The sequence below is a fragment of the Cupressus sempervirens genome, chromosome 5 (assembly GCF_028749045.1).
Source record: "Cupressus sempervirens isolate cs-2001-9-10 chromosome 5, ASM2874904v1, whole genome shotgun sequence".
In the NCBI taxonomy this organism is placed as follows: Eukaryota; Viridiplantae; Streptophyta; class Pinopsida; order Cupressales; family Cupressaceae; genus Cupressus; species Cupressus sempervirens.
Window position 1 is genome coordinate 38,436,124 of NC_143122.1, and position 288,358 is coordinate 38,724,481.

The following is a 288,358-nucleotide window of genomic DNA, read 5'->3' on the forward strand; positions in this document are numbered from 1 at the left end:
AATAAATGGCCCCTTCCAATGATGACTCAACCCTCAACTTAAGTAAAATTATAAAGTAAAATTATAATTTTATAATAAGCCATTTAATGATTTAATAATAATTTGGCCACTAAAAATATAATAACTCCCAAAATACTCATCATTTAAATATGCTGTCTGAAATAGGAGTCAATCCTATTATTTTTGCCATGTGACCAAATGCACTTTCCAAAAATAGAAAGGGTTACATCTCAAACAACACCCAACTTACCACATATAGTAAGTACCCAAATCTAAGCCCAAATGAAGTCCAATCTGAGCCAAATGAAAACGCCAATCGAAAACCAACGTATAGCTTACTGAATTGTGTAGAAGACAAGACCCTCCCAAGCCAAGCCGCTGCCTTAGAAGACCCTCTATCCACAATAATTAGCCTACGAGGATCACAATAATAGGCTAATCCTTGAAACTCCAATGCTGACAAAAATAGGGACATTACAGTTACCATGGATATTTCTATTTATATGGCTTCCACTGATTAAAGCAAAGTGCAATGGATTCACACAGCAGTAAGATTGAGTTAGCAAAGCGAGCAGGAATGAAGCATGAGATTGAAAAAGATCAATAACTCAGAAAGCTACTACAAGAGATTGAAGATATAATCATTTATGTTACTCAAAATCAAACACGATGCTTCTTTGTTTCTAGTTTGTCAAACTCTCACAGTAACAGCACATTTGTATAATGTCCCCCTCCCAGCGATGTTAACAGGGAAGAAATATCTAGCCCTTTCCATTCTCCAGTGCTAGAAAATCAATTAAATAATAAGGGAACAAGGGAATATTTAAATATTAGCCCAGAAAGCTAAAGTTAAGTGCCATGGTGGAGATTTAATTAATACAAAGTAAATATTAACTTATGCCTGGGCTAAATCTGACGGCCAGAAATAAGGCAGGGGTTCAGATGCTTTTTGTGGCTAAAGATTTATTTATAAAGTCATCAATGGAGAAGAAAAGGATTCATTCATTCATCTTATGGTTTTGCTTTCTCTGCTACCGAACTTCTGAGTTTTTTTCAGGATGTCGCCCCCTGGTAGCTTTATAACTTTGATGAAAACCCAAGTTTCTCTTAGACAAATAGCATTATTTTTTATCACATACACGTGATCTTCATTTTCAGTTGCCAAATTCATGAGGAAGAGGCAACTCCATTAGATTCCAAGGCAGCTAATTTTGATTTAACATGCAAAGGATTTGAAGCTAGGACTCCAGTTCATAAATGCAGTGTCCAAAAAGAATTCACAGCTCCTAAAGTTTGCATAGGAAATCACATGCATGGACAGCAACCAGTTAGCTTTTTGGTTGCAGCATCTTATATTGTGTATGATGATGTTCATTCAAAATTATAATATCCTGCAGTATGCTTGTAAGATCTCTTCAAAATCCAAGACACCAATAAAGGTCAGGATGCTCTCACAGTTCTTATTTAGATACAAATTTCTTGCATATACCAGTAGTATGTCTTTATTGTCTTTCTATTGTAAATATCTAGCTCTTATATTATATGCACTCACTGTTCATGATCAAAATCAAATAGTTGCAATCAGTTAAAACAAACACAAAATCAAATTACCATCAAACTCTGGCAAGGATTATTTCAATTTATATCATTTCTTAGTTTGAATGTATACTTGTGTAGCACATGTATAACATAAACTCTCATTACCATCAATGTGCACAAGTGAGTTATTTACAGGTTCGTAGAGGAGTCTTTTAGGGACAATCTCTTTTGATTTCCTTTAAATCAATTCTCATCTCTATTCATTGAAAAGAGGCAATAAACCTTCCAAGTACCCTAAAACTGACTTTCTTCAGCAATAAGTCTGCATTCTCCTTGATAGATGCTGATTAGAAGAAAGTTTTGTCATGATTTTTGCTTTTAATCCATGTCTTTTGTTTTGAGAAACTGAAGTTTCTGTTTTAAGTATGAAAGGGGTAGTGCGATGTACCAGTACTATTATATGGAACAAATGATGACATAACTGAAATATACCAGCACTACTATACAAAACAAATGATACTAATCATTACATTGTCACAAAAAAATGATTCGTCACTACATTCATCAGGAGTTATAACTGTAACAGCAACCCAAAAAGGTTTATAATCTTAGATTGCTCAATACGACTCGTAAGTAGAGATTAAAACAATTAAGTTAGACAACTTTGTGAGTTGCAGATTTAGGCAGGGTGTTTCTAGATAGCATGAATGTTTTTTCACAAGAGTAGTAAGGTACTAACCCCTGTTGCTGATAGTTTCCTTCCACCTTCAAATCACTGGTCTGTTATGCTACAATTCTGGTATGTCAATTCAATGGCAAGAAGGGAATTTTGATTGGCTTTAACCTGGGTGTTTCAACACTGACTTAGATTAAGACAAGCTCTCACTTGTGCACAGTTTTAGAGTGATTTGTTAGCTTCACGAAAGGTCGGAAAAATAGTTTTCTTCAGCTCATGAGAGGTCTATAATCTTAAATTGCTTAATACAACTCGTAAGTGGAGGTTATAACTATTAAATCAGGCACCTTGATGAGTTGCAGATTTAGGGAGGGTGGGTTTTCCCTGATTGCATGAATGTTCTTTCACAGGAGAAGTAAGGTAACACCCCCCGTTGCTAGTAGTTTCCTTTCACCTTTAAATTTTAGCTCTGTTATGCTACAATTCTGGCATGTCAATTCAATGGCGAGAAAGGCTACTTGATTGGGTTAAACCTTTGTTTCAACACTGACTTCTGGGATTAAGATTAGCTTTGACCTGCGCACATTTTTAGAGTAATTTGTTCAGCTCCAGCATGAAGTTGCAGTGAATTTTCCACAAATTACCAGCACGAAGGGTTTCATCCTCACCTTGTGTCATTGTTCGTTGAGGTTTTTATCTCAATCAGCTGTCTGCAATGTAAAAAATTGAAAAAAGCAAAAAATTTAATAACTATAATGATCTGCAATTGAATTTTGATCTCCTCGTCACTCAGTGCAAAAAATAAGCAAGTTGGCCCATATCTTTAGTTGGTATCAGAAGTTGTATGCATAGATTCTCACCCCCACCAGAAAAATAAAAGATAAAAAAGCTATATTTATTTTCAATTAATATCAAATTAAGCAATGTTTTTCTTTTGCTTGGCAATATATTTATATTTTATTAATGATAAAGAGATTTACATAATATTTAAGTATTGGAATTGGAGGATTATCCATCTATCCCATCCTATAGGCCACTTCATGAGCCTAAATACATATCAGCTACCCAGCCATTAACATCAATTAGATTTGCAATTACATTGCAATAGATGACTGCATCCAAAAAAACGAATTCATCAGTCATTTTCGAAACCTCCAGCAACCCACATCAAAACACCATGCGCCATATCCATATCAACAAAAAATAGGGCAACCATTCACAAATACCAAAGGAAACATAGACATATAATATGTTCTTGATCGGAAAACTGTAATGCCTAGATAACATAGCTGCATAATATCCAACCGTTGCATGTTGTTGTTCAAAAAGCCACCATTAGCCGGCTAATATTTTTTTAAGTCACTAAGACTACAACATACATAATTGTAATTTAGGTTTTTAATGTTTAGCCTAGAAATAAAGATAAACAGCAAGAAACAAGGAAGAATAAAAAATACGCAAAGACACAACAGATTATCCTAGGAAAGCTGTCCGACTTGAGGGAAAAACCCAACCACACCAGAAAAATATCTCTTTTATTAAAATAATAAATGTCCAAGTACAATGCTTTCAATTGAATTGAATTGAGAGACTTTTCATTTCATAACTGATGGTCTTTTCATTTAGCAAATGTGAGTCTCTTCATATTTCCAAATGCATGTCTCTTCGAGTGACACATGATTCTTTATATAATAAAATATCAGATATTTACATAGCACATGTTGGATGTCACATCTTGCTCACTTGACTATAAGAAGATGCACGACAAAAATATCATAAGTCTCTTCTCTAGTTGCTGATGCAATGCAGAGGCATTAGCTCAATTTCAACATATAGAAATATTAGAGGTGAAGATCTCTATTGCAGCTATAATCTTCAACACTCCCTCTTAGCAAGAGAGAGATCTTTAGTCCAGCAGGCACACATAGCTGCAACCAAAAATGTCGATAAAAAATTCTCATCATATATTATCTCAATAAAACATTGTTATCATAGCATAACATTATTCACCATAGATACTTCATAAAAGCATAAGATTAAGTCATGGAGACACAAACATGATTTTCACCATGTCTACTCGTAGAAGGTGGATCCACCATACCTACTCGTAGAGGGTAGAACAAGCGTTTTCGCCTCAGACTTCTCCTAGAGAAGAATGCATTTCCACCATGTCTACTCATAGAGGTTGGATTGAGGGTTTTGACCTCAGACTTCTCCCAGGGAAGAATGCATTTCCACCATTATGTCAAGTTTCTCCTTTGTAGGGAAGTACTCATTAACATGTATAAGAATGGCTAGGATTCTCTCTCAACAGAGACTCCCTCTCAGCAAAAGCATTCTCACAATAAGTGAGCTGATTCCAAGTTGATTAAATAGGGAGCTTTAGCAATCACATTGACACACAAGTTTGCAAAGAATTAGACATTCTTCCTCTATCACAAAAACTCCCTCTAAAGCTGAATAGTCTCCCTTTGATATCATTTCTTCCTCTTTAATGAAGGTATGTATCATCAATTCAGTCCCATGACTGCAAGCAACATCCCCATGTTCATGTCTACAGTTTGCATTACTTACATATAATCTCTCATCATCCCATTGCTTTCGGATCCATCTTGTAACCAAGAGAGATTAGTAATAACTCATAAAATCATCCTATCATAGAGATCAATGATAAACAATACACTTTTCCAATTATATAACAAAAAAGTCATTATCTATACTCAAAGGTATAATGATAGAATACTTATCTATTTGTAGTGAGATCTATAATAGTCAGTGATGGGCACGAAAGGAAACTGCTGCCTCATATTTGGAACACAGAAATTTCTCCCTTAGCTCAGGAGAATGCTTTGGTGTGCCCAGGCTATTGGCAAGCCGCTGAATGGTTGAAACCACATAATTGATGTAGAAAACTCCTGCCGCCATGGCCTGAGAGAAATCCCGCTTCCCATTAGCGGTCTCTTTACTAATGGGCAATAACTGTCCTGCTTCCAAATGCTAAAAGCATGTTTCCCACGATGCAATAATCCCTATACAACAACAATTTTTCCAAACCAGCCCAGAACTATTTTAACTTAAAAAGTATAAATTGTTCGATATCCTATTATCTCATTCCCCTTCTAGCAATTGCGTTGCCATATAATTTAGATGCAGAAGTCAATAAAAAAGGCTGAGTTGATATTAAAAAAAATATAAGACTTCACTGTACAATAGAATTCGGGAGATTGTAAATCCTATCACTGCTGCACTGACTATTTTTGATCAATAATGGGCTGAAGCCTAGATAAATTATTATTGTTAAAGTTAATTATTATTATAAGATAATCTTGAGTAGACTTGAACCCAAGACCTCTGTAATGTTCCCTTCATGTATGGCTGAAGGGGAGACTGTCTCAGGATGTCAAATGTTAAGATTGCTAGTGCTGCACAGTGGAAATGGCAGCTGTTACAGTGGAAATAGCAGCTGTGCAGGAAGACATGACTCTTATGGTGAGGTGAGAAGGTGGGTCGTACAGTTGCAGGTTGAGTCCGAACGGTGTGGATTAGCTGATGTAAGGTGGCAGGGGATGAGTAGTAGTACAGTAAGGACACCGTACTTGGGAGCTGGAGAATTTGTGTCTGTATGGGTGGATAGGATGGAGATAATAACGTACATAAATGGGCGTACAGATGGATGGAAGAAGTGGAAGGCGTACAGTATAGGTGAGTGGAGGGAGACCAACTAGATTGTAAGGTGACTGGTGGTGTATGTACAGTGGGGAAGGGAAGGGAAGTACAACGGATGGATTGGTGTCGTAGGGTATGCGGAGAGATGGGTAGGCATATGGTGGAGCAAGTGTGGTGTCTATATGGATGTTGTACAGTAGAATTAAATGAACAAGAACAATGCTTACCAAATCATAATGTATAATAATAATTCAATCTCATAAATATAATAATTCAATAGTTTTCACAATTCATGAGCCCCACATCCCTTATGAACGCATAAACAAATAATGACCTGGAATAATTCATAATATAAAATATACAAGGTGGTAGGCCCCTAATTCTAACTGATATTATCTTAAATTTTTAACTTTAACCTGCAAGATTTCTAATAGGAATCATTTATTTTCTCTTCTCAATTTTATAGTTTCTCAATTCATTTCACACTGAATATCATATGTATATGTGTGCATCCAAATTTGCATTTTTTTTTTGGTTGGTAAGAGGCCGAAGCCAAAATTAATTATTATGTGTTTTAATTAATTATTATTATTTAATTATTTAACTCAAGTAGATTCAAACCCAAAACCTCCTACATAAGAGGCACACAATTTACCGTTGTGTTGTAGGCTTTTGCCTCAAATTTGCATATGTTGATTTGCTTCACTGTTGGATGTTGTTTTATATGTCTAACTTTATTGTTTAAAATGAACATAGCAACAATTTTGGTGGTCTTTTCTTTGCAGGTACTTTTGCATCTGATTATGTGACATTGAAATCAATAGAGATTTTCAACTCCCATGAATTGACTAAGGAAAATCCAACTGTTTATTTTCGATGTCAAGGAGAAAATAAGATTTACTTACCAGATGTAAAACAAACAAATACTGTGTACACTTTCAAGGGACAAGAATCATGGCAGGTAGTAGTGGTTTGCTTTAAGAAATGCTTTTGTTTTCTTGTATATATGATATTCTATGCTTTTTATTTATTTGAAGACAGTATTTATGTGGTTTTAGTTAAATTAAACAAAAATGTTCAAGTATTATGCCCAAATTATTCTATAATTTAATTATTTTAATTAAAATACCAGAGACAATTTCTTTTCTGACCTTTTGCATTTCATATTATTAAATATAATGTTTGTAATGAGAAGGGAGCTTCAACAAAAGAGGCATACGTAAGGCCAAATTAGTGAAGTATGGCGAGCCTATTGGTCTACTCAAGCACGTTCAAGGTCAGATCTCTGGTTAGGCAGGGAGTTTACATAAGCATAAAAAATTGTCTATAGGTAATTGAATAATTACAACACATGCTTCAATGCTTAAATTTGGGAATACGATATTTATCACATCAGTTAGTGCTAAAAGTCTACTTTCTGCAGTAACGGAATAGGGCTTTGCAGTCAATACAAGTGGTTATCTTTGATTCACAACTGTTTAGTCTTTTACCAAGAGTTGCATGAGAGGGTTAGCTAAGTATGCAGCCATTTATCATATAGATAAACAGTGTTATGTCAATTTATGCTGGTAATAGTTTTGACAGTATAAATGGTTGTTCTGAATTTCCAATGGCTCCAACCACAAAGCTAATTGTCTAATGAACTCCTAATTTAATGTTTGCATTCATTATCCTGGAGCAAAGTAGATACTCCATGTAAAGATACCATCTAGGAGACTGATGCTTTATGTGGTTGTTGGTACTAACACGTACCTTTTCTCTATAAGAATTTATTTTATAGTTACTTAGATTAGGATGTTCTTTCTAATAGTTTTGTTATAGGTTAGATGTGTTAAATGATCCATTCACCATTCAGATCTGTATTAGCTTTTGTAGATGATTAAACCTGAAGCCGTTGATAAACATTGTTACCCAGGTATGTGTTGCTGGCCTAAGAAACCCTGTCCCCTTGCCAGGGACATTTCCATGCAAAGGGACGGCCAGAGGACATCCTCAGCTTATCCCCTTTTATCAAAATTCAGCTGGGGATGTCCCAAAAATTTGTTGGGGGCTGTTGTACATCTTGAGAATGGTCGGGGATGGCTTAGCCACCTCGAACGTCCCATGGATAGACATTCGTTCCCAATGGAATAGAGTGGTGTCAGTTAGAAATAAAGTTATAAACATAAAAAATCTTTAATATGCATTTTTTAATGATTTTTATGTGGGCCCCTCCACCCTAATTCACACTAAAAGGATAAAAAGCATTGCGTATTGTTTTGGGGCTCGTTATAAGTATTTCATTTGTCTGAGCTATCAACAGCAGCCAAGACTAAGAGGGTTTGTCATTGTAAAAAGCAGCAGCAAATGCCAAAGAGGGTTTGAAAAGAGAGTGCAAATGTGCAAGTGATAGAAGGAAGAGAGGTAAGTTACTTTATGATTCTTCCATTTATTTATTTTCGATTTTTTATCAAAATTTGAAGCTTTGTTAAATTTTTGCCTTGTTTCACTTTTATTGTTTATTGTTCAATTTCAAAGAAAATCAAAATGAGTAGTAGTGAGGATGAATTGTAAATAGGTAGTGAAAAATAGAGGTCAATCTCAAAGTGCTGAGACAAGTAGTGGGCAGCAACCCAACTTGTTAAGTGCCCTTAAAAATATGACTAAACATGCAAAGGGTTCTTTCAAAACCTCTTCTCCAATATGTTACCTAAAAAGGAAAAAATTCAGGCAGTGGGGTGGGAATAAAGTGTGGGAGAGTCATATTTGTTTGGATGACTTTAGGGGCAGTTATACAAGGGTGGAGTCTCATTTTTTGGGTATTGCATGCCATGGGGTTATAGCTTGTCCACATTTAACTAAGGAGGGAATAGAGTGTCATATCTTGCACATGGGGGCTGAAATGGGGAAAAAAAGGACACTGGCAACACCTTTTTCAAGTACTCAATCATCTAAGCCTATGTTATCTTGTTAATCGCTAGGGTCGTCGTTGCACCAAAATATTGCTGAACTATTAATGTGCTAGACTTACAAAAGACGTGGGAGACTGCTAAATCATGTTGTCAATCCATGCAAGAGATGTTGGCGCATTGCCAACAATATCCTTCCCAACATTACTCACTATGGCTCACGTGGATTCAAACCTTTGACCAAGCTATGATACCAGTTGTTAACTGCTAGGGTTGCTGTTGCACCAAAAGATCGACCTATTAATGCCCGATACAACCACTAGACTTATAGAAGATACAAGAGGCTACCAAACTATGTTGCAAGATATGTAGGTGCACCAATTGTTAATTGCTAGGGTTGCCATTGCACCAAAAGATCAACCTATTAATGCCCAATACAACCACTAGACTTATAGAATACACAAGAGGCTATCAAACCATGTCACGAACCCTCACAAGATATGCTTGCGCATTGCTGACACATCCACTATTTGTAGTAGTCCTATTGAGACAGGAGGAAAGAGGAAGGTGAAGAGTGGTGGTGAGAAGGGAGGTTATAGGAACAAGTGAGCACGAAAAGCTACAAATTCATCAATGCTAAAGTCTTTTTTACAGAATCATGTGGTGCATTCCTCTTATTTTAAACAAATGGTGAAAGATATAGCTGCTATAGGTCCCTCATTCATACCCCTTGGCGATCCTAAGCTTCAAACTAGCCTCTTAGACAAAGAGTACTGCAAGGTTGATGTGTTGCTGGAGGACATCAGACGGATTTGGGTGAGGACATGCTGCTCTATTGTGATGGATTGGTGGATTCATGTTACACATTGGCCAATCATCAATATCTTGTCACATCTTTTGTTGCTTCTTATTTTTTGAAAGCCCTGGATTGTTCAAGAAAGTGTAAGGATGCTGAGTTCTAGTTCATCATTTTGAGAGATGGCATAGTGGAGATTTGGCCTGCTAATGTTGTACAGGTGATCACAGATTCAACATGTGTGCAAATCAGCTTCGTTTGATAGTGGAGGGTGCTTATAGGCACATTTGTTTGGACGCTTTGTGTTCATTCATTGAACAATATGTAAAGACACAAGGAAGATAGGATGGGCGAAGCAAGTGGTGTCAGAATCAAATGTTTGTTTGCAACCACAACATGTCACTTGGTCTTTTTAGACTTTTCAAAGCAGTTTCTCAAACTAGTTGAGACAAGGTATGCCACTTACTTCATTTACTAAAATTTTAAATTATTTTAATTATTGTTACATGTGTTTACCAATTATATTGAGACATATATTATAGGTATGCCACTTACTAAATCTTGATAAAGAGGATGCTTGAGCTGCATGAGTCTCTACAATTGATTGTGGTAAATCTAGAGTGGACCCGACACTATACTTGTAGCTCTTCTAAAGGAAGGTTGGTCAAGCATAAAATCTTTGATGACAATTGGTGGACCAAAATAAGGTAAAGTGCTGATTTAAAAAAAAATTAAACATTAGTCTTAAGATAGCAAATTTTCACATTATATTTCTAATTATTAATTAATTCTTTCGAACTCTTTTTTTCATTTTGTAATTATCTCTAGTCTGCCTTGCCCATCGTAGATGTCATTAGATATGCTGATATAGATTCTCTTAGTCTTGGAGAGATATGAGACATTTGATAGTATGCTTGGGAAGATAAATAAAACAATTTCAGCTAGGGATGCTACTTTGGGGTTATATGAGCACCATATTAGGCCCATAGTGACATGGAAGTGGAACATAATGAATACCTGCTTCATATGACAACCTACACCCTAAATCTCAAATGGTATGCAAATATAGATGAAAGAAAAGCTGTCTCCATGTGATGATCTAGAGGCATTAGATGGGTTCATACAAGCTAGTGATAAGATGTTTCTAGAGGAGGAGGCTTGCATACTTTGCACCCAATTTCTCGACATTAAGTAAACCGCATGCAAGTTTGGATAGATACATATTGGCATTGAGAGATCCCATTGGATGGTAGACATGTTATGGGAGGGACACACCACAGTTGAAGGTACTTGCCTCTCACCTCCTTGCACAAGTCGCTAATCACTGTTGCAAGAGGAATTGGTGAACATATGCCTTTGTTCACTCCCTCAAGAAGAATAGAGTTACCTCTAAATGAGTGAAGAAGCTGGTGGTTGTGCATAGTATTCTTGGACTTTAGGATTGTCAAGCATAGACAAACTCTAACTTTCTGGTGGGGTGTTGATCTTGAAAATGTTCCCAGGTCAATGAGGCAGAGACACCACCAGGTTTGCTTGGGTTCCATTGGATGAGGATGCACTTACAGTGGAGTATGACAATGACAATGACTCAGATGACTTCAATTTTGACGCAATGTTGGCAGAAGCAGAATAAGAGCAGCAGTGTGGTTTGTTTCTGTGTAATTTGATTTTTATATTGAGCATGAAACTATATGGCAGCACTTTAGCCTTTGGGCATTTTGAATGTTATTTTTTTGTTATCACATGCATATTGACAAAGAATTCCGAATTATGATTGCATATAGAGTATTCATTGATTGACTATTTAGTATTTACTATTTAGCATCAAGACAATGAAATGTTGCATGTTAAGGTTCTATGATGTTTAACTTTAATTAACACACTTTATCCATATTTCATAGGAAGTAATTTATATCTACAAATTTCCCTATATATTTTAAATTTTCCCTAAATTTTATATAGTTATCCCCTTGCCCTCCCCAAACTTGGCAATTTTTTTTCCATCCCTCTGCTCCCTGCCATCTGTCCCAGAAATTTGGGGTAACACTGGTATATACAGAGAGCCAAATCATTTATACAATTGGCTTAAATATGTAAATAGGTATTTGTTGTATGTAACATACTTTTAATTGTGTATCCTTAACCAACCAATTGTTCTTTTTGCAAATCCTTTTAGAAGTATGCTCTTTCTAGGATATAATAGTGGCATTGTTTGCAACTTCAGGAGGAAGATACTTTTTAACTTTTGGGAAAAAAAAATCTTCCTAAAATTTTGCTCGTCTTAATAACACTTTCATAAGAACAGGTCCATGCTGACTTTATTGCTGTAATCTACTAATATTTAAGTTTGTCGGTACTGGATTTTCTGTAAATTTGCCACAAAAAATAAGAAGGGAATGAGGAGGAAGCAGGAGGGCCCCCGTCTTACACTCTTGTTCAACTCCTAATGAATATGAAAGATTCCTTTTGCAATCCCTTTTGCAATCTTCATTTTGTTTCTCCTTTTTAAATCTTATGCCAACATACCTATTCACAGAGCTTATACTTTTTGCTGGAAGGTCCCAATGGTTTTTACTGTTGCTAACTACATTCAACAGATGGTGAAAAAGTGTCTCCTAAAGCCCTAGTTGCATGTTGTCAATTTCAAGTATAATCACTTGTGGATCATTCACAATTTTCTAGAGAATTCCTCAAAATGTCATATCTCTTGATAAAGTTTTCAAAGTGCTCAGGAGTGAATCTATAACACAATCCAATCCTTTACCATACCAAACGGAATATGTAATTTGGTTCTAGCTTGGTTCAAGTCATTTCAACTGTGACTCGTTAGATTTTTTCTTAATCTTGATCTCCTATATGAGTTAAAAAAGAGTTTACTGGGCATTGTTGGCTGTATTTTGTGCCTTTATCAGTAAAAATATGATGATTGTGAGGAATGGGCACAAATGTGGACCTGTGGTATAATAGTTAATCTTTAAAGAAAATGGTCAAGACTTCCATTGTATATTACATACTGAATAAAGCTTTTGAGGCTAATAAGAGAAAAAATTCAGAAATTTTACTTCTATTTTGAGTTAAATGTTCAGCTTTTTATGCCCAGTTTTATTTTCAATTATATTGAAATCAATGGGTTGGAAAGGCATATGCTCAGTTTAGGCGATTTTCATAGTTTGTTGTCTTTTGTCAGCCTCTTACAGCACTTTCAGGAAGAAAGTGTAAGCGGTGCGGAATTTATGAAGAGGACTTAATGCTAGATGATATATTTGATGAGTGGGAGCTATGTCCAGAAGATTTTAGTCTAGCTCCTGAAGGGAAATATAAGCATTATAAAGAAAAAGAAGTCAATGCAACTTTTTCATGTCCACAATGCAATTCTGAATCAGGTTTGTCAACTCTGGATAAAACATTCAGTGGCTCATACAGTGGATGCATTTCATTTGATTTCAGTTTGAGTAACAAACAATTACATTTAAAGCTAAAAGCTAAGCTCAATTGTTGGCTTTATTAAATTTCTTCTGGTTGTTTTTAGTGTTTATTAAAATCTTAGGTTTGGCATACGTTCCATATGGATGCCAGCAAATCCTTGTTATTGAGAATTGCTTTCTGAATATAGACAGATCTGAGATATCTTTAATTTTGCAGGTACAGGCAAACCTGGAAAATCAGATTCCTCTATTACTAAAAGTAAGCTTTGGATAGTTCTTATATTAATATTAATAGCTACTGTCATCATTTCAGCAATAGCAGTATTTCTATACAAAGTCTGGCAAAGGAAAAAGAGGGGAGAAGAACAAGCACGATTTCTGAAGCTTTTTGAGGATGATGATGATGTTGAAATAGAAATGGGCCTAAGGGATGCAACATAGCTTTTATGTGTTCTGACTGTAATGTAATCTGAATACATTAAAAAGGCTGTGATGTTATATCACATGTATAAAATAGATTTTCCTTCTTTATGGATTGTACTACCGACCAGGGGATTCCAACTTCTACGTCCTGTGGGGGTTTAAGGGTTTGAGAAAATTCATTTAACGTTGCTTTATATTGGTTACTGGCGCAGGTTTCGATGGGTTCAGGGCCTGGGTTCTGTGATTTGCTGTTGTTTTAGCCTGGCTTCAGAACACCTGTACAGAAATCATATAAAATATAAAATTAAGCATAATTTAAACAACGTAAAAAATTGATGACAAAACACATTGAAAATTGATAATTTAATGATTTAAAGCCAAATGTTCAATGAAAAATTGTTTTTATACTTATTGTCAGTCGTCAAGCTATGTCAACATGGTGCAACTGCAGGGTCTTTCAGCAATATTTATAGTTATAGCCCAAAGCATTGAGTAGCAATAGATGTTTTATTGTGCATCTTGCGTGACTCTGTAGTTATGTATGGGTTTGGAACAAACTACTGCAACTTTTATGTTTTTTCAGTTTTTTTCATTTTGACAAATTTAATTTAAAAAAGGATGATGGGGCCTTTGGTGCAGTCAAAGGATAAGTGCCCTAACTGGTTTTGCACCGGGTAATGGATGGGTTCAAGTTTAGGTTCTGTGATTTGCTGGTTTTTTAATCTGGTTCAGTATATCTGAACATATAAAAGATAAAAATAACCATAATTCACACGGAAAGTTTTTGATTAAGGAAAACAGGTTTTGAAGGGTGCCTGAAATTCTGTACAAAGATAAAGATATTCAATAAGCACTATCTTAAAAGGAACAACGGACCTAGGCGAAACCGGTCACCAACCCAGAAGAGGGGCAACCTCGATGAGAGAAAAGACAATCACCAACCAATTTAAAAAACTAGCTAGGTCACCACGATCCCAACTACAGGATCAACCACTTAAAAAGGCCTATCACCACAAGGGAACATACGATTTACTCTTTGATTTAGAATCTCTATTGCAAGATCTGAGATACATATCTAGAGGAGAAAATAGAGGACTTAGATTTCTTTCTTTTTATAGCGGTCCATCCATCTTCCACCTTTGCTGCCTCTAATTCACACGGAAAGTTACAAAATGTAAAATTTAGAAAATCTTATAAACATGCCATGTCAACAATTTTCATAAAATGCAAGGTCAAAACAGAGATGAAGTTGATATCCAAACCATGACTAGTGAACTTGTATTTAATGATTCCATTAATTAGAAAATATTAATAATTATTTTGACCATAATGTCATAGCATAGCATATCCAATGATGATGTATTTATCGAGCATCCTCAAATACATGGTCATCATACATAAGATCAATACAAAGAATACATCATGATACATTAGTGCCCTTAGACAACTGTTCCTCTGTAAGCCCCTGTCCTATGAACTCTCCGACATCTGTCTATCTGCTATTTGAAATAGATGTGTGGGCAAGATGCATTTTTTTGGTCAACCACATAGTGGTTAGCTCCTTGGTGGCTCTTCCTATACAAAGAGCTCCTTGACCTTGTTCAAGAAGCCGAGTAACTCGAATTAGATGGATTTGGTGTAGTTGTGAGACTAACTACAATAGAAGATGAGGCAAATAATCGAATATATAAATATCAACATATGCAAAAATAGTTTTGGTTAAAGCATTTTGATCCAAATATAACTTGTAGATAGAAAGAAATTGAACATTCCTATTTGTACTCTTCCTTAGTAATTCACATTCAACACCCTTCCCATAACTTGCAAACATAAATTAGAAGTTTTTATTTTAGGTTGGTTGTGCCTAAGCAATCTAAGATTATATTTTTCAAGGGAGATAATTTTAAATGGCGGTGATTTGCCTTACTTTTGGTAGAGTTTGCTTCCAAGAATTATGGTTCTCTAAGGTTATAATTGTCACATGTTTAATTTTTTATTGTTTGCTTTTAACTGAATCCTTTTATTTGATTATTGATTATGTATGATGGTATAAGTTTTTATTTATCATTGAGTGTTGTTTACATATGTATGTATACATCGAAACAGACGCACACACACTCATGCGCACATGCGCGCACAGAGAGAGAGAGAGAGAGAGAGAGAGAGAGAGAGAGAGAGAGAGAGAGAGAGAGAGAACATGTGTAATGCAAATCAGGGTGGGTTCAAGCTAGGCTTTTAAAATCCATTTGTCAAAACAACATTGGAATACAGGTCTTCCACGAGACAATATGGTTCACCAACTTCTTTTGAACAAAGGGGATCAACTCATTTTATACATCCTCAAGGTCCTTACTCCTTTGTTGTTCAAGAATGAGAGATGTACATTAAACATAAGAAATGATCAAAGACAAAAAGTCACATATCTAAAATGTAGCATCGTAATAGAGAGAAAGTGGAATTTGTGCACTTGAACATGAGATTCCATAATTGTCTTGTTGATGTAGAGGCAACTAGACTAAGGAAATCAATGAGGTTCCGGTGTAACTTATTGTAAGAAATGATAATATTGAGCAAGGAACGAGAAACAATCCAAGTAAGTTAAGTGTGAAACAATGTTACCATAAGATAAGCAAAATCCAAGAGCATACACCAAGATGGTTCAACAATGGAGACAAGGATTTATTTATACACGAAAAATAAATGAGATATGAGTTTTCCAAGAACGATAATTAGAATAATTAAGTTTTATTTCTGGAATTAAGGTTGACATGATTACAAAATAAATTCTTTTTTTTTTTTAAAATAAAAAAAATTCCTAGAATTGAAAATCAAATTAATTAAAAAAATGATGTGTGTTATATATAAAATTAATAATATATATATATATAAATTAGAGTAAAAAAAATTATAAAATGAAAAAGTTTGTTTTGTTTTGGTTTTTAAAAAAAATGAATGAACAATTCTTTTTTTGTAAATAAACTTTTTTTAAAAATAAATCTTTTTGTTAAAGGTTCCTTGTAAAAAAATGAAACAAGATTGTAAAATTTTTTTTTTAAAAAGAGTAAGAGCGGAGAGTTTTTTTTTTTTAAAAAAAGGTGGTTCAAATGAAGATAAGGATAAGGGGGGAGCGGAGCGGATGGCGTGGCTGCGCAAGCGGTGGTTGACGCGTGGCCTGAACGCAGGCCGCGCTGAAGGGTTTAGGTCGGGTCGTGCAGACTGCTAACGGCATGTGGTCGGAAGTGACGGGTGGAAGGTGGCGGCGGGAGCGGTGGGTCTGTCTTTCCCGTGCGCGGTGGAAATGTCGAAATCAGTTGCAAAAAAAAACGACTGAGTTTCCCGTGCGCGGCAGTGGGCGCAGGGGCTGGGCGCAGGTGGCGCGCGACAGTGCTGATCTTATGGTTAAATCAATTTAATGATGGTTTAGCACCTATTTGATGTGGGATCATCATTTATTTGTGTTTCTCCCCATTTGTTCTTCTCATTCCTCCTAAGCAGAGTTAGGGTAAGACCTAATAGATCCTCAAAACTCCTATTTCATGGCATAAAGCTTAAGGTAGGATCTAACCACTTAGGTCCTCCATTGCTTTTCATCGAATCACTCATAATCTATTTTTTGCACTATAACAAACTTTTCTTGAAATCAACACTTGATTTTTTAGGATTTGGGACCCGTTTCAATCCCTTCAGGGAATCTTGAGGGTGTCCCTAGGTATAGTCAGCCCGTGGGAGAAAGTTATTTCAGAGCCCTTTATAAACTTATCCATTTGCCTCATTTTGCATCCATAATCCATCAAGTATTCATATCACACACACACAAGATCATATCGCACTCAAACACTCAAGTTTCAAGCAATCAAGTTTTCAAACAATTCCTTCATTGAAGATCAAGGATTCAAGGCGAGTATCTAGCATTTAAGATCTCCATCAATGCAATCAAGATCCTTTATTATGTCTCCTAAATTTCTCTTGATCTAATTCAATTGATAAAGTGTATTCATTGCATTCAATTTGAGAGATCCTACCATTCTAAGGTGAATTCGTACATTTGCATTATAGTTTAGAATTTTGATTATTTCAATTTCAAGGTTGATTCACAAACTGGGATATGACAAAGACATACCCCCATCAACAAAGAAAAACCCCCTTTATTTTGTAGGTTGTAGATCTCAGAAGAAAGAATGTGTTGCAGATTCAGATACCCTTTTCATCAATCTTCGGAGATCCAAAAATTATTTCACATTCAAAGATCACTAATCAGGGATGGACTACATCCCTATTTCCTAAAGTTGACATTGTTGAGAAAAGTTGACTCTGTCAAACAATCAAACAATTTTTAGGTTTTAGAGATCTCACAATTTCAGTTTTTGGGCTCAGATTATTCATTGATTGTAGTTGCACATACATCAAAAAATAAGATTGGAGGTTCTTCATCCTCAAGGTGAGTACTCTAATCACCTTCTTTGTTTCAACACATCTACTTTATAAATCTAATGTTCTAATTTTTTCTCATAGCTCTTGTTACATTAATGGATTTAAAGACCTTGGATTCTTTCTCTAATTCTATAACCATTAGATCTTTTCTTGCATTAGTGCTCCTTTATCACTTGGTTAGCATTAATTAATCTTCTTAGATCTAGTTACTTTAGAATTAGGATTGAAAGGATCGACTTCTTTGACTCCCCTTTGAGGTGTTAGGGTTATGTGATGAACTTAGGTTTACCTTCTTTGATTCACATTTTCTCCTACATATTATTGGTGAACCCAACTAGCTGACATTTCCACTTTTGCTTTGGTGTTAGATTCCCCTTTGCATTCTATTCTTTGCATTTTGGAGTTATATTGTTGCATGCAATTGTATATCTTGTTAAACATCTCTATTGTGTTTATATTGTATGTTTTATAATTTAGTTAATATCTCAAGGATAGATTTTTATTTGTGTGATCTTTCTCTTGACTTGTTTAATGTATGAGCTTGATTACCTTAAGCCCTACTTATAGTGTTCTCATTAGGAGAAGTTGTAGGCTCATTGCTCCCTTTGATCTAGTATTCTCTTCTTCTCTCTTTATAAACCTCAAAGATGTAATGGTTTGTCATGATCCTAATCCTTCCACGGAGAATGAATCTTGTCATCCATCTCATGTTGAAGATGAGGCTAAGGGTTCCTTCTGAACAAGTTCATAAACTTTCTTCAAGATAATCATAATACCAATTCTATTTATGCTTTTGATTCTCTTAAGAAAGTGATTCGTAATGAACATGGTGTTAATTTTTTGCGTGGTCTTATTAAGCTTATCCATCCTCATGTTAAGCCTTTATCTCAAGGCACATTTAAAGTAGGAATGGGTCCAATAGTCACTAGTGTTGAACACTACTTTCCTATTGCCACACCTATCTCTAGTGTTCCTATATATATTTTTCCTATCATGAAAAACTTACAAAGACTAAGGATTATATGCATGTTCCTCATTCTTCTTTCCCTTCCTTAGATCAATCCATGTCTACTGAGGAAGTTAATCATACGAATGAGATACATAAATGTGATATTTTGGATACTATAATTATTAATATTGATAACATTAAATTATCCAGTGTTCGACTTTATAGTGGCCTTTCCAGCTTTCGTTCCAGCTTCAGCTTCTGTTACTTTTCAAGCTAGGGCTTCTGCTCTGTCTTCTGTTGCTTTTTGGGCCAGGGCTTCTCCTGCTCCTAGTGGGGATATTTGTTCCCTAGGAGTTGTGGGTGGTTCAACCATTTCCTATGCTAATGTGGCTGCTTATGAGGCTAGGTTGTGCGTCTAGGACTTTGTGATGCTGTGCCTGTTGCAGTTAGTAACCCAATAATGATTGATTTAGAGCTCGATATTGCTAATGAGGTCTTTGTTTATGTGGATGATCTCTCCTCCAATGTTGCTATCTTTCATTTTAAGAGTTTCTATCCCTCTTTGCTGGAGCTGCATGCCTGGATCACCCGTGTTTGGAAGCCCTTAATTTCAGGTACAACTCAAATATACCTTGTGACGAGGGGTTTTTTCATTGTGAAATTTGAAACTTCAAAAGATAGAAATGCAATTCTATGCCGTGGTTTCCCATGGGGGGAGAAGTTTCCTTTGATGGCTAAACCATGGTATAAGAAGTTTGACCTAGTGACAAAATGTTTTAATAAGATTCCTCTGTGGGTTAGGTTGCCAAATCTCCCCCTTCACCTTTGGGTGGATTTTGTCTTGGAGGTAGTGGGGGAAGCCCTTAGGTACTTCTTGATGGTAGATACTACATCTTCCAATGTGTTTAGGATGACGTATACTCACATCTTGGTTGAAATCGCTGTCTCCAAGGGACTCCCTGAAATGATTGTGTTGAAATCTTTGCATGGCCCTTGGATTCAACCTCTTGATTATGAGAGCATCCCATTCCGATGCAGGTTATGCCACAAGACCAGCCATCTTGTTGTCCGTTGCTTTGAAAAATTCAGACCGAAAAATTCTCCTTCTTGGTGGAAGGGGGTCTTGGATGATCACTACATAGTTTAGAAAGATTCCTCTGGGGAATGGTGACTCTTCTTAGGACAATGTGGTGGTAGACTCAACTATTGGTTCTAATGGCATGACTGTCCCTAAAGTGGTGACCTCTTTTGATCACCTTCTTCCAAATTCTGTCTCTAGCATTTTACTGTTGCCCCACCTATGGCTTCGTCTCTGAATTTTGTAGCCCCATCTCTTGTTGATTCTTCTATTGCAGTCTGTTCCCTGGCTGCGGGGGTTTTAGGGGATGGTTGTGGTGTTGCTGACATTGCAGGGTAGAGGGTAGTTGGTTTGGTGGAGGAGGGATGGACCACAGTAAAAGGTAAAAAGTTTAGGCCCTCCACTCCTTTTGATATGGCATTATGTTCTCAAAAGTTGGGAACGAAAGGGAAAGCTTGATTGTGGTTGCCCCTTTCTTTGGTTTTCCTAGCTCTTTTGGCTTGTTGTTCTTTGTTGTCTGACATGGTAAGGGACCTATTGTCTATTCTTCTTTTTCACCATGGGGTTTCAGGTGCCTGTTCAAAACCTGTTTGTATAGTTGATGAGTATTGTGTTATTTGCAATGCTACCCTGGTCACTGTGTCTTTTTGGGTGACTTGTTTCACCTTTGGAATGTAGTTTTGTTTGGTTTGGGCTTCTTTGAAAATTTTATGATTTGTAAAGGGTTTTAGGCTCCCTTCAAAAACCTGTTTTACTTATCAAAAACTATTAATATTGATAAAGAAGATTGTTACATCCCAAAATTTTGACTTAATTAGAATGAGTTATAGTAGTTGAGATGATTAGTTAAAAATGTAACTTTCTTGATCATGTGAAAATGGAAGTTATAATTAACTGTTTATTTCATGTGGAAGTGGTTGTTATACTGGAATTGGTTATTAGTTATCATGTTTACTTGTTTATGGAATATGGTAGTTAACCATTGCTACATTTATTTTGTGAAATGTTCTAATATTGATTTAAATGGGAGAACTTGTTATTATTGTGGAAATGTTTCACTGGTGGTTGTAGGAGTAGACGAAGGGGAGAAAGCATTGCTAAACAAGATTTAAGGAATTTGGGGCACCATCCTAGTTTATTTGTTTGATCGCCATGTATGACCTTTAACTACCTTGGTAAGGATCTAACGACTTCACAATAGGGCACACACATTGGACACACATGAGCTACTTGAACAAACATATAAAATTCATAATCAAAATTCATGTTCAAAGCCATTACCTTTGTTGTTTTGTGATGTCACCTCCATTTTTCTTTTATCATCATCTATATATATAAATATATGATACTACCAAGATATTAAAGTAATATCTATAGTTTGTACTTACACACACACACACACACACACACACACACACACACACACGTTCATACATCAAGAGAATATGATGTTATAATAAACCATGTTCTCTTAACTACACATGTATGTAGTTATATCTATTTGAATGAGTGCGACTTTAGATACAATAATAGTATGATGAAATCATTATATATATATATATATAATGGAGTTCTTTATTAAATCAACTTATAGCTCTCCATGAGAGACGAGCATGTGCACTTGGTTCCACCTTTTCTTTTAAATCAGTGAACCCTTTTTCTACAATCTAAAAAGGGCAGGCGCCTAAAATTTTATGGGTATGGTTTTATGGTATGGGCCGAAACCAATGGTCTTGATTGAAACTGCCACCTTGAGTTGCAATTCACTTGAGCCTAAATAATATTTAAAAAAATTCACATTTGTTTGAGAGGACACTCTTCTCCTTATCTCCACTCTTATTGTTCTATCTATGCACCAAGCATAATACCTCTGATTCAACACGGGTTTCTCCAAACAATAATCGCATTTCATTCACAGTCAAGTCAACTTGAGCCGCTCGGTAGAGGTGCCTTTAATCCCACAAAACATTTGTTCAGGTTATGTTTGTGTTTATACATTCTTTTCTTCATACCTCTTAGTCGATGCAAATATTTCTCGATGGATAAATCATGCATCAAACTCTTATTTATTATGCATCAACTATACATTCATTATTTATACACTCAGCTTATGTTTTGTCAACCCTTTTATTTTCATTCAAGATCAATACAAACTGTCAATATCATATTGGGGCCGATATACTATGTGAGGTATTTTCTTAAAGAATAAGTCTTTGTCTTATTGTGATACATTCATGATTTTGTCTTTTGTTTGAACAAGTATGGTTTTCAATCATAAGAATGACATGATGCCTAATTTGAAGTACATCTTTACATCAATTATTACCAATAGTGTGCCCACTAATGGATAGAATTCCATGATTAACAAAGTTGAACAACACCAAGGACTCACCTTGACTAGAAAGGCCAATGAAAGGGGGTGAAGAGGTAAAGAAATCCTTGCAAGGGAAGAACAAAAATCAGAACTACCAGAGATGATAAATTGATAAATTTTATAATAAACTTCTACAGATTTCCCAACTAAGCTAATGTTTTTCCAATTTATATACCCTGTTGTCAAGTCAAGAAGTGGTGATTGGGTATTATAAACCCATCTAAATCCTTGGCCAAGGTTGTTTAGAGGCATGATTGCTTTCCATTTGATCACATGATGTCGGTGGTGCCAGTTAATTAGGCATGCTCTCCTATTACTGAGCGGACATTCTAAACACTGGTATGCTTAGATGAATGGATTGATAGTGCCCCAAGCCTAACCCTGGGGTAGGGAGGGCCCTTCTTGTCAAAAAATTGTGTGGGGATTAAGAAAGTCCATGGTTGGGAGGTTAAGCCACTGTCAATGCTTCTCCTCTTAATAGAAAGTCAAGGCTTGCTCAATGTCTTCGGATACCTCAGCTCTAGAATCTGGGTGGTTCTTTTTGGATTCTATCTTGCAAGTTCATTTCTTGTAATTATTATATAATTCATGGAATATATGAAAATAACTTAGTTTCTCTTGAATTTTTATAGAAATTAGTTAATTAGTTGTTTTAGTTTGAAAGATTAATTCAGTAATTTTCACATAAAATGGATTGTAAGATGTAAAAGATGTTTACTTCTGTAATATGGTTATGTGTTTTTCTTTTCCTAATTGTTTTACATTATTTTGGTTATTTAGTTCTAGCTACAAATTTTAGAATTAAGCATCCATCTTTTAATAAATAAATTTGATATGTTACATATGGTATCAGTTTGACACTGAAGCTTGGGTGCATCACTTAGAAATATTAGTAAATCTGAGATTTTCTTAGATTTAAATGTAATAAGATCTATACAAAAAAGACTCCCCACAAGAAGGCGTGTCGTCCAATCTTTTCATTATTGATTGAGAACATTCCAAACTATGATTATTCTTATTGTTCCATGCCTCAGGACAACAAAACCTTAAAACAAGCTCTGCAATGAATGAGAAAGGAAAGGGTCAGATTGACTCTCGCCAATAAGGCAACTTATAGAAACAAACTCATTCAAGTTTGGAACGCTTGCCAGGGAACCCTTTTATGCACTCCCAATATAATTTTGTAAATAAAGGCTGCTATAAAAGTAGTTGAAAAGTTTACTATTGAATATATAAAGCAGTCAAAATTCTATCTATTCTTGCACTATTCCTCCTTCTCTTCTCAATTGTTTTAGTTTTTTTATAAATGTGTATAAACCAAAAAATTTGACATAAAAAAATGCAATCACTTAAGGACAAAATAAATAAGAAACATGAACAACAACGAGAATGTCCTAGACCACAAAATGGTCCATGAGAACAATCCACTCCCTCCCACTAATCTACTACTTCAGGTTTTGCAAGACACACAAATGAAGTTAGAAAATATGGAGAAGAGGATGAACAAATTGGTAGCCTAGATTGGAAAAATTCAAGAGGAAATGCAATCTTTTCCCCCTCCCAAAATAGAACCTCAAATCTCAGAGCACAATGAGAGAAACGATTGAGCCTCACTTACCCAAATTGAGAAACATAAGAAACTTAAAATAGTTAGCCACTTATCCACAAACATTAAATAGATCAAACCACCCAGTTTCTTTGGTTCTAAATTTGAAGAGGATGTAGAGGCCTGGTTAACGAAAATGAAACAATATTTTGAGATTAGGAATTTCTTAGAAACCTCAAAGACAATTTGGGGAATATACCATTTTTCAAGAGAAGTTGCTACTTGGTTTGAAAACACCAAGGTTGAACTGAATATTAAAAAAATTGAAATTACCTAGGAGAAGTTCGTGACCATCTTTAAAAATGGTTGGTTACCCCAAAATTTCTACGACCAAAAGCTATTAGACTTCTAAAAACTTAGGCAAGGGGATATATCTATACACAAATATTGGGAGAAATTCACTTGTCTGAGACTAAAGTATGTACCTTTGTATTAGCAAGATAGAAATATGAAAGTGAGAAAATTTATCATGGAATTAAATGATATGATCGGTGGGGTAGTTGATGTTCTCACTCCTCCAACCATGGAAGAAGCCATAGAAAATATTGTTCAACAAGAACATAAAACCAAAAGAGATGATTTTATTTGAGATAACAAAAGGAAAACAAGTTGGAATTCAAAATGGGAAGATACTAGATCCCACAAGAAACAATTTAAGGACTACAAACCCAAAAAATTAGAACCAAGAGGAAATGGTAACAAGGATTTCAAAAGTAACCCCAATATAAATAATAATGGCAAAGGAAATGAAAGGAAGGGGCCACCAATATGATGCTACAGTCGTGGAGGGGATCACTATTCTAACAAATGTCCTGGTAAGACAAACACCAACCAAACACCTCCACCACCACTACCACCAAAACAACATTTCTACCGACAAGGGATTCAGACAACACTAGACAATTGACAGGCATAGCAACAACTAAACTTCAGGTAAGATCTATAGAACCTCTATTTCTATATTAATTGATATCAGAGCCTCATAATGTTTTATATCTCCAAAAATATTAAGTAGATTTTCGAAGAGGTTTAGTTACATGAAAAAACCATGGATGATCAAGTATGTGAACCAGTCAAGGGCAGTGTTTGTTTGAGGCATGGGTTGACTTTTCAAAATTCTCTACAGAGCTAAACCTATATGTAGCACCTCTTGGGTCCTATGACATCATCATAGACATTCATCAGCTTAATGAGCACAAAGCCAAGGTTGGTTGTCTTGCCAAAACTATAGAATGTCTGGATGACCAAGAAAACACTGTAAGTATCAAGGGAGTTTTGCATGAAATCAAACCATGCCAAATATCTGTCATGCAACTCAAGAAATGTGGAAAAAAAGGCTAGGATATTTTTGTAATTAAGATTGAGGACTTGAGAGAACCTATAGATACCACTTATGGTGATGACCACATCTTTGACGATGGAGAAATTAGAGAAAAATCAAGGGAATCATTTGAGGAGAAGAATCCATACCTTAAGAAGTTTCAGGATGTGTTTCTAGAAGAACTTCTAAGACTAACTCCATCTAAAGATTTTGATTTTGCAATAGACTTAGTAGCTGGGGAAGAACCTATATCATGAGCTCCTTATCAGATGATTGCCACTAAATTGATGGAACTACAATTGTAGTTGTAGGATATGTTAGATAAAAAACTTATTCAACCCAATGTTTCACCTTGGGGAGCCCCGATATTGTTTGTCAGGAACAAAAAAACTATGAGACTGTGTATAGACTATAGGATACTCAATAAGGTCACCATCAAGAACTGATTCCCACTTCCTAGAATTGATGATTTGTTTGATCAAATGAAAGGTGCTATAGCGTTCTCAAAATTTGACTTAAGGCTAGGATATCATCAACTCTACATGAAGGATGAAGATATCCCAAAGACACCATTTAGGACTAGATATAGGCATTATGAGTTTCTAGTATTACCCTTTGGGTTAACTAACACCATGAAAACCTTCATGAAACTAATGAATAATATTTTTCAAATCTATTTGGATAAGTTTGTATTGGTCTTTATGGATGATATTCTGATCTATTCAAGAAACAAAAAGGACATCAAGAACATCTAGAAAAAATTCTACAGAGGTTGAGAGAACATAAGTTGTATAGGAAGTTGTCTAAGTGTGCCTTTTATCAAAAGGAGATCCAACATCTAGGACATATTATATCAGCTAAAGCGATAGCTGTAGATCCTTTAGAAATCAAAGCAATCAAGGAATGACCCATACTTAAGAATCTGACAAAAGTTAGAAGCTTCATGGGGTTAGCAAGATTCTATAGGAATTTTGTTAGATATTTTTTCAAGATAGCTTACTTGATCACTTCACTATAGAAGAAGGGGAAAATGTTTATTTGGACTGAGAAACGTTAAACAACCTTTGAGTGCTTGAAGGAGAAGTTAACTACTACACCTATATTAAGAGTACCAGACCCCCAAAATGAGTTTGTGGTTATAACTGATGCATCTAGGGATGGATTAGGATGTTTAATAATGAAAGAAAAGAAAGTTGTTGCATGAGTCAAGGAAGTTAAAGAACTAAGAAAAAAAACTATGCTCCTCATGATCTGGAACTAGCCACCATTGTGCATGCCCTCCAAATGTGGAGGCACTACTTGATAGGGAAGCCTTTTAAACTTTGATCAGATCACCATGGTGTAAAGTACGTCTTGACTCAACCCAACCTTAGTGCCAAGTAGAGGAGATGGTTAGAATTTCTAGGGGATTAGAACTTTGACATTAGTTACATTAAAGGTAAAGAGAATAAGGTAGCAGATGCCTTGAGCTGACGAAGGCATATTTTCGCTATGACTGTCATAAATATTGGATTAAGGGATCAAGTACTACATCATTTAAAGTAGGATGAAATATATGTAGAGATCAACACACACTTCTCAAGGATCCCCAAGACCCTAGATATAAGGAATTCAAAATGGAAGACGATGGATTATTGAGGTATAGTGGTAGGATGTACATTCCCAAAGCAACAAAATTCTAAGAATGATTTTAGAAGAATTCAACTCAGCTCCCTATTCAAGACATCCATGAGTGACTAAAATGATGGCATATATAAAACCAGTATATTTTTGGAAAGGGATGAAAAGAGAAATAATAGATTATGTGGTAGAATATCTAGAATGTCAGAGAGTCAAGGCAAACCATCACTATCCAACTAGCCTCCTAAACCCAAACAAAACACTAGAATGGAAGTGGCAGATAACTACCATGGATTCATACAAGGATTATCCATGAATTGAAGTAAACATAACACCATTCTATTAGTGGTAGACAGACTAACCAAGGTGGCTCACTGCATACCTAATAACCTAACCAATGGAGCACTAGAAATTTCTCACAAATTCTTGAGAGAGATTTTTAGACTTCATGGAGTCCCAAAGAAGATTATCTCGAATAGGGATGACAACATAACCTCTAGATTTTGGAAAACACTATTCTCAGCTTTCAGAACTAAAATAAATATTGGTTTGGCTTATCATCTTGAGATTGATGGTCAGATAGAGAGGGTAAACCAGGTTTTGGAAGATCTTCTATGAGTTTATTGTATGTATCAGCAATACTAGTGGAAAATATATCTACCCTTGGTGGAATTTTCTTATAATAATTCCTATCAATCCACCATTAAGATGACACCCTTTGAGGCCCTATATGGTTGCGAATGCAAAGCCCCTATAAGTTGGAACCATGTCAAAGACAAATTTTTCATTGGACCAAAAATGATGAAAGGAATGGAAGAACAAGTAATTCAAATCCATCAAAGATTGGAAGAGGCAAATAATAGACAAAAAATTTATGTAGACGCAAAAAGGATACCTAGGGAATTCTCAGTAGGAGAAAAGGTGCTATTAAAAGTAAAACCTCAAAAAAGTACCATCAAGTTTGGTAAGAATGTGAAGTTGGCCCCAAGATATGTGGGGCCCTTTGAGGTGTTGAAAGTTGTGAACCTGATAGCCTACATAATCGCACTACCTCTAGCCCTTTCCAGGATGCATGACATCTTTCACGTGTCATATATTAAGAAATGCATCACTCATCATAAGCATATAATTGATTGGAACCTATTGTAGGTATGAGACCCAAGAGTGGTGGAAATAGAACCACTCAGAATACTTGAGGTGCATAAGCTTCGCTTACGAAATCAAGACATAACTCAATGAAAGGTCTAGTGAGACTAGTATGTAGATAATAATGCTACCTAAGAGGACTATGATGAAATATTTTGGAAATACCCTCATCTTTTCTCCAAGACTGAAGCCTGATCCTTTTCCTTTCTTTTTCTCCTTTTTTATGATGATGAAAACACTATGTATTTTCATAAATACTGCTTCAAATTTTTAATTGTCAAATTCATTGGGGACAATGAAAACATAAGGGGGAGGGTATGTTAGATACCAAAATTTTGACTTAAGAATAAGTTATACTCATTGAGATGATTAGTTAAAACTGTCACTTTCTTGATCATGTGAAAAAGGGAAGTTATAATTAACCATTTATTTCATGCGGAATTGGTTGTTATAATGGAATTTGTTATCAATTATTATTTTTACTTGTTTATGGAAAATGGTAGTCAACTGTTGCTATAGTTATTTTGTGAAATGTTGTAGTATTGATTTAAATGGGATAACTTGTTATTATTGTGGAAATGTTGCATTGGTGGTTGCAGGAGCAAATAGGGGAGAAAACATTGCTAAATGAGATTTAAGGAATTTGGCACTATTCTAGTCTATTTGTTCAATCACCAGTTATGACCTCTAGCTACCTTGGTAAGGATCTAGTGACTTCACAATAGGGTATACACATTGGACACACATGAGCTACTTGGACAAACATATAAAATAGATATCTAATCATCATCAAAATTCATTTTCAAAACCATTACCTTTGTTTTTTTGTGATGTCACCTCCATTCTTCTTTTATGATCACCTATATATATATATATATATATATATATATATATATATCTGTGTTTGTGTGTGTGTGTGTGTGTGTGTGTGTGTGTGTGTGTGTATGTATATATATAGTTTTTACTTATTAATATATGTATATATATACACATGCATACATCAAGAGGATATGATGTTATAATTAACCATATTCTCCAAACTACGCATGTATTTAGTTATATGTATTTTAATGAGTGCGACGTTAGATACAATAATAGCAGGATGGAATCATTATATATATATATTGCCACCTTTAGCTGTGGCTCGCTTGAGCCTAAAGAATATTTAAAACATTTCACATCTAGTGGAGATGGCACTCTTCTCCTTATCTCCGCTCTTACTATTCTATCTATGCACCAAGCATAATACCTCTGATTCAACACAGGCTTCTCCAAACACTAATCACATTTCATTCACAGTCAAGTTAGCTTGAGCTGCTGGACAGAGGCTCCTTTAATTCCACAGAGTATTTGTTCAGGTTATGTTGGTGTTTATACATTCTTTTCTTCATACATCTTAATCAATCCAAATATTTCTTGATTGATAAATCATGCATCCAACTCTTATTAATTATGCATTAGTTGTACATTCATTATCTAGACACTCAACTTATGTTCTGTCAACCCTTTTTATTTTCATTCAAGATCAATGCAAACTGTCAATATCATATTGGGGCCGATATACTGTATGAACAATTTTCTTAAAGAACAAGTCTTTTCCTTTTTGTGATACATTCACAATTTTGTCTTTTGTTTGGACAAGTATGGTTCTAAATCATAAGAATGGCATGATGCCTGATTTGAAGTACATCTTTACATCAATTGTTACCAGCGGTGTGCCCCACAATGGATAGAATTCCATGATTAACAAAGTTGAACAACACCAAGGATTCAACCTAGTTGGAAAGGCCAATGAAAGGGTATGAAGAGGTAAATAAATCCCTGCAAGGGAAGAACAAAAATCAAAACTACCATAGATGTTAACATGATAAATTTAATAATAAAATTCTACTAATTTTTCAAGTAAGCTCATGTTTGTCCAATTTATATACCTTGTTGTCAAGTCGAGTGGTGGTGATCGAGTATTATAACCCCATCTAAATCCTTGGCCAAGGTCATTTAGAGGCATGCTTTCCTTCCATTTGATCATATGATGTCGGTGATGCAAATTAATCAGGTATGTCTGCCTATTACTGAGCGAACATTCTAAACACCGGTATGCTCAAATAGAAAGAATGATAGTGCCCCAAGCCTAACCTCCAGGTAGGGATGGCCTTTCTTGTCAAAAGATTGTGTGGGGATTAATAAGTTCCATGGTTGAGAGGTTAAGCCTATGTCAATGCTTCTCCTCTTACTAAAAAGCTGAGGCTTGCATAATGTCTTCAGATACCTTATCTCTAGATTCTGTATGTTTCTTTCTGGATTCTATCTTACAAGTTCATTTCTTGTAATTATTATATAATTCATGGCATATATGGAAATGATTTAGTTTCTCTTGAATTGTTATAGAAATCAGTTAATTAGTTGTTTCAGTTTGAAAGATTTGTTCAATTATTTTAAGATGAAATGGATTGTAAGGTGTAAAAGATGTTTATTTTGGTAACATGGTTATGTGATTTTCTTTTCCTAACTATTTTGGTTCTAGTTATGAATTTCAGAATTAAGTATCCATCTTTAAGTCTATAAATTTGATATGTTACAAAGATACATTAGATGATGACGAGAATGAGATTGTTGATCTTGATGTGGATTTTCCTAACATGCTTTCTACACAACTTTTACTTTCATCTAGTGTTGAGCATAGAGACTCTCAAGGGGGTCCCTATTTAGACTTAGCTATTGTTCCTACTATGTTGGACATGGATCAACTTCCAAGTTGCCCACCTTCTCTACACTCTAAAGACTGAGATTGGGGAGGAGGGAAATACACGTAAGTGAGTGTTGTAGCATAGTATCCTTTTGTGTGTATGCCTATTGCGATGTGGTTCCCCTGAATTGTGCATACTATATGTTTGTTTAGATTTATTTAGATGATCCTTGTTGCTCTATTGGTGCAAGATGATAAGGGAATCAAAATGTTGTATCATTCTTCTAATTGTATCCCACTTCTTCTATATGTTTTTATATGTTATGTTGTATACATGTTAGTGTTCATAATTGTATTCTTGTATTTTTCATCTTGGATTTACAATATGGTAGCACCATTTCTTTTTGGCCTCGATAATGGTAGTCTAAAAAGACTCTTCTTCATAACTCTTATGTGTCTTTCTTCCATTTTTTTGTAGTTATACTTCCTTTGGGGAATCATGATATTTTATACATGAAATAATAGTTGTATATTATCATACGATCATATTAACCTCAAACTTAGTAGACTCCTTTGTGCTCTTTATATGTAATGTGCTTATTTCTCTTGATTTTTCTTCTCTTGGGGGTATTTCATAGTGGAAACATTTCTTAGTGGATGTATGTATACTCCATTAAATCCATTGCTCATGTTAAAGTGTTAGCAATAATTTAACATGGAGGCATATATTCTACTTAATTTTTTCTTACAATTATGGAGTAGAAAATACATATTCTGAGTATGACTTAGAGTACTTTAGCCTTGGATGATTGGTATGCTTTTTGGGTTATCCTCAAATCTATACATTGTTTATTTGTCACGTCCTTTTTGCACACATCTTGTGAATCCCTTTATGGATTATGTACAATTCTAAAGAATGGATTCTCCATGTACACCTTTAATTTGGGAAGTGAGAATCCTTGAGATTAGGTTTCTCTCTTCTTAGTACACACATATGATTAATATCACACATGGGTAACACATATAGAAACATACACGTTGAATCTTATAAATAGGCAGTGCATAAGAATTTGCTAAATATCTTAAATAGGCAACACATTCAAGCACAACATGATAAATCCCATATATGTGTAACCCAATTTTTATTTTTATTTTTTCTATGTTTCACAACAAGATGTACATTTCTCATTGAAAAATTAATCACAACCCTCCCCCCTCTGCTTCATCCAGTCAGTGATTTCTCTCTTATTATGAATCTTGGAGTTATCAAAAAATTAATCCCTTGGGGGCTTGATGGGTTATTTGTCTCCTTGATGGTGTTGAGATAATCTTATGTCTTGTGCTCTACTTTATCTAGAGTTGCGACTAAGTCTACACTCTTGCTAAAGTGAGGGCTATATGTAGTGTCCTAAATTGGAAGCACTTTGATTTGATGATGGTTTAACACTTATTTAATGTGGGATCATAATTTATTTTCACCTCTCCCCCTTTCTTCTCCTTTCTTCCCATTGCTTCTAAGCAAAATTATGCTAGGACCTAATAGATCTTCTTTAATGCTCCTATTTCATGGTGTAAAGCTTGAGGTAGGATCTAACCACTTAGATCATCTCTTTCCTTACATCCAATTAGTCAAAATCTATTTTTCATTGTAACAAAATTTTCTTGAAATGTACACCCGATTTTTAGGATTCAGGACCTTGAGGGAATCTTGAGGGTTCTAGTTCTTGGTTATTAGAGATGTAGTGCATCCATGTTCAATTAGGGAATGAAATGCATCCTTGCTGAGCCAATCAAGTATTTAGTGTGTCCTTTCTTAGGCCTTATTTTGGGTGCATATCCAAGGTGTTAATGTGAGATATAGTTAGCCTATAGGAGAAAGTTAATTTCAATCTCTTTATAAACTCATCCATTTTTCTCATTTTGCATCAAAAATCCATCAAGTATTTATACCATACACACAAGATCATATTGCACTTAAGCACTGAAGTTCTCAAGCATTCAATTTTTCAATCATTTAGCAATTCCTCCATTAAAGATTAAGGATTCAAGCAGTCAAACAATTGAAGGAGTTTATGTAGCATTCAAGGTATCCATCAATACATGCAAGATCCTTTGTTGTGTCTTCTGCATTCCTCTTGATCCAATTCAATTGGTAAAGTGAACTCATTCCATTCGACCTGAGAGATCCTACTATTGTAAGGTGATTTTGTAAATTTACTTTACATTTTAGTATTTCAATTATTTCAATTTTAATGGTCAATTTCTAAACTAGGATTTGACCAAGATAGACCCCCTCATCAACAAAATAAAAAATCCTTTATTTTGTAGGCTTTAGATCTTGAAAGGAAGAACATGTTGCAGACTTAGATACCTTTTTCATCGATCTTCCGATATTTAGAAACTTTTTTGCATTTGGAGATAACTAATCATGGACAAATTGCATCCTTTCTACCTAAAGTCATCCCTACTAAGAAAAGTTGACTTTGCTAAATAGCCAAATTATTTTTGAGTTTTAGAGATCTTGTAGTTTCAAGTTAGTGTCTCAGATTATTCATCAATTAGAGTTGTATAGACATCAACAAATTAGATCCAAGGTTCTTCATCCTCAAGGTGATTTCTCTAATTACCTTCTTTGTTACAACACATATACTTTCTAAATGTCATGTTTTAATTTCATTTCTTAGCTTTTTGCATCAAGGTATATAAGGATCTTGTATTCTTTTTCTAATGCTATAACCATTAGATATTTTCTTGTATTGTTTCTCCTTAATCACTTGGTTAACACTAGTATTCTTGGATCCCATTACCATATAATTGGGATTCAAAGGATCAACTTCCTTTACTCCCCTTTGAGGTGTTAAGGTTACGTGATGAACTTAGGTTTACCTTCCTTGATTCACATTTTCCCCTAAAAACTAATGCTTCATGTTAGATCTTGTAAGATTATTAGTTTGTTGTAAGTGATAAACACTCTCATTGAGATGGAAAGTCGAGTTTTGAATTTGAGAAGCTTTAATATTTGATTTAATAGTGTATTACAAAGTACTCTAATATTACTCAAAGATATTGTATACTTTATTAGTATTTGAAATGGATATCTTCTCATCATCAATGATATTATTTAATGAATGATAATATGCATTTCTTACATCAATAAGATGATTAAGTTCAAATGTAGAAGATGTAGTTTGAGTTTAGTAAATAAGAGTTTTCAATGTAAATAGTTAATCATGTCTTTTTGGTAACATGAACATAACAAGTGACATGATATTTATGATTACAATAAACATCATGTTGTTAAGGGATACCAAGTTCAATTGTTAAATTGATCTTTAAAGTAATATCAAATATTGATATTCAATCTTTATAAGGTACAAGAGACAAAATATACGATGTACATTTTAATCTTCCAAATGCTCAATGGGTGAATATGTTGGTAGAAAGTTAGTTGTCTTTTCAGTATAACAATTGTAAACTTCCCTTAATAGCAATTTTTTATTTGTGAAGATGGTACCCATGAGGAAAGTTTTTTGGTACAAAGTGTATTGATATAGATGTATTAAATTGATAAAAAAATGAAAAAAAGGGATTAGAGTTCAATGATATGGTTAAATGCAGATTTAATTTGCAATGAATGCTTAATATTGATAAAAATAGAAGTTTCATGTATTGTTTATCATTGTAGGTGTGATAAAGTGATTTATGGGGAGTATTGAAAACATAGTTGACCTCTAGATTGAGTTGATTCCTTTTCAAAGTAAAGTAAATGTTTTATTGTTTGTCACCCCTTACATGCCAACTTTGGTCCAAATTTTATATGGAGGTCAATATTTAGATTTTGAGCATTATTTTAATCCTTTGTTAACCTTTCAAGTTTTGCACCCCAAAAATCTTGAAAGACTTATAAATGTAAAACCATCTTACTAAATTTGCAACTGCATGACTAGAAAATAGGAAACTAGGGGAAAATGAATGAACGCAATTATATAGTCTTGGCTTATAAATTCAAAGATATTATATGAAGATATCATTATTAAGGTTTTAGGTCCAATTTCTCATTTACATCAAACATTCAACTACATCCTTAATATGAACCTTTCAAGGGATCATGAAGGTGCATAGGAGATTTTCAAGTTATGATGAGCTTGTACTCATCCTTTTGGGTTGGACATGATTTCTTGTTATCCATAGATTTGTAAGAATTTTTCTAAGAAAAAGTATAAAAATGTCAAAACATAGAAGCTTATTAGATAGCAAAAATGAGAGACAAAATGATATGATTCAATATAAATCAAATGATAATGGATGCCTAACCAATAATTAGATGCAAATATTTTAGATGTGCCCATACATATAGGCAGTGCATGATAGCTATGACTGATGCACGAGACCATCTTTCATTATACATCAAAGTATTTGAAGCATGTGCAAAAATGTGAGGATGGTAATGTGAAGGACCACTACAGGTTGTTCTCACACATAAATAGGTGTGAGAAAATAACTAACTTCACCTCAAGTTGATCTCTCCAATACCATGTGTAAAAATGAGATGTGAAGTTCTATGTGTCCACATGATAACTAATATGTAAATACATTGTCCTAAGTAAAATTATGTGAAATTAGAAATATATAATTACTCTAAAATCCCCATTGAGTACAACATAGGGGAATGCACTAAAGCTCACAAGGCTATATGACAATATCCGACAAGTCCTGGCTACTAGGCCATTTTAGGTACCCATTGACAATATGGAAAAGAAAAGAAATCTCTCATAAAGAAGGGAAAGGGGGAAATCCTCATGGAACCCCACCCCCTCCCCCACAACAAAAGAGAAATAAAAAACAAACAAGGTGGATACTTGAATATTAGAGTAATCAAGACCCCCTACCCCCCATTATGATATACATCATGTAATTACAATGAAGAATCCCCATATAGGAGAGAAGACATGGAAGAGAGACCAAGTAGCCCCCGACTCAATGCAGAATATAAACCAGTGATAGATGCTCCAGGGTTGATGTGGAAACTACTCCATGAGTGTAGAACAACAATCCTCCCCTTATTAAGAAACAAAACCAAAGGTGCATCAATGAAGTATTCCCAATATGTAGGAACCACAAAATGCATGAAATTTCTAAAATTTCCTCAAGTATCCCTATGCCAATACTGAAAGGTACCTCCTCTAAATCATGTTTACTAGACCATTATGCTAGAAATGAAAAAGATCAATTGAAGATGAATGTGTAGCACTTGTCAAAGGCTCATGCTTCTCGTCTGAAGATAAAGTGACCTCTAATTGTTGTATCAAATTATCCACCATCATGTCAACCTCAAAGGAACGACCAAGTACAAAATGAAGACAAGGGTAAATATGGTCCCTCACAAAGAAAATATAAATTTCATCAATAGTGTCTCCCAAAAATGAAATGTAGGACTCCTTATATAATCCTATAATACTTGTAATGTCTAGTGGCAGTTGTATAATAGGAGGTGGGATTATTTATATTTGAGATGATGGATAATTTGATGTTATTGTGGGTACCTAGAAGGAGCACACTATGTACTTTGATCCATATGGTGGATGTGCTAGAAGGGATTGTTCCCTTGTTTATTTATGTGGCTACAAATTGACCCTATGCAACATATACAACAAATGTGAGATTGTTAGATTATGTATGTTGCACATATTGCATAATATTGCTTATATTGTACTAATTTATCTTATTAAATAGTGTTGTACCTAGGAGCACCTAGTTGAATGTGCAACATGTAGAGATTCCCATGGAATATCTTTGATGAGTTGTATTGACACATTGTAATAATATTTGATGTAAGTATTTAATATTAAGAAGAAATAAATTAAATGCCAAGTATTAAATGTGGGTTAGTGGGGGTTTTGTAGCACATGGTTTATGTAATACCACTTGGTAATTTGGTGGGAGTTTGCTTTTATAAAAGAAACCACAAGGGTAAATATTGTGTGATCAAGACAAAAAGAGACAACTTAGCCAAGGGGAACATTTGTGAAGGTTGCAAACATGACATGGGATGTGTGGGTTTATGCTTGTTCACATGGGTTTTTTGGTTGTAGCTACAACTCTAAAGGATTCCATGGTTGTATTGAGATGGTATTTTTTGCTGAATAGTGCATAGTGATGGATTCTTTTTTCCTTCAATGAGGGTTTCCTAGGGTATATTTTGTGTCCCATTTTTGTGGTATGTTGTCTATCCTCTTGCACATGGAATTTAAGAGCTTATTTAATTTAGGTCTATTATGGTTTATGTGGAAATAGTAATATTTTTGCTTGCAAGTTTCCTTACAACTTATCTATCCAATGGAAACACATTTTTTACTTACTTTTACATGCCACTCCCTAAGGAGTATCTGTGATACTTCTCCATCTCAGGGGAACACATTCGCACAAAAATTTTCTCTATGAGGAATGAACCCTTGTCCATCCAGACAAAAAAAAACATAATTACACTCTGTAGTGATACAAAGAAATTGATCCATGGGTGGACAGACATACATATATATGTAAAAGCCACTGACATGCACAAAAGAATGACTACCAGGCACACAAACCTTCTAGACCATTTCATTTTTTTTTTGTGATTCACAGTAAGGAGCAAAATCCTTACTAGAAAATATACTCTCTCTCTTTCATGTTAGAAGGATAGAATCACTAGGGATGTAGTCGTTTGTGGCACTTTTACCTTTCCTATTTGATCTCTTATGCTTTGTAATATCTTTCAAAATGTGAAACTAGTGGGTGAGACATTTCCTTAGCTAAGGTCTCTCTCACAAGTTGATTTGGGTTGTAGTACTAACCCCTTTTCATGCTTTTTGATATGGTTCTTCTTTCTTTTTCCTTTCTTTTACTTTGTTTTCTGCTCTTATGTATGAGAATGGAGTTAAGATCCTAAGTTTGGGGGCTTGTATCCTTAAACTTGGTGACATTCAATCTCATTGTGACATTTTCTTTCTTTTGCCTTTTCTTTTATTGAGAGCATCAATTGCTTCATACTCCTAGTAAAGTTAGGGCTAAATGTACCATCTTAAAATGGAAGCACCTAATTTAGAGACCTTTTAGCCCTCCTTAGTATGATTTTGGTCTCACTCTCCCTCTTCTTACCAATATTTCTTGCATTTTGATTCATCTATCATCTTCTAGAATGGTCCCTTATGATCTATTTTATCACCTTTTTGGCTATATCTTTTAGCTTCTTTATTATCTCCCAATTCTTTCTGCACCTTCTCAAAGACCTTAGGAGCCTATATTTTTGGGCTTCCTTGGGAATAGGTCAACCTATTCCATAAGAAGTCAACCTCTTTTTTTACCTTTTTCCTAAGGATATTTAATTGGGTAACCCAAAGTGTCTTGAGTTTTTAAATTGGTTACTCTTGCTCTCCAATCATCCTACTTTGTTTTCGATGCTGAAAAAATAGTATATAAGTAGGCTTGACCATTTCATTTTTATCCATAATCGTCATTCTACAAGAAGTCAAGAGAAAGAATACACACACTCATGAGACTTCAAGCAAGCATCTTTAACCATTTCCTTCTTGCATCAAGCTTCTTTCTTCAAGGTGGAAGTGGAGTTTGGCTTCTAAGGAGGAGAACCATTATTCCAATTCAATCATGTTCTTTCATCCTTCCTCATAGCATGTCACATACATTACTATTCATGAGGTTTTGACTCCTATAGGTTCTTTTTGGTTTCTCTGAGTCAAGGTTATTGCATTTGTAGCGTTGATCACATATAAAACTCAGTTGCATCTACAAACATAATTTTATATTTCACTTGATATATTCAATCCAACTACATGTTAGCATTTCTTTTATCACCACATTTACATCTCAATTTCAAGGTTGATTCCTCAATCTAGGGCTTGACCAGACAAGCCCATATCAAACCAAATTTCTTTTTATATTGTTTGCAAGAATGTGATAGCCAAATTACAACTACAAATATGGAAAATATTTGTTGAATTATTCTAAAGAAATTGGGTAGAATTTTCTATTTTGTCTCAAAAGCACAGTGACTTCTATTGGAAGCACGAATGCTGATGATATTCCTATGGGGGAGTATTGTAGAAACATGATTAGATCATTATCATGATGATATGTTACATTGATAATGGTGTTTGTCATTGATGTCAACATAGCAATTTTATGTGGTATCTGATAGAAGAACAACAAAAAGATCAAGTTGGTATGACTAGACTGTTGAGTACTTTCATTGAGAGAGATACTAATAAGTGTCTAGTATATGCAACTAACCTTGAAAGAACAAGATATTATGTTTGGAAGAAGTTATGCAAGTTTCAGTGAAGACTGTTCTGAGATAGAGTTTATAGAGGCATGCTTTGGTAAACTTGTTATATCTCTTAGCAGATTTGTTGTTCTATGAAGCCAAAGTTAAATATGTTAAGACAACATTCTAGAGATGATGTAGCTAAGCTCACTCATCATAATATTGCATGTATAAAAAGTTATTCAAATGACAAGGCAAAATATTAATGTTATTGCTAAGTGTAACGTGTTCTTAATGTGGTCCTATAATAATTAATTGAGAGGGTGTAATACATGACTCAAATAATTGTTTTATGAATTTGATGCAAAGGAAGGACATTTTACTTTATCATGATGATATATGAATGATATGCAAATGAGATGTATGAATGATTGCAAAGAGCAGAATGCAAAGATAAGAAAAGTGGAGCGAATGTGAAGGAAACTTTGTTGCCAAGGTTTTATTGTGTGATCAAAATTTTGATAATTGGATCCAAGGTTCGTGACCCAGTCTACAAGGTTAGACAATGATTGGTCCAATTTATAGGAAGACGAAAGAAGTTAATGTACATTACATACACTTATTCTGCAAGGAATACATGAGAGATTAGTTCAACAATGAGTTTAGTGATATTGCCCCTGAAGCTATTTGGATAGTGGGTTCTTCTGTCTTCTACAACTCCCAACAGGGTTGGAATCTCCTAACAAGGATTCAAAGTCTCCTAAGAGGGATAAATATGTACTAAATGTTGTAATAGACTCCTAACAGGGTCCATCCTCTAACAAGGAATATTTATATTAGTACATCATCTTGTGGGCATATTCCCAGTGGGGTTTTCTCTTTGATCAAGGGTTTCCCTAGCTAACATATTTGGTGTAATTGTGTATGTGCATCTTATTATGGTTGTTTTTTACTTTGGTTGAATGGTTAAGTTTATTTAAGGTGGATAAATGTTTTAATTATTGGATAGCTGATTCACCACCCCCTCACCCCCTCCTCCACACACCACCCCCCCCACCCCCCACCCCCCCCCAACCCAACCCCTCTCAGTTATCTTGGTGGACTATGGTTTCTAATAATTGGTATCAAAGCATTAGGTCCTTGAAGAATAAGCTTAACAACTTTGGGAGATTAGTGGTGAATTACTTCAATAAAGATAGTCTTGAATCTAATGGAGGAAATTTTGACACCTAGAAGATAGATGTTCTTCGTGAGAGATCATAATTGCATATAGAATTGAGCATTGAGTTTTTGGATAGAGGCACAAGTAAAGACAGATCCACATCTAAAGAAGACATGAAGATCAAGGAAGGTATTGATCTGCTTATGAAAAGAGAACAAGAAGATATGGAAGTTTTCGCTTGTTGGACATGTAATGCGTTTGGTCATTTTTCATCTACATGCCCTAAGAGAGTAAGAAAAATTAGAAAGAGTTCACTATCTGATGAAGAATTTAAAGCAAGTGTGGAAAGATTCTTGAATGATTATGATGATAAGGATAATGAGCTTAAATTAGCTAAGAAAGAGGAAGTATTAGAAGAGATAGCCTTGGTAACTATTATTGATGATTGTGAAGAAGATGATAATTCTGGAATTGTTACAAGGAATGATGAAGTATTCTTTAAGACTAACAATGATTTGCAGAATGAAGGAGAGCTAAGGCAGGAACAAAGCTTGAAACCTTCAACAAAGCTAAGAGTTGAGATAACAACTCCTACTTTTGGTAAGAATATGACAAATAATCATCCACCCAAACCTATCATCAGAAGGAAAGATAAAGGTGTGATGACAAGAAGTAGAATCAATGAAGAAATATGCTTGATATCTCAAGTTGAACCAAAGAATGCAGATGAAGCATGTAAATATGACTATTGGAAGCAAGCTATAAAAGAAGAATTGGATCAGATGGTGAAGAATGAGACATGGGAATTGGTCCCCAGACCAACAGAAAAGAATGTAATAGGAACAAAATGGGTATTTAGGAAAATGATGAATGAACAAGGCGAAGTTGTAAGGAACAAAGAAAGATTGGTATGTAAAGGTTGCTCATAGCAAGAAGGAATAAACTATAATGAAACTTATGCTCTCGTGGCAAGAATAGAAGTAGTAAGGTTATTCTTAGCATATGAAGCATATATGAAATTCTAAGTATATCAGATGGATGTCAAGTCAACATTTTTGAATGGAGAACTTGAAGAAGAGGTATACATAGAACAACTTGAAGGTTGTCCTTTAACAAATGACAAAGACATAGTATGCAAATTAAAGAAAACATTGTATGGCTTGAAGCAAGCACCTAGAACTTGGTATGCAAGGTTGGACAAGCATTTGAAAAAGCTTGGATATAACAAAGGTATGGTAGAATTGGAAATAAATTGGTGATGGATTGATGATTTTGATAATATTTGTTGATAATAACATATTTGGAGGAAATGATGATGAAAGTGACAAGTTTGTAGAAGAAATGAAGAAGGAATTTGAAATGAGCATGCTAAGAGAAATAAATTATTTTCTAGGATTACAGATTATGTAGGACAAAGAAGGAATCTTTATTTCTCAGACTAAGTATTTCAAAGATTTACTAAAAAGGTTTAGTTTGGAAACATGTAAACCCGTTGGAACACCTATGGTAATTGGGCACAAGTTATTCACAAAGGATGAGACACCTACTGTTGAGCAGAACGAGTACAGATCTATGATCCAAGGATTACAATTTCTAACTCACACAAGGTTGAATATAGAAAATGCAGTTGGAATTATTGCAAGATTTTAAGCTGACCCTAGAGAAGCACATTATGTAGCAGTCAAAAGGATATTTAGATAGCTGAAAGGAACACTAGAGTTCAAATTTTGGTATGAAAGATCTAATGATTTCACTTTATATGCTTATACTGATATTGATTGGACAAGTAGTATGGATGGCAGAAAGAGCACCAATGGTGGAGCCTTCTTTCTTGGAGGAAGATTAGTTTCTTGGCTAAGCAAGAAGCGGGAGTGTACCTCACAAAGCACAACATAAGTAAAATTTGATGCAACAGAAAATAATTGTAATCAAGTTGTTTGGATGAAGTAGATGCTAAAGGATATAAGGATAGAATTCAATGAACCTATTATCATACATTGTGACAACACAAACACAATGAATATGTCTAAGAATCTAGTGTTACATTCTAAGACTAAGCACATTTCTATCAAGCTCACATGTTGAGAGAGAATTCCCATACTCACTAACTTTTCATGTTCTAAGACAAACATTCTTGAAAATGACTTGAATGAAGGCTTAGTGAAGGCATTATCCATTGTTAATTTGTAAGTATTTTAACTAGAAACAAAAGCTGCATATTCAGGACGAAGATGAGTCATCACATGTTTGATCAACTTTGCATCATTGATGGGTTCACCACAATCCTTAAGTTGTGCCCTATACATGTCTACTTGGGTAAGATAATCTTTGATGGTGTTGAAATTCCTAGGATCAAATTTGAGAAGATTGTCCTCAATGGTGTAGGCCATGTCTTCATCTACTACCCCATACAATGCTTCAAGTTTATCCCATACTTGTATTGGATTGTTAAGGTTCCTGATGTGATATTTGACAGGATCTGAGATATTCTTTAACAAGGTTCCTAGGGCCATTTCTTGTTTTGATACCCAGTGTTCTTTACAAGACTCATCAACATCATCATTAGGTTTTTTTGCTACACCAGTTACATAACGCAGTAAACCTTTTTCAACTAATGGTTCCTTTATCTTTTCTTTCCAAGTAGCATAATTATGTGGAGTTAACTTTGAAAAAGAACCCATAATGCAAAAGAAAGAGAAAAATATCAAGGAGATAGAAGAACACAAGACACCCCCACCCCAAATGAATGCTTTAGGCACTTTATATGTAGTATGTTTACAATAGGCCACTTGTCAAAATAGACAAAAGTGAACTTTTGATTTTTCTTTTTACAACCTCCTCTTGGAGTTCAAATCTGGTACTTAGCAATGGAGCTCAGATATGCAACAAATTTGAAGTTTAATCAAAGTAATGCAATGCAAAAATGTCCTATTTCTAAAGGTGGTATTTCTGTCCACACAAGCCTATAATCTGATTGTAGATCTGGAAAGTAGACAAAAAATGCACTTTCAAAAAAAAAAACCCTAAAAATGTGTTCAGATGAGCTTGTACAGAGCATTTGAAGTTGCAAAATGCAGGATTGGATAGGTACAATTGCCAAAAACTAAACTTTCTGACAAATTCGTGAACCAAAACTAGAAAATAATAGCACCACTAAAAAAATTCAAGAAATTCTAGCTCAAATAAAAAAAAATTGCACCTAATTTGGAGTCCGGATGATTGAGATATGACCTCCTGAAGTTGGACTATCAAATCAAAATTGCATATGGTAAGGGATCTACTCAACAAAACACTGTGTTAAAATTGATGTCCAAATGGCTGTTGCAGTAGTGCAATATGTCTTGCTTGTAATGGTTAGACAACCATCAAATTTAGGCTCATGAAATGTTGACGTTAGCGAAAAAGGGCAATCCAGATGACGTGGCAGTCCATACGAATGATGTGGTTGATGACATGTTAGATCTATACTGTACAGATACTGATGTGCATGGTGACTAGGATCATTGACTAGGTGTCTATGTGGCGTGTGACTAAGCGCCATGTGGGAAGTTGATGTTGTCTTAGCTAGTGCCGAAAAGTTTGCTGAGCTAGCGCCGATTGTGCCTACTATTGTGGTGGGGTGCAACATCCTTACCTCTACAGACATGGTAGGAGGAAGTTCGATAGTCATCAAAAAGTTTGCCAGTGGGAGGGAAGTCTACGGCCGGTAGGGGTGAAAATACTAGTGGGTGGTGTGGGATTAATCCCACATGCACCCCAAATTTGATTGCTAGGGTGTATAAAACAAAAAGCCTACGAATGTTAAAGCGGCTTAAGGAGCTGTTGGTTCTTTGATTTGCTATGAGTTTGGTTGTGCTATTGGTTGTTGGATATTACTGGTTTATATGGAATATTCTTTCGTGAAGCCCTATCTCGTTGGTTGTAAGGAATATGCCGTGGAATATTTCACTGGTGCTACGAATTTGACCACCTAGTAAGCTTGCAAAAAAAAAGCTTCTCTATAGGCCTAATAGGCCAAAAATTTTCTGAAAAAATATAATAGATAAAAAATGTAGATATGAAAATTAAATTCATAGATCTAAAGGATCATACTAGTTTCGCATATCGGGCCTTCAGGTTCCAGTTTGCAAAATTTTTTTGCCTTAAATTTGACTATGCCCTAGGCTAGGCAAATTTATAATCAAATTTCACCGAACTGACACTCCGAACGCAATGATGAGGTCTACTTTGGCTCTAGACACTCTCAATAGCTGAATATACTCCGGATCTGAATCGGGGTCCTCTAAGAGGTGAAACAAAAATTGTCTCCAATGGCTATGTGAAGAGAAGCTCCCTCAGATACCATGTAAGAATTTTTCTTAGAACAAAATAACACCAAGATCAAGAGGCTCAAACACTAGCATAATATGGACCGATAATGGATGAGCTGAATAACAATAATGAGAATATCATGTATCAATACACACTAGAAGAGCCTGTATATAAAGGCCTCTAGACTGACTAGGAGTTAGCAAAGTGATAAGCCTCAAAACTAAGCACATGTCCACCAAGAGTGGATTATCCTCCATTGAGCACAAAAGTTAGTGCGATAATGAGAGGATAAGAATACCAAAGTGTATCTCATAAAGACATGTTGTAGACACCATGTGCTTAATTAGAGTGCGAACAACTATGTTGTCTACATGACAACTCAAATGATTATGCAAACTCTTGTGTTGTCAACAAGACAACTCACCTAACTATGCATACTTCTAGGTGTCTATATGATAAATAATAAAATAATGCATTTAACCTAAGTAAACTTAAGTAAAGTGTAATAATAATTAATTATTTACACTAACACTTCCAATATTATTCAACCGCATGCTTGTAAGCCAATGATACATAAATAGACATTCCCAAGAATACTTCCACCAATCCATGAAATTTTTCATGAATAAAGAAATACAACTTTCTTATCCTTTGCATATTTTAATTGTTTAAAAGGAAATCACTATAAATTTTAAATTATCTGGTAAGAAATTTAATTCAAAAACTGATTCAAATGAAAGGTAACATAATAAACTAAAATAAAAAATGATTTCCACATCAAGTTGGATCTATATAAATTCATAAATTCTGATTGATATAGTTGTATAGATAAGGAATATGCAAGGAGTAGCTAATTAATTTAATAAACTTTTGATCAAATCTGCCAACAATCTTCCACCACCACAATTCGTTTGACCTTTCTCACTCACAAACATACTAACTACACCAAAAACCACCCCCTTACAATAGCCATAAACACTTTTTCAACTTATTTGATTGTTCTAGGACAATATGAGAACATTTCCTGCATTGTGATTAATGATATCACCTTTGACAATATTTTGCTTTATGACTCTGAACTTTGTAAAACTATCCTAAATGACTTGTAATGACCTACATATGCCTATCCAAGGACAAATAAGCCTTAATACATCAAAGAATGCCATGAAAGGCACATTTTACAACTTTTTCCATCCTTTGATAACATTGCAACTTTTATGACAAGTTTTAAATTTTTTTAATGAAACTTTACAATGTAGATTCCAAATGACTCCCAAATGTATTTAATGAATACAAACCTATCCAAAATGGTCTTTAAGACCACATTGCCTGTCAAAAACTATATTTACTCAAATAAATGATTTTTTCTCTCACAAATTTGAATGACCCAATGATCAAGTATAGATGTTATAAGTACTCATCACCAAGATCAAAGTAAGTATTATCAAGTATGAAATGCCTTGTACTTTATATGCCCTTATACTAACACTCATTTCATTTCACATGTATTATTTTTACTTTATGGGTAGATTAATCCATGCCATTTGTTTCATATTATTCATTTTCCCACATAGTTCACAAAGGTTCTATTTCTCTTTATCAAACAAACACTGTGGAGTGAGAACATATCAAAAGATATTCTTACAATAGAAACCTTATACTCTTTATTGTTTTATATGGGCCCCTTACCATCTTTTAATGTCAAAATATTAAATTCACATGCATATAAACACCATAACTTTAGATGCAAAACCATTTGAAGACTCACCTCCACCTCAAATTACTAGTAAACTATTCTTTACCATATCATATTTAATTTTAAGAAAATGTATCTATACATGTACATATCGACAAATGATGCAATCTTGTGTAAAGTTGAGCTCATTCTCTAGATCAAAGCTTGTACACATGTTTCTATACCTCTACCCTTAGCCAACCCTATCCTTGCATGCACACACCTTAATGACTATTGTAACACAATAGCACATTTACTCATCTGTAGGTAAACATCTTGATTACAAATTTATCCCTTTTCAAAATAAAAGAATTCAATTCAAGCAACCTCCTCTATTTTTTGATCTATAGCTCAATAAACACTATTGGTGCTAACTAATGTTATTTACCAATATTTAAATTCATTGCATTCAATAATAAGAAAGGATCAATGTAGAATACACATCCTTTCTTAAGTATTTGTGATGTAATTAATAGTTTGATTTCTATAAAGTAACCAATACAAAATCTAGGACCATTTGCTATTATCTTTAGTCTTGGATCTCTTTCCAAGGGCCAATCTAAGATAACTCATTTCACCATGATTGAATGCTAGTCATTTAAAACATTTAAATTATTTTTGAAAGAGTTGATTATAACATTCATGATTATCCACAAAGAACAATTAAAGTACAAAATACAAGTCATCTTATTTTGCAGAGAGACTAATTTAAGTATATACAAATCAACTTCAGACTTTCATTTAACAATCAAAAGTAACATCACATCCTGTTTACTATATATTTTTTCGATTGAAAAGTTCACTAATGTAAATTTTTGTACTTAATTACATTCAATTAATCACTCCTATTTTGAATAGCCTAAATTAATTGTAGATTTTTTTATAAACTAAATTTGGTCATCATAATTTCAATAATATAATTATTATTTTTACTATAGATAATCATTATTGAAAATTTCTTTTATCTAAAAATAATATTTAAAATTTCTGACTGAACAAATTTGTATCTTCAAAAACCAATAAATAAAAGAATAATTGAAAATTTGAAAATTGTTACTTTGCTCATTTCTTAAAAAACACTTAAAAATAGAATGTTTAAATTAAAATTCTAAAAATAAATTTTGTTAGAAAAAATAAGACAATAAAAATAGGAAAAAATCTTATACAGCCATGTATCCTTTTTCTCAATAATTAACTTGTTTTATTTCAAAACATACTTTAAAGTTTTAAGCAGTGGCAATAATTGCACGTGAGCAGCAGTATTGACAACGGACAAAGAATACGAGACAAAATCTATGGACAATGGGTATTTATAGTCTAATGACTAATAAAAAGGTGTCATTCTCAGTAGAAAGGTACACTTTTAAGGTTAAATGTGAACAGGATTAAGCAGCTGAGGCAATTGCACAGACAAAATGGTATCTTCACTTAATAAACAGATTGCCATTGCGACCACAGTGCCAAAACTCGATTTAGATCCCAGAAAATATGGGTATATGTAAGATAAAATAGTTGTGAATCAGTCTTGATTACAGTTACCATTCTTTGTTGTTGACACTAATCTAGTATCTAGGCTTCTAAGATCTGAATTTTTACTTGAAAAATTCATCAGAGAAAGTAATTCATATGTTTGTTAGAAAACCGCTATGAACATTACATAATACATAAATATATATACTATTACCAAATTGTCAGCTTTCATGGTTGTAGGTTAGGACATGATAAAATGGCAGGACACTGCACACAATTTTGGTATCTTATCCAAAACAAAGACGGACTTAAACGGAAGATTATGCTTGAAATTACCATCTTCCTTACATGTGCGTATATATATTAATATATATAAAAATAAGTTTACGCAGCTATGGTGATATCTATAGTTCTGCTTTCCCATGGAACCATCTATAGCATATTCCAGCCCTGCATGTAATTCTGCTGTGTTTGCTCATGCCGGGCAATACTTGCTACAGGTGGGACATACTGGTACCTGCTTCATATACACGTATACAAAGGAAAGAATTAGAGAGTTTCTGAAATGAAAAACCAAGGTAATGCTGATAAAATATACCATTCAAGGTATAACAACATTATTATACCTGTATAATGCAAAACGATGTTATTAGCAGAAACTATTCTTGGGAAGTAATGTACGAAAAAGAAAAAAGAAAAAATAAGTGTAGTTACTTAAGAAATATTATAGGCTGAATCGTAAAATAGGTTATACACAACATTAAAAGAGGAGGAAATAGAGATAAACTACTCTTCCGAAATGAAAGGTGTCGCGTTTATAATGTAAAATAGGTGTTAGAGATGATATCCATTCAAATGTAAATTGACAATTTCCTCTCTTAAAAAAACAAGTTAGAGTTATACAATAAGCGTATGCTTAAGTGCTAAGGAAGTGCTGATGCATTGTATAATACCCGATCTGCAGTGTAGGCTCACACTCCTCAGAGTTTGATCTATTTAGCTGAACAATGTATGCATTGTTTTCCACTGCATTTGTGTCCCATGACTGGGGACCAATTGGCAGGGAGTTGAAATGTTGCCTTTGACATTCATCAACCTGTAATTGCAGTCTTAGACAATAGGGTCCATTGTAGACTGTTTTCATCAAAAAAAAAAGCTCTGTATATTATTCTGAAAATCTAAGTGTAAGTTGCATTTCACGTACCTGCTTTTGTAAATGCCTGTTTTGTTCTTGTAATTGGCGTTCCTGTAATGCACAATAAGGATACTAAACAGATGGGAATAGCAGAATTGCCGAGAGGACAAATGAAATACGTGTTAGAACTATATAAAGAATCGATGCATGACAAATCTGAGATTGTTTTTAAATTTGATGCATGACAAACTTTGTATAAGAGTTCTTCAAATAGGACAGATCAATGTTAAACTTACAGTAACAATCGTCTGTTTTTAAATACGAGCAGTTTGTGTTTGTTTATAGTGATTTTAATTTTTTTTTAACATAAATGCAATATATTTCTGTCTATATTCAACTTGGGTGCAAATGGTGAGGATTTGGCAAACTACCAGCACTGAAGTAGACAAACAATCAGCACCCTCTAATTTTTATTTTATTTTATTTACTTTGTTTCGATTTCTTCGATTTGTTCTATGTTCAATCGACTGCGATAAAAAAATTAAAATACTGCCCCTTCTCTCTAGCAGTCGGTTTGTGAAACGGGAACTTTGAATTCAAAATATAAGAAATTAGAAACTTCGCAATAAATACAATTGCCAGGTGTTGCATTTGCTGGGAAACCATTCAGCTCTAATGAAAGGCATCGAGGTAAAACAAAACGTCAAGAGAAAAACAAAACCCCCATCATTCGGCTACATTGCCATTGACTTCCGAAAGGAGAAGATTGCATGTTGCAGCCGCGCGCAGTCTCTAAAAGAGAAGACAGCATGGAAGGTAACACTTTGAAGGAAGAAAATAGAAATCTAAAGTCAGTGATTGTTGAGAAAATATATGTTTCAATTTTGCAATATTTTCTAAATGGTTTTATAAATGTAGTTAGCAGTTATTTACATTTATGGAAAAGACAAAATTAGTTGTCAAAAGATACCCTCATTATAATATAATAAAAGAGGGCCATTTCTAAAGTTATGACTCATTTCATGTCAACTGGTAAGGGTAAAAAATAAGGGCTAAGACTTTGGCTATGAGAGACTATTTTTAACCTGGTTCATGTCTTTCTTGGACAACATAGGTCAAGGAGGTTTTGCACATCACATTGTAAAACTATTAAGTAGTTTTCAGATTGTGAGAAGCCTATAAAAGGAGAGCTTGGAAAGGATTTTGAATATTGAGATTTGTTGCAAGATCGGGTGATACTCTTGTAATAACTTGCGTTGGCACCTTTTGATTACACATATGTCAACAACACAGGAGTTAGTGCACAAATTAAGCACATGGTGTCTACAATCTTATGACTCATCTAGAAGGTTGGAAAAAGCTCGTACTTAGTTGTCAACACTTTCTGGTTGTTTCTAGAGACATTCTAGGTGCTTCCTGAGAGTTTTTTATATTCAGGCACTCCTAGAAGCTTCGAGAGTGCGTTTGGAGGATCGGGAACATTGGAGAAGAAAGAAGCTTGCTCTGCGGATTCTGAAGAGAAGTGATTTAGCATCAATGTCCAGGTAGACACTTGTGATTTTTGCATATGTCATTTTCACTTCTTGCACTTCTTGTCTTCTTCGTGTCTTCTGAATGCTTTCTGAAAATTTTTATATCTTGGTTGCATGAAACTTTCATATGCATAGATCCGATGAAATTATGGAGCTAGGGTTAAAATTTATAGTCAAACTTATTAGAAGAATTATGGGTAAATTTAGAGAACAAATAATTTATAAGAAAATTCTTAAAATTGGAAGCCCTTTTAAAAAAAATTTGTGTATATGTTCTTTAGAAATATACATGCTTATATATTTTTCCAAATCTGCATACATACATACATACATACATACATACATATATATATATGCTGTAGTATAAAACTCTGTGTATATATATATATATTTATTGAAAGATCGAATGTTAAGTCGCAGTGAGAAACTTTATATAAAAAATCCGAATCGCACATTTGATAAACGTTTAATAAAAACGTTTTAGAGAAAAAAATAAATTTAATAAGGTTGGGAGGGGGGTATTATCCCACCCCGATCCCTTTATAAAAGTGCCAGCAGCCGAGCCTGCTGTCGTAGGTACTGCGACTGCCGTCGCAGGCCCTGCGATAGAGGTCGGACTGCACGACTCTATCGCTTGACAGCGACGTCATTACTGCGGGCTGCGTTATGTAATATGTACACTTTTTTTTAATAACGTTGGTAAAAGTTATAATGCGATTTGTGATTAGTTTAAAAATATTAAGGGATGGTTATATATATATATAGTTTTAAATTAATCAATTTGCTTAGTTAGAATTCAATTTAATTAGGGTTATTAAGAATATTTTAAATAAAATATTTAATTTAATTTTTTTTTTTGGGAATTATCAAGAGAAGAATTGGTTATTTAAAAAAAAAATGATAACTCATTACCAAAATAACGTATAACGTTTATTCCTAGAACATTTAGAAAATTGAATTCTAAGAGTTAGAGGGAAAAACTTTTATTCTTCAAAACAACACATGGTTAGGTAAAAACGTTCAAATTTCTCCACTTGATATCTAAATTTGAAAACAAAAACTGAGACCTCCACATTTTATTCAACTATGGAATTTTAGCAAACCAAAACATGTGCTTGCATTGTGTTTTCTCTATGCTTCTTGTTTTGGGTTTTGGGTTGACTAGTTGTTGACCAATTATAGGATGTCTACCAAAGGCTCGGGGGTTATGATTGTGATGTCATGATGATGTCTTTTCACTTGATCTTTATAAACCCAACTATGGTTATGTGATAGTATGCTCTATGAGATGTTTGTATTTATTAATTGTTATTACTTTCCAATCTTTTTGTGTGAAGTTGAGATTCATGTGTACGAGACACTTGACTTAACCATTTTGAGTCATCGATCAATTATACTTAGGTTACTTTTAGTCATTTGATGGAATTGAAATTGTTTATCTGATCTTGATGATGTCATGTGGTGACGTGTTTTGACTCAACCATTTTGGAGTCTTTGATCAGTATTATTTTGAAATGCTTTTTGGTTGCTTATTAAGAACCAATGATTATTGTGATTATCAGGGGTACCTTCAGAATCCAATAGAGAACTGTTGTGGTCATGATTATCTATGGATGCTTTTCAGTTGACTCATGGAGATTTGATGTTTATATTGAGGATTATCTTTTGAGATTTTGAAATTTACGATTCCATGAGCTTAGGCTAGGTTATCTACTTGTAGTGTCGGGAAGTGGCTTGCAATGGGGGTCGGGGCCCTAAGAGGCTGCCAGGGTAACTCATTGTAAGTTGTCTTAATAAGTGAAAACATTCACACCTAATTTTTAAAACATTTTTTCTCAAATGGATATCGCGATTCGGACTTTTCAATATATATATATATATTCTTTTCACCGCGGTTTTAACAAACATATATATACATGTGCGTGCGTGCGTGCGTGTATATATATGTTTGCAAAGTTTTTTTTTTAGACAAATACTACAGCATCAAATACACACACACACACACACACACACACACACACACACACACACATATATAAGTGTGCATATGTATGCAAATCTGAAAAATATATAAACATGTATATTTTTACAGAAAACATATACACAATTTTTAAAAAAGGCTTCCAATTTAAGAATTTTCCTATAAAATATTTGTTCTCTAAATTTACCCATTAATGCTTCTAATAGGTTTGACTATAAATTTTAACCCTAGCTCCATAATTTCATCGGATCTACGCATATGAACGTTTCTTATATGAAATTTAAATACCCATGACAAAATGCATACAACCAAAGTATGGAAATCCTCAAAAAGCATTTAGAAGACACGAAGAAGACAGGAAGTGCGAGAAGTGAAAATGACATATACAAAAATCACGAGTGTCTACCTGGACACTGATGCTAAATCGCTTCTCCTCAGAATTTGCAGAGTAAGCTCCTTCCTTCTCCAACGTTCCTCAGTCTTCCAACCATGCTCTCCCTAAGCTTCTAGGAGTGCCTGAATATAAAGAACTCTCAGGAAGCACCTAGAATGTCTGTAGAAACAACTAGAAGGTGTTGACAACTAAGCATCAGTCTTTTCCAATTTTCTAGATGAGTCATAAGGTTGTAGACACCATGTGCTTAATTTGTGCGCTATCTCCTATGTTGTTGACATATGTGCAATCAAAAGGTGTGTTTACTCTTAGGCAAACTTATAACTTTTATTTTAATTCTTTTATTACTTTTATTATTATTATTTATTTATCATTTTATTATTATTTTTCTTTATTATTATTATTATTATTATTAATTTTAATTTCTTTTCTCAATTAATTCCCCATTTAATTAATTATAATCAAAATATCCAAAGATCATGATATTATATTAACTTTTCCCAAATAATTAAATTATTAATTAAATCTATTTATTAAGACTTAATTAATAGAAAATTCACCATAGACCTCCAAGATAAAATATGAAAACCCATCATAGAACAATCCATACAAAATCAGTCTAAAGGGTTAAAAATCACGAATTATGTCATCTGACACATTCAGAAGGTAGAATCTCTCGGATACTTGTCCTACCTCTCTAAGACAAAAAGGTTTAAGGGTTTAGGATTTGGACTTAAAAATTTATCTCCCCTCTCTTACCATTGAGACAGTGCGATAGGGTACACTCATCCTGGCAATTCAGGGAAGTCGATACCCGATACTTGCAACCTGCATAAAAAACCATGCATGTACATACAATATATATAATGCTAAGCTAAACAGGTAATGACAGGAAGTGGTGCATCGTGTAGATCCCAACTAGCATATATGAGATGTAGAGTCTAAGTAATCTCATCATTCATCCATTGAATCCATAGCACAATATCTGATAGTCTCAAAACAATGCTACTAACTATCAACATAAAACTAGTTTAACATAGTTTGACAATAATAGCAACAATGTGTCTAGAAAGATGTGAACGAGGGCAGGCACTACATCCACCCCCCTTTGGATTAGGCTTACTCTTGGAAGCCTACAAACAAGTAGGGATATAACTCTCGTAATCTAGCTGCATCCTCCCATGTAGCTGAAGAATCATCAGTAGGGTCCCATTGGACCTTCACTTGCTTGATGGTTCGACCCCTGAGGGTCAACTCCCGCTGCTCCTGAATACGAATCGACTCCAAAGCCAGCTGCCCATCCTCTACCTGAAACGCATTCCAATCAAGAACATGTACAACATTAGGAATATATTGCCTAAGCACTAAAACATGAAAAACATCATAAATGCGAGCTAGGCTGGGCGGTAGAGCAAGGTGATAAGCAACTGGGCCAATCCTCAAGAATATCGAATGGTCCCACAAAGCGAGGTGCTAGCTTTGAACCCTTTCTGTAACAAATTGGACTCTTCTGCGGATGCACTCTCAAGAAAATCTTGTCTCCCATAGCAAACTGCTTATCTGTCCTATTTGCATCAACATACTTTTTCTGTCTATCTTGTGTCGTAGTCAAGTGCTCACGAATACACACTACCTGTTGCTCCATATCACGAAGCATCTCAGGACCCAACAAGATGCGATCCTCCAGACTATCTCAACTCAAGGGTGTACGACAAGGACGTCCATATAAAGCCTAAAATGATGCCATGCCAATATAACTGTGATACCCGTTGTTCTAAGCAAACTCCACTAGGTAGAGATAATCCTCCCAATGTGTTTGCCTATCCATCCCATACATCCTTAACATATCTTCTAAAACTTGATTCACCCTCTTTGTCTAACCATCTGTCTCCGGGTGATATGCCGAACTAAAATTTAATTGTGCTCCAAGCTCATGCTGCAGCCATGTCCAGAATGCAGATGTGAAAACAGGATCCCTATCAGAAATGATCTTCTTGGGAATACCATGTAGTCTCACAATGTCATGCATGAAGACATTCGCTACATAAGCTGCCGTGTAGGAAGACCTAATTGGTAAAAAATGTGCCACCTTAGACAACCGATCAACGGTGACCATGATAGCATCATGACGATGAATAGTCATAGGTAATCCTACTATGAAGTCCATAGAGATGATGTCCCACTTCCATGAAGGAATGAAATTTGGTTGCAAAAGTCCAGCTGAGTGCTAGTGTTTTGCCTTGACTCTCTGACACTCAAGACACCTAGCCACATAATCAGCAATGTCTCGCTTCATCCCGGACCAATAGAATGAACGCCGCAAATTAGCATGCATCTTCTTGACACCTGGATGTGCCGAGTAAGGTGTACGATGGACCTCTACTAGAATCAAGGTGTGAAGCTCATCCAGTAACGGCACATAAATCCTCCCTGAATGTCTCAAAAGACCATCTGAATCTCGGATGTAGCCTGCAAACTTACCCTCCGAAAGTCTTCCTGAATCTATTTCTCTGCACACTTCCTGGTACCAAAAATCTGTAGAAAGTGCCTGAAGAATTTGACTCCTCAAATCAACACTAAGAGTCCTAGATGATATCACATGTCTCCTGCGACTCAAAGCATTTGCCACCACATTCTCCTTTCCCTGTATGTACTTTACCTCAAAATCATACTCGCATAGGAATTCCATCCAACGCCTCTGGCAAGCATTCAAATTAGGCTGAGTGAAAATATACTGAAGATTGCGATGATCACTCTGTAGCTCAAATCTGTGCCCCAACAAGAAATGTCTCCACCTTGTCAAAGCATGAACTACTGCTGCTAACTCAAGATCATGCGTAGGATAATTTAGCTCGTGATCCTTGAGCTTGCGTGATTCATACGAAATCACCCGTCCATTTTGCATCAAAACCGCTCCAATCCCTTCCAGGAAAGCATCTGTACACACCATGAAATCTCCTTCTGGATCAGGTACTACTAAGATCGGTGCATTGGTCAAAAGTCCCTTGAGCTTTTGAAATGCTTCTTCGCATTTCTCTATCCATATAAACTTCTTTCCTTTCCTCTGAAGGGAAGTGATAGGATGCGCTATTCTGGAGAAGTTTTGGACAAATCTGTGATACTAACCCACTAGGCCCATGAAATTACGAATCTTTGACACATTAGTTGATGTAGGCCAATCTACTATTGCTTGAATCTTTGTAAGGTCCACTGAAATACCATCACCTGAAATGACATGCCCTAAATACTAAATCTCTTTCTTGAAGAATTCACAGTTAGCTGCATTGGCATAAAGCTAATTGTCTCTTAAACACTGTAAAACCAATTGCAGGTGTTCCTCATGTTCATTCTGAGACTTAGAATATATCAATATATCATCAAGAAACACAAGCACAAACCTATCAAGATAAGATCGAAACACCCCATTCATCAAACTAATGAAAACTGATGAAGCATTAGTCAACCCAAAAGGTACCACTGTGAACTCATAATGCCCATAGCGAGTTCGAAAGGCGATCTTGTGAATGTCAGCTTCCTTAATGCGAAGTTGGTGGTATCCTAACTTCAGGTCGATCTTGGAGAATACTGTAGCTCCCTTGATCTGATCAAATAAGTCATCGATCCTAAGTAAAGGATACCTATTCTTTATTGTCACCTTATTCAACTGTCTGTAATGAATACAAAGGCACAAAGAATCGTCTTTTCTTTTTCACGAAGAGCACTAGAGCTCCCCATGGTGATACACTAGGTCGAATGCTCCCTTTGGCCAAGAGTTCCTCTAGCTGAAGCTGTAACTCACTCAATTCCTATGTAGTTAGACGATAAGGAGCTTTAGAGATAGGCTGCACTCCCAGAATCAGATCAATGCTGAAATTGATGTCCCTCTTCGGAGGCATGCTTGGAATCTCACTTGGAAAGACATCTGTGTACTCCTGTAAAATTGGGTGATCTAAAGTCTTCCTCACAGGATCTTCCTCATCAAGATCATTTACCATAATAGCAAATATCTGACATCCCTTACGGAAACTCCGCTTCAGTTGCATGACAGAAATCATCCATAGAGATATAGGCCTTGGTATCCCAACTATCTTCACATCATTCCCTTGGTCATCTTGACACAATAGAATCTTCTTCCTACAATCTATACTGGCCCTATGAGATCCAAGCCAATCCATACCCAAAACCACATCGTAGGAACCAAGGGGTATAACCCGAAGGTCAATTGCAATCTCAAATCCTCCTAGACTAAGCCCACACTTATGAACTACAGAATCTGTGGAGATCTTAATGCCCGAGGCTAGTTCCACTTGCCAACCATGATCTTGCTTCATCGCATCCAGCTTACACTTAGCAACTATAGATGGAGAAATAAATGAATCTGTAGCACTTGAATCAAATAACACTGAAAGAGATGTAACTCGAATAGCTCCTGTGGTTTCAACCACTGTTCCCTGATGATCAGCCTGACGGTGATCTACTGCTGCAAACACTCTATGAGCTCTTCCTACATCTCCTACTGTAGGCTCTGATGCTGTTGGCCTAGGGCTTGAATACTGAGGTGCTCGCTGTGGACAGGGAGCTGCAAAATGTCCAACTTGCCCACATGTAAAACATCCTGTATTTCTGCCAGAACCTCTACCCATAGGTGGTGCATTTGATTGTTGACGGCTGTTCTTGCTAACAAAAGACTGACTGCTCTGAGCTAGCTGATTTCGTTTATTGCGCTGAGCATTGCGGTTGTTCTTGGAGTTAGAACCTCCGCCACCACCTTGAGCCTAAGAATTTGGTCCCTTCTGCTGCTGCGTCTGTTGAGACTACTGCTGATACTATTTTCCCTTAGAAAAAGGAGGCTTCCTATTACCACTTGAGTTGTAGTTGCCTTTAGCTCCTGATGCTGCGGGTGCTCCCACAAAACCTCCTTGACCAGGTTGACACTTTCTTCTACAAGGATGGCTCGTTGTACTGCATCCTTGAGGGTTTTCGGCTCAAATACCTTGGCACCCCCAATTATACAATTGTTCAAACCTCTAATAAAGTGTTGTGTCAACTGAGCTGTCACTGAATCCTGAAAAGGACATGAGCTCGTAAAATTTGCGCTCATACTCTGTCACAGTCATAGAATACTGCCTGAGATTATGGAACTCATCTGCCCTTTGTTGCTTCCATTCCTCTGGTAGGAATCGTTCACGGAAACTCTCTAAGAATAGCTCCCAAGTGACACTGTTCATATCTATGCCCAACTTCTTTTCTTTTCTTCATCTGAGTAGATACAATAGATCTTTGTCAATCCTTCTAAGGGCTCCTAGACTTGGGTCTATGCTCTTGTTCTGTCTGATATGCTCTATGTTGTTCATGAGCAGGAGGTAGGCGATCAAGAATGGTTTGCATCATTTGTCTCAAGTTAACCTCCTCAGACTCAGCTTGGTCCTCTCTACGGCTCTCTTCCTGCTACTTACTAGCGTGCTCTCCTCCGCTCTCTTCATGAGCAGATCTTCCATGGATAGACTCATGGACACTGATAGCTTTGCCACGACCACGGCCTCTACCACGGCCTCTAGCAGAAGACTTGGTCCCAGATACCATTATAAAACAATACCCAAGGTACAGAATACTATTACTACTGAATAACATAAAAGGCACATGTTCTACAAAAGACTCAGTTCAATTTTCAGTTTTGCCTATGTTTAGGTTTAAGTATAATTTTCAATTTTGAGAACTAAGTGTTGCATATGCAAGCAACAGTTTTAGGTTCTATTTTAGTTCACCTAGTTTTCAAGTTTGAAAGAGATACACATAATAGTTCAAAGTCCTAGTTTGTTCCAAAATACCCAGAGCTCCCAATGTAGAAACTCGGGCTCTGATACCAAGTGTAACGCCCCGCCAAGGGATCCAAAGAATTAACCTAAAGTTTCACTAAGTTTGGTAGCATTTTTTTTAAAAAATAACCAATTCTTCTCTTGATAATTTTCAAAAAAAAAATAATTTTAAATATTTTATTTAAAATATTCTTAATAACCCCAATTAAACTGAATTCTAATTAAGCAAATTGATTAATTTAAAATTAGATAGATATATATATATATATAGTGAAAAAGTTAACTATTGCAATCACTGATTATTAATCTCCTATCATAAACGATTATTAAACTGCTGAAAATAAATTCTCAGCTAATATCAAAAAATAACACAACTGCAACTTCACTTATAAAATACAAAAAGAAATGCGCAACACAATGAACACAATATTTTCGGACAAATTGTCCCTGGAAAAACCCCTAAGGGAAAACCAGTTCTACAGATGAGAAATTATATTAAATTTCAGCAAATCAAGAGACAAAATTCCTTGCCTCTTACTGGTAGAATTCCGACAACCTCCTAATTTATCCCACTGCTATTCCCATGCTAACACTGCAAACTTACAAACTCATTTGCTAGCACTGCAAATGTTTCTCCAAATGCCCCCCTGACCTCCTTTTATACTACTCCTGTTGGTAAACCAACAACTATTGGTAAACCAACACCCGAGATTGATTTACAATCGACGGTTGAGATTAAAATAACTTAACCCTAACCAAGTCAATTTCTAGTTGTTTCCAAAAGTGGTCAATTAATTAACAAATATTTGTTTCTAATCTAACCAATTAGTTAGCAAAATAATTAGTTGCTAAATAATAGCAAAAGGACGAACAACTGTCCAAAGCTAACAAAACTAACACTCCCTCTTAGCGAGGAAGCTGTTCTGCAGGACACCTAACTTATCTCTGAAGAAGATAAATTTTGCCTTCTCCAATGCCTTAGTCAAAATGTCTACTACCTGCTCCTCTGTAAGTATGTACTGTAGTTGAACAACTCCCCTTTGTACACAATCTTTGATGAAGTGATATCTGATATCTATATTTTTAGACCTATCATGAAACACTGGATTCTCAAACAACTTGATGCAACTCTGATTATCACAATGTATCACAGTAGTCTCAACCTTTTGACCAAACAAAGCTACTAACAACTTCCGAAGCCATATAGCTTTACATGTCGCCATGCTAGCTGCTATGTATTTTGCTTCTGTTGAACTCAGAGCCACAAGCTTTTGCTTTTTGCTGAACCAAGAAACAACTCCTGATCCCAAGCTGAAACAACACCCTGAAGTGCTCCTTTTTTCTGTTGTACTTCTTGCCAAATCTGCGTCAGTATAGCCTATCAACTTGATACCTTCACCTCGAACATATCTGATCCCATACTTGACTGTACCACGCAAGTAACGTAGCACATGCTTAGCCGCTATCCAATGCATTCTCTTTGGTTCAACCATGAACTAACTAAGAGAGTTAACTACAAATGCTATATCTAGCCTAGTGTTGACTAAATACATAAGCGAACCAATCAACTGTCTATATAAAGTGGGATCTACATCCTTCTCCTTAGATGTATCTACCTTTCTCCAATTCGTAATCATGGGTGTAAACATGGCTTTGCAATCCTCCATCCCGAATTTCTTCAAGATTTCAATACAATATTTCCCTTGACCAAGGAAAATCTCCCCATCTGTCTGCCACACTTCCATGCCTAGAAAGTAGTGCATAAGTCCTAAATCCTTCATCTCAAACTCTTCTGCAAGGTTCCTCTTGCAATCCACTATGAGCCCTAGTGAACCTGTAAGAAATAGGTCATCTACATAAAGAACAAGAATGAGAATCTCACCCCCAACCACCAAGTAGTAGAAGTTAGCATCTGCTTCACTCTTCACAAAGCCCATTTTCTGCATGTATGTATCAATGCCCTCATACCACGCTTTAGGAGCTTGCTTGAGTCCGTACAATTCGTTCTTCAATTTGCACACGTGGGTCTCTTTGCTGTGTGCTACAAAGCCTTCTGGTTGTTCTATGTATACCTCCTCCTTCAACTCACCATTAAAGAATGCTGTCTTAACATCCATTTGATGGATTTGCCATCCCATTTGTGCTACAAGTGGGATTACAGCTCGTATAGAAGTATACCTGGCAACTAGAGAAAATGTCTCCTCATAGTCTATTCCCTCCTTCTGAGAGAACCCCTTTTCCACGAACCTCACCTTGTATTTCTTGATGCTACCATCTGCACCGTGCTTTATCGTATAGATCCAACGTGATCCAACTACAACCCTATCTGTTGGTCTAGGTCGTACCTCCCACACATCATTCTGCATTATTGAAGAATATTTCTCAACCATAGCATCTCGCCATACCTGATGTTCTGCAACTTCTTGATAGCTAGAAGGCTCACTATCTACCAACTGACTAACTAATTCCACATAGTCATTGAACTTAGCTGGTTGTCTTCATTGTCTAGTACTCTTCCTAGGAGCTCCCAGAAACTCCTGAGTATCCCTTTGTGTATCTGGAACCTCATGGTTCCTGCTGCCAACTGTAGAGGATGAAATGTCAACCTCTAAGTCTTCTAGATGCATTTCTTGTTGTAGCTGTTGCTCCATACTTTGTGAATTTTCACTGAGTGAGTCTACACTTGTACTGGTAATTGTACTTGAGCTTTGTTGCCCTTGACTTGGTCTTGGAGCTTCTGTTGGCTGCTCACTTTGATCATCTACTGGCAAATCTCTCGATCTCCTAAATGCCTTGTCCTCCATGAACTTGACATCACGTCTGACAATTATTCTTTTAGTCCCTGGAATGAAAATCCTATATGCCTTTGAGGTTTCATTGTACCCAACAAAGTACCACCTCTCTGCAGTCTGATCTAACTTTTTACGTCTATCTCCAGGAATATGACAATATGCCAAACTCCCGAATATCCTAAAGTGACTAACATTTGGCTTCTTCCCTGTGAAAGCCTCCTTTGGTGTCATCTTCCCTAGCACCTTGTGTGGAACTCTATTCTAGATATAGACTGTTGTATTACATGCCTCTGCCCATAAGTAACAGGGCATGTCTTAATCATGTAGCATAGCCCTTGCTGCCTCCAATATAGAACGGTTCTTCCTCTCAGCAACTCCATTCTGCTGTGGATTGCAAGGAACAATCCATTCTCTCTTGATTCCTTCTCTGGTACAAAACTCCTGGAAGACATTTCCTGTGTACTTGCCTCCATTGTCTGACCGAAGAACCTTTATCTTCTTTAATGTCGAATTCTCCACAAGAGCCTTGAACTCTTGGAATCGACTAAAAACCTCATCCTTAGTCTTCAAGAAGTATATCCAGGTCTTTCTAAAGAAATCATCAATAAAAGTAACATAGTACTCATATCCTCTGAGAAATTTCGTCGACATCGGTCCACAAACCTCTGAATGTACTAGATCAAGAACACCCTTAGATCTGGTGTCACTCCTTGGAAAAGATGCTTTCGCAAACTTCCCCAACACGCATCCCTTACATACATCGTCATGCTCTGTGCTCACCTCTGGAACACCTGTCACCGTCTCACGAAGCAATCTAAGTGCTTCATGATGAATATGGCCCATCCTCCTATGCCATAGCTCTCCAAGATCTCTAGGATTACTGTTGCTCATGAGTGCCTTAGGAGTATCAAACTGCAATCTATAAAGGCGACCACTTCTAACTCCAATAGTTATGGGTGATTTCCAATCCTTTTGCTTAATCAACACATTTGTCCCTCTAAAGAGTTTGTCCCTCTAAAGAGTACATTATACCCCTATCCTGAAGAACATATACATAAATCAAATTCATACCTAAGCCTGGCACATATAACACATCATGAAGTGGAATTATCTTTCCATTCTCCCTCTGAAACTGAACAGTCCCTTTCCCAACAGGGTTGAGTTTGGACAAGTTTCCCATAGAAATCTGGATGTTGGTGTCCTCCTCCTTGTAACTGGAGAAGAACTCTCTAACTCCTATCATATGAATGACACCCCACTATCTATATACCAAACACACTGTGAGGTTGAGCTAACCATACAAGCTATGAGTGCAAACTCATCTTCCATTCTACTGGATTGTTCTTCCGCACTTGCTGAAGCTGCCACCTGCTTCTTACCCTTCTTCCTCTCTGGGCAATCATTGACATAGCGACCAAACTCGTGACATCCAAAGCACTTGACCTTAGAACGGTCCTTCTTCTTTTCATTTTGTGAATTCGATCCTTTGCTAGATCCCTTCTTTGCTTTCCCTTTACCTGCTAGGGCAACGTTCTCTTGTTCCACCTCATTTTTCTGACTCTTGTTGGCCCCATTGACAAGACTTAGTCTAAACTACTCTTGAGTGAAATTAGTCCATAGTCGATCCCAACTCGATAAAGTATCTCATCCACTGACAACTTGAATAAAGACACTCCATTGTTTAGTAAACCCATTTAGGGCTATTCTCACTAGCTCATCATCATTAGGGCTATCTCCAACAGCTGCTAGCTCGTCCTTGACAAGTTTGAGCCTGGTGAGGTAACTTGTTACGTCTGCTCCCTGATTCATTCGGGTATTCTTTAGCTTCTCTCTGAGAATCAACTTCTTGTTGGTGGTAGCATTCTGGTATAGATTCAGAATGGCGTCCCACATCTTCTTCGCCGTATCTAGCTCTGCGATATGTGAAACAATATGATCCTTGACACCATCAAGGATAATCCTCCTCGCTTTGGCATTGTCCTTCCTATATGCTGCAAGCTGTGTTGCATCCGTTGGTACAGGTACAACACTGGTAGCATAATCCTTGATACCATTCTCTTCCAACAATAAAGAAATTTTGGCCTTCCAAACACCAAAATTTGAGGCACCATCCAATCTTTCCTGAAAGAGTCTCCTCACGATAATCATTTTGTTATGTGTTCATTGTTGTTTAATTTTTGCTCTTATTTGTCTCTAGAAATCTTTGTAATAGTTAAGTTGAAATTGCATAGTTGTCCTATCAAGATTAGCATAAGAAGCAATTCCACATACTTTTGCTTCCTTACAAGTGGTATCAGAGACTAACTAGGTTTGGTTCTATATGTTGTGTAGAGTATTTCATTTTCTATACTGTGGGATAATAAAGATGACAAAAATGTCAGGGAGGATTGATGTGAAGAATTTTTGTCGCATGAACTTATTTGAAATGTGGAAGTTGAAGATGGAAGATTTGTTGATTGATCGAGATCTATGTGAAGTAGCAGATGAAAATGTTCAGAGGCATCCGGATCCAACTTTAGTATGATGTAAGTCTAAGTTATTGGTTCAAATTCTAGTAGGCATGCAAGTTCAAGATTCAAGTTTGAAATTTGCTCAAATTTTTTTGGTCTGGGTTCAAATTCATTTTGGGTTTGTTCATACAAGATTTTCTTTAATTTTTTTATAACTATGTAAAAATATATTGCAACAAAAAAACTCATACACCACTATGCTAACATTAAAACAACTTAGCAAAATACACCACCATATCAATGTTTTAGTTCAAAACCAATAATGTCAACATTACTAATCAAGCATCTATGATCAAATATCATAAAAAAATTCATCATTATGTTGTTGCAAATTAGAAACACAAATAGTGCAAACAACATTAGTACTAGCCACCTCACGCTCAACAATCAGCTTCAACATCACTAAACATCTTACAATCACTATCATCAATTACATGTGCATCAAAGTGGGCTTCCAAACTTGCAGACTTTGGTTCAAGATGTCATCCCTCCCCTTTGTAAATATTTTCTTTGTGTTGAGTATCAAATTTGAATATAGAAAGACCAAGTTATCTTCCCTCTTGGAGTTTAGTCAGGTTCTTTCTATTGAGTAGATGAAGGAGTGCACTCTAGTTCCTCTGAAATGACGATGAACAAACAACCTATCAAGATTTACAATTTTGAATAATGCATTTTAAAATATAAATTCATTATTTATCAACAAGAATTTAGAAATTAGAATCTTAAGATCAAAGAACAAGATGGTGATAAAATTTTGATGGCAATGTCTTATAGTTGTTGGTACATTTGTCCATAGAAGTATCATCATTTATGAGCATCAGCATTGTATCTAGCTTTAAGACCACAATCATCATTCATGAAACTCATAAATCCAAACCTCATTGTAGGTCGTAGGTGCTTGAGAAAGAGTCCTCAAAGGGCTCTTTTGTACCTTTGAACAACTTTAAGATCAATGTTCGGGGAAAATCGAGGTACTTGCCTTTAAGATCAATTGGGTATATAATCTGGCGCTCAATGCAAAGAGGAAGTCATTTTGCTCCATCTCTCTACCATGATTACCTTTAGCTCCTCGAAGAATTTTTCATCAAGCTATTCTTCTCTCTTATTATATAATATTTCTAATATCCTCAATCATGGAGTTAATGCCATCATATACCTCACCCTAGCAAGGCCTATACATGTCAGTGTATCAAATCATGTTCAATATAGGCTTGATGATTTTAGAAGGTACTCAACATGATCCTACCAAGAGTCATCTAGTATCAACACCTTAATGGCAGCTTCCTTAGCACTATTAGATTGCCTCCATATGCTCCAATTAACACTAATTACCATTCTAGACAATGTCTCTTTATCCTTGACAATGCACCTAAAAATAAGAGTGTTGGGGGCAAAATGAGTCTCGACAATCTATTTTAAGATTAAAACAATAATAAAATAAGATTAAGATTAAAAGTTAAATTAAAAAACACAGAAAGTTTACTAAATTGAAGTGATTAGATTTCTAAAACATGTTTGAAATTCTAAAAAATATGGCTTGCATCATATGATAGTTTGTGACGAACATTTGAATCTCTTGTGCCTCTTCATACATTTTTTTAATCCACACAATTTTAGTGCCAATTTTCTACAGCATTAGGCTGAGTGAGTGCACAAGACAAGGTGTCCTAAAATGTGTTCAAATTGCTCCTCAACCAATAAGCCAACAACCCTACAACTCTTGGCATTGTCGATTACCACCTGAACAACATTTTGAGGGCAATGGCCTGGATGAGAATGTTTGCAATAAAAGGATTGTCCTTCACCTCTCCTTCATAATCCACATCATTTAGAAATATTGCACCTCTTGTGGACACTGCAATAACAACCATCAAAGGATGATTTCTTGTATTTTTCCATCCATCAAATACTATTGTCACACCTATTTTGATCCATGAATCCTTGATGTGTCACATGGAAACCTCTACATTAGTCACCTCTCTATTCAAATGAGTGGTTCGTACCTTCTAATAACTAGGGTCCTTAAACCCCTTTCAATAATTCTCTCACCATTGTTTCCAAATACAATGAGGGAACAACATTAAATGACAATCTAGATTTGCATAGATGCATCTTGCTATGGATTTCTCAATAATGTCTCTAGCTTCATTTTGCAATGATGTTTCCAAGTGCCCCACTTTTCTCTTACTTGTAACCAATTTTTGAGGAAAATTGATGCAGAGACCTATTGATCTTACAAAAACTTGATAAAATAGACTCAACAATACACCAATATAACCAACAATTCTTGCCCATTAAGGACTCACTTTGACAAATGCTTACCTAGAATCCGAGACCACAACTAGGCCTTCCTAGGGTCTTAACTTTGTTTCAACTTGATTTACTAGATTCCACACACCCAAGACATCCTTTATGATGCAAACCATCTTAAAAATCCAACCAATTAATAGCATATATTATGATCCCTTCAACATTCATTAACTAGAGGCATCTCATGAGGCAAAACAAAACATGTTTCAACAATACTTTACAATTTAAATAGTTTGATTTCTATTCCCGAGTATATCATTCATAACTATTGTTCCTAACAGTTTCTTTCCAAACCCTTTGGAGGAAGTGTTTACTGTTAGTCCCTCTAAAACATATCCAAATATGAACCCAATCCAATAAATCAATTACAAGTTATGATCTCTGAACCGAGACCCATGTTTTCTGTCACAAACCAGAACTAAAATTTGTAACCTTGCCTCGGGCATCCAATATCTTTCTCAAGACTAATCCAATTGTCACCAAACCAATTTTAAATGAACCATTTGTGAGTCTAGTTTTATTATCTATAAGCTGTAAATTCTTTGAATGCATAAATCATTATACAAGCATAAATCTATGCCTACAACTCCATTGAATGTATTCAAAAACCAATTTTCACTAAACTGTTTATAACTTTAACAAATCTCCATACAAACGATTCAAAACCAAAAAGGAAAGAAAAGTTGATTCACCTAATATTCCAGTGAATATAATTATAGGTCCTTATTCTTCAAAAAGTGTCTGTACCAAATCCCGCAATATGACTGTTGTCAAGAATTTTCAAATCTACAAACAACCACTTTTACCAAAATGCTCATAACTTCTTCAAAATTTAATGAAATTGATCAAAATTGCAAAGATAAGGAATATTATTCATCCTACCATCCAAATATATAGATTATGCATATTTCCCAAACCGTACATGGTCGTACAAGGCCTGGAAACAACACAAAAACTGAAAAACCAATCAAAACAACAGTATAAAAATCTCCAAAATAGATCCAAAATGATTCCTTCTACTTGATTGATTTGTAACAACCAATACAATGATTTTATAGTGGTTGTGGTGGTTTATAACTTACCAACCACCTTTTAAACCAACTCCTTACATTCTTTTAACCCTTTACAAAATTATGCATTTGTTTTGACATCATTTAAAGCATTTTATGCTCTTTTGCATTACAACTTACGTATAAAACCAACCTAGACCAAACCTATGACTCAAATGACTTTATATGGATATAAATAGGTCCATTCACACATAAAATAATAATTTTGACATTATTGACCACATTAAGACCTCCTTGCACAATTTTAACAACTTGTTACAAATGGCTTCTCTAGCCTTTACATCTTGATCTTATGAACTCAAATACATCATAAATGACTTAAATGAATTTCAATCTCATATAATGAATCTTAACTCCTTTTTCTTTTGGTACTTTAGGTGCTTTTGCACCATACATGCAACGTTGAAAAGTTTCCAAGTCTCTTGGAAACATGGAACCAATAACCTGCAAGAAAACAATTGGATAAAAAATGTTCATCTTTACCATTATTTGCCTTTGCCTCTTCATGCCTTAATCATCATCATCATTTCCTTGAAGGACACAAAACCATCCTTAAAATTATCTTCTAAAATATTCCCATCAGTGGAGCATTTCAATGGTTGCAAACCCAAGCGCTTTATCAGTTAGAAATCCACCTCTCCACATAGCTTCACCACATCAACAAACCGTCTATCTCACCCAAAAGAAGATCTTGGAAGATGCCTCTCTCTTTTCACATTGCACCTTCTACCCAGCTTCATCTCCATTGGAGAATGGTCATGATAGACCCCTTCTTGTCTGCCCACAAATACAACCACACAACTTTATCTTGCAGCTAGATGGATAAGCACCTGCAGCTAAATATTCATCAACAAATCAAAACCAAATCTTCAAAGTACTGGTGTGGATTGCCTCCTTCTATGCTCTACCCACACACTCAAGATCTTCAAGCTTTGATACCACTTTACTTCAACTTCTACAAACTGCCCTATTTTAGCCTATTAGCCCCAATTAGGCCTCCAGGGCCTGCTTATTGCCCTTTTCTCAAACAATTTCCAAATACTTGATAATGTAATGGGGGATTTAGACATGCATTTGGCTTCTCTACAACATATCTCAAAATCATATATATATATATGTTGGAGAAATTGGTTCAAACTTGGTTGTGTCGCTATTTTTAGGCCGAAATTAGCTCAAATTTACAAAGCATCTACCCTCAAATCTTCACCAAACTTCTCCGAACCCTGGACAATTTCTCCAATGGTTGCAAAACTTAATATATTGTGGCTCATTTGGTTAGCCATCCTCAACAAGACCCCAAATGATCAAACCCTCACTAATTGCCCTCTATAACTAGGGCTTCCTACTTTCCCAATCAAAACTTACTCCCAAGACATGCAATTTGTCATTCCACCTTGTACTCAACATATAGGAATATAATCAATCATAAAATCAATGCCTCATTAAGGTCAAATTCCCACAGATAGCCATGACACATATTTCTTTACGGTTTCAACATCAACTTCACGGCGTATACGGTTAATCTCTCTTGTTGCTGCAAGATTTTGGTAGTATATCATAATACAATGTGATTAAGGGTCCATTCTATGAGAAACAAAGTATACATCCATAGAATCACCCTTCAATTCGTAGAGAACCCCAAACTATTATAAGGAATGAAGTTTACCATGGGCTCATGAGAAAGAAACAAAGGAATTGAGTAATTTGGAACTCCTAATTCATGCACCAATGAATAAATAAGATAGAAACTTTCTCGTAAATCATCAAAGGTGTGATGTCTTCAATAACAATGATCAATCATTCTTAAACTTGTAATCAAAATCTGAACTTTTATTGTTTTTCTTGTCACACTCTGTACATTCAATGCTAATTCTTGGCATACCACTAGTCCCTTCATGCATTGACTAGGCTATATAAGGTTGTATTACAACTGTTTCAACCGATCCCAATTGATTCCCATTGATGACAAATGCATTTAACTCCTTAAACCAATCTTCCCTCCTAATAGGCACTAGTTCTTAGGATTTAAAACTCTGAATTTTGAACTCTTTATTCCCTAACTCCTATGAACTTCTAGACTCCAAACTTAATTATTTTGATTCCATAAGGACCAAATTACATTGTTATGGACTCAAATGCGCATATCCAACCTATTGGGCACTTATTGGACATTTTTACATCTTTTAGGTCCTAAGGTAGGATCAGGAACTTTTGGACTTTTGATCATTACATTTGATTCAACATTACTAAAGGACGTTATTGGCTTCAAGATACTCCAATTGACTTCCTTTGATGCATTATCATCTTCAAAGGTGCCTGGTGTTCTAATGTGTCCATATGTTTGTCTAGGTTCCCTTGCACCAAGAGCGCAAGAATGGATGACCATCTATAGGTGGTTCATTGGAAGAGGTAGTTGAAGCCATAAGTGATTTTTTGCTATTTTCATAACATTTTGCAATGGATGAGAGTTTTCTCTTAGTAGTTTCATCTGCTTGGTTTTGTTCTTGAATATATTTGTTTACAATGTGGCTTGGAAAGAAGGTTTTATGTAGCACTATGTCAACTCTTGGGTTCCCTGTATAGAATTTAATGCCTTTTTGAGGAATAAAGCACAAATTTTCTATCACTCTACTTAAAAGCTACCAAATTCCTCTTTACAATTGCTGCAAATACACACATAACCTCCTCCACCGAGCATTGGTCGAACCATTTCCACATATTTCCATATTAGGGAGCATTTTTCTATTTTGAAGCGAGGGTTTCCAGTACTAGAAGCACTTGCAACCATTCTTTGAATCTACAAACAACAAAGCAACATAACGAAAATGAAAAAAATTTAAAAAAACCAAAGAAATCATTTCATTTTGTAAAAAATGCAAAAAACTTCCCCATTCATAGACAATGGATGAATACATATCTTCATCATTTCATTTCCTGTAAAAACTTTAACAAACAAACAAAATATTAAATAAACAAGTTAGAAAACCTATCAGTATATACCCGCACATTGTACAAAGTACCAAAAGACCTCACATTTGTGCTAGAAGAACACGTAGTCTCTGCTAGACCTATCACTGCAAGAAGACCTATGTCATGTGAGGAGACTTGTGTTGTATGAGGAGAGAACCCTAAGCCATGTGGGGAGGGTAAATTATAGCATTTATTTGTCCATGTATTTGGAATGAGAATTCCTGTGTATTTGGCATTTATTTGGAATGAGAAACTACAACAAATTCTGCAAAATTCATTGAAATTCACCTCAATTCATTTCCAACTCTCATGGGCATTTACAAAGTCAATCAAATTTGACATAAATTCTACTGGGGTCTCAATATGCAAATATTTAGTGAATAACTCATAGAAAAGTCAACTTTGCAATGAATTTGAACCGCTTACAAATGTAGAGCATACCAATTTGGACTTCTAGCATAGACAAGCAAATATGATAACTTAGATGTAATGGATAGAAAATGTAAAGGTCTCATAAGATTGTGTCTTGCAGACTCAATTTTGATAAATGTCTTAGACAAAGAATCTACTTTGAAGAACCTAAGTGAGATATATCAAAGAAAATTACTTGTGAATAGGATTTTCTTGAGGAAGAAGTTGTATTTATTGAGAATGGAAGGTGGGCAAATATCTACAAATATAGAAAGTTTTAATATGTTGGTCACTCAGTTGACCTCAATAGGGGTGATAATGGATGAAGAAGAAAGACATCAAATCTTGCTATGTTCATTACTAGAGTCCTGGGAAAGCCTTGTTGTATAGGGAGCATAGTAGTTGTTTGGAAGATGATGTCATTGATTTTCTACTTTCTCATGAGATGAGAAGGAAGGTCTCTTTGAATGCCAAAGAGGCTTAGTATTCGAGGAAGATCAAGAGAAAAAGGTAAGAATGAAAAACATCATGGCTATCATAAGTCCAAGAATAAGGGGAGATTGAAATCCCTTAGTAAGTCCAGGCAATGTGTTGGAACTGTGACAAACCCAATCACTTCCAAAAGGATGCAATGAAGAGAAAAAATGAAGAATCAAGATTGTGCTGATTCTGAGTGCAAGAAGGAAGATGACGATGTCATTATCGCAGCCTTGGCTGTTCACGTAGGTGAAAATGCATGGTTGATAGATTTAGGTGCATCTTTCGGCATGACGTCTAATAGAAAATGACAAATTTGATGGCAATAAGGTGTATTTGGGTGATAGCTCATTTCTTGAAATTGTTGGTTGTGCAAGTGTTAATGTGAAAGTTTCTTATGGTAGAATTAGAATATTAGATGGTGTCTTGCATATCATGAGACTAGAAATTTTTTTATTATCTGTTAGTAAGCTAATAGATGAGGGTGTACTTGTACAATTTTTTGAAGCTAGTGTAAAAATGGCAAGAGGAAGCTGAGTGCGTGCATTGTACTAGCTTGATGCATGCATAGTTGAGTGCAATAGTACTTCTGATAAGCTTGTAACAAAAGCTACTCCTTTGGAAAAGGAGAGGTTTTCCTTTTCAACAAATGGTCATGGATTTTGAGTACCCAAGGGTGCCTTGTCTATTGAATCAAAGTTGTTTGCAAAGAAGATAATGTTATGGTACCAAAAACTCAACCATATAGGTTAGAAAGGGTCTATGAACTTTGAAAAGTAAGAATCTAGTTGGTGGATTAAATGATTGCAATCTTGAGTTTGATTTTTGTGAGCATTGTACCTATAGTAAACAAAAGTGCATTCAGGTTTATTTGAGCTCTATTGGTAGCTAACTATATTATGTTTCTTTTATTGATGGTTTCAATAGAAGAACATAGATTTATTTTCTCAAAAGTAAAGCTAAAGTTTCTCATTGTTTTAAATAGCTTGAAGAAATGGTTAAGTTGTAGTATGGAAAAAAGATAAAATCTTTAAGCACAAATAATGGCATCAACTATTGCTCCAAAGATTTGATACATTTGGTAAAGATTGTAGCATTAAGAGACAAAAGACAACTCCATATTCTCACAACAAAATGGATTTGTAGAAAGAAAGAACAAGATGTTGATGGAGGAGGCTAGGAGTATGTTAAGTGGTGTTAGAGTTGCATTAAAGTTTTGGGCTTAAGCTCTTATTGATAAGATGCCAATAAAATCATGATTGAGCCACATGCCTTCATTTAGACATCTGAGAGTTTTTGGTTGAGGCATATGCTCATGTGCCAAGGAAGAAGCGAACATAATTGGATGACAAAGCTATAAGATATATTTTCATTGGATATAGTTATGGTGTGAAAGGATACCAACTTTGCTATCGTGTTCCACAAAATGTATTTAATTCAATAAGTGTTATTTTTAGACAAACTAAGCCTTCTTTTGGTTTTGTGCAACTAGAACAAATGGAAGAAATGAAAGATATGATTCAATTGCCTTTTGAGGAGAGCTCTACGAGTTTAGAATCATTTGAGGAAGAAGAGGACCCTAAACTTGAACCCGAGCTTGAGCTGGTTTGAAAGTCTACTAGACAAAGAAGGTATGGTTATTCTCTTGATGATTGGAGATGCATATTTGCTTTGAATACTAATATTTATGAACTAAGATGTGTATAAGAGGCTATTGGAATGAACGATTTAGAGACTTGGAAAATAACCATGGATGAGAAGATGACTGTTGAGATAATGGGTGTTGCACACATTGCATAATATTGTTATATTGTATTATTTTATTTTATTATGTAATGTTGTACCTAGATGGACGTGCAACATGTAAAGATTTTCATGAAATATACTTAATGAATTGTATTGTAACATTGTGATAATATTTCATGTAATTATTTAATATTGGAGAAAAAAATTAAAATTCCAATATTAAATGTGGAGTCAAAGGGTGAGGTAGCACATGGTTTTAGCACATGGTTTATGTAATACCACTTGGTGGTTTTGTGGGACTTGCTACTATATAAGTAGCCACAAGGGTAGTTGTTGATGTGAGAAAAATAAGGAAAAAAGGGGAATGAGTTGAGCAGGACAAGGCTTAACAGGTTAGCCAAGGGAGCATTTGTGAAAGTTGGAGGCATGGTATGAGATGTGTGGATTTATGCTTGTTCACATAGATTGTTTGGTAGTGGCTATGGCTTTGAAAGCTCCTATGGTTGAATTGCAATGGTATTTTTTGCTGAATAATACATGGTGATGGATGCTTTTGGAGGTTGAGTTTTATCCATCAATGAGAGTTTTCCGGGGTATATCTTGTGTCACAATTTTGTAGGCATTTTGTCTATTCTCTTGCTTGTGGATTTCAATTACATAATTATTTAAAACCTATTATGGGTTATGTGGAAACAATTATATTTTTTCTTGTTAATTTTCTTATAAGTGGTATCAAAGCTATGATTTTTATTGTTATAACCCTAGATTGAATCCATGAGAATGCATGAGAGGATAAAAGAATGGGCAAGATATATGAGTTGTTTATTGCAAATTTGAGAGTTTTGGATTGCTGTTATGATGGGATATTGGTAGATTTTGAGAATATGAATTTGTTGGACAAAAGTTTTTTGTTAAATGTTTCATTTAAATGAGGGTTTTAGGGGTAGCTTGCACAAATGACCCCCTAGGTAAAAACAAACCTCACTATTGGATCTGAGTCGATGTTTCTATAAATTTTGATACATAATATACCCTAATTTGGCCATGTTCAAAAGAAATGAAAGAGGTTTTTTGTTTCAGCCTCTGATGGCTATCAAATTTAATTCCATCGAAATTTTTGTTATGAAAAAATAAAAATCGAAGTGAAAATGGTAAAAAGACTGTCTTACTAGAATGGCTATAATTTTCTCTTAAGATATTAGATTTCAAACTTCTTATAGACATTGGAAAGCTAATTTAGAGCACCACAGCTCGGTATAAGTTTGGTTATGTGATTTTGACAAATTTTAAGAGCCCAAAAGTTAGATGTTTATTTTGAGAATAAATTGGGGCATAACTTGGGTATACTAACTCGGATTTTGGATTTCAAGTAGTCAACAAAAAACTCTTGATGAGCTCTACATATTGGTTCAGATTTGGTGCAGGTTTGACATGATTTAGTTGGTGATATATTGATCTAAACAGTTTATGGTATATATTGACTATGGTAGCATTGTGAGTTTATGACATTGTATGTTTAGAGATTTAAGATTTGATGTCATTGTATACTCGATTCATATTTCAAAATGGTCTCATAATGATGCGATTATCAGTGTTTGATTTGGATATATATGATGACTTGTTGAGTCTACAAGTTGTGTAGTGTTGTAAGTGGTCTATACTTACATGTTGCATTTATAGCTTGGTTATGGATTGTCTTTGCCAATTGATATTTCATTATTGATGCATATTCAGATTGGTGGCTTAGAATTGAGTTGTATATGCCCTAAGTCACAAGATTCGTTGATTTTTTTTTCATGTAGAAGAGCTGAGATGTTGTTACCAGGCATAGTCATGGTGGAGAATTGTGGTTGACTATTTTATGCTGACAGGCTGAACACATTGAGTGTTAGATGCTCAGTTCATGGATGTGATCATGGTGCCATAAATTTTGGCATGACATTATTGAATATACAGGTACATCCTTGATGTTCATTGGTTTGAATTCCTAATTTGGTTATGGTGGTATATCTTCTTGGTTGAAGATCATGGTTATTTGGTTTCTTTTGAAGAGTTCATGATGTGCACTTTGAGTTCTTTGATGGTTTGATGCCTTGGTTGATTCTCATGGTTAGAAGATCATTTTTCATCATGTCATCGATAGCTTGGATGTACGATTTATTAAGAGCTTGTGACAATGATGGGGTGATAGTGCAGGATTAGTTCTTGGTTTGGAGATCTTAGTTTCACTTGGTACTAACACTTTGGTTGTGTGAGTGTAGACCTCGAGGATCTTCATGTAGGAGATGAATTTTATGATGCCATGGGTGACTTGGTACCACAGTTGAGTGGGAGTTTTTGGCATTGATATATTTATTGAGTGTTTTTAGATGTTGGAGGTTTGTCTTAGATCATGTTGCTGCAGAAGCATCTTTGACATTTGCATGGTGGGGTTCTTGGTTTTCTTCCATGGTGTGTGAAGATGGTTACATCTTGAGGATTTATAGTGTTCTTGGTAAAGGTGTGGTTTATGCTTTCATTTGACATGTTATCCTTAGTGTGAGGATGGTTTTATTATTATGTCATGGTATACTCTTGATACATGTTTAGAATTGTGACATATTATAGTATATTCATATGGAACATGTTATCTCTTTAGCTGAGATGGTTAGATAATGTTGTCATGTTTATGTTCCTAAGGCCATGGTTGGAACTTTGACATTGATCTTGGTTTAGTTTCTTGGTATTGAGTACATTGATCATAAGTTAGATACTTCATGATATATTTCTATGTTGTATTTAGAGTTGGCATGGATTGATTGATTATAGGTGCTCATGGATAGTTAGAGACAGTGGTGATGCTGATTTCTCTTGGATTAGAGAAGTATTTGTTGAGACAGTTGATGGTTTCAGGAAGAAGTTTGATGGGCATTCACCAGATATGAACTTTAGAGGAGATCGTTCTTAGATGAGTCTTGGTTGGAGACTTGGATATCTTGATGAGCATTCTCATTCCCCACTCTTAGTCTACTTTGCAATTTTCTACTTGAGAGGTATAACCCATTGCTTTTCTCAAATGCATTATGTTTATGTTTGTCTTTCATGGATATGGATCTTGAGCTATGGTACACGAATTAGTTCAGGAGGGTTCATTTGAGAGATGGTTTATTATTGATTATCTCCATGTGCATATGTTGTTATGTTGATTGAGTTTGGGAGATGGTTTAACATTGGTTATCTCTATGTGCATATGTTGTTATGTTGGTTGAGTTTGGGAGATGGTTTTATATTGGGCATATTCCTTGGATTAGGAATGGTTATTCTTTAGTTTATGAATGATTTATGAGATTGATGTTCTTGTGAGAGGCTTACATCCATGATTAGTTATATGGTATAGTTTGGGTGTTGTTGTGGCTTCTTGTTGGGATTTTATGGAGGAGATCATACTTGCACAGTTTACATCTAGAGATGTGTGTAAAAGGATATGATACAGGCTATGATTTGCATCATTTCTCTTTGGTCTTGATTATCTTCTTGGATGTTCGATTTTGCTTACATTAGATTTGAGATTAGTTAGAGATTGTGATCACTGGTTGTGATCATGTATGTCTTGTGAGAGATGACATGGTTATTCCTTTATCTCTATTCTCTGTTGGTTGTGGAGATCTTGGGAGATTGTTGGAGATTAGTTATGAGAATTGTTCTTGCAAGTTATTCGTTTATGTGTTGTGGATGTGCTTGATACTACATGGATTCACTTCTTTGAGATGTTGTGAGTGGATTGGTTATAGATTTGAAATTATCTTTTGTAGTGGGAGCTTTTTGATATATATATGTGCAAGTATTGCTCTTGAGGCTTGCGATTGCAGGTTACAGATTGAATATGTTGATGATGTGAGATTCACTTGATATACCTTTGGAGGTATGAATAGTTGGATGGATGTGGCACTTGCTGTGGTTGTTATTTCAACTATGAATATTTTGACAACTACGAATACATGTGAGTACCTTTGGATCATGTTTTTGTGCTTGGCATTTCAGTTGGTACAAGATTTTATGATCTTCTAATGCAATAGGTTGGGTGGCTTTCTCTTTGGATGGCTTCTATGTATGTTTAGTGACGGTGACATAATAGGAGGTGACATCATTCATGTTTGAGATGTTGAATACTTTGATTTTGTTGCGGATATCAGGATGGAGCACTTCGTGTACTTTGATCTATGATGGTGGATGTGCTGGGAGGGATTGTTCCCTTGTTCATTTATGTGGCTACAGATTGATCCTATGCAATGTTTACAACAAGTAGGAGATTGTTGAGATAATGAGTGTTGCACACATTGCATAATATTGTTATATTGTATTATTTTATTTTATTATGTAATGTTGCACCTAGATGGATGTGCAACATGTAAAGATTCTCATGAGATATACTTGTTGAGTCGTATTGTAACATTGTGATAATAATTCATATAATTATTTAATATTGGAGAAATAATTAAAATTTCAATATTAAATGTGGAATCAAGGGGTTAAGTAGCACATGGTTTATGTAATACCACTTGGTGGTTTTGTGGGACTTGCTACTATATAAGCAACCACAAGGGTAGTTGTTGATGTGAGAAGAAGGCAAAAAAGGGAAAGAGTCGAGTAGGAAAATGCTTGACAGGTTAGCCAAAGGAGCATTTGTGAAGGTTGGAAGCATGGCATGGGATGTTTGGATTCATGTTTGTTCACATAGATTTCTTGGTAGTGGCTATGGCTATTGCAATGGAACTTTTTGCTGAATAATACATGATGATAAATGCTTTTGGACGCTGAGTTTTTTCCCTCGATGAGGGTTTCCCAAGGTATATCTTGTGTCACAATTTTTGTGAGTATGTTCTCTATTTTCTTGTATGTGAATTTCAATTGCATATTTATTTCATATCTATTATGAGTTATGTGGAAATGATTATATTCTTTCTTGCTAGTTTCCTTACAAGGACATCTCTTAAGAGGAATGAGTATTGCATATTTGGAGAAAGAAATTTGTAAAAACAACTAGAACACTATGTGGTGAAAGTTAAAAAAACTATTTGGTTTGTAAGTTGAAGAAATCTTTTTATGGTTTAAAACACAATCCTAGAATGTGGCACCAAAAGTTTGATACACATGTGTTGAGTTTAGGATTTGTGCATGTTGACTTTGTGGTTAGCACCTCCTTTGAGTTCGCGACATGGCTTAACCACCTCTCATGGATTTGGGTAAGTCTGGTGTTTGTGACGTTCATTGATAGCTTGAGCTTTTGGCACAATGACAAACATACCAATAATTGGTATTAGAGCCTTGGGTCACGGGTTAAAATCTCGAGGGGCCTCCTTCATTTCGTCGATGCAGAACCCTCGATGTTGAGGGGGAGATTGTTGACTTGGTGGTTAGCACCTCCTTCGGGGTTTGCGACATGGCTTAATCGCCTCTCATGGATCTGAGTAAGTTTGGTGTTTGTGACATTCATTGATAGCTCGAGCTTTTGGCACAATAATAAACATACCAAGAGTGCAATCCAAATCTAATAAGTGTATATATTTTAAATTTGATGTGGATAATTTATTGGTTATTGCCTTATATGTTGAATTAAAATAAAAGGTTTGGTTGTAGAATTAAAATCTTTTCTCTCAGCAAAGTTTGAAATGAAAGATCTTTGTGCAATGATACATCTTCTGGGGATGAAGATTCTAAGGTATAGACAAAACAAAAAGCTTTAGCTAGGCTAAAATAAGTATGTTGGCATTAAACTAAAAAGATTCAATATGTAGATTCTAAAATTGTGTGTTTTTGTCACAACAAGAATGAAGCTTACTAGTTCATAATGTTCTACATCATCATCATAGTGTATTGTATTAGAGTGTTGTTGGAAGTTTAATGTATGGTATAGTCTGTACAAGACTAGAGATTTCCCAAATAGTAGAAGTTAGCTCTCATTACATGTCTAATCTAGGAAGAGCGCATTGTGATGCATTAAAACGAGCATTCAAGGCTATGTGGATCCGTAATTGGCTAGAAATCTTGATAAAAGAAGATCCACTAATGCGATGTGTTTACATTATTTGGTGGTGCAATCAATTGAATGAGTAAGCAATAGGTTGTGGTCGCATTGTTCACTACAAAGACTGAGTATATGATAGCTACTCATGCCTGCAAAGAAGCTGGATTTAATTCAAAAAGTTGTGTTCAAATATAGAGTTAAAATAAGATGTTGTGACAATTTATAGTGATAATTAGAGTGCAATCTGCCTAGCAAAAAAGCTAACATTTCATGTCAAGACCAAACACATTGATGTGCAATATCATTTTGTGAGAGATACGGTTGAAGATGGGAAGATGAAGCTAGAGAAGGTAGAAAATTTGATGAATGTTGTTGATTCTTTAACTAAGACGGTGAGAACAGATAAGTTCAAATGGTTTTCAGAGATTAAAAACCTTTCAACCCCTAACAGTCAATTCCATGATAGTATGGATCCCTTAACTCTTGCCAGGCATTTGACAAGTGAGAAAATGTTGAGAAAACATGTCTTAGCCTTGCAATATTTTATAGAGGGTTCCAAATATATAGCTGGCAGCTATCTACATGTTGGTGCCTCCAAAAAGGTAAAAATTAATTGTCAGAAGACGCCTTGTCCATAGTATAATATAGAAGAGTCATTTGTAGAGGTTATATGACACATTTCATGACAACTATAAGGGTTAAAAAAAAGGTAGAAGACTTTGGACCTGAGAGACTATTTTGCACTTGATTCATGCCTCTCCTGGACAACACAAGTCAAGGATGTGTAACAAATGTCAAGGAAGTTTTGCACATGGTATTGTGGAACCACAAGTTGTTTCCAAGTTGTGAGAGACCTATAAAAGGAGGGCTTCGGGAGGAGTTTCAATATTATTTTTCTTTGGAAGATCAAGTGTTAGAAGGATATTTGTGAAGTTGTTCAATGCCTAAGGTGATACTCCTGTAAGAACTTGCATTGCAAGTGAAGTGTAATCTCCTATTAATTTGATAACACATTATGCAAGTCTTACAGTGTGGGGTTTTGCTCTTGTTAGGGTTCCACCACGATAATCATTGTGTTATGAATTCATTGTTGTTTCATTTATGCTCTATTAGCATAGGAAGTCATCCTACAAAGTTTTGCTTCCTTACAATGATACACAAAACAAAAAAATTGTTTACATTTGGTTGATGGATGCGTAGATAATATAAACATTTATAACGCAAAAAGTGTTACAAAATAATAAATATGACAAACATGACATGATAGAAGGAATAGAAAGGGAAGAACAATTTTGTTTTAATACTGACACTGGGGAAACATACTTGAAATTGTTTATAATGTAAAGTACTTAGTTCATTTGTTGTATTGTTGTATTAGGGTTGGGTTAAAATTGGTTCTTGGTTTTGGTTAGATATATTTGTGGGTTCATCTAGGGTTTGCTAGGATGGATGGTTCATCAAGTTTGAACTAGGGTAGACCCAAAAAGACCAAGTGTGAACCAGGTATATTTCAACTGAGAAACATTCTATAATCTAGTATGCAAAACAATTGTTACAGAATTTGAATAAGGGTGAACCCACAATAATGGGTTCCACTTTAGTGGGACGAACAAAAATGAAAAAAATTTCAAAATGAGAAATGATTTGCATGTTCGCGCGAACATAGGTTCACGCGAACATAGGTTCATGCGAACATGGTAAACGTGTTCGCTCGAACGCCATGTTCGCACGAACATGCAAAATCACAAAAAATTTAACCTTTTTTTCTTTTTTTCTTTTTTTTGCTCTTTTGATTGCTATAATTGTAGGAGAATGATCTCCTACTGTAAAATAAAAAATTTCAAAACGTGCTCCTCGGAGCAAGCTTTCCAACGACTATAATTTTATTACATAATTTAATCATTAAGACTTTCAAATATGAGTTTAACTCATTATAGGTTCATTACCGATTGAACATCAACCGACTTTGACACCTTGGGAAAATTAGTAAATTAGGTCAAATTTTTTTTGAAAAATATGGAGGCACTGGCTTATTGAGATACCTTTCTATTCAAAAAAAAAAAAAATGGTTTATGATAAATTGACTTCAAATTATCTGTGTCAAACGGAACGTATGTCTAAATTACGGTTCATGTCACTTCAAAACTTCATAAACTATACAATATTCAACAAAAATAAATCAAACCAAATGCAGACACTCGATATTGATGCTACAAATCCAACGCAGAAAGAATTACTTCATTATCATTTCTAGAAAAAAAGTTGTGTGTCAAACGAACTGTCACTTTTTAAAATATTGAATTTTATTATGTACCACTTTTTGGAGGAGATAAAAAAAATTGACATAAATAAATTTTTTTTTTAGATTAAAAAATATGGTTACAAAGTAGGAACAAAGTACTCAAAATCACTAGTTTATGTCATCTTGAAATTATTTATAGTTTTGGAGATATAGTCACTTGAACGTGATGTTTGTTGCAAAAATATTGATTTCAGAGTCAAAATTGGTCAAAAAGTGGAACCCATTATTGTGGGATCACCCATAAGAACTTTAACATTACAAATTAATTTTTCTTAAGTTTAATATTTTACATCAAATTAAACTATCCCTCAAGATTTTTTCTAGTGAAGTTTTCATAACCAATTGCTGATAATGAAGAAGATCAAGAAGAAGAAGAAGGTTTAGATAATCCATGAGATGATTGAAGCTTAGTATAATGTTCCAATTGTTGAAAGTCAAAACAATGATAGTTGAACTCAATATTATCATTTTAATATTTTGATGTTGATATAATGCTACGATGACAATTTTGTGGTGTTTTTGCTATTTTTATTCATCTTTTACACATTTTTGTACTAACAAACCTAACCACATTTCATAATATGGTTGTAATTATTCGAACCCAATCTTCAACTAGGACTAAAATGACAACTTAGCCTAAAACTTTTCACATGATCTTATGATTAATCATTTATCAAATGTAAAATTTGAGGCTAAGTCTTGTGTTAAAGGCCCCTATGCTTGAGTATCCCTTTGAAGGCTGACTTTTGGGTGGACCTAGGGACTTAGCATACAAGTGCCAACAAGGGCTAAAAATTGGGGTTTTGTGAGTGTTGGCCTTTATCTTAGATGATTTGATCTCAATCTTTGCATTTGATGGTTCCTTGTTGGCACACACCTAAGATTACCTTTGTGATTCATATATAAAGAACATGCATTTGTTGAAAACAATTGATTAATTGTGTATTGTCTTTATTGTCATACAAAATGTCATATCTTTGCCAATTAGTGTATGTCGAGCTCACTTGGGTGATGAAGACAATTTCTTGTGTTTGCCAAGCATTCTAGTGTTTGCCAAGTTCAGAAGATAGTGTCTACCAAGTTCACTTGGGTGTCAAAGAGAAATTCACAGAAGTTGAATGTTAACCAAGCTCACTTGGTTAATAAGGAAAGTTGGATGGAACCAATGTTAATCGAGTTCACCTAGTTAATGTAGGAAAATCATTGCTAAATTAGTATCTACCGAGCAGGATTGACTAACGAAGGATTTTCTTGTTTTAGCATATTGAGCTTAATGAATTTGTTTGGTTGTTCTAGCTGTCAGAGTAGATGAATATTAATTATTCTAAGTTGTATTCAAGCCAACTTGACAATGCATAAGGTATATGTATAAGGTCAAGTTGAGGGTTGAATGTGTGCAAGTGTATGGAAGAATAGAAGATACTTAGAGGAAGCAAATTAGAAGGATCAATAGAATATCCTTGTGGAGCTGCAAAGATACATTCAATCAGGAAGGATTAAGTATTCAAGCCAAAATTGAGATCTGTAACCCACAATCCAATTGCATTAAAAATTAGGTCATCTCATTGTTACTCTCTAACCATTGCAGCAATGATCTAAATCTCTTAACAAAGTTGACTTAATAACTATATGTAAATCCTCTAACAAGGTGGCATTTCTATTGAAGTGTCTAAAGACCTCTAACAAGGCCATTTCTAATAGGGTGATTAAATCCTCTAACAGGGTCACACTTAACAGTGTATTTTGTAACCTTTAATAGGGTTGACTCCTAACAGAGATCACTTCAGAAGAGTGAAAATCAATAACTAGTTGCAATTGGTAGTTTTTCCCAAATTGGGTTTCCACGTTAAATATTGGTGTCACTTGTGTTCATGTTATTTCTTTCATGTGTATGCAACTAAGTTAATTAAGGTTAATCACATAGAATATTTTAAGATTTGCATGTTAAGCATTTGCCGAGTTACAGTTGTTATTGCAGTAGTTACCGAGTTACATGATGCAGGAGCATCTTACATGAGAAAATTATTGAAAAAAAAAAATTGGAACAAAAAAAAAAAATTGTGGAGAGAGAAAGTGACGAAAATTAGAGGAGAAATAAATTTTAAAAATAATAAAAAAAAGGAGAAAAAGGAAAAAAGAAAGGAAAAGGAGAAATTTCTATTTTCGAGGTGCATAGGTGGCATAATAGAAAAAAAAATAAAAATAAATGGTTGTCATTCCATTTATCGAGGTGTGTGGGTAGAATTCTATAAAGTTATGAATATTGTAGAAGGTTATGGAAGTTGTAGAAGGTTGTGGAGGAATTTTAGAAGGTTGTGGATAAGTCATGTATTGGGTGGTAAGTGCCTATTTAAGCAAGGCATATGAGCATTTCTAAAGCAAGCTTGGAGAAGCTTGAGAAAGTAAAAGCTCAAGGAGAAGCTCGAGGAGTGGAAGCTATGGAAGGTGAAGCTTGAGAAGTGAAAGCTTTGGAAGGAAAAGCTTCAACATGTGAAGTTGGAAAGTGTGAAAGAGAAGAAGGAAGTGAAGAGTGATTTTTCCTGAGTCTGTGGACAGAGCGCCAAATGTGAGGCAGTTTACGCTTGGATCTTGGATAAGGTTGGAGAAGAGCTAGTGACTGTGGTTTAGAAACAAGGAGGTTGCTTGGTGGCTTGCGAGCACAAGTCGAGATCTTGGAGGTCTCTACCAGAGTGTGGATTTGGGCTAGCTTGGGTTTGGATTGGATCTTGAGAGATCTTGTTGCATTCTTTGTCATGAGTTGGTAAGGGTGGTGTGGCCCTTTGTCAGTGGTATCAGAGCATACCTTCATGAGTGGTATCAGAGCATATCTTCGTCAGTGGTATCAGAGCAGTATCGTCATCAATGGAATCAGAGCATACCTACATCATTACAACATATTATCAATATTAACTGAGTGCTTGCGTGTTTTTCGAGCAACAATATTTTAGTGAAGTTTATATTCTGGGTTGACATCTAAGGGATCTGGAATTTATTTTAGTGGTAACCGATTCACCACTCCCCTCTCAGTTACCCGTCTTATATTTCCAACAATTGGCATCAGAGCTTCTTGGTGCTTGTAGAGGAGTTTTCAAGGACCTAAGCTAAAGATCAAGATGTCTTATAAAAGAGAGATAACTTTGAAGCATGACAAGAACTTATGAAGTTGCACTTGGCAACCATCATTGATTCAGGTTTGAAATATCTGGACAAAGCTCCTTCTAGAATATTGACTGTGGATAGATTGTTGAAAAGAAAAATCATAATATTATGATGATCAACATAGCATCAACTCTTTACTATGTTGAATTTGATGAGGTTAAAGGATGTGCTACTATTCATGACATGTGGACCAAACTGAAGGATATCTATGGAGGTGATGATAATGTGAAAAATGTCAAGGCAGAAAGCTTGAGAGGTCATTTTGATAGATGAAGATGAGAGAGGATGAAAACATTGCAAAATATGTTGAGAGAATCAAAGCTAGTGTCAGTGCTATCAAAGCCTCTAGAGGAACAATTGAAGATGCGATAGTGGTAAGCAAGGTACGTAGAACTCTTCTTCCTATCTATGTAATCAGAGTGTCTTCTATTCAAAAGATGAGATGTGGTCCAAATCACAACATAACTTTGGATGCTCTAGTTGAAAGATTGACTGCATTTGAGCTAGATAACTATGCTAATTATACTCCTAACTTTAGCAATCTTGAGTCTGCATTTGAAGCCAAGTTATCACTCAAAAAGAATGCTAAAATGTCCAAAAGAAAACAATCTAAAAGTGGAGGAAGATAGTTTTGACAGTGATCTTGAAGCCATTGAAGCATATTACTTGCAAGAAAGTATCCCAAAGGCAAAAGAAAGTACAAAGATAAAATTCCTTTGATATGTTTCTCTTGTGAATAAGTTAGACACATTGTTGCAAGATGTCTTAATAGAGAACACAAAGATGAAAAGAAGCACAACAAATACAAAGGCAAGAAGAATTTCAAGAACTTCAAGGACTACAAGGACAAAGGTAAGAAATCTTGTTTTATGGGTAAGGATTAGATAGTAGTGAAGATTATGAAATGATCTATATTCCTGCAAAAGATGAATCTAATGATGGAGATAAAATGACACTTATCTCTTATGTTAGCAAAAATGATACATGGATTATTGATAGTGGTTGCTCACATCATATGATTGGTGACAAAACAAAAGTTTGAACATATGGAACGTTATGATGGTGGAAGTGTGAGATTTGGAAACAATGAGTCGTGTTGCATAAAGGGAAAAGGTTGTATCTCACTAACTAGTGAACTTAGATGTGATAATGCTTATTGGGTTGAAGGACTAAAGCATAATCTACTGAGTGTGGCATAGTTCAATAATATTGGATTCAAGGTGGAATTCATGAATGGGAAGGTCAAGCTGCTGTATGGAAAAGGAAATCTAGTTGGGTCTGATAAACAAACCAAAGGTAATCTATTCTACCTAAATCTCAGTGAAAGTTCATGTTTCATTGCTCAAGTAGAAGAAAGTTGGCTATGATATAAAAAGTTATGTCATGTGAACTTTGATAATCTGATTAAGATAAGCAAAAATGAAAGAGTGAGAGGTATTTTGGGTCTGATAAACAAACCAAAGGAAATCTATTCTACCCAGATCTCAGTGAAAGTTCATGTTTCATTGCTCAAGTAGAAGATGGCATAAAAGGTTATGTCATGTGAACTTTGATAATTTGATCAAGATAAGCAAAAACAAAAGAGTGAGAGGTATTCCTAGTTCGAGGAAACCTGATATGGGCATATGCAAAAATTGTCAAATAGGTAAAATGGGCAAGACAAGTTTCAAAAGCAAAAACTATCATTTTGAAGAAGTCTTGGAACTGGTTCATATTGACTTATGTGGACCTATTGGAATTGAAAGCTATAGTGGAGATAAGTACTTTTTTTTTTTTGTTGATGCTAACTCTAGAATGATGACGAGAGCTTCTTGTTATGAAGCATTAGATCACGAGGTCTAGTTTCCCAAAGATGTGTTGCACTAACATTACCAATCATATTAAAAAGTTTGCCTGACACACTCTGCATTTTACAGAATATTCTAATTAAACAAAAAAATTCAGGAGATAGGGATGAAATTCCCTAGTCCACAATTTTGATTATAACTTATAATTATAATTTATTTGGAATATTTTTATAATAAAGGGTTATATAACTATTTTCTAAGGTATATTGGCGGTGTCTATATATTCAATTAACATATGCTTGTATTATAAACAATCTTCCGGCAATTTCTTCGATGGCTTGCCTTGCCTAAATCCCAGCGATGTCACCGAACATTTCTTCAAATCTGTTCTGAACACATTGACGAAAGTGACAAGACAGGAAAACACAACAGACGCCGCAAAAAAACTATATTTAATCTTGCGACCGTAAAGCCGATTGCTCACCTAATTCTCTACTAAATAATTTGAATCATATCTACTCCACAACAATCATGTCACTGTGATGTCAATCCATAATAAAAGATATGGACTCTTAAAATTGTCCACTTTGTAAGTTCTTATACAGGACACAGAGAAAATAAGAATGCAGTCAATATCCAATAATGCAGGTAACTGTTTGGTTGCAACAAGGCTGGTAACAGAAAATTTAGGTCAGTTAAAACCGTTTTCCAGCATTCATACTAAGATGTGCTCACATATGTCAGTCTGGATGTTGGCCAAGTTGTTAGTGGTTAATACAAACTAAAAGTTCTCGTCTGCTTCTTTCATGCAAGATCTTGTTTACTGCCCAATTTGGGATGACCGCTTGCAGACATCCTTTTCTTCTGCCCAGATTGGAGTGACTAATGCAAAGTAAGCACAGATTGAGTCATCGTCCTAACTTAAGTTCACTGTAACAGATGGAATTATTGATTGAAGCTGTGAACAGATGATTTCTCTCTTCTGCTCTGTTTTAATTCATTAGCTGCTCTATTTTTAATTCTGCATACAATACAGAGATATGTTTTTTTCCTTTATTTCTGCTGATCTGTACAGTTAAGGCTGCAATTTCACATAAGTCATATCACAACCGGGATCCTATAAAGTGGTGTATACCAACAAGAAGCACGACCCTACATACTGAAAATTAAAAAGATGAATATCAGAATGAATCCAGAAAGAATACAATGTCTGAGCAAGCGAGGCATAGCACAAGGTCTGATCGCATGAACAGACTGAAAGATTGAATAAAGCAGAGTGGCCAGAGCATATTGCGAATAAAAAAGAGTGCACTTTGCTGATTAACATGTGGCAAAATGACGAGCATGAGTTAAAAAAAACTTGCACAAGATGAACACTGTGTTGGAATTCCTGATCACTATAAATTTATTTTAAACACATCGATAGTATAATACAAAAACTACATCAAATATTTATTAAATCTATAATTTTAATAAGTATATAAACATAAAAATAAAATTAATTTATACAATAACTGATATAACATTCCAGAACATATATTCTTTATTATTCTGTCAACATTTTTATTCATAAATATATATTATTAAAAATAAATATATTGTACACAAAATATTATTAAATAAGATTGTGATATCATACCCTCATTTTTTGTTCCGCGAGTCTTCTTCCAAAATGGAGGTCCTGCAGGATACAGAGATACTCTCACATCAAACTCTATTTAATTTATTAAAAAATCAAATTAAAAAAATCTCTATGAATTATTTCTATAAAATATTATTGTTTATAATAAGAATTAAAATTACATGCAATCTATATAAAAATAATTAATATGAAATGTCTATGAAGATTAACGTAGGAATTAATACATTTTAATGATTAATATGTTTGGACTAGATCTAAACTAATCATTATGTTTTCAAATATTGGTAATTTCTTAATATTAATTTTATAAAATTTTGAATTCATTCTGAATGTTTTTTTGAAATATATGAATATTATCTTCGAAGACTAGAATTAACTAAATATCTAGTCTTGCTCCTTTGCCTTTTTCAATCTCATTTGCATATAGACTAGAATTAACTAGATATCTCATTTGGATATAGACTAGAATTAACTATATGGAAAAACTTATTTAAATTTAGAGTAAACATGTTTGATCTTTCATTAATTCTATGTTGAAGTTTCACTTAGATGTAATGAATTTGTATATAATTAAAAAATTTATTAAATAAAAGAATTTTAAAATTATATGACACAAATTAGAATATAGTATTAATAATAGTAAAAGGTTGAAAAATAATGAATCTAAAGAAACAAAGGTTATTTGGTCAATTAGTTGTTGAGGACTCGAAAATGACAAAATATGTATGAAATAAATTATAAAATTTAAAAGAATAAAATCATTGGTTGGCTTGTAATGTTTCATTTGGAACAGAAGACTTGATAATTTGAAAGAATATCTCATCTTATATGGCGCATAGAAGAAACAAATATGTTTGCATTTGATTGGGTGGGAAGAAGGTAGGAAACACCCAAATGATGGTTGCAAATCAGGAATGAAGTGTTACAGGATTAAGAATTAGAGCATCAAAGAAGAGCGGACGGGAAATAAAATGTAGGGAAAAGGCAGTGATGTGCAAGAGGCACAAAAGTGAAAGGAGGAACATAGCATGACTAGAATGAATACAAAGAAAAGAATAATTATGCCATAATAGCGATAGTGGGAGCAGCTAAGAAGAGAATAAACTGGGTTTGATTTGCAAAGATGCGATGTGAAAATTGGTTTTTATTTTATGCATAGCAGATTTTTCATTATAAGAGTTCTTGAATTACAATAGACCGATGCCAACTTCCAAGTATCTTGTGATAATGGCTCATTGTGAAATATGGGCGTAGTACATAATTTGTATGTTTGATTTTTATTTTTTAAATATTTTAATCGTTTTTGTTTGTATGTTGTGATATTTAGTATCTATTAAAAAAAAAATTTCTCTTCAATGTTTATATATTTATTTTAATATATTTTTGTATAAATCTGATGAAATTTTAATTTTTTTATAATATTTATATTTTTAATTTAATATATTTTGGTATGAATCTGAATTTAAAATATTTAAATTCTACATTAATTATATATTTCAAATAACTCTTTTCAAATTAGTCATTATGTATTTTTTAAGATATATCAACTTTTAGATAACAGTTATTGTTTTAGTTAAGTATAAAATTAATAAATGATTATATTTTAGTAAAATAAAATAATAATTTATAAAATGTCTATACAAAATATAAAATGTTAAGATGTAATGTCATGAGTTTAGTTGTTCTAAAAATATCTTAGCTTTATTATTGTTTGACAAGTTGGAATATCATTTTGTGGTGTCTTTATGATTGATTGTAAAATTATTCTTGTTAGAATATGTGACTAGGGGAACAAGGCTAGGACTTGGGAAGTAGAGGATAATTTCCTCCCTTATGCTGCCTCACCAAGTATGAACTGCCCCATTTCATATATCTTGCATCTATTCTTGAATATCAGGATTGACTTGTTCATTTTAAGCTTAATACTAAAATTTAAATATGATTTTCTAGTTAAAAGATTAACAATAAATTTTTCTATACTTAACTAAAATTTAAATTAAAATAATATATATTTTAGTCACTTTTCCTTTTGTAAGAAGAAACAATTTATAATGTAGAGATCAACAAAATCTTAGAATGCCATAATCTACAATATGTTAATAATAATAATAAACATTAGATTACAAACAACAATATAAATAAATAATTAAACAATTTTAAATAATACTTTAAAAACTTACCCTTTGTTTCCGTACTTCATCTAGTGCTTTATCTAGTCTATTTTCAAGCTCTTGCAAATTCTGAATACTTAGGTCGTGTAGGTCTTCTCCTAATAAATGTCTGCAATCAAAAGAGTTAAAATGTTTATTACATATAAAAGATGTATAATGTTATTTATAAAATAGATTATTATATTTGAAAAATAATAAAAAGGAAATATATAAAATATAATTAAAAACATACTTTTTGTCCTTTTCTAATTGTGCTTTCTCTCGCTTCAAATTATTTACCATGAAGTGCCAATTCTGTATAAAACATTGTATGTAAGTAAAATTAGTACTTACAACAAAAGGTAATGCAATAAGTATGCTTATATGTAATATATGCTGAACAAGAGCTCTGTGGAAGCTAGAGTCCCTGCCTATGGGAAAAGTGGAAGATAGATTTATTCTATGATTAAAACATAGTGATTTAAAGGAAAGAGAAGTCAGGGTAGTAACACAATTGACATCCTATATTTGATTTGTTGCTGATGTTATCAAACCTTTATAAGAAGCTTGGTTAGATAATTCAAGTGTAATTGTAAAGTTATATATTTTAGATTTTGAAGATACTATTAAGTGCATGCATTTCCTCTTTGATAATAGTGAAATAAATTTTGCATGCATTAAAACTCCAATTAATTTTAGGTTAGAATGACAAATTTCAAATCAAAATAATGCATAATATTAGCCATAAAAAAGTAGTATATGCTTTAGAAAATAATTTTGTATTTGATCAATATATATTTAATCAAGTTGATATGAATCCATCCTTGATTTCAAAACACTTACGTAACTATTTAAATTTCAATCTTAACTTCTTAAAACAATGTAAACAAACATATAATAACTCCATTACATTAATTGTAATATAGAAAATAAAACAAAGAATGCATATTTCAAATTCAATAAATTTAAAATATTATTACGAACTTTTTAAGCTTATTAGTTTTCTCTTCCACTACATCATAATAATTCATTTAAACAAAGTACCATAAATAATAGTAAATTTTCTATTGATCTTTATATTATATTCCTAATACAAAATAAAATATATATTTTTTAAAAATAAACTTTATTTTATATTCAGTCAAAAAAATGTAAAGACATTAATCTCGTAACCACCACTATAAGAAACTAATTAATATACTTTTTATTTATTATTTTATTTAACTTCTATAATATTTAATTAAACATATTAGTGTAAAACTAGATCCCCAATGCTCTTTCTCTAACCCTATCCGATGTATTTGGTTAAATTATAAAAAAGTTGGAAGAATTGATGGAAGAAGCAGTTCCTAATCACATCTACCCCCAAAACAAACTTCCTATGCAAGGTAAAAATAAATCACTGTTTCTCCCGAACATTGTACTCCCTCGCTTTAAATCCGCTCAATGTGTTCATTGATAATTGAAGCCGCGCAGATGGTGAGAATAACCAAGATGTTGACGATAGACAGAATACTCTTCGATTCTCATTTCCGAAGTTATTTTCTCTTTCTCCTATCATCTGTCTTCAAAATTTGCCTCATTATTCCCTAATTTTTCTGTTAAAAGACAAAAATTTCGCTGCAAATGGTGGATGAAAGTCATTTGCAGGTGAAGATGAGGGGATATAAGTTCATTGCAGACGAGTGAGGCAAGAAAATTTGGGAGGCAAACAACATCACATAATCTGCCTCAGGCTTTTCTTTAATCTGGTGCTTGTTAGATTGAATAACCGGTTCCAAATTCCAATTTGTATCATGGCAATTTTTTAAAGAAATAATTAATTAAAAATTCAGGTATTAGAATCCAGAAGGGAGAAACTCTATTTTCCAGATTTCCCCCATGAAATGTTTTTGTTCTTGTTCCCACCACATCATGGGTTCGTGTTCTTCTCCCTTCGCGATTGAAAAATGTAAAGGATAACTTGCTTTGGCAGGGGCAGCTGTGTGCCATCACACCAAACATTAAGCACCCCAATAAATATCCCTCCCCTGCCTCTGTCAATGAACCTCAATAAATATAGCTTATCAATTTGCTCAACCCTTCAGACAGAAACAGAAGAGCATTTTTTTAGTCAACTGGTGTGTGAATACACGTTGGAGAAGCAAGGCATGTGCGAAGCTACGCTTTTGTATTTTTCAACTCGCAGCAATTCATGAAAGGTGTGTATACCGATGTGTGAGCATATTCTGAAACTCTACTCCCAGATTTCACCCATGCCATGTATGATCTTTTGATGTCTGCAAGACTGCAACCCTTCAAGACGAAAATAATCTGTCTAGGAGCTTCAAATCTGCTCTTTTTCGATGGAGCTTCTATGGTTCAACTTGAGGGCACAATGAGATCCTCTGTGCCCTATCTGGTGAGCATCAACATAAACACCAGGGCCGTAAGACTCATGATTGTGAAGTTCCCTGAGATTAAATTTAGAGGGCTTCAAATGAATACAAAAGGATCCATGGAATCAACCCGCCAAAGAAGTTGCTGGAAAGATCATGAACACCTCCAGGCTCCTACTATCATTTCAGACAAATAGCATTTCTCTCATGTTTATCCTTTCACCCTTTGTAGTACTAAATGCATTTAATGTGTCTATATTTACAGCTATCCTTCGTTTAACTTTTTTCTTTTTTAATTTTATTTATAAAGACGCTTAACCCTAGGAAAATTGCCAACGTCCAATCATAAAATTTGAAAGTTTGGCAATAAATTAATTTTAAAATAAATGGAATTCAAACATTAGAGTTTTAGATTTTTTAGATTCCCAAAATTAATGTACTTGGGAAACCGGGAACATTAGTTCCGTGCGTTATATAAGGCAGGGACAAATTATATAACGGAGGGATAATAATATATTATATGACATACAACATAATTGTAGATAGATCCAAAATAATTTAAGATACATTTAGCTTCATACTATCTTAAATCTAAATTATATCTAAGGGTAGTCTTATGATGGACCTCATGTTAAGAATTCAACAAACTTTTTAGATTTATTTTTAAAGTGGGAGGTTTCATGAATTTTGAATTGAAGTGGGGTATACTTTTAAAAGTTCAACCTCCACAAGCAATGGAAGCAGCCTTGGAAACTTAATATTATATTTTAGTAATATATACAAAACTCTCAAATAAAAGAAAAAGTTTCTAAGTTCATGTTACTTTAAGAGATTTTTAAATTAGTAAAATTATGTAATAAATAATATAAAAATACATAAAAATTACTTTTTAAAATTTATTATATTCTTATTTCAAGAATAAAGATAAATATACAATCATTAAAATAGAAACATATCTAAATAGAAACAAATAAAAAATAGAAACATATATAAAATAAAATAATACATATTTATCATGCATATATATGATACATATTAAAAAATTATAATTTAGTATATTATTAAATACAATACTAAGATTTTCTAATAAATTTATGTCATATTGACGATTCTCTAAAATTTTATGTTCTTACAATTTTTTAGCCTTTCATATACGGTTAAAAATTGCAAAAATGGCCAATACAACCATCAAATTCCAAGCCTGAACAGAAGTAGATTGTTTTATTTAGCATTGCCAATTTACATGACTAAATAATTAAAAATTAATATTGATAAAAATAAAAAAAAATTATATGATTGACAAGTGAAGACAAAAAAAAAACCATTTTGTCAATTATGAACAATCTTAAGCCCCAAACATTATCTTATAATAGTAATTCTATTTTAGAATAATTTTTGATGAATTATTTTTTAATTATAATTATGATATTTTTAAACTTTAAAATTTCCTAAATCAAATGGTAAATGTAACATGCATAATATATTAGTTAAATTTAAATTAAATACTAGATTTGTTCAATTTTATAAATAGTAACATTTGAAAATATAAAAATTCAATTTAAAAATATTAATATAAAATTATATAAAATAAAATAAAGAATAGAAAATATTAAAATTAATAGCAATTTAGTTTAACTAAAATAATATTTGATATATCATATTTGCAATGTTGTAAATATGTATAATTTATAATTTATAATACATCATTAAAGTTTATAAATAAATAAAAATGGTAACAAAATAAAATAATAGATCATGTATGTTAACAGTCCAATGTTAATGTTCTTAAAAAAAAAAAAAAATCACCATAATAACATAATTTAAGGCAGGTTGGAGCTACAAGACTGAGACTTGCAACAAAAATATCAATAATCTATTCATTTTCATCAAGACTGACATTGACAATAGATGAGAAGATGGAGCCTAAAGACTAACTAGAGTTTTGGTTTTGCAACTTGTTGGTAAACAGATTTGTCACTTGGAAAATGCATGATTTAGCCCAATGGAGTGTGTGGCAAATCTATTTCTCCAATAGTTGGATAGGCCCTTGATATCTAGCCTTCCTCTGCGTTTAGAGGTGTAGCTCCCTCGTAAGATAAAATTTTTGATTTTTCAATAAAGATGATTAGAATTTAGAATATAAAAAGGAAACCATTGATAGAGAATGCACCATACGACTTCAATGTTTCCATAAATTCAATGTAAATTGTTAATGAAAACAATCAAGAACTACGCTTGAGAGTTATCATTGACACAATGCTGATTCGATAATTCATGAACATTTGCACAATATCGTGAAAACACCCATCACAAAGAAAGAGTCAACATTTCAACTTTCAAATATGTAGAAAGAGAACTCAAAATATGTTTCCTTTTATTTCCTTGCACCAAGAACATAAAAGAAATTTCTGATCACAAGAACAAGATCTATACACACTTTCCAAAAATTGTCTTGCTACCAAAACTTCAACGTAGTTTCCCCTTATTTCCAAATCCAAAAAGTCCTCTACAAAGCCAAAAATGACTCCTTGTATAGACATAGAGGTTAAGAACTACTTCTTCGTGGTTAATAACTACCTCCAAAATACATAATTTTTGAGAGGTTAATTAAACTCACTAAAATTAACCTATGCAAGAAAAACTCCAGAAACATAACTTGAGCTAGAATTGCTAAGAATGCAAACATATCCAATCACTGATCTTCTAGCTATGAACTCTATCTATCTAGACATGATCAACTTATCCTAGAAATTCCAATGAGCATTGAGGATGGTCACCATTGAATCATAATTGGGAATGAACATGTTCTCCATCTTGAGTTTGGCAGTAAAGTATTTATCTTGGATCTCTTCTCACTCTTGTTGATAGGCTGATATGTTGCAATCTTCTAGAGTGACTGCAACTAGACTGAGCTTCATCATAGTTTCGACAGCAGACACTCAATTCTCCACTTCTAAATGAATTCGGATACTGAAGGAATCAAGAAGAAATTGACAATCAATATGTTGAAGATCATTTATCGCCGCCCCACCTGTGATAGTAGAGACTAGTTCATCCACCACTTTCGTTTTCAACTGTTCCCATGAAGCTATTAGTTTTTCAAACCCAGTGATCCCCTTGCTGATATTTATCATCTTCCAATTAATACTTTTACTCCAGATACATGTTTGGTTCTCACTTGGATCAGCAATAATTTTCTTGAGAACTGGGGTGTTTGTATCTAACTTGGCCATTTCTTGTAGTTCATCAACTACCTTTTGCCAGGTGACTTTTTGCTCCTTGCTGCTTTCTAACTCTTTAGGTATCTCTTGTATCTGTTCGATGGCTTTTCCATATATTTCCTTCACTCCAATTATGAGTTTTGAAGAATCTTCCATCATTCTATTTATCCAAGCTTCGATCATCATACTATGTGACTTGTGTTTGTTTACTCTTTCAACAATAGCATGATCAAGAATACCATCAGGGCTCGCTAATGCTGGTGAGGTAACTATTGCCTTCGCATTAGAGGAATTGCTAATCATATTGATGTAAGACACCAGCATCTGAACTTGCTCTTTGAGTTGCTCCTTGGATCTTTTCTCTTTCTTTGCTCTTTGTAAGATTTGGGCAGCAATCACTTCAAAATTCTAAAACTCACATTCTGCAGTAGATGGACCAAGATCAACCTTATCTAGAATGAAATCTGACTTGAATGCTTCATCAACATTCTTCTCAATTATGGGCTTTGCTATTTCTACGCATGGATTTCCTAATGTTTTATCAATTGCCAACCTGGACATCACTTTAGTCTTTTTCACTTTAGGAGGCTTTAGGAGAAAGTTAGAGATTACATCAAATGGAGGCGAGATCATTTGAACAACTTTCTGCTTCTTTTGAAGACTGGTCTAGAGCCATGAATGTGTAGTAGCTGGAAGTGAAACTTGCATGTCGCCTGTTGTATTTTCAGCAATCATCATTAAATATTCTGAATTAGATAATTGATTATCTAATTGTGTGATGTCTATTGATGATATCTTAGGAGGAGAGAGGCTCGAAGGAGGAATTACTACATCATGAGAGGATGTAACTAGGATGTGTTGTTCAAGAGTTTGAGGAGTTCTTTGATCCTTCTCATTAGGTTCATTTCCTTCCTGATTCACTTTAGTAGATTTACCTTTCATTTTTGTCCTCCTTTTTATTGTAAACTTAGTTGACTGATTTAGATCTTCATCTTGATCTAGAGCACTCGTATCCAATTGCTGCATTTTCTTACTAGAAATTGCCTCCTATGCCATTCAAGATGATTCTCCTTGATTACCTCTCCTCTCTTTACTTTGAAATTCACTAGTCACTTTTTCTGCTTTGATTTTACTGACCCAATCCCTTGTTCTTTTAAGGACATAGGCAGTTCTTTCCTTCAGGCTTTTCAACTCTTGACCTAACCAATCAATAGGAGGAAGATCTAGCAATTCAATTTTATCATAGTAGAAGGGGTCGACCAAGGAAACTTCATCATCATTTACACCTGTCACATAGATATTCACCTTGAAGTCTATCACCTACCTTACAGTAAGCCGCATCCAACTCTCTTCTTGACTCCAAAATCATTTTCACAATCTTCCCAAAAGTCCTCTAGAGTCAAAAAGTGACCAAGACTGGGGGTTAGCTTTAACTCATTAATTGTGTAGCCTTTACTATCATAGGAGAAATGCATGGTAAAAGGATGCAAATTAATTGTGGTGATGGATCTCTCTATGTCCCTCGCATCTGATGCAATATTGCAACTATAATGTCCAATGTCGATAAGGAAAGGTATTTCATCTATCCTCCTATTCTTGCAAAGCTTATTAATTTGACTAATTTGTCTGCACATTTCTATCAAGACCAATTTATCATCGACAAATCTAGGTAGGATAAGGGGATACCCATCATAAGTAGCTAACCTGATATAAGTGAACTTCAGGAACTATATGAAAACACTTCCATACTTTTGTACTTTCATCGTTGCTTTTGGTAAAATTTTGAGTCTCATGTTTCCTTGAATTTCTCTTACAGTCAACATTCACTCTTCTAAAATGGTGCAGGCTATTGTCATACTGTATCTGAGGAAGATGATTGTAAATAATTGTCGTATCATCATATATACCTTTCCGGTTAAGCCCTGGCCAACTTTTAATGCTTGCAATAGCGTAGAAAAGATAAGAAGTCATGTAGAAACAATCATTTACCTGAAGTTCTATGAGTTGCCTATGCGGTGAGTCACTGATAATTTAAGCCCAATCAATGTGTTGCTTCCCTTTGCAGACCATGTTAATAAATAGGAACATCCAACCTTCGAACTCATGCGAATCCCAAAGTCCTATTATTCTGCTTAATAAAGTTACCATATTTGCTATATCTTCTTTCAATGATGATCTATTGATGGACTTGGCTAGTTGAGATTTCCCTTTCCTTGGTTGCGAGAGCCATGATTTGGCAACAGTGTTTAAACACTAAGTTTGATTTGCCATATAGTACTCCTCGATGGTTCTTAAATTGATGTTGGCATATCGCACTCTGGTAGGTAATCAGAAAGCAATAGCAGTAGAAATAAGATCCAGACGAACAATCATTTTATTATTTGATGAAATGACTTCCCTATTATTTGGATGATAGGTTTTCATGCACTCCAACGCTAGATTAGGGTATTGTGCTGAGATGGGGTGCCCTCCTACTCGAGTTAGGCCGCTTTCCAATACCTTTCCGGCTAAAGGTGTCGTGTCCTCGCTCTCAAGAGATGACCGAAAATCTTGAAGGCAAACACTTCCCAAATGGTGTCAGCAATGTTGGGAAGTGTACTTTCTAAAATAGGAGCATAATCCAGCCTTTAGTATTTGTATTTTATAGTTCAACTAATGATCCTTTCTATTGATTACTTTAAATGCTTTCAATTTCCTCAATGTGCTTCGCAAATTAGTGACTTCAAATTCTCATATTTTAACTGTGCGAAATGCCCGAGCTAGCTTTAATATTCAGTTTTAGGATCATTGCTCTGCCAGCCACATAAGTGTATCATATAGAGCTACATATATATGGAACTCAGTTTGGTCCCGCCATAGCTATAGAGTTTTGAGGGGAGGGACATGTTGGGGAGCTTCTTTTGATTGACTTCGATATTCCAGTCATGGTGCTACACCCGGTACTAAAGCTATGCTTGACTCATACTTCTACAATTTCCCTAACCTCAGAGAGAGAGAGAGCAAGGGAATGGTGTTCAGCATTTGCTCCATATACTCGGCCATTTCTCATCCATCTGTATGTGCTCGAGCTTTCTTCATGTTTTGACGCTATTGAAAAGCATGGTGTGTTTCCAAAGAAGTTGCATTCATAGAGGAATTATGTCAAATAATTCACGTGCCTATCTGGAGACCTTTCTAATTGCCAAGTTAATGCCTAAAGCCGCGAGTTGAGAGTAGTGATCTTCCTCCAAATTGTTCAGGTGCTTTGTCATGGCCCGATGAGGGATGAAAAAGTTGGCACACGGCTCTCGTGCCTTACCACTTACGCACTCGAAGGCTGGGGAACTCTGTCAAACAGTTGGCATGCTTTGTCTATGGTCACCATCAATGTAAATACGTTGGTAATCATGAAATGTTTGTCTGGAATTCGATGCAGAGTTATCACGGGCTGAGAATAGAAGTATTCCGCAATACAATCTCCATGTCAGCGGCTCCTTTCATGTAAAACGAATCACACACCTCGCTTTGAGATAATCGTTATCACAGCATAATAACTCCCTCCATTTGCTGCGCAGGCAGAAATGAAATCACGGGTGGATATATATTCGCATGTGGTATTTCACAAGATTGTTATTGCATAAAGAGATCAATCTGTCTTTGGGTGACATTAAATCTCCTCCTTGTGAGGTTCGCTACAGACCACGCATGGATTATAGATTTGAAAACTGCAATACAATATTCATTAACTTACTCCTCTTTGCACGCGGGCTCAAAGCTGAGGGAAGTCGGTCAAACATTGTGTGTGCACCTTATAATCATATCTCCATTGATATCTGCAAATAACCAACCTTCTGAAGTCACCTAATGCTGCGACTTGGGGGTGCGGATAAACCAGCAAAACAAATCACGTGTTTGCCATAGAGTTTCCTCATTTCCCATACATGTGTACTGGGCAGTTGTAATTAAAACATCAGACAAATATCTCTATCCTTTATGCTTTGACAGATGTCCATACCCTATTCTATAGCTCCAGTTTGGCGCAGACAGCAAGGATATCAATGTAAATTGTCAAACTGTTCATGGACATCGTCTTAGTTCCCATATGTGCATGGATGAATATCTACACCTTATCCCTGTAGAACGTTTTCCATCAAAAATCTGACTCGCATATAGGCACTTTGAGAAGAGTGCAAGGTAGAGTATAAAACTTATTTGCAAATGTTCTGTCACAACTTTATTCTCTTAAATGCACTTGCAGTGAACATATAGTTGGGTTTGTAGTTCTATAATTTTGCATTCCTTCAAGCTTTATTTCTCAAGACTTTTCAATAGATGTCACCATAATTTTGCCATGTTTTCACACGGATACGATTCATCTTTCAATCTCCAACCTTTATCAACTTGATTAGAGAGGTTAATAACTGAACACAAAATACGTGTTTTGAATCTCTAACCTTAACCTTTTTGGATGAGAGGTTAATGGTTCGGAATGCATGTTTTGAAAATTTATCTTAACCTCTTTTTGATGGAGGTTAAGATTTTGAAGTGAAACACTTGCTTCGACCCCGAACCTTAACCTTTTTAAAGGTTAACAAGTTAAGGTTAATGATTCACATTACGTGTTTTGGAATTTTATCTTAACCTCTTTAAAGGTTAATGGTTAAGATTTCGATTGAAAATACTATTTTGGTTCCTTCCATTAACTTGTGACAACTTTTGACTCGGAAGCTGGATTTTGAAAATTTGAAGTGCTGGACAGAGTTGGGAACGAGCCGAAGATATTTGAAGGGCAAAATTTCTCAAAAACTCTGAGAGTAAGTGACCATTTTAATGTTTAAAATGAGGCATATTTAGAGAATGACCATAGCTCAAAAAGGTAGGAATTGAGGCAATTTTGACATCTAGGCAACACAACTCAAGAAGAATATCGATGGACAGGCAAAAACAAAACTAATGACTTTTTCATTTTTTTTTGTTGTACATTTATATTGATTTTTTAAAAAAATACTTAAAAATTCTTTCCAAAAAGCCTATGAATTTTACAGCAGCACATCGGCTTGTGCATTTGCTTTTGCACACATCAGCTTCGGCATCCTAGGGCTAGGTGGGTGCATAGATAATCAAAGTTTTCAAGAGTACATGAAAGTTGGAAAAAAATAGTATTTGGTTAAAGTATTGGGGTTAAAGGTAGAGAAATTCACTAAGCATATTCCTTCATTTTCTTTTTTTGTTTGTTATTCTTTTTCCCTTAGTATTTCTCCATGTACTCTTTATTATATTCTCCTTCTTTTGATGGATATTCTTTTCCTCCTCTTTTTTTCTTATAATTCTTTTTCTTCTTCCTCTTTTGTATTTCTCCTCCACCTCTTTTGTTTTCCCCTTCTTTTTCTCAATTTTATTCAATGTAGTGGGGAGTTTAAAGGAACGAAAACCAAATGTATTATCCTCCTTGATGTTCTTATGTGACTCTTCCTTCTCTTTCCTTCAATTGCTTCTCTTTCTAGTATTTTCATTCTTCTCGTTCATCTTCATCTTGTCTCTTTTTTTTTTTTTTTTTCCTGGTGTACTTATCCTTTATAAATTATTAATATAAAAAATAGATGCAAGGCTAATGTAATTTTAAAATTATTAATATAAAAATAAATATGATTATTTTAAAAAGGTCAAGTGATGATTACAAGTCTCTTATTAAAAATTCTTTTACATATATATTTTTTAGATAATTTAATATAAGAATTTAATTTTAAAATTATCTATTTATTAGTATCATTATTAAATTATTGTTGATAAAAATGAATGGAATTATTTGAAATTTAACTTTCTTCCTCAGCAATAATGTTTATTTTATTAACAAAGTAAAGAGTAATAACAAAAAAAAGTTTCATGTTTCTGGCACCCATGAGACCCCTTCCCTCCCATGTCTTTGACACCAAGAAGAACGATACTTGAAATGTTGGGGGGTGAGATGGGTGAAACTCTCATCTTCCCCCTGTGGCTCACTGAAAAAGGTGAACATGCTCTTAACAAGGATCCATTGCACCCCCTTCCTATTGAGAATCCTGAACGGTTGGGGATCATTAACAAGAACCTTAAAAGCTAGAAGAGAGAGAAGAGATCCTGGAGTGGAGGTTTGATAAGGTTACCAGGTTTGAGGTTAGAGTGATGCATATGGCTACATCTACCTTCCACCTTCTGCATGCAGAGAAAGAGGGTCTTACCTTGGCAACGAGAGTGGACACCACAGGCTCACTCTATAGGCTCTTAGTTGATGACTGACTTCAACTATTGCCGGATAAATTATAGGGAAAGGAGAGGAACAAGGAGAATTAGTTTTTCTTTTGTTTTCTATTTTAGTTTTTGTTATGTTAACTGTTTTAGCACTTAGCCCTTGTGGGCGTTGTTCATGGTGTTGTTATGGACTCTCGAATATTATGGTTTTTGCATATCTTATGTTACATATTGTCTGTAGTTTGCTTACTAGATCTTGGGATACTTTAATGCAAGAGTTTTTGGAATTAGAAAAGGGGGTAGGGTAATGTTGGTCTCTTCTGACTTGTATCTGTTCTGCAACATTTTGTTCTTCCGGGTCAGCCCCTATTTTCTAGCTGCTTTTAATTTCAAAAACAAAAAAAGTTTCATAACTGCTTATAGTACCAAGAACCACCCCAAAATTTATCAGCATTTCCTAACCCAGACCCAGAAAAACAAAACTAGTTGCAATGCAAAATGTTCTTCACAACATGAATGCAAGCAATAACAAAACCCACTAAATCGATACCTCAGCATTTCATTAGAGACAAAAGTGCATCAGAAATCCTAAAATCTTCTTTGTAGCCTCTCATGCAACCATTCCTCTAAGATTTTACTCCTTTTTCCAACTTTCTAGATGAAGTCAAAACATCAATTTGCATAGCCAACAAGAAATGGTACCTGACTTGCTTCCAATTATTCCTCTGTTAGACACCACAGTTCTTTTTTCGTTCAAACAAAATAAGCATTAGGGCATGTTGCCATGTAAATTATTCTCCAAGAGCAAAACGACCATTCTTGCTAATCCAATGTAGCCCAAACTACCCTAAAAACCACTAACATCCATGCCAACACCCCAGAATTCAACCATTAATTGCTAAAAAGAAAAAACATAAAGTAGTCGATTAACTTCAACCTTTCATATTTGGGTCCCTTCCCTAATGCTAGTTTCCAACTTAACAATTCGAAATTTTGCCCTTAAAATGGCAACCTCCCAATAATCCTAAAAAAGAAGAAGATCACACAACCACTATTGCATCAAAGACCAAAGATCATTTTGTACAAGAAACTAAAATACAGAGATATCAAGACCTAACACACAACCCGTTCAACAGACATCCCAGGATAAAGTAAGGAGAGGAAGCAACATAACTTTATGTCATCATAGGCCCTTGGAATGAAGCCCTTACTCCTTTCTTGGAACATTGAGTTAACTCTGGCTTCTAGCTAATCATTGTCGCCTTTATTAGTTGCCTCTCGCACTCTTTGCCTCTCCTCAAGATAGGCTTCATTTGCCTCTGACTAACTAACCCTAGCTTTCATTTGGGCAATGTTCTAATCAATGATGTGTTGCATATCCGATAGCTTTAGGCTATACAAAGCCTTCTTAGCTTCTTTGAAATATTTATGCCTTTAACTCTTCACAAACCGCCACACAAAGAGGGAGTATTTTGTGCCAAGAATTTTATCAATGCTAGTGGCCCTTGCCCCAAGTTAATCCCACAACCAAGAACCAAAGTTGCTAAAATTTCCTCCAGACTAATCAAGCCCTATACTAGAATCAATTGGTGCATCATGAACATGATTATCCTTTTCTCCAAGTTGCAGTACCCTTGCTAGGATCATTGAGTATATGTCTATATTTCTATAATAGCGATTTCCCATTTGATAAAAACATTTCCCCTAGGTGATCAACCACATCTGTAAGTCTAGGATGAATGAACTTGAACATTTTATTCACTCTAATGCTTCTACTATGCCCATATAAAGGATTTTGCTTCTTGCAGTAATGTAGAATGAATGAGCTCCCCATTACTTGTCATCCAACAATCACTTTATATAAATGATATGCAACTTACAAGCATTTGAACATAAAAAGAAAAGCTCAAAAGACTAGATCAAGGGTGCTGAATGATATCTTTTAATAAATATTTGTCACATTGAAACTAATGTTGTTTAGACTGTGCAGGTGTCATAATGTGGTGGAAATAATAAATGTACAATAAGTTCTAATCATTCCATCAAACATTAGTGAAATCTTCCATAACTATTTCAAACATGTTGAGAGTCAAAGCCCAATTTGACATTTTGCCTGCTTCCAAGTTACCTATCCTTTTGATGTGTGTGATACTAAACTCCTCATGGGTGGCTAATTCAAATTTTATGTTGTGGATGTAGTTTTGTAAGTGACATGCATCCATGTCCCCCTTAATAATGACACATAATAATGAAAGAGTCCCCTTCCACATGCAATTTTGTAAACCCCATTTTTTCATTGTTTTGATAGCCAAAATAGTTGCTTCAAGTTTTGCCACATTGTTAGTGCCATCTATAATAAGTCTTTTTCCACCGAGTTGTAGTCGATTACAACTAACATATCTGATTATGAAATATGCCTCCGCATTGTTAGTGCCATCTTGTTGGCCCAGACTGAGAAACAAGATAAAAATATGTAGAAAGTGGAAACCATTTATTATTTGATGTTCTACCCAATCAAAACAATACAACAAATTTATAAAAGAGACGGCAATAACAGTTACAAACTGTTATACAAAACTGCCAGAACTAAAAACAAACAAAAGAAAACCTAATCTAATATTTAGAGTTAAGAAACCTGAAGATTAATATTGACATCCCCCCCTTAATCTGAAGGGATTAAACCAATCATTCCTCTAAACTTTTCAAACTTTTCTCTGCCCAATGCCTTAGCAAAAATATCTGCTGGCTAATCTGCAGTGGGACAATATTTCAGCTGTATACTGCCATCATTTACATGATGCCGAATCAAATGATACTTCGTGTTGATATGCTTGGTGCGATCATGAAAGATTGCATTTTTAGCCATTTTGATAGCAGATTGATTGTCAATGAGGAGTGGTGTTGAGGAAATCTGTGGTGTTTGCAAGTCTTCAAGAATCCTTCTAAGCCATAAAATTTCCCAAGTTGCTTCAGATGCTGCAATATATTCAGCTTTAGAAGAAGAGACAGCTGGGACTAATTGTTTTTTAGATTTCCAGGAAATTGCAGCAGACCCAAGGTGCATTAAAAAACCAGTAGTAGATTTACCATCTATTGAGTCACCTGCATAATCTGAATCTAAATATCCAATCAAAGAAAACTCTTTTGTTCTAGAGTATTTCAGCCCATAATGTTGTGTGCCTTTCAAATACCGAAGAATTCTTTTAGCAGCTAACCAATGAGCTTGGTGAGGTTGTTGCATAAAGCTTGAAAGAACTCCAACAGCAAAAGCAATATCTGGACGAGTGGTTGTGGCATAGATCAAACTACCAACAAGTTTCCTATACAAAGTTGCATCAACCAATGTTGAGGAGTCATCTAATGTGAGTTTGATATTTTGCTCCATGGGAGACTAAGTGGTTTGCAATCAGCCATGCCAAACTTTTGCAAAAGATCACCAATGTATTTTTGCTGGGTAATAAAAATAGAATAAGGTTTTTGAATCATCTCAATACCTAAATAGTAATGAAGATGACCTAAATCACTCATATCAAAACCCTGCTTCAATTGTTGTTTCACATCTTGAATAGTATTTTCATCACTACCGGTGATAAATAAGCCATCCACATAAACAACAAGATAGATAACAATGTTATCAGCGTTTTTAACAAAAAGTGTTGCATCATCAAACTCAAAATGCTGGAAATCCAACTTCAACAGATGCTCAGTAAGTTTTTCATACCAAGCCCGAGGAGCTTGTTTCAAACCATATAAATATTTGTTGAGCTTGCATACCTGATGTTCTTTACCATTGCTGACATACCCTTCAGGTTGAGTCATATAGACGGTTTCTTTGAGATCACCATTTAAGAATGCAGTTTTGACGTCCCTTTGGTGAATTTTCCACCCATTTTGAGCTGCAAGACTTAACAAAGCATGAATGGTGGTCCATTTTGCTGTAGGTGCAAATGTTTCAACAAAATCTATTCCCTCTTTTTGAGAATATCCTTTCGCAACAAGTCGAGCTTTATGTTTTTCAAGGGTGCCATCTGCTTTATATTTATTTCTAAAAATCCACTCGCAACCAATAGGTTTACAACCAAGTGGTGGATCAATCAACTCCCATGTACCTTTCTTTATTAAGGCATCATATTCATCCTACATAGCTTGCCTCCAAACTTCACTGTCTTTAGCTTCAATATAGGAAGTTGGTTCAAAGTCACTTGCAAGATTGAGTTCATCAATAGACTCTATATTATCTACAACATTGGATTGAGCTGCTAGCCTCGCTTTGTAAGAACTTCTTGTACCTATTTTTCCTATTTCATCAGGTCTTAAGTCTTTTAGAGTTTGTTGGAGTTGTTTTTCCCACTTATGAGAAGATTTTGGTTGCACAAAAGAATCTGTAGTAGTTTCCAAAGGTTCAGAGATTTCAGGCTCATTGGTTGATGGAGTTTCTTCTTGTTCATTCATAGATGGATCAGCTTGATTTTGAGGTACAAATGCAACATGTGAATCCATTAAAGGTGAGGCTAAATAAGTTGGGTCGCCCCCAGAATGTATAATCTCACAGAAAGTTTCTTTGCAAGGAGAAGATTTTGATAGTTCTTCTAGATGTTCACATTCAATATCTTCAACATTTTTAGAAGTTTCACAAAATGCTACATCACATGTAATGATGAGTTTTTTATTAGCTTCATCATACAACCTATAGGCTTTAGAGGATTCAAAATATCCAAGAAAGATGCATTTAAAACTATGATGTTGCAACTTATTTCTTTTGTCTTTAGGAATTAAAGCATAGCAAGTGGACCCAAAAATTCTAAGATGTTGAATAGAAGGAGGATATCCAAACCAAAACTCATATTGAAATGCTTGGTGAAGTGCTGATGATGGAGACCTATTACGAAGATAAATTGCAGTTCTTGCTGCTTTAGCCCAAAAATACAACTTGATTCCTTTAAAGTATAACATTGCTCTGACCATATTCATGATGGTTCTATTCATTTGTTCAACAACTCCATTTTGTTGAGGAGTACCTCGTACAGTGAGATGATGTTGAATCCCATGTTGACATAGATAATCTTTGAAAATGAGAGAAGTAAATTCTCCACCATTGTCTGTTCGAAGTGTACCAATTTTACATTGAGCCTGATTTTCAATCATAACATGAAATAATTTAAAAGTTTCAAAAGCTTCTGATTTTTGCTGCAAGAAATAAATCCAAGTCATACGACTATAATCATCAATGAATAACATAAAATACTTAGATCCTCCCACAGAAGTTATTGGTAAAGGCCCACATAAATCTGAATGGATAAGCTGTAATTTTCTCTGTGCCCTCCAATTGGATCGAGGGAAAGAATTTCTATGTTGCTTGGCAAGAATGCATGCTTCACACTTTTCAACACATTTAGGCAAAATAGGTAAGCCATCAACACCATTCTTTTTCATGATATGAATTTTATCATAACATATATGACCTAATCTTGTATGCCACAACATAGTAGCAGATAGATTACCTTCCTCTGTAAGAGAAGCAAAATTTTTAGAAAGAGCAGGAGTGCCATTTAATTTTAATAATCTTCGATCCTTACTTCTAGTCAACACAATTTGATTATTATATTTCTTTCTTACAACAACCTGAGCATCTTTTAATAGAATAGAGTAACCTTGTTGGTGAATCAATACAAGAGATAGTAAATTGCGTTGTAACTGAGGAACATATAAAACATCATGAAGCACAAAATCTGGAAGATTAGGCAACTTAAATCGAATAGTTCCTTTTCCAACAGGTTTGAGACTTGATTTATAAGGTAAGTAAATTGGACCACAATCATTTTTATTAAATTCCTCAAAGTAATCATGTCTAAATGTCATGTGTTGTGTGGCTCCAATATCATACCATGAGGAAGTAGATGCACATTCTGAAACAGTAAGGACATATTGATCACCATCACTATCACAAGCAAATTGAGCTGTACCTAAAATTTTATCATCTGAAGATTTATCATTATTATAAACTTTGGTTTTATCTTTTTGCTTAAAAGAGTTTACTTTAAAACTTTCTATCTTTTGCCAAGAGTTTGCATTCATGTGCTTCATGACTACCTTTTTTACCACATCTTTTACAATATAAAAATTGTCTATCATTCTGATTATCAATTTTCTTCCATTGACTTCTACCTTTTCCTCTATCATTATGATCACCTCTTGAAGCTATTTTGTTTATAGGATTTTCTTGATAAGCAAGACAAACATTTTCATTTGGATTATCTATTTTCCTTCCAAATGCTTTCTCACGCTCTGCTAACTTTTCAACCAATAGATCAAAAGTAATGGTTTTTAATTGATTGCTTGCCTGAAGAGACTCTAGATATGTGGAATGTGTTGGAAGAAGTGCTTTGATAAAAGCTGTGAGATAAATATCAACTTTCCCACCTGCAGCATCAACATCTTGTTTTATAACTCTAATTTCTGAAGCTAGACTCATAACATCACCATTTTTCAATTCAAGATTGAATAGTTTTAACTGCAATTGAATAAACTCTAACTCTGAATGAGAATCAAATAAATTTTTCAATTTATCAAGGGCATACTAGGCAAGTGTGCATCCTTGTATATGTCGATACACTTCTTCATTAACAGAAGCCCTTATCAAAGCTAAAGCTTTTGAATTTTTATATATCCATATTTCTTTTTCTTTAGCATCAGTTGGCTCTACAGGTTGAGTATTTCCATCACATATTTTGAACCATAAATCATTAAATATGAGTGTATTTTTCACCTTTCTATACCATTCCATCCAGTTATCTTTTCCAGATAATGTTTCCCCAATTAATGAAACAATAGATTGCATTGTGAATACAGAAAGAAACACAATTTGCACAAATTGTAAATGATTGTTGAAATTTTCTTGCCAAAATTTAGCAACGTAATCAAGTTGTAAAAACTTTATCAAAATTAAATCAATTGCACTTGAATCCGCTTTCTTTTATTTTGCTTCTTCAAAAACACTCCAGTCTTCAGAAGCTTTGTGCATAGATTAATTCCAATGCTCTGATACCATTATTGGCCCAGACTGAGAAACAAGATGAAAATATGTAGAAAGTGGAAACCATTTATTATTTGATGTTCTACCCAATCAAAACAATACAACAAATTTATAAAAGAGACAGCAATAACAGTTACAAACTGTTATACAAAACTGCCGGAACTAAAAACAAACAAATGAAAACCTAATCTAATATTTAGAGTTAAGAAACCTGAAGATTAATATTAACACATCTATAATAAGTCTTTTGCCACCAAATTCTAGTTGATTACAACTAACATATCTGATTATGAAATATGCCCCCGATGCTCCCAATTTCCCTTTTGAGCGCCCACTGAAATGCCATTTCCACCATCCTTCTTGTGTTTTCTCCCAGTTTATTATATCTGAGGGAGAAGAGGGGAGGTGCTTAGCCATACAAAACCCATTCACTAGTCTGAACTTGATGCCAGACCAAGCCCGATGAATGACATTATCACCGAGTGAAAGGTGTGGGAGATTGTTAGAATCTCAAAGTTGCAGCACTAGTAGTTTCTTTAATAGTATTGTTTATTTTGAGTTTTATTCCATCCAAAGATTTTCCCTTTCCTGAAAGATCATTTTGTCGCACTCCTTCTGAAATCTCCAAAATGGGAAAATTAGATTTCACATGACGATTTGGCCATTCTAGTAATATATTTTTGAGTTTGTTATGCCAGGGAGCATTCCAATTTATTATTCTTTGTAACATTTACCAACATTTTCCCCTAAATTTGCAGGAGACTGATAAAACATGTATTATTTCCTCATCATTTCACATAACACACATTTAGAGGGGCCTTGAAAACCTAATTTCCTCCTTTTATTTGCAGTCAAGATTTGACCTCTCTTAGCGAGCCATGCAAAAGTTCCCATTTTAGGGAGACATTCTTTGCCCTAGAAGAGATCAACTAGCCAATGATCCTCAATCAAAGCTTTGTCTAGAAGGGCATAGCCTATCTTTATTGAGTAGGATCCATTTTTGGATGTACACCAGATAATCTTTATCTTCATTATTACTCCAAGAGATAGGCCTCCAATTGAACAATCATTTTAGTTGATTTTTGTAAATGTCTGGAATTTTAGAGTTTTCAACATCTTTCTAACCTTTTATAAATCCTAGAGGATCATCCCTTATATATGTGTAATCTTGTAGCTTGTCACCCCAATTCACTTTGCACCAATGTTTCACAGGATCCCAATCAATAATGTTAAGTATCCATAACTACTGCATGAATTATCCCAGAATAAAGTATGCATCAACCACTTGCCAAGTTAAGTGGTCTATAATTACTTGACAACATAAAACTACAAAAATTCTAGACTATTGAGTCTCTTGTTTTTATTTTTTTAAAAGGGGGGTGGAGGGCGGGGGGGTTGTTTGATGGTCAGAGTTCAACCATTACAATGAGAATCTAAATACTTCGATTTTAGAATCCCCACCCATAACTAAGAAGGTTGAGCACACATATTCCAAACCAATTTAACTCCTAGAGCTTCATTTAAAGTGTGCCAACTCTTGAGCACTAAATCTCCAGCCTCCTTATTAGAGCATACTTTATCTCATGCTAGATGCGGGTGTTTATCTTTGTACAATGCACCATTTCAAACGAATCTTCTCATCTTTTGTTTAATTCTTAATGACCTCAACATAAGGATTTTACCTACAAAAGACAACCACCTACTCTTCCAACTTTCCATTCAATCAAAATAATCATTTACAATTTTTCCCATAGAGAAGATTTACGTGCCCCCCAAAAAAGAAAAGAGCCACACCAACGTATATCCAAAACTTATATCCACAATTTTGCAAATCTCTCATTGCTTAGTTGTGGAGGTGTGAAAAAATAAAATGTTAGATTTATGCTAGTTTATTTTTTTTCCTAAGGTCATGTTATATGCATCTCTAAGGTTTTGAGTGTAATACATGCTTCTTTGAGGGATGAAACTCCAAAGAGTAGTATTTTATTAGAAAATTGCAAGTATTTGATTCGTTCTATGTTTTACAACCATCTTTACCCCTTTCTAACTTCCAGTCGATCATTTTCTTGAGATCAATCTACCTAGAGCTTCTGCTATAGTAATGAATAGAAACAGAGAAAGAGGGCCACCCTGTCTAATGCCTTTTGTACCTCCAAACAAACCTTGTGGACTACCATTGATCATAATAGAGAATCTCGTAGTGTTTATGGATGACTCTATCCGAGCAATCAATTTGTTATCAAAATCCATTATGTATTCAACTTGCAGAAGGAAGGAATGGTTGACTTCATCATACTCCTGCTTAATGTCTTACTTGACCAGCATTATGTCTCTCTAACCATGTTGTATAGAATGAATTGCTTCACGTGCTACAATAACACCTTAAAAAACTAATCTGTTTGAGGTAAATCCACTTTGTTTCATAGAGATAACAAAGTGTAGCACATATTTGAGCTTTTTTGCAATGACTTTAGACATGATATTATAAATTGTGTTGTACAAACCAATCGGTCTTAAATCATCAAAGGTTTTAGTCTCCTTTTTATTTGGAATTAAAGTAATGATGGTGTTGTTGATATCTTTGAGAAGAAAATCACCTTCCCTAGATTCCTGAACTACCTCGCAGATGTTTTGAATAAACAATTCCCACAAATTTTGGAAGAAAACTGCAAGGATAGAATCTTGTCTTGAAGCTTTGTCCCCTCCCATCTCCAAATTTTTTATTTTGATTTAAAAGAAAGACACTTTTTCTAGCAACATTGTATTTTGAGCCTCATTAATACAACGTGGAATCAAATTTAGTATTTCATCAGGATCCTAGTGGTTGACAACCTCTACTCCTCTACTTTGAAGACACCAAGAAAAAATCTTATTCCTTCTCTATTTAAATATCTTTCTCAAGTAGTAAGTTGCTTGTAGAGTCCTTGATGGAATACTTGTTATTGATCGAACACCTAGCTTTCATTGATAGAACTTCCATGCATTCTTCCTTTCTCAGTATCAAAATCTACACTAGACATGCCCTCCTTGATAATCTTTTTATTTAGCTCTTTTAGTTCACCTTCAATCCTCAATTTTCTTGTGAAGATTTTTTTAAAAACTACTCTATTCCTTTTTTTCAACTGTTCCTCTAGAAGATGAAGTTTTTTAAAAAAGCTAAAAGCCTTATTAGCTTCACATTGTGGGGATGCCCAAACCAATCTTGGATCAGCTCCTCAAAGCCCTCTCAACATAGCCACATCTTTTCAAATTTGAAAGGGCAATGATTTGGAATTGTACCCTCCATTATGCATAACTGATAGGAAAGAGATCCGAACCTGTGATTGGAAGAACGTACACCGAGAGATCCCATGGTTCGAATGCTCATTTGCATGTTGTGAAGAATCTATCGAACGTTTCAGCGATGTTTGCAAAGCCACCTCTTTTGTTGGTCCAAGTGAAATCTCTAGATTGAAAAGGAAGTTCAACCAAATTGTTATTAGTAACAAAATCATTGAAGATCCTTTGTTTTGTAATTTCTCAACCTAAATGAAAATCATTAAGAAATGCAAAATCATTTAAAAGTAAATGCAACTAAATGAACACAAAGGAAACAAAGACATATGGCTTTATCTCATGGAAACCCTTTTGTGTAAAAACCACGACATCACTAATCATTGCAAATGTGGGCTCCAACCCAGTACATCCAAGGCTCCAACCTCTAAAGGCCACAACCTCCAACTAATTGATGAAGCAATTGTATTACAACTAGTTCAAATCTTGTTTTATCATAAAGTGATAAAACATTGTAGACAAGGATACTAACGCAACAACACAACTGTTCTTACATATATGAGCTCACTAGTGCAGCAGATGAACTTCATGTATCATACCTCACCACATAAATGATGTGTTCTTCACACCCTTGTAATAGACTTCCTTCCACATTGAAAATATGCCTATCCCACTAGGTGTATAATCTCTTGTTTACACCCTATATTCCACTCACCCAAGCAATTGACATCACTTTAGAATGAACCGCCAAAAATATCTAGTCTTCGATCCACAAAAACTTGTACTCATCCTACACCGAGTTGTCTACGTTCTCTTGTCACTTTAAAAAAAAGATGATCTGCACTTCAAAAATTCCCCAAGACTCCTCTTAGAGGTGCCTTCATCCCATTTTATCTTCAAATAGTTACATTTTTGAGTCATTATTATCATTGATTATTAGTAATGACTTTAGGACAAAGAACTCATGATGTGATCAATGTCAAATCGCCAACATTCATTTTCCAAAAATAGTTGAGTCTTCTCCGAAAAACTTTATGTAATGTGTAGAGATTTTATCTAGTCTCTAGGCAACTGAGAATGTAATCCTATGTATCTAGATTATCATCACTTTCAGTGTGTAGGATGTAAAGGCCTAAGCACAAAAGATAAAAACACCTGGCAAACACGCAAATTTGAAGAATCAAATTGCCAAGGAACCCAAGCATCTGTGAAACCAATTCTTGCAGACTAAGCTTTCTCTTGAGGATGAAACATGTCCCCGTAGACAACCTCATACTCCCCCGGACTAAACACTTCCTCGTGGTCAACCATTCTTCTACGAACAACATTCTATCGTAGAGATACAGGCGGACTACTATTTCCCTGTGGACTACCTTTCTCCCCTGGAGACACAAGTAGATGACCATTTTCCCATGGACTAACATTCTCTCATTGGAGACACAAGCGGATGACCATTTTCCCATGAAGACATAGGCGGACAACCATTTTTCCATGGACTACCACTCTCCCGTGGAGACACAAGCTAACAACCAATTTTTTGTGTACTAATATTCTCCCATGGAGACACAAGTGGACAACTATTTTCCCATGGAGACACAGGCGGATGACCATTTTCCCATGGAGACGAGTTACTCGTCCAAGAAGAAAATGAAAAATACTAACACTAAACCCTCCTTTTTATTTGTTGGACACATGTAATAGAATTAAAGTAACCCCTAGTTGTTATAGAACATTAGATATCTATACCCACAAATCAAGTAAACCACACATGTCAGTAGGACCATAAAGATTTAAGAGATCAAATCCCCCATTTAATTATTTTGAAACAACGGGCCAACCAATTGTGATAAACCTCCAGAAGTCATTACTTTAATGTCTAAAACTTTAGGGTTCCAAAGCAAACACAGGAATGTTGGTTTAGCAAAAACCCTTGTTTTGAGGGAAAAACAACAGTGGGGATGATACCTACAACTCATCACTGTAGTGGATAAGTCAACCATGTTAGGATTCAAACAAGATAGAATTGACCCGTATTTGTCTACTTCAAAAGCTTATCATATCCCTTATACTTTGTCAGTGTCCTTTCAATCCTTTTGTAGCCTTTATGTGATCTACTTTGTGATCACTCCTCGATTTTGCATTCAATTCTCATATCAACATAAACTCATCCAACAATTTTTTATTGCCCTTAACTCCTTTTATTCTTTTCTTGTCTTTGATCTGATAACCTAATTAGGGTTTTTGAAACTTCCTTAGCTTCTTCTTGAATTCTCCCTATTCCCGAACTTTCCTAAATCTATGACTACATTGGCTACATCTGATCCATTTTGCCATCCCGAGGTAGTAACTTTATTTTCATTCACTAAAGCTTCCTTGAATTCATCACTTAGATTTGTTCACAAATAACTATGAATCGTATCAATAGATTCCTTGATCTGTGTAATATGTTTCACTAGTTGACCAGATGCCATGAATCTTATTCCATCATGATCACATACATCTAATTTATCAAAACTATTCTAATTGGAGCTAACTTCCTTCTAATCTTATTCCATCATGATCACATACATCCAATTGACTTAAAAGATTTCTCATATAGCTATAGGGAAGGTGCTCTATAATCGAAGCATAATCTTACATGAGCAGAAATCTTCTACAATTGTTTTGCAACCAAAGAAGGAAGAGAAATATAAAAAGGAAGTTGTTAATATTTGTTCTACCCCTAAGGAAGAAGAAACACGAGCTCTTGACGAATATTCTTTCATGGTGATTCGGAGGACAAAATTTGTATGTCATAGCCAAAGCATTTCATTTAGGAAGGAAGAAGAACTATGAGCTCCTAATGAATATTCTTTGTTGGATTGCAATTGCATAATTACTTTGATTGCTAACACTAATGAGCCTAGGACTATTAGAGAGGCTATGGATATGAATGATGCAGATTTATGGATGGAGGTCATGAATGAAGAGATGACAAAATTGAAGAAGAATGCTACATTGGATCTGATGCCTTTTCATGAAGGATGAAAGCCTTTTGGAAGTAAATCAATGTTCAAAAAGAAATTGGGACCAGATGACAATTTTGAGAAATATAAGGCATGATTTGAAGTCTTAGTTAGCACCACAATTTTTAATGAAAGATCAAGGTACAACTAGATATATTCTTATGATTGAGATCATTCGAGATAAAGCTAGAAGAAAACATTGGATGTTCTAGAGGAAGTATGTTAATTCCATGTTGGAAAAATTCAACATGAACTCGCACATAGTCAATTGTTCCAATGTTACAAGGGACAAAGCTTTATAAGGTGAATTGTCCAAAATCTTGTATTGAGATGGATGACATGTCTAGAGTACCTTATGCGAGTTTTATAGGTATCTTGATGTATGATCTAGTCTATACGAGGCTAGCCCTTTCCCAGGCAATAGGAGTCCTTCGTCGGTATATGGATAATCCTAGAAGAGTGCATTGGATGTAGTTAAGCGAGAGTTCAAGTATTTGAGGGGAACACCTAAGTATTCCTTATGCTTCCATGGTATCTAATTGGATCTTAACATTCAATTTACATTTGTCGACATGTGGATTCAAATTGGGCATGTTACACTGGAAAGCACATATGCACCATTGGATATGTTTTCATGATGTTTGGTGGTGCTATTAGTTGATGAGTAAGCGACAAGTTGTACTTGCTTTGTCCACTATAGAAGCATAGCATATGGCAGCTACTCATGCTTCTAAAGAGGCCATTTAGCTTAAGAGATTGTGTCTTCATATCGGTTTTGATAGGGGACAAATTATTGTCTATTGTGACAACTAGAGTTCCATTTCTTTGGCAAAGAATACTACTTTCCATGCTGAAACAAAGCATATTGATGTACAAAATCATTTTGTTTGTGATGTAGTAGATGATAAATAGGTGAAATTAGAGAAAATTGATACTTCAAAAATGTTGCAGATGCATTGACAAACCCAGTCAGTATTGGAAAGTTCATATGGTGTATTGATTCTATGGTGGGCCTTAGGACCTTGAGAAAATGATAGAGTTTTGACTCTTGATAAGTCTTTGACAAGTGGGAGAATATTAGGATAAGCGTCTCAACCTTTGAGTTCAAACATGTTATTTTATTTTTTTATTTTTTGAACCCACTTGAGAAGTCCTAATGTTAAGGAGTTAGTTTCATAAGTTGTTATCTTGAATCTATGCAGTGATTATAACAGTTACTAGTTCCATAGAAGATTTAATGTTTGACAATTTATATTTATGGTAGAGTTTTCTTTTCACAAGTTGAGTGAGGTATGTGTTGCATATGGAATGGTGACCATTGTAGTTGAGTTATGCTTTGGTTCATTGAAAGTTTCTATGTGCAATGAGTCATTGGTTTCACATGTTGCAACCATATACCTGTTTGGTATTAGAGATGGTATTGGAAACAATAGGCTCTTTCCATTGTGTTCAACTTTAAAAAAATGCAGTTGCTTAGTGCATTTTAGGTGGTTAGGTTGAATGTCTTCTAAGGAGCGTTTATGTGCCGAATATTATTCAAAAGTCTCTATTTTTGTTTCGATTCTTGATGAGCATTGACTCAAGGATTGTATTGTAATGATTTTTCATGCTAGTAATATAATTGGATCTAGCTTTTGAGGGTGGGTTTTTTCCCCTGAAAGAGTGTTTTCACCAATATTTGGTGTTGTTAATTAATCTATTTTAAAATCCATTTAATGTGCTCATCTAATTTGTGATACTCTGGGATTTGTTAGAAATTTCTGCACTATCTTTTGAAGCATTATTCCAAACTTGGCTTCCTTTCAATTATGAAATGCTATCACAAAAGGTGTATATTGCTTGGACGGATATTTGGGTCTGGTTCGCAACCTGCCATGGCAAAACAAATTGTATATGCCATTACGAACTATATAGAGGAAGCTGCTAATATCTGGTGCTAGGATGTTGCATGGTGGTAAATTATATTAAAGAAAACGAGACTATAAAAATAAATCTGAAACCTCTTTCCAAACCAAAAAAAACCATTCAAATCTCCTTAGATAGTTAAAAATTATTTTATTACAAATAATGAAACAGACAATTATTTGAATGTATTATTCTCAACTCTAGACCTACGTGGTGATTATAAAATGCCCTTTCAAAGCTTCATATTAATCCGAGAAATCAGACTATCCTCTAGAAAATTAAACATTTTTTTGGATATATTATTACAGCGAAATAAATCATTCATTCATAATAATTTGATTAGACGAAAAATGTTTTAAAAAGATCAACCTAAATAATTCTTCCTCCAAAAATACCTATTCAAGCTACAAATCTTTTAGCCATACATACCTGTGACTCTCGATCTATGGCAGTGGAGTCCTGCAATGAGTAAGAACACTTTTGATATCTTTCGAGCGTCTTTTGGGTTCTGTTCAATCAGAAAAGGTCTAAATTCTTAGACTTCGAAATATATACTGTAGCATAAAGATTAGATGAACGACAAGATAAAAACAAGTTAAATTTGAAGACTATTTTCATTTAAGGTATTGAAATATAAATCCATTTCCTACACATATAAGGTATTGATTGTTATAATATTTTTAGAGCAAATTTAGTTTTCTTATGATATCATAGTTAATAATCTTTTGTTGATACTTATTTTTGATGAATAGTCCCTTTTCTATTAGTTAAAGCATGATGCTAGGGATGATGCTACACTAATCTTGCCAGCAAGAATTATATCAACCATTTAAAAAATGAGTAAGCTTGTTAAAAGAAAGCCAATGTATTGTCTTCATAAAATAGAGAGGAATTATCTTAGTAGATAAATCATAGGATCATTTGTTCATCAAATCTGATATTTTTAACATTTATATCATAAGACAACTCATAAAGGTTTTCTTGAGTGATTGATAAACAAATTAATTCTAATAGATACAGACCCTCTAAGTAACATGCCTTAATTGTCAATTAAGACCGAAAGGAATACTAAGGGTCTAGAAAACATGACAATAAAAAAAATTACTAATAAAAGACAAAAAAATTTGCTACTCTAAAAACAGATAATCAGACCTCTGCATCAAAAAGGAAACAACCTAAAAAGAAGGTCAGATGTTCTTATTGTACGAGGCATGGCCATAATGAACATGGGTAAAGAAACAAATAGCGTAATATAACATCTTTTGACATTTTAGAAAAGAAAAATATCAAGGAGCATGTTTCAATCAAATAGAGTTCATTAGAAGTGTCTTCATAGGGCACAAACAAAACTAAGGGGAAAGGAAACAATAAAGCCCTTGTTGTTGCTGTGTCACAACCAAATGTTTGGGTAATTGACTTGAGTTCTTCGCACCACATGACTTTTTCTAAAAAATGATTTCACCCATTTAGATCCATTTTTAATGCCTACCATTCTATTGGATGATGAATCCTATTAGAATGCAAGGGAGAGGGGTGGTTGATGTGGGTGAAGGAACAATCTAAGATGTCCTTTGTGTTCCGTCATTATTAACTAATTTCCTATCAGTTTATTTGATCACTGACAATAATTTAGAAAGCAAGTTTGATTCATACCAGATATAGTGGAGATCAATGAAATGCATAGAGTCTTGGTCATCTTTGTGGGAAAAGATGATCATAAGTTGAGATTGTATCAATTTTCTTACTTTGTTCCTGACCTCCTTTAACAATGCTACTTGTTCATGTAAATGAGGTGAGGTTTTTATGACATCGAAGATTTGGCCACTTAAACTACTGCTACTTGCAACAACTCACTCAACAGAACATAGTTTTAGAGTTTCTTGAGCTATTCGATTTTCTAATGAAGCTTGCTAGTAATACATTCTTTTGTGCCCAATTTAGGCTACACTTTTGTAACAACTTTAGTGTCCATTCCCTTATTATTATTTTTAAACGTATATTTCACCACTGCATTGTCCTTTTCCCTCTCATGATGCTCAGAGTCCTTTTTGGCAACTATATTCCAATATTTCTTTTGCATTACTTGTGTGTTTCCTTCTTGACTTGTCATTTTTTAGCGTTATTCATTGGGATACTAGCAGACTGCATGGACATCCATCCACCTCGTGTTTATACACTTATCGCTCAGACCTCTTTCTCCCTCCCATTCTCTCTAAGTTCATCTCTTTGGTTCATTTAATTTCTTTGAAAGTTCTATCTAGTACCTCCCTTAGAAAACCTCTCTTGCATTGTCTTAGCTTTCATAACTCTCTTGATGATATGTGGTGACTAATCATGAAAGTACTTTTTGAGTTGATACGTAAATCATTTTCTAAGGTTGACTCATCAAGTGCTTTTTTAGGGTTAATTTGTTGAGGCAAAATCTAGTCCTAATTTTGTAAGCAGCAAAAATCTTGTATAAAATGGTTTAAGATTAGGGATATTATGATGTATTATGATCTAGCAGCTTCTTGCTACAGAATTGAGTTGCAAGAGATTTCAGATTAAATAGGTTGTAATCACTCTCTATTTGGTGGACAAAGCCTAGGGATTGAGTTAAGCATGTTAAATTTATGTCTTGTGTTCTCTTTTGCATGCTTTATTCTTTTTTGACATTGTTGTGTTCTAGTCTGTGTGCATTATTCTTTTTTGATATTGGTTTTATTTGCATGTAATTGCTCTCTCTCTCTCTCTCTCTCTCTCTCTCTCACACACACACACACACACACACACACACATTATCTTGCCTCTCACAACTCTACACTAATCTCAGTAGCAATCTTGGCTTTCTCAAGCACATTTGGTAATATCCTTCTACCTCTCTTGTATCCTTGAGACACCTAAGTGTTTGCATCTTGTTATCCTATAAGATAATATTATCGTATCTTATCTCAAAAATACATTATCCTAAGTTTTCATATTAGTTGGCATTGAGACACCTAGGACTTTGCATTTTGTTTTAGCACATAGTGTAGGAGAAATCCACTTGCACATAGTTGTTGTCTTACACCTCGATGTTTGTTAGCTCCACCATTGCGTTCTTGTCACATTAACATTATCTCATTGTTGGATGCATACTTTATTGCACAATAGAGGATGATCCATCTTTGGTGGAGTATGTGGTTAGACCTTGTCTAGTTGATAGCTTATCACTAGTATCAATCCTAGTTATCATGCAGTGCATACATATTGAGGCACATCTATGATGTATTCATCCATTATCATTTGATTATAATTGTCACTCTTATTTATGCTATCTCTTGAAAGGGGTAATTCATTTCCATGCTTGGAAGGGTCAGAAACCCATTGTTAAGAACTTCAAAGTATTTGGTTCTCTTGCATGGCCTTAATTCTAATTGAGAAACACAAGGTTGTGGGTCTACCAAGCAAATATTGCATATTTAGTAGAAATATCCTTTCACGTTCTAAAAGGCTATAGACTTCTACATTCCACTACCTATGAGTTGGTTCATTTTGAGAAGTGTTTGCTTTAGCAAGTGTTTTCTATAGACTTCTACATCCCACTACAATGAAGATATAGCATCAAATTATGACAGTTCTTCAAAGAATGTTTACCCTCCTAATTTTAATGAGTTTCTTCCTCAACTTCAAATGGTGATTGTGATTATGAGGGTTCAAGATCTTCATTCAAAGATTGATGATTCTCTTTTACACTCTCCAACCACCACACCTCTTTATGGCTTGATAGACATTGGAATAAAATGGGGAATTATGGGTTGGTTATCCATTAGATACTAGAAGAACAAGGTCACAATTTCTGCAAGCTCAACATTTCTAAATTCTTTAGCTTATAATCCATGATATTTTAGAGAAGCTTGAAGTGTTCCTCAGTAAGATGTTGTAACACACGAAGAGTTCGATTCCTTGGAAAGGAATCATGCATGAGATTTAGGCATTCTTTCAAAGGAAAGGAAACTTGTCCAATGTGAGTGGCTCTATTGACATTTACAACAAATGGATGTGATTAGAGCCTTTCTTCACAGTGACCTTCAAGAGGAAATCTACATGGAGCAGCCATAGGGGTTTGTTCAAAATCCCTCACCTATGTATTCACTTCAAAAGTCCCTCTATGGTCTCAAATAGGATCCTTGAGCTTGGCATATCATGTATGGGATCATTCATTCTAATAGTTGATTTCACTCCATGTCATTTCCATGAATGTATATATTTTACAATAAGATGCCACCCTCATATTGAACTAGTTGCCTATTTATTACATTTTCAGCATGAAGAGTCACTCATCCACCATCAAGAGAATGAAAACTAATCCACATGATTAATTTTAATGATGGGCCTATTGCTGTTTAAGAATATGTCAATAGAAAAATAAATTTAATATGCATACACATTCCCACAATAAACACATGATATACTTTCTACAAACATGATACCATTATATTATTTGAAAACAATCAAACAAAATAATAAAAATATTGTACAAAAAAATCTCTAACAAACTATGAACAAAACTTATGCCAATATATAGAATTAAGATGCGTTGAGGATTGAGTCTGAGATGGGCATTCAAATCCATGTGGCATGAATTGAATTGCAATTTTTTTTATTTGACATGCATGTTATCAACATGCATGCAACCTCCTCTCATGTATAACAAGTGCATATGCATCTAAAATGATGTGTCAATTCTTGCACACTCCTTTGCATGTAAAAATACTCCCAAACTTGCAAGCCCCCTTGTGCATGCAAGGGTTTGGACCTCTAAGAATACCCACTATTCATAAAGTCTGTTGTAGATGTCATCAATTTCATCATACACCGTCATATACAAGTGTGTCGTAATTTCAGCAACAAATCATGTCATAAATATGTAATAAACCAACACTTCACACCTATATAATCATTTTGTGATCCTCAAAGCAGGACACCTATCCCCCCTATTGTACATGTGTCATAATCGCCTAAGTAAGATTCCACCAATATAAATGGGTCCCACTAGTTGACTTGGCATTCATAGGCAAATAAGTATATTAAACAATAAATAAATATCTAAAAAAACAATGTACTAGCCCATGTTAGGATTTTCAAAGGATATGACTGAAAGGAAGTCTAAGTGCGGAAATGCTTCCAAATGCTAAATCTAACTAGAGAAATGATGCTGAAATTTATCTCACAAAACCTTAAACTATTGCAAGCTAAATAAATACATAAGAAAGATTCAACTCATAAACACAAAACATAAGATATACATGGGAAACCCTTCTGGGGAAAAAAACCACCACTCCAAAGCCAAACTCAACAGTATTATCAGCAACAACAATTACAATACAATCTACAGAGCCACAACTCTTCAAGAGTATTCAGTTGTGATATCAAATCTAGAATAATTTCGGCAACATAACAACACTCTTCAAACACTGCTCTCCCTCTTATGGTTCTCCACAACAATGCCTTGTACTTATAGAGTTTTTATACAAGAGGAAATAATTTCTAAATCGTCTACATTCAATGCATTTACAAATTATTTTAGAAACTTCCTTATACACAACCCTTGCATAAAAACAAAGCATAATATAATAAATCACCAAAAAACATAATTTTTTGTGTGTAATATTTGATTCTTGAAACGCTATGAAAAGTGGTTACCTCTCTATCACAACATAAGGATCATGTAAGGATAGAAGTATATTGCTTCTCAAGATTGATTATTTTGGTCACAAAGGATTATTTTCTTAACAACTTGTTGCTTCCTCTTCTTTCTCTTACAAAAATATTTCAAGCAAACATATTAATTTAATAGTCATTGCAAATCTAGAAATAATACACAACGTAGAACCAACTATATCATATTGATATACTTCCAAAGAGAAGATTTTGGATTTGTTTTGAACTAATGATTCATTAAGCCGATTTGTTTCATTTAATACTTAATTAAGGGTAAGTGCACCAAGTTGTGGTGCCAAAAGGGGGGTATAAGTGGACACATTTTTCCTGAAATCACCAATTTCTGGACTTCAACAAGAATTTGAAGATAGTTACACTCAAAATTTTAAGATATGACAAAAACAAAAGTCATAGTCTTCTGAATCTAGTTTCTAAACTACTAATTTTTTTTCAAAATGGGTTAGTTTTAGGTCCTCAAAAAAAGGGGGCCACAAAAAGTGGTACTGTTTATTCCAGAAAAACATAACATAGTACAAAGTGTGGCCCCCTTAAAATTTTAACTTTTCTTTTGAAAATCTTTAATCGCTTTGGTCAAAAGTTACCTAACACTATGTAGTTTATCCCAGATTTTTTGGGTAATTTTTTAATGTGTATTTTTTTTTAATGAATCTTTTAATCAGACACATCCCAAAAACGTGAAATATCTGTGTGCTCCCCCTAGAAATGATTGAAAACTAATCTAAAATCAAAACTTCTTTTTTTCAAAGTGTGTAGAATGGAGTCTAGTTTCTAAAAAACTAAGTTTTTGCAAAATTCGATGAATGAGCTAAAATCTACAGCCCAATAATGTTGGTTTTTGACAAAAAATGGACATACATTCAAAATAAATTATAGACGAAAGGCTTGAAATAGTTTAAATAAAAAACAAATTATATGGCTGTGTAGCTAACACAAAGACCTACAATGTCATGTAACCTGATTTTATCGATGCTCAACCATGAGGAAACTAGAAGGAGAGCACACAAGAAAAATCAATCATTTTTTGTATGTTTGCAACAAAACACGTCTCAGACCAGTTTACAGACTCCAAAGCTTTGGGTTGGATCCCCAAGGCAAAGCCAAACATTAGGCTTGGTAGAATGTAAAGCTTTAAATAGCACGTGCGCCCTATAGTGCGTGCGCGCTATTTAAACCCTTTTAAATTTACTTTTAAATAGCGCGTACGCGCTTTGTAAATTTTTTTTTTGATAAGTGTGCACGCGCTTTAATGCATATGCACTATAGCGCGTACGCGCTACGGCTTGGGACACCCAAGCCATAGTGCGTGCGCACTATAACTCGTACGCGCTTTGCAAAACTAGAATGAGAAAAAAAGGTGTCATCTTTTTGGCACCACAACTTGGTGCACTTACCCTTAAATATTCATAGAAGAATGAAAATAAAACTTAAATTATAAAACATAAAATTATTTGAAGAACAAAAATATTTTTTAAAATCCTAACTCCTTTACCAAAATCTTTTATTTTTTGTTATCAATAAATGGACTTTTGTACACCCATAGTAAGAACATTGAGAGTTTTTGGATTCAATTGTGTCATTGTTTTTGCATCAATGTTTAAGATCACACTCTGTGATCCATCATCAAAATGAAACGAATGATATCATAGAGTGTGATCCGAAACGTTCATACAAAAACAATGACACAATTGAATCCAGAAACTCTCAATGATATCTATAGATTGTGGAAATCTTCTCTCATATAAGAACATCGATATTGATTTGGAACCTTCATTCTTAATCTTCAATTCTAATAGAATAAATAAATTATGTGTGTATTTCACATTTAAAATATGATAAAAACTTATTTTTGACCTTTAAAATATTATACAAAATTTTCAAAATTAGAAATAAATTTTCTCCATTCCAAAAAAAATTAAAGAATTAATATTAAATTATTTAATGATAAGACTTGATCTCCTAATTAATTAAAAATTTACTTGATTAGTCCAAAACAAACGCTTAATCCCAACATAGTTCAAATACATATCCCTCCAAAATCACACCCAATAGAGTAATATTTTGTACAGTGATACTAACATCCCTCCAGAATCACACCAACGATGCATATGGTAATATTTTGCACAATGATACTAATATTAAAGCAACATATTAAGTAAATACACTACCACATATATTGAAGAAATTTAGCAACGAAAAAAGAAAAGGTTTTCTTCTTATTCACAAATACAAAATGATATATAAAACAATCTTTTTAAATTTTTTAATTTGTAGGGTTAGAAGGTTAAATAGACTTAAGTTAGATAATTTTGAACAAATTTGAACAGAACCAAACTTGGCGAACAACAGAACCTCAAAATTCAACACAAAGCAATTGTGGTAACTTAGATTAAATACTGGACAACATCTAATGAAAAGTATTAGGTTCAACTACTAGTTAATTCAAGAATATCAGATCAGTAACAGCTCAGCATATAAATGGATCCGAGCTAAACTAGGAGCCACAGGTATTCAAGAACATTGTTCAACAAATATGATTCAAATTACATAATGTTTACATCATGTATTTAAGAGAAATTTAGACGGTTTATAATTACGGAACCTATAACCAATACAACGAATGGTTTGCTACGTTAGAATATGATATAGTTGTAGGTTACAGAAGTGATGAAATATATAGCTAAAGTGCGTGACTTCTGTTTCTACTTTCTACTGCAGAAACTGATTACTCCAAGAACTTATTACACGCCCGTGAGACGTGATATTTTGCAGGATTCTGATTAATTATAAACTTCAATGGAACTTATCATGTTCTGGGCACTCCAGTGGGACAAGAACGCTGAGCGTGTTCACATAATTTCAATGGGGACGTTTTCTTCCCGGTGTACAGCCCTGTGTTGATAGAGAAGCGAAAAAATGATGTAAATCTCCACTTACACCATAGTTTAGGAGTAGTTGTGCATTTACAGTAGATAGTACATATATTGAGACAGTATTACTTGATTGCGAGACAGCCCCTCTATTTTCACCATGATGTTGGGGCATCTATGGCTGCGTAAGCTGCTCTTCTGATTTGAGCCCCACACTCGCTAAATGACTAAATGAGCAAGAATGACGTACATCAGGTTAACTGTCAATTATTGAGAGACACTTGACTGCGACACACAGCTGAAGAGTCGAAATTAGGACTTCAAGCCGCTTCTTGTTTCGACTTGTAAGAAATTATCAATTTATCCTTTTCTTATCCCCACTTCTCATGACATTTTAGCGCCATGGTGTGGGGACATCTATATGACTGCATAAACTGCTCTTCTGATTTAAGTCGCAGTCACTAAACAGTATATTCAATTTTTCTGTCAATAAAGACGTACAACAGGTTAACAACCACTTAAAAAAATTGAACACATTGGTCGGGATATTTATGTTTCTGTCAACAAATAAATGGACAACTTATCGCCCTTAAAAGTTGACCAGAACGATCCTCCAAGCGGAAAAAGACTAATGCACTTTTTCGTTGCTTCAATCCGTAATTATTATTGAATGTTGTATATTATTTCGCTTTGTTCAATGTCTTGCCAAAGTTACAAACCAAGCCCTTCCAAGAATGTACAGGTGAATCTGTTTGATGAGTTTATTCTTTTAATTAGGTAAACCATATTTTAATAGAAACGAATATCTTGACGTTTCAAGACATCCAGATGCTACAGTTATAAAAAGTCAGCTGTTTACTTGATGTGTAGGTACCAATTTATCATTTATAAGATTAACATTATACAGGGGCGACAATTTAGTAATTATCGAGGTTAATTTCAGCTATCTGGAATTTTTAATCTGTATATCCAAATTTGCCGATTTTTTCTTTGAATCTTCTTAGATAAGTAAAGAACTTAAAGGTAAGCTTTCGCTTTTTCATATTTCTATAAAACGCATAGAATACAAGCTCGTCTAAAAGTGCATAACGCTTGAGTACAACCTTGTCTAAAAATGCAATTTTGAATCGATCGCCCGGATCCTGTGGAGTGGTGACTATTAGAACGTCTCCCCTATGTTAAAAGGACAGATAAAACAATATTTTTTTAGTCCATTTAAAATTAATATCCCCTATGTTAAATAAAGTACAGATGAAAATTAATATCTGAAAAATGTATTAGACAACAGCAGCAATTGTAAAGTGCACGGAGGAGGGCCCTGGTAACTAGGTTTACCCCATACATTAATTTACCCCAAGGAGAAGGGGGATGCCTGCACGTCTCTCGATCATCCCTAATCTATGATTGTGATTTCCTTTTAGAATGAAGTGTTAGCCTCTTTTTAGGCAAGATTTTAGATAAAACAAAGATCATTTTTATATAACCTAGTTTGTATCACTTGCAAGAACAATTTCTTTACGATCTTTTAAACATAATTTCTGTGATTGAAATGAGAACTCTCTATATGAGGTTATAATGTTACCAATGACACATCCAATCTGCTCAGAACTGTATAACAATGCTTTGAACGCGAAAATACTACTGAAATATTAGGACTAGAACACACTAATTATACATAGATGTCACATCATTAGGTCTAAAACACAGTCAGAACTATCTGAACAATACCTATCTCTGTTTTAGACTCCATAAAGTGGTATTTGTGTCCAAAGTGCTACCGTATAGCTTTGAGCAGATAGGAAACTTTATTCACCTATTTAGTAGTGTCTATGATGTTATCGCAGCCTCCTAAAGGTCTGATTTCGATCCCAAAAAGTATGTTGAAAGTGTTGATATGACTATTGTAATGATCCTTTCTATTTGAGGCCTGGTTAGTTCACATGTATACTTTTTATATAAGAATTCTGTTGAATAGAGTGGCATCCGTGCGAGTATGCTACGTTGCCAATTTGATTCTATTTTTGGTTCAAGTATGGGTTAAAAAAAAAAAAAACCTTAATTCAAATTTAAATTCTTCTGCAAATGTATACCTATAGTGGCATATTATATTTATTCTATTTAATTTTCATAAAATAATGAGCTTTGCAGACAGCAATATCAACTTTGCTGAAAGTAACTGTTGAATGCAAACAGGGCAGCAGCCGGATAAAAGAGGAAAGAATACAAGAAAAAAAACTTCACAGAGGACACTGTTTTTAAAAGCAGAAAAACTTTATTATTTTTTATTGCAGAATATATCAAATCACAATCGTTACATTGTTTTTTAAAGTATAATTACTCTCTAATTTTAGAATGAAAAAGACTTCTAAGACTTGGAATCTACGGTAGGGAAAGTTAGAGTAAACTGCCTGTAACAACAGTTAAGAATTGAGTCTAAATTATTATGCAAATTGACAAATAGAAACAAACCGATGCTAAATTACTACTGTTTCCATGTAGTGCTTAATTAGGGAGAGCTATGTATAATTATCTCAAATTTAAACCGCTGCAAAAGATCTAGACATTGAAATCCATGTAAACTCTCGTATGGATAACATCAATCTTCATACTCTACGGAGATGACTCACAATCTGATATCTGAGTACCAATAACTGATTTTTTGCACTGTCTTAATGATGATATCCAGTTTTTTTTTCTTTGTATTAATATACTTCAATTCAATTCCTTTCTTCTACACAAAACTTCTGATAAAATGTTGTTTCAAATCAAAATGATTGGTCCACTTGTGATGAACTGGATTCTTAGCTAATTTAATGGTACTAATGCAGTCACAAAAAATCACTATAGGCTGAATCTGTATCTCTTCAATTTCCCAAGAAAATTTCTGAGTTATAAAGTTTGTTTACCTGTTGAAGTGACTGCAACATACTCTACTTCTATAGAAGAGAGGGCAACAATAATTTGCTTCTTTGAACTCCATGTGACTAAACCAGAACCCAAATAAAAACAATTATCAGATGTAGAATTTTGATCATCTAAACTACCACCCCAATATGAATCACTAAAACCAATGCGATTGAATTCATTAGTAGTAATAAATACCAAAATTTATGGTTCCTTTTACATACCTCAATATTCTCTTGGCTGCCTTCATGTGTATCTCTAATGGATTTGTCATATACCTTGAAACCAATGAAATTGAATATGCAATATCAAGCCTTATGTGGGTTAGATACATCAAATTCCCAATAATACTTCTATATGATGACTTACCAACATTTTCAACACCATCATCTCTAGACACAATACAACTCAATGAGTTATTCGAGTGGAAAGAGGTTTGCAATTGACAATATCAAATTGCTTCAACATATCTGTGGAATACATTGCTTGACAAATGAAGATTCCATTCTCACTTTGATAAACCTCCATTCCCAAAAACTATTTCATGAGAGCTAAATCTTTCATCTCAAATTCATTCTTCATAACAACTCTGAATTCCTCCACCATAGAACAATTACCCATATATAATAAATCATCAACATACAAACTTACAATAAGAATATCATTACCTTCTAGTTTATAGTACAAAGGGCCAGTTCACTCTTACTTTTTTGCTGAAAATATCCATCAATCCTAGCATACCATGCTCGTGCTGCTTGTTTAAGACCATACAAAGCTTTTTTCAACTTGTACAGATAATTTTCATTCCCTTGAACTTTAAAATCTTGTGGTTGTCCTACATAAACTTCCTCTTCTAAGTACCCATTCATGAACAAAGTTTTCAAATCCATACGATAAATATTCTATTTCTTTTGAGTTGCAAGTGAAATCAGCATTCTAATAATCTCTTGTATTTCTCCTGATGCAAAAGTTTTTTCATAATCAATTTCATACCTTTGAGTGTTTTTTTTAGAAACCAATCTTGTCTCGTGTCTTTCAACACTCCCATCACTACATTATACATGATCTTGTAGAACCATTTGGTGTAAATCTTTTTCTTACCATCTGGAAGCTTTGTAAGCAGTATCATTTTTGTGTATTGAATCCATCACTTCTTTCATTGCTTGCACCCAAACCTACTTAGCACAAACATGTATAAAACTTGATGGTTCAAAGTCAGCTTTGCCAAGTAATGCAAAATTTATTGTCTTGCCTATTGGATTTGCTCATCTACTTGATTTTGACACCTTTGATAAATATTACCTAATCTTCTTATATTTATTATACTTCTTGGACTTGAGGATGGACTTGCACTTGAAATTGGTGAGGGGCTTCTTAGTGGACTTGAAGATCTTGAAATAGAACCATTAGTTGGTTGCTCATGATCATTAATATCGAAGTTACCAATGTTGGTTCTGATGTTGATGCATGTGCAGGGTTTTGATGCTAAAATGCATGAAATTTTTTTGGGGATTTTGGATGCATTTAGGTGTCTCCACATATATGTATGTATGCAAAGAAATGCAAGAAATGTACAAAAATAAACAATTCCATAGGATGAAAGTTCAAATTGAAATAAGAAAAGAGCCCAACTACAAACAAAATGAGAAAAATAAGCAATGAATGACCTCTTTTAGGGTCGTTTTAGGGTTTAGGAGCAAAAATAGAGTAAAAAAAATCAGCTAACACATTCTTTTTAAAGTCACTTAAGTAATTGGGTGTTGAAAAACTCACAAGTGCTCTCTAGATGCACTTGAATGTTGTCTAGATATTCTATGGGTGCTCTTAGAAGCATCCCAAGCACATCTATAGACATTGAGCATGTTTGCTGAGAGCATCGGTGCAACATCCAAAAGCACAGTAGAGAATTAGTATCTTAGATTAATATCAATAATATCATCATTCAAAACAGATTTTGACTTTCCAACACAACCTTTCAGATTACCATAAACTCCTCCATAAAAAATCACATCTCTTGAGACAATAATATTATTCATAATAGGATTATACAACATGTAAGCTTTTCTCTTCTCTATAACCCACACAAAATGCATGCTTTTTGCATCTAACTTTTGTCTACTTGATCAGGTACACGAATATAAGCCAAACAACCAAAAACTTTAGAGTGATTTACATTAGGCCTTTTCTCATACTATGTTTCATACAGAGTCATCTTATCTAGGGCACTTGTAGGACCCCTACTAAGAATATAGAGCACTATAGCAACTGGATATGCCCCATAAGAATTCTTAAAACCTTGATTTGTGACATGCCCATTGCCATTTCTACCGCAATACAATTATTCCTTTCATCCACTCCATTCTATTGAGGTGTGTATGCAGTTGTGAGTTGTCTTTTTATCCTATACATCTCATAAAAATTCTAAAAATCCATTGAACAATACTCTTCTCCATGACGTGTTCTCAATATTTGATTATGTTCCCTTTTTCATTTTTTACACGAGCTTAAAACCTCTTGAAACTATTACGGGCTACATCCACTGTCTTCAAAAAATACACCCAACACGTTCGCGAGTAATCATCAATAAAAGTGATAAAATATGATGACTTGCCACAACTTTGTGTTTGCATAGGACCAAATATATTTGAATGGATAAGATGAAGTGGGTGATGAGCCCTCCATTCAGTACCTTTTGGAAATGATTCCCTTGCATGTTTCCCTTTTGCACATCTTTCACAAATCTTTTTATTTCGTTCAAACTTAGGCAACCTAACAACCAAAGCATTTGATATAAGAAGCTTATAAATATTAAATTTTGTACCTGTACCGAATACAAAACAGGGATGCGGGTACCCTTTTTGGCCATCCCCCTTTTTGTTAATTGCATGCGATATTTGGATATATCATTATATCATATTCTCATTTTGATTTTATAGTTTTCAATTTCCATGTATTCTATGGTGAACGGTTTATCAATGTTATGATATGCACATTTGAATTATATCACTAAAGTCTAATACTCCATATATAAAAATTAAAAAAATTCCCTATATTTTGTAGCCGTCCCCTAAGGTCGCATCCCCAAAATTTTGGCTTCTACCGATACCTGTACCTGTACCAAAAACACGTTCCCGTCCCATAAAACGTCCCCATCCCAGAAATCCCATGGAGCATAGATTAAATTCAAATGGCCATACCTAAGATGCCACAACCAACTTTTATCCTTGTAAGCCATATTGACAAGCCAAATTTTTATCTTCACCAAACATCAAAGGAAATGTTGTCTCCATTTCATATTCTAAGATACCACTCTATAATTCGTTCAACATAGCTGTCCAGCACTTACTAAATTATGCTTTAACTTAGGAGTATAATAAATATCTTTAACACTTTCCATATCTTCCTTTATCTGGACATCCATGGCTGCTTTAGTTGCAACCTCCATTGTATTGTTATTACCAAGTCTAATATTGAATTGAAAACTATCATCAAGTTTTGAAAATGTCTCATTGTTACCAAACATTTGATTAGACCGCTCTAAATCCAAATACCAATCATCATTTACATTATTTTCAGGTTTGCGAAAACACAAAAATAAATTAAATGAAGATGAATCTTCATTTTGTTGAGCATAAATGGTATGATTAATATGACCTAATTTCAGTCTATAGTCTTTCTTAAAATGTCCATACCTATTGCAATGATAGTAGTGAATATCATATCTACCTTCGCCTCTTCCTTCTTGACAACCTCTTCTTCCTTTGGTTTGCCTTGATTAATTTTGATTTTGACCCTTTCCTCAGCCTTTATTGTTGTTATTTTTGCTGCTAACACAATCATTCTTTGAAATTTGTAATTGGGAAGCAAAAGTCTTCGCATTAATGTCTATAGAGGTATATGCCAATCTATCCTCATGTGAGATGAGAGGTCCAATCAGCTGATCATACTCCAAGTTGGACAAATATTTGCTCTCTTCCATAATGATTGCTACATTGTTCCATCTTGGGGTTAAAGATCTCTACAACTTTTGTATCACATGTTCTTAGCTAACATCTTCACCTAAAGCGATCATTTACTTAACGACATACTTGACTCTCACACAAAAATCTCCCACATTCTTAGTTTCTCTCATTATCAAATTTTCATATTCCCTTTTTAATGTCTATAGCTTGACAACCTTAATTTGATCATTACAATGGTAAGTATCTTTTAGAGTCTTCTAAGCCTCCTTCATTGGTTGTTCATCAACAATTTTAGGAAACAAGCTCTTATCAAGAGCCATCCAAATGTGAAATAGAATCATTGTATTGTTCTTTTCAGCTTCCTTCTTAGTTCTCCTTTCATTAGCTTGAAGATCATCTCAATTCTTGGGCTCCTCAAACCTTGATTCAATGATGTCCCAATAATCTTTACCTATCAAACAGCTCTTCATCTTGATCGAGAAATATTAATAATCAACCCCATTGAGTTCTGGAATTGGCAAAGCATTGGCCATGATGAAACATTGACACTTTGGAAGCTATGATATCAAATCTTGAATGAAAACTTGAGCACTAGCAGCATAAAACAATAAAGAATACAGGAAAAAAAAGCTTCACAACACTTTGTATAGAGGACACTCTTTGTTTTAGAGCAGAAAACTTTTTTTTTTTAGTGTAGCATATATCAAAGACACAATAAAAAAAATAGAATAACTCCCTAGGATGAAAAATACTTCAAGACTTTGAATCTACTGGGGGGAAATATATAGAGTAAACTGCTTATAACAAAATTTAAGAATGAAGTCTAAGTTATTATGCAAATTGAGGAATACGACAAACAACTACAAAACTACTAAGAGCTACTATTATTCATGTATTGATTAATTAGGAAGAACTATGCATAATCATCTCAAATTTAAACTACTGCAAACCGGAGGATGAGTGGTGGATCTAGTTGTTACAATCATCAATACCATTGCCAATGACATCAATGAACACAATTTGATCTAGCTGTTGCAATCATCAAGATGGTGTTGCTTAGTACTCTCTTCTTAACGGAGGTTTTCTCTATACACATATGTTGTTTCTTTGTTGTTGGCAAAGAAAATGACGATAATTTAAAGGTAGCTTAAGGACTAGAGTAACTCTAAAATTAATAGAGAAATTGGGAATACAAATTATTCACAAATAGAGACACAAAATTCAACATGGTTCACCAATTTGGCTACATCTACCAGGTCGAGCATGTCTTTTAATCAATCATCGCAAGTTAAATGCATACAAGGCTTTGACCTTATATTTTTATATAATAGCCTTCAACAAAGGACAAAGAGGCAAAGATGAGACTATGAAGTGAACAGTCAGGGATGTAGAATGAATGGTTGGACATCACACCCAACAATCTCTCACTTAAAGTTCAACTCATCTTGCAACCTCACATCCAGACAACCTCCCACTTAAACTCTATTTTCCTTTACCAAATCATTGGCAATAAATTGTCAATAGGCAATCACGATAGCTAGAATACCAACCACAACTAGTAGTTAATCACATCCAACTAACCATATAATATCAGTAGATTTATAAACATATTTCCAACTCATACAACAACTCACCATGTAACAAATATAGCATCGTCCAAAAAATAACACTAAAAACCATTGATGTGCTAAAATTAGAAGACCATTATAGAGAAATCCAAATTGTATGAGCAATGTCAATGAATTTTTTATTCAATCTACCAATCAACATATAAAAGGTGTGGCAATAACTTGAAATGATCTACAAACTGCAAGCAACTTGTAGTACAATCTAACATCAAATCTTCAAAACTTATAGAAGTAATAACTATAGAAACCACAACTCATCCATCTACCATCACACTAAGTGCCCAACTGTTGGTGGTGGGTCAATGTCCCTCGTGGGGTTAGTGAAATGGCTTCTATAAGTCTAGTGGTTGTTTAGGCATCCACAAGTCGATCTTTTAGCGCAACGACTATCATGACCATTCCAACAAGTGGTATTAGAGCTTTGTCATAAATGCAAATTAACAAAGTCACAACAAGTGACACTCGAATGAGAATTGTGGGTAGTGGGCCACGTCCCTCATGGGTTTCGTGACATAATTTAACCACATTTTGTGTCTTTTATAAGTCTAGTGGTTGTATCAGGAATCAACAGGTTGATCTTTTGGTGCAATAACCCTGACCATTCTAACACCAATTGTGTCAAGTATGATCTTCCTTACCTCCCAATATGACAGCATTTACAACACTCAAACGCCATGGAAGAAAGCCCCTTTAAACAAGAAGATCAAACTCCAAACATTCCAATACTAGGAACCATCTCCTAAACTCAAATGTACAAAGAAATAAATCTACGAAGTAGACCAAGAGTGGGGAGTAAGAGTGCTCCTCCAAAATACAAGAAGTCATGATTACTCTTCTCCAAGAACAATTTCCTCTAGATCCATAATGAACTTGATACCACACACAAGTGTAGGCTCCTTAGACGTATGCTAAAACCTCCAAACATAAACTATCTCAACAAAATTTAACATGGTTCACCAATTTGGCTACATCCACCAAGTAGAGCATGTTGTTCAATCATTGCAAGTTATATACGTAGGGCTTTGCCCTTATATTTATACAATAGTGTTCAATAGAAGACAAAGAGGTAAAGATGAGAAAATGAAATGAAATCGGGGATCAACTCATTGGTTCGCCTTTTTATTGGTGATCTCTCATGCCCGGGGTACCAAGCAGTTGCTTGTGTCCCCTCCTTCTAAGTACATCCAATCCGTGAGGCCCCGCAAGAGTTACACACAGTAGCAAGCTACCACTCCCAGTAGTTCTCGAAGACAAACATAGGACCTCCTCTACTTCTGTGTCCTATCCTTCAGTCCTCAGCTTCACTATGGTAGTTGACAACTAGTGTTTTGTTGGGTGTTACTCTTGTCTCTTGATGTACTTTTCTCTTTGCTCTTGTTTTTGCTTTTTTCGGAACACTATTTGGTGCTCCTACTATTGGCTGGATGGTTTTGTTGTATCTAAGGAATCCCTTAGACCTTTATGGTCTCTTGTTGGACACTAATAAAATTATCTTGTCTTAGTTGAACCAAGAGATTTGTAACCTCACCTTAGTTGAACCAAAAGATTTGTAACCTCACCCAAGCCTCTTAATTTTAAAGAGCAAATGTATGACTAATCTACCAATGTACTCAATGCTAAGAGCAGGAACCTTACAAACTATCAAAACTCCCATTGAAAGTTTGCACCACCTAGGAACACAACTTGTATCATGCTAATGTGTACTCTAATCTAGAATCACGAAGCAACCATAGCACAATAAAAAACATTTTCATTCTTTGCTATATTTTCTGGGCAAACTCTGTTGGAATTTTTTGCATCAACGTTTTGGATCACACTCTGTAATCCATCATTAGGATGAGAGAGCCATAGGAAATATGGTAAGATTGCAGATCTAGTGTGGATAAAAGGAGGAAGGATAGGGGGGTGGCTGGACAACAATCGAGAAGAGTTTGAGGTACAACAATAAGGTAAATATGGGGAAGGAGAACAAGTAGAGGGAATATATATATATATATATATATATATATATATAGATATATATATATATATATATATATATATATAAAGATTTGATAAATCTAAATATGAGAAAACAAAAGCAAGCAATAAGAACAAACTTACTAATAAATACAATGTGAATAGTATATGTATGTATATATATAAATATATGTGTGTGTGTGTATACATAAATATATATGTGTGTGTGCATATATCTATACATATATGTGCATAAGTATATATATATATATATATATATATATATATACACACATATATGTGTGTGTGTGTTTGTGTATATATATAGAGAGAGGGGTACAAACACACATAAGGACTTTTATTTTTATTTTTTATTTTTTTACACTTATATTTACTTTAATGGATACCCCTCTTTATACATATATACATATGTACATATATGTATATATACATACATATATACATATAATTATGTATAGATATATGCACACATATATTTACGTACATACATAGGTGTATATATATACACATTTACACACACACACACACACACATATATATATATACTATTCATATTGTATTTATTACTAAGTTTGTTCTTATTGCTTGCTTCCGTTTTCTCATATTTAGATTTATTAAATTTTAACATACATATTTTTCCCTCAACTTGTTCTCCTTCCCCATATTTACCTTATTGTTGTACCTCAAACTCTTCTCGATTGTTTCCTTCCTCCTTTTATCCACACTAGGTCTGCAATCTTACCATATTTTTCTTGTAGCTCTCTCATCCTAATGATGGATCACAAAGCGTGATCCAAAACATTGATGCAAAAAATTCTAACACAATCTGCCCAAAAAATACAAAAAAGTTCTAATGGATTGTGGAAAACTACTATCTACAAACATTTTCATTTCACATGAAGGTAAAATTTTGATGACAAAAATTGATGTTGCAATTGCTCTAAAAATGAGCTAAATCAAACATCACCATTACAAATATTGTTGCTAGTAAAACTGTGACAAGAAAAACAACATAGGCCTGCCAAAAACCCACCTCTTTGTTCGTGAAAATCATTCAGAAAAAACACAGAACAGTCTTCATAGAGTGCACTACCAAAAATACACTTTTCCTCTGCAATTATGGCTACCTCAACCATCTCCATAACTGAACCAATTTTCTCCCTCCGAGCTTTACTTTCTTTGCTACCTCAATTGATTTAACTTCTTTCTTTATATCAAAACCAAAATCATTAGCTTTTCTCCTGCTCCAACAACCACATGGGTTCTAGTGTGATTTCTTGGTCTTCCAAGAAGCAACCCATAGTTGCCTAATCTACAGCTAAGGCTAAGTATATTGCAACAAATGTAGCAGCATGTCAAGCAGTTTGGTTGAGAAGGATGTTACCTGATTTGAAGGAAGAACAAGTGGAAGCAACCACCATATTTTGTGATAATGTCTTCCATTGCTTTAACAAAAAATCTAGTGTTTTATGGTGGAAGTAAACATATAGATATCAGATACCATTTCATTCGTGAACAAGTTGAGAATGGTGAAATTCATATGGAGTTTTGTAGGTCCGAGTAACTGTTGGCAGACATCTTCACCAAGTCTTTAAGCATTGGAAGTTTTCAGCGATTAAGAAATGATTTAGGCATTGTTGTTTTGGATCATGCATTATCTAGTTTTTGTTTGTTTTTAACGGCTCAGACAAACGGGGAATCAAACATTATCTAGTTTTTGTTTGTTTTTAATGGCTCAAACAAAGGGGGAGTGTTGGAATTTAGAATCTGATCCGTCTTATTTTTTCTTGAGTAGCTTATTAACTATTTAGGAGGTTCCAGTAGCTTGAGCAGCTGAAGCATGTTAGCAGGTCAAACTTTGATGAGGGCAGAATCCAAGACCAAAATGAACACAACAAGAAAAGGGGAATATTTTTATTAGAAGTGATAGGCTATTACATTCAGTACAATGAAATATACTCAAAGACGAGCCCTATGGGCTTACAATGTGGTTTGATTCTGGAGAAAAAATCCTCCTCACAGTAACCTCTCCCAACTCCATCAAAAACTACCTTTACAATGTCATAAATGTCCTTAAGTAACCCTCAATTAGGTTTAGGGTTAGGAATACATTTTAGAATATGCCATTTGGCATCCATTTCCAAAACAAAAGGTTCTAGAAAATATGTCAAAAGTTGGTGTAAAATTAGAGGAATCCACAAATGGTAGTCCAACTTTCAGAATGCATAACTTTCGATCCAAGACTCTAATTGATGAAACATTTACATTTCTAGAAAGCTCTCCAAGCGCTCTATAGCCCAATGGACAGCTTCGCTCATCCCCCATTTTTTGGGCCCATACGAGGCTGTTTAATGCCTCAAATCTGACTTTGAATTGCTCTTAGGGGGTCTCTAGGCAACTTAAAACTGCCATAACTTTCAAACTGTAAAGCCTTTTGACCTAATTCTTTTTCTGGAGTGCTTTAAATTACATTTATAATCATCCCTCCAACTTACACCCTCTGACTCATCATAATTATGGCTCAACTACAAAATAACCTATTTTTGCATTGGCACGTATCCCAAGGTGCTCAAAAACTCTAACCCAAAAACCCAATAGTGGAACTATGAGAGTTGGAATCTTTATTTAACCCAAATGGGTATCTAGAAATGAAAACACATTAAACAAAAACTAACATTAAGCATGTTTTTAGGTGATACAGGATTGCCCTTACACCACTTGATGCTCCCATATCAGACACCCAAGGTAGATTGAAAAGTGACCCTATCACTTTATAGCTAATAGAGGAAAACCCAAATCGTCAACCTCTATTGCGGATATCCAAGTAGAATCTTCTACTAGTCGTCCTTTCCACTTCACCAGTTATTCTTCATATTGCTTGTTTCTAGTACTCCACCCCACATGACAATCCAGAATTTCTTCAATCTCTTCCTTCACAGAAGTAAGAATTGGACATGGCTCCAGCATCAACTCCTTATCTGCACCATCATCATTATATTCTGTTAAGTTTGCAATATTGAAAATAGGAGAAATGTGAATCCCATCTGGCAACTCCACCTCATATGCATTCCCTGAATCATGTTTCTTCAAAATTTTGCAAGGGCCAAATTTCTTCATCGTCAGCTTGTTGCAAGTACCCACTGGAAATTGTTCCTTCTTCAAATATACCATAACTTGATCTCCAACTTGGAATTGCTTATATCTCCTCTTTTGATCTGCCCTAGCCTTCTATTGTAGGTTCATCTTGGTACTATGTGCTCGTACCTACTCATATAGGTTCTGGACATGTTCAACAAAGTCTTCCACCTCAGCACTTGTCCTCTCCCCTTGCTCCATCTTCCTTAGCTATAGTGCAATCCTTGGACTACTCCCATACACAATTTGGAATTGTGACCTACCAATACTCCTATTCACAAAATTATCCTAAGCAAATTCTGCTTGTGGTAGAATCAAATCCCATCCCTTGGGCTTATCTCCTACTAAACACCTAAACAAATTGCCCAGACTCCTATTTACTACTTTTGTTTTTACATTAGTTTGCGGATGGTGTGCAAAACTGAACTTCAATTCTGTCTTCAACTTCTTCCACAAAGTCCTCCAGAAATACCCCACAAATTTAATATCTCTGTAAAAAACAATACTTTTTGGGAGACTATGTACCCTCACCACATCTCTGAAAAACAAATCTGCACTATGCACTGCATCATGAGTCTTTTAACATGGAATGAAATGTGCCATCTTGGAGAACCTATCAACCACCACAAATACTAAGTCATTTACCCTTTGTGTCCTTGGCAATCCAAGAACAAAATCCATAGTTATGTCGTCTCAAGGCTTCGATGGAACAAGCAATGGCTGATAGAGTCTAGTATTGTGACTAAATCCTTTGGTTGTTTGACATACTTGATAACTCTGTACAAACTTCTTCACATCTTGTGAAAATTGAGGCCAAAAATAATGTTCTCTAATAATGGCAATGGTCTTATCTCGACCAAAGTGTCCTGTCATCCCTCCAGTGTGCTTCTCCTTGATCAAGTTTTCCCTCATGGAACTCTTTGGGATGTACAATTAACTAGCCTTGAACAACATACCATCCTAAATCAAGTAATCTAACCACCTGGTCCTGTCTAGAGTAACAGGTTTTGTACAAGTCTTCCATGCCTCTGCAAAGTCAGGATTCTCAAGGTACAAATTCTTGAGTTCATCAAACCCAACCACTTCAACCTGCATTACTACCAGTAACAATGGTGTCCTACTTAATGTATTTGCAACCCTATTAGACCTTCCACTTCTATGTTTCAATACAAATGTATAGCTTTGCATGAAATCTATACATTTCAAATGTCTCTGATTCAATTTACCTTGGCTACTTAGGTATTGCAATGCCTAGTGATCAGTATACAAGACAAATTCCTTTGGCAGCAAATAATGCCTCCATTTCTTTAAGGTCTAAACTATTGTATAGAACTCTTGATCGTATAAACAAAATTCTTCTTCTTTGCATCATTCAATTTTTTACTAAAATAGGCAATAGTCTTACCTTCTTGGCTCAACACAGCTCAAATAGCATTGCCACTAGCATTGCAATCCACTTGGAACACTTTGTTGAAAGCAGGAAGTGCCAACACAGGTTGCTCTATCATCTTCTTCTTTAGCAATTCAAAACTCCTTGTAGCTCCTGTAGTCCACTTGAACTCTTTTCTATCCCCCCTCATTATTTTAGTTAGGGGTGCACATATACTACTAAAATTCCTAATTAACTTCTTGTAAAAACTAGCCAGACCATGGAATGACCTCACCTCAGTGGCAGACCTTGGAGTAGGCCATTCCAAGATGACCTTCACCTTCTCTGGGTTCATTTTGAGACCCTCAGCCGATACAACAAACCCCAAATAGACTAACTCCCTTTTGACAACACTACACTTCTTCAACTTAATCAACAATTTCTCTTCCCTCAACCTTTCAAGGTCATTATGAATGTGCAATAAATGTTCATCCAAATACTTACTGAAAATCAAAATATCATCAAGATAGACAATAACAAATTTTTCCCAAAAGTTTCTTTAGTACCTCATTCATAAGCTGCATGAAAGTGGTTGCTACATTGGTCAATCCAAACGGCATGACTAACCACTCATATAGACCCTCCTTGGTCTTGAATGCAGTCTTCCACTCATCTCCCTCTCATATCCGTATCTAGTGATACCATTCTTGAGATCTATCTTTGTGAAGTACTGAGCTCCACTCAAACAATCCATAAGATGATCCAATCTTGGCAAAGGAAATTGATATTTAATGGTTATTCTATTTATAGCCTGAGAGTTTGTACATATTCTCCACTCTCCATCCTTCTTTGGTACCAGCACTGCAGGTACTGCACATGGACTCAAGCTCTCTCGAATCAAACCTTTCCTCAACAGCTCCTAAACTTGTCTATTTAGCTCCTTAGTCTCATTAGGAGTCATCCTATGAGCAGCCTTGTTAAGCAAACTAGCTCTAGGGACTAAATCTATTTGATGACAGATTTGCCTTATTAGCGGCAACCGTTCTGGAACATTATCAAAGATGATATCTCCATACTCACTTAATAGACCTGAAACTTCAAGTGGAATTTCACTACTACCTTCCTTATCTTTTCTAGGATTTAAGCATAACACATGTTGATGTTTCATGCCATCCAAAAATTTTCTTCCATCAACAAGACATACCCTAGCACTACTACATGCCTTTTCACCCTCCTTTATCAAGGGCTTCAATTTGTGGCAATCTCCATCCTTTGTTAGAGAGTATGTATTTGCATGACCATCATGTATAGCATGCCTATCAAACTGCCATGAACTTCTCAACAATAAATGGTAGACATTCGTTGGAATGTTGTTACAAAGAGCCTTGTCATAGTAACTCCCAATCTTGAACTTTACTAAACGTTGCTCGCTAACCAGGACCTTATGATCATCCTACACCCAAGCAATCCAATAGGGTTGGGGGTGTTTCTCCCTCTTGACCTTTAGCTTTGAGACCATCTCCTCTGACACCAAGTTGTCAATGCTTCCACCATCAACAATCACATCACAACATTTATCCTCGCACTTGCACCTGGTACAAAACAAACTCCTCCTTTGTCGAGGTTTAGAGGTTCATTAACTAGAACCTCTCCTCTTTCTGTATCCTATGAATGCAATGACTGTGCATCATCATCCACATGAGCAACCCTTGCTTGACCGTTAGCTCTCCTATCTATTCTTGGCATTGAGGGGATTCAAAGGCATGATGACCTTCTTCATTGCAATGAAAATAGGTACCACAGAAGCCTCCTCTTCCTGAATCTTGTCCATGTTCTCTACCTCTTCCTCTCTGATCTCCAAAGTTTTGATCATGAGAGTAATTGAAACCTTCGTTCCACTAGTTTCAGCTGGCACCCACATCTTCATTTTTCTTCTGGTTCTCATTTTGGCCTTCAAATGACCTGCCATCGCCCCTTCCTCCTTGACTACACCCTCTTTGCCTTCCATCAAAATTTTTGTTTAACTTCTCCTCAATTCGCAAGGCAAACTGGTATGCCTCTTCAATGCTAGTCATTCTAACCAGACTTAACTCCTCCTAAATGCTAGCTCTTAACCCTCTAAGGTAATGGGCCACCTTCTCCTTGTTTGCTTCCGCATGCCCCGCCCTAATAAGGACTCGATAAAATTCCTCTGTGTATTCCTGGATAGATTTTCCTACTTGCTTTAACCCTTGCATCTTCTTGAACAAATCAAGCTCGTAATCAATAGGAATGAACTACTTCTTTAGTTTGTCTACCTTGCAATCCCATCTTGTGATTTTCTCCTTTCCTCTTCTATTTCTTTCCAACTAAATCTCTTGCCACCAGATTTTGGCATGGCCTTTCACTTTGGCCTTCGCAAATTTAACCCTATCAAGGTCCCCAATATCCTCATACTCAAAATATTTCTCTAGCTCATTGATCCAGTCAATCAACCCATCTGGGTTTAGATTTTCCGAAAACATGCCGACATCAATTTTAGGTCTTTTTCCAAACTTGGCAATGACCCTAAAAAGCTTCTCCTCCGCTTGGTTTAGAACTTCTCTGTATCCTTCCCCTTTCTACCCAATATTTCCTTCTTCATTTTCTTCCTCACTTTCGTCGCTTATGGCAACATTCATCCCTCTATAGATCTCCTCTTGCAATGCCTGGACTTGTCTCTGGAGGGCTCTAACCTCAAGAGTAACAACTCTAGCCCTTCCACTATGCTCCCTTCGTGGACGCATCTTCTTGTATCAAAACCCACAACCACACAGTCCTGGTGCAAACTGCCTCACAATTGGCGCTCTGTCTACACACTCAAGGAAACCTGCTTTGATACCACTTGATGGAAGCACAATCCATGACCAAAATAAACACAATAGGAAAAGGGGAATATTATTATCAGAAGTGATAGGCTATTACATTCAGTACAATGAAATAGACTCAAAGTTGTGCCCTATGGGCTTATAATATGGTTTGATTTTGGAAAAAAAATCCTCCTCATAGTACCCTCTCCCAACTCCACAAGAAACTACCTTTACAATGCCAAAAATGTCCTTGAGTAACCCGCAATTAGGTTTAGGATTAGGAATACATTTTAGAATATGCCATTCGACATCCATCGCCAAAATAGAAGGTTCTAGAAAACACGTCAGGAGTCTGTGTAAATTAGAAGAATCCATAAATGTTAGTCCAACTTCTAGGAGGCATAACTTTTGATCCGGGACTCTGATTGATGAACTATTTACATTTTCTGAAAGCTCTTTAACGCTCTATAGCCCTATGGACTAGCTTCGCTTTGCCCCCATTTTTTGGGCCCATACAAGGCTATTTAGTGTCTCAAATCTGACTTTGAAGTGCTCTTAGGGGGTCTCCAAGCAACTTAAAACTGCCATAACTTTCAAACTGTAAAGCCTTTTGACCTGATTCTTTTTTTGGTGTGATTTAAATTACATTTATAATCATCCCTCCAACTTATACCCTTTAACTCATCATAATTATGGCTCAATTACAAAATAACCTATTTTTTGCATTAGCACGTATCCCAAGGTACACAAAAACTCTAACATAGAAAACCAATAGTGGAACTATAAGAGTTGGAATCTTTATTTGACCCAAATGGGTATCCAGAAATGAAAACACATTAAACATAAACTAACGATAAGCATATTTTTGGGTGATATAGGATTGCCCTTACACCACTGGATGCTCCTACATTAAACTTTAATGTTGTTCAGAAATCTCACTTTGTGCCCCCCTCAGTAACTTAGCGGCAAGGACACCAATTACTTAGCAATTAAGTTTCCTGATTTATAAAAGGAAGAGAACTTTTTTAGTTTGGAATGATGTGTATGAGCAATCGGCAAGAACTCATCACAGGTCATTTGACAGAGGATAAACATCAATTGTATTTGTAGCAACAAATAGTGTTATCCTATACTTTGTTTCAGCACAAAGGTTTAGCTTTAAGTTTGTGATTGTAAATGCTCTGTAGAGTAGTGGTTGCTCCAGGCATACAAACTTTTCATTGCAGCCCCATAGTGTTGCATATGTTTGTTTTTTTTGTAAACAACAGTAGAGTATTAGTTGTAGATGTTTACTAGAGTTATTTTACTTTAGTTTCAATTATTGAAATACAAAGCGATATAACCTATTGCACTTCTAGCACTTCCATTGTCTCCATTCTTATTTGGTTTATTCCACTGCGTGGTTGGAAATAGAGCAGCCATCTCTGTGTTCGACTGCTCTGCCCAGTTTGTGTGAAAATATATTTTTTGTTTTCCTTCTAAAATTTGAACAACAATTATGTTGATGGAGGAGTCAAAATCTGTCCATCTTCTCTCAAACCATCGTAGGTGCGAGAAATGAGCGACCAAGTTCAAAATAACATGTCTCCTCCAAAATATCCAATTTGGCATTTTGATCTATATCCTGGTTTTTAACATTTGAAACAATTTTCTTAGTAGAATTCAATACAGTACCTGCATGCATGGTATTTTCCACACCAATAGAGGAAAGGACCATGTCATTCTGCCCTTCTTTTTAATAGATTTCCTCATTCTTGAAATAAAAGTAGTTCATTTCCTTCATTGAGACCTTTAATGGGCATATGCATATTATTCCTATTATTTTGATTAGTTGTATCTTATTATTCCCAAAATAATGGGCAAAAATATCCATCCTAGAAACTCATGTAAAACTTATCAAATAAGGTTTGTGTTGATTTGTTGGTAATGTTTCCACCAAGTTTAAGAGACTAGTGCTTGAGGGAGTCTAAATGAGGCAAACTATTTTCATTATTTTTTAAAAGACAAATAATAGTACTTTTAATGCTAAAACATTCCTTTGTAGTCTCTAAACAACATTTCCTTCTCAATTTTAACATGGTGCTAGTGCTTTGTGATAAGTAGGAAATTCTAACTCACGGATTTTTTGGGACCAAATCTCAAGAAGTTTTTTCATTACAATAGTGAAAAAAAATTATTGAACAAAATATTAAGCTAGAAGTATAATAAGTTCTCAACAACTTATTCAATTCTTATTATGCGCTAAAACAACTTCTCTCAAATTGTCAAGGCAACAAACCCCTATACAAAAAAGTTATCCATTACTTTTTTGTATTGAACTCATACTTTAAAAAAAAAAATAGAAAACATGTATATTTAAATATAATTAATAAGAATAAAAAACAAAATAATATATACTAATATTATCACATTTTCTAGAAATATCTTTTGATATTATCATATTTTTATATGATATTCTACTTTTTATGTTTGGAAAAGTCATGAAAAATATTAAAAAGGGAAATTTATCTTTATGAAAATATTAAGAGAATTCAAACCCAAGACTTCCCACAGGAAAGACTCACAAGTTACCATTGTGTTGTAAGCTCTTACCTATAATAAAAATAAATATTATACTACTTTTAGTATATATTTTAATTATTCTAGACTAAAATTGTATTTCTATATTAAAATCTATCTTTTTAAAACATATGAGATATACTTTATGCATATTGCTTACTTTATGTTATATTATATGATATTTAAAAATATTTAAATTGAGCTCATGTTTAAATTTAAATTTTAAAATTCAGTCTTCCTTATTGTATAGGAGATTCTAAAACATATTTTAGCCTTATTTTTCATATAGAAATTTAACCAATTTTAAATAACTGATATAATTTTTTTTTCCAAAAATTTGAAAAATGTTGAACTTTTGAACTCAAAACCTCCCAGATTGGAGATTAAAAATGTGAAGGAAGAAGAAGTAAACCATCGGTGGAACCGTAGAAGAGATTCAGCCCTTTCTTCTTTATGACTTTTCATAGCTAACTTCGGACATTGCAAAAACAATCAGGCTGAGAAGTTTACAGCGTTTTTCCTTGACAAAGATCGTTTTAAAAAAAATCATTACGCTTTTCTCCATCCGCTTTGTCAAATTGTTTTTGGTGGATAGCTCTGTCCTCACCCATAGAAGTGGGAAAAAGCAAACGGATGTTACGTGTTAATGCGACTTTTCAGAAAAAGCTTCAGCGTTGCAAATGGATAAGAGGTAGCTTATATGCACCGGTTTTAAGTGTTAAATAGTCTAAAGAATTTATAATTTCAGTGATAATAGAATGGGTGCATATAAGTTGCACCGTACCCATGCTAGACATGCTAGTTTAGGCTTTATTGTTACTCATATCTTCCGTAACCATTAACCTCGTAAAGGCAACAAAGCAAAGGAATCGCGAGGGTTGGTGGCTTAAAAAAGACAAGGTTATGGTTTACAGCTTTTCTATCCACAATTTCAGATTGGCTGAGGACTCCAACTGTACTCGATAAGGCTCTATCAAGAATTTTTTGTAGAAGAAACTATGCTACAAGAAATATAAAACAGTAGACCATAAATTAGAAAAAAACCTTGACCACTAGAAATAAATAACACCAAATCATATCAATTCTTCTATAAATATAAATATATATGATTTTTATTTAAGGCATTCCTTCCTTCATTCTTATTCTGAGACATTTCAAGGATGGGGAACCGATTGAGTACGTCTCCTAAGCGGAATGCTAGCGATTTTTAGAGGAAGTGTCTTACCCAGATTTTTTAAATTTTGGGTAAAAAGAAAGACTCCAAAGCTCTTAAAAAAAATGTTCTTTAATTTCTCATTGTGGGCCCAACATCTCGGAATAGTGGATAAGAATTTCAGAAATTTCTGACACATTTAACGACATATAACTCAGTTCTTATTACAAAATGTCAGAAAAACGCCAGCATGGGTGCTGGAAGGGATCTGGACAACGAAGACGACTCGATCTCACACACTCAGAGACTTGGTAATGCATACGATAGCAATTATAGGTTTGCAACACTGGAATTATTCTGATATAAGGTAGTCATGGCTGAATCGCTGCCAAAGCACTAAGAAATTGCAGTTTGATAATAAACTTCACAAACACTTTAAGGTTGGTGATGGAGTGGATGGATTGGATCTACAATGATAATTAAATACAAAATACACACTATAGACACTTATAGAAATTATAGAATCATTTCATTCCCTAATCAATGATTATAAAAAAAATATTACATCTTGCCTCTCTTTTATAGAGGTCTTTAATTGTTTCCAGAAACATTATGACAAATAGAATTTTCTAAAACTATCTAAACATAAATAATTTCTAGAACTTTATAAACCTAAATATTAATTTAACCTATCCCTATTCGGTAATCAGTTAGAGTTTCTAGATTCTTCTATTGTGCTTTATACATTTCATTTGAGGGGAAATTACACATTCCAATACTCCCCCCTAATTTTAACCTCAAATTATGTTGCATACAAATTCCAATGTGCCATGATGATTATTTGCCTATTTCTCATGTCCACATCCAAGCCTGTAGTCTTTGAAACCTTTTGCCTCTTTAATGCTTTTCTCTAATCTGTTTCTCAATGCTGTTGCATTCCTTCTTGCACTTGAACATTTGTACCTGAATAAACCTCTGATCATTCCTACAATTTTCTACCAATTTGATCCATAGCTCTATCCACAATCCATTTTGATGCAACCTACCATGGGATTTAAATCCCAACATCTATCCTTTGTATGCTCTTTCTTATTGCAATGTGAACATTGCACAATCTTTATGCTTTCAATTGATTTTCTTAACCTTTATTCATCTTTCCACTGCCGGCATCATATCCAAGACTTTCATATTTTAGCTTGATTGTAGTCTCAATCAAATTCCTTAATCCCTATTCATCCTTTCCTAAACCTTTACTTTTAAAACCCATTGTTTCCATAATCTTCAAACCAATACTATTATTATAATAACAAACGAAATCTGCAAACTTCTTGTCATTTTTGTTCCTACACTTTTCATCACAAACACTTTCAGCTTTAGCAAAATCACATTTCTCAATTGCATAATTAGTCAAATCATTTGTGTCACAAGATACATCACATACAAATGGTTTCATTTGTGTCACAAGATACATTATTTCTCTTGTTTCAGAGTAGACAATTCTTTCTTTAACATACTATTTTCCTCTTCCAATTTCTTCAAATTTTCTTCTAAAACTTTGTTCTTTTTCTCAATATCATTAAACAACTTTAACTTTTCTTCTAATTCTTTATTTTGCTCTCTATGTGTGCATGTTTTATTCACCTGCCAATTATGTACTTCCACAAATTTTAACCTATTTTCCAGCTCTTCAATTTTCTCTATGTAGACACTAATTTCATTTAACTATTTAAAATTTTCTTCTCCCATTTCATTTTTTACTTTTGCCAATTCCTTTTGCAAAATATCTTTTTCACACAATAATCTTGCATTTTCTTTCTTCACCATCACTAATTCTTCTTCTAACTTATTTGTCTTCTCTTTCTGAACTCTACCAATTTTTTCAACACACTTTACTCTTTCTTTAAAAAAAATTATAAATGCCTTTTCAGTTCCAAAATTAAATCTTCAAACAACTTGAAACAAACCCTTTAGATAGCTAGACTCCTCACAATATTCTTCTACTGTTATAATTTCTCAAATGTCATTAAATAATTATAAGAATTCACACCATTCCTTTGGTTCTCAATAATTTGCTTTCTTGCCGACTTGCCCTTTTCCTTTTTCTCATAGCTGTTCAACACTTCCTATGTGGTTTTCTTCAAAACAATTGTCTTTTCTATAACGCAAATCAATCCTCTACAATTTAGCAACACCAAAACATCACTTCCTATTTAATCATCAATTTTGTCCTTCTGACTCTGATACCAAACTGATGGAGTGGATGGATTGGATCCACAATGATAATTAAACACAAAATACACATTATAGGCACTTATAGAAATTATAGAATCATTTCATTGCCTGATCGATGATTAAAAAAAAAAACATTACATTGTGCCTCTCTTTTATAGAGATCTTTGATTGTTTCCAAAACCATCTAAATTAGCCGACTTAATATGAATAGACTTTTATAGAACTATCTAAACATAAATAATTTCTAGAACTTTACAAACCTAAATATTAATTTGACCTATCCTTATTAGTTGGAGTTTCTAGATTCCTCTAGTATGCTTTTTACATTTCATTTGAGGGGAAATTACACATTCCAACACTTGGTAGTGTGCTCAAAATATTGGAGTTAATATTGTAATAGAAGTTATAAATGGTTGTTGTATATGTGGCAAATCTTATTTGAGTTGCTCTCAACATAAGTTTAGATAAGTTTACTTCATTGTGAGTCAAAGTTTTAGTTTCAATCAATAACTAGTTATCAATGTGTTTGAGTTAGGCATCCATAAGTTCAACTTGGCTAAGTTTATGTGCATGTTGTTAATCATTAAGTAGTTTGTTGTCACTCTAATTAGTAGCCATTTAGGAATGTTGGTGGGTCAAGCTATTGTGTAAAATAGCATTTATTAGTCAATAAAATTAAATTGGAAGTTCGTCTTTCTCTATTTTAAATTTGTTGTTCTATTTTTCTAATATGATATTAGAGCCATAGAGCCATCTTCTTGTAAAATTGTGTGTTAGAGAAAAAGTTATCAAGAAGATGAGGCCTAGAGAAGAATCACCAAATCTTGATGGTCATTGAAGATTAAGGTCTTGTGATATTTTGAAAAATTTATTTTATTTTGAAGAAGCCGATACTTTGAAAAATAGGAAAGGATGTAGTAGAGGCTAAATATATGCTCAATAGGTGCCTATGGGATCAAAGAAACTATATCTCATTAGGGTTATGAGGCACACGTGTGGATTGGTGTCCAATAGTTCACGAAGAACTAAAAATCTAGAAGTTTGGCATCATACCTTAATGTGGGTTATGAGACATTTCATGTGGAAATAGTGTCGAATGGTGTTTCGAAACTAGATGATAGTTACATGACTATACTAGCAGCTGAGAGAAACTTGAGGAAGTCTTACTGGTGTATGAACTATTTTCAAAGTATAATTTCTACATAATATTTTCTTTAGTTGTCACATTAAGTGGGGTGTTGGAGTTAATGTTCTAATAGGAATAAATAAACGATAGTTGCACATGTTGCAAACCTTGTTTGAGTTGCTGGCAACATAAGTTGAGTTCAGGTGTGAGTCATAGAGTTTTAGTTTCAATTAATAACTATTTGTAGATGTGTTTGAGTTAGGTGTGTGTAAGTTCCATTTCGCTGACAAGTTTTTGTGTGTTGTGTCAATGATGAAGTAGTTTGTTGTCAATCTAATTAGCAACCATTTAGGAATGTTGGTGGGTTAAGCTATTGTCTAAAATTACAAAGTGGTTGTCAATTTGTTACATCGGACTTTTCACGGATATGAAGGCTAAACATATCTAAAGTACATTTTAAATGGCTCTAGAACATAAGCTTTTATGCATTGTTTGTGGTAATCAAGTTTACAAAATCTAATAGGACATAAAGAAGTGGTTGTAGGTTTTGCACACTATTAAAGTATCCTTCTAGCAGGATACAAAATAAACTACTTTCAAACAGGTGCTAAAATGATGAAAGTCAAGTCAGAAAACTATTATGCAGAGTTCAAATTTATTCAAATAAAACAACTACAAAAATGTATTAAACAACTTTCAAAAATGTGATATTGTTATTCTGATATTTCACTTCTGTAAGCATATTTAGATCTAAAGAGTGTTAAGCGTTCTATTATTTTCTGAGATAGATTTGTGTGAATCACTACTCATGAAACATAATCAATAAATTTGACTAAAAAACTGCACAATTAAATTCTGATAACAGTATCAAAATTTGACTTACTGTAAACAATATCCCCTACTTATCAACTGTCTAAACATTACCCAACAGTAAGATATGCCATCAGCAACATCAAACAACATCAGAAGGACCAAGAAATGCAGAGAATCATATCTCAGGTCTGCAAGAGATACCGACTTATTAAGCTGCTGGAAACCGCACACACGTCTTCAAACTCTCATCCTTGGTTAGGATATGAATATCAATATACAAACTTATTAAGCTGCTGGAAACCACCCATACTTCTTCAAACTCGCATGCTTGCTTAGGTTATGAATATCAATGGGAATGGTCAGTGTAACTGTAGACTAATCAATACCATCAATGTTGGAGTCAACCACTCCATCAATTGCACAGAAGTATTATATCATAAACTTCTATTTTATATATACATATGTGTATATACATATATATATATATACTCTTACTGTAACATCCCTGTCAATGTAGTTTAAATATCAATTTAATAAATTGAAACACTAAATCTTGTGGCATTCAAACCATATGTACCGGATAAAATTTGATCATAGAGCTGTATCTAAATACATATAACTACACCCAGATACAATAATCCAGAATTCATGGCATATTTAAAAGCACCTTATCAATGTCCAATATTTAAAATTGAATCTCTCAGTAGGGTAAGAAAAGCACATGGCAAAATGTCGTACAATTTTTATAAATTAACATTATTATATAGAATGAATTCATTTCTGGAACTCCTGCAAGATCGCGCAAATTGTCATATACATTCTACTTAAATATTTTTTAAATTATCACTAAGAAAGCACGAAGAAGGATCTTGTATCTCCTGCAAGATCAACCATTGTTGTTCAAGCCAATCGTGGATGCAGAATACCCAGTAGATGTCCAATGAGGCATAGCAATTCCTATCCGTCTCCATCTTACAAGAGATACTGACTTCACCATTACTTGTACAAATTAAAGAGCCACCGCCACCACAATGCCTCTCTGATCGCTCCGTACAATATCAAACACTCTTTGTGCCAACAATAAATGTATAATGGTATCTGGCGCCAGCTAAGAGGGATCCACTGGACTAGTCTTAATAAATGTATAGTAATATCTGTCACCAACTCTAACAAATTGAGATGCCCGATATAATATTTCTTAATTCTTGGTCGATTGATAAAACTGTGTAACAATATCTTTGACTAACTGTTGTCGTTATTCAGATTTAAATCTCTTTATTTTCTTCACTTTTGAGACCTTTCCAGAAAAGATTTATGTAAAAATGAGCTTATTAGGCTTTCACTTCTGTATCTATATTTGAAAAGTAACCTTGCTTACCTATTCATTCTATGAATATATTATGAAGTTAAAAGAATTTTAATTTGTTAATAAAAATTTAAATCAAATGGTTCACTACGAAAAATTAAACAGAAATAAGTCCTACTAACTGTAGATATCAAATTCTAATAGCGTGTCCCAATGTGCTGTGTAGTTTAAAATTATTTTCCTTAAACCTAATAAAACAAACTACACGTCACAGAGCATGAAAAAAAAAACTAAATCTAGTCCAGCCACGAGATTTTCATAATTTTTAATTAAAAGTTAAAACGAATCAGATTGTTTTCAGCTTATTTAATATCTAATTATCTCAAACATTTTCACTGAAAATATCACAGAACTAAATCTGAAAGATTCTCAAATAGAATTGATCAACTTAATGAAATCTGTCTTTTCTCATGGAATGGTTTAATAAGGTGGGTTCGGTTGGTGAGAAAACTGCACTCAGAAACAGTCCATTAAAATTGCAATCAAGTCACACATAGTTAGGTATGTCTTTAATCAATCTTCAATACATTTTTTAAGGTTCAAAGTGTAAAGAATTAAGAGTTGCATCTACAGGTCAGAGGCATTATTATCTTATTCCAAACATGTACTGCACTAAATAATTATTCAACATAGAAAAATCTTCTCCAGGCCTACCCCTTCCAGAACAACAAAGAACTTAGAAACAATTCTGCCAGAAATTTATTAAAAAAACAAATTTGTTCTCCCAAAACAATAACAGAACCTTCTAAGACAGCCATAAACAATTTTTGTATATCTCAAGCAATTCCAGAGGCGAAAATTTCATACCCGGGTCTGCCAAACTCGAAAACTTTGCCTACGTTGGAAATGATGATCAGTGCGACCTCAGCATCACAGAGAACGGAGAGCTCGTAAGCTTTTTTCAGCAACCCACCTTTCCTCTTGGAAAAAGTCACCTGCCGATTAACCCTATTCTCGATCCGCTTCATTTCCACCTTCCCCCGCCCCATTTTAATCCTTTGAGCAAATTTCAACCCCCAAAAACTTTTATCGTCCTTGTCAAACAGTAAAACTCGTTATAAAAATAGCGCAGCAAATTACGTCTCCATCTTCCACACATCCCCAGTAACGCCTTATTTTCCCTCGCAAATAGAACACTCAGATAGACTTTTTCAAACCAGAAGACAGTAGCAGGAAAAGGCCGTTCCTCTCACATTTCTATGGAGGAACAACAAAATTCTGCAGCTTATTGTTTTTTTTACGACTTTTGCACTCTCCTCCGAATTGTTCTTATTCTCGATTGTCGCACTTTCGCTCCAATCAGATTTTAGCTTTTTTTTAGGTTGTACTATTTACAACTCATAGTTGTATTATAAAAAGACGCGTGTCGTTTGAATAGTTTGGCGTGCATTATTATTATACTGCGACATATCGTTTCGACAGTCTGACAGTGGCACTACGTTACCGTCAGTTGACGTGAATCAATCTGCGCTTGCGTGCTTTCACATTCGCTGCTGTACGAGTGAATGAAAGGAAACTCACGTGAAAGAACATATCCTGGCTCGTCGGTCGTAAAGACCACCCGGCAGGTTTAAAAATATTCTGCACTGAAGTATAATCTTGGGCCTGGCCTTTTAAAAAAGAATCAATGTGTGTCACTGTGGTTTATTTTCCGCTGATTTATTAGTCCGAACTCAAGATTTTTTTCATAAGAAATTGTTTTTTCTTTTGGAATTGATTATATAATGTTACTGTTTTATTTTTTATTTTATTTTTATGTTATTGCTTGTAAGAATCTTTGACTAAAATTTCTTATCTAAGAATATTTTTATCTTTAGCTAGCATTAAAAAAAACTTATTTCTGAGTGGCTTATTTTGGATTAATTTATTTTTAAATTTGAAAATTTTGTACTATTCTAACTGAACACATTTTTAAAAAAAAACTGTGACTAGATTTCTACCTTGCAGTATTTATTCTTTGATCTAACATGTTATTTTTTTAATAAAAGTATAGATATATCTATTCCTTACTCAAAAATATAAAATACATAAGTCAGCCCAATTCATGAATCTAACCCCCATATCTCCTTTACATGCATTGATTTTGATATACTTCTAATGCATGAAGATTAGTAGCCAAAATTGAGGTCGAATAAAATGCACATAGAGTACAGTTACAATACATGCAATTCACATATATCTGTCATGTTATTAAAGACTTCATGTTAGCTATTGATTTTTACGCACTTTTTTTATTGATGTTTAAATTAAAACAAAATATAATTGCTATTTTATATTTTTAATATTTTTGGTTTGTATTAAAATATATTTTATGTAAAGACAAACCTTTTACTAACATTTTTAGTAATAATCAATTGACTTCGTGAAAAAAACTTATGATTAGACACGTAATTTGAAACCATCTATACCCGAACACTTAATATTGAAATTCAAGTTTTAACTCAACCATACTCTTCTCACTTGGTTGAAATGTGCCAACTAGATTTGTGAAATTTGATTGATTTTCAAATGCTTATAAACCATATGGTCATCTAGCACAAGCATTCAACATACATTTTTACCATAGTCAAATAATTTGATATCATATTATCCACCTTCGTCAACATCTAGGGGCATACAATCATCTAACACAAGTATTCAAGAGAGATTCATTACCACAGTCCAACTATATCCTAATATACTACTCACTTGCATCAACATCTAGGGGGTCACTTATTTCATGTACAACTATTATAGAAGGACATTTATGTCATGTACAAGCTCCTCAATGTATAGGCCAACATTAAGGCAAAGACAAATGAAAATAGTTCTGACAACTTGAACGTGTGTGTGTGTGTGTGTGTGAGAGAGAGAGAGAGAGAGTGCTCATTACACAATCCTCAACTAAGCTCAATAATCCTAATAGAAGGGTTGAATACTCGGTGATTAAATAAAAAGTTGATAACTTTCACTATAGATGCAAAAATTATCGAACTAGAAATCAACACAATAACAAGTTGATAGTTTTCACTATAAATACAAAAATGAGGAACTTGTAGCTATAATTTGGACCAGGAAAGGTCTTATATAAGTGAAAAGAACCCTATATTGGGGGTGTCTTGGTCATCAAAAGTATCTTTTTTTTTTATCATAAGGATCTATAGATCTATATCTTTGCAAGTCAGTAAAAAGTGTCAAGGACAGTCTAGTCCAAAGGTTTTAACCTACTCAAATTCTAAAATATTTGTCAATATATGTGTTCCACCTCTATAACCTTATTAAATGATATATTCGAACCCCACCACACAAAATCAGAGAGACATATTATGATATATAAGGACTTGCTTAAGTCTTACCATGTGCTGGTGTTTGTACCTCCACTATAGCAACAATTAATGAAAATTTTCTTGTCCGTAGAATCAACAAAGCCTAAGAGCTTAATGGAAATGCAAGAAATGATAAATTATATTACATTTGATATAAAATCCTTTCCTTCAAGTTTTTTTAGAAAAGATTAATGTCACTTGGATTATGTTAATGCATGCCTTCACCATATAGTGACACATAAACCATGATTAGAGTTGCTAAGATTTAGAGCAACACATAAACCATGATCATGATTGACAAGACTTAAATGCTTGAATCCTTTACATAAAACTTATGCCTAATCGCTTTAAAGATGACTGAGTCAATTCACATAGGTAGAGTTTTTATGAGACAAGGAGTTGTATTTGTATACTTGTTGGAACTTACACTTTTCAAATTTAACTTTTGATTTGACTATTATGATTTCAAAGTTGGGACCAACCTACCTAATAAGGGCCCACCCTAATCTATGAGGACATAGGACTTTTATGCTCTAGTCTAAATAGATTAGGTTGAGACAAAGAATTTTAAGTAGGCAATCCAACAAAACTTCAATAATAGTTCCAAAAAAAGCCATAAATAGACATGTATAAAGAATCTCATGCGCAACCACCAAAGTGAGCACAAAGCAAGTGTAAAATTATAAAGATACACAATTTACTATGCTACAATAGCTTAATTACATTAATTTTTTTGAAAATTAAAATTGTTAATTTTAATCAATTTTGATGCATTTAATTTGATTGTATTGCTAGTCAAATGTTATTTTATTCAGGGTAAATTTGTATGAGAAATTCTTTTGGCCACATATGGGAAGAGATGCAAGTAAATTTGTTACTACATGCAAAGTGTGCCAAATTTCCAGAGGACAACAAAATACATGCCTCTATATGCATTTACCTGTACCAACCAAACCCTAGATTAACATTTCTATGGACTTTCTTTTGGGGTTGCCACAAACTCATTGAGGATTTGATTCAATTTTTGTTGTAGTTGATCATATTTCTAAAATGGCCCACTTCATATCTTGTAAAAAGACCAATGATGCAAATCAAGTGGCATATTTATTACTCAAAGAAGAAGTGTGGTTGCATGGTATTCCAGAAAAGTAACCAGTTATAGGGACACAAAATTCTTAAGCCACTTTTGGAGAACCTCATGGAAGAAGTTGGATAGTAGATTGCAATATAGTTCACCTTACTATCCCCAAATTGATCATCAAACAAAAGTCACAATAGGAGCTTGGTCAATATATTGAGGTGCTTGATTGGTGAGAACCCAAAATAATGAGATTTGGTTTTATATGATAAGCTAAATTTGCCTATAATTCAAGCATAAACATGTCCATAGGAAAGTCTTGTTTTCAAGTGGTGTATGGATCCAATCCTACAAGAATTGTGGTATTAATGGACTTGCCTACAAATCCACATATCAATCAAGATGCTAAAATTTTGTAAAAAATATTTATGAAAGATAAATCAATAGGTTAGGTAAAAGTTGCAAACCATGAATGAAATTAATAAAAAATTGTACACGTGCATAGAAGAGAAAAAAATATTCCAAGAAGGGGACATGGTCATGCCCCATTTGTGTAAGGAGAGGTATCCTCAAGGCTTGTATAACAAGCTAAACCCCAAGAAACTTGGTCCATATAGGACTACCCCTACAAAAACAATTAACAAAAAATGAACTTAATATCTCATCATCTCAAGCATCCTCATGGATGCGTGACTCTTCAAATTCCTTGAGTGTCAAGAACATTCAAACAACTGTCGATTAAGACCTCCAAGATTTTCTCTAATGTATACACTTGACTAAAGAGAATAACTACTTTAAAATTGAATTTTGAGGATGAAGAGGTAATCAATACTTGCTAAACAAAGTTTACAAAGACTATCCAAAATTATAGAACTAAGACATACTTTTAGTGAGATCAATAGCTCAAAGCTTAATATGATTTTGTATCAAAGAGGTATTGGTTATTTTAGATTTTTTTAAAAGAAAGATATCTATTATTTTATTAGTATCTTCACTCTCTCCAAGGTAATAAGTCATTGAAAACTCTTATTTACCAACCTCACATCTCTATTTTGAGCTTAAGATTGTGAAACATAAAATATTGCAAAGGCAAGATCATAATGAGAAAATACTTCCAAATGCAACACCTTAATTCTATGTAGTAATATAAAGAATTCTAGTCAATTAGTCTTAAATTATAAATTTGGCTAGTATGTGCCTTGTGAATGTACTTATTGTTAGGATTAGTTAGACAAAAAATAATAGTTACATGCAAATATAACCAATATCACAAAAGAATAAAGTACGCATAAATAAACATAAGACACAAATATTTAACTTAGTTCACTTGATCCTTGAGATATGTCCTCTAGACAAAAAGTTCAATATGACTATCTAGTATCTCCAACCTATTGCAATCTCCAATCTCCCTTACAACTCAATATCACTGCAAGAAGCTAGATATTTTCATTTTAGAAAACTATAACCCTACTTAAGTTAATATTACATGACTTATGTTGTCTTTACAAGCTAATCCTAAACACACTAGATAAGTCAACCTTGGGAAATGGTTGATGAGTCAACTAAAAAATGATCAAGACAAGTTAACCAAGAAAAAAATTGATTTAATGTCTTGAACCCAGATTATGAAAGTGTACATTAGTTGCTTGATCATTCGCCACAAATCAACACTTGCTAGTCAATTAGTCTTAAAATTATAAATTTGGTCAATAAGTGTTATCTGAATCTACTTAGTTGTTCCACTTCTTGGTTTGGTGTAACTATATAGTTTAAATATGAGATCTACCACTTTCCTTTTTTCTATTAAACTAAAGCTTACAATTTTTTTAAAAGGAACTCAATCCTATGGATATCCTTGTGGTATTCACAACTTTGAAGAGGAAGAATTATGATTGACTACAAACTTGACTCAAGATCTACATTATTGGTGGTTGGAGTATAGAGGAATAGTATTTTGCTACATATTTGGAAAAGTAGATGTTTAGTTATTTTTTCTAATCCCATATTGCATTGAATAGTTGAAATGCCATAATTTAACTCCAAAATTATCCTACAATTTGTTTCTATTTATTTTTAGCTTAAGGCAGATGTTACAACAAGAGTTTTGAAGAAATAAAGTACTCACTTCTACTTGTTTCAACATCCTTCTCTGTTATATTGGATGTAGAGCCGTTTGACTTTTTGGAAACCTCTAGATTCTTTACTAACTAGGGTCGTTCTCTCCTTATCTATTTATTATTATAACTATTGGAATTAAGGAGCACCAAGAGGGAGGTGAATCAATGTTATGCAGTTTTTAACCTTACTAATATGATTCTTCAACCATATAACGCATAGAATGAAAGTAAATTACCAAATCATAAAGAAAACATCTACAATGCCATAACACCAAGATTTTTATCATAGACATCTAGTCAAGGGAAAAACAATGGTGCAGATGGAACAAACAAATGAAAATACTTTGCAAGTGTATTATACCTTGTTAAAGGTTTGCACAATGGAATGCACATGCGTTCAATATCACTCCTTTAATACAAATAAGCTAATTGCCTATATGACAAAAAGCAATATCATTGAGAAACTTGAATTGATACACAACACTACAAATGCCAAGTTATAATTCCAAGTAGGTATAAAAAGTTGATACCATACACTTCATGCTTTATTTCTACTTTACTCACATCATTATTTATCCATACTATTTGTACATCATACCACATCTAAAATGATCAAATATATTGAACTTATACATCCACTACATAAGATTTAATCATGTACAAGTCAGCTCTAAGAAGACTTTGTACAAAAGGATGAAACATATTCTTGTTAGAATATTTAGAATAATTGAGGGGGGAGAGGGGATGAATCAATTGTCCGCAGGTCTAGATGTAGCAATTTATCTTTTAATATCTTCAAACAACTTAAACAAACTCTTTAAACTACTCATTTTGTATGGCATATCATCACCATCTTAACATTCTTCAACTATCTATTTTGTATATGTGTCGACTAACGATAATATAAACAACTATAAAAATAACATGCATGACATAACATTCACACAAGTAAATGACACCAGTATCTAATGTGTAAACCCAATTTGGGGAAAACCACAAGTTACATGCTATTAAATCTTCACTCTTCTAAAGTGAGCTCGGTTAAGAGCCAACCTTGCTAAAGGTTATAAAACCCACTATTAAAAATAACCCTCTTAAAGGATTTTAATCATTTTATGAGGAGTGGCCTAGTTAGAGGACTTTGGATCATTGCATTATAATGTCATATTGACTAAAGGATTTACAAAACGATTGTTAGGTCAACCTTGATTAAAGGATTATGACTACCACAATTGTTAGAATGTAACAATAGGTTTGATCTATAAACTACAACTCACTTTGCAAATTTAGATCTCCATTCAACTCATGTTGGTTTTTTGACTGACCTCCATTGAGTTCTTCATCTCTGATTTTCTTTGCAACCCTTCAACCAACCACACTTCACCAATCTTCTCACTTCTTTCTTTCTAATTTTGTTCTTCATAGGCTCTTCACAAAAATCACGAATCAACAATGAACCAACCTTAGAAAGCATCTCTTATGCCTCCTTAAATAGGTCATTTTAATCTTTCACCACTTAAACATCATTGTAGATCTTAGGGTTAGGTTAGATTCATTGAATCTATCCATCATTTTGTTCTCTCTCTTCTTTCTTGATACTTCTAGAAACTTCTTATTAAATCCTTTCCTTTGATCACATAAAACAATACCTTTTTCATTAAATATGCCAACTCATCAATCCTTATCATCCACACGCTTTGACCATCTCAAAAATTAAACTATGTTGGTAGGTCAAAACTCGATTCTTTTACAAACTATTATTTTATTGACAATTGATTATCAATGTGTTCTTCTACTTGGTCATCACTGGATTAATCGGTCATAATTATACTTTCTAACTCTCTACTTTCACTGCCTCGCTTGGTCATAACTAACACTAAACTAATACTATTTGCTTGACTCTCTCTTAAGTTCCTTAATTATCTACTTCATTGGTCTCAACCACATTTTACTAGGCTTAGCTTCTGTTTAACTCAACACTTCCATACTTCATACATTGATTAAACAATACATTATCTTGTCAAAGGCTAAGTAATCAAGTGCCCATTGTAATTCCGTCATACTTACTCCTCATCACTCCTCAACTTCAATAGTTCACTAGTTCATTTAGTTATCTCTCTTTTCAAATCCTCTTCATCAATCAATTGATATGGTACTTAACATTGTTAGTGAATGTCTCTCTAGTAAGTTTTGACATCAATAACAACATAATAATTGTTCCAATTGTAATTTCCAATAATCTACCTCTTTGATATTAATGGCAACACCTCTAGTTACCATGAAAATGCAAAAGACATCACTTGATGTATTAGTAACAACACCCTCTATGATTTTATTAATATCCTTAGTTTCATTCTGATTCTCATCTCTATAGTTTCATTTTGATTCTCATCCTACACTCACTTATATTTCTCCCTCTATGATACCGATTAAATACTCTTCAAAATTAACACCAACTATTTTGGCAACACCTCTAGCTATATTCATCTTCAGCTTCATATGTCTCCCTCTTTGGATCTCAACACATACTCTCCCTCATGACATGAATCGTAACTTTGTAGATCTTCTCTCTCTTTCATCATTCATATATCATGAACATATATCTTGATTGGTAACTGTAATACCTCTCCCTCTTTGACAACAATGCCAAAGACATCATCTCCTCATATATACAACACCCTCATGTCGCTATTTGGTTGATATTTCACAATCTTTAGGCAATTCCTACAGTGTGACTTCTTGCATCAATGTGTAAGATATTCTTAGATATATTTATAGGAGTTGTATTATCGCAATATACTACAACAAGTTTAGTGATCTCTTCCTTCATACCTTTCAACAATTGTTGGATCCACACAATGTTTGAACAATTAATCATTGTAGAAATATTCAGCCTCTATTGTAGATTGACAAACGTAATTTTGTTTCTTATTTTTCCATGAAATCAGTCTCATGCCTAGAAGGAAACCCGCACTATCATCAATGTTGCCAACCCAATCAACATATGTGTAAACCTTCAGTTTAAACTTATCGATGTACCATAATCCATAGTCTTTTGTTCCTTTTAGATATCTCAAGATTCTTTTCACAACCATCATATTATTTTCTCTAGGATTAGTAGAAAATCTAGTTGCAATACCAACAACTAATGCAATGCCAGGTCTACTATGTATAATATATTACAATTTACCAATCATTAACCTATAAAATGTTTGTTTGACCTTAGTAGAATCATCATTCTTTGAAAGGTTATGTCTAGTCATCATAAGTATTCCAACCGGTCTTGAATCTTCTATTCCGAAGGTCTTCAATAGCTCCTTGACATACTTTGATTGTGTAATGTAAATACCTTTGTTCATCTGATAAACTTGCAAACCAAAAAAAACTTGACCTCTCCAAATATTGACATCTCAAATTCCCTCTTCATCTCATTAGCAAATGACTTGCACGATAGATCTTGTCATCCAAATATGATATCATCAACAAAAATTTTAGGTAGGAATATCTTACTTTCAGATTCACTTTTCAAGTACATATTGCTATTTATTAGTTTTTGCAAAACCAATTTTTACAAAATACGTGTGTAACCATTCATACCATGCTCTAGGAGCTTGCTTCAAGCCATATAAAGCTTTATATAACTTACATACCATATTTCTCTCAACTAGGATCAACAAATCCTCCAGGTTGTTCAATATAGACTTCTTCCTCCAAGATTCCATTCAAGAATGCAGATTTGACATCCATTTGGTATACTTTGAATCCTTTGTAAATAACATATGCAAGCAAAGTTCTCACTCCTTCCACCACAAAAGTCTCTCAATAATCTACTCCTTCTTGTGCATTTCCCTTACAAACTAGTCTTGGTTTGTTCCTTGTTGCTTCACTTTTTTCCATTAAGCTTGCTTCTAAAAACCCACTTAGTTCCAATCATATTCTTATCTTTTGGCCTTGGTATCAATGTATGTGTCTTATTCTTCTCTATTTGATCAATTTCCTCATTCATTACCTTGATCTAGTCTTCATTCTCCAAAGCATCTTTAACTGATTTAGGTTTCACGTCTCATGACTAATATGTATCATCCTTCATTCTTCTTCTTGTCATGACTCCTAAATCTTTATCACTAATGATTTGGTCTAGTGTATGATTCCTTCTTACATATTTTGCTAAGATAGGTTCAAGTCTTCTTTCTTGTTTTTGTGGCTCACTTAGTTCAACTTGTTCATCTTCTTCACATATCTCTAACTGCAACTTGACATTATCTTTCTGGTGTTTGACTTCCTCATTCTGATGTTCAACTTCTTCTATCTATGAATCGTCTCCTACAACCTAGTTATCAACAACACTTTTATGTTGGACCTTAACAGTGTTTGGTTGCTGATGTTTGAGAGCCTCTTTTTCTTATATAGGTATGGTACTAGGTTGACCTTCATAGATGTAGACAAAATTTCTATAATATTAAGGTTCCTTCTTGCATTCCTCTGCATTCTTCTCTATAAATTCATCAACTCTAACATTTGTACTTTCCACAATTTTGTTAGTGTTAGATTTCAAATACTTGTATACCTTGCTTTTAGTGGAGTATCATAGGAAAATATCTTCATCACTCTTTGCATCAAGTTGTTGTTTTCTTGCATCTTTAATCATGTAACGCTTACTTCCAAAAATTGTGAAATAATTCACATTAGGTGCATAGCCATACCAAAGTTGAAAATGTGTTTTGTTTGTACCTTTCTTCACTTGAACTCGGTTCAAAGTATAAACAATAGTACTTACAACTTCTCTCCAGTACTTTTGTGAAACATTATTCTCCATCGTCAGTGTCCTTGCAGAGTCTATGATTGATCTATTCCTTCTTTCAACTATCCCATTTTGTGGTGGAGTCCTAGGTGCACTCATTTGTCTCTTGATTCCTTTGTCATTGCAGAATATGTTGAACTCATTTGATTTGAATTCACCTCCTTTGTGTGATCTCAAACGTTTTAAACTCTTTCTTGTTTCCTTCTCAACTTTGGCCAAATACCACTTAAATATTTGAAATTTATCAATCTTTTTCATTTAGAAACATTACAATCATCATTCTAGAGAAGTCATCAACAACTAAAATAAAGTATTTGTCACCATAATAGATTTGGACTCCAATATGATCACATAAGTCAGTATGAACTAAATCCAAAATATCATTAGAAAAATAGGTCTTACTCTTGAAACTAGTCTTTGTCATTTTATCCATTTGACATTGTTTGCACATCACTTTATCAGGTTTTCTTAATCTTGGTAACCCTCTAACTCTTTTCATCTTACTATTGCTTACCAAATTATCAAAGTTCAAATGACATAGCCCCTTATGTCATAACCAAACATCTTCAAATTGTGCAAATAGACAAGTATCTTTAGATCGGTCTAGATAGAACAACTTACCTCTTGTTTTGTCTCCAGTTCCAATTAGTTCACCACTAACATCAAAGATTTTTGCCTTCTTATTTTGGAATTCAACTCAGTAGCCTGAATTGTTCAACTGTACCACACTCCACAAGTTACATTAAAATTTAGTTTAATTGATCCACTATCTTTCACATAACATGATGCATCATTGACAAACTTAACACTACTTCCATTATAATGTTCTAGCTTTTCAAACTTACTTGCATCACTAGTCATATGATGTGAGAAAACCACTATTAATTATTAATCTATCATTTTTACTCACATGTCAGTTAAATCAATGTGTGACCTTTACAATCTATTACATAAATCATTAAAAGGATCAAATAGTTGTGATAAATCTAATAATTTATTTTCCTTTTCCTTTTCCTGAATCTATGGATCTCAATATCCTCAATACATTTTGGAAATGATAAACATGCCTTATAATCATCACCTCCTTCAAATGAAGCATCTTGAATGCTCTTGATACTACTTGCAACTAGCATTCTATCATTTATAATTAAATACTCTTTGACCAATTAAAATCTATAGTCATCAATTCATCTTTTAAATTCTATCATGGAAGACTTCTCCAATGGTTTTAATTAAGTAAAAACAGGTTTTGAAAGGACTCAAAACCTTGTACAAAAGGACATGAAAGACATAATAATGAAAGATCTTAATAAAACTATGGAACACCATGCAAAAAACTAGAGGGACACACCAAAGTTCCCAACAAGAGGGTTAAAACCAGCCCAAAAAAAAACCAAACACCATCAAGATTTACATTTTGATCCAGTCTTTTGAGAACATAAAGAAATATCAAACAAAGGTTTGGAGGATTTGACCTTTTTTTTCCTTTAACTGACATCCATCCATCCTCCACCTTTTCAGCAGCCAACTGCCAATCCAATGACAAACTTGAAGATTTATCCATAAGGGGGGAAAGGGATAGCACCACTACTAACCCACAAAACCCTCATAGCAAAAATATGGGCATCGATACACACATGATCAGGAGATAAGACAACTGAATCAACACCAACAACAATGTTCTAGATAGAGTCAGCAACATAAGAAGGGACAACATCAACATTCTTAATAAAAGTTTCCTTAGAGACAACATCTGTATCATCAATGACAACAATAAAATCATTTGCTAAAGAAAGATAATTCTAAGAAGAGTTATCCACCCCATCCACATCCTTGGAAACTTTCTGAACTGTATAGTGATAGTCTAAAATCCCCAACCACAAAGAAGGTGATTTCTTTGATATAACCTTATTAGACGAGAACCTCATAGCAAGATGGTTAGTCTTATGACATTTCCTGCACTTGAAGGGAATACCCTCATAATCAAGAATCTAGGTCCAAGAACCATTTGGAGAAGCCAAAGTAATCTATTCAGGGAGACCCTTGGAAAAATCAATCTCCACAAGAATGCAAGCATACATCATCTTATACACATTAGTAGGTTCTGAATCAACCAACTGGAAATCCCCAATGGCCTCCCCCACAACCTCCAAGATTGAATCCAACCAAAAGTGAAGGGGAAGATTCAACAATCTTACCCATAAAGGTATCTTATTAAAGGATTCAATATTCGGATAAAAGCCCTTATACCAAGGTTTGGCCATCAAGGGGAACCTCTCCTCCCAAGAGAAACGATGACACAAAATGGATTTCCTATCTGCAACACTTGCAAATTTCACAATAAAAAAACCCCTTCCCATAGGGTAAATTGAAACTAAATCTGATAAAATTAGTTCCCAATGTTTGAAAATTCAAGCATGTAAGTCTGAAAGAGAGGCCAAAAACCCCTAAAACAAAAAATAGCAGTAGTAGAAGAGTAATCCTCCATATATTTGGAAATCTCATCAAACATTTTTGAATCTAGATTAATCACAATGGGGCTACTTACAGAGATAGACACAATTGGACGGAGTCCCCCTCTCACAACAAGACCACCAAGCCCTACCTCAAATGCAACCAAATCCACATAAGATATTGCAAATCACCTCGCAGTGACCTGAGACCCAAAGGGTCGTCTGAGACGTCCTAGTGAACCCACTAGGAGAAGCAACAGAGAGCCTCTCACTAGTTGTAGTAGGAGGATAAAGAGCATCGGCGGGAGGAGGAGGATGGAGAGCATTTGCAACAACAACAAGGGGATGGTGGGCGAGAGCCACAGTTTGAAAAACATGATTTATAGCATGAGAAATGTAGGAGCGTGAGCAACTGAACCCAACTTTTCCTTCAAATTCCAAAATCCCCTAGAAGAACATTATAAAAACTTTGGGGGAAAAATCTAGTCCTATACCCCAGGCCAACAAAGCAGGTACTTGGCATGAAAGTCTTGTAAAGGAAACTAGCCTACAACCCTTCTCTACTACGAAGGGGAGTTGAATATGTGACCTCAAGGAAGTAAACCTCAAGGCACAAACCAACTCACCTACAAGTGGCGACTGACTTCTCCAATGGCTGAAAATGAGTGCTTAATAAATTAATAAGGCCTTCCAAAAGACCAAATGGAGTATTCGATAGATCTTGTACATAAGCGGGAATGATTTTTTAAAATACATCCAAAGAAAGACTCAATAATATATTATCCTCAACGTGAGATCTCATAAGACCTCTTCTCTTGCTTTTTCTTGAGCAAATGAAGCAAGCTCCAACTTTTGAAATGAACAGAATGTAGCCAAATTTTAATAGCACTGATGTATGTTTAAGATTATCCAACTCTATCTCCCTAGAAAATATTTATTTTCCTCTACAATATCTCATACCTTAATCTTTACTTTAATTTGCATCATATTTAACATCTCCTTTTTTTCATCTTTCTTCTCTCTCACAATATCATGTTTATAACTTCACCAGTTGGAGCATCATGAATATTAACATTTTACTCAATAGGCATACTAATAACAATAGGTTCAACCTCTAGAATATGTGCATCATTATTGAAAACCTCAAATTGATTATATCCAATAAAATTTTCTCCAAAATAATATTTCTCTACCACAACTTCTTTAGTTTTCCCAATCAAATCAATCTATTGATTCTTAATTTACTTCTAAAATGACTCTTAGGCTTTTGATATAAATTCTTTATTTGTTCCACAATAACATGACCAAACACAAACTAATCAATACTTGTTTCGTTATCTAATCATATTGATTTTTGCATTAACCCTTCTCATTTCAATTAAATAAAATAGACTCCTAGGCATATATGACATGATTTCTACAAATGTCCTCTTAAATGTATTCAAGTATACTATATAATAATTTCCTCTAATTTCCTTTTACCATCTCCATGAAACTTTTGGTAACATATTCTAAGAAACTCCCAGTTACCATGAACTTTTATTTATTTCTCTGCCTCACTAAAAGACACATTTACTTGAACAGAATCAACTAAATTAGCATTTTTTTACCTTTTCACCCTCAAACAGCTTTGACTTGGTAACTCATGCAACTGTGGTTTACTTGGATTGTAACTCTTTTAGTGCACTATCCATCTCTATAGCCTTAATTCCATCCTTTACTATTGCGTACTTCCTTCAATTTTATACCTTACTCATTTTGGTTCCTTTCCAACTAATTTTGCTTTGGATTCACTATCTTCGATGGAATTGCAAAGGGTGTAATAATTCTAGTTTGCCTCGATTTTGATAAAGAAGTATCTGAACAGGCTAGTTCATCCTTGTATTTTTCTTTTGCTTCCATGAATATTCTTCATGTCTTCTCTCATTGCTTTCTTTGGTATTCCCATACTCTCTGCCAAGTTTTGATAAAGAAGTATCCGGACAAGCTAGTTCATCCTTATATTTTTCTTTTGCTTCTACAAATATTCTTCATGTCTTCTCTCATCGCCTGCTTTGGTATTCCCATACTCTTTGCCAAGTTATCAACTTCCTATTGTATCCTTCTCTCTCTATCTAGCTCATCCAAGTCTAAAAGCACAGTTTTCAAACTCTTCTCTTTGAATCCACCAAACCTTTCATCTAATTAATTGACAAAATTACTCAAGAGATGTTCCAACACATATTTCAAGAATGTGCTCCTTAACCTCATACCCCAAGGGCATGATCCAAGAAGTTCTAGGCTCCATTGCATCCACTAAGCATTGATCTATTTCAACCATGAAGCATATAGTTTTTTCACACCTCTCAACAAGATTCTTGGGAATCTTCTCCCTTGACAACATCCTATCTTGAAAATATTTGAAGAAACCCCATAGTGTACTCTTCCTATATTATTTGTCAATAATGTAAAGGCAATCTCTATTCTAAATTGCAACTAATCTAAAATAGTCGACCGCTCAATCCTTCCAACACCCAAAACTTCATTCACAAAGTAAAATAATAGACACAATTATCAAGGCAACATGTATTTAAAGGTTTATTTTCTATCATTCTTGATCTTTGACAAGCTCTTCATTAGCTAACCCCTCAACACCTCACACCATTCATACTCTCCATTTTTCTAAATTGGGTAAAAGTAAACATATCACACATTTATAAAGGAAAAATATTGATATCACGCAAATTAGTCAACTTTGATAACATAAAAGTTGCATTTGTGTTTAGAATTTGAAGATTATATATAAATTGAAGAAATGTATAAAATTGGATGGAGTTTATGTTAGAAAGTAAATTCCACCCACACAACTAGGGGAAGGGGGTTTGAATTAGTTGTGAGAAAATCAAACTTTTATTTAATCCAACTTCAATAACCAAAATAGTGAACAACAATAAGAGATATAAACCATACAAAGTGACATAATGATTTGTTAAATAGGGAAACCCTTGATTAAAGGTAAAACCCAAATGGGGATGGTACACACAAGTTGATGTACTAATATATATGGTCCTTGTGAAAGGATGTGACCCTGTTAGGAGCAAATTATAATGCAATCAGTACATTAGTCCTAGTTAGGATACTTCAAACCCTTTTTATAAGGTCCCAACCCAGTTAAATGTTCATAGTAAGACAGTCAAACCCATTCTCCAAATTGCTTCAGTCAACAATGAAGAGTAGATCTTCAAGATAATATATCCAAAAGTTGAATTGGCCAATACTGCATCTTAATTGCTAATACAATTTCTTTGAAGTCCAAATCCAATATTAACTTTATCCCTTGCTTTGCTCTGATCAACTTTGCATCCTCAATATATATTTATCACATACAATACCACACTAATCGACAAGGAAAACACCTTTCCTTTATACCTTGTCCTAACAACTAATTAGGTTGGCCTATTAGGACTCTCCCAATATATAATCATTCATAGAACCTCATTAAGGCATACACGCCTTATTAATTTGTTTATTAATTATTACAATAATATTTCCACATCTTACAATACAGTTATCACTTCATCCAATAAGGACCAACACACTACACTAACAAAATAATCTATGAGTGAAATATTTCGTACGTTTAGCATTTGACCTCTCCAAAATGATCTTAAAGATATGCTAACACAACCATAGAATCACAAACATGTCTTTAACCATGATCCAATCTCACTAACCTTCATTCCATCTTGTTGATAAGCTACAACTAAATTACCAACAACCTATTTTCAACATATTGGCCCACTACCAATCTTCACTAAATGAACTGTAACTCATCCAACACTCTATATAAATGTAAGTGAACATATATGTAGCATAATTGAACATAGATGTAGCATTTATACCCAACTATGAACATGCTCCTAAGCTCACATAACTTAACCTATTTTGTGCCAACTTTGCTAACTTAATAAACCTCTGCGATGTAGAGAATCTTTGTATATCATGAACTCAAGTATATATATTGGCATCAATGAGAACTTTGCCACTAATTTAACACATAATCAACATATCCAAGTTCCAACCAATTTTGCAATCCTAATGGTTTATGCCTATAAAGTTTGTAGTTCCCATCAATCAAGTGTACGCACAACTAATCTTTTGTTTTCTCTGGTTTCAAAATTATGTTATAGATGACATTTATAGCTAATGCAGTAAAAAATAAATATTGTGGTTTTCAATGTATATTTTATCTATTATAAGTACTCTAAGTTGAGCTTATAGAAAGTGAACTTTTTATCCCATCAAAATTTTCCCATCAAATCTATACCTTATTGAAGGCAAGAGCTTGCAACACAATGGTAAATTGTAAGCCTTTTATGTTGGACGTTTTGGGTTCAATTCTAATTGAGTTTAATAAATAATATAATAAGAATTAATTACTACACATAATAATAATTAATCTTGGCTTCAACCTCTTACTGATCAAAAAGAAAAATCTCTAGCTTATTGAAAACAAATTATATATATATATATATATATATATATATATATATATATATATAAAACGCTAGATGAGATTCTTGAAGCAAAATCTTCTCCAATGTTAAAATACCTACTTGCAATATTTTCTAGTTATAACTAATCAAGACACAATGAGATTTATATGATGTTGTCTAGACTTTGAGATCTATAAATGTGTATTTTTAGTTTTTGTAAAAAGCTAAGTTTTGAGGGTGAAATGAGATTTGGTAAAAATAGGTTTGGATATCCTCTTCTGTGACACAAATATGTACTTTTACCCCTTTCTCATCTTATTTATTTCATATATATAGTTATCACTACAATGTTCTCCCAGGTGGAGAAGTAGGTCTTATATCCAATAAGCATAGATGCAAATTTCACATCCCACTAAATAATGTCATTAATTGTCATCACTCTCTTGTTAAATTGTAGTGCAGTAGTAAGAATTGTTATTTTATTCTCTAATGATTTCACCACAAGAATCTGAGTGGATAAACTAAATCCAAATATTGCTTTGATAACCTCCTTAGTAATCTTATAATGTTTGTGTAACCACATAAATTCTATATGTATTTGACTGAAAACACATCGAACACACTCATCCTAATGAAATGTTGTAAACTTGATAAAGAGCTAGGTTTTTGTCTTCTACAACTTTGTCTTCATCTTTGAGCTGAGAATATATAGAAAGTTGGGCAAGTATAAAGCTTATATATCTACAAATTACCCAATTCATCTAGATCAAGACACAAATATATGCCTTAATGTCATTAACATGCAAAATAGGATAAGGAATGGTTGAAAAAGCTCCTTGTGGACCATCGTCCATATATTTGTATGGGTGTTTCTTACCATCGTCCATGACCAAAAAGTGAATATTTTAAGATACTTCATTTGATGAGCTAAGGTTCGCACATTAAAATTATATTTTCACTTCAATCTTCATTGAAATTACCTTGTAGAGCACTCTTATTGCTTCTCCAAATACAAAATGATAAATGATTAAGAAAATACCTTCTTAACCTTCACATATCTACCTATTGATGTAATAAACGCTCCATCCTGTAATTGACTTAGATATCCATTTTTATATACTATCATGCAAAAAACCTTTTGTGGATCTCAAAATTTACATGTATTCCTTTGGAACTTCCTCAAACATTTCAAGAACAAATTGTTATAATTGAATTAATCTTTCGTGATCAAGTATCAACTCATATGAGGGGATTTGGTGGATATTTCTTAAAAGCACCCCGTGACCAAAGACCTGAATTCTTCCTTAACAAATTATCCAAAATCAGATCCAAATTGTTCATGAGATTTGTTATATTATTGAGTGTTGTTGTTCTTTTGGCCAAAATAAGATTATTTGATTTTGATTCTTTGGTTGTGATGATTTTGTTAAGTTCTAGGCAATAGCTTGAGGTTGTTAGTCGACACTTAGGTTTGGTTATCATAAAAATTCTCCATTTTCACAGATCCTATACATTACTATTACTCACATTCCTATGGAGTTGTACAATGCTCCAAACTATTTGCATAACTAGGCTTCATATTAAATGTAAGAGTAACATTTTGTTGATAAGGGGCAATTTCCTCATTACATGTCTCACATGTCAAATTAGCTTAGATGCATTTATTTTCAAATGGTCTTTTCCTTGCTATCTTTGATTTTTCTCAGATCTTTGTGTGCCATCCTCGAGGCCCTAGGATCATCTCCCCTCTAGATAAGCCTTGTAAAGGTTGACATGTAAATATGTTGAAAATCACGTCCTTGTGTGGAATGTTGATGGTTGGTGGCCATAGTCTAATAATTTGAACTCTGAAGAAAACTAAAAATAGAAAATTATCTTTGTAAAAATATAAGTAAACACAAGTACAATATCAAAATAGTTGTAGTCTATTGTTACCATCCACAATTGAGTCCTCCTAAAAACAAACTTGGTGCATGCAAAGGGTATATATAAAGAGCCCTAATAGAAGAGGAGGGCAACTCATTTACCTCCACTAAAGATCCAACATTTTCCCCCCTATTCACTTGCATGCAGACACCCTCTTTCTTTATTATTCCCCTATCGAGTTGAGTTCCAACCATGAATAATATGAAACCATGCATGCAGACAAATAATATGAAAAAATATTTACAAAGAAGCTATAATGTAACAACCATGAATACATTGACATGTTTCTCAATGAGAAGAGTCAGTTTCAATGATAATTAAAACTTAAAGATCAAATATACATGGTTTTTAAGAAATAATATAAAGATATTTTTTCTTACATTTATATCCATAAAAAGCTTTGATATAAGATTAAATTTTAATAGAGTGAATTTGTCTCAATCCAAATGGTCAAATTTAAGCATTGTTATTTCAACAATCAAAATTAAATCTAAAGCTTAGTTTCTTGCTTGGAAAATAATCCAATAAAAAATTATGGTGGGTAATACAACTCTTCTCCCCTCAAAGCCCATCAAATGTCCATTTTGCCACAAGTGGGAGTCCATTTAACATATTTATGTGAGTATGCTAAAAAAAAGTTGGTAAACATTTAAGGCTTGCATTTCTAATATATTTAATAGAAAATTAAGTTGGAAATCAACTTTTTTAGGGGTTGTATTGCTCTCAAATATTATATTCAAATATGTACCATCAATTTATCATGTTATATATTTGGATACTTACATGTAAAATATGTTTTCTCTAATATTTTCCCTCTAACTAAAGTAGTTATGCACGATCTATTTTTCAACATTATGTTATAGTCGTCTATCTTTTGCTAGAGTCTTGAAAGCAAAAGTTAGCTACAATCTAGAGCTCGAGACACTTTATAATGTTTAGTCTGAGCTAGTAGCCATTGATCAAGAGCAGAATGGATCTCTACTCACAACTATGAATATCATTATTGAAGAGCATCTGCTTGACACTCTTGGAGAAAGTGATCTAAATTCATTATATATTGTAGCTTGCACTTATTTTTTTAATTGTGTTTTGTTGTTATGCTCTTTGTTGTGAAGCATTGAGACACTATAATCAAACTTAGGTTTCTTCCTTCAAGGTTATATATCTTGAAAGACTTGTCCATTATTATTAAATTTCAATTAATATGTGTTCTTCCAATTTTAAATAATTGCTTATTTATATTTTAAATTTAAATGAATTCAGTTGCGAATAAGGAGCCAAATAATGACACAATTATTATAATTTCAATATAATATAAAGAAAAAAAATTGTAAAATCAACATTTGCTTTGTTTTTATATAATAGTTTAAAAGTGTTTTCAACTTAAATTGAGCATTAGAATGTTCTAATATTTTTTTATTAAATAAAAATAATAATTGTTTGAAATATCTCTTATTTTAATGGAATAGCTATAGAAAAATATGAAATTGCAAGTAAAAGAAAATACATATTGACAAAAAAAAAAAGGAAATAAATTTTGGAAAAATTAATTTTGACTATTTAGCACCTTTAGTTTAGAAATCAAACTTTAGTATGTGAAATTTAAGCCATTAGTAGTTTAATAGAATAGAAGAAAAAAAATTAAGAAAAAATATACTTTTAAAATAAAGCCCAAGAAAGACTATTTGAAAAAAATGGTTGGCTAATAGGATCTCTGATTTTTCATGGTAAAGCTGAGCATCTACTAATAATTCTTTGAAAATCAGGCAGTTAAGGCCGAGTATTCCATCTATTGACGAAGGTTTTTAAAAGAAAGCATTGAAAGGAGTATTAAAAGCCGTGTTTGAGAGACTAAGGTATAAGGCTCTATAGATCTCATTAATCAATGGCCGGTGTTGATTTTGGATGTGACCATCAGTAGTAAATCTCAAACTGTCTTCATCTACACGCATTTCATATGATTATCTTCAAGATTTGCCACGGCTATTTCAAGGTGAATTTTTTAATCTCATATAGCTTTCTATAGAAGAATTTTAATGGTACTTACATCGCTATCTTCAAGATTTACCATGGTTGTTTGAGGGTATTGACCATTCTATAGTTGTTGTTTGAGGGTATTTACCATTCCAAAGTTGTTTCAAAAGTTTTTGAATAAATGAATGAAAGATTTTTAATGACTGTTTATGAGACAAATGGTCTAAGGGACAAACATAAGACTCCTTAATCAGTCTATTGGGATTTCTCCAGGCTGTCTCTTTTGTTGTGTATCTGCCTAAGTAAGATGACTTCCTTGTGAAGTCTTGGCCCTTCAAAAAGCTCTTATACTGTTCAACTTTAAAGTGTCAGTGTGCTGGTTGTGAATATCCTGGGTACAATCTTTCACATAGTGTCACTCCGTTTCCATCATTCTATAGGTGCAAAACCTACAAATTCTGTCCTCCCACTCTTCTTTAAAGACCTTCAATTTGCTTATTTCAGATTTCCAATGATGTGATCCAGACCTCAATTGGGTGATTAAGATTTTTGTCTTTCCTTCGATCTCAGCTCCTAAGTACTCTTTGTTGCCATGTTTGCATGTGGAGATAAATTCTTTGACTAAGTTTTTTTTCTACCTAACTGATTTGCCCACATAACAGATCTGATTTTTTCTACCACCTATTTTTAAATTTCTAAATTGATTTCCAGACACTCTTGGTACTTTTAAACTTTTAAATAATGAAAGCCAAGTACTTTTTAAGAAGCCATACCATGAACAGCCATATCCACCAGTCCAGCTTTGTATGCTACTTTAGTTATTACTTTTGTGGAGCGTAAACAGAGAAAACATGCCTAGGTTTGCAGCAGCTTCAACTAAAAAGTAAAGTTAGACGATATGAACTGGTATGTAGTTGAAAACATGCCGATCGATGGGTACTTTTTCAATCGACAATGGGTTCGGAGGATGCCGATTGTTTAGGTGTAGTCTTATTGATTCATTCAAAGATCCGGCCATATTATTACAAAAGGCAGCGGAGAACCCATTATTATCTGGGCCGGAGACTGTGGACTAGGAAATCTATTCTGCCAATAGGGCAACTGTTAAAAGCTCATACGGCATTCTAGAAGACAATATTTTAGACAAATATCTTATGTCCACCAAGAAACACACAGTACTCAGAACAAGAATTAGATTTGCTCATCTATTGCTAATGCAAGAAAACAAAATTTGCACTGATGAAAACGATACCCCTTCGTAGCAGAAACTTCCAAAAGAATTCAATAAAAACAAAGAAAGCGAAAGATTTAACAGTAGATTTTCACAATCCATAGAAACTTAACTTCCACAAGCAATTTGAAGAAAGCTCTCAATCACCCCAAAAATATTGATGTAGGTATTTCTCTGAATTCTGATCAAGGTTACAGAAAGGCCTATTAAAATTACTGAATCTGATCTAATAATATACTCTCAGTAACACAGAAGCAGGAAATGACAAATTAAAACTTGCTTTACTAAACGAAAAACAAAGGACAACAGAAATACCTCTTTTGATTGAAGCTGTAATCGAAGGCGTTGAATATTCAAGTCGGCTTGGCTGTCTTTTTCTGAAGTCGGTCTTTACCATAACTACGCTTGTTCATTTTTAAAATAGGGATGGAATCTGAAAACCACTTGTTTATGTGTAGCGGTTTTTCATTGCCAGCGGCGGTAAACTAGGGCTTAAGGAACTATTAATTTTAAATATGCGGGCTCGTGCCCCATGATTGATGTTCTTTTACAGCTTCAGAAGTCATTTGGTATAGATGATTAACACGTATCATAAAAGGTGAAACAGGAGATCCCCAAAATAATACATAATTAATCCAGAGGAGAGACAACCTTGTACCGCACAACACGAAAAAGATATTCTACTTTACGCGTGGGTCTCTGAAAAAGATATGTGTTACATGTGATGGGTGTCGTGGAAATATGATGGCCGTTCAGGCAGTGCTATTTTAGACAGGGTTTTCCTCTATATGGAAGGACCAGATTATAGGGGGTTTTTCTATATTTCGGAACCACTTGCATATGGTTTCGCTGGATATAAGAAGGGAGCAAATGCACTTTTCATGATCTCTTAACGATAAAATAACTGATGTGAGTGCACCATTTGGGATCTAAACAACTGTTAATTTACACACAGGGTGTCCACGAAATTTAATTGGCTGGTTAATAAGCAATTCATATTTTACAGCGCTTGCACATGTTTTTAAAATGGTATTCGGATTGTTTTGGTTGGACCTCTTTCCTTAGAATGTGCATTGCAATTTTTTTCAAATTTTAGTAGATCTTAACTTTATGTAATTAAAAAAACTTTTGTTCATTCATCTCTGTACGAATATATATAGAGAATTCAATTGTGGTAATCATGGTATTTTACTGTTTTTAATTATTTTCATATCTTTGAGATCTTCGTACCTTTTCTGGCGTATAATTAGTTAAACGTTACAATCACATTGACCGAAAACGAAAAAAGTACTGCACTGGGAAAAGTGTTAGCAATGGATTATGGTGCACTTCACCAGGAAAAGTAGGCTTACAACTTTCAAAAATTATAATAGTTCCTTATTATAACATTGATAATACCCAAAACTCTCCGTGACATGTTAACTGAAATGAGCTTAAGCAATAAATCATCGGAATTTTTAAGTGGAAATTTGTATTAATTTCTAAAAACCAAGTTGTAATATTATTTTCTTAAAATAAATGGCTCTGCCCTGCAGTAATTGTAGCTTAACAATTTTGTCCAGGATAAGTGATCCTTCTGTTATCTTTTTCTTCTCCTTATGTTACCTTTTTCTTCTTCTATTTGTCAGGATGTTATTGAGAATGATTTGTTATTTTCTGAAGTTGCCTGCACGTAGAGTAAATTTCTATTTTTGTTATAACAGCATTCACAATTAAAATTATACCTGTGGAGCATCGTTCTTTGTAACAGTTGTAAATATAAACCTATCCTTCATATAAATTTGAAAACAAAAGAGGATAAAAAGGCTAGGGGTTAGACAGCCATTACAGATACTTTTGAAGTATTCTGTAGGATTGTATATGTATCAGTCCGAAGGTCAAGTTGTATGTTGTATTTGAATTCTGTAAACATATTAATAATGTTATATTTAGAAAATCATTGTTACTTTTACTAAAGTTGTTTGTTTGGATTAAGGAAAACCCAGTGGTATTTTTATCAAAAACATACATCATTTCAGTACCTGAAAATAAAAAGTTATATCAACTTGATCTCTTTGAACGATTTAAAATTGTCCACGGCAATCTGCTTGAACGCACTCAGAAGTGCGTACAAATGACAGCTTATACTTTCCTGTGCTGCTGGGAGAGAGGATAAACACGTGTCGATCATCTATCTTGTCCTGGGAAAAAGTTGTCGCTCTCTCGTCGGGCAGTGAAGCTTTTTATCGCTCCTGGCTAGTAAAGTGCAGCCTCTGGTATTTGAATCAATAACGTCCCCTCAACTTCAAGTAAAATGTGTGATAATTCACGAGGCCCACGGTGCTGCTTATGTTCACAATCGTCTATTCAGCACCTACAATGCCCTCTGATGTTATCTGGAATACTGTCAACCGTGCCCATTACAAATCTTTAGGATTTTGTGTCGGTAGCCGAGAAAATTGTTAGCAGGTGTGGGACCCTAGAAGAGGTGTGGCAAATTCTTAAAAAGGCAACGACTAATATTAGGAACTCCCTCCATTATTGAATCTTTGAGATGATGAAAATTACAAAAATAGCACTCTTTCCATTTACTATTTGGTTATTTGGTTATTTGCTATGTGGGAGTTTTTTCGATGAATAGTTCCTATCTATTAAAAAAGTAGTATACTAGTCACATATTTATAAAAAAATGGGTTGGGGGATATAATATCACCTCACGAAAGTTCATATTAGAGAAGTAGGAAACAAAAGTATATAAGTAGTTCCCTCATGCCTCAAGAGTAGTGTCATTTGAAAGGGGGATCATCACAATCATTATACTCCAAGAATCCCTGGGATTGGCAGGTGGACTAGGAACAGTCCAACCATCATCACCTTTCTCTTTGTCTTTCTCCTTCGCCATGGCGGAGAAATTGCTAGATCCAAGCGAGGGAAAGACCACTTAGAGCCACCGGAGCCAAGAAGAGCAACAGAAGGGGGAGCCATAGGAACTAGGGACCAGCCAGAACGGGACCAGCCAGAACGGCGGTGAGGCTGATAAGCTGAGTAATAGTGCCAACCAGCATCGCAACCACTAGGAGAGCAGTGATAAGGAGCCTACGAGCGCAACATATACAAACGGTAAGTAAAAGAACTGCAACTTCGACGATGGCCCCGAGAAGTTAGGAGGGACTCTGATGACAATGCAAGGCATGTTTTTGCATTCAAAAAGACTTGATTTATGATAGATTTATTTAGAATCATTCAGTTTTATCCATAGCAAGAATATATTGAGAGTTCAAATTAGTTTTAATAAAAAATTATTTACAAATTAATTAAAAAGATTCATATTTGTAATTCAACTTCATATAATCTTTATGAATAGTAATCATTTTTAAAAATATGAGTACTAATTTATTTTCATAAGAAATACATTTTTAGATCTAATAAATGTTTCTTCATCAAAACTAATGAAGGAATTGACAATATCATTTATGAACAAAGAGATAATTTACACTTTTATATTGAACTCTTGTAACTTTTAAAAATCTTCCACTCAATTTCGTAACGTTTTGACCAAACAAAAGTATATTCACCATCATATATATACTTGTGATCACATAAACAAGATTTTATTGTTAATATAAATATATGCATTTAAGTAAGATGAAGGCAAATATTCAAATATTTTTAGAGATTAGATGTTTTCATCTAGATTATATCTACATTTGAGGAACTAAAATGCAAAAAGTGCATGGTCGATCTATCTTAGCTAAATTACAATGCTGAAATAGCTTAGTCAAGTTTCTTAAATGAACATAGGTCTCTTCAATATATATATTAAGTTGGAGTAAAAACTACAGTTTTCTTTAACTATTAGTTTTTTTCCCCAACTTCTAGTCCTTCTTCCAGTCTATCTTCCACATATGAACAAAAATATGAGTTTTATACGTTCCTTTTGTTAGATAGTAAAAATAAGACACTCTACATAAGAGATAAATGTAACTCAATTTTATGTAGTCAATAAAATATAATTTTATTGTTTTGATGTAGCATTATTTTCTTGTGTATCATTTGTATTCAATCTTTCAATTGCATCTCATGTTAGTCTCTTCTCACAATCAACTTCATCTCATCTTCGCTATGATGGTTTGTTACATCTCGAATTTCGACCCAATTTAAATTGTTCATATAGCCGCTGAGGTTCACATGAAGTCAATTGACAATTAAATTTGTTATAATCCTACGAAATGGTAAGATGGTTAATCGTTATAACTTCATATGAAGATGACATGCCAGTTAATCATTATGATGCTATTATATTGTTATCTTGAAATCTTAGAAAATTGGTTATTCATCATGGGAAGTGGGATGGTGGTTTTCCATTATGGTGGTTTATGAATAATAATGTGTTATGGTAAATTGTTATTATATTGAGGAATATAATATAATCATGGAGAATTCCCTTGCAGGAGCACGTCGAAGGGGGGAAGCATTGCCATAAAGGAATTGGGCATGGACGGGCACCACCATCACTAAGAAAATAGGTACAAGCCTTGAACCACCAGGGCTAAGGATAATGACTAGGCAGACAAGAGTGTACATTGGATGACAATAAGCTAACTTGTTAGATTATATATCATTTAATAGTAAAACAGATTTCTAAGCATGAATTGGAAATTGAGCAAGTATGTACCTTGGTAATTGTGTTGTTGATTGGAGCCTTCTAATGTAAAATCATGTCTTATTATGTCGACATCATGATACCTACATATCTATACATGTACATACATGTATATGTGTACACATGTAAACCTACTTTATATATATAAGGACATATACACATACTTAATATTTGGCATATACATAAGAAATATTCGGTTGGGGTTTACACATGTACACGTATATGTATACATACATATATAGGTATCTATAGATACCATGATGCTATATACTAAGACATTATTACTTCTTTCACCTTGGCAGTGGGTTATTAATATTTCATGCATGGCCACCTTTCTTATTTTATTTTATTGTCCATTGGGCCTTCTATTTTTTGAGATGGCTATTTAAATATTTGGGGCCGATGACTTCTTGTTGGTATTGTAACTCCTCAACCGCCACCTTTTCTTTCTTCTAACCGAGCATGGATTTGCATATATACATTGAGATTGCTACCACCGAGGAGGGAGATATACCTCAACTTGCTCCCTATTGTGAATCATTACAAAAGATGCTTGCATTTGTTATGCATGAAACCTCATTGCAGTCCTGTGATAGTGTTTTGGTATTTCTCTTTGAATGAATTTTTAATCCTCTCTCACAATTAGATAGTATCGATGCATATACATTTCGTACCATGTTTGGACGACTACCCAAGCATCTATCTCTCAATCAAGCTTGATCCACAATATTGTTTCAACCCCTAAAAAATTCTTTTATGGATTTTATGGTATAACCATTTACTTGTTTGTTCATGATTTTATTGGGCCTCAATATCTGCCACTTTTCCATATTTTTATTATCATCAATCATGTCTTGGATTGCTATCTATACAATCATTTGTGGAAATGAATGGCTGTCCTGAATGTTTTTCGCTTCTGTTGGTGGTTATTTAACATGCAACATTCATATGCTTTAGATTGGTATTGATACCGAATTCATCTACAAGGACCAACATGGTCAAGATGAAGGGTGAGAACGAAAATACTCCTGCATGGTAAAGTGAACATAAATCATAAACAAATAATCACATATAAATATTCGAGACAACTCATGATAATCCATTGTTTAGATCTTGTTGTCTAGTCTAGTGGAAACAAGTACCAGGATGCTCAGTAGTTGGTTAAGTTGCTCCATGTCTATTTTTGGGTAGGGAGGGCCTTTCTTGTTAGAGATTATGTGGAGATAAATTATGGTTCGAGATTGGGAGGTTAAGCCACTGACAATGTTTCCCCTCTCTATGAGATGTCAGGACATGCATCAGATAAAGATAAGTTGAGCATTCAAGCATTTATTGGTAACAAGTATTTTTACTTTTATGATATTTATACAAGTAGAAGATATGATGGATTAATTTATATTGTTGAATTTGGTTATTTCCTTTGATGAAAGCAACCTTTCTCGTCAATGTAATTGGTAACCATTTAGATCGGTTAATCTTCCAACTGAATATGAAATATATCTATAGGATTGTTATTTCAGTCTTTCATTTATAAGAATAATGATTATTAGCATATCTTCTAATCTTATGTTACTCTCACAGTTAGCAATAGGAAGAAAAGGAATGAAACAGAGGTATCTGATGCCCCAAATGATATAGTGGTATCTGATGTCTCAAATGATACAGTGATATCCGATGCCCTAAATGATATACTGGTATCTGACATCCCAAATGATACAGTGGTATCTAATGCCCTAATTGATATAGTGGTATGTGATGCCCTAATTGATATAGTGGAATTTGGTGGTAATCGCCATTTGATCCTAAGTGGTATTTGTGGACTAACTTGGGTGTTTACAAAAGCATCTCTAGATTGATTTTAGTTTTGAATTCCATGGTATGTAGATTTTAATTTCCATAGTAAATTCATTGATAGTGTTTTCAATTTTTAGTTATGAAATATCTGTTTAATTGATTGTAACCGTTAATCTCATTCACATGAACATAACTGATATAACTGTTTTCCTATGAAAATGAAGTAATAATTGTATTATCTTTATATGTTAGTTGTTAGTTAAGAACCGGGAAAAGTAGTTGTTACATGGTTGATATATATGGTCAAAAGAACTAATATTGCTCTAATAGGGTACCACATGTCATAAAAATGTCAAAGCTTAATTATACGATAATGACATGTAGAGGATATTTGTTAGTGTGGGAAAATGCTCACCTTGACCATGAAAGGCACTCATAAATGCACACAGTTGGAGTGATAGCTAGTTGTGTAGACTTCACTATTGGCCATGCCTATTGGCTTATAGCGACCTTTGTGATTAAATGAATGAATTTAACAAAATATTTCAAAAAAAATTTTATGAGACTGAAGCAGTCTATGGCACTTTTAAGTAGCACATATCTTAAAGTTTGGTGGAAAGGTTTCTAGCACTTTGTAGTCTTATTTTGGATTTTTTTTGTCTAGATGTGTTTCTTTGTATAAGGTACTTGATATTCTATTAATAAAATATCTACATGGCTAGAATAGATGTCTTTGTAGGTTAGACACTCCATAATAAAATGTGGTTGTCTCTACCACACCATTGTTGTAGAATAGGCATATCTTAGTTGTAAGTTGAGCTATGATTAATTTTTCTCTCAACTTGATATTTTCTAGTAGGTATTTTTTTTTTTTCTCATAGTCTCCCATGCAGTTGAATCCATTGATATTTTTACATCCAATTTTATTCACCATATGATATTATTGAATGTTTCTCCCACATTTTTTTTGATTTTATCATTGGCATCAGAACATTCGTGTATGTCAACATCCCAATTTTCATCCATTTATCATTTAGCTTCAACCACTTATTTTTTATTCTATCAAAAATTTCCTCCATAATTAACTTAGGTCAATGGCATTTTCCCATACTTTGTGTTTTCTTTATGAAACTTAGCAACATGACCATTATCAAAGTCTCTAACAAGAAACTACATGTTTCTGCAATAAGATATCATAAGGTACAATAGTTTTAATTTTGAGGTTGTTTTTTATATTCAAAAGAAGCCAAAAGGGGCATTGACTCAAAGAAAAAGCTTAGCTAAAAATTAGTAGTAAATCATTACCAACAAACTAAGCTACCCCCTTCTTTAATATCAAAAACTCCTAAACTAACATATTACTAAATCTATGGCTACTATAGTCAGAAATTAACATATTAACATAATTACATATAAACCTTTCCCAATTAAATTTCTTGGGCATAATAGAGCCCAACAAGTTTTAACCAAAAAGGCCCAATGGGGACAACAGACAACCATACATTAAAACACAAAAAAAAGCTAGATGTCCTAGAGCTAACTGCCCTTGTGCTTATCTAGATTCTCTAGCCAAAGTCGTAGCCAATCATTAGCAAGAAAGCCATAAAGGGAGCATGTAGTCTCAAGTCCTTCACATCCTTGAGCTCCTCATTATCAACCTGCAGGAGGTGGAGAGTAGTGGTTGTTGAATGCATGCCACACACTAAGAAGTTCTCTACTTGATCAAACTTGTCCTCCAAGTTTGCATTCTTGTTAATCAGGGCAGTAATAGTCTCCTCTTGTCTTGCATTATCTACTTTCATAGGGAGATTTTTAGCAACAGATTCCTATGAAGTGGGGTTCGCCTCATTCTATTTTTTGCCTTTCTTGGTGTCCTTCTATCAATTATCACCAAGATTCCTAGTCTCCTTATTCTAAGGTTCCATATTCAGGTTCCTAATTGGAGAGTTGATTAGCCTTGAATCCCCCATGGCACCCCCCACCTTATAATTTGGAGTGTTAGCTTCAAACATGAAGTTATTCGACATACAAAATGGCATAGGGCTTTCCTAACTAGCTGTAGTAGTTCCTCACCTTTGTATTTTCTTGGTTTTCAAATCACACAACTCTACATTCTTACATCTATTTTGTAAGGAATATAGTGCTTCCTAACCTCCTCAAACTCTTTTTTCTTTGCATACCCAACTGAGGTTGTTGTGAAAATTGATACCTAATATGTGTACTTACTTACTATCTCCAATTACTTTCCTTCAAAAAGAAGTGTTTTGTGTCTTCTTGTTTCTCTTTAAACAAAAACCTTCATTTTTGTTTTGCTTGTATTCAATTGCATCCCAACCTCATGGAAAAATGTTTCAAGTGTCTTCAAGCATTCACACCATGCATCAACTATTTTATCAATTAGGATGAGGTTTTTTACATATAGAAGTGACTTTATCACATATTTAGCAAGTTCAACTCCTTCTTCATTACTCTTGTTTAGCTATCCATATAACCTATCAATATGTAGCCCAAATAGAGTTAGATAGACTATGAACCCTTGTTTGACACCAATATCATTACAAAAAAAATTTTATATCACATCTTCCATTCTAACTTCATATTTGCCCCTCTCAGAAAGGCTATGTACTACAAACCAAAGCTCATTAGGAATTTCTACTTCATGCATTATATCTTAAATTTTCTCATGGGGTATCATTTTAAAAGCCTTTCGAAAGTATACAAAATAATAAAAGATTGCATCACCTTGAATATTCTATATTTTTGGATAAAAAATCAAAGGGTGACAATGTGATCAATAGTGGAGTGTTTTGGTTGAAAACTAGCCTACCCCTACCTCTTTTAGCTTTGATTTCTACATTTTTTTTGATGTTGTTTTGCATGTGTATCATCTTAAAATGGATGCACTTTCATTTTAAGATATTTTAGCTCCCTCCTCTTCATGATTCCATATTCGGACCATGGACATGTCTCTGCTTGTTCCTCTTTTCCTCTTCTCTCTTCAATCTTTCCACCCTATCTTTCTGGCATCTGCCTGGGCTTTCTATGGTACCCAGGACCTGTCCTCCTAGACTAGGTCAACTCAGGTCAACCTAGTCCTCCCTAGTTGACATAGTCCTAGACTAGGTCGAACCGAGTTGACCTAGTCCCCAACGTTTTTGGAGCTCGGGGCCTAAAAGTCCTTGGGGGATCAATTAGTTTATGATTGTTATCCAATCTCCCTCTATCATTTTCCTGCCTGAAAAATCCAGTCTTCCTGTATCATTTTCCCACTTGAAAAATCATATATAAAGAGACATAGAGGCTTCATTTCAAAATAATAAGCATCTCATTCAAGATCTTGCTCTCTAGTGAAGATTCATGTCTTTTGCATTCAAGGAGTTCAAGCATTGAATCCTTTTTTCAAGCATTCAAGTAAGGAGATTTCTATCTAGCATTAACAATCCTTTGTCAGCATTTCCTCTTTAGGATCTAGTATATTTTTGGTCATCAAGGGAGGAGATATGCATTGAAACATTCATCTTCTTCTTCATTGATGCATATTCACATCCATGACATTATGATGGAATAATGGTAGATTCATTGCAAAGTGTGGAGATACCCTATGTTCTTAATTTATATACAATACAACTACATTACATACACATGAGAAAGGTGAATCCTAACATTTATCTTGTTCTTTACAGTCATTTCCATTTACATTTCTCATTTACAGTTAATTCCTTAACCTAGGGCTTGACCAAGGCAAGCCCTCATAAAAACCCTACCTCCAAACCTTTCTTTTTTGTGTTGATTTGCAAGTTGGGAGCAAAAAGGATAACAAATTTGGAACTTACAGTTCACAAGCTTTCTACAATCATTAGTTTCAGAGTCATGGACTATGTCACCCTGGTGGAAAGACATCTTCCCAAACCGACTTAATCCTTCAATCTTAGATTCTGGGTAAATCTATGGGTTTTGTCCCAAGTTTCATCATTTTACTCCAAGATTTGTAGTTGGTTCATTTTAGAAAAGATTTAGATCTGAAAGTTCTTGAGCTTAAATACATCTTCCTTTGTGCATTTCAAGTTAAGTTTTTCATAATTCATATCCTTATCATAAATTTGCATCTTGATTGGGTTGATTGTATTCACATAGCATCCACATTTACATTTCCTAAGCAATTAGTTCGATTTCACATTCACGCTATCCTATCAAAGGGCCAAAGAGCATATTTCCTTGTATTGTATTCCCCCTATAATCCAAATTTAATATTAGGACCCTTCCTATTTTGGGTCCTAGCAAATCTAATCTGGGTTTGAAGTGGAATCATATTTGGGAATTTCCCTCTTTCCTTTTCACATTGCAATTGAATGGCTTAGTGTCCCTGCAAAGTGGAAGTCTACAGTGCTATTAAAGTGCTTCCATTTTGCCACTAAATATTTTGGTGAACCTAACTCCGTCAACTCTTTCTTTTGTGGTGTTAGATTACTTCTTTTCATTTCATTAGGTGTTCACCTTCCTTTTGATGAACCCGACCTTCTTACCCTCTTTCATGGGCATATATGTTTCTCTTTTGGAAAACTCTCTTCTTTGGCCTCGGCTTCACCAACTAAATTTTTTGGTGAACCCGACGAGTCCACTCTTTTTTATTTTGGAGTTAGATCACTTAATCTCTCTTCTTTGGAGATAGATCTCCCTTATTTTAGGTGTTTATCTTCTTTTGGTGAACCCGACTTAGGCCCCTTCCTTCTCTTTCTTCTTAGAGTTAGATTTATGTATCTTGTGCATGGTTAGATCTCTCTTTTATGCTCTCTATTACATTTGTGTGGTTAGATCTCATTAGGATTTCCTTTTGTGATTCCCTTTTTATGAGCTTAATTACACAAGGTCCACACTATATCAATTCTGTTAGGTGAAGTTGTAGGCTTATGGGCTCCTTTGATCATGATTCTTGTTTTCTTCATCAGACTCATGATGACCTTCAAAAATTTTCTCATGATCTTAATCCTATAATGGAGCATAGCTCTTGTCACTCATCCCATGGTGATGATGACAATTTGAGTTCCTCCTTCGCAAGTTGATAATCTTTAGTGAAGTTAATTAATTGGAAACTTGGCTTGCTAAAGAAAATTAGAATCTTGATAGTGTTGGTGTTGTTGAAGCTCTTAAAGAGCTTGTTAATAATGATGACAAAAACCTTCCTGTCTTGCATGGTATGTCTCACCTTATAAATACTCATGCTAGGTCTTTGACAAAATGTGCTCAAGAGTCAAGATATCCTCCTTCTTCCACAACCGTTGAACCTTCTATCCTGATTTCTACCACTCTTTCGAACATACCTACCTATGCTCTACCTCTTATGACTACTTCTACACAAGTATCTACTCCTTTAAGTGTTGGTCCTAGCATTTCACTTCACATAAGTGTTCCTCCTACGTCTATTCCTTCTTCATTGGCTTCATATAATGTGGTTCCTTTTACCTATTTGAACACTTTACTCGTTCCTTCTCATCCTTTATCAACATCTTTACATATTCCTTTCGCTTGTTATACCTTTCCTAACCATCTAGCATACCCATAGTTACTAGCATTTCTTCTAATCCTACCGTTAGTACCTTGATTCAAACTGTCTCTACTTTATAACAACAACTCACACATTTAATTGATCCAAGTACAATATTCCTACATGTTATGTTGGTAATCCCCTTTCCTTAGATATCTTATGTACTATTTCGCGACATGTTGACATACCTTGTATTAAGACTAATAATGGTAAGGGAGAACCCATAATTCATGTTGAAAGTTTCCAGACTATATGTAGTGATTCTACTCATGACTATAGGCTTATGGCTAAGTTTTTTCTACGTACTTTTAGGGATAGAACCTTGTGATGGTATTGCTCTCAACCTCCTTATTTTATTGATTCTTTTCAAACTCTTATTAATGCTTTCATTCAATAGTTTCAGAATAATAGTGGTCTACACATTTATTTAACTAATTTAATGCATTGTAAGCAGAATATTAAAGAGAAAGTTACTGATTTTCTTGGTAAATTTAGATATTTGGGTGCTTAGATTTCTTATCCTGTGCCTGATCATGATATTCAACGCATCTTTATTTATAATTTACAAAAAGACAGCAGGGATAAGATTATCCTCACTAAGTATACCTCTTGTTCACATATATGCACAATGCTTCACTATTACCAATTACAAGTGAGTCAACTCGAGAGCTCTACTTTGATGGCTCCTATTTCTAGTGATAAGAGTGATGCCTCAAAAAATTCAAACAAGTCTTCTAAACCTTATAATTTTGTCAAAATTAAGTCTCCAAATACAGTTGATGATCAAGTGACTACTATGTCTTGTGGTACGACTACTTTTTCCTCTATAATTCATCCTAATCATCAATATACTCAATTATTTGAGCCTTTTTATGAGGTGATGACTAAGTTGATTCATGCTTGTGTCTTTAATCTTCCTCCAATTCATCCTATTGATCCTAGTAAATATTTGCCTAAGTCTTTGATTCTAGTACTTTCGGTCAATATCACCGTCAACCAAGTCATGATACTCAAAAACTTTTATGGTTTGAAGAATGTTATTTAGGGCCTTATTGATTCTAAGGTTATTTCTATTATTCTCAAGTTAATAACACAAATAGGTCTATTGTGTTGCCTAATTAGAATTTGCAGATTAATACTAATCCTTTACCTTCACACTCAACGAATGTTATTAATTAACCTTCTTCTGATCACTATATTGATTATGATGAAAAGATCGATGAAGCAAATCAAGTAGTTAATCATGCAGAGCTGGACTCTCAACCTATGATTTCTTCTCCACTTGGTTCTAAATAAACACCTCCTATCATTAGCTTTAGTCAAACCAATATTTTTAAGGCACCTAATGGTCCTCTTTAAATCACTTTTTTTTCATTCATGCGGTGCTTTGGTTTATCCTTCTTTGTAAATGTTATAATCAAAGAACACCTTTTTAACAAATGATTGCATAGAGATACTTATGATTCAACTTCTGTGTGGATACAAACTTGTAATGGTTTTCTTTATCGTCCTCAAGGTTCTTGTTAGAGTAAAAGGTTAATTTAATTTAATGTATTAAATTACTTTTTTGATTTATTAAATTACTTTTACTCCCTTCTTAAGATTTCCCTTTATGCTCTTGAATTTCCATTTAATAATTAATTAGTAATTATTAAATGACTTTTACCTCTTAGGGTTTTCTTTTTAGGTTTGTTGATCTCCTTCTATAAGGATTAATCTTTTGTAATTTTCTTTTACCTTTTCAATCTAGTAATATAGTTCTAATGTTTTCAGAGCAAAACCCTTGCCTATTCTTTTATTTTTCTTCTTTGTGACAAGTTATTGCATGTAGGTGTTTTTCAGGTTTTGTGGATTTTGTATTGCATATTTGCTCAAATCCTTCATGGTATTAGAGCCTAACCTGTTGTAGTTTGTTTAGTATTTGGAGAAAGAAAAAGAACGAGGGTTCAATAGAATAGATCTAGCATTTTTAAAGAATTTTCTGTGAAAATAGGGGGATCTTTGATTTTCTTTAAGGCCAAATAGACCTTACAATTGGATTCAAAAGGTGTCAAAACTCCCATTTTCATAGAAAAATTGTCGAATTTGGACACAGTTGGAATCTGAGGCAAGATAATATTGCTTTCAAATTGGGTACATTTCTCGAGGCAATGATTTTCTAATTTTTGTCATACAAATCAAGGCTTTTTGGCATGAAAATCAAGATATTGGTACACAAATCAAGATTTTTGTCTCATAAATTGACATTTTTTGGCACACAAATCAAGATTTTTTATACAAAAAGCAAGACTTCTTGCTTTTTCGTAAAAATGGTATTTTTAGCACACAAATTGAGGTACTTTTGCACGAAAATCAATACATTTTGCATAGATCCCGAGGCATTTGGTAATTGCTTTACTCTCAAAGTCAGTTGATACTTTTATCTTCTAGAGAGTGTAACTTGCTCGTTTTACCTCTATTTTTCGATCTAAAGGAAGCATAGGAAATCTCTTCTCGAGCCCTATCCAGATTCCTACTACTAGCTAGGGTTTTGTTTTTTAAATTGTGGGGGGTGTTTTGTATTTTTCTATTATTTACATCAGTCAACTAGAACTTTTTCAGAAAATAATTCAACATCTTCTAAAAAAATGGCTAAGACCATTTCTTGTCTTGAATTTCTAACCCCTCATTACTATCTCACACGGAAGACCTTGATGACACTATGTCTCCAGTCAAAAGGGTTGTGGTCTTGTTTAGATGTAGTGTAGCCAGATTTACAAAGGCCTTTTGAGGTCATGCAACACAGGAACAAGATGGATGAGGCAATGGGGTTGATTGCTTTATAGGTATATGATAGTCTATAGTTTTATCTTGATGGGTTCAGTACCTATCTAGATATGTGGACCAAGTTTGATGGCTTGTTTGGTATGGTGAATGAGTTCAGGGCATCCAAATCGAGGCAAAGCTTACCTCTCTTATACCAAATTATTTTCCTTCCATTGAGGACTTCTTGATGAAGTTCAAACAACAAAGAACTTAATTGTAGGGTTGTGGGAAAACCAAGATTAACACTGAGTGCATTTACCTAATTCTTTCTAAGGTTCATGGAAACTTTCAAATTTGTTCTTCTACCTTATATTCCACCATAGATGCTTTGGGTAATAGATTTAGCATGCCATCCTTTGAGGTTTTTTGTGATTGTTTGACTCGAGAGCAAGATATAGGAAATGGTCATGCACTATGTGCAACTACTACTCCACATTCTTCTAGTTGGTTACTAGATTCAGGTGCTTCACCCTTTATGGCATCTTCTTAGGATTTGTTCTCTTCTTTTGAGGATTCTCTCACTCCACACATTTTGATCGGGAACAACACTATTATGACTATATCTGGGAAATGATCTATTGGCATTGATGATGGTACATTTCATGGTGTACTTACGGTTCCATCTTTTTCCTCTAAGCTTCTCTCTATTTATCAAATTACACACGGTGGGATAGGAAAGAAATTTGAGTTTGCACAAGATTCAATGTACATCAGAAATAGTAAGAGATGCAATATTGTTACTATGGGGATCGTTGATCACTCTTCCCACCTATACTCTTTCTCTCATTTTGGTCCACCATCTCCACTATTAGAGACTCACTCTCATTCTTCACGAAAGACTATTGGGGTGACGTCAGGTCACTTGAACTTATGTGTTGTTCCTGAGACTTATTTTGTGACTTCTACACCTCCACCTCCTATTAAAATTCCATCTATCACACATGATTACTCTTCAACATTGCCTACCACTGTAGCTCCGGTCATCAAACCACCTACTATAGTTGTTGAGGATATATCAGAAGACACACATTTCCTCTTAAATGATAGATTCATCACGCATATTATCCCACCTTCGTTGAAGATTCCATTTAAGGATTCTCATGCATTCTCCTTTGAGTATCAGCTAGGATTTCTAGCTTCATCTTACATTCAAGGGTTTTACCCTCCTTGTCCACTGCCCTTGTTTCTTTCATATTGGAGCCACATTGGTATGTCCATCGACATAGGAGTTCTGCCATTTTGGGGGGGCTATGGAGTCTCAAGCTTTTATAATAGAGGGTTTTATTGTATTTATGGTCTCGAGAGGGTCTCTTGAGATATTTGATTTGTGCATCCTTTTCTATCTCTTTTTGGAGTAGGGTTTTTACTAGGTTTTCTCTATTCCTCTGTTTCATAAAGATTTGGTTGTGATTGGGTACCTCATTAGGCCTTATTGCCAGTACCCAAGTTTGTTTTCTACATTGTTTATAGCTGCATTGTTTCTCATCTTAAGGGGTGGTGTTAGAGTAAAAGGTTCATTTATTAAATTACCCTTACTCCCTTCTTAAGATTTTCCTTTGTGCACTTGTATTTCTATTTAATAATTAATTAATATTTATTAAATGAGTTTTACCTCTTAGGTTTTCCCTTTTAAGTTTTTCAGTCTCCTTCTATAAGGATTGATCTTTTGTAATTTTCTCTTATCTTTTTAGTCTAATAATATAGTTCTCATATTTTTAGAGCAAAATTCTTGCCTCTTCTCTGCATTTTCTTCTCTGTGATAGGTTCTTCCATGCAGGTCTTTGTTAGGTTTTGTAGATTTATATTGTGTATTGTTCAAATATTTCAGTTCTATCACTTTATTGGCTATTGTTTCAAAGATAGTTGTTTATACTACCTTTGTTGTTATTCCTACTTCTGATAACTTTCAAATTAAGCTTGGTATCATATGACTTTTTTCCATGCAAGTTGTAGCTTCTGCTATTTATAATTGCCTTAAATCTCTTCATGATGGAGGTATTACTACTAATAGTCATTCTCTTCATATACCATCACATCCTACAGATTGTGCTAAGATTGAATTTTAGCGGCTATCTCGTCCTAAAAAACTACTTACTCATCCTGATCATCTCTATAGAAATTATCATAAATATTAAATAGACAAGATCATAGAACTTAGTTTTCCTAATGTTTGTTCACTTCTGCCTATCTTGGCTACTCCATTTGTCCCTTCTACTTTTGCCTTTATTCCTTCATCTACTGTATCTCAAGCCATTGTTGTTCCTTCTTCAAAACCTATGGTTGTTGATCTTATTCCTCCTACTAACCCTTGTAAGACTATTCATAACCAACATGTTCTTCAGCATTGTATGAATTGTCAAGTTAAAGCTCATTCTTTTTCTTCTCAACCTACGTCTTCGTCTCAACCTTTACCTTCCTTTCATTAGACTATGCATGTTTCTTTGGAGGAAGCTACACAAGGTAACACTTTACATGATCATTATGTTCATATTTTAGAGTCTTTTAATCTAGATATGAAAGATACTTTAGATTATAGTAGTGATGAAGATTTAACTAGTATGGATGATAATTTTTCTAACATATTTTATATGCAGCTTACAATCACTCCTAGTAATAAGTATATTGACTCTCAGAGTTCTTGCTTAGAACTCATTGTGATACCTATTATTATGGAAGTGGTTTGTCTCACAAGTCACCATCCTTCCCCTAGCATTTCTGACCGAGATGTAGTTTTTAGTGTTCTTGTTTTATATCTTGTCTTTTGATGACTTTAGATGATCATTGTTGCTTTATTGAGTGCAAGAGGATAAAATGTTTTCTCTATCATATAAATTCTTCTATTTGTATCTCTTTTCTTCTATATGTTGTTTTATATTGTGTCGTACTTGTGTTATTGTTTGTACCAGTGGTCTAGTGCAGTCTTCTTGGTCTCTTATGATATAGTAGCACTGATTCTTTTTGGTCTTCATGTTATTTTCCCAAAAAGACTCTTCTCCATGTCTCTATATTGTCTTCTCCTCCATTATGTCATAATTCTACTTACTTTGGGGAACTATGATATTTCCATACTTGACATAATATTACATATGATCTTACTGACCCATTAGTTAGTAGATCGATTTTGTGATCTATCTTTTTGTTGTGCTTATTTCCCTTGATATGTTTCTCCTCTTGAGGGCATCTCATTGCATGGATGCATGCATGCTTTTGTTAAAGCTATTGCCTTCATTAAGGTGGTTGAAATTTCTTAAAACATGGGGGCATACACTCTCCTCATCCTTTTTCCATGGAATACAAATACATATTTTGTGTATAGGTTGGAGTACTTCTACCTTTAGTACTTGGTATGATTTATAAGGTATACCCAAATCTATGCATTGTTATTCCATGCTTTGCATCTCTCTTTTCCTTTTTCCTTTTAGTTTCTAGTAACTATGGATGGTTCATAGGGGGCTTGGTCTCTTTTTCATTCTCTCTCTAAACTATTGACAATTTGGGAGCCTCAATCCTTATTTTTTACTACTAATGGTCTGGGAAGCCCAGATTTATTTTTATCCCATGAGGACACACAAATCCTTAGGCCTAGATCACTTTTTTATTCTTCTTTTTTGGGACATGGAGTTCCCTTGAAGTTGAATCTCTTGATGGACTGGTTAGTATGCCACACACTTGCTAGACCATTTGGTTCATTGATGAAGGGTGCTCCCCTTAATACCATAAACACATAATAGAAATAAAAAAACAACAACAACTGTGAGAACAAACAAAATATATACTTCTTATTTTCGCTGCAAATGTGAAATTACAGAATTCAAAAATACAAATATGATAACCCACATGGGCACCTTCATTCCGGTAATCTGCAAGACAATGTTGCAAACTATCACCCAAAGCTATTCTAGACAATGTTTGAGTCTTTCTTAAATAGAAAATTTGCCGCTTGGGAAGGTTCTAGAGATGCTCAAACTTAATAGTAGGGCCGACAGACCCTACCAATACATATAGAGTCAACAAAATACATCTTCAACAAATTATTTTAGAAATTTTGGGTAGCCCAACTTTGGAAGGCCATACCAACTTTGGAAGGCCATACCTCTCCAAATGTTGCTCTGACTGGCTATATTAACCACTTTTCAGAAATGCTAGCTCCTTATCTACATGCTTGGAACTGCGCAAGAGGTCCTTTTGTTGAGTTTTCGAACCTCATCTGGGCACTCTAAGACCTCCAATGGTGAGCCTGAAGATTTTTCTTCTAAATTTTTACTGAAAATCTACAATAACTTCTCTAATACTTAAGCTAGAGCAATGATATTTTTATGGTAGGCTTATAATTTTGAAATTAACGTTCATGTAGAAAATGAGAACATTCTGAGCTTGTATGACAAACTTACTTAAAATAGTAAGCTTGTAGAAATAGTAACCACCATGTCTACTAGTCCTTATTAAAATAGAAAAGACTGAAAAGAAAATATTTTTGGGTAATGCAAGATTGCTCTTACACCTAGGATGCTCGTGCATCATTCATCTTCGATTGGTTGACTAGCATGTCACACACCTGCTAGACTTTTCAATTCCTTCCCCTTTTTGCAGAGAGCTTTTCCCTGGTTCTTTCTTTTTCCTTGTGTGGTTCACAATAAGGCACACAAACCTTATTGGGCAAGCAACTACACCCTTTTTTTTATACCATTTTATTTCTCTTATTATGATTATGGATGTGACAAAGACTCAAGTATGTTGAGGGCTTGATGCTTTCTTTTCCTCCTTAGTCATGATAAGATTTTATCTTTTTCTCTTGATCTATTTTACCATGAGATTGAGGAAACTTATACTCTTGCTAAAGTGGGGGCTAAATGTACCATCTTAAAAAGGATGCACTTTCCTTTTAAGACCTTTTAGCTCCCCCCTCTTCATGATTCCTTCTTTGTACCATGGATATGCTTGTGCTTGTTCCTCTTTTCCTCTTCTCTCTTCCATCTTTCCACTTTATCTTTCTGGCATCTTCCCCGGCTTTCTATGGCACCAAAGAGTTGTCCTTCTAGACCAGGTCAACCTAGGTTGACCTTGTTTGGACTAGATCAACCTGATCCCAATTCGACATAGTCTTGGACTAGGCTAACCTAGGTCTACCTAGTCCCTAACAGTTCTAGAGCTCGGGGCCTTAAAGTCCTTAGGAGTTTAATTAGTTTATTACAATTATCTAGTCGTGCTATATTATTTTCCCACCTAAAAACTCATATATAAGGAGACTTGGAGGATTCATTTTATAATGATAGGCATCTAATTCAAGCTTTTTCTCTCTAGTGAAGATTGCTTCCTTTTTATTTTCAAGGAGATCAAGCATTCAAGCCTTTTTTCAATATTTCTATCTAATATTGAATAATCCTTTGTGAGCATTTCTTCAAGCTGTAGCATATTGTTGGCCATCAAGGGAGTATATTTGTATTGAAGCATTCATCATCTTCATCCTTGATGCATATTCATATACATTGCAACATGGTGGAATTATGGTAGATCTGTTGCAATATGTGGAAATGCCCTACGGTCCTAATTCAAAATCTACAACACAACTACATTACATACACATAGGCAAGGTGAATCTGTTGACAAGTTGGCTTAGGTAATCATTTGATGAACATTGTCATTTAGGGAAATATATCTGTTATACAAAGGGGGCAAATCATGGATATCTAGTTATGGAAGTTATACTTAGAAAATTGTCTAAGTATGACTCAGTTTATCTACTAGAATAGATAGAGTTTTAGTAGGTTTATTGAGGCACATTGGACGTGTAGAGTTAGGTACGAATATCCAACCTCATGGTGATGATGTATGCGAGTCTGTAGGTTAGTATAGACAATATGAAACAAGTTATGGATAAAACACCAATTATAATAGTGTATAGGCAAAACAAAGCATAACATGATATTGAATATTATGGGTCAAGAAACTATTTTGTTTACCAAAATAATTACTTAACTAATTAGGGATGAAATCCTAGATGTTAACCCTAAGAGGGCAAGAGCTAAGTATATATTGTGTAAAAGGTTAAAAGCCGACTGGACATCAATATTATAATTGTAAAGGCATATAAGAAGTCTATGATATGTGAAGTTTAGTGTGAGATTTTGTGAAGTTGTGTGAATTTTGACATATGATTTGAGGTATGCGAGTTTTTAGGAGAGCAGCTAGAGTTATATCAAATATTGAAGATATCAACAACAAGTAAAGACGTTTTTGTATCTATCTGGTTGTTTCAAGGAACTATATTGTATATTGCATTTTTCGATAGTGGGCTCATGTTGCATACATTTTATATTTTTATATATCAACTCCTAACAAGGTTGAGGCTTCTAACAAGGACCGAGACACTATACATATGTAATAGACTCTTAATAGGGTCAATATCTTTAACCATGTACTTTTGATTAGTGGATCATTTTGTAGGTACCATCCCCATCGAGGTTTTTCATTGGCCAAAGTTTCCCTAGTTAATAAAATATGGTGTTATGAGGTCTGTTATTGTATCATTATGTTTACTATTCAACATAATTAGTTTACTTTCATATGCAAGTTATAAGGTAATTAATAATATCAATTTTGGGTTAAAGTTTATAGATACTGATTCACCCTCCCCCACTTCCTCCTCCCTTCAACATTCCCAATCCTAATATTTATAATGTTCTTTACAACCATTTACATTTACATTTCTCATTTACGGTTAATACCTTAACCTAGGGCTTGACCAAGGCAAGCCCTCATTAAACCCCAACCCCTAAACCTTTCTTTTTTGTGTTGATTTTTAGGTTGGGAGAAAAAAGGATTACAAATCTGAAATGTACAATTCACGCGCTTTCTGGAGTTATCAGTATCAAAGTCACAAACTACATCAACCTGGTAGAAAGATGTCTTCCCAAGTTGACCTAGTCCTTCAATCTCAAATTTTGGGGAGATTTGTGGATTTTCTTCCTTTTGTCATTTTATTCCGAGATCCGTAGTCAACATTTCAAAAAAGATTTAGATTCAAAAGTTCTTGAGCTTAAATGCATCTTCCTCTATACATTTCAAGGTAAGTTTTTAACATTTTATTTCCTTTCATATCCTTAGCCTAGATTTACATCTTAATTGAGCAAATTGTATTCACATAGCATCTCCATTTAGATTTCCTAAGAAATTAGTTCAATTTCACATTCACATTATCCTATCAAATGACCAAAGAGCGCATTTCCTTGTATTGGATTCCCCCTATAATCTAGATTTAGTATTAGAAACCTTCCTCTTTTGGGTCCTAGCTAATCTAATTTGGGTTAGAAGTGAAATCATATTTGGAAATTCTACTCTTTCCCTTTTACATTGCAATTGAATGACTTATTGTCCTTGTAAAGTAGAAGTCTACAGTCCTATTAAATCACTTCCATTTTATCACTAAACAATGCCATGTTACCAAAGAATTTCCATAAGAGACGATTAACCATAATAGTGAGGTAATTTAATTGCTTTTAATGTCGCCACTTTTGTGGAGAGGAATCACAATAGTGGTTGTCTGAGTCTTAGGAAAACCCTCTTTATTGACATCATTGGATATACAATTGATATGAGGTGCAAGGACATCAAACCCCATTTTAAATGTCCTCCTCATGCCTATATAACATATTTGCATATTCAATCGATAAAATTTGTGTGATGTTATTCTTGTTTAAATTCCTCTTTTTTTCTAACTCTTTCCCAAAAAAACTGGATTTTACTTTCCAAGAATACTCAACTCTAACCTTCTTATGTTCACATATTTTCATTTTGACCTCTTAGCATCTTTTCAAGAATACTCAACTCTAACCTTCTTATGTTCACATATTTTCATTTTGACCTCTTAGCACCTTTTCATAGTCTTTATTTTTTCCTTTACTCATTCCCCCTCTCAAATTTCTTTTGGATTTCTTGCATTCATCATTAAACCAAGGGTTTTTTATTAAAGTATTTTTTTGCCTCTCTTTTACCTCATTGCTAAAGCAAGGGTTTTAGAGGAAACGATTAGAGGAGCTAGAGTATCTTTATCTATAGGTTTTGCCTCATTTGATCTAAATAATACTTGGAAATTTTAGTGAGTTATTCAAGAGAATCTCTGAAGAGTTTATAATTTGTCTAATTCATTAGAACCCTACCATGTGACAATGATTTCTTTTGGATAAAATGAATTTTCTCCTTTTTCCACACATTTTTAAAAAATCGATTTAGATTAGATTATGGCATGATTTTCGCCCTATGGAGATTCTCCAATCTTTATCTCTACTACACTTGAGGTGTGATATTGAGATAAGATAACATACTAAAAAGTACTTTGACCATTGTATATTTTACAAATGATGTTCCCTGAATTTGGCCATGATTGTGTACCATTGCATATGATAGTTCAAATTTGGGAGACATATTTGAGGGTTTATCTCTCCTATTCAATGATAGTTATGGCACAACAATTGTCATTTCATCTTCATCTTTGGATCTTATTCAAATTCAGTTTCTAGTGGTTTCTTATTTGTCACCTTCTATTATGATTGGGCATAAACCCAATTAGTTTGTGGCATCACATTCCAAGGTCTTAACAACTCATGATTAAATTTAAGATACACCATCATTTCACATTTGGATTCTAGATACTTTTTTCAATCCAGAATATGAAGCATTCTTCCATTTGTAATTGGTCTATCTTATTTCCATGCAAAGAATTGTTTTTTTCTAGACATTGGGCTATGTTTTGTCATAAATTGGAGGCTATTTTATCTCTTTTTTTCCTCTCTATGGTGGTTCATTTATTTTACAGACATTGTATTCATTTGGGGTGTGATTCAAACCTCTATGCATGCATCTTTTTAATTTTTTGTATTTCTAAACGCAAATTTCTTCCATGTTGTTTCCTCCTTTTATCTACTTGTGATTTATTGTATTGCATTTACATTTTACAAGGGTAACATGGTGATGAGGAGACATAGTGATTAGATAGTATTTTCACTTTACAATTGTCCCTTCTTTTCACTTCTTTGGCTTCTAAACTCAATCCACCCTTACAACTTCACTCTCTAATGGTTCTCACACTTACTCTAATGCACATATGTCCAATTATAGACTTTAAAGGGCCAATTATTCTCATAGTCCTTGAACCAATAATGATTGAAAATTTTAGGTTCTTTAGTTCCCTTATCTCCTTAACATAGGTTGATTGAGTACTTTGAGGTTTGAATGGCCAACCTTAAATGCTCTCCACCAACTCCTAGTTACAATCTCTCTGTTGCAAATGAATTCCAATTTAATTGCTCTTAGTGTTCCACCAATGGGTTTTCTACTTGATTCCACAATTAGGCCTAGCAGCCCAACTAAGTTGCCATATTAAGCATTTTTCTTACCAAACTTAGCTCTAGTTGAATCTTCCCAAATTAATGCTAGATTTAGACACCCTTTTTAGTCCTCTACACAACATCCCAAAATTAAAATGCCACCCATTGCTCTGGGAATCTTTGTTTTGTAACCCAACTATTAGGCCTATAAGGCTATTGTTGATAGTTTACTGAAATACTTGTGATCAAACACCTCTACCTCACATAATCTAACTGTAGTGCCTGCCCTTAGTTTACATTTTCCTAGTTTAAATTTTTTTTTTCTATCATTGCCAAACTCTTTTAGGCTCATTTTATGTTTGATGATTAGTAGCATTATCTTGAGATTATCAGATATTGTTTCAAATTTAGTTGATATATGATGAGATTACTTGGTACTCTATACTTCATGTATGCATGATGATTATTATAGTGTTTTTCAATTATTGATGATGATTAGTTAGATGGATTATCACATGTGTTTTCTTATGGACACTTACCTCATACTGCATGTGTATGGTGTGCATGTTTGTTTTCTTTATGTATGGCATTTTTGATGTGGTTAAGGAAGGGAGTCGTACTCACCTGCTATTTAGGATCTACATGATGCACCACTTCTTGGCATAGCCTATTTAGCTTAGTATACATTGTGTTTGTCCATGCGTGGATTTTATGTAGATTGCATATACTAGGTATCGACTTCCCTAAATTGCCAGGATGAACATACCCTATCGCATTATCTCAATGGTAAGAGAGGGGAGATGAATTCTTATGTCCAAATCCTAAATCTTTAAGCCATTTATCCTAGAAAATTAGGACAAGTATATGAGTTGTGTACACTCTGAATGCGTTAGATGACATTAATTCGTGATTATAACCCTTTAGTTTGATTTTGTATGTGTTTTTCTATGATGGGTTTTCATATTTTACTTTATGAGTCTTTGGTGAATTTTCTATTAATTAAGTCTAATAAAAATATTAAATTAATGATTTAATTTAATGGAAAATTATTATGATATTTTAATATTTAATTATATTTAATTAATTGAGAAATTAATTAAATAAAAAGAATTAAGTTTGAAGATAAAAAGTCATAAGTATAAATTTGGAACGTGATGATATTTATTTAATTTAATAATGATATATTTAGAGTTCATTTTTAAATAAATGCTAAATAATATTATTATTTAAGTTAATAAATAGTTATCAAAGTTAACATTCGAAAATAAATTTAGAAGTGGGAAAAGAAATTAATTTATTAAAAGTTTCATGTGTGCATGATACGTGCATGAGATTAAATTTGATAAATTAATTTAAAAAGAAGTCAAGTGAAAATTAAATAAAGTGATTTAATTAATTAATTAATGAGAATAGAAAAGATAAAAGAAAGAAAAATAAAAGTTAATAAAGAGGTAAGGGTTGTGAGCAAGGAGTTCTCTCAGGTGAACACACAATTAGTGCCCCGATTTTAGGGAGAGAACTCATTATCACAACTTGGGGGTTCATTTTCAAAGGACCATGAATTTTGGAAAAGGAAGAAATTTTTGAAAAAGAGAAGGTTCTGAGAGTAGGGATTTTTCTCTACAGTTTTCTGAGGCATAGTGAATTAGCATCATTGTCCAAGTAGATGCTTATGATTTTCACATATTTTAATACGCTCTTCTCTTTCTTGTCTTCATCATGTTTGATGAATGTTTTTGTTGAAGAATTCTTGTCACGAATGTTTTCAGTAATATGCATATTAATTCTTCTATTTATTGGAAAATCATAAGATCTATATAACCCTCTTTCAGTAGTGTAAGGAATGAGAGATTCATTGGGAAGGGTTTGAATTTAAATGGAAAAATCTTCTTAGTTTATATGTGTGTGTGTGTGTGTGTGTGTGTGTGTGTGTGTGTGTGTCTATATATATATACACGTTGTATTTCTCCATCAGATTAATTCTGGGTTTTGAATAAAATATATATATATGCTCAAACTAAATTTGTTTTATTAAATTTTGTTAGTTACAAAGTTATAATAAAATAAAGGAAATGTCTAAACTAAATATGTTTATATTTTTTTTAAAAATTAATAAAAAATGAATAAAAACAAATGGAGGGGGAGGGAATCACCTCGTAACCCCCCTTGTCGCTACTCTACGACCAGTACCTACCGTCACAGTTATTGCGATGACAGGGTACTCTGTACCCACAGAGGTCGTGACCTATGCATACTGCCAGTGGGCTATAAACACATATTGATTTTATTTTTTAATAAAGTTTTTAATTTTTATTAAGATTAAATTTAATAAAGTTTTTAAATGATATTTATTATAATTTTTTTAAAATATTATTTTATTAATAAAATTTATTAAAAGAATTTAATTTATAATAATTAATTTATGTTATTTGAAAAAAGTTATTAATTAATTTAAGATAAATTTATAATAATTAAATATAAGTAGTTATTAGTTTATTTTAAATGAATTTAATTTATTATGAACATTAACTAGATGGGAGAACTTTCTAGATTTGTTAAAGATTATTTAAATTCCGACTTTAGTAAAATTACTATTATTTTATCAGAAATCAATGAGAATCATACCTTAACAAACTCAAACAAATATAGTATCTACCCTTAGAATATTTTAGAAAATTGATTTCGAGTAATATGGTGGTAAATCCTTATTTTCATTCAAACAAATATATGGGTTAGCTATGGGGTAAAAAGAGAATCTTCTTACTTGAAAACATACTTGAAATGAAAACTGAAACCTCATACATTTAACTCAACTATGTGATTTCAACAAACTAAAACATGTACTGGCATCTTGTTTCTTATCTTGTCCGTGTTTGGGGTTTGGGGTTGACTAAATTGTTGACCAGTTATAGGAAGTCTACCAAAGGCTCGAGGGTTTTGTGAATGTGATATCATGCTGACTTGATCTTGATTAGTTTTACTTAACCATGGTATGTCATGGTATGCTCTATGTTGAGTGTGTTTATATTGTTGGTTATTATGTTTCAGTGTCTTTGTGGGATAGCGAGATTTATGCTATGACTTAACCATTTTAAGTCATTGATCAATATTATTGGGATACTTTCTAGTTGCTCATTGAGAACCGATGGATATTGTGATTTATCTTCGATGTTTTCCAGTTGCTTGCAGAGAACTGATGTGATTATTATGATTATCTTTATGATGCTTTCCAATCACTTGTATAGGACTAAGGTGATTTTAATATGATTCTTTGATTTGTGATTTCATGAGCTTAGGGTAGGTAATCTATATGTGTTGTCGGGAAGTGGCTTGCAATGGGGGTCAGGGCCCTAAGTGGTTCCCAGGGTAACCCATTGTAAGTTGTTTAATAACTGAAAACATTACACTAAATGAGAGTAAAATGAACCTAATAAGAGTCTTTGTATGTTCTCACCCATGCCTTGAGTGCTAGTAAAAACTAGGATGGGAGTAGAGAGAACGCTTGGTTGCAACCTTGCATCCGTAGTATGCCTTGCCAGTATGAGAGGATACTAGTGGCCGCATAGGGATCACTAGGGGGCCGAGATCTTAAGAGATTCCCAAGGTAACCCTAGCATGATTCGTGCGATGATACTTGCCTGCTTACATAGTAGGTTTCCTACGTGTCTTGTATGTCTTTGGGTATAGATGTTGATCTGTCTTGGAACCCTTGAGTTGGATTACTTTTAGAATTTCTTGGACTTAGAGAGTACTTTCGTTATGTGATTTGATATCCTGTTTGGGACTTGAGACTATCTCCTTAGTGCGGTGGGAGTGGGCCATTCAAGTTCCACGCGATCAGGTGGTAGTGCTTTTCACTCTTACCATTGAGATCCGTCCATAGTCACCATGACTGGAGCTTCCTTATCTACATTTACTTTCATTCTTTCTATGTATCATTATGATGGATGGTTATATTTCATGATGGATGTTATATCTTTTATGATGGATGGATGTATCATGCATGGTGCATGGTTTCATTTATTTTATTGTACTTGTATCATGGATTCGAGGAGGATGATGTATTTCTATCTCTACATATGTATATTCTTTTAAGCTTTTCATACCCTGTGATATGTATAGTGGATGATTGAGCATTCCAAATTTAATTTGCCAAGAGGCATTCAGAACAAATGTATGTTATTTAAAGGACATTGGACTTTTTATTATTTTTTCATATGGATGTGGTATTTGATGGACTTAGTATTAATTTAAATTTAATGTGATTCAACATCATGGGATCCTTAAGGAAAGTAACCTGTTATGTATGCTTTTAGTTGTTTGTATTTTATTGCTTTTGCTACTATGTGTTTGATGTGAATGATTTATCTTTCTTGTTTCAAAAAAAAAAAAATGCTACCAAACTTAGTAAAACTTTAGGTTATTACTTTTGGATTCCTTGGCAGAGAATTACACTAACTTTGATCACCACGAGAAAATAGTACACCCTCAAGACAACACAACAAAACCGGCTATCACTTTATTTGACCAACCAAATTAACTTTGTTTATGCTCCTACTTGCCTATCACATCGAGATACCAGACCTAGGGTTTCTCAGCAAAAATGAGCATTTTCTTATAGATCTCTAAAACTATTTCTATAATATAGAGCATAGTTGGATCTATCAGACTCCACGAAATTATATTTTTTGGCAAAGGTAATGATGACCCAAATCCCATTGTTTTTGTCCAATCCCTAGATTTTGAGGGTACAAGGTACTAAAGAAATATTTTCTTACCAAAAAAGAAGAAGATAAAACAAGATACTCTCAAGGTCCAAGCATTAATCTTTGTTTACAATCCAATTACATACAAAATGCATATACTTTTACACAAGATTTGTAGACAATTCTATTGCATTACTACTTCAAACTCTTTAAAACATCATCAACTACATTATTGGGTCATGACAAGTTTATTTTGAACCACCCCGAATGCTTCCCAAACATTTTCTGAATTTTCATGTTCATTTACAACTTTTTGCAATAATGTGCCAAAAGTTATCAACTTTTGATCAACTATGCAACTTTCCCTCCTACCCATTTCAGGACCTTGACTACTTGATATATGATCAAAAAACATTAAAGTGACTCAATAAAAATTTCCTAAGGGATGAATCATACATTTGATCTCTTTTACCTCATTTTACAATAAAATTCCTAAAAGGTCCTAATTGCAAATTCAATGCCATATTCAGCTTATGACTTTGGTTTCATGTTACAACTTAGACAAATTAGGCTATGGAACCTTATTACAATAGTATAAGCCTAGTTCAATCTCCCATGCATTAACTTGTCTTCATAATGTATAGGTTATCTTGTAACATAATCTTTGGGTGGAATTTGTGTCAAGTCCTCTTTGAGGCCAATTGTTGTGAATCACCTCCACACTTCTTCATGTCTTCCTCTAGTACCTAAGTAGCTTTTGACTAAGGGAGTCATGTTCATTTGACCATGCATTCAAAATATGTCTTATACCTTTCCTTCTTGGCTTCTTTTCTATCCAATATGCACTCCATTTGTGGCGAATCCTATGGTAGCATCTGCCTAATCCATTCCTCATCTTCCTTGTGGATCATCCTCCTACTCATTTGCATTATATGCACTCCTATATAAAGCCAAGCCCAAGACATTGAAAATAGGAGAAATGATAATATCATTGAGTACAATTTTGTAAGTGTTTTCTCCATACTTCTCTAATATTTTGCAAGGTCATATCTTTCTCATCATTAGCTTGGCATAGCTCCTTTAGGAAACTTGTCCTTGTTCAAATGAACCATTACCAAGTCTCCCACTTAGAATTGAACATATATTCTTCTCTAATCTATCCTCTCCTTCTCTTTTTGGGTTCTTTGAAGTTGATGATCCTTGACCTACTTGTTGGAAATTTGTTCAGTGCTCCCCTCAGGATTTGTGACAAGGGCTTAACCGCCTCATGTGTACTATAAGTTGAGTGGTTGTAGTAGACATTGACAAATCAGTCTTTTGGTGCAACGACAACCCCACTCTAACAAGTGGTATCAAAGCTTGGTCACAAATTTGAATCCTCAAACCATTAGGTAATGCTAAGGGAGAGATTGTTGGAAATTTGTTCAGCGCTCCCCTCGAGATTCGTGATAAGGGCTTAACTGCTTCTTGTGTACTATAAGTTGAGTGGTTGTATCAGGCATTGACAGATCGGTCTTTTGGTGCAATGAGAACCCCACTCTAAAACTACTAATGGATCTCTTCCATTTCCTCTACAAAGTCCTCTACTTAACTACAACTTTTGTCATAGACCACCTCAAATGGACTCATTCTTGTACTCACTTTGTGCAATCATTGTATGCAAACTCTTCCCAGGGAAGAATAATAACTGAACTTTGTCCGTGTTATGTTGTCAAACACCTAAGCAAATTCCCCAAGGATTTATTTACAACTTTAGTTCGGCCATTAGTTTGAGGTTGATAGGCTAAAATAAAGGAAAAATTGGTACCCAACCTTTTCTACAAGGTTCTCTAGAAGTATCTCACATACTTATTATCCCTATTAGACATAATGCTAAAGGATAATTCGTGGATCCTTACCATCTCCTTGAAGAAAAACCCATAATATAACTTGGATCATTCATAGGTTTGGATGGGATAAAGTGAGCCATCTTACTAAACCTTTCTACCACTACAAAGAAAAAAACTATCATAACAAGTTTTTGTTCTCGAAAACTCCATCACAAAGCTCATGCTCATAATTTCCTAAGGTTCATCTTGTATAGGCAAAGGTTGGTAGAGTCCTAGTAGAGTCCTACATTGTTTGAAACTCCCATTTTCTCTCCAAAAGTTCCAAGTTTCAATAAAATTCCTTATATCAGTCAACATATTTGTCCAATGATAAAACCTTCTCACCAAATCTAGAGTTTTATTAAGCCCAAAATGGCCTTCCAAACCACCACTGCGCTTCTCCTTTATTATATTGTCCCTAATGGAATACTTTGGGACGCAAAGTAGACATCCCTTAAACACAAGACCATTATAAAAGGTATAATCAGTAAACTCACCATAGAAAACATTTTCAAACTCACTACAAACCTTTTAGATTTTTCCTTAAAATATTGATCCTCCACACACATTCATTTTAGTGCCTCAACACCCATACTTTCCAACTATACTTCTTGTACTATCAACACCCTCCTACTTAGAGAATATGAAACCTTACTGCAGAGCCCTTTCTTGTGGCTCATTGTGAAGATATATGCTTGTAGGTTTTGAATTCACTTCATGTGTCTATGACTAATCTTGTCCTATCTATTCAAAAAACAAAGAGAATGATTGTCATTATACATAATACTTTCTTTAGGATGCAAATAGTGCCCCCACTTATTAAGAGCTCATACCATGACATACAACTCTAGATCATATGAGGAGTACTTCCTCTTTGCATCATTCATTTTTTCACTAGAAAAGACCACAAGTCTTCCTTCCTCACTTGATATTGTTCGTATAGCCATCCAAATTGCATCACATTCAATGATGATGACCTTGTAAAATCAAACACTAGAACTAGGTTGTTGGCGACTCTCTACTTTAGAAACTCAAAAGTATGATCTTCTTCATTAGTCCACAGAAACTTTACTTTTCCCCCATCTTTGATTGTCTCCAATATAGGGACATGTATATAACATAAGTTATTAAAGAATTTCCTATAAAAGGTAGCCATTCCATGGAAAATCCTAACTTATTGATGAAGGATGCCCCCCTTAATACCACAAGAACACAAAAGAAACAATGAAATAACAACAAATTGTGAACACAAAATATATAATTCTTATTATTGTCGTAAATGCATAATTATGAAATACAATATGCAAACCCACATGGGTGCCTTACTTACAATAATTTGCAACACAAAGATGCAAACCATCACTCAGAGCTATCCTAGACAATGTACAAGCATTCCTTAAATAGGCATTTTACACTGCTTGGGAAGTTTCTAAATATCAAACCATAACTATTGAGATTGACTAACTCTAAAATTACATACAAAGTTAGCCTAATAGGTTGGCACTGGGCCAACGTCCCTGGCAGGATTTGTAACATGGTTTAACCACCTCGTGTGGTTCTATAAGACTATTGGTTGTATTAGGCATTAACAAGTCAATCTTTTCGTGCAACAACAACCCTATCCTTTCTAACAATTGGTATTAGAGCTTGGTCACATGTTCTAATCTTGTTGGCCATGGCGAGTGAGGCTAGGAGAGAGATTGTTGGTAGTGGGCCAACGTCCCTCATAGGATTTGCAACATGGCTTAACCACCTCCTATGGCTCTATAAGACTATTGGTTGTATTGAGCATTAACAAGTAGATCTTTTGGTGCAACGACAACCCTGTCCTTTCTAACATGATACACCTTTAACACTTATTTTGGAAATTTTGGTCTGCCCAACTTCAGAAGGCCATTAACTTTTGAATCGTTGCTCTAATTGGCTAGTATAATTGCTTTTCAAAATTTGTAGCTTCTAATCTATGTGGCCCAACTTGCACAAGTTCCAGTTGACCCCATTTTTTAGCCCATATGAGGCCTCTAAGGTCTTCAACGGTGGACTTGAAGTTTTTATACCAAGATTGCACACCAAAAATCAGCAATAAATCCATGACTCCTCATGATATTTCACTGAGCCTCAACTGGTAGACTGATATATCCAAGATGAACATCCACCTCCAAAATTAGGACATTTTGAGCTTGTATGACTAACTTAATAAGTAGTAAGCCTCTAGCAATAAAAACTCTACACTGAGACCATCCTTATTCAAGAGACAAAAGGGAAATATTTTTGGGTGATATAAGATTTCTCTTATACCTAGGATGCTCCTACATTAGAAACTCAAGATAATTTGAGAAGTGACCCCGTCACATATTAGATGTTTAGAGGAAAACCAAGGCGGTTAACCTCCTCCCTTTCTATCCATGATGAATCTTCTACTGACCTCCCTTTCCATTTGACCAGGTACTCTTTATAAGTTTTGTTCCTTGTACTTTTGCTAGCACAACTATCCAGTATCTCCTCAATCTCCTTTGTAGTCAATCTAGCTACTTGAATACTCCACTGGTCATTTGTAACTTCATCTCCATCACCTCCTTCATAATACTCTGCCAAAACTGAAATGTTAATTATTGGTGAAATATTCAATTCAATAGGCAACTCCACTTTATATGCATTTCTAGAATCATGCATCTTCACTATCTTGCATGGTCCAAACTTCTTCATTTTCAACTTATTATATGTACCCACTGGAAAATGCTCCTTTCTCAAATGAACCATGACTTCATCTCTAATCTAAAATTCCTTATACCTCCTTTTCACATCTACCTTAGATTCCTTATACCTCCTTTCCACATCTTCCTTAGCCTTATATTGTGTAATCATTTTAATATTATGCTTCCTCACATCATCATGGATATTATTCAAATGTTCAGCAAATTCTTTTACTTCGACACTACTTATTTCTCCTTTATCCAATTGCCTCAATTCAAAAGCATTTATGGAACTGCTCCCATACACAATCTAGAATGTTGATTTACCAATATTCCTATTAATTTAATTATTATATACAAATTATGTCTGTGGAAAAATTAGATACCAGCTTTTTGGCTTAGCTCCAACTAAATATCTCAACAAATTCCCCAAACTCTAATTCAGAACTTCTATTCGTCCATCAGCCTCTAGATGATGTGATCAACTAAACTTCAAGTATGTCTTTAATTTTCTCCATAATGTATGCTAGAAAAGCCCAACAAACTTGGTATCCCAATCTAAAACTATACTCTTTGCTAGACCATGTAATCTCACCACTTATTTGATAAACAACTCCACCACATGAACAACATCACTAGTCTTCTTGCAAGGAATGAAATATGCCATCTTTGAAAATTTGTCAACCACCACAACTATTGACTCATACCCTTGTTTTTTCCTTTGTAAACCAAGTATAAAATCCATGTTGACATCCTCCCATGACTTCTCTGGTATAAGTAATGTCTTCTACAACCCATTATTCTGCTTTACACCTTTTTTCATCTAACATACTCTATAACTCTACACAAACTTCTTCACAACTACTACAATTTTGGCCAATAACATTTCTTAGCAACAAAATAAATGGTCTTATATCTACCAAAGTGTCTAGCTAACCCTCCACTACACTTCTCCTTGATGAGATTCTCTCTCATAGAACTTCTTGGAATGCACAATTGACATCCTTTCAAAAAAATGTCATCTTGGATTATGAAATCTAACTACTTTGTCCTATCAAGTGTAATAGGTATGAGCTTGTAGGTTTTGAATCCACTTCATGTGTCTATGACTAAGCTTGTCCTATTTATTGAAAAATCTAAGAGAATGATTTTCATTATACACAATAAATTCTTTAGGATGAAAATAGTGCCCCAACTTATTAAGAGCTCATACCATGACATACAACTCTAGATCATATGAGGAGTACTTCCTCTTTGTATCATTAAATTTTTGATTGAAAAAGGCCACAAGTTTTCCTTCCTCACTAGGTATTGTTCCTATAGCCATCCAAATTGCATCACATTCAATGATGAAGACCTTGTTAAATTAAAATAAAATTAGAACTGGGTAGTTGATGACTCTCTACTTTAGAAACTCAAAACTATGATCTTCACCGGTCCACAAAAACATTACTTTCCCCCCACCTTTGATTGTCTCAAATATAGGGACATATATATAACAAAAGTTATTAAAGAATTTCCTATAAAAGGTAGCCATGCCATGGAAACTCCTAACTTATTGATGAAGGGTGCTCCCCTTAATACCACAAACACATAAAAGAAACAAATAAATAACAACAAATCATGAGAACAAAATATGAACTTCTTATTATTGCCACAAACGCAGAATTATGAAATACAATATGCAAACCCACATGGGTGCCTTCCTTACAATAATTTGTAACACAGAACTGTGAACAATCACTTAGAGTTGTCCTAGACAATGTACGCGCATTCCTTAAATAGGCATTTTTACACTGCCCAGGAAGTTTCTAGACATCAAACCCTAACCCTAGAGACTGACCAATTCTAAAATTACATATAGATTCAACTTGGTACACCTTTAACACTTATTTTGGAAATTTCCATTGGCCCAACTTTGGAAGTTTGTAACTTTTAAATTGTTGCTCTAGTTGGCTATTATAACCACTTTTCAGAATCCATAGCTTTTGATCTACATGGCTTAACTTCCACAATCTCCAAGTCAACCCCATTTTGGAGCCCATTTGAGGCCTCTAAGGTCTTCAATAGTGAGCCAAAAGTTTTTAAACCAAAATTGCACACCAAAAATCCACAATAAATCCATGAATACTCATGATATGATATTGAGGCTCAACGAGCAGGCTGATATATCCAAGATGAACATCCATCTCTAAAATTAGGACATTCTAAGCTCATATGATTGACTTACTAAGTAAAAAGCCTCCAGAAACAACAACTCTGCTCTAAGACCACCCTTATTCAAGAAACAAAAAGGAAATATTTTTGGTCAATGCAAGATTGTTCTTACACCCAAGATGCTCCTACATCACTTATCCTACATTAATAGGTGTTGGTGAGTTCAAGATGGCTTCATTTTTTATGGATCTATCTTCAAGCATCCTTTAGAGATCACGAAACTTAGGTAGACTGATTCCTGCTTCATGAAGTCACACTTCTCAAGGTTTATCATTAGCTTTTTCTCCAAATGCTCCAGGTGCTCCTCTCTTATCTTACTAAACATCAAAATATTGTTAAGGTAGACTATAAAAAAATTGTCTATGGAATATGACATCACCTTATTCATAAGCGTTATTAAGATGCCAGGGGCATTGGAATGGCCAAAACACACTAAAAGACGCTCATACACTACCTCATTTATGTTTAATATATTTTTTCACTAATCCCCCTATCTGATTCTTATTTGGTGATACCTGTTCTTCAAATCTAATTTAGAAAAGTAGGCTTAGGAAGCTTCTATATCTTATGGTTATCCTATTTATTTCACTACAATCTATACATAACCTCTATTTTATATCTGCCTTGGGAGATAGTACAATAAGTACTACACAAGAATTGAGACTTTTCCTCACTAATCCCTTATCAAACAAGTCTTGCACTTGTCTATAAATTTCCTCATTTTATTGTGGGTCATATTATATGCAACCTTATTAGGAAGGGTAGCTCTGGGGATTAGATCAATTTGATGACTCATATCTGTAATAGGGAGCAAAGAATTAGGCATGTCTTCTACATCCACACCTTTATACTTTCGTAATATTTCTTGCACCTCCTTTGAAATCTATGTCCCCTAGTCTTCTCCTCCTCCTCCTTAGGTTTGAGAATCAATACAAATCCTACACCACATTCTTCCTTGAGTGTTTATAATAATTCTTTCTTCCCCAACATAAAACAAGAACTTATTTTCTTAGATTCCTCTTCTATCAACGACAATATTTTGTATGCCATGCCATCATTTTGAAAAAAATAAGCATTCCTTTGCCCACCATGATGAGTCTTTGTGTCAAACTACCATAGTCTACCAAGTAATAGACAATAAGCATCCATTAGAAGGATGTCACAGAAAATTATATATTTATTACCCCCCTTCCCCCCCCCCCCCCCATATTGAACTCTACCCATGCTTATTCATTTATGAGTATCTATTGCCCCTTATTCAACCAACTCATTCTATAAGGACAACTATAGGGTATGTTTTCCACTTTTAACTTATTTACTACTTCAAAAGATTCAATATTATAAGTATAACCAAAATCAAGAACACCTTTGTAAATGTTAACTTGGATCTTGTTGTTCATCCTGAACAAACATCTTCTTTGTATTGGCTCAGTCTTCATTGGGTTCTTGAGCAAGGTTTTGAATATCATCAGAGTTATAACCACTTTTTAGAATCCACAACTTCTAATCTACATGCCCTTACTTCAACAAGCTCCAAGTCGATCCCATTTCGGAGCCCATTTAGGGCTTCTAAGGTCTTCAATAGTGAGCCAAAAGTTTTTAAACCAAAATTGCACACCAAAATCCACAACAAATCCATGAATACTAATGATATGGCATTGAGTCTCAATGAGTACGCTGATATCTCCAAGATGAACATCCACCTTTACAATTAGGATATTCTAAGCTCATATGACTGACTTACTAAGTAGAAAGCCTCTAGAAACAACAACTCTACATTGAGACCACCCTTATTCAAGAAACAAAAAGGAAATATTTTTTATTTATGCAAGATTGCTCTTGCACCCAAGATGCTCCTGCATCACATATCCTACATTAATAGGTGTTGGCGAGTTCAAAATGGATTCACTTTTGATGAATCCATCTTCAAGTATCCTTTAGAGATCACAAAACTCAGGTAGACTGATCTACTTCATGAAGTCACACTTCTCAAGGTCATTAGCTTCTTCTCATACAATCTCCAAATGCTCCAACTACTCCTCTCTTCTCTCACTAAACATCAAAATATTGTCGAGGTAGACTATCATAAACATGTCTATGAAATATTACATCACCTTTTTCATAAGCCTTGTTAAGATGCTAGGGGCATTGGAAAGACAAAAACACATTAAAAGACACTCATACATTGCCTCATTTATGTTGAATGTAATTTTTCAATAACCCCCCTCTCCGATTCTTATTTGATGATACTTGTTCTTCAAATCTATTTTAGAAAAGTAGTCCCCCCTCCTCAAAAGAAATCCATTAAGGCTTAAACTCTAGGCATAGGAAACCTATATCTTATGGTTATCCTATTTATTTCACTACAATCTATACATAGCCTCTAGTTTCTATCTTTCTTGGGAGCTAGTACAATGAGTACTGCACAAGGATTGAGACTTTTCCTCAGTTATCCCTTATCAAATAGGTTGTGCACTTGTCTATAAATTTCCTCATTTTATTATGGGGTCATCTTATACACAACCTCGTCTAAGTACTTCCAATTGCTACGGGTTGCCCTCCTTTAAATATGAAAACATGTTTTTTTTAGACGTATCCTCATCTAAATCCATATCATAGTGCATAATTTGCCACTAAAACTCTCTTATATAATGATGCATAGTTTAGCCATCTTGTTTCTATAATATTCAAAAATATTTTATGACCAACATTATGTCTTGATATAAATTCCTCCTAATCAACTCTCAAGTCTTCACATTTAGAAAAGACTTCAGTTTTTTTTCATTTATTACGATTTCAAATATATATTTCCATTGTAAAACAAAATAAATTATCATTTGTAAGTGTGCAAAATTAATATTTTATGATCTATTTTTTATACACACTAATGAATTTCTATCACTAGTTTTTCATTGTAAAAATTATGTCTTCTTTTGTTTAAATATTGTGTGGGCTCCCTTTCATTTCCTTTGTTTTTCAAAAGCACTCATCATCTTGATTATAAACTATTAACTTTTAGCCACAATTTTTGCTAATTCGTCGATATAAATTTGCTCATCACTATTTTGCCTTCGAGGCTAAATTTGGCTAGTCACTCTTTTTATTTCCTCAATTATCGTTTCTTTTGGGATGCATGTTATGTGTACTTTAATATTCTCAAATTTGTTGGTGTATTACATATTATTTTGTTAGGACAAGGTGACTCAACCTTATCATGTTTTATTGGTCTTTTATTTATGTGTTTTTGGAAAGATCTAAGTATAACCAAATCTTTTACAAGAATAGACTTGTAGAAAAAAACCAAAAAGTCTATCTTTTGGCATTTTCTCTTGGATTTGTTTTTTATGCAAGAGTTGTGTGCAAAGGAGGCTTCCAAACTAAGTTGTAAATATATTAAATGTGGATGCATTAGAAACTATTTCATTTCGCATAGAAACTTTATAAATACAATGTTTTGTTGAAGATAAGTGTTAGAGAGAAGTATTTTGAAGAGTGTTGTTATGCTATCTGAAATATTCTAGATATGATAGTTGATTACTCTTGGTGAGCTTTGGGTATGGATATTGTATTGTAACTATTTTATTGTTGATAATATAATTAGATCTAGCTTAGAAGTGGTGGGTTTTTCTCAAAAGGGTTTTTCCACGTATATATCCAGTATGATCTCTAAATATTTTTGTGTGTGTGCTTATCTAATTTTTAATAGCTGAAGGATCTATGAGAAATTTCTGCATCATCTCTCTTCTTAGATACAACATTTGGAAGAGGCATACATACTTTTTCTTCCTCTCAATTGGTATCAAAGTTTGGCTACCTTTGTTATTATTGTTGGGTAGAAGGGTTTTTTGTGTAGATATGGTTGTAGTTAGAGTTTTACAGAAGAGTTTTTCATAATCTTATTGTAGGTTAGTTATGGAAAGCACATACAAAAGAGTAGAGATAGATAAATTTAATGGTAATGATTTGAGCTATAGAAACACAACATGGAGGATGTATGCTTATGGGTAGATATCTATGGGTTGTGGTTTCTTCAACAAAACCCCAAGCTACATTATAAGATGATTGGGATAAGATGGATAAAAAAGAAAAGGGTTTAATAAGACTTTATTTGACCAATTTAGTACTATTGAATGTCCATGAAGAGAAGATTGTAGTTGATCTTTCTAAGAAGCTTGGTAATATTCTTTAGGAGAAATCCTTGGTAAATATGTTATTCTTGAGAAAGAATTTCTATTGTTTGAGGAAGGAGGAAGGATGGTTTGTTGTTCATCACTTTAATGTATTTAATATGCTAGTTGCTCTATTGAATTCAGTTGGTGATAAGATTGATGTTCAAAATAAGTGCATGCTTAATTTATCTTCTTTGTTAGACTCATTAGACCAACTTTTAAGGCTATTAAAAGTACACAAATCACTTTAAAATTAGAGGATGTGGTTGGTTCATTGTTATCTAAAGAGATGTGAATAAATTCTTCTAAGATGGCTAAGGAGGTTGTAGTTTTCATTGATGCAAGGGAGGATTAAAAGTTGGGGCTAGGGGCTTACCTAATCACCAAGCCATCAAACTTCATACATGTTGGGTTGTAAGGCCTTCTTGGCTATGACTAGTATAATAGAGTTTAATAAAAAAATAGATCAAATCCATATACATCCATGCGAGATCCTTTATCCCAAATCCTTCTGACTTTTACCCTCTAAATCAGTACTTCTAACTATCACAAAACATAGCACAATACTCCCTATTTATACTAAAAAAAATGGCTTACAAAACTTTCTAGATCCACACAGGAGAAAGAAACAACCCAAATATAGATCTGCACACTTCCCAATGATCAATCCCATCATTAATTCATGATCACAAATTAAATACTCAAGTCAACCATAACAATAAATCCCTCAGTGAGACCAAGGGCTAGTGAACACCAAGCAATAGAACAATTTATGACATAAGAAATTGAGTAGACATAGAATATTCATCAATGTCACTCGACGAACATAGCACATGACATAAGAACTTAGCAAAATTGGTGAATGAACATAGGAACACACCATGCGCAATCTACCAAAATTGCTACCGAGTAGAATTGCAATGATACCTAAATACTTCTACTGAGCAGAATTGTTATACACCTAAGATGCTCCTATATCAAACACTTGGGGTTGAAAATAAATGAATCTCTGAAGACATTTCTCATTCTGAATCCAACTCAGATTGAGAAACCCATGTTGAGTCTTCAACTGGTCTATTCTTCCACTTCACCAAATACTCCATGTAGTCTTTTTCCATTGTGCTTTTGTCAAATCTCCATTCCAAAATCTGTTCAACTTCTTCTATCTACTTCTTAGGATAATCGTTTGGTACGATCACTTCTTTATCACGGCCATGCAACTCATACAAATTTGTGATGTTGAAAATAGGTGATACATCCATGTCATCAGGTAAATCAACTTCATAATCATATCCACTATCAAATGTCTTTGCTATTCTGGAAGGACCAAATTTCTCCATCTTCAACTTACTATATGTTCAAATAGGAAATCTCCCTTTCTTGAAATGAATCATTACCTCATCACCAACCTCAAAAACCTTGTCTCCTTAAGTTATATGCATTATCCTTGTATTTATGATTACATTCCTCCAACTTATGTTTTACTTCTTCATGCAATTAATTATTATATTCAACAAATACTTTCCCTTCATTACTCCTCTTCTCCATAAATATCCCTCAAATATGACATACCTCTCAATTGCATGCTAGTAACAATCTAAAAAGGTGTTTTTCTAGTACTCTATTAACTAAATTATTGTATGCAAATCCTTCTTGTGCCAACATTGAATCCCATTTACTCAATTTATCTCCAACTAAGCATCTCAAAAAATTACCCAAAATCCTATTCACAACCTATGTTTATCCATTGATCTATGGATGAAATTTAAATTTATACTTAAACTTGATGTCCAACTCCATAGAGTTTTCTAAAAATAACCAACAAACAATCTCCTCAAAGAAAATATTTGCTCTATGTATTACATCTAATGTTTTCATACATGGTACAAAATGTGTCATCTTAGAAAATCTATCCACAACTATGATTATGGAATTGTTACCCCTTGTTGTCCTCGGTAAGCCAAGGTCAAAATTCATATTGATATCACTCCAAGGAATCTCAAGAATAGAAATCAATATATACAATTTAATATTTTTTCTTACTTCTTTTGCAATTTGATAAACTCCACAACTCATCATAAATTTATGAACATCCATATAGAAATAAGGTCAAAAATACCTTTGCTTAAGAAAACTCAATGCCTTATCAATCCCAAAATGTCCAGCCAATCTACTACTATGCTTTTCTTTTATCAAATTACTTCTCAATGATCCTTTCAATATACATAATTGAATTCCTTTGAACAACATACTTTTTGTAATAAAATAATCTTCCTACTTACTTGGTTGATCTGGAATAGGTGCTCGACACATTCTCGATGACTTAGAAAAATTAGGGTCATTCTCATACAAATTATTCATGTCATCATAACCAAAAAACCTCAATTCTCATCTCAGTCAGCAAATATCTTCATCCACTCAATGCATCAACAACTCGGTCAGGTACTCCACATCGATGTTTGATTAAAAAAATGTGAAATTCTGCAAATAATCCACTCATTTCATGTATCTTTGATTCAATTTATTTTGATTACCCAAATACTGTAAATCCTTATCATTAGTGTACAACACAAATTCTTTTGGCATCAAATAATGTCACCAGTTCTTCAAGGCTTAACCAGTAGTATAGAATTCTTGATCATACTCAGAACATTTTTTTTAGCATCATTCAACTTCTCACTAAAGAAAGCATCAAGTTTACCTTCTTGACTCAATACAACTCTTATTGTAGTACCACTTAAATCACATTCAAGATAAAATACCTTATTAAAATCACGCAAAGCTAACATGGGTAATTCAACTACCTTTTGTTTCAAAGTCTCAAAAATATTATCAGCTCCATCTATCCACTTTAATTCCTTTTTATCACCTCTCACTGTCTTGGTCATCGCATTGCAAATTGAACTAAAATTTATGATAAACTCTAGGTACACTTTCTAAACCAGGAAATGATGCTACCTCACCAATATTCTCGGGTGTAGAGCATTCAGGAATTCCTTTAACCTTCATAGGATCCATCTTCAAACCATCATCTTAAATCACAAATCTCAAATACATATACTCCTCTTTCAAGAAAGAACACTTCTTCAAATTGATCAACAACTTTTCTTCTTTTAATATCTATAATAACTATCTAATGTACAACCAATGTTCTTCTTTGATTTTACTGAATATCAGAATATCACCCAAGAATACAATCACAAATTTCCTCAATAATCTCTTCAATACCTCACTCATCAACCTCATAAAAGTACTTGATGTATTAGTTAAACCAAAAGGCAGAACCAACCATTTATACAAACCTTCTTTTGTCTTAAAAGCAGTCTTTCATTCATCACCTTCTCGAGTTCTCATCCGATGATATCCACTCTTTAAGTCAATCTTGGTAAAATATCTTACTCCAAAAAATCCATCATATCATCCATCCCTAGCATAGGAAATTCATACTTAATTATTATCTTGCTAATAGCTCTAGAATTTGTACAGATTTACTACTGTACATTCTTCTTTGATGCTAACACAACTAGTACTGCACATAGACTCAAACTCTCTCTAATCAAACCTTTGTGCAATAACTCTTGAACATTTTGGTTAAGCTCCTTATTCTTGGTAGGTGTCAATTGGTAAGGTGCTTTATTTGGAAAACTGGCTCCAGGAATCAAATCCATGCAGTGACTAATACTCCTCATTGGTGGTAAACCATCAGGTACATTAGCTAAAATGATCTCTTTATACTTAGTGAGTAACTTTTCAATCTGCTCAGGAATTCAATCTTTTATTCTCTTGCTCAATTGGTTAGAAAATACAAAAAAAATAAAAATCATTCTTCTATAGATCCTTAAAATAAATGTTTACCTTCCATTAAGAAAACTTTTACATATATAGATGTCTCTCCTACAAATTTCTCAATCAAAAGTAACAATGTTTATTTCCCATTAGCCCAAATGGTATATTTGTTCAATTTTCCATTGTATAGAGCATGTCTATCATATTGCCAAGGTCTACCCAACAAAATATGACAACAATCCATAGGCATAATATCACACAACACCTTATCATAATACTTTTTGATTCACATAACATTGTTCACTTACCAGTAGTGTATGCTCATCCTTAATCCATGAAATATATTATGGTTTTGGGTGCTTCAACCTTTCTAGCTCTAACTTGGTAACCACTTCTTTAAATGCCAATTTATCTTAACACCGACTATCAATGATCACCTTCCACACTTTATCTATAACTTTGCATGTGGTTATAACCAAACTCTTTCTTACTGGATTGTCCTTATTGGTTTCACTCCATAATGCTTTTCTAACCATTAGGTTTCCTTCCTTCTTATGTTCATTGAGTAAGTCTTATTGCACCAAAGCATTTCTACTACAACCAACTTTCTTATCCATAAGCACACATTCAAATGATCTATTCCTTTCTTAACCACAATTGTAACAAGTTCCTCAAAACCACCTCTACTATATCCACCTCGATTATAACTACCTCTTCCTTAGGATGAATTTTCACCTTACCACTCGTTCTTGCCTTCATCTTGATTTTCTGTTGTCCTGACCATATCTATTATTTTCACCATAGGATCTAGCTCTTCCTCATTGTCTTTTCTCCCATGTCTTATTAAATTTCTCCTTGACTTTAAGGGTAGACTAATAACCCTCCTCAATGCTCTCCATCTTGAGTAAACTGATCTCCTCCTAGATGGAACTTCTCAATATATTCAAGTATCTTGCAATCCTTTCTACCTCATCTTCTATATATCCAGATCTGATATCTAATTTGTAAAATTCCTCTATATGGTCTTTCACCGACCTATATCTTTGTCTCAAGCTTTGCATTATCTTACCAATTTAATCTAATAATCACAAGGTAGAAACTCACCCTTTAACTTATTCACCATCTTATCACATACCTTGATTTTGGTTGTACCTCTCTTTTGTTGATCTAATTGTAAATGCTCCCACCACAAGGATGCATGAACTTTCAATTTTTTGCTTGCAATTTTCACCTCCTTTTCTTCTATTATGTTTTCATACTCAAAGCATTTCTCCATCTCAGTGACTGAATCCATTAATTCATCTGAGGCTAGCTTTCCACTGTATTCAGAAGGGCTAAATTGCATTGTAGACTTCAAACTTGTCAATGTTTATAGGAACCTTTCTTCTCCTGGATCCATCATAGGTTTAAGTGCAGTAGCAACCTATGCTCCTTTAGCATCATCATCACTCCTATCATGAAGATGTCTTCCACGACATTGGACTGTCTCAATAGAGTCCAACTAAGAAACAATTTGTCTTATCATATCAACTAATCATATCTCTCCATCTCTCCTTCTACAAACTTTCTTGAAATCTTCTGTAGTTGAAGGTCAGATTGCAATCTGCTACTCCATAATAAATATCCAACTAGGGTTTGCAAGAAGGAACCCTGATCAAATATCTAGATTCACAAACCTAGGTCAATCTGATATGCTACCACTAGACAAAAGAAGGAATTAATAATTGGAGAAAGAGAGAGAGAGAGAGAGAGAGAGAGAGAGAGAGAGAGAGAGAGAGAGAGAGAGAGAGAGAGAGAGAGAGAGAGAGAGTCAAATTGATGTATTTATTTCATCAAACTTCATAGATGACATGTTATAAGGCTGTCCTAGTTATGACTAGTACAATATATTTCAACAATACAATAGGCCAATCCTCATACATCCATGTGAGATCCTTGATCCCCAATCCTTCTCATTGCTACCCTCAAAATCGCTACTTCTAACTATCCCTAAACCTAGCTCAAGACTCCTATTTATACTAAACAAAATAGCTTATAGAACTTTCTAGATCTATATTGGAGAAAGGAACAACCCTAATATAGATGCACACGCTTTCTAATGATAAATCCTATTATTAAAATCATGATCACAAATTAAATACAAAAGTTGTCCATATAAATAAATCCTTCGGTGAGACCAAGAGCCAGTCAACACCAACCAACATAACAACTTGGTGACACAAGAAACCAAGAAGACACAAAATATTCATCGACATGACTTGGAAATCATAGCAAATGATATAGAAAACAAGCCAACTCAATGAATGGACACAAGAATACTCCACCGAGGCCACTACCAAAATAACTAGCAAGAAAAATCGTAATTATGGTCGAACACTTCTACCAAACATAATTATTGTAAACCTGATATGCTAATGCATCACCCATGATAGAACATGGAGAAAGGAAAGAAAAATCACAGGAAGGGTAAATCCAAGTCTCCTAGGAGATCTAAATCTCATGGTAAAAATCCCAAAGAAATTTTATTAGACCTACAATAAACTTAGTCATGTTATAAAAGAGTGCGAGGATAAGAGAAATAAAGGTGAAAATGATTTCTCTGATTAACTCTAAAAAATCCTCTCAAGATGGTGTAGATGCTTTTTTTCTAGCCTTGGCAACACATGCATCAAAAAATGTATAGTTAAGAAATTTAGGTGTTTCTTTCCACATGACATCTCATAGAGATTGGCTTTCAAAGTATGAAGAGTGTGATGGAGGAATGGTATGTCTGGGTGATAACTCTCACCTAAATATTGTTGGTTGTGGTAGACTCAAGATTAGATTTCTTTATGGTAGAGTGGATGGGATTTATGGTGTGTTGTATACCCCAAGTTTAGTACGAAAGTTGCTTTCAGTTAGTAAACTTGGTGATGTGGGTGTACATGTTGATTTCTTAAGTGATGGATGCAAGATGATAAGAGGCTCTGTGATGCTTTCTAAGGGTGTTAGGATTGGACCCTTGTATAGGATGGATGCATGCACAATTCACTGCAATATTGCTTTTGTAAAGTCAAAGAAAAATGCTTTGGATTCTTCATCCTCACAATAGATCAAGAAAAGGAGACCATTGTTTCTATATTTGGTCATTATTTTGGGTTCCTAAGGGTGCACATACTTTAGAGATGAATCTCCTAGATGAGATGACAATGTTATGACACTAAAGACTTGGTCACATTAGCATGAGAAGGGTCTTAGAGTCCTATAAAATAAGAGCCTTATTGAAGCCCTTGATGATTGTAATATGGATTTGACTTCTATGAATATTATATTTATGGTAAACAACACCTTATTTCCTTTTCTTAAGGGATAAAAAGATGTTGGATGTAATTGGGTGTTCAAGAAGAAATTGGGTCAAGATGGTGGTGTTGAGAAGTATAAGGCATAGTCGATCATGGAGGGGTATTTATAGGTGGGGGCAATTGATTATGGTGAAATATTCTCTCTTATAGCAAAGCTAAAATCCATTTGATTCTTCTTATAACTTGTAGCTTATGATTTTGAAGTCGAGAAAATGGACATGAAGACAACATTCCATCATGGTAATTGGAGAAAATTTATATGTTATAGGCAGAGCATTTCATTGAGAAAGGTAAAGAAAGTTTTGTTCATGAGTTGAAGAAATATATGTATAGTTTGAAGTAGTCTCATAGAATGTGGTATCAAATGTTTGGCACAGATATGTTGTCCTGGGATTCCTGAGATCTAAATATGACCATTGCATATATTATAAATTTGAAAATGTTCATATTCTTTGGATAGTCATGTATGTGGATGATTTGTTATTTATTGGGAACAATAAAAGAATGATTTCAAATTTGAAATCTCAATTAATAACACATTTTGAAATGAAAGATCTAGGTGTAGTTGGATATATTCTTAGGATTCAGATTATTAGAGATAGAGCTAGAAAAAAGATTTGGATGAGCAAGATGAAGTAAGTAAACTCAGTGTTGGATAAATTTAGCATGACAACTTGCACATAGTAGTTGCTCCAATGTTACAAGGAATGAAACTCTTTAAGATGGATTGTCCAAAATTAAGATGGAAGAAATGTGTAGAGCACCTTATGTGAATGTTTTTGGTAGTTTGATATATGTTATGGTTTGTATGAGGCCAGATATTGCCCATGTAGTGGGAGTCCTTAGTTAGTATATGGCTAATCTCGAAAGATTGTATTACCATGCAGTTAAGAGAGTGTTCAAGTATTTGAAGGGCACAACTAAGTATTTCATATATTTTCACATGTGATGATCCTATTAGATATCAAAACTTTATTTATATTCATGGATATGTGGATTCATATTGGGTAGGTGATATTGATAGAAGAAGATCCACCAATGGACATGTTTTCATGATGTTTGGGTGTAATTAGTTGGATGGGAATGACAGGTTGTAGCTTCTTCATCCACTATAGAAGAAAAGTATGAGGCAACTACTCATGCTTCTAAAGAGGTCATTTGGCTAAACAAATTGTGTTATAATATTGGTTTTTATACAGGACAAACTACTATCTGTTGTGATAGCCAGAGTGTTATTTAAAACAAAGAATGATACTTTCATGTTAGAACAAAGTATATTGATATATAACATCATTTTATTTGTGATATGGTGGATAATGGAAAGTGAAATTGGAAAACGTTGGTACTTTAGAGAATGTTGCAGATGCATTGACAAAGCCAATGCACACTGAAAAGTATAGATGATGTATTGGTTCTATGGGTTGTGGGCCTAAGTTGTGATACAATGACTCCTATATAGTCTTTTTCAAGTGGGAAATTGTTGGGATAAGGTGACTCAACCTTATCATTTTATTGATTTTTTATTTATGTATTTTTGGAAAGATGTTAAATGTGACAAAATCTTCCACAAAGATAGTCTTGGAACAAAAAATAAAAAGTCTATCATTTTGGCATTTACTCTTGAATTTTTTTTTTATGCAAGAGTTGTGCATAAATGAAGTTTCCAAAATAAGTTGTAAATACATTGAATGTAGAGGCTTTAGAATTTTTTCCCTTTGGTATGAAAACTCTATAAATACAAAGCGTTGTTGAAGAGAAATGTGAGAGAGATAAGTATTTTGAAGGGTGTTGTTATGCTATTAGAAAGATTCTAGACATCATAGTTGATTACTTTTGGAGAACTTTGGCTCTAGAGATTGTATTGTGATATTTTTGTTATTAATAATATGATTGTGTCTGGTTTCAAAGTGGTGGGTTTTTTCCTAAAAAGGATTTTCCCAATTATATATGTTGTTATGTGTTTATCTATGTAAATCTATTTTATGTATGTGTTTATGTAATTTATAATAGCTTAGAGATTTTTGAATTGTTTTTGTATCATTTCTTCTATTAGATTTAATATTTAGAAGTATTATTTTTCACTTTACCTTCCTTTCATGCTTTGTGTGGTTGTGTGGGCAATTATAAGAGGGTTTATGTAGTAGTTTAGGTTTATGAAACATTCATGTAATTGTACTTGAGAATAATGAAAGTTATATATTTGTTATCTATTGCTGGCAATGTAAATCAATCTTGATTGTTGTGTTCAAATCAATTGGATATGAAGGTAATTAGTTAAGAGCAAACTATTTGTCAAAACACATCCAAAAAAAAAAAGGCTTTTTGCAATTCAAGAGCTCTAGATGTTATACGCAAAGGATTTGTTTAAACTTCTTTGTAGGGGTTATATTTAATTTACCGGCTGATGTTAAATTGATTGCATAGAATTAAACCTTCTAAATTGTTATACTGAATCGTATAGAGCGACCAGGAGTTTTGCATCTTCAAATGGATGCCGCATTTTTTTAGTATAATAAAATACATGTTACATTGTTGACAAGCTCTACATTTATTTTCATAGTTCTACAATTGTGTTACATTGATAGCATCAAGAAGGGTGGAGATATTTTTAAAAGAAAGAAACATGGGAAAAAGGAAAGGAAATTTGTGTAGAAGAATGGTAATTGGAAATAGTTGAAGATTTTTATGTTTTTCAAGTAATTGGAAATAGTTGTGGAAGAATTTTATGTTTCTAAACTCTTGGAAGCATTATTCCCAAAGGTTTTAGAGTGTGATATCAAGGTTTTCTTTTCGATTGCAGCAGAATAGTACTTAAATTGTTCAATGTTTGAAACATTTTGTAAGGCCAAACTACTTCAGAGGAGAGTTCTTTATACGAGGTTGCAGTCCCCTCACATTGACTTAAATATGTAGAACAATTTGAAATGAAGGTATCAAATTTTTCTTGGTTTGCAATTTCTATATTGAGGTAGTTTCAAATTTAGAGTGATAAGTTGTCCTAGTTTCAATAGTTTGTTACAAATAGTTATAAGAGTGATATTGTGTCAAACATTGATTGAAATATTTTATTTTAAAGAGAAAACATTTTTTTGAGAAAGAGAGAAGTTATAAGTCTTTTATGGGATTTAATTTATTTTTATATAAGAGACTTTGTTCAAAGGTGTCTTGTGAATACTTTTGATTGATATTCTAACAAGGTTATATTAGAGGCTAGAAGTATGGAGATTTTGGATCATCTCAATCTAGCCTTTTGCTTTGAGATATTTTCTATGGGAAGAGTTTTTTAGATCAAGTCTTTTATTTTCATTAAATTTTCTTTATTGGTGTTGTTAGTTTTTGAAGAATGTATTTGTTGTGAAACATCTAGATCTGTAGTCAGGTTCATGATTTGGTGTTGAATACAATATGGATTGTAGTCCAATGAGCTGAACAAAGTATACGATCAACACTTATACTTGTTTGCATTCATAAAGTAATGATAGGACTCTATCATAGCTCTTACATATTTTTATTGAATAATTCAAGACTTGATGGTTTAAAAGTTCAAATTAAAAGCTTAAGAATGCAACTTGTAGCTACACATTTCTCAAGATCAAGAAACAACTTGATAGAGCCTTACTATATGAATATTCTTCTTGAAGAGAGGATTTTCTTAACATAGGTATTCATATTATTAAATTAGGGGGAAAAGTGTTGTATAAACATAGGGGGTATGATTGATACTTTTACATGAACAATGTAATAAAGGAAGGAATGTTGACACATTTCATACTATTCTCTATAGTTATGTAGATAGTTAATTTAAATTGCAATTTTCCTAACTGTTATTCTCCATTATGTATTTTATATTATAACTTTTTATTTTCTCTTTTATCTTAACAATTTTTTTGCAACAAGGTAGGTGGGTCTTCCATACTTTTTAGGGGCAGATTCTCATAAAATGTCTAATTTATAAAAGAAAGATTAGGGTACTTTATTCATTGATACAATTACATAAGATTTGTTTGCATTAACATTTTAGATCGCATTGCATGATCCATCATTATGTTGAGAGAATTGTAGAAGCAAAAAGCATTCTTCTAAGGTTTGACAACACATTTATCGATAAGCTCATTAAGGATCAAGTCTTGTTGTGTGGTAACAACATTAGGGATGAGGTATGGATCACATAAATTTGGTAGGATTGCTTGTGTTCTCCTATTAGATAGCTAAAAAAAGTTGTCGATCATAAGAATCTTATATCAAGAAAAAGCTTCAAAAATAAATTCATAATCTCTACAATTGAATCATGATAGGGGAAGCCTACCAACTGTCATTATAGCTAACTTTGTGCACCAACATAGCCTAAACTATACATTAGATTTTGACAAATTTTCTAGTTACCATTGTATTTGACTTCACTACTTAAAAATATTATATGGCTTCTGGGTAGCAATGATCCTCCTATAAAATTGGCTATGCTTTCAAGGATCAAAAAGTGGTCATTTATAAGTATTGTTTGCTACCTACTTAAAGATGTCTCAATAATAATACACTGAAAACTATTAGTACTTATTAAAAATGTGTAAATAGTCATACACAAATGTTCCAACTATAATACAAAAATAGACTGAACAAAAATTCTAAAATATAAATTAATAATGATATATGTAAAACTTATTAATAATTTTTTTTAAATTATTATTTATTTAGCTCTTTATATTTTATATTTAGAAAGTTGGTGAAAAAATAATTGAACAACTTGATTGTGTCACAATTTTTTAAGCATCAACATTTAGGATCACACATAGTGATCCATCATCAGGATGAGGAGTGCAAGAGAATAGTTGATGCTTAAATTTTTTTTCTCTATTCTCTTGCACTCCTCATCCTGATGATGGATCACCGTGTGTGATCCGAAAAGTTGATGCTTCAAAAATTGTGACACAATCAAGCTCTAGAAAATCTTCTCATGATATTACTAATGGATTGTGGAAATCAAATGACATTAATTGGACAGCTATTTAAACTCACACGAGCACTTATGCTCTTCCCTATACTAAAATAATTTTGTATAAATGACTTCAAATTAAATTTTTATTTTAAATTGAAAATGGTACCGCAACGTCTGCAAAACAAAGCGAAAAGGGTCTACAGAAATGTTTGGTAGTAGGCTAGCTAAACTTTTTAGTACTTAGATAGGAAACCTCAGCCACTGGTTTCTGTGAAAGCATGTTTGCATTCGCCTAGGCAGTGGCCAACTTGTGATTAAGTAAAATACTGAAAAGCAACGTCATTTCTTCTGATGTCACAGAGATTTTGTGTTGCATTATTTGGGGAGATTTAGTACTCGAAAAGCTGGCATTCTATTAACGTCACTGAACATTGGAAACGTTCCTATATATAAAGTGGCTTAGATTTACCTTTCCGCAGTCAAATCAATACCAGATTCAGTTGAGATTATACTTCAGATTTGGCAACATTGTCAAAACCTACGAACGTACTCTTCTGTCACGAAAGATGTCGCCTTACATGTGATTTCAGGGAAAAACATTGGATCTGTACTATGCAGTAACTTTATTGAAAGTAAACAAAGACAGAGTTTCAGACTAGTCTATGGCTACTACTACTTATTATTAAAACTCGAGCTCTGAAGAAGCTATAACTGAGCCACTTAACATAATAAAACAGTTCTTAAATATGTATTCTATGTTGAGTACTCGAGGACATTAATCTATACGTTTCTATATATAAAAGTAGGGTTTGAATAACGCTATCCTTAACGCGCGATGAAAAGCTGGAGGAAGCATTTGACAGATTTTATTAACCTATAAATTTATCACAATTCTATATACATAAAAATTCCAACTGTAGAATTCAAATTTATTTTAAACCATAATCTTAAGGTTTTTGAAAATTTCGATGGGTTAAATTTAACGATGACATATGCTTTGGAAGAAGTTCGCTCATGACACCCTCGGAAGATACGACAAACTACGTAGCCAATGGACTTTCTCATGAAATTAATTTTAAAAGTAGATTACTATTAAAGACATCAATTTTCTACAATCCATCACGTGTAAGAAAGAGGAGAAGAATATTATCCATATATTCATTGTTTGTAAATATGCTTCTAATGTATGGGGGAGGATATTACAGAAATTGGACTTGAATTGGGTATTTAATAGAGGAATTGAACAATTTGTTGAGAGTTGGCAAGGCCCTTTTACCCACCCACTCTTTGCCTGAATGTGGAAGGTCATCCCCCCAATCAAATGGAAATTAGAATTGCCAAGAGCTAGAGTCTGGAAGAGAGGCTCGTGGAGATTGATAATTCCAATCTGTTGGCAAGGAAAAGGACACGATGGAAACACTTGAGAGAGAACTCGGTTAAGCTCAACTTTGATGGCACTACTGGAAAGGAGGGATCGGCTAGTGGAGATATAGTCAAGGACAACGAGGGTAGGATGCTTTTGGCCTATGCCAAAGATTTGGAGAAAGTTTCCAACAATATTGCTGAAGCTATGGCTCTGTTCTAGGGTTTGAAAATGGCAATCAATGTTGGATGGGAAAACGTGGAGATTGAAGGTGACTCGAAAATTATTATTGAAACTGTAAAAGGAATCATGAATGAAGGTTGGGCAATCAAAAGAATTGTAGAAGACATCAGACATTATTGATTATTTTAAAAATATTTGAATTGCATCATATTTTTCAAGAGGGAAATGGGGTGGTTGATGGAATGGTGGTGTTAGGTCTAAATGTGAAGGACCTATGGTGTTGGAGGGAATTTAAAGCCTTACCAAACTTGGTAAGAGATTTAGTGATTAAAGAAATTAAGCATGACTAAGTCTAGTTGGAGGATCATTTTAAATTATAGTGACTCATTGCTGAGTCGGCGGATGGGACAGAGTCATTATGGACAGATGGCAAAGAGTAGTAGAAAAGGTACTTGTGATAATAAATTCGCATGGTCCAAAATGGAAAGAAGATCAAAGTTTGAGATGAGTGTATTTTTAATGATTATTTTGTGTGTCCTCATACTTTGTGATGAGTAAAAGTTCAAATTTTAAATGGTTTGGGCTTATTGGGAATGATGGAAAAGACTAGAGTAGGGATAAAGGTGGTCAACACGTGACAAATATGTCTAGATGGGACACAACTATTATTAACAATAAATGCCTTTATGATTGCTTAAGGCCCACCATTGTTGCACCTAAGTGTGATTGCATTCTTAGTAATTGCCTCTGGATTTGAGAGAAGGAGAGACTCTTAGGGAAAATTGCAGAGATGGGGGGTGATCTTCTGTGAATTGAGCCTTCTATAATAGAGGAAAGTGCTAGGAAACCGCTAGTTTGGTATATGTTGAAAGAGGGAGGATTTATCCTATTCATGGAGGCGCTGAACGAATATGATGAAAGTTGTTCCCTGCAGTTCGTTAATTCTTGGGAGGATAGAAGAGTCACAGTTAATGTTATCTCATTTCATATTTTGGAGGAAGTTATCGCTCTAGCGACAAGTCTTGCTATGAAGGGAAGGAAATGGCAAAAAGTGACAAGGGTGGCCGATGAAGCGAGTTTGAATTGTTTCTTTCTAGAGGGTGAGGAACCTATTCACCATAAAGTAGGGTTTATGAGGGAGAATTGAATAAAGTATGTATGGTGTTGATGAAGTATTTAACACTTGAAAGGAGGTATGGTGTTTGCTATTATTACCATTTCCCTCTTCTGAACCATTTTCACCACCATGATTTCATTTCTTTTTTATTTTTTCTATTACGTGATTTGGTTGATATTGTTGCCAATGTTAAGGAAAAAATGAGAAAGGGGGTTAATTATACCATTCTGCATCAAGGGTTGATGTTTCATCTCTATCAATTCCACCTTGCGTTGATCCCCCTTAGAATTGTTCAGATTGATATCCTTGCTCCCCCAACCCCCTCCCCCCCCCCCAAAAAAAAAAAAATCTCCCTTAGGATCACGGGCCCCAAAGCCCCTACTCCTTGCCTTCGCCTAGTGGGTCCCCTATAGCCCCCAGTAAAAAAGTGAAGTTGGAAAAAGGAAAAGAGAAGGAACCAGAGGACTCAGAGGATGAGAGGAGAGGTGTTAGGAGGTTGGGGAGGATTGTGAAATCCAATGCAAAAAGGAAGTTGAGATCTGGGGCCTCACAGGAGGATGATTCAAATTCAAAGGAGATGGGCCACCCTAAACAAATGATAAAACATAAGGCTTCAAATTTTGGAGGGGGAAATATGGAGGAGGAAGTGGAGGTTTTTGATTCCTCAAGGTCTGGCTCGAGAGGTGTGATTAAATGGGGGAAAGAGGTGATGCATGTTTTGGCCTCCATTGTAATGGGATGTGTGGACCTAACTCAAGACCAATTCCCTGATACTGTGGATAGAGTGCCCTCTTCTATTATGGTTTCCTCTCCTGCTAGGGTTTCTACTAAGGATAATATTATACCTAACCCCCTAATTGTGCAAAATGTCACTAAGGAGCAAGTGCATGGCTACCATTGTGACAAGTAGGAGGTCATTGAGGAGGTTTGGAAGATGGTTGGCAATGAGCCAAGGGAGAGAATCTACGCCCTAGAGGAAAGAATGTGTCTCTTGACTAAATTCACTGTCAAGGTGACAAATGCTACTACTACCACATTACATTTTCTAAAGGACCAAGAGGGTGATTTGACCAATTAGGACTCCAGAATGTTGTCCAACTTCCTTGCTGAAGACTAGACAAAAATCCTTCTAAGGGGGAAGGATGCCAAGAAGCCTTAGGGCCTTTTCCTCCCGACTCTCTACATTTTTAATTTGTTGGTTGTCGAACTTTGCTGGGTTTAAGATAGTTGTGGCTTTGTTATTATGATTTCTTAGTCTTAGCAGTTTTAGTACATGCAATAGTTGTTTAATGCATGTTGATACTTTTATCTTCATGCTTCCGAACAATATTTTTGTGTTAAAAGTGGTAGGGGGTATTTTTGGTTGGTGGTAATCTACTAGTTGTGGACCAGTTTGTCTGTTTTAATGGCCAACCCCCTTATTTTGGCTACTTTTTTATTCAAAAACAATCCATCATGTAGTAAGTAATAGTTTCTTGAAGGGATTGTGTTGGAGTTTTTGCATCAACATTTCGGATCACACTCTTTTGTCCTAATGATAGATCATAGAGTGTGATCCAAAATGTTGATGCAAAAACTCCAACACAATCTCTTCCAAAAACTGTTATTTACTAGATAGCTATTGTTAGTCTCAACCCTTTCCATTTTTTTCCTCTTTTCTTTAACAAAGATGTTATAGTGTTAGCAATCTGGCTGTGCACTAGTCTAACTTCAAACACAAATCGAATTCATAGTCTGTGGTTATGCAGAAATTAAAAAGGAAGCACCAACATCTGATAATGGTTTAAATGTTTTCTGGATTGGTGTTTTGAGCCTTAACCTACTTCTACAATTTTGATCTCTCAGCCTTCTTGGCTTTCTTCAGAGTTTCATATTGATGTAATGAAGCTTAATAAAAAGAAAGATACTCCCAAAAGGTATGAAACCCATGAGGAATTATAACTCCGCCTTACTTTTAAAATAGCATGACTACTTCAAAATTAAATTAGTTGAATGAGATTTCAATTTAAGGGACATGAAATCATGATCTGGTACACCCTTATTTGTAGGCCAGATGCTTTTGAAACCTGATCATTCATTATGTAGTTTTTCAAAATTTTATTTTATTTGGAATATCTAAGTGTATCCGTACGAGTATGCAGAATACTAATATTAATCTATAACATTATAAAAATGTATTAGCTATTAATTAATAAGAAAAATTATTGCTTGATTTTTTTAGATAATTTTAACTCTTGCTGTTTTTGAATAACAAAAGCAACAATTAATGGGTGTTGACTCGAAGTACAATTAGAACTCTAAACACTAATAATATAAAAATACTAGTGCCAAAATTAGATCTCCCTCTGTCAAAGACTTAAGGTCCATGAGCGAATGGCCCACTAACCATGGTCAACACTATCAATGAAAGACATGGAACAAGGCCCCACAATACCTGTAGACTTAAACCAAAAACAACAACAAAGGACCAAATTGTGCCCTTTAAAACTACCAGCAATCACTAAATTTTGCTGAAAAGGAAAACTAAAACAGGAAATCACCATAACAACAAGGGAGCAAACTTAGGCCATCCACGCTAATTAGATTTCTAAGCAAAAATATAGGATCGAAAAATATTATACCTCCAGCCCTAGAAAACATAGTACATATCTTTCAACCATGGGTCCAAGCAAGCTCAACCTCGAACCTTGGAAAATGCAGTCAAAGGTCTTCTACCCCCCGTAAACCCCCATAGCACCATAATTTACCTATGAGAGGAGTGGCAAGGAGGAATATTGAACCCCAAAGATAACAATTGTGGCGCTTCTTCCGCTAACAAGACTACTAAAAGTAGCACAAGTACACAAAATCTTGATAGGAATATCCTCTGCTTCCCAATGCCCAAATATGATCTTCGCCTCAATAGGAGATTTTTCCACCTCCATAGGAGTTGTGAACGTAGAATCATATAGCAAGACCTAGTCCATCCTCGAGGGCAGTAACACACCTCTTCACATCAAAGCATTTAGCTGTGGAGTCATCCCTTCACCACGTGAAGTACAATGTCCAAACATGTTCTTTCTAGTTAGATATCTAACAATAAGAAAAGAGATACTCACAAACAATAAAAGGAGAGTACCTCTTGAACCCATCCACCACTAGTTTCCCCTAGCAACCAACTCCATAAGCTTTTCCCCCACCTTAATAAGGTCCTTGACCTCAATGGAAAGTAGGAAAGTGAAAGAATAGAACAAAGGACTCCTCCACCACATAGACATTAGGAGCCCCGAAATGATAGCCTCAACTGCCTTCCACCACCAAATAGAGAAATCCATCACCTTAGAGAAAAAGGAACCAAAGGAAACCCCAACGAAGCAAGCATCAAGAGACAAGCGAGTTCCCAAATGATGAAAAACAGTGTACTCCACACCAGTGCCCAGCCAAGGGGGTCCACTACTAGGAAAACTCATGAATGTGAAGACCAGTATAGTGAGAATAAACCCATCAATAGAAGTAGCATAAGGGATAGGAGCAATATTTCCCCTCTAGACTAGACCATTGATGTCCAAGCTCCTGCAGACCCTAGGAATCATAGGAGCCCCATGAGCCATAACACAATGCCCCATAGAGAAGCACTGCCATCAGAGCCACAAACACATAGCCATCCAAACCAAATACATTTGCCTCATTATCCCCACCAAACTCCAAATATAGAAGAGCCCACTAGAGGTAGAGACCAGCACCACATCTGGGCCAAAAAACCCAACACATCCAAAGCGCAACATGGGGAATAGGGGTGCTAGCAAAAAACACTGCTAGCCACAAACTCCATACCCTTCCACACTAGATCAAGCCTAGAAAAGTGTCTCTAGTAACATCAAAACTGTGGAGACAACCAACAAAGCCACCATGGCCAATCCCCACTCAATAGAGAACACAAAACCCCTCGAAATAGAGAACATCCCCTGGGCCAAGAAAACCCCAGGAAAAAAATTAACACCCCTTGTCATTGCAACAAACACCACTCCAAGGAGGCACGAGCATGGGGAGGACTTGCCAACCATCAGGATTGTCATCCTCAGACTCCTTGTTGCCGCCATTGTTGGCCTCCTCGGTACTAGAAACCCTAGCTGTCGTCTTTTGTGTGATTAATCTTATTTTTATTTTAAACTATATTTCTATGTTTCTAGATTTAATTAACTTTCACCAGTGTTCTGTTAGCTTGTAGCCACGCAGGCCTAATGGATGATGGATGGCTATATTTCAATCGAATGGTTCACCGTTATCACATCAAGCCAACATTAGATCATTATTGCTGCATGGTTGATCTTCTTGGTCGAGCTGAACGCCTAAACAAAGCAATTGATTTTATACAAAGAATGCCAGTCAAACTAGATGACGTTGTTTGGGGATCTCTGCTTGGTGCTTGTAGAATCCATTCTAATTTGGAGCTAGGTGAATATGTGGCAAAATACCTTTTTGAGTTGGATTGTAAAAAAACATGCTCTGACTCTTCTTCAGCATTCAAGATTAAAAGGAGGAGATCTAGTGGCTATCAAGATAAATTACTCAACATTCTTTTCATTAAGGTTAATTTTGTGGAGGTTAATTAACCTCATCCAAATCACGTATTTGGGGGGTAGTTACTAACCACAGAAGGGTAGTTATTAACCTTTGTGTCTATATAAGGGCTCTTTTGGGCTTTGTAAAGGGACTTTTTTTTTTGGAAAAAGGGATTTTGATTAGGAGATGATATTTGGAAAATATGTAAAATTTTTGTCTTTGTAATTAGAAATTCCTCTTGAGTTCTTGGTGCAAGAAAATAAAGGAACGTGCAATTTGAGTTCTCTTCTTCCAAATCTAAATCGTTAGAAATGTTGATTCTCTTTGTAGTGAGCATTCTCACGATATGGTGTAGATGTTTATGAATCTGTGGATCAACATTGTGCTAGTAATAGTTTTCAAGCGTAGATCTTGATTGTTGTTATTAGCAGTTTTAATTTAGTAGTTCGAGAAAGCCTTGGAGTCATGTGGTGCATTCATCATCATGAGCTTTCTCACCTTTTAGTTTTAGATTCTTTATTTGAAAAGCTTCAAAATCATATCATACGAGGGAGCTGCCCCTCCAAACGCAGAGGAAGGCCACATAACAAGGTCCTATCTAACTGTTGTGAACGATTTTCCACACACTCCGTTGGGCAAATTCTATTGTGACAAATCTGTTTACCAACATATATATATATATAGTACTTTTCTTTTCCAAGCTATTTACATGGTATATGTTTAAAGTTATTACAAGACAGGGTACTTTTGTATTCAAATAAAATGGATAGATGACTATAGGTTGAACATGGTCTCAAAGTTGTTGAAAATGAGATAATGTGCACTCGAAACTGCTGCTAATAATATGTTTTGGTTCAAGCCATTTCCATCTAACCCTAAGATGAAATCGTAATTACACAATATTTTCTAAGGATGATCATAAATTGATGCCAGTGATGATCCTTTGTGGTGAATATGTTGTGGGATTTTTGTTCCATAGTCTGCCATGTATGACATTCCCAATGGGTTGTCTCCCAAAATGTAATCAACCTTCATAAAATTACACACAGTTAAATAATTTCAATTTGCATCAATGAATAGAAACAAACATTTTTTTGTATTTTCTATTCACGTATCTCTTTGCAAGGGTGCAGATCCTCACAGGGGTGACAATGTCGTTGGAATATTTAACTACTTGCTTTGAAATATTTAATAACATCAATTATTAAAGAAAATAAAATAATTAAAAAGCTTATTTTTAATAAATATAGTAATGTGGATAAACATTCCATAGTTGCAATAAGAGATGGAGTCTATTAGCACAAGTGTGTTGATGGTATAACACATTTGTACATACAAAATCTTACATTAAGTTCCTAAAATTATTTACATGTTAAAATATTAATATTAATTATAAACATGATAGTTCTTATTAAAAAAAAATCGAGTTAGTCTTCATTAATAATATAAATTTTAAATAAATCTATAAATACTAAATAAAAATAAATATATTTAAACAAATATTTTTTAACTAATTACTAGAAATTTATATTTAAAATTTATGTTTTAAAAGTTATTAGTATAAGTCATTAGTTTAGTTAGATATCATAAAAATATATTTTATTAATTATGAATTTTCAATATTTTTTATATAATGATAAAATATTTAAATTTCAAATTTAAAAATTAGATTAAATATATAAATTTAAAAAATTAAATAAAAATTATGAAGTAAGATAAAACATAAATATCTTTAAAGGTAAAACGAAAAAAAAGGGAAAAAAACAAAGGAGGTGGCTGTTTTAGTAAGCACGGCACATTTTGTGAGGCTGATTTTGAATGAATACGTACATATTCATATCAGACATTGGGACAATACCCACATAAGAAATATATGCTGGGAAACATATTTATATACTGTTTGTAAACTGTCAATATGAATTTATTCATGAACGAGGAAAAATTTAAATTTTAAGAGAGAACTTAAAAGATGGCAGCACAGTCTTAATCTACAAAATGTAAGGGTGGAATGGATAAGCATATGACGCTGTTGAACGGACAAAAGAATGGTCGAACTTACTGAAAATCTAGCTTAATCTAAAAATGAAGGGTTGAGGTCGCAAGAGAGACTAGCCAAAGAAGAGTAGAAAACTGGCTGGGTTTTTCATTTTTCTGTTACTTTCTTTTTGTACGGACCTTTGGAAACAATCTTAAAACTGAGAGTGAGCCATTCATAATTCCAAAGTAGCTAATTTGATGTAATCATTTATGGGCACAAATAGTTTTTCTTCTCTATCTAAGGATGCAATGCAGTTCTCGCTATTCCATACCTACCTTAATGCCAGATCCTTGGAATTCAAAATAAATTGAATATTCAAATAGGAGCTCAACATTTGTAAGTCCAGAGGTCAACTGCTATTTGCAAAGGGTTATGTTTCCAATTTGGTTCGTTAAGATGAATTCCTTTCCGTTTTTATGCAGCAAGACTTTTCATATTTCTCGAGTCATTTTCCCTTATTCAAAGTATGGTACTCTTCGGATTACTGTGTCTTCTCTTGTACTTCATATAATCTTTCTAACTTCCAGGCAGTGCAGAAGGTTCATAATCATACGATCTCGAACCTCACTCTTAGCTTGTTTCTCTGCTACTGTAAACGCTGATAAATTTCTTAAATTCTATTTCTTGTTTCTACTTTCCGCCTTCTGGATAAGAAAGAAGGTTTGTAAGTATACATTTTTCAGCCTGTTTCTCTGCTACCGTGAACGCTTATATTTTATTTCTTATTTATTCGAAATTTTGACGTATTTCTATGCTTTAAATCAAAACCGATAGTAGAAAGGAAGTTTAATATGAATGACCGCTTATGTTAATAAAAACGCATAAGCTTTTATCAAATAAATTTGGTCGAAAAAACATTAATTGTCGAGAGACAGTCTTCAGAAGACTTGTTTCTAAATGGAAAACTTATCTCAAAGTAAAGCAAATTCAGTACCTGTACTAGACACAGTCAAAAAAATGCAAACTAATCTTAAATGCTGTAAAAGCAAATAGAACCTTCTAATATATAGATCCTTATAACTTTTCCTGACATTTTCAGTCTAATCTGGCTAATTCTTTTTAAAATATAATATAGCCTGACAAGTTATCGTAACCGACTCTTGTTTTCTCGCATCTTTAAATAAAGAAAGAGTTTTAGACGCTTGTGCCGAATAAATGAGTTAGTTTTTTCCCTTCGAACAAATTTTTAAAACTAAAAAACCTTGATTTTTCCTTCCGAAGAAATTAACGAAACACAGAACGGGGAAAAACGGACGGAAATCATACCCGTGGCTGCCATACGCGAAAAGCTTCCCTCTGGTGGAGAAAACGATTAGCGCAACTTCAACATCGCAAAGCACGGCAAGCTCCTTTGCTTTTTTCAGCAACCCTTTTCTCCTCTTGGAAAAAGTCACCTGCCGATTAATCTTATTCTCGATCAGTTTCATTTCAACTTTCCCTCGCCCCATTTTTCTATTTTCTTATGCCCACAGTATTTTTCTTCCTGATTACAATATTTATCAAGCAAAGTCCAAGCCGATCCCACCTTCCTAACAGGAATTTTGTACCAACCCGCCAAAAGAGGGAAAGAAAACATCAACCCATTGAGCAGCCATTATTCCTTTTTCAGATCTGACTAACTGACTTCTTTCTTACAAATCTATCTTCAAAAAAAACACCTCTTCTATCCAGTACGATTAAACCCACAGATTTCTTTCACAGTTTTTAAATCTCATTCGCATCCCTTAACTTAACAGTCTGATCTGATCCACACACATCTTCCACAGAATCTCAACTCAACGAGCAACGTTACTTTGCTATCTGACCTAACAGAAGGGCTTCTTTCCTAGAAAGTATATGAATGAGCACCCTTACCGATTATATCTGATCGCCCTTCTTCCATGAATTTTTAGTCTATTAGCAAAATTAACCATCAATCTGAACTGAACAGAGAAATTATGTTCTTAATACAAAAGCACCCTATGATGCAACCCTAACGACAACTTCTCCTAGTTTGAACTCAGTGAAAACCCATCTATTTAACCGGTATGATCTGCCTACAGAACTGCTTCCTCATTGAACTTCCCTTACATACCATTCTGACCTTACCCACCGATTTTTTTTGCTCTGTGTCTTCCCCCAAACCGTGTAGCACATAGCATTTGATGAACACAAAAAATGTAAAACTTTCACAAAACAAATACTTGTGATTTCGCTTGTGAAGTCTTCGTCAAACAATAAATCTTCTCATCATATTCGCCTCACGCAAAGCCTGCAAATAATCCGTAAGTCTGCTATGACATAACAATTTAAGCTTGTATCCAACTTTCTGTGGCACCGGAAAGCATTTCTTCCGTGCGCCTCAATTTGTTTAGGTAGCTCAACTTGCACCCTACCAATCAATTTCCAGGTGCTCAGCTTATTTCCTTAACTAGAAAAGGTATCATAATTGTCTCTGTTGTGGGGTAAGGAAAAGAACGCGTGTCGATTACCCACGGTGTCCTCGAACATGGAGAGCACTTGTCCCATTCGTCTTTCTGGAAAGTGCCCAGCACTTGACGGTGACTCCCGCTCTCTGTGTTAATTACCGTCACAATTGTATGTACTTTGGTTCACGTATAAACAATGTCGCGTCAAGTGACATGCGCGGTCGTTAGTGGGGGTCACGTAAGATAACATTTTCGATGCTATAGTGGGAAAATGTATTTGATTCGAAAAAGTAAAGTGCCCAGTGAAAACAATTAACCTCTAATACGGTTTTATGTAAAATATAAAGGCTTAAAATATGAAACGGTGAATTTTGCACGTCCGTGCCGGTACACATTTAGTATTGGGACCATTTTGATGAAGTATCGCTATCACAATTATAAAGTTATTTTGATATCTATAATATTTATATATAGAGAGAGAGTTGGGAGGGTTAGTTTAAATTTATTATTATTATTTATTGTAATTAATTAAGTCGATACGCTTATTGTGGGAGCTTTGCTTCCCAAATTTAATATGTGAATGGAAAAGTTGTAAGACCACCTCCATTTTTAATTTTCGGATGAGCCAAAAAAGTTTGTCCTAAGTTTTAGATTTTAGAAATTACTAAAAAATGAAATTCTATTTTATTTTCCGATGAGCCAAAAATATTTATGTCATCAAGTTTTAGATTTTAGAAATTATTAAAAAATAAAATTATATCTTCTATTAATTAATTCTACTTTCCTTGTTATTTTCTTTATTCTTGCAACTTTTTGAAAAAAAAATTAGTATTGCAACTTTTCAATTCTTATTTACTATTTTTTACTGATCTTTCTAAATTTACTAAGGCTTGTGGTCTTGCAAGATGGGTCTAAAAGCCCACCCAAACACTTAACTGAGATTCTAGGATTTACGTGAGCTATTGTATTTATTACAGATTCTACTTTGTTTTCTTAGATTGAATCTGTATGAATGCACATATGATTAGTCTTTATCTAACAACTTTTATACAAAGAATATTTGTCCAGTCAAGGAGCTAGATGATGTAGAATTTTGTGTAATAGAATTTGTAACATTTTGTAGAATTTTGTGTAATAGAATTTGTAACATTTTATATTCTTAATCTTATAAAAAATCTATTATGTTGTTGGTTTTGGATCAATTTTTTTGATGGGGCATTGTGTATAGCTTTTATTAAATCTTTTCAAGCATCAAGAATTCAAAACATGTGATGTTTTGAACAAGAAGAAAGCAAACGACATTATGTCAGCAAAGCCTGTAGTGGTGGTGGTAGCGTGGTATAGATTATAACTGGTAATTGATGTAAATAAAACAAAGTGTTCCATTTGAGTCTGGTTGTTTGGCGTTGTCCAAGTGAAGGCACTCAAGCACGAAGGAGGTGTCTACTTTCAATGTTGAGTGAAGCGATTAATGACAGAGATGTTTCTTAAGCAGTGGTTAGTGGAGACCACGAATTTCTCATTTGGGTAAAGATGAAAATCAATTTGCATCGTGGCTTCCTTTTTTTTTGTATGATTTTCTACTAGAATCTTATATTTTTACCATAGATATTTTCACAGTACTGATAAATTTAATGGAATTGTGATGAATTTTTCGGCTGAGGAATTTTACCAAAAATAGATGGAGAAATCTCATTTTTTATTCTTGGTTAATTTTAGCTTTCTTTGATTTTTACTCCATCTACATTTATCATTTGTCATTTTCGTTGATTGATGAAAACATAATCAAGTAAGCGATAAAGAAAAGAAAGCGGATTAATATTCGATAATTTTGGAGACTTAAATCTAACAAACAATTGAGAGACGGTTGTATATGTACTGTTAGGATAAACCACGGACAGAAATAAAAAACTACATGCAAATATAACCAATAACAAAAATAATAAAACACACAGAAATGAACACAAGGCACCAAGATTTAACGTGGTTCACCCAATCCCTGGGCTACGTCCACCAAACAGCAAGTCTGATCTTATTACAATCCAGTGATTACAACCTGATTACAATCCGTAATCCCTTACAGCTCAATACCGCCGCAAGAACCAATTTCGTATCACCACACATAAAAAATACCCAACCCTAAGCCCTTTTTATACAAGTATTAAACCGCTTTAGGGTTATAACATGTCGGCCATATGTCGGCCATAATATGTCGGCTACCATGTCGGCTACTTCCAAAAATAAAAATTTTCGGGGCGATGCCCCGAACCCCACTATTTATGAAGTATGTACAGTACCTTCCTGATCAGTCACCACAATCTAACAATCTCCCACTTGGGGACTGATCAGGCTCCACACTAAACAACAATCTCCCACTTGGAGACTGATCCTGTAGCAATACAACTACTGCATGGGGCTCCCACTGGATCAAACCACCCTGGACTCTGCTGTTCTTTTATTCACATTTAGTCTAAAAGACCAACTGAAGCTGAAGAGGAGTTCAGCTTCTCCCTTGTGACAACCTTTGTCAACATATCTGCTGGATTTTCATTGGTATGTATCTTCTCCAGCTTTCACTGTCCATCCTCCAAAACTGACCGAATGAAATGGTACCGCAACTGTATGTGTTTGGTCTTAGAATGCAGAGCTGAATTCTTAGCAAGATGAATGGCACTCTGACTATCTGTGAACAAATAATTATCCTTCTGAGGATGTCCCAATTCTTCCAAGAAGAACTGAAGCCATATCATCTCTTTGGTTGCCTCTGTAGCAGCAACATACTCTGCCTCTGTAGTGGAGAGAGCATTAATCTTCTGTAGCCTAGAAACCCAGCTCACGGCTGCCCCACCAACAGTAATGACATAACCTGTAGTACTCCACCTGGTATCAATATCCCCAGCCAAATCTGAGTCAACATAGCCCTGTAAATCAGTAGTAGAGCCCCCAAAGTGTAAACACTTATTGGATGTTCCTCTCAAATATCTGAGAATCCACTTGACAGCATTCCAATGCTCAAAACCTGGATGACTCATATACCTGCTAACGACTCCCACTGCATGTGCAATATCTGGCCTAGTGCATACCATAGCATACATCAAACTTCCTACAGCTGAAGCATAGGGTACCTTGGACATCTTATCCTCCTCTTCCTGTGTCTTGGGACACATCTCCTTAGTCAATTTCAAATGACCAGGTAAAGGTGTGCTGACAGCTTTAGCATTCTCCATAGAGAAACGTTGCAACACCTTCTCAACATAATCAGCTTGAGATAGCGTCAATGTTCTGTTCTTCCTATCTCTGCAAATCTTCATACCAAGGATTTGTTTTGCTGCCCCCAAATCCTTCATAGCAAATGCATGTGCTAACTGGCATTTTAGCCCCTTAATATGATGCATGTTAGACCCAGCTATAAGCATATCATCAACATATAGACATAAAATAATGTAGCTATCATCATCCAACCTCTTAAAATAAACACAGTAATCTGAATGACACCTGTTATATCCATGCTCATGCATAAAACTGTCAAATTTCAGATACCATTGCCGAGGTGCTTGCTTCAGGCCATATAAACTTTTCTTCAATTTGCACACTAAGTTCTCCTTACCTTTGACCTCAAAACCCTGTGGCTGAGCCATATATATTTCTTCATCCAAATCACCATGAAGAAAGGCTGTTTTAACATCCATCTGCTCTAAATGCAAATCTTCAGTAGCCACAAGACTTAAAACAGTACGAATAGAAGTCATTTTAACAACAGGAGAAAATATCTCATCAAAATCAATTCCCTTTTTCTGTGCAAATCCTTTTACAACTAACTTGGCCTTAAATCTTTTCTTACCTCCTTCCTCTTCTTTCAACCTGTAAACCCATTTATTCTGTAAAGCCTTTTTACCTGCAGGCAACTTGCACAAATCCCATGTCTTATTTTTCAGCAAAGAGTCCATTTCATCTTTCATTGTAGACTCCCACTGAATCTTAGTATCCACCTGCACAGCTTCATCATAACTTTCAGGTTCACCAGCATCAGTAAGTAAAATAGAATACAAAGAGGGAGAAAACCTTTGTGGAGGTCTAATTGGCCTTGTTGACCGTCTAACATTCACTGGTGTGTGTGGTATTTGTTGTTGCAGTTGTTGCACATCATGAGGAATGGCTGGAATATCAGCTTTTGGAGTATCATCCAGCACTACATAATCATCTTCTTTCTTCTCATGTTGCTGCAACAGATCTTTGTGCAACACTTTTTCATTGAATATGACATCCCGGCTTCTTATAATTTTATGATTTTCAAAATCCCAAAGCCTATAGCCAAATTCATTAATGCCATATCCAACAAAGACACATTTCTTTGATTTCGCTTCTAGCTTGGTTCTATTTTCAGAGTCTATATGAGCAAAAGCTTCACAACCGAAGGTCTTGAGAAAAGAATAACTCACCTTCTTACCAGTCCATGCTTCTTCTGGAATACCACAGCCCAAAGGAGTAGAGGGACCTCTATTAATCAAATATAGTGCAGTATTGACAGCCTCCGCCCACATGTGTAAGGGCAACCCAGCATGCAACCTCATGCTCCTTGCGCACTCCATTATAGTCATGTTCATGCATTCAGCCACTCCATTTTCCTGTGGAGTCCTTGGAACAGTTTTTTGTCTACGAATACCATTAGTGGAGCAATAATCTTCAAATTCATGACTGCAATACTCACCACCATTATCAGATTTGAGACATTTTAATTTCTTACCAGTCTCATTTTCAACCAAGCATTTCCATTTCTTAAAAGTTTGAAATACATCAGATTTCTGTCTAAGGAAATAAACCCATACTTTTCTAGTTGCGTCATTAATAAATGTAACATAATAATGAGAGCCACCAAGGGAAGATACCTGAGCCGGTCCCCATACATCTGTATGCACAAGCTCTAATTTCTCCTTTTTGTTTTCCTTCCCTGTCTTTACAAAACTCACTCTCTTTTGTTTTCCATACACACAACTTTCACAGAAATCCATATTCACACATTTTAGACCTGGTAAAACTTTCCTTGAATGAAGTATTTTCATACCTTTCTCACTCATGTGCCCAAGTCTATTGTGCCACAGTGCTGTATCAGAATCTTCAGCAGCTATTTGTTCTCCCTGCTCAACTGCAGTAATTGTTCCTGAATATTCATTTTTCTCTTAAACAATCAAAGTAGAAGGAACAATATGACTTGTACAAAGATATAAGGTGCCTACTTTCACACCTTTTGCTACTACAAGGGAACCTTTTGAAACCTTCCAATTTTTATCATTAAAAGTAATTACACGACCCTCATCACCGAGTTGCCCTACTGAAATTAAATTCCTACTCAGCTTTGGAACATGTCTTACCTCATGTAGTAGCCAATGATTCCCATTCTGCAACTTAATCTTAATTTTTCCCTTTCCAACAATCTGACAGGGTTCATTATCCCCCAAATAAACAAGCCCAAAATCCCCTTGGACATAATCAATGAAATAACCTCTATGAGGTGTAGCATGAAAAGAAGCACCAGAATCTAAAACCCATGAATCATCAACACTCTCTAAAGACAGAAGCAAAGCATCCTCTTCGGATTTATTACTTACCACATTTGCCTCTTTGTCTCCATCTGATTTATCTCCTTCATTTTTCTTTCGAGTCCAGCAATCTTTCTTTTTGTGCCCTGGTTTCCCACAGTACCAGCAATCATTTGGTCCTCTCAATTGAGACCTCCTCCCCTTTGACTTTCCTCTTGATTTCCCACGATTTCAAGAGTTACTTCCTCTTTCAGTCGTTCTGCCCCTGCTTTGTGCATTTAAAGCACTTCCTGATGTAGATCCACCTGAGGATTTTCTACGAGTTTCCTCACTTAAAATAACACCGATCACATCATCATATTTTAGGGTACTTGATCTAGGAACAGAATTACTCACCGCCATTACCAAGCCATTCCAACTTTCAGGCAAAGAACACAAAATCAAGAGAGCCCTAATTTCTTCATCAAAATTGATACCCACAGAAGATAATTGACTAGTAATAGTATTAAACTCATTTAAATGATCTGCAACAGATCCACCTTCTGCCATTTTCATATTAAATAAACGCTTCATGAGAAATACCTTATTTGAAGCGGAGGGCTTTTCATACAGTGTCGCTAGGGTTTTCATCAAATCTTCTGTCGTCTTTGCTTTTGTAATATTAAATGCCACTGATGGTGCCAAGCATAACCGAATGCTTCCGAGTGCCTTTCTATCCAAAAGATCCCATTCAGCCTTTGACATAGTTCCCTGATTCTTGGCTTTTCCTTCCAACGGCTTCCATAAATCCTTCTGATATAAATAGTCTTCCATTTGCATCTTCCATAACTGGAAGTTCTGCCCATTAAACCTATCAACCCTCAGCTTACCATCATCTGCCATTGCTCCCACTCAACCGTGAGACTCCCACTTAACCGTGAGACTTTCCTGCAGAGGATAACTGAGAAACAACTAGGCTCTGATACCACTTGTTAGGATAAACCACGGACAGAAATAAAAAACTACATGCAAATATAACCAATAACAAAAATAATAGAACACATAGAAATGAACACAAGGCACCAAGATTTAACGTGGTTCACCCAATCCCTGGGCTACGTCCACCAAACAGCAAGTCCGATCTTATTACAATCCAGTGATTACAACCTGATTACAATCTGTAATCCCTTACAGCTCAATACCGCCGCAAGAACCAATTTCATATCACCACACATTAAAAATACCCAACCCTAAGCCCTTTTTATACAAGTATTAAACCGCTTTAGGGTTATAACATGTCGGCCATATGTCGGCCATAATATGTCGGCTACCATGTCGGCTACTTTCAAAAAAAACTATTTATGAAGTATGTACAGTACCTTCCTGATCAGTCACCACAATCTAACATGTACCTTCTAACTTTGGCCTCACCATCAAAGAACAATGAAAATTTAGTGTACTTCAACACTTTAATCTAAATGAATTATGTTAAGAGTTAATTGTTTAATTTTATAATACATAACACTAATGGGGAAAAAAATAAAAATAAAGAATCAAGGAATAGTTCTAATATTTTAGTAAAATTTTAACTTCATTTTCTATTTTTTTTAAAAGTTTGTATTCTATAAGAGTCAAAGTTAGTTATAATTTATTTAGCTTTGAGATTAATAAATGGTATTTTCAAATTTTATATCATACTATTTAGTTTTAAAATGTGCTTATCAATTTTCAATTATATTATATTTTTAAAATGATGATTAACGTTAAATTTTTATTTTATATTTTTAATTAAAAAAATTAAAAATATCAAATTTTTTTGTTGAATGTATATTAAAAGTTTATTTTTTCTATTTTTATAGTGGTCTTAATGTGGGATGGAAATATAGAGAGACATTGATGCTAAATGGTGGCTATTTTAGAACTATAGCATAAGGAGACAATTTTAACCATAAATTACTATCCATATACAAACAATACACATGTCCTATGATATAAAAGGATTAGACAATTGAAGGAAGCTTTAATAATAGAGATGATAGGATTTTCTCATTGATAAAAAAATCTTACAAATGCATAAAGTAGATAGTTATGATTTATATTTACCATCCTAAATGTACTCTAAAGATAAATGAATGCATATTTTGACAAGATGTCAACAGATAAGTAAATTTTTTTGTCTCATGTTCTACATTTCTTCACTACCAATCATAAGTTCCCTTGTGATCCATTATTCAAAATTAGTTGAAATAGTATGCAAAACCTCTATTATAGAAATAATGAAAATGTGATCTCTATTACAAGTATAAAATTTGAACTCTATCTAATATAAACTCATTTTTCCAATCATATACATCCTATCGGCTCATCGTTGCACATACATAAACATGCAACTGCTAGTTATTTTTATGTTGAAGTTTAACCTGATTTGAATTCAAGACTTTCCACATAAGAGGTTCACAAGTTATCATTATATTGTAGGCTCTTATCTTATAATTATTATTTTATTATATTTTTTAATTTATGTTTAATTTTTTATTATTTAAAATTAATTTTTCTAAATATTTATTCACTTGTGAAGTATGTATAATTGATTTGATTAAGAGCATTGCATGTGTTTCATCTTTTTTGTTGGGGATTTTTCTTTCTTAGTTATTTCTCCTTTCTTTGTATATGAGAGATTGCATTGCATTTATATATGAGCACTTGACATATCCTAGTAGCTTAGACCTACCTTGAATTGTTAAGTTTTGCAAATCATCCCTAAGTTGAACTTAATGGGGTGAGGGGTGTTAGTGCAATAAGGCATTTTACCTTTATCAATTCACACCTAAGTAATAGTTACACTTAACTTAAGCTTACTTAGGGACTATATAGGAGCTTTGAAGCATTTCCACTATAAATGGTGTTATCATGTTATCACGTTTTACTTTATATGTTTCCTCCACCTTTAGTACACTTATCACTTCATCACTCTCTGCCTTTGTTAATTACACATCGAAAGATGATCCATGTGACTTCATCTTTGGTGCATGATTCACCTTTTGCGGTGTTATCACATTCTCACATACCAACTTTTCATGAACAAATAATGTTGTTTACCATGTAATGAGATAAAAATACTTGTCATTGTTTCATTCACTCTTTTGAACTCACCTTAGCTATACTAGCAAGGGGTCTCCTATATAATGATCATCCAATCAATCTAATTGAATCCCGTTACATTGATTATATTGCATTCACTCATAGGAATACAATTTATTCTCATCATATTATTTCTCTCTTTTTATTATGTTTTTCATTGCCTCTAGATCATGAGTGGCTACCTTTATCGCCAAATATTACACTTATAATGCCTATAAATGCTTCTTATAGTGTTTCTCTTTCTTTAAAAAATAAGTATATATGTAACCATATTCACATCATGTATTAGTACTTATATTTTAACTCATTACATGTTTTTAATATAAAAGCATCCAAAACAAGGGGGTGACCCTTTACGACAGTGGCAAAACTACCAACAGCAAACCAATAGACAACCAGATAGACCCCTTAATGATTTACATCAAAAACAGAAGTAACATCATAACAGTTAAATAAAAAGTACTAAGGTTCATGCACTTTAACATTAACAAAGTTTTAAAAATTAACAAAAGGCATATGGGTGGCCAGCACATCATACCACCCACAACCCATACCCAAGGTCAACAGAAAAAGAAAAACCATCACAACTGGATAGAAATAAACAACCAATGTAGAGAACCCATAAAAAAAGCCCTAGGCACAGGAACAAAGGACACTAACTGGTTACCTTCTTGCTTTTCTCGACCAAAAGAACTTTGGTCCTATCCTCCGTAAGGAAGTTACAAAGCAGCTTTGAATCTTCATACCCAAGGCTCTCTTCCTCCTTCTCTTGAACCAGAAGTTGGAGGGTGGTCGCAACCGCATGGGTCACCTTTAGAGTGAACTTGGAGAATAAGGTGAAGCCTTCCTCTAGCATATTACACCGATCCTTCAGTTCTTGGAATTCTTTACGAGTAACATCCACCTACTCTACTTAAATTTATTATCTTGTTGTAGTTCACAAGTGACTTCCTTTTATCCCACAGATCTAGAATGTTACTGGGGTCCCTTGAGATTTCCATACCATCATTCCTTATGGGGGAAGAAATAGTGTTGAGGGAAGCTTTATCAGATTTGGGGTCTTCCTACTTAGCAACAAATAACAGGGTGAAAGTGGTAGAAATGTGAGTGGGGTCTTGGGACGGGTCCTTGGTAAGGTTCTCTACCTCAAAATCCCAAGTGCCATCAATAGTGTCATCTCACTTCTCCTCTTCTTTATTGTTAGTATTATCCTTCAATTCCTCCTTACCAACCCATTACATGTTTTGTTCCCTATTTAAATGGAACAAAATTAACATGTTTTTTTTTTTTTTTTGCAGATATGGTTTATATTAGAAAAAAATGGATTACTACAAGTTCAAAATGTTTTCAATAGAAAAAATATATGTGATACAACCTCGAAAATATGACTTAATCATATTCAATTATCTTGCATGCTTAATTAATTTCTTAATCGTGAAAGTGAAATACAATTACTAGATGCCTCTCCACATCAAGGGATAGAAACTTGAGAGATCTATCACTAAAACCCACTCATGCCCCCAATATTAACTAAATAAATGATATAATATTGAAGAATGTGAATTATTGATCAAAACCTAGGACATTCCATTTAAAATTGAAGTGCCCTAATAATGTAGCTATTGGACATTTTGTGGCCAACCCATTATTTTTCGGTGTGGCTTATTTTCAACACCCCTCCCATTGGAAAAAATGCAGGTGTGTTGAGATCGTAACCTAAATTTGATACAATTTGTTGCTTGTTGCAGCTCATACATACCAACTAAGACTTGAACCAAGGACCTTCATTTTATTATGAGATTGAGAATAAGTTATTGTCCCCTATATGGCCAACTTCTCATTAGTTTGGGTGTAGCTTATTTTCAACATTAGTGTTTCCCATATCATCCATGTATGTATTAAAGCTTACTTTCTCATAAAAATTGAGGAAAAAATGTACTTTTCCTCTTAAAATACATGACTTTGAAACACATGAAATTAAATTTATACAAGTTTAACAAGCTATAAATCATAAGTATCCATGTGTTTCAACATCTAAGAACATGAATTAGTATTGTATGCATTACTCATGCATGTTCCATCCCTTACTAGGATATTAATTTATTTTATTTCTCACATAAATAGTCTTAATGGTTCTTCTACACATGACACTCAATATAAGTATTAACACTTGTAATGATACTTATGTACATACTTAATCAAAGTATTAGTCCTAAAAAAATTTATTAACTTATTGAGTATTCATCAACTATGTAGATCAATTTTTGCATCATCTAGAGCTTTAGGTGATCTAAATATTGTTTCATCAATACTCACTTTGAAGCTTTTCATCTAGTTCACACTATTTTATTATAAAATCTATATGTTATTGTTGTCATTAATGATGCATAAAAATAATTTCATCAAATATAGAATCAAACTTAACTCTAATTTTATTTATTTCTTTTATTGCATCATTTGCTTCTAAATTTTTGAGGCATTCAACTATTTTTTTTTTCCTTTCAAAATTTAATATGGTATCTTTGTAGTCCCTCGTACACTCTGGGTTGTATTCAATATTCATATTATAGTTTGGCATGCCTCTCTCCATCTCTTGAACATTCTAGTTCTTCCTTTTTGTCACTCCATTTTTAAAGGAGTTCTAGGGACTAAATACTATCTCCATGTTTCATGCTTTGTACACTAGTATTCAAAATTGTCAAAATCAAATTCTCCATCATTATCCAATCTTAAACATTTATTAGTTTTATTGCTTTCATTTTCTACTAGATTTCCTTAAAATCCTATAGAGTATTGGATTTCTCTCATTGAATAGCAATCCAAGATATTTAAGATGTAAAAATTGTATCCATATAGATTGATATAAACTAGTTTGTAATAGAATATTCTTTAATTACATAAAATAAGATCTTCATTTGGTTCCCCTCATGGTATGGTTTGCAATTGGAAGGCCAAGATTTCTTGATTGTGGGCATATCATTTACTCTCCCACTTTGATCTTTAAAAATTATACCTAGTGAATAAAATTAATGTGTCCCTATCTTTTGTACCAAAGCCAACTCTCTTCTTGCTCCATATGGAAAAAATTGCCTATTAAATTCACTGAGAAGATACACATCAAGTGAACTACTAGTCTTGCTTCTTCTACAACAAATTTTCTACTACCCATTTTCCCAATTTCAAATCCTTTTGCATTGAATGATAGGTTGTAAGAATTGTCACAAAATTTGAGTTCCACTTGAAAGATTATGTTCAAAACCTTCAATATGTCCATTGTAAGTAATTATCTTCCCAATATCAAGACTTAAATTACCCTTATCAATTATCTTGGCAATATAATGGTTGGCTAGATTGTCATCTCCTCCTTAGAACTTCTTGAAATTAATCGACTTGAATTTTGTATTGGTCATGTGATTTGAACATCTTCCATAAATAGTTTATAAATTCTTCTTATGTGGATGAAATACGGTTTGAGTTATTAGGAACTTCTTTATAATTTTCTTTTTTAGTTCCTTCTTCCAAACCTTCCTAGAATCATTATGTTTTAACGTTATTAGTTGTTTTCTAGTTTCCAGATATGAGGTACTGAAAATCTACTTCTATAACTTATTTCATGTGTATTAAGTTGTTGCACTTATAACAAATGATGGATAAAAAATTATTTCAATTAAATGTATACCATAAAAAATAATTTCAATTAAAATAATATCATAAAAATATATACATATGTTACTGGGTGTTTGTCCTCTTGATGCTTCTCTTTTGGATCTCCTATTTTGTTCTCGTACTCTAGGGAATTTGTATCCATCTTTTCTCTCTCTTTAATTGTCACAACTTGTTTTGACTTTGAAATTAATGAGCTATTTTCTTACAATTTCTCATTTCCTAGCTTTATAAGCTATTCAACTAAAATATATACCAATAATTTCAATTAAAAATATATATACCAAAATGATTTCAATTAAAATAATATCTTAAAAATAATAATATATGTTTGTTGGTGTAAATAATTATTTACACCAATACCTCCCCTTAAGTGCAACTTACGGGAATGCACTTAAGCTCACAAATGCATGATGGGTCCCAGCTACGAGGCCATGTTAGGTACCCATGTACAAAAACAATGCTATAGAATGATGCAATGCAATCTCTCATAAAGTGGAGAAAGAGGGAAAACCTCTAAAAACTTGACTTGAGGTAGACTAATGACCATTTGCATGCTTCAACACAAGTCTCTAGATCAAGTTTTTTGGGCTGAAGCCATGTGTTGTGCCAACTACATCCCAAATAGAAGTCCGCATAAGGCCTTAGATGGAATAACACCTTTTGAAGCTTGGTGTGACCAGTAGAAAACCAAGTGTAAAGCACTTCAAAGTTTTTGGTTGTCCAGCATGGGCAAGGATACCTCCACAAAAGCGAAAGACATTAGAACCCGAAAGAAAACCATGCATATTTGTTGGATATCCTGACCATCACAAGGCATACAAACTAATGGATCCAGAGACGCATAAAATATTTTATGAGAGGAGTGTTCACTTTGAAGAGACATGTCCAAGTTTGGCTTCTTCAACTCCTCCTTCTTCCTCCCTCGTGGACAATGATCATAGTGATGAAAGTGACTCGGAAGATGAGATTCCTCCAACTTTGACTCACCAGACACCACCTTTACAGGGTCAACAGATAGTTGAGGCCATTCCTTCTTCTTCTTCCACTACACCTCATTGGACACAACAAACCATTGATGTAGCAAGTTCATTGGTGGGAAATCCTTTAGACACTCAGAGGACTAGGTCACAACACAGGTCATTTCCACATGCATATATAGCCATTGCTTCAGATCGACAGTTATTTAAGGAAGCATCAGGGATTCCAGAATGGGACAAGGCTATGGAGGAAGAATATAACTCCTTGATGAAAAACAACACTTGGGACTTAGTTCCCCTTCCTAAGGGAAGAAAGGTGGTTTGATGTAAGTGGATCTATCGAACCAAATTTGCAGTAGATTGAAGTGTGGATAAACATAAGGCTAGACTAGTTGCCAAAGGTTTCTCTTAGGTTCCAAGTACTGACTATATAGAGAATTTTCACTAGTTTCCAAGATGAACTCCATTCGCCTGACACTAGCAATTGTTGCAGCTCAAGGTTGGGTTGTACACTAGATGGATGTTAAGAGTGCTTTTTTGAATGGTGATCTTCATTAGGAAATTTATATGGAGCAACCATAGGGATTCGTATAGGATTCTACTATGGTTTGCAGATTGAAGAAGTCTATTTATGGTCTTAAGCAAGCTCCTCAGGCTTGGTATGCCAAAATGGATTCCTTCCTCCTCTCATTAGGTTTCACTAGATGTCATTCTGATTCAAATGTTTACATTCTTCAGAAGGATGACTCTCACTTGATACTAGTTCTTTATGTCGATGACTTGATCATTACAGGGAGCACTTCATCCATCATTTCTAGTGTCAAGACCTCTCTACAGGACAAATTTGCCTTGACAGACTTGGGTTTGCTACATTACTTCCTTAGCATTGAGATCACACAGTCTTTAGCAAGGATCACACTTTCACAACCCAAGTATGCTCTTGACTTGCTTTCTCAATTTCACATGAGTGACTGCAAGCCTGCTCCTATTCGCTTCCTATTAGGTGTCAAGCTAGAGACTAAGTGCACCAATCCACTTGTTGATGCTACTTTATATAGATAGTTAGTTGGGAGCCTTATCTACTTGACACATACATGCCCTGATATTGCTTTTGCAGTTGGTATGGTTTCACGCTTTATGCAAGAACCACATGAGCTTCATTGGAAGACTGCCAAGTGCATTTTGCACTACATCAAAGGTACATATACACATGGGATACATTATGTAGAAAGTACAGGGCTTCAATTGGTTGGATACATAGACTCAGACTATGCAGGGGACTTAGATTCTCGCAAGTCCACTTCAGGGTACATATTTCACCTTGGTTCTAATCCTATTTGTTGGCAAAGTAAGAAGCAAAACAATGTTGCTCTTTCTTCCACATAGGCTGAGTATCGAAGAGTTGTCAATGTAGCTACAGAGGCTCTTTGGTTACAACAGATCCTAGAGGAGTTTGGATTTGATCTACCTAAGCCTATAGTTATTCATTGTAAAAACCAGAGTGCCATTGAGATCTCTAAGCATCTAGTTCAGCATTAGCAAAAAAAGCATATTGAGGTTCATATGCACTACATCAAAAAGCTTATACACGAGTAGATCATTGCACTACAGTACTATCCTACAATAGAGCAGGTTGTTGATATCTTCACCAAACCCTTCACCAAGGTCAAGTATGCTCATTTGCGAGATCTCTTGGGGGTGCAGGATGTTGTAGAAAGGGGAGTTCCTTGACTTCTCTCTTCTTCTTCTTCTGGGAGGGATTTTTTCCTCTTCTGAGGTCTTCTTCTCTCTCTCTCTCATCTTCTTTATTCTACTCATCTCTCTTTTTGGAGGAGGGTTTTTCCCATGAGGTTTTCCCTCTTGCTTTGCATTATAAGAGATTGCATTGCATCATTCTATATCATTGCTTTTGTACATGGGTACCTAACATGGCCTCATAGCCGGGACCCATCATGCATTTGAGCTTAAGTGCATTCCCCTAAGTTTCACTTAAGGGGGGGTGTTGGTGTAAATAATTATTTACTATTTACACTTTACTTAAGTTTACTTAGGTTAGTGCATTATTTTATTATTTATTTTTATGAGACACTTAGGAGTTTGCACATCTTTTTGAGTTGTCATGTTGACAACACAGAAGTACTCAACTCTAATTATGCACATGGTGTCTACAACATAGGGGTTTGCATCATTCACTGAGTTGTCATGTAGACAACACAATTATTCGCACTCTTAATTTAGCAGATGTTGTCTACAACACTGATTTGCATGTCACACCATTGTAGGCTTATCCTCTCATCATCACACTTACTTCCATGCTTAATGGAGGATAACCCATATTTGGTGGACATTTGCCTGGTTGTATGACTTATCATGATGCTGATTCTGAGGCATTCTAGATGCATCTCAAATGCCTTTATTTTTAGGCACTCCTAGTGTACTTGTACACTGTATTGAATACTATAGAGTTATTTTGATCATATTCTGGTCTAATTTGTGCTTGTGTTTTGAGTTCCTTGGTCTTGGGTGAATTCTGCCCAAAAGCAGATTCTTACAATGTTGGTTCTTCATCCTCTTGATGCTTGTCTTTTAGATCTCCTATTTTGTTCATGCACTCAAGGGAATTTATCATGCATCTTTTTGCTCCCTTTAGTTGTCACAACTTGTTTGGACCTTGAAATTAATGAGTTCTTTTCTTACAATTTCTCATTTCCTAATTTTATCGGCTATTAAACTACCTTTTCCTTTTGTTGTTTCTGTAAATCAAATGCTGATTTTGACATGTGGTGACCTATAACTATCAATTATCTCATAAAAATTTTGTGTACTTTTCTTAAACTTCAACTTCAGGTAACTATTTTCTTTTTTTGAGATCTCTTCTCAATGCCATAATCTATTCCTCAAGTCCTCACAACTCGTTTCTCAAGTCAACAATCTATTTTTTTAAAATTTTCAATCCACTTTGCTTCTTTTACTTAAATCTTTAGAACAATGGCTAAATTTTCTAACTTCTTACAATTCCAAATTAATTTATCTCTTGCCTTCACTTCTTCAATGATTGTCATCTTCAACCTATTTATCTCTTTGCCTACACAAAAAAACTCTTCTATAAGATTAACATCACTATTGTCATCATTTCTAAACTTCATTCTAGTGTCACCAACAACTATATTTGTTATCATTAATTTAGAGAGTTTCATGTTCATTCCTAGAAGTGTTATAGTCTTCTTCAAATAGGCAAAAATCCTCATTTGCACAGAAACTCTTCTTTATATGTTTTGCAATTTCTTCTTCTTATTTGAATATTTGTTTCCATTCATTTGATCTTTTTTTTATTAGAATCTTTATATGTAGACTTCGCCACAAAATCTATCACCTCGCCATGGTTAAAACATCTAAAAGATAACTCACCTTATATATAGCTATTGGAATGAATATTTAAAAGATAACTTGCCCTTATATACTTCTTGCAACCTCTCTACATTATACTAAAAATGTTTTTTCTTCTAAATTTGAATCATCATGTCATAATTATTGTCCTTTTGCTTCTTGGGCACCTTGAAAGAACCCTCCTTTCATGAGGACTAATCATTATCAAATCTTATTCCATAAGTAGTCAAAGACCCATGTAACTCATCCATAGCTAGGTTATTTAAATCTCTACCTTCTTTAATTTCACCCACTCTGGGATTAAACCATGGGAATAATATATCTCAATATCTTCAAGCCACAATTCTATTTTCTAAGTTCTTTACAAAGTTCTACAATGGAGACAACTATGTTATTGCCATGGAGTAAGATGACAATTTTTTTAAATTATCTTTCATTTCTATGATTACAAACTAATCTCTACAAGTCTAATGCTTTTCTTCTTTAACCTTCTCATTTATTTCAAAAATATTTTGCAATTGGATTTATACATCCTTTGTTGTCTTGCATACATGACACTCACAAATTTAAAATTAGTCAAATTGCATATACTAGAATTAAGTTATCTTGCATTACTCTAACAAGCCTTCATTTAGCTTGATCACTTCGGGGACTATCATATGAAATTTCATCTATGTCCGTAAGTGATGGCCAAACCTCAAATCCAAGTCATCAACTAATATTCCATTCATCCACTGCAAAAAAGCATAGTTAAACCCACCAATGTTCAAGTGGACCATGGTTCAAAGATAAACATTCTAGGGAAACTAAACTTACAACTTTTGTGATTCTAGATTCAAATCTTAAGCTTATTCCAAGGAACTTGGCTCTAATACCAATTGAAGGTCACACAATATATTGAGGGGGAGGGGTAAATCGATAATTTCACCTTGATTGAACATAATTATCATTAATAACTTCTCCACAAAATATATTTAAAGGTGTAAAATAATTATTACTAATATTCTTTGTTTGATAACCATTAAACAAGAATATCCATACAAATAATGTTAGCCATACATGGAAACCCAAGGTAGGAAAAACCACAATGAGAATAGTTACTTACAATGTGGCATAGACACCAACCAACCAAAGACACAATTTCCCTATTGTGTTTGCATAAACCAACTAACTAGAGACATTGATCCTCTATACACATATTTGAGCACAAACTCAATAATGAGAAAATTAGTTAAAAAATGATAAAGGCTATGAATTGTAGACCTTTAGCTAAAAACTCAAATTGTACTTGATCTGATCAACCTTAATGAAACTCTCCCATATAGAAAATGATCTTATGACTAAACCTTTCAACAACTAGAGTGTAAAGTGCTCTAATATGACATGAAAACTTGTTTGTTCTCTTTTCCACTCCTTTGACATCACACCTTTTACATCAATGACAACATATACATGGTGAATAAATAGATCTCAACAATATATATGGAGGTGCATTCTATTAAGATCCATAATGAAATTTGAGAATGGTTTTAAAAATAACATGATTACCATTTCTAAGGGATATGTAAAGGTTCATATTATACTAAGTCATATTAATGGCACAACGAAATATTGATTTGTGTTCAAGAGATGGTTGGGGTTTCCATGGAGTCAATTTCTTTGGTTTGGACCCATTTGTAGTAGTGGTTCATTAAAAGGTTTAAAGTAGAACCTAGTTCATAGATTGTAATTGTCCCATCTTAAATTGTAAGCACCTATAATTAGATGCTTACAATTAGGCCCCATTTTAGTATTTCTAATTTTTCATGTTTTACGCTTGACCCAACAAACTACCTCATGCATTTTCAACTTCTTAAATTGTAATTATCCCATCTTAAATTGTAAGCACCTATAATTAGATGCTTACAATTAGGCCCCATTTTAGTATTTCTAATATTTCATGTTTTACGCTTGACCCAACAAACTACCTCATGCATTTTCAACTTCTTAAATTGTAATTGTCCCATCTTAAATTGTAAGCACCTATAATTAGATGCTTACAATTAGGCCCCATTTTAGTATTTCTAATATTTCATGTTTTACGCTTGACCCAACAAACTACCTTGTGCATTTTCAACTTCTTTTTCTCCTCAAACTTCTTTTTAGTTAATAGATTGTAATTGTCCCATCTTAAATTGTAAGCACCTATAATTAGATGCTTACAATTAGGCCCCATTTTAGTATTTCTAATATTTCATGTTTTACGCTTGACCCAACAAACTACCTCATGCATTTTCAACTTCTTTTTCTCCTCAAACTCCAAATTAAATTTGGCTCTCTTTTAGGCGGAAAGCATTCTACTATTATTTGGACCAAATTTCAATTAGAGTTCATGTTGTCATTTTAGCAAGATTCCCAAATTTGTGTTAGTCTCCGTTGAATTTTGACCTCTAAAATATTGTGAGGTGTATAAAATAAACCTATCTCTCTTCATTTGGACATCAAGCATTCATAAGGAAAGTTTGAATTCAAATGCTCTCGTATTATTTTCCATTTAAGAATTTGAAATATCTTTTCAAGCATCCAAAATGTATTTGAAGGTAATCTTCTCCATGGTAGCTAGCTTCTCTCCCATGATGGACAATTAGAGAAGTTCTCAGTCAGTCAAGAAAATTCGTTGTCCATCTATATGCATTTATTCATTTATTCTTCAAGGAAAGAATTTATCAAGCATGACAACATTGAACATCTTTGAGGAGTATTCGTGGATATATGCATTGTTGAAAGACATCCTTGATTCTACTTCACATTCAAAGATTAAAAGTCAACATACAACTACATTCAAGCAATCATCTTCATAGACATCACAATTTCAATATCATTTTATGAAGATATATACATTTACAAGGTAGATCTAATATTCACCTTTATATATGCTTTATATTTATGCAATTTCATTTTTTTTCAATTTTGATTTCTCAACCTGGGTTTGACCAACGATATTATCCCCACTTTTTAGAGTGCAAGAATATCTGATAAATCTACTTTTGCGGATTTGGAAAGCACACGATTTGACATACAATCTAAATTTTGGATTGTTAGAAATAATAGGAACAAGATGACTTGAGTGACATCTTCTCAAGAACAAGACAACTTAAACAATCTCTTCCTTGCAATTTAGCTTCAAACTAAAACCACATGTTAGCTCAGTTTCTGTTTTTGCAACTTATAGGTTACTATTTTTTTAATGCCAGTCTATGTAATCTGCAACTTGTTAATTCTACATAACTTTTATTCTATCTTGCATCATCCAATCATATCCTCATAAATCCAACTCATTCTAATACATTATTGGGAAGGATCATTAACTCACGTAGCATTTAAGTCCAATGTGAACCTTACATGTCATCTCCCTTCTAATTGAACACTAGAAAAAAGGACAAATTAAACTCTATTACATGCATTGTTTATCATCTTTTTCTTATTGTACTATAATAATAGATATTGACCTTTCTTTTAGTGTTGGTAGCTAAGAGATTTCAAAATATTTGATTTGTCCTCTATGAAGAATATATCTCTTTTACTTATTTTTTGATTAAGGGATAAAACATTTTTAAGGGGCCTTGAAACCCAACAAAAGACATGTTTTAAACAAAGGGACTTGAAACCCAAAGCGAAAGGTATTCAATAAGTTTCACAAAGAGAAACAAAACACAAACAAAATAGGACAAAGAAGAACAAGGGGGAGCCAAACAATGTCCAACCCCTACAAACACCAACTAGTGGTCAAATAGATAAGCATTCATACAATAGACTACCCTAGAAAGTTAGACGAACTACAAAATTTAACATTTCCCCTTAGATCCTTGGTTGTGGGATCTAAGGGCCATGTCAAAAAGAGAGGGATTCTTAGAATGTTTCCCTTTACTTGTAATCCATCCTTCTTCAACCTTAGTCGCAACAGCTTGCCAAGCTGGCGAATCCATAGAACTATTTGCCCAACTATGGTAGACTTACTTGAAGAAGCGGGACAACAACAACAGTGATAGGCATTCTTGAAGAAGTAGAACCATTACCACCACCGACAAAGACAGAAGCAAAACTGACACCCTCAAAGATGAATATATCTCTTTTATTTTCTACTTTAATGTTTCCTATTAATACTCATTAAAATCATGTAAAATATATGACTTTATAACAAAAACCCTATAGTAAAGAGAGCTTTTTAAGTCAAAGTCTCCAACTCATTTGAAGCTGAAAATTTCGAGGTTTCAAACATTTGAACCTGTGTTACTACGCTGATTGATCTGATCGGGTATACAAAGTCTTGCGATTCAGAAGCTACGATCCTTTGAACTTTAATATGTACAGTTGTTCAACAGATCCACTTGATATATTGTGTCCTTTTGAAAATATTCAAAAACTGTGGATAGTGAGAATCAGATTTAACGTCCCTCCTGCTGCACTCTTTTTATTGGCACGTGTTTGCCTGTTCACGGGTACAGCAACATTGTTTGGAGAAGCCGTAGGAGCAACCCCATATATTTTATTATTTTTAAGCAAATGTTCTAGTGTGCAGTGATTATCTTTTGAAATTCACGGAAAAGGTATGCATTATATTCGTTATTAACCAAATAAATCTATCATTACTACCGTTGCTCTCGACAGACACTGCTTAGACTTGTTGTGCCAAATGTTTAAAGTCTCTTAAATAATCATCAGAACGATCTCCTCGGGCACTGTGACCAATCATCGCTGCTGCAATATCGGTACTTATCCAAATTCTGATGAATCGACTAGATAGAACCTTGGGGCAGCATCTGTTTAGGCAGATATTTCTGGAAGTACATTTTTTTTAAAAAAAAACATGTTTTGTGTAATATCAAGTTAATATATATTTATGTAAAATAATTCTTCTAGAAATTTTACAAGAGAAATTAGAGAAATGAATTTGAAATTTAAAAAAATATATTATATCAATTAGTTCAATTCCATATAAAAGCTTTTAGAACTAAAGTTAATGGAGAGCTAAAATTCTTATTGTCTAGGTGAGAAAGTTGCCCATTAATTCTACAAACTTTTCTTCTAATATTAATACTATGACATGATTAATAATTTGTTTATATAAAGGGGCATATCCATCTTTGACTTGTTCCCGAAAAGAGGATACTCCGTTACATAATTTCTAATAAAAAGGTTCAAAGAAAGTAAGGCAGACAAGTCACTTGGGGTTTCACACCTTTTATGCATTTTTTAATAATTTCTTGTGAAATCAATGAAATTTTCAATAAGAAGATAGAACAAGAAGTTTAATTTTTTGATTTTTTATACACTATAACTAGTAAATATAGGAGTGAAATAAGACAATTGGAGAGTTATTACTATTTTTGTATTTGATTATGTATGTTTTATTTTAGCATTAATGTTTTAGATCACACTCTGTGATCTATCATCAGGATGATAAAGAATGATGAAAGTTAAATCTCCAAATTGGCCTTTTAAAGGAGAAACAAAAAAACCAGAGGAGAGAGAGAAACACCTAACACAAAGAAAAGAAGAAGTAGAAATAGAGAATGTTTTTTCTTCTTCCTTTTTTTGAGAGAGACAAAGATCTCCTTCTCCAATTAAAAGCCCCAGAACCTCACCATCTTCTTTGAGACAAACCAAGGACTACCTCTTCTTCAAGAAAGAAAAACTCATTTGATCCAATCATTTCAACTACTAATCATTTTGATATTTTTCCATAGGGTGAAGATACTTCTAATTTACCCAGTCATGAAGCATAAAGTTATTTCTTGAAATGTGAGAAGGATCTCTCTCCCTAATCGCAAATGTGAGGTCAAGGAGGTTATTGTCAAATGGAAAAAAAAATTGTTTTTGGTTTTTTATTTTTGCAAGAAGTCAAAATTATTGAGCTTGTCTTCATTCTTCTCTATCTCATGTTTTAAGAGATGTTATTATATTTCATACATTATTACTTATTTCTTCAAACTTCTATAGTTTCCATTGAAACACAACTTTATTAACTTGAAATGTATAGAATTGAAGGGGCCCAATTAAAGCTTGATTACTTTGAATTAAGGAAGAAAACAAAGGACACACATACACGTGCGCGCACACACACATGCGCACGTACATGCCACACACACACACAAAAGATGATTTTGGAAATATGTTCCTAATCTAGATGATATTAAAACTTTGTTTTATAATTTTTATGAAAATACCTTTAGAGAGGATTCACATTGAGACCATGTTCAATATACATTAGCGGACATTATTCCTATCAAAGTGGATGTTGAATATAGTGAATATCTTGAGCAAGATATCTCTATAGAAGATTCATAACATTTAATTTTTTTAATGACTACCAACAAAGACTCTACTGAATTTTACTAAACCATGTGGATGCATATTAAGAAGACCTCTACCTTGTACATCTTGAAGTTTTGCAGCAATGATCTTTAAGTCCTAATATCAACATGGGATTTATCAATCTTTTCAAAAAGATAAGAATGATGATTATATCTCTAGATGACATCCAATCACTTCATTGAATACTTCTTATAAAATTATTGCTAAATTTTAAGCCTCAAGAATTAAACCAGTGGTTAAAGGAATTAATAGAATTGAACAAACTAGTTTTCGTGGTGGACAATTTAGTCTTTATAACTTAATTCTTGAATGAGAAACCTATGCATGGGCTCAACAAATAGGACATGATGCCTTACTTCTAAAGGTTGATTTTGATAAGACTTATGACAAAACAAGGTGGAGATTTATCATTAAAATATTAAACATGTTCAAATGTTTTTTCAAGATGTTAATGTCCATATTGTAATGAATAATTCCCTAGTATTATAATTTCCTCTAAAATACACAATTAGACAAAGATGCTCTTTATCACCATTTCTCTGCCATGAAAATACAACAAATGAAATTAATTAAAAGTATTCACATTTCAAACAGTATAATTTCTCTTAATTCTTATTTTCTAAAAACAACTTTCTTTGTTTTGAAATAAAAATTTATAAAATATTAAGTTCATATATATATATACTCTTATTTGAATATACAATAAAAGTGTTTTTAACAAATTAAAATTTTTAGCAAGGACATTGATGTAATTCCTATATTTTCGTATAGATTTTCTTAGATGAACTCCCTCCCTAAAGTTCAAAACAATCCATGAATACACGAAAGAAATCAAATCCTTATGCAAGTGTTATTTATCTTCGTCCATAAAGTGCAGAACAATATATATGTAATAACCAATGTTTAAAAATTTAAAAAATATTTGGTTTTAGCTGTCTTTCAGCTTTCTTTATGGTTGTATTATAATTCCTCAGAGAGTATATGTCTTTCTCTTTCATTCAATTCAGATACTCGTTAATAGTTTTAAATTTATTTGATAAATTATAATTTTTAACTAAATAACAGAGTAATATTTGAACCTGGGTCTCATAAGGAACGGATGCCCTATTTATTGTAATCATCAATTAATTACAATTGTATACTCGTTGTATTTCAATTATTAATTGATTAATATTTATAATAAGTGGTGCATTTTTTTATTTAATTTTTGTGCGCTTGTTAGGTGTTATTTTCAAGATTGCGTGAGGTCATACTTTTCATACTTAAAATAACTGATTATAGAACATGACTGTAATTTTCTTTTCCATTTTCTTTCTGTACAATCTTTTATGAGAATTACTATTTTTTCCACTGTAACAATTCTGACTTTGTTTAATAAAAAATAATAATAATGAATAGGTCTGGAATCTTAGAAATAGATAATATTACATCATAATTTGTTAATTACAGAATAGAGGGCACCGTGGCTTTTGTTGGTAATTACAGAGGCGTTTTCACAATGACAGCTGGGCTTAGGTCTAATGATGTTCCTGAGGTGAACAAAAATTACATCAGCGTCGGTTTATATGTTACGATTTTCCGTAGATTCGTAATTGTGCACTGGTCCATGTCACGTCAAAGTATTAAAATGAAACTAATAATAAATACAAATTTGCTAGGTGGGTAAATCTGGTTGTCACCACTACAGCTTTGTTCAAGGAATCGAACTGGCGGATTAACAATAGAATTTGTCAAGCCTGTGACAGAAACCAATGTTTTTAATAGTGATAATTAGGCCTGGGTTTTGCAAGCAGAAAAAAGCTTCTAGTCTTCCAAATGCTTATGTTTTTAAAGAAGTTTTCAATCTCTCATACTTTTGGAGTCTGCAAATTTGTTAAAAATACATAAATATTAGTTTGGTGCAGTTCCAATCTCTAAGGCCTGTTCAACGAACATACCAAACTTTTCAAAATTTCTTTCTTCCTCTCAGCTGTGCAAATAAACCTACGTGCTACAGTAAGTACACCGGCTACCTTATGTGGAAAACTATTTTATAAACACAGATTATTTGTTAATACTTCAAAGAATTGATCGAAACTCTTTAGCTTTTCAGAATTATACTAAAAACAGTAAGCCATGGTACACTTTTTTTCGTCTCTTTTCAGGCCTTGTCTCATCTTCTGACCCCTATACTTCAAAGTTTTGTCCTTCCCATCTCGTTCGATCGCTGTAAGAAACTTAGCGGAATCTCCAAAATCCGTCTTTATATCTGTGCTGATATCTTCGGTGTATTTGTGCAAATTCCCTTTGAATTACCAGATTTTTACTTCAATTTTTTTTTTCAAATTTCAGGTATTTGCAAATATTTATCAAATAATTAAAGTTCTTAAAATTAAATCCAGCGAAGCGCTGAAATTTATGCTTTATCTCTCAAATACTCAGAGCGCGATGGTTTCTCGAGATCTCAATCCTATTTTACGAAAATATTCAAGGACGATTCCTAATAATAGTCCAAGATACTGTGCCTGTTTTTTAAAGAAACGTTCAATTTCTCAATAAATATTGATAAATTTAAAGAAATTTATTACCTCTTTCCTGAAGTGTTTAAATTATATCCTAATTCATCTTCAAGGTACTGCATTCAATCTACGACAAAGATTGATCACTTCCTTGAAACCGTTCTTAAAAATAAATCATATCGTAAATGACAAAGCATTTAAAATTTCCATACCGACCTGAGATTGATCCGTATCAGCACCATGCCTCGCAAATATTTTAATTTAAGTGACACGATTTTTTAATTCTTTTCCACTATTCCAGTATTCCCCCGAATCTGAAATATTGTAAAGCCTACTATATAATCGAATCCAGACTGCCAAAAACTCATGGCAGCAGTTACTGTAGTCTGATAAATTTCTAAAAAGTGCTTTCCTGTCGTCTCAAATATTTAAAGCACGCACGCTTCGAAATACTGTATTTCTAAAAGGATCATCCATTCCCTAAGATTTACAACGCTCTTTACAACAACATTTAATTAAAAAATATAAAGACATTTATTGAGCAGTGCAAAACTCAAAATTTCCACGGCTTCTTTCTGAAAAACCTTGAATCCCTTCAAATTCTCGAGATATGTAAACTATTTTGTCATATTTTCAGAAAATGCCACCATTTTGCAGCCATATATACTAAACAAATCACTCTCCAGAAAGAAATACAAACCCTAAAAAATAGCCGTCAAAATAACAACACATGAAAGCAAAGAATACATTGAATGAAAATCATACCCGACGTTGCCATACTCGAAGACTTTCCCTTTGGCTGAGATAATGATGATTGCAACCTCCGCATCGCAGAGTACAGCAAGCTCGTTTGCCTTTTTCAGTATCCCTTGCCTCCTCTTCGAAAAGGTCACATGCCGATTAATCGTATTTTCGATTCGCTTCATTACAACCTTCCCTCGCCCCATTTTTCCCCTATTTTTCTCACAATCTCAACGCTCAAAAGCTTTACTCTTCTAAGCTCACAACAATGGCTGATCTACTTACAATTTCTATCTCTCCTCAAATCGCCATCAAGCAAATAATATTCACCCACCAGTTTCTAATGACAAATAGAATCGAACCATCAAAAAAGCATTATCTTCTACGGGACAGATATTATTTCCCTCCCGCTTTCCTTCAATTATTCACTCAAGCATGAATTAAATTTTGAGTCGTCCCATAATTTTTTTATCCCGACAGCACAACTAAAAGGTTCTACCGTGGATAAATTACCACTGTTTGTTGACAAAACAAAATCTCCCGTCGACTTTTATATTCTTCGACTCCCTCAACTCTACCATCGAATAAGTTTGTCCTTTAGGTGTTCCAGGATCCGCGTCGGCATCTTTTCCTGTCAATTGCCGTAAAAATTGATGCGTTTCTTTGTTTATTCACGTGCTCACTTGTACGTAAAAATAATGCGAGCTGCGCGGTCAATAGCTGAGGGCCCACAGAAAATAAATATCTGTTTGGAGGAGTCGTAGGAAGTTGTTAACTTGTATTATTATTATTATTTTTTTAACTCGCTCACTTGTAAAAACCTGGGTTCTTTTTAATGAGGAAATATCCTTAAATAGGAAAAATGGTGAGAAAATACAGATAGAATCCATGAATATATTTTATGCCCGTGCAGGAGAATGAACCTCCAGGTATATGGAAGCTTACAAAAAGATTCTTTGGTGCCCAACATTAATTAAGACTGATTAGACTTTTAATCATCATATATATATATAGCATGGTTTCAAGAGTATGTTTGTACAGGTAAAGAGATGCTCAAATTTATAATAAGATAAATTAAGTTAATGAAAGAGTTCAATCATAATAAATAAGATTTTTTTGGAAAAGGTTTCTTTTATACAATCTTTTTGTCAAAATTAACAGTAAAAATAAATTAGTTAAATAATTAAATTGTAAGTAACTTTTCATTTTTTTGTTTGTTGGACAAGTTTTAAAAGATATATACAAAGTGATAAATAGACAAATTAAGTCTATTATTGAAGAGATTGTTCAATAATAATAAATTAATTTTTTAGAAAGGTTCATTTTGAATGACTGTCATGTTCATGTTTTCTTTTTACACATAAGATAAATGAATATCTTTCTATCCATTTAAAAAATAATAATTTCCTGGTCAATTTATGGTAAAAATGAAAATAGTTAAAAATAAAAAATGTGAATCGTCAAAAAATAACATTAAACTACTATTAAGATGTGTAACTATTCAATGGGCTTTCAGTCACCAGGTGAAGTTGGATAGTGCTTAATAAGTCCATTAGGGATCAAGTCTTGTGAGTGAAAGGCTTCAACATCATTATAGATGAGGTCAACTACACATGAATATATTTTTACCTCCCCACCACAACCCTCTTAGTGGTCTAGAGTATTCCAAGGGTGCCTTTGAAAAGGAATCCAACTTCTTAAAGGTAGATGAAAAGAGTATTATGAGAAAGAAAAATGGAAATAAAGGTAAACATATTTTAAGAAGTGTATTGCCAATAAAGCATATAGAACAAGTATGGAAGAAATAAACATAACACCATTGGAAATAAAAGATAAATGTCATATTGTCAATAATAAGTGAAGCCAAAAAATTTGAAGAGAACACTGAGATGAAACGATGACAAAAGTTTTGGGGGATAACTATATCATGTCATAAATGAGGTTGAAAAGCTAAGGAAAAGGAACAAGAAACTAGAGTTGCATCTTCAAGGGATTGTTGAAGCTAGTAATATGTTAGTACAAAAGTCCAGTGAATCTAGAATGATAATTGTATTTCAGAAGGCTCAAGTTGAAGAGAGGAAAATGATTAAAGAAGAAGTGAGAATCTAATTAAAAGTCAAGGAAGATAATTGTCATAGGCTACAATTTGAGATTGCCTCTCTAGAAATGAATTTAGCAGAAACTGAGACCAAATTGAATACTAGTCTCAAATTTGCAAAAACCTTAGAATTTCTAAGTGATATCATTGATAGCCAAATATCATGTCATTAAGAAGAACATAAAGTCAATAGAAGAAGGAAAGCCAAGAAGCCTTGTTGATATTGGGGTATGTAGACAAGCAAAGGAAAACTCTATTGGAAGTGAAGATAGAAAGAAGGATGAAATCCCACAAGAATCAAGCACATCTCTAAAAACTAAAAATACATTAAGAAGAACCATGGAGGAAACTCTGTAGTTAAGCACGCTCAGGCTGGAGTAGTACTGGGATGGGTGACCTCCCAGGAAGTCCCGATGCTTCACCCCTGTGAGCATCACCTAGATCCAATGAGTGCTAAGTGTTCCATTTATTCTCATTAGAGATGGATTCATGTTGAATCACTACTCATGAAATATGGGGTCAATGAGTTTGACTCAAAAATCACACAGTTAAATCCTGATAGCAATATCACAAGAGAACCTTCCTTCCAAGGAAAGCACATATGTATAGGTTACAACAATCACTTTGGTCATAAGGTCAGAGAGTGAAAACTATTATAGACATGTCAAATTGTCATATCGCTCATGCACGATAATTTTACCTACTTTCATGTTAATTGACTAAATAATTTTAATTATTCAATTAATTCGAGTCATTCTTTTTAGTTCAAATTTCAACATTTCTCCCTAATTCCATAATAAGTAATTTTAATCATTTATTTAATTATTAAATGTTGTTAGTTGTCCAATGAGTCGCCATGTTTAAAACTCTTCCCTTAAATTTTTTCTCATTCAGCTCTTGAAGTTTTCCCTTCACCGCTTGCATGTTCGCCATCTCTCGAAGTGTTGCTAAAAGCTCCTAGTGTATATGAGCAATGTTAATATGCTAATAGAAACCAAATTTAAATAAAGCTTCTACAAACTAAACAAAATTCATAAACTTCAAGATAGACTAAGATGAGCTCTCAATTGAAAATATGAGCCATTAATGGGCTCTCTCAATGAGAAGCTCTCTTGTTGAGTAGCTTTGTCTAAAAAGATAGGATGTATGCTCAAGCTTATGCTTCAAAAAGGGCTTCAAATGGAGTTGAAATTTGGGTGTGAGTGTATGGTTTTGATGTAAAATGGCTTCTTAAAATGGCATTATGACTTTACTTCATAGATTGTGTTATTTTGCAAAGGGGAAGGATCCAATTTATAGGCAAGAGGCTTGAGGGATTGAGGGCTAAGATGCAAGGATGGGAAAAAAGCTCATGGAGGGCTTAGATGGCATGAGAGGAGAGCACATGGATTGTGCTTCCTTATAGCCAATCAAGGAGTGACACATGTCACATGGTGAGAGGATGGAGGAAAGGGGAAGGATGAGTCAACAAAGGAGGCTCAAGGGATAAAATTTTCATAAAGACCCTCATAATGACTTGTAAGAGCAATAAAAGGGCTTGCAAGAGTCATTTATGACCTAGTGGACTTCATAAAGTTTTATGGTTGAGATATTTTGAGGGTGATGAGAGCAATTTCGACTTGGACTTGATTAGGAAGGTTTTAAGCTTGTTTAGGCTTGTGCAAATGATTAGAGGATGGATTAGGATGGTTTAGGATTAGCTTAGGGATAGGCAAGTGGATGGCAAGTGGATTGCAATTAATGAGGGTGGGTGAAGGAGGAGATATTTGTTAACTTTGGCTTGAGTTAGCAAGTCTTAACCCATGTTTAGGGAATGTGACAAGGTTAGGAGGGGATTAGGATTAGGGTGAAAGACATCTTCTAGTAGAGTCTAGGCTTTGGATGAGGATGAAGACTTTCTAGAAGAGTCTAGAACTTCCTAGGATAAGATTTTATGAAATAAATAAAGTTTTATTTATTTCAAGGGTTTGGGTTGAGGAGATATTTATTAAAACTTTTTTAATAAACATGAGGATTAATATTTAATCTTAATTAAATATTTTGAGTTGGGATTAGGGGTAGGAAATGATGGGATTATCCTTAAATTAAAATTAAAGAAGGATTAGAAGATTTTGGAAGAGGTTAGTGGTCTTAAGGAAATTGACCAAGTTTTGGGCAAAAAATAAATTTTTTATTTATTTTGGGTTTTTTGGTCAATTTATTAATTAAATAATTAATAAATAAGGAAATAATGTTTAAATAAGATTTAAACATTTTTTGGGAGGGATTCCTTAATTAAATATTTTTAATTAAGATAAAGGGATTTAATGGCATAAAAATAAATAAATAAATTAAATAATTAATTAATTAATAAATGATGATGTCATCAGGACTTTTTTAGAAAATAAAAATACTTTATTTTCTAAAGGTTTTTAGGTGTCTACATTTTGCCCCTCTTTGATGTGATGCCGCAAGTGGCATGTCATCAAAGATAAGAAAATAAGATGCCCAAGGCTAGAGTAGAAGAGGAGAGAATGGACTGCAAGATGCCCCCTCAAGAAGGCGGTAGGGAGAGAAAGCGAGGCTCAACGACTTCTTGAAAAGTACAAGAATCCAAGATGAGCAAGGAGACTCAGATTGACAAAGAGAAGAGGCTGAATTAGCTCAAACTCTCACTATGGGAGAATGACAAAGGAGAATCAGATGCACAAGAGGAAGCAAGCTTAAGACTTTAGGGAAGGTGGAGGATGAAGGAGTGGAGTGCTATAAAAAGGAATCCAGGATAGGGAGATGGATGAGGGGATTATAAAGCTGATGCGACAAGATTTCAAAGAGTCAAATTGGCGGAAGATGGGTTTCGAAGATCCTTAGGACTAGGATTGTGGATCTTGAAAGATGAGGTTTGGTGGATTGATTGGATTGGTGGATCCCTAAGACTAGGATTGTGGATCCCTAAAGCTAAAGGTGAGGAGTGATACAAAGAGATATTGATGCATAAGTTGGGGTAGGAGAGATGGATGTTGGATATGGATAGGGGATAATGGAGATGAAGGAAAACCATTGAAGCTTTTTGAGCGGGGGGATACTTCAAAGAGAAGTACCACCACGTAGTTGAGCACTAGATTTGCTATAGGACTATTGGTTAATTGCCAAGGTTACCAAGAACATCAAGGCCTTTTCACCAACTGTCCAGAGGACTGACGGACTGACTCAAAACAAACATGCAAGGATTTCCCCAGCATCACACATGAGTCCAAGAGGAAGCAGTGTGGAACCGACACTAGGTAACCCACAAGCATAAAAGAAAAACAAACAAAAGACTTGATCAAGACCTTACGCTCAATTTGCCCCATTCGTAGCATACCATGATATGGAAGATTGTGGCCACCTTGAGGAGGAAACAAAAAGATTGCTTGGAAAAGATATTTCAAGACCCAAAAGGGAAGATTCCAAATCAAAAGAAAGCGAGAATCCAAAAGAGAACTGTTTGCCAACGAGATGGGTAGGACGAGGTACTAACGGACCAAGATCAGACATGAGGAAAGCTATATCCTGCAAGGACCTATCGGAGAGCACCTAAGCCGATGGATCTAGATGGGTGATGCGTCTGGCAAGTTGAACTAAGAAGGATAGCACTTTGGTGACAGGAGATCTAGCTAAAGGATGCATTGGAATAGCTAACCAAGGGTTGTGTGATGTGTGCAAGATGCTGATCAAGGAGGAACTGACACAAAAGCTAGATAGATACAATGGTACTAAGCTAAAGAGGATGTACAAGCTGACAGACCAAGATATTTACAAGCTGAAGCTGACCAAGATAGTTACAAGTAGGCAAAAGCTCAGGATGATAGGATAGCGGGATGGTTCGATGTTGTGCAAGATGCGAAACCTAAGGGTGGGGTGATAGCAAAAGATATGGATTTGGCAGGATGCATCTAATGATGATGAGAGATTTTGTGACCAAGGATAGCTAGAGGAGCAAGATGAGATGGCTGGATAGGATGGTAGATAGCTAGGATTATGATGGATATAAAGAGATGACATTGGGTTTGCATGAGAATAGCCTAGAGCTAGATACCAATGACAAGGGAGGATGGACAAGACAAGATCTCCAAGGAATATAGTGCCCCCAATCAGAAGATAACATGCAGAAGGAGGTCTTATGATGGATGTGATAGGATTGAAGCTAGGATGGAAAAAGTTGAAGGGGCTAGGGAGATGGATGATAGCTGGGATGGTTGGTTGAAGCTGCAGGAGATAAGTGGATGGTGTGAGATGGAAGATGGAGAGTGGAGGATAGGTGGATAGATTGGAAGATGGAGTTGGATTTCAAGAGATGACCAAAAGCATGAGGGTGATAGGCTAAGCTGGGGATGGCGAGATTACACATGACGCTTGTTTTCCAAGTTTTCATCATGGTACTTGTCCAAGGCGCTTGAATTGCCAAGTTTTCACCAGTGGATGCTTTCTTTTTCTTTTTCTTTTTTTTTTTGACTTTTTGACTTTGGACTTAGCTGGAATGATTTTGGCTTTCTTCAGCTATTTTGGCTTATAGATGTTGGTAGGATGGATGAAAAAGGATTGGATTGAACAAGTGGAATGGTGGGTGGGAGTTTGATAGATAATGGATGTGAAGACATAAGGCTTGTGGGTAAATGGATGAGGAAAATTGAAAGATCATCATTGGCACACACCTTGAGAGGTGATAAAGTAGTGGGAAAGATGGTTTTGAGCGAGGTTGAGGAGAAAATGGAGGAAGAGAAAGATAAGGACTAAAAGTAGAGTTGGAAGATGGAGGATGGGAAATTTAGGATAAGAAGCATATGGACTAAAAGTGGATTGGGGGGATGAAGGATGCTTATAAGGGGATTCAGATGAAGGATGGATGGATGAGGCTTTTTGAGTAGCATGAATGGATGCCAATTGAGATTTTTCTTTGAGATGCATTTCTTTTATGAGCATCTTGGGTATCCACATGATTTTTGACTTTTTTAGGTTGGGGTTTTGTGGCCTCTTGACTTTTTCTTTGATTGGGATTAAATGTTTCTTGTTTTGAACATGTATTTTAGAAGGGACATGTTGAGACTTGGATTTTTGTGGATGTTTGGATTTATGCTGTTGTATTTTGGCATCCAATATGCTTCTATTAGCCATGGGATGGGAACAAGAGCATGGAGGAGATGGAGGGATAATTGATGGAGTGATAGGGTTTAAAGGTTGGAAGGGATTCAAGGGTGAGTGCCTTTGATGATCTAGCTGGTGGATTTGAGGGAATGGAAGGATAGATTGGAACATAGGATATGGATGGATATAATTGCCCAAAATTAATGGAGGGAAGGAAGGATATGGACCCAAAATAGATGGAAACGGGGAAGGTGTAGGTCCCAAAATAGATGGAGGGGATAAAGGATTCATATTAGGTATGTAAGGACCCAAAATGGATGGAAAGGGTGTGGGATTTAGATAAGGGATATATGTACCCAAAATGGAGGGTTGGAGATAAGGAGTAGGATGAGGGCCCAAAATAGATGCAGAATAAGATGGATGGGAACTTTGGGGTGGAGATGGAAGGACTTGGGACCATGCAGGAATAGCGGGGATACCAACATCTAGAAATACATTTTCATTTCTTTTTTCAATATGATGTTCATTATTTGGAACACAAGATGTGAGTCCATTACTAGCTGAAGGAGTTGGGGCTTCGGATATGATAATTAGTTCTTCTTCGATGGATCTATCATCATGGATTATGGGAGATGTATGATCATGAAGCAGAGGAGATGGGAGGATAGGATCTTGAGTTGGGTGGGTTGAGGGAAAGGGATCTTGAGATGGAGTAAGTAAGATGGTAGGATTTAGATATGGAGGGGATGGTAAAAGTGGATCATGTAGGGGAATAAGTGGGATGGCAGGATCTGCTATTATGTCAGAGGATATTTCAACATGCTTTTGGACAAGATCTTGATAGGAATGGATGGGAGTGGATGCATGAGGTTCATTATATGGGAGTTGGATAATGCTTGGAGGAGGAGATGTGGATGGGATTTGGAGCGATTCGATGGGTGGTGGGAATTTGATGCTTGTGGGAAGTGGAAGGATTTTAAGCAATTTGATGGATGGTATGGGGATGATAGCTATGGGAGATGGGGGTGATATTATAGATGGGGAAGCTTCATCAATGACTACTTCACATGGTTGGATTAGATGACATGGCTTATCAACTGTTGGAGGCGGCTTTTCTTGTATTTCCTCTTGGAGATTCCTTGGAGACTCGTGTGTCAGAGGTGGAGGTGGTGGATTGATAGGAATAGCGGGTGTGATGACGGTGGAAGATTGGAAGCTGGGTTGATTGGGTGATGGAGGAGAAGCTGGGATATCAGATGGCATAACTAGATAGTTTGGAATAACTCTTGGATTTTGGGGGATGGTTGGTGGAAGGCCTCTAAGGCTTTCAATATACCTGTCATAGTCAACAAGATTTTCATCATCATTGGAATAGGAGGTGGCGGGAGCAAGGACAATACGACCGAACACATCATGATAGGTTTGGGATTTCATGTTTTGATGATGAGTCGGATGGGGATGGGGTCTTGCATATGGATGAACATGGAAGCTCATGGTTAGATTTGGATTAAGCACAAATTTTGGATTGGCTGATGAAGGATTTCCTAGGGAGAGTCAAAGTTGTATGACAGACCTAAGGAGGATTGGCTGGAGATTTTTGGCTTTCTTGTGGATGGAAGACTTCAAGGGCATGCTATCAAAAAGTGAGAGTTTTGCTTTCCTATGCACTAGATTGGTGGATATTGTGTCAACTTAAGGATAGACTAATGATCCTATGGGCATGACATGAGATTGACCACTTGTGCATCCCAACCTTTAGCTCAAGGTGATGAGGGATAACAAGAAACAAAGCTAGATTAACCTAGAAAAAGCTCTGTCAAAGGTATAACCTTGGTGAGGCTGGTGGATTGGTCGGATTGATTGGATAGAAAATTCTAGCAGAATGACAACAACTCTCTAAAGGCTTGGGTTTGATTTTGGATTGGGTTGCTAGCTGGCTGGGGGGGATGATTTGGATAGACTTTGGATTTGGGATTGTTCTAAAGCAAGGAACTAGATAGATTCGGTTGCAGTAGGGGAGCTTGGATGATTTTTTGATGAGGCAGTGACTACGCTAAGTATGCCTTGAGCTGGGAGATTTCTACTTTTTTGGGATTTTGACCAAAGTTGGCAAACATTCATTCAAAAGCTATGAACAAACAAGCAGACAAAATTTTGGAGCAAGCACATCAAACATAGAAAACATCCTAGGAAGCTTTCTACAAGGATGAAATTTGTTATAGCTAGGGAGTCCTCGATATACGCAAGGTACGTGAGGCCCAAATCCGTAGATGAAATCAAAAAGATGTCACACAGCCGAGAGGAGTGGTAACCCACTTCTCCTCTTTCACTTCTCAAGGGTATAAAGTTCCTTGAGGCTTAGCCCGAGTGACAAAATTTTGATTCCAAGAGAGGTGTCTTTGGATTCACCTCCCAATTTTTATACTCCGTCGGAACACTGGAGTTGAGGTCGTCCCAAAGGGTGATGAAATCCCCAAGCAGGCCTCCTAAAAAGTGTAAAACAAGACCACATACATGATCTTGGGCTTTAAAAGACACGTGTTTATTCCAATTGATGATTTAGATTTTGTAAGCTATGATTGAAGACACTTGTGATTATGGCATACAATGTTCATTCCAATTTGACAGCATCGTCAGCATAATGAAATTTGAGAGATCGTCAACATAAGAAATGCAAGTGCCATTGAAAATGCATCCAAACCATGCAATGTTCATTGATTGTTAGTCATTCAAGATTGAGTGTGAGTTTTTTTTAAGCCCAAAACAAAGATGTGTGAAACTCGATTGCCAAGCGCACGCCTGGAGGCCCTCCACGTCAAGATTTGTCCAATTTTTATGCCCAAATGAAGTGTGAGCGAGATTAATGCGCATTCAAGGAATTTTATAACTTAGAAAAACCACTAAAGAGCCAAGTGAGTGGAGTTTGATCTTTGTGGAGCACTTAACACCCTCTTAGGTAGACCCATCCCCATAGATGGCGTTGAGATTGCAACCAATGGTTAAATTGATGGGTGATTAAAGAGGGTGAGTCCAACTACAAACTTACTAAAAGTGTCTTTATTAGTTTTTATAACTTAGAAGATTTCAAAAATGTGAATTCTTTTTATGCCCCAAAAGATGATTATTTGATCTATGGCATTCAAGATTGGATTTGTTGTTTTAATCATGCATTCATTAAAAAAACAAACTTGATTTTAATCCATGGCACTCAAGAGTGATTTTAGCAACATGCATTCAAAGACAAGTGATTAAACATTCAATTTTTTTCCTTTGAGCATTCAAGATTGAGATTTTGTGTGTTGTTTTAAGAACTTTGAAGTGCTTTGTTTTAACCTTAGATCATTCAAGATTGTTTTGGATTCAAAAGTGAAAATGACTCTTTGGACTTTGGTTTTCATTCAAGATTTTGTGTTCTAGTTTGCATATTTTAAGCCCAAAAATGATATTCCTAGATTGTTTTGATGCATGAAAAACCTAAGAAACATTCAAGATTTTGCAACAAGACATTTGTTTGGAACAAATAACAAAGCTTTTAGGACAATTTTTGGCAACCATTTAGGACTCTTAATTTTCATGAGATTTTTAAAAGAACTTTAAAATATTTGCAAATGAGGTTCATTTTATCCTTGATTGATGCTTTGAGTTTGATTTAAGTTTTAGCGTGCACTTAGTGTTGATTTTGAACCTTTTGAAATGGAAACCTGAAGTTCTTTTTAAATTCCCAAAAATGAAGTGTTCCTAACTTTGCATGAATGCATCTAAAACCTTGATGTTGCAAGGATGCAAATGATTGGATTGGTTTAGTTCCACTTGTTAAAAGATTTTTTCTTTTTTGCAATTTTTAATTTTTAATGGATTTAAGTATGATTTGGGGGTTCATTTTAAGCACTAAAAAGAAGTGTGTATGATTTTGCTTCCTTAAAAAATAAAAATGGCCAAGATCTCCCACAAGAAGAAGAAGAAGAAGTAGATGGAATAAGAAGAATATAGACAAGAAGAGGAAGAAGAATTCCAAGTGCTTTGTCCACCTATAAGCTTGAAAAATCTGCAAATACTATAGGATAGACTATGAGTTCCTTTGTCTTCTTCATGCTCATGTGGACCTACAAAACCAATTTATACAATCCTACCAATCACAAAAACAAGAAAAATTAGCCAAAATCAGCAAATGACATACAAAACTTGACTAAAAAAGCTAATGAAGATGACCCATGCGGGGTCCCACCGGGCGTGCCAAAATGTATATGAGCAATGTTAATATGCTAATAGAAACCAAATTTAAATAAAGCTTCTACAAACGAAACAAAATTCATAAACTTTAAGATAGACTAAGATGAGCTCTCAATTGAAAATATGAGCCATTAATGGGCTCTCTCAATGAGAAGCTCTCTTGTTGAGTAGCTTTGTCTAAAAAGATAGGATGTATGCTCAAGCTTATGCTTCAAAAAGGGCTTCAAATGGAGTTGGAATTTGGGTGTGAGTGTATGGTTTTGATGTAAAATGGCTTCTAAAAATGGCATTATGACTTTACTTCATATATTGTGTTATTTTGCAAAGGGGAAGGATCCAATTTATAGGCAAGAGGCTTGAGGGATTGAGGGCTAAGATGCAAGGATGGGAAAAAAGCTCATGGAGGGCTTAGATGGCATGAGAGGAGAGCACATGGATTGTGCTTCCTTATAGCCGATCAAGGAGTGACACATGTCACATGGTGAGAGGATGGAGGAAAGAGGAAGGATGAGTCAACAAAGGAGGCTCAAGGGATAAAATCTTCATAAAGACCCTCATAATGACTTGTAAGAGCAATAAAAGGGCTTGCAAGGGTCATTTATGACCTAGTGGACTTCATAAAGTTTTATGGTTGAGATATTTTGAGGGTGATGAGAGCAATTTCGACTTGGACTTGATTAGGAAGGTTTTAAGCTTGTTTAGGCTTGTGCAAATGATTAGAGGATGGATTAGGATGGTTTAGGATTAGCTTAGGGATAGGCAAGTGGATGGCAAGTGGATTGCAATTAATGAGGGTGGGTGAAGGAGGAGATATTTGTTAACTTTGGCTTGAGTTAGCAAGTCTTAACCCATGTTTAGGGAATGTGACAAGGTTAGGAGGGGATTAGGATTAGGGTTAAAGACATCTTCTAGAAGAGTCTAGGCTTTGGATGAGGATGAAGACTTTCTAGAAGAGTATAGAACTTCCTAGGATAAGATTTTATGAAATAAATAAAGTTTTATTTATTTCAAGGGTTTGGGTTGAGGAGATATTTATTAAAACTTTTTTAATAAACATGAGGATTAATATTTAATCTTAATTAAATATTTTGAGTTGGGATTAGGGGTAGGAAATGATGGGATTAGCCTTAAATTAAAATTAAAGAAGGATTAGAAGATTTTGGAAGAGGTTAGTGGTCTTAAGAAAATTGGCCAAGTTTTGGGCAAAAAATAAATTTTTAATTTATTTTGGGTTTTTTGGTCAATTTATTAATTAAATAATTAATAAATAAGGAAATAATGTTTAAATAAGATTTAAACATTTTTTGGGAGGGATTCCTTAATTAAATATTTTTAATTAAGATAAAGGGATTTAATGGCATAAAAATAAATTAATTAATTAAATAAATAATTAATTAATAAATGATGATGTCATCAGGACTTTTTCAGAAAATAAAAATACTTTATTTTCTAAAGGTTTTTAGGTGTCTACACACATAGCACTCCTTGTCATTGTTTCTTCTTTTGAACCATTTTGAACCACTTTGAACTCTGGTTCAAAGCAGTTCAAAGTAGTTTAACCAAAGGTTTTTGTGCTAATTTTTTTTGCAGGAAACACACGCCAAAGTGGTGAGGTATTCTTTTGAATTACTTTGAATCATTTTGAACCTCGGTTCAAAGTAGTTCAAACTCATTCAACGATAGAGGTTTCTTGGTGAAGATGGATTATGATGTACGACACACCGTCTTTTTGCAAGGCATTGATTGTTGTGTCAAAAAGTAATAATTAAAAGGACATTTTTATTCCCAATGTGAAAGATCATCATTATGAGGAAAAGTGGAAAATCTTTAGTAAAAAAGGAGATTGGATTGTCATTATAAGGCTAATCATTATTGATACTACCACAAAGGAGGTGATTAAATGAGATGATCACATCATAAAGCTTTCGAGGGTGTAAACCTTAACGAAGACTGATTTGTCATAAATGCCTCATAATGAGGCTGTACTTTCACACATAAGTACTTTTTCCTTCTTAAAACAAGCTCAACTTTCCCTTTTTATTTATCATGCGAAGAATTGAAAGTTTGAAGGAGAAGCTGTTAAAGAGGGAAGGAAGGGAAATCTTTTTTTTTTGGCAAATCACAATTGAGAAACATAGAAATTCTTGTTTTTGTTCTGCAATCTCTGTGTTTTCTAGAAAATCAGTTTGAAGCCTTACTATTTTGATTAAGGATGAAGTTTGCTATACATTTTTTTGGCAATGTTTCAAGTCTGGAATGTAAAAGGCCTATCATAAGTGATACGAACTTAGAGGGTGTTAAGTTGGAGAATTTGCAATCAAATTTCCTTGAGTATGCTAATAAATCGAATGGGTATATGGAAGTTCTAACTAGTGGATGAATTGAAGCTGTAGCTTTTCCCCCATCCTTTCTGAGTCTTGAGTTGCTCCAAATGTGTATTGACCATTATGACATTAGGAGAAAAAGTATTATAAGCAATAATGGTGAAACTGTGATCTCAATTTCGAGAGAAACTATTGCCTCCATATTGTGTCTACCAAAGAGCACTTTTTTTGCATTCTCCCCTGCTCAAGCCTTGGCTGAATATCAAGAAACTCCAAACCTATTCTGAAATGCCCTAGCTAGAAAATGGATTGACCATGTATGGTGGAGGTTCTAGGTTACCTAAAGTTATCACCAAGGATCACCTTAAACCTCATATTCATGACCTTTTGGTGTTATTGCATAGAGTCAAAGGTTCTGGTGATGTTTTTCTCTTTGAAGAATGGATGTATAGATATATAGAAATCATTTTGAAGGGAGAACAGTGGATGGACTGGGCAGAAGTTATCACTAGTTCACTAAGCACTAGTACATTTGAGGTCATTTTTTGACCAAAATTTGCGACCATCTATTAAAATGTTTTAGATTGGTCGAAATATGGAAGGAAAAAACTCTTTTTTTAAAAATTCATGCCCGTGTTGGTCGAAATTTCAACCAACACTTAGTTGAACATGTCAAAATGAAAAAGGGTTGCGCCTGCCCATTTCATTGTTTTGTTAAATAAGGGTTTCGCCCACCCATTTCATTATTTTGTTAAATTGAGAGGCAATAGATTAGCACAGAGGGTGGGAGGTATATCGCTTGTAGGGCATGTGCATCTCGATTTGGATGTGAATACGCTTGGGCAACAAGGTCAATAGAATCTTTCTCGTCTTCGCTAGTTTCAAAGATTCTACGGAGCGCGCGCGAGGGAGCTGCACAAGCAATTTAGGAGAAGACACAGAAATCAAGGAAGAGGCAAGGAATCAAGGTGCTTATCACATTTTTCTACCATTTTTTGCTCAATCTTAGCCATGGCACCCATTAGGTCATTTTGAACAAAGTTTTTCTTTGCAATCTCTTTAGCAATTTTTGCCACATGTATATCACGCTTCATTGCCAATTGATGCTTTCCTATGTATGAGTACCCAATTCGCTTAATCAACCTATTGCATTAACTTTGCTAACTCTTCTAGGCTCATGTATGGTTGAGAAGAACAAAAATATCTCTTATATCATTTTGGACATTTATGGAGTCTTGGAGTCGTGACTACAGTTTCTACAAAATTATTCATAAAACACATAAATCCTTTTGTTTCCTAGATATTTCTATGAATGGGCACCGATTCTAGCTAAAAAGGAAAGGTTTGAAACCCATCGAGTCACTTTTTCAATCATCTGGGTTTTTGGCCTAAACAATTGAGACGCCCACTGGGCATTAATGTTTTGATAGTTGATATATGGAACAAATGATAGTAGTTATATTTGAAGGTTATGTTTTCAGTATTTAATTGTTAGATGGGATAAAATATTCAAGTGAAGGGATGAGTTTTCCTATACAACTAAATCCAGAAACTCTTGCATCAAATCTTTTAGGTATGTTTTTCTTTAGCGCCACATAGGCCACATAGCATCAATTCAATGAATATGAAATATTATGAGAAATTTTTAAAATAGAAAATTTGGTACATGAAAAATGAAATGGAATTTCAAACACCTAAACAATTGATGACAAGGAGTCTATTCCATCCAACAACAAGCTTCCTTGGCATCAATGCTTTGATTGTTGATGCATTGCATGAATGGCAATAGCTAGATTTGATGATTATGTTTGCAGTGTTCAATTCTTAGGTGGGTACACTATTCAACTGTAAAGATTAATTTTCATATACTGTTAAATCCAAAAACTCAAATTTCAAAAGTTAAATCTCTTTGCTATGTTTTGCTTTAGCACTACTTAGGCTCCATAGCATCAACTCAATGAATATGAAGTTTTTAAAGAAATAATGAAATTAAAAAATTGGGTGCATGAAAGATGAATTAGCGTTTCAAACACTTGAAGTATTGATAGTAGGGAGTCCATTTCATCCAGTGATGAACCTTTAACTGGGACACCAAGAACAGTAATTGTAGTCATCAAAGCTATCATACCTGTGTTATAACTTAATTGTTTCATTAATAAAGATTCAAGAACCTACCAAATATTTTGTTTCTTTTTAGAGATGTGAACCACAAATGACTTTATACATTATTATTTCATTCATTAGAGGTTCACTCACCAGGTAGGGGTGTTGCTCCACCTGCACTTGCTTTTATGACTTTGATTCCTTTTCCATGGGCCTCTTTAGCATATTCTGCCATTCCATTAGGTGTTCAATGAGTAGATTCAATGGTTATCTGCAACACAACCAGAATTCAAATATCTTATCAAAATGTGTGGTACCAAATATTGTTGCATTCCATTCACTTAAGCATTTCTTAAAATTATTCTTTAGGAAATTGTGTGCAATTCAAATAGGCTTCACAAACCAACCTCATATGAGACACTAGATGATTTGATAATTTCTATAGCAACTCTCATGACTGGCAGATTAGAATCTGAGCCCATTATAATACCCACTTATGGGCTACCTGTAAGAAATAGACAAAAGGAAGAAATCTTAAGACAATAGTCTATGTATATATTGAAACAAATCATAGAATGAAAAATAAGATAGAAAATAGTAATGCACAAGAATAGAGATATTGGAACTGCAAAATCAATTGGAACAGACACCTAAAAATATTGAATAAATAATAAATAGTCAATTCGCAAAACTGCAAGCATATGTCATGATCAATGAGTTGATAATGTTATACATCAAGGGTCTAATACACCAAGATGATGGAAATGAACTTAAACTTATTCATCTATCAATTGGAATTGCTCCATTTTTCTGATCTATGTACTGCTAATCCTATGTATTCAAGGTATGATACATTGAGATGTTAGAAGGGAACTCAAGCTTGATGGACTGTGAAGTCTAATTTGTAGTCTCTGTGAGCTATTATCATCCAAAAAATATACCCCCTTTCATTTATCTATCCATGAGCTATTTCTTTTGATTGTGATTGTGATTGAGCTTGTAACTCAATGACCTACTTTAGTTGCTAGTGTAGTTTTAGTCTTTTGCTTACTTAGATTCACTCCTCTATCACAATGTAATGTCCCAAATCTTATTTGATAGACTAACAGATTAGATCTAATAGAGTAAATATTATTCTAAATAGAATAGGAAAAGGAGGATTATAATTAACAATGACTGTCGTCAACATTTATTTTCCAAATATAATTTTCAAGCTTCTTGAAGCATGCAGGGGAAGAAGCTAACATAGCTTATGAAATTATGCTATGCTCTTATTCTACAGAACCAATTTTTGTTGAGGTTGGACACCAAACATATTACCTCACACCCATGTTCATGGTTTATAAGGCCCTGTTAGAAAATATTTCTCAACATATTCATTTTGTTAGAAAAGAGTCAATGCACACAAAAATTCATCAATGCACATAAAAATTCAAAAATCATTCCTAATGGATATAGAAAATTAATTAAATAAGGGGGATATGATCATATTGTGTGACTTATGAAGATAGATATTGGAACCCTTAATATGAACTAATATACTACTATAACCTTTTTAACATGTTTTTTTTTTTACAGTAGATGATCTGTGATGCAACCACATTGTTCTTCGGCGTTGAGATCCTGGTCATGTTTGGGGGCTTCATTGATCAAAATTTACAATTATTTTTGACTGATCTTTGAAGGATTCATAGATTAATTTACAATATTTTTAGTAATCTTCAAGGGCTTCAAAAAAAAATTCACTTTGTGTGATCTATGAAGGCATCAAAGATAAAGTCATGATATTTTTAGTTATCTTTGAAGACTTCATAGATAGATATGTCAAATTTTCCTAAGTTCAAAGATTTCAGAATTTATGTATTTCATAGAAGGATAAATCCCATGGCATAATTATATTGTTAGTATCTATTTTCTCAGAAACTAATTAGAGAGGAGTATATCATTGAATATATAGATTTTAGTGTCTTAAAATGAAATTCCATGTGGATACATGGACATGATTGATATAATACCTGGATATCCAAAACATCTCGGGGACAAGGGTATTGCAAAATGTAATGACACACAAAATGATTACCTAGAGATTCAATATTAATAAAGGAGTGAAAGTCTCTATTAACAAGAGTAACAAACAATGTCTAATAAGGATAAGATTGAAAACTAAGAAAAGATGACAACTAAAAGAATAAAATAATTTCCCAATCAACTAGAATGTTAAAAACTTTCAGCAAATCCAATCTAATTGGATAAAATGACTCACCTCTGGATTTATGAAGCAATGCTGGAATAGAGCAATGCCGCCACCACCCATGACACCCATTCAAAATGCAATTCAAACCTGCCAAAACTGTAAGCCTTACAGAAAATCCAATGCAAATGGATATTGGGTCCACCCCTGAACCTCATTTGAAGCTCAATTTTATGAGGAACAAAAGAAATTATACATACCCCAATTCTCTCCCATTATACCTACATAATCAAAATACAAATTAAAACAAAACATTAAGATCAAGATTCAAGGATATGGAAGTCAAATCACAAAAAAAAACATTTATAATAAAACTTGACACTGTAATCTTCTCTAATTCGGATATGTATCTACCAAAGGATTCAGTCCACAAGATAGATTTTTTTCTTTATAAACTATTATCCAAACCAAAACTACTCTCATAAGGAAGATATGGCTCAACCTTTTAGACCAATAATTACATGGAAATGTATGTGAAATGTTTGATCCTATAACTCACTTCAATTTCCTGATCATTTTTTTTTGTTCTCTCTCATAAGATTTGGCAGACATTTGTTGGTTTTGTGTCTAGATGAACTAATTTTAGAAGTTTACATTACAATATTTGTGAAATTATCCTTCCAAAATTGAGAAGGAATTCCATTTACATGAGAGATTCTTGGGTGAATCTATCCACTTATTTATAGTAGCTATCTTTATCTAAAGGAATTTGGCAACAAAGAAAACTTGAGAAAATATCACCCTTATACAAATGGCTTTATGTCTTTAATATGTTGATTTGATTGTACAAAAAGCTAAGTTATCAGTTTGGCACTCATAGTCCTTGGATTTGGGTCTGATATAAAGGTTATTTGAGATCCAGTTCAGTGTAGTAATGCCTATGGGTTAAACCCAACAAACTCAAAATGAATCGAGTTGGCCCCTCTCTGGAAGAATGCCTTTATATATCATCTTAAAATGAAAAGATGTTGTTTTGTTTGCCTAGAAAATCTTCTTTAACTCTCTGCTCATGCTTTTGTATAGATTTTTTATAAGGCATTCTTCCTTGGCCAGGCAGGAGCTAATAAAGCCCTACTGTATTCAGTTGTCTACTGTTAGAGAGTCTTCCCCAAATCAGGCCTTTTTTCTACTATGTGTCATCCAATTATTTTCATTGTCATTGTTTTTGTTTTTATAATTCAATATGTGAAGATGGAATATATATAGAGATGATTCAACATAAAGTACTGCAAGCAAGATCTTGGTGGGCATCAGTATAGTAGGGTGTCAAATAGTGCCTAATAGGTTGTGATGTGTGTTGGAGAGTTAGAAAGTGCTTAAAACACTTTATGCCCTCTTGAACTTCTCAATCGAACCAAGAGTAGCTTTTTCATAACTGAACCATTGAAAATAGGTAAATACAATGGAAGTTTGTATGAACCAATTTTAATTATATTTAGGATTATGAAACAGACAACAAATGGTTGTGGGCGTCATTTCTTAACCTTGTTATTAGAGTAACAATAGTAGAGTTTTGTATCTTCCACTCACCATCAGGCTTTTAACTATCCAAGGGAAAATAGACAAGAGAAGCCATTGATAAGGCATTGAAAGAGATCATTCAAAAGCCTTGTAGCATGGAAGGAGTAGATTGTGAAGACTTCTAGCAATTCTATTGGCTTACCAAATGACATACGTTGTTACCATTAGACATATTTTTCTTTAGTGGATGAGAAGTAGAAATCCTTAGGACATATCCTAAAGTTGGATCTCATCTGCTAGATCCAATATGGATGAGAAAAAAGAGTCGGCTTCCCTTAGTAATGGAAATCCTCTCATCACTTTCCCATATGCCCCTTGAGTTTTGTTTTCAAAGTGTTGCTTCTTAATAATTAGTAGGTAATTTTTCATGTTTTGATGGGAATTGTAACATTTAACTAATAGTTCCCACATGGAGTGCCTACCAAATTGCATGCAGGCTTTTTATTTTCATCTTTTGAAGTTTTACCTATATGGGTGCATGTGTAGTTTTTAATGTGCATGAGAGTCCCTCATACAAGACCTCAAGGGGATCATTTTTAAGTTTTTCAAGTTAGTAACTCTGAACTTTTGATCCTCTTTCTTCTCCTTATTATGTCACCATCTTATTCCATTAGCTTGTGTGTTGGTCTAGGTCACAAAAGCCTTGGGCTTATCATCAAAGTAGTATTCTAAATCTCAGATGAGGATTTTTTGTATTATAATCTAGTATTATAAAATAGTATAGGAGTAGTTATGCATATAATTTCATACATCTATACTGTAATTTTATTTTTATGCATAATTGGAACACTAGCTATAGTGTCTTAGTTTAGGAATTGAAGCATTATATAAACAAGTATGTATAATGTAAATAATATTGACAATTTTTTTACAATAAAGTTTTATGCAATTGTTGCTTTACTCATGGTGTGAGAATGCTTATATCTATGTCATTTGATTTTTTTCCACATCTTGTTCAAAACATATAATGCAATCTCATCTATGAAGTGTATTAAAAGCTAAGGATTTGGAGTGACTTGTATACAATTCATTTTTTGTCATTTCATTATATGGTTTGAACAAGTGTGGAAAAAAATCAAATTTTTATTACAAATTTTCTGTTCACCAATCTATGTTAAACTAATCAGCAAGGTCACTTTCCTAATACTTTATGAACTGGATGCTATTCGCAAGGTCAGTTTCCTAATACTCACTATAGTACTTGCTATTCAATTGAGATAGACATGGCTCATTAGTTTGTTTGTATTCTCTTTGGATTTTGTTAAAGAAGATAGCTAAATGCTATATGAACTGAAAGTTTTGTGGTGTCAACAGGCTTGTGAATCTCTTGAGTCAAATTACTAGCCCTAGTGACATTTTTTGTTGTTCAAAAGCGGCACCATACTAGACTATTTGCAAACAACCATGCAGATAGGCATTCTATAGATAGACTTGGGAACATCTTGCCAAGTCTTCAGTACATAATAAAGCAACTGAATTTCATAAATTTTTTTTGATAGTTGATTTGTTTAAATATTGCCCATCAAAAATTACTTAGTACATCTTATCTTTTTTCTGCACAGGAGCTTGCAGTTCTGAAGAATCTAATAGCGAAGAATTTGAAGAAGATATTGTAGCAAAGGTATATTTGGTGTTCTTTTTTTAAGTGAAAATGTGATTGGAAATTTTGTATATTGTCATATTTCACTTGCAGAAAGGTCAAATTGTAAATAGAGGTGAAGTTGTATGGATTTAAGTTTCTTCTTCATTATTTATAATGCTCTCGATTCCTCCTTTGTAGCTGTAAAAATACTTGTTTATTTTCACCTTTCCAGATACCCTTTACCAAGTTCTTCAAGATTCCAAAATATCTTGGGTTGACCCCACTCCAGCATGTCTTAACTCCTACTTGGTTCAGAGACCTAACTCCTTTTTATATGTGTCTTCCTCTTACTACTCCATCTGCAGGTTGCAAACAAATCATCCTTCTTCCACCAACGAGTCATTCCATTCAAGAAAGACCATGTCTAACGATATCAATGCACAAAGAAATAGGGAGACAATTGCTAGACTATGGTCTAACTTAAAAAGAAAAGGTGATGGAAAATGTTATTTTCCTTGCAAAATGTGTAAGGGTTTAAAGACTCGAAGATATCTAATCACAACAACTGAGCAACATTGTAGGCAACATGGTCACATTGAAGGGGGAAACGAGTATCGCCCATTGGTATGTATTTTAATAGTTTATAAATTACATAAGACATGATTTGATGATGACATCATGGTCATGGTTAATATAAGGTTATTATTTTCATATAGGTCAACATCCCTAAGTTTCATGTTATGGACCATGACAATTCACAGAATGCAGATTTCCAAAAGAGGGAACATGGAGGTGTGAATATTGAAGTAGAAGGTAATGATACCATGGAAGAAGACCAAGATGATGAAGATCATGATGATCCAAATGATCATGATGATCAAGATGATGATGATGATGATGATGATGACACAGAGCTTGATCTACCTTTACTTGAGAAGGCACACCACTCCCTATATGAAGGCTCCAAAACAACTCTTCTTGCCGCTGTATTGCTATTGGTGAACTTGAAGGTTATGAATGGTTTATCCAATGTAGCAATGACACGTATGTTAAGGTATGCCATCTTCTTTCATTATTTTACTCTTAGTTCCCTTACAATTAACATTGGGTTCATATAGAAATTAATATTCTTTAAATTAAGAAATTATATTTTTGGTTATAGGTTAATAGGTGAGTGTTTGTTACCACCATCAAACATTCTACCTCACTCGTATTGAGAATTATCTACCATTATGAAAGATATTGGAATGGAGTATCAAAAAATACATGCATGTCTGAACGATCATATTATATATCATAAACAACATGAATTTGCAACACAATGCCCTACTTGTCATATCAGTAGATATCAATCATATCAATTAACAAAAAAGGTGCCTTGCAAGGTAATTCAACATATTCCCATTATTCCACGTCTGCAACGATTGTTCAAGTGCAATAGCTTGGCACAATTTATGGATTACCATGCATGAAATAGAAGTCAAGATGACATTATGCAAATGCCTACAAATGGTTTGGCATTTAAGAAAATAGAGGAAAAATGGCCACACTTTAAAGAAGAACCTTGTAATCTCAAGCTTTCATTGGTAGCAGACGGTGTCAACCCTTATGAAGAGATGAGATCTACTTACTCGGTGTG

General features: G+C 34.2%; 2 protein-coding genes and 1 long non-coding RNA gene across 8 annotated transcripts in view; 2 read left to right on the plus strand and 1 right to left on the minus strand.

Annotated features, from left to right (window-relative positions):
• The window catches only part of LOC149554456 (valine-tRNA ligase), a 17,154-nt gene extending 3,330 nt beyond the window's left edge, over nt 1-13,824 (plus strand). Inside the window, exons 2-4 of one of the 2 annotated variants that reach the window (XM_089828519.1) lie at nt 6,667-6,842; nt 12,753-12,948; nt 13,208-13,824. In XM_089828519.1, coding sequence (XP_089684645.1) covers nt 6,667-6,842; nt 12,753-12,948; nt 13,208-13,431 — 596 coding nt within the window. In that variant the 3' untranslated portion in view covers nt 13,432-13,824. The remainder of the gene's footprint in view (nt 1-6,666; nt 6,843-12,752; nt 12,949-13,207) is intronic. The other variant, XM_089828520.1, reaches the window with a different exon arrangement.
• On the plus strand, nt 7,075-10,272 carry LOC149554457 (uncharacterized). Its single transcript, XR_016364374.1, has 4 exons — nt 7,075-7,157; nt 8,222-8,284; nt 9,796-10,018; nt 10,108-10,272. It is a non-coding gene; the product is annotated as an uncharacterized LOC149554457 (long non-coding RNA).
• A 33,739-nt stretch (nt 13,825-47,563) lies between the features above and the next one.
• On the minus strand, nt 47,564-239,199 carry LOC149554458 (MADS-box transcription factor 6-like). Of its 5 annotated transcripts, XM_089828525.1 has the most exons (10): nt 176,073-176,345; nt 128,471-128,524; nt 128,249-128,326; nt 117,202-117,280; nt 90,004-90,065; nt 89,781-89,880; nt 87,598-87,639; nt 48,767-48,829; nt 48,516-48,658; nt 47,564-48,079 (listed from the first exon to the last, which is right to left on the minus strand). In XM_089828525.1, the coding sequence occupies exons 2-10, from the start codon at nt 128,518-128,520 to the stop codon at nt 47,995-47,997; spliced, it is 702 nt and encodes a 233-aa protein (XP_089684651.1). In that variant the 5' UTR covers nt 128,521-128,524; nt 176,073-176,345; the 3' UTR covers nt 47,564-47,994. The 5 variants fall into 5 exon arrangements, with proteins under 5 accessions (XP_089684651.1, XP_089684650.1, XP_089684648.1 ...); XM_089828524.1 differs by lacking the exons at nt 128,249-128,326; nt 128,471-128,524; nt 176,073-176,345 and adding an exon at nt 238,086-239,199 and having other exon boundaries at nt 48,767-48,808; XM_089828522.1 differs by lacking the exons at nt 128,249-128,326; nt 128,471-128,524; nt 176,073-176,345 and adding an exon at nt 238,086-239,053.
• Between the last annotated feature and the right edge of the window lie 49,159 nt (nt 239,200-288,358).

Excerpts from the sequence above, each read along its gene's own strand:
- LOC149554458 (XM_089828522.1), bottom strand. The coding sequence starts at position 238,267 with ATGGGGCGAGGGAAAGTTGAAATGAAACTGATCGAGAATAAGATTAAT. Across the intron at positions 89,881-90,003 it reads CAATTAGAAAAGGACAAAAA|ACATTTATTAGGAGAAGACC; the intron begins GTATGTTTTTAA and ends TTTTGATTGCAG. Across the intron at positions 48,080-48,515 it reads GAGCCTACACTGCAGATCGG|GTACCAGTATGTCCCACCTG; the intron begins GTATTATACAAT and ends TATATGAAGCAG.